The 288,358-nt window shown below is 28.6% G+C and overlaps 60 protein-coding genes and 3 non-coding genes across 63 annotated transcripts; 32 read left to right on the top strand and 31 right to left on the bottom strand.

The window, feature by feature from the left end:
• Positions 1-642: 642 nt before the first annotated feature.
• IMC1e (inner membrane complex protein 1e, putative) lies at positions 643-2,388 on the top strand (the record flags this gene model as incomplete). The annotated part of the gene is made up of 1 exon (XM_029004699.1): positions 643-2,388. The coding sequence occupies one exon, from the start codon at positions 643-645 to the stop codon at positions 2,386-2,388; it is 1,746 nt and encodes a 581-aa protein (XP_028861362.1).
• A 2,928-nt stretch (positions 2,389-5,316) lies between these two features.
• Positions 5,317-6,906, bottom strand: EHD (EH domain-containing protein, putative; the record flags this gene model as incomplete). Its single annotated transcript, XM_029004698.1, has 1 exon — positions 5,317-6,906. The coding sequence occupies one exon, from the start codon at positions 6,904-6,906 to the stop codon at positions 5,317-5,319; it is 1,590 nt and encodes a 529-aa protein (XP_028861361.1).
• A 4,209-nt stretch (positions 6,907-11,115) lies between these two features.
• Positions 11,116-15,066, top strand: PmUG01_08051900 (conserved Plasmodium protein, unknown function; the record flags this gene model as incomplete). Its single annotated transcript, XM_029004697.1, has 1 exon — positions 11,116-15,066. The coding sequence occupies one exon, from the start codon at positions 11,116-11,118 to the stop codon at positions 15,064-15,066; it is 3,951 nt and encodes a 1,316-aa protein (XP_028861360.1).
• Positions 15,067-16,099: 1,033 nt separating this feature from the next.
• Positions 16,100-16,624, top strand: RPL44 (60S ribosomal protein L44, putative; the record flags this gene model as incomplete). Its single annotated transcript, XM_029004696.1, has 2 exons — positions 16,100-16,312; positions 16,526-16,624. 2 exons carry the CDS (start codon positions 16,100-16,102, stop codon positions 16,622-16,624), a joined length of 312 nt encoding a protein of 103 aa, XP_028861359.1.
• Positions 16,625-17,523: 899 nt separating this feature from the next.
• On the bottom strand, positions 17,524-18,281 carry GLP1 (1-cys-glutaredoxin-like protein-1, putative; the record flags this gene model as incomplete). The annotated part of the gene is made up of 3 exons (XM_029004695.1): positions 17,524-17,727; positions 17,828-17,926; positions 18,075-18,281. 3 exons carry the CDS (start codon positions 18,279-18,281, stop codon positions 17,524-17,526), a joined length of 510 nt encoding a protein of 169 aa, XP_028861358.1.
• Positions 18,282-19,698: 1,417 nt separating this feature from the next.
• CSP (circumsporozoite (CS) protein, putative) lies at positions 19,699-20,948 on the bottom strand (the record flags this gene model as incomplete). The annotated part of the gene is made up of 2 exons (XM_029004694.1): positions 19,699-20,267; positions 20,348-20,948. The coding sequence occupies 2 exons, from the start codon at positions 20,946-20,948 to the stop codon at positions 19,699-19,701; spliced, it is 1,170 nt and encodes a 389-aa protein (XP_028861357.1).
• A 3,784-nt stretch (positions 20,949-24,732) lies between these two features.
• PmUG01_08051500 (uncharacterized protein) lies at positions 24,733-25,731 on the bottom strand (the record flags this gene model as incomplete). Its single annotated transcript, XM_029004693.1, has 1 exon — positions 24,733-25,731. One exon carries the CDS (start codon positions 25,729-25,731, stop codon positions 24,733-24,735), a length of 999 nt encoding a protein of 332 aa, XP_028861356.1.
• A 3,051-nt stretch (positions 25,732-28,782) lies between these two features.
• On the top strand, positions 28,783-33,330 carry PmUG01_08051400 (conserved Plasmodium protein, unknown function; the record flags this gene model as incomplete). Its single annotated transcript, XM_029004692.1, has 1 exon — positions 28,783-33,330. The coding sequence occupies one exon, from the start codon at positions 28,783-28,785 to the stop codon at positions 33,328-33,330; it is 4,548 nt and encodes a 1,515-aa protein (XP_028861355.1).
• Positions 33,331-33,958: 628 nt separating this feature from the next.
• PmUG01_08051300 (conserved Plasmodium protein, unknown function) lies at positions 33,959-34,480 on the bottom strand (the record flags this gene model as incomplete). Its single annotated transcript, XM_029004691.1, has 1 exon — positions 33,959-34,480. The coding sequence occupies one exon, from the start codon at positions 34,478-34,480 to the stop codon at positions 33,959-33,961; it is 522 nt and encodes a 173-aa protein (XP_028861354.1).
• Positions 34,481-36,253: 1,773 nt separating this feature from the next.
• Positions 36,254-37,668, bottom strand: EF-Ts (elongation factor ts, putative; the record flags this gene model as incomplete). The annotated part of the gene is made up of 2 exons (XM_029004690.1): positions 36,254-36,388; positions 36,643-37,668. The coding sequence occupies 2 exons, from the start codon at positions 37,666-37,668 to the stop codon at positions 36,254-36,256; spliced, it is 1,161 nt and encodes a 386-aa protein (XP_028861353.1).
• A 1,532-nt stretch (positions 37,669-39,200) lies between these two features.
• PmUG01_08051100 (conserved Plasmodium protein, unknown function) lies at positions 39,201-53,316 on the bottom strand (the record flags this gene model as incomplete). The annotated part of the gene is made up of 2 exons (XM_029004687.1): positions 39,201-52,942; positions 53,160-53,316. The coding sequence occupies 2 exons, from the start codon at positions 53,314-53,316 to the stop codon at positions 39,201-39,203; spliced, it is 13,899 nt and encodes a 4,632-aa protein (XP_028861352.1).
• A 4,550-nt stretch (positions 53,317-57,866) lies between these two features.
• PmUG01_08051000 (conserved Plasmodium protein, unknown function) lies at positions 57,867-61,526 on the top strand (the record flags this gene model as incomplete). The annotated part of the gene is made up of 1 exon (XM_029004686.1): positions 57,867-61,526. One exon carries the CDS (start codon positions 57,867-57,869, stop codon positions 61,524-61,526), a length of 3,660 nt encoding a protein of 1,219 aa, XP_028861351.1.
• A 1,395-nt stretch (positions 61,527-62,921) lies between these two features.
• On the bottom strand, positions 62,922-65,699 carry PmUG01_08050900 (conserved Plasmodium protein, unknown function; the record flags this gene model as incomplete). Its single annotated transcript, XM_029004685.1, has 3 exons — positions 62,922-63,153; positions 63,386-63,529; positions 63,667-65,699. 3 exons carry the CDS (start codon positions 65,697-65,699, stop codon positions 62,922-62,924), a joined length of 2,409 nt encoding a protein of 802 aa, XP_028861350.1.
• A 2,083-nt stretch (positions 65,700-67,782) lies between these two features.
• On the top strand, positions 67,783-68,665 carry PmUG01_08050800 (conserved Plasmodium protein, unknown function; the record flags this gene model as incomplete). The annotated part of the gene is made up of 3 exons (XM_029004684.1): positions 67,783-67,951; positions 68,215-68,286; positions 68,469-68,665. 3 exons carry the CDS (start codon positions 67,783-67,785, stop codon positions 68,663-68,665), a joined length of 438 nt encoding a protein of 145 aa, XP_028861349.1.
• A 1,154-nt stretch (positions 68,666-69,819) lies between these two features.
• On the bottom strand, positions 69,820-81,858 carry PmUG01_08050700 (conserved Plasmodium protein, unknown function; the record flags this gene model as incomplete). Its single annotated transcript, XM_029004683.1, has 1 exon — positions 69,820-81,858. The coding sequence occupies one exon, from the start codon at positions 81,856-81,858 to the stop codon at positions 69,820-69,822; it is 12,039 nt and encodes a 4,012-aa protein (XP_028861348.1).
• Positions 81,859-85,011: 3,153 nt separating this feature from the next.
• On the bottom strand, positions 85,012-86,655 carry PmUG01_08050600 (AP endonuclease (DNA-[apurinic or apyrimidinic site] lyase), putative; the record flags this gene model as incomplete). Its single annotated transcript, XM_029004682.1, has 1 exon — positions 85,012-86,655. One exon carries the CDS (start codon positions 86,653-86,655, stop codon positions 85,012-85,014), a length of 1,644 nt encoding a protein of 547 aa, XP_028861347.1.
• A 1,814-nt stretch (positions 86,656-88,469) lies between these two features.
• On the bottom strand, positions 88,470-89,922 carry PmUG01_08050500 (ubiquitin-conjugating enzyme E2, putative; the record flags this gene model as incomplete). Its single annotated transcript, XM_029004681.1, has 3 exons — positions 88,470-88,610; positions 88,996-89,265; positions 89,914-89,922. The coding sequence occupies 3 exons, from the start codon at positions 89,920-89,922 to the stop codon at positions 88,470-88,472; spliced, it is 420 nt and encodes a 139-aa protein (XP_028861346.1).
• Positions 89,923-93,355: 3,433 nt separating this feature from the next.
• On the top strand, positions 93,356-96,820 carry PmUG01_08050400 (P-loop containing nucleoside triphosphate hydrolase, putative; the record flags this gene model as incomplete). The annotated part of the gene is made up of 1 exon (XM_029004680.1): positions 93,356-96,820. One exon carries the CDS (start codon positions 93,356-93,358, stop codon positions 96,818-96,820), a length of 3,465 nt encoding a protein of 1,154 aa, XP_028861345.1.
• Positions 96,821-97,198: 378 nt separating this feature from the next.
• On the bottom strand, positions 97,199-97,801 carry PmUG01_08050300 (conserved Plasmodium protein, unknown function; the record flags this gene model as incomplete). The annotated part of the gene is made up of 1 exon (XM_029004679.1): positions 97,199-97,801. The coding sequence occupies one exon, from the start codon at positions 97,799-97,801 to the stop codon at positions 97,199-97,201; it is 603 nt and encodes a 200-aa protein (XP_028861344.1).
• Positions 97,802-99,056: 1,255 nt separating this feature from the next.
• Positions 99,057-99,467, bottom strand: PmUG01_08050200 (conserved Plasmodium protein, unknown function; the record flags this gene model as incomplete). Its single annotated transcript, XM_029004678.1, has 1 exon — positions 99,057-99,467. One exon carries the CDS (start codon positions 99,465-99,467, stop codon positions 99,057-99,059), a length of 411 nt encoding a protein of 136 aa, XP_028861343.1.
• A 1,967-nt stretch (positions 99,468-101,434) lies between these two features.
• PmUG01_08050100 (conserved Plasmodium protein, unknown function) lies at positions 101,435-104,383 on the bottom strand (the record flags this gene model as incomplete). The annotated part of the gene is made up of 2 exons (XM_029004676.1): positions 101,435-101,515; positions 101,765-104,383. The coding sequence occupies 2 exons, from the start codon at positions 104,381-104,383 to the stop codon at positions 101,435-101,437; spliced, it is 2,700 nt and encodes an 899-aa protein (XP_028861342.1).
• A 3,468-nt stretch (positions 104,384-107,851) lies between these two features.
• Positions 107,852-110,106, top strand: AHA1 (activator of Hsp90 ATPase, putative; the record flags this gene model as incomplete). Its single annotated transcript, XM_029004675.1, has 5 exons — positions 107,852-107,889; positions 108,053-108,170; positions 108,419-108,565; positions 109,089-109,239; positions 109,514-110,106. The coding sequence occupies 5 exons, from the start codon at positions 107,852-107,854 to the stop codon at positions 110,104-110,106; spliced, it is 1,047 nt and encodes a 348-aa protein (XP_028861341.1).
• Positions 110,107-111,017: 911 nt separating this feature from the next.
• GRX1 (glutaredoxin 1, putative) lies at positions 111,018-112,468 on the bottom strand (the record flags this gene model as incomplete). Its single annotated transcript, XM_029004674.1, has 5 exons — positions 111,018-111,080; positions 111,566-111,627; positions 111,889-111,955; positions 112,154-112,214; positions 112,389-112,468. The coding sequence occupies 5 exons, from the start codon at positions 112,466-112,468 to the stop codon at positions 111,018-111,020; spliced, it is 333 nt and encodes a 110-aa protein (XP_028861340.1).
• Positions 112,469-114,544: 2,076 nt separating this feature from the next.
• PmUG01_08049800 (FAD-dependent glycerol-3-phosphate dehydrogenase, putative) lies at positions 114,545-116,551 on the top strand (the record flags this gene model as incomplete). Its single annotated transcript, XM_029004673.1, has 1 exon — positions 114,545-116,551. One exon carries the CDS (start codon positions 114,545-114,547, stop codon positions 116,549-116,551), a length of 2,007 nt encoding a protein of 668 aa, XP_028861339.1.
• Positions 116,552-117,776: 1,225 nt separating this feature from the next.
• PmUG01_08049700 (conserved Plasmodium protein, unknown function) lies at positions 117,777-118,649 on the bottom strand (the record flags this gene model as incomplete). Its single annotated transcript, XM_029004672.1, has 1 exon — positions 117,777-118,649. One exon carries the CDS (start codon positions 118,647-118,649, stop codon positions 117,777-117,779), a length of 873 nt encoding a protein of 290 aa, XP_028861338.1.
• A 1,142-nt stretch (positions 118,650-119,791) lies between these two features.
• On the top strand, positions 119,792-120,049 carry PmUG01_08049600 (conserved Plasmodium protein, unknown function; the record flags this gene model as incomplete). The annotated part of the gene is made up of 1 exon (XM_029004671.1): positions 119,792-120,049. One exon carries the CDS (start codon positions 119,792-119,794, stop codon positions 120,047-120,049), a length of 258 nt encoding a protein of 85 aa, XP_028861337.1.
• Positions 120,050-121,931: 1,882 nt separating this feature from the next.
• On the top strand, positions 121,932-122,841 carry PmUG01_08049500 (membrane magnesium transporter, putative; the record flags this gene model as incomplete). Its single annotated transcript, XM_029004670.1, has 4 exons — positions 121,932-122,010; positions 122,141-122,199; positions 122,356-122,465; positions 122,739-122,841. 4 exons carry the CDS (start codon positions 121,932-121,934, stop codon positions 122,839-122,841), a joined length of 351 nt encoding a protein of 116 aa, XP_028861336.1.
• A 1,115-nt stretch (positions 122,842-123,956) lies between these two features.
• On the bottom strand, positions 123,957-125,555 carry CCT2 (T-complex protein 1 subunit beta, putative; the record flags this gene model as incomplete). The annotated part of the gene is made up of 1 exon (XM_029004669.1): positions 123,957-125,555. One exon carries the CDS (start codon positions 125,553-125,555, stop codon positions 123,957-123,959), a length of 1,599 nt encoding a protein of 532 aa, XP_028861335.1.
• A 3,921-nt stretch (positions 125,556-129,476) lies between these two features.
• Positions 129,477-131,133, top strand: PmUG01_08049300 (40S ribosomal protein S23, putative; the record flags this gene model as incomplete). The annotated part of the gene is made up of 3 exons (XM_029004668.1): positions 129,477-129,486; positions 130,030-130,208; positions 130,885-131,133. The coding sequence occupies 3 exons, from the start codon at positions 129,477-129,479 to the stop codon at positions 131,131-131,133; spliced, it is 438 nt and encodes a 145-aa protein (XP_028861334.1).
• PmUG01_08049200 lies at positions 130,524-130,680 on the top strand. The gene has a single exon (XR_003751937.1). It is a non-coding gene; the product is annotated as an uncharacterized ncRNA (small nucleolar RNA).
• A 1,023-nt stretch (positions 131,134-132,156) lies between the features above and the next one.
• On the bottom strand, positions 132,157-132,936 carry PmUG01_08049100 (40S ribosomal protein S12, putative; the record flags this gene model as incomplete). The annotated part of the gene is made up of 2 exons (XM_029004667.1): positions 132,157-132,504; positions 132,856-132,936. The coding sequence occupies 2 exons, from the start codon at positions 132,934-132,936 to the stop codon at positions 132,157-132,159; spliced, it is 429 nt and encodes a 142-aa protein (XP_028861333.1).
• A 2,138-nt stretch (positions 132,937-135,074) lies between these two features.
• PmUG01_08049000 (60S ribosomal protein L7, putative) lies at positions 135,075-136,342 on the bottom strand (the record flags this gene model as incomplete). Its single annotated transcript, XM_029004665.1, has 3 exons — positions 135,075-135,716; positions 135,936-136,061; positions 136,337-136,342. The coding sequence occupies 3 exons, from the start codon at positions 136,340-136,342 to the stop codon at positions 135,075-135,077; spliced, it is 774 nt and encodes a 257-aa protein (XP_028861332.1).
• Positions 136,343-140,057: 3,715 nt separating this feature from the next.
• Positions 140,058-141,662, top strand: PmUG01_08048900 (EB1 homolog, putative; the record flags this gene model as incomplete). The annotated part of the gene is made up of 1 exon (XM_029004664.1): positions 140,058-141,662. The coding sequence occupies one exon, from the start codon at positions 140,058-140,060 to the stop codon at positions 141,660-141,662; it is 1,605 nt and encodes a 534-aa protein (XP_028861331.1).
• A 1,103-nt stretch (positions 141,663-142,765) lies between these two features.
• On the bottom strand, positions 142,766-143,854 carry ClpP (ATP-dependent Clp protease proteolytic subunit, putative; the record flags this gene model as incomplete). Its single annotated transcript, XM_029004663.1, has 1 exon — positions 142,766-143,854. One exon carries the CDS (start codon positions 143,852-143,854, stop codon positions 142,766-142,768), a length of 1,089 nt encoding a protein of 362 aa, XP_028861330.1.
• A 730-nt stretch (positions 143,855-144,584) lies between these two features.
• PmUG01_08048700 (conserved protein, unknown function) lies at positions 144,585-146,457 on the bottom strand (the record flags this gene model as incomplete). Its single annotated transcript, XM_029004662.1, has 5 exons — positions 144,585-144,774; positions 144,974-145,028; positions 145,146-145,207; positions 145,449-146,191; positions 146,425-146,457. 5 exons carry the CDS (start codon positions 146,455-146,457, stop codon positions 144,585-144,587), a joined length of 1,083 nt encoding a protein of 360 aa, XP_028861329.1.
• A 1,156-nt stretch (positions 146,458-147,613) lies between these two features.
• On the top strand, positions 147,614-150,158 carry PmUG01_08048600 (conserved Plasmodium protein, unknown function; the record flags this gene model as incomplete). The annotated part of the gene is made up of 3 exons (XM_029004661.1): positions 147,614-147,692; positions 147,952-147,995; positions 148,173-150,158. The coding sequence occupies 3 exons, from the start codon at positions 147,614-147,616 to the stop codon at positions 150,156-150,158; spliced, it is 2,109 nt and encodes a 702-aa protein (XP_028861328.1).
• A 642-nt stretch (positions 150,159-150,800) lies between these two features.
• On the bottom strand, positions 150,801-157,132 carry PmUG01_08048500 (conserved Plasmodium protein, unknown function; the record flags this gene model as incomplete). Its single annotated transcript, XM_029004660.1, has 7 exons — positions 150,801-150,846; positions 151,029-151,153; positions 151,398-151,496; positions 151,602-151,654; positions 151,798-156,566; positions 156,799-156,866; positions 157,106-157,132. The coding sequence occupies 7 exons, from the start codon at positions 157,130-157,132 to the stop codon at positions 150,801-150,803; spliced, it is 5,187 nt and encodes a 1,728-aa protein (XP_028861327.1).
• Positions 157,133-160,363: 3,231 nt separating this feature from the next.
• PmUG01_08048400 (conserved Plasmodium protein, unknown function) lies at positions 160,364-162,253 on the top strand (the record flags this gene model as incomplete). The annotated part of the gene is made up of 1 exon (XM_029004659.1): positions 160,364-162,253. One exon carries the CDS (start codon positions 160,364-160,366, stop codon positions 162,251-162,253), a length of 1,890 nt encoding a protein of 629 aa, XP_028861326.1.
• Positions 162,254-163,069: 816 nt separating this feature from the next.
• On the bottom strand, positions 163,070-175,261 carry PmUG01_08048300 (conserved Plasmodium protein, unknown function; the record flags this gene model as incomplete). The annotated part of the gene is made up of 3 exons (XM_029004658.1): positions 163,070-169,793; positions 169,959-174,069; positions 174,310-175,261. The coding sequence occupies 3 exons, from the start codon at positions 175,259-175,261 to the stop codon at positions 163,070-163,072; spliced, it is 11,787 nt and encodes a 3,928-aa protein (XP_028861325.1).
• A 3,290-nt stretch (positions 175,262-178,551) lies between these two features.
• PmUG01_08048200 (DNA polymerase delta small subunit, putative) lies at positions 178,552-180,012 on the top strand (the record flags this gene model as incomplete). Its single annotated transcript, XM_029004657.1, has 1 exon — positions 178,552-180,012. The coding sequence occupies one exon, from the start codon at positions 178,552-178,554 to the stop codon at positions 180,010-180,012; it is 1,461 nt and encodes a 486-aa protein (XP_028861324.1).
• A 2,583-nt stretch (positions 180,013-182,595) lies between these two features.
• On the top strand, positions 182,596-188,880 carry PmUG01_08048100 (conserved Plasmodium protein, unknown function; the record flags this gene model as incomplete). Its single annotated transcript, XM_029004656.1, has 1 exon — positions 182,596-188,880. One exon carries the CDS (start codon positions 182,596-182,598, stop codon positions 188,878-188,880), a length of 6,285 nt encoding a protein of 2,094 aa, XP_028861323.1.
• A 1,085-nt stretch (positions 188,881-189,965) lies between these two features.
• On the bottom strand, positions 189,966-191,913 carry CCT7 (T-complex protein 1 subunit eta, putative; the record flags this gene model as incomplete). The annotated part of the gene is made up of 2 exons (XM_029004654.1): positions 189,966-191,570; positions 191,899-191,913. The coding sequence occupies 2 exons, from the start codon at positions 191,911-191,913 to the stop codon at positions 189,966-189,968; spliced, it is 1,620 nt and encodes a 539-aa protein (XP_028861322.1).
• Positions 191,914-193,892: 1,979 nt separating this feature from the next.
• PmUG01_08047900 (conserved Plasmodium protein, unknown function) lies at positions 193,893-194,753 on the bottom strand (the record flags this gene model as incomplete). The annotated part of the gene is made up of 1 exon (XM_029004653.1): positions 193,893-194,753. One exon carries the CDS (start codon positions 194,751-194,753, stop codon positions 193,893-193,895), a length of 861 nt encoding a protein of 286 aa, XP_028861321.1.
• A 2,500-nt stretch (positions 194,754-197,253) lies between these two features.
• Positions 197,254-197,387, top strand: PmUG01_08047800. The gene has a single exon (XR_003751936.1). It is a non-coding gene; the product is annotated as an uncharacterized ncRNA (small nuclear RNA).
• A 2,306-nt stretch (positions 197,388-199,693) lies between these two features.
• On the top strand, positions 199,694-200,944 carry PmUG01_08047700 (activator of Hsp90 ATPase, putative; the record flags this gene model as incomplete). The annotated part of the gene is made up of 3 exons (XM_029004652.1): positions 199,694-199,804; positions 200,105-200,327; positions 200,856-200,944. The coding sequence occupies 3 exons, from the start codon at positions 199,694-199,696 to the stop codon at positions 200,942-200,944; spliced, it is 423 nt and encodes a 140-aa protein (XP_028861320.1).
• A 2,392-nt stretch (positions 200,945-203,336) lies between these two features.
• PRPF19 (pre-mRNA-processing factor 19, putative) lies at positions 203,337-204,833 on the top strand (the record flags this gene model as incomplete). Its single annotated transcript, XM_029004651.1, has 1 exon — positions 203,337-204,833. One exon carries the CDS (start codon positions 203,337-203,339, stop codon positions 204,831-204,833), a length of 1,497 nt encoding a protein of 498 aa, XP_028861319.1.
• Positions 204,834-207,389: 2,556 nt separating this feature from the next.
• PmUG01_08047500 (conserved Plasmodium protein, unknown function) lies at positions 207,390-209,181 on the top strand (the record flags this gene model as incomplete). The annotated part of the gene is made up of 2 exons (XM_029004650.1): positions 207,390-208,556; positions 208,987-209,181. The coding sequence occupies 2 exons, from the start codon at positions 207,390-207,392 to the stop codon at positions 209,179-209,181; spliced, it is 1,362 nt and encodes a 453-aa protein (XP_028861318.1).
• A 1,366-nt stretch (positions 209,182-210,547) lies between these two features.
• Positions 210,548-211,143, top strand: PmUG01_08047400 (conserved protein, unknown function; the record flags this gene model as incomplete). The annotated part of the gene is made up of 2 exons (XM_029004649.1): positions 210,548-210,736; positions 211,006-211,143. The coding sequence occupies 2 exons, from the start codon at positions 210,548-210,550 to the stop codon at positions 211,141-211,143; spliced, it is 327 nt and encodes a 108-aa protein (XP_028861317.1).
• An 888-nt stretch (positions 211,144-212,031) lies between these two features.
• On the bottom strand, positions 212,032-216,264 carry SF3B1 (splicing factor 3B subunit 1, putative; the record flags this gene model as incomplete). The annotated part of the gene is made up of 1 exon (XM_029004648.1): positions 212,032-216,264. One exon carries the CDS (start codon positions 216,262-216,264, stop codon positions 212,032-212,034), a length of 4,233 nt encoding a protein of 1,410 aa, XP_028861316.1.
• A 2,377-nt stretch (positions 216,265-218,641) lies between these two features.
• PmUG01_08047200 (dual specificity protein phosphatase, putative) lies at positions 218,642-221,292 on the top strand (the record flags this gene model as incomplete). The annotated part of the gene is made up of 6 exons (XM_029004647.1): positions 218,642-219,892; positions 220,264-220,382; positions 220,572-220,647; positions 220,797-220,892; positions 221,024-221,101; positions 221,248-221,292. The coding sequence occupies 6 exons, from the start codon at positions 218,642-218,644 to the stop codon at positions 221,290-221,292; spliced, it is 1,665 nt and encodes a 554-aa protein (XP_028861315.1).
• A 551-nt stretch (positions 221,293-221,843) lies between these two features.
• PmUG01_08047100 (conserved Plasmodium protein, unknown function) lies at positions 221,844-223,298 on the bottom strand (the record flags this gene model as incomplete). The annotated part of the gene is made up of 5 exons (XM_029004646.1): positions 221,844-221,917; positions 222,105-222,188; positions 222,454-222,586; positions 222,863-222,942; positions 223,139-223,298. The coding sequence occupies 5 exons, from the start codon at positions 223,296-223,298 to the stop codon at positions 221,844-221,846; spliced, it is 531 nt and encodes a 176-aa protein (XP_028861314.1).
• Positions 223,299-224,303: 1,005 nt separating this feature from the next.
• On the bottom strand, positions 224,304-231,157 carry ARK2 (serine/threonine protein kinase, putative; the record flags this gene model as incomplete). The annotated part of the gene is made up of 3 exons (XM_029004645.1): positions 224,304-224,381; positions 224,792-224,875; positions 225,248-231,157. The coding sequence occupies 3 exons, from the start codon at positions 231,155-231,157 to the stop codon at positions 224,304-224,306; spliced, it is 6,072 nt and encodes a 2,023-aa protein (XP_028861313.1).
• Positions 231,158-235,758: 4,601 nt separating this feature from the next.
• On the top strand, positions 235,759-238,527 carry PmUG01_08046900 (N2227-like protein, putative; the record flags this gene model as incomplete). The annotated part of the gene is made up of 1 exon (XM_029004643.1): positions 235,759-238,527. One exon carries the CDS (start codon positions 235,759-235,761, stop codon positions 238,525-238,527), a length of 2,769 nt encoding a protein of 922 aa, XP_028861312.1.
• A 1,147-nt stretch (positions 238,528-239,674) lies between these two features.
• On the bottom strand, positions 239,675-239,788 carry PmUG01_08046800. Its single transcript, XR_003751935.1, has one exon. It is a non-coding gene; the product is annotated as an uncharacterized ncRNA (small nucleolar RNA).
• A 1,234-nt stretch (positions 239,789-241,022) lies between these two features.
• Positions 241,023-243,735, top strand: PmUG01_08046700 (asparagine synthetase, putative; the record flags this gene model as incomplete). The annotated part of the gene is made up of 2 exons (XM_029004642.1): positions 241,023-241,102; positions 242,004-243,735. 2 exons carry the CDS (start codon positions 241,023-241,025, stop codon positions 243,733-243,735), a joined length of 1,812 nt encoding a protein of 603 aa, XP_028861311.1.
• Positions 243,736-245,977: 2,242 nt separating this feature from the next.
• Positions 245,978-246,316, top strand: PmUG01_08046600 (60S acidic ribosomal protein P2, putative; the record flags this gene model as incomplete). Its single annotated transcript, XM_029004641.1, has 1 exon — positions 245,978-246,316. The coding sequence occupies one exon, from the start codon at positions 245,978-245,980 to the stop codon at positions 246,314-246,316; it is 339 nt and encodes a 112-aa protein (XP_028861310.1).
• A 1,084-nt stretch (positions 246,317-247,400) lies between these two features.
• SBP2 (SECIS-binding protein 2, putative) lies at positions 247,401-248,978 on the bottom strand (the record flags this gene model as incomplete). Its single annotated transcript, XM_029004640.1, has 1 exon — positions 247,401-248,978. The coding sequence occupies one exon, from the start codon at positions 248,976-248,978 to the stop codon at positions 247,401-247,403; it is 1,578 nt and encodes a 525-aa protein (XP_028861309.1).
• A 1,202-nt stretch (positions 248,979-250,180) lies between these two features.
• Positions 250,181-252,263, top strand: PmUG01_08046400 (YTH domain-containing protein, putative; the record flags this gene model as incomplete). Its single annotated transcript, XM_029004639.1, has 7 exons — positions 250,181-250,235; positions 250,485-250,612; positions 250,890-250,966; positions 251,208-251,297; positions 251,449-251,533; positions 251,659-251,732; positions 251,957-252,263. 7 exons carry the CDS (start codon positions 250,181-250,183, stop codon positions 252,261-252,263), a joined length of 816 nt encoding a protein of 271 aa, XP_028861308.1.
• Positions 252,264-253,139: 876 nt separating this feature from the next.
• Positions 253,140-258,021, bottom strand: PmUG01_08046300 (conserved Plasmodium protein, unknown function; the record flags this gene model as incomplete). The annotated part of the gene is made up of 3 exons (XM_029004638.1): positions 253,140-257,401; positions 257,557-257,863; positions 257,998-258,021. 3 exons carry the CDS (start codon positions 258,019-258,021, stop codon positions 253,140-253,142), a joined length of 4,593 nt encoding a protein of 1,530 aa, XP_028861307.1.
• A 950-nt stretch (positions 258,022-258,971) lies between these two features.
• Positions 258,972-259,980, top strand: PmUG01_08046200 (50S ribosomal protein L9, apicoplast, putative; the record flags this gene model as incomplete). Its single annotated transcript, XM_029004637.1, has 3 exons — positions 258,972-259,158; positions 259,341-259,592; positions 259,826-259,980. The coding sequence occupies 3 exons, from the start codon at positions 258,972-258,974 to the stop codon at positions 259,978-259,980; spliced, it is 594 nt and encodes a 197-aa protein (XP_028861306.1).
• A 2,905-nt stretch (positions 259,981-262,885) lies between these two features.
• On the top strand, positions 262,886-265,310 carry CDPK3 (calcium-dependent protein kinase 3, putative; the record flags this gene model as incomplete). Its single annotated transcript, XM_029004636.1, has 5 exons — positions 262,886-263,857; positions 264,106-264,597; positions 264,812-264,886; positions 265,031-265,129; positions 265,266-265,310. 5 exons carry the CDS (start codon positions 262,886-262,888, stop codon positions 265,308-265,310), a joined length of 1,683 nt encoding a protein of 560 aa, XP_028861305.1.
• Positions 265,311-268,518: 3,208 nt separating this feature from the next.
• PmUG01_08046000 (phd finger protein, putative) lies at positions 268,519-281,130 on the top strand (the record flags this gene model as incomplete). The annotated part of the gene is made up of 1 exon (XM_029004635.1): positions 268,519-281,130. One exon carries the CDS (start codon positions 268,519-268,521, stop codon positions 281,128-281,130), a length of 12,612 nt encoding a protein of 4,203 aa, XP_028861304.1.
• Positions 281,131-283,956: 2,826 nt separating this feature from the next.
• On the top strand, positions 283,957-287,921 carry PmUG01_08045900 (phosphoglycerate mutase, putative; the record flags this gene model as incomplete). Its single annotated transcript, XM_029004634.1, has 2 exons — positions 283,957-287,629; positions 287,818-287,921. The coding sequence occupies 2 exons, from the start codon at positions 283,957-283,959 to the stop codon at positions 287,919-287,921; spliced, it is 3,777 nt and encodes a 1,258-aa protein (XP_028861303.1).
• Between the last annotated feature and the right edge of the window lie 437 nt (positions 287,922-288,358).

Genomic DNA, 288,358 nt, shown 5'->3' with positions numbered 1-288,358 from the left:
TTTTGTTTTGTTTTCTTTTTTTTTTTGCATTTATTTTTTTTCATTTACTTTTTGCGTTTTTTTTGTGTTTTTTTTTGCGTTTCTTTTTGCGTTTTTTTTTTTTTTTTTTTTTTTTTTTTTTTTTTTTTTTTTTTTTTTTTTACTATATTTTTTCTATCCTCCCCCCCTCACCAAATTTTGTTGTTTGTTTTATTAGACTTTAAGAATTTATCATATATTATGAGTTTTGAATTCTTAAGCCAACTTCTAAGTCCGCTTTTGGCCTTGTAAAAAGGAAACAATAGCGCACTTTCTTCTTCAGCAAAAATAAAAAGCTACATTTTTGTTAGCGCTATATTTTCATACTTGTTACATTTTTGTGTTATTACTACATATTCGATAACACCATATTCTCAGTGAATTCCTTTCTTGTTAGCAGTTCTTTTCTACATTTCATTGTTTACACACTTTTGTTACTGCCCTCCACATTCACTGTATGTCCTATTTACGTTTATTCATAGTTTTAGTTCCAGTAAAATATATAGCTCTCTTCTAGTTTCACCTTACTGCATTTACCGCATTATTACTGCTTTCCGCTGTTTGACCCGTTCCGCCTTATCTTTTCCTCTTTTTTAACAAAACAAAGCACAGACTCTCATGGCAATGTTCAACAACTGCGCGGAGGTGTCTAAGTGCAGGGGACAAGAACCAAAATTTTGTGATACATGTAATGACGAAACAACAAAAAGTGAACCTAACGAACAGTATTACTCAGTTGTAGACAAAATATTTTCTAAAAGTACTAGCCAAGATGACGGGGAAAATTATATGAAAAATCCACCACAGAATGCAAGACTTTTAAAACCTCTAATTCAAGAAAAAATTGTAGAAATAATGAAACCAGAAATTGAAGAAAAAATTATTGAAGTACCTCAAGTACATTATATAGAAAAACTTGTAGAAGTACCACATGTTATTTTACAAGAAAAACTTATACATGTACCTAAACCTGTTATTCATGAAAGGATAAAAAAATGCCCGAAGACGATTTTTCAAGAAAAAGTAGTTGAAGTTCCACAGATAAAAGTAGTTGACAAAATTGTTGAAGTACCTCAGTATGTATATCAAGAAAAAATTATAGAAGTACCTAAAATTATGGTTCAAGAAAGAATCATACCTGTACCTAAAAAAGTGATAAAAGAAAAAATTGTTGAAATACCACAAATAGAATTAAAAAATGTAAATATTGAAAAAGTACAAGAAATACCTGAGTATATCCCAGAAGTAGTAAAAAAAGATGTTCCTTATACTCAAATTGTCGATAGACCTTTTCATGTGGAAAAAATAGTTGAGGTACCACATGTACAACATATTTACAGAAATATTGTTTCTCCTCAATATAGACATATTCCAAAACCTGTTGAAGTACCTATGGCACATTATAGGACATTCCCAGTGGAAAAAATAGTTGATCGAAATGTACCGGTACCTGTCGAACTTCAAATTGTACAAGAATTCCTTTGTCCAAAAATTGAAGCAAGATATAAAGAAATACCCGTACCTGTGCATGTACAACGTATTATTGAACATCCTATTCCGAAAGATGCAATGAATAACCCTCTTCTGTTGCCCCTATATTATCAAGAAGATCAGATTAACAATAAAAACAATAATGGTAATAGTGGTTATAATAATAGTGGAAATTGTTATAATAACAGTAGCAATAGTTATAATAATAGTAGCACTGGCTATTGTAATATGATGCAATCCAATAGAGAAAATAATACAAAAAATTGTTTCACGTTTAATTGGAATAAAAATAATAATGACCACACCAAAATTGCTAAAATGAAAAACCCTTCTGTAGAATTGTTATTACATAATGACAAAAATCAAAATATTTCTACTACTTATAATGAGCCAAATACCATAAACGAAAATTTTACTCCATCAACTAATAACATGTACATGAATAATACAAATTTTAAGGATACTTTTAATAATCCATATACGTACAATGAAGAAGTCGACTTTAGTAAAACTATTCCTCCTACCATGAATTTACCTTATCTTAACAGCATCCAGAGTGCACACAACATGGGCCCCTACTCAGCCAGTTTGAATCAGTACCCCTCCGAAATGAGGCAATATCCCTCCGATTTGAAGCAATACCCATCCGAATTGAGACAGTACCCGTCCAATATGAACCAATATTCGTCTAACGCAAACCAGTACTCTACTAACACGAATCAGTACTCACCCGCTATGAACAGTATCCCCTACGATAGTAATGGTATTTTCAAAAAAAACAACTCCATGAATTTTAGTAATCATAGTGTTGGTACCCTCAACAATTCCTACACCACCATATCTCCCATCGTCCCCCCGGTTCAAAGTGAGCAAGCTTAAATTATAAGGTTTCATGATTGTACCTAGTTGGGAAAGAATCATATGCACGTTTCACCCACATCCGTATGAGATTGCGCGCTTTGTACTCGTCATGGAGGTTGACCAAAATAAAACACACCAAAACGAAGAAGATCAAAACGGACAAAAAGAAAGACTAATGAAGAAAAATAAAGAAAAATAGAGCAAAATGTGGAGAAATAACAGAAAATTCTGTACTTCACAATCAAACATAATTAGCTACATAAGAGCACAATACCTCAAAAAAAAAAAAAAAAAATATATATATATACACATATGCGCATAGACACATATACACATATATACATAAATCCATATACATATATACGCATATACACATATATCCATATACATATATACACATATATACATATATATATATGTACACCACGGGGCTAATGCCGAACAGCACAAAAGCTTGTGATGCTCTGTACAGCTTAAACGCCTCACTCCACTGACAGGAGAAGCTTAAATTCTTAATTATTTAATTAACCAAATGATGCTTATTAATTTTTGTTTCACCTCATTTTGTAGCATGTTAAAAGTTCATTTCATTTTTTTCACTTTTCGTTTAACTATCTCTCATAAAGCAGCTTCTTTTCCATTAATTATTTGTTAACTGTTGAAATTAACTCCTTTTGCTTTTTATTCCCAAATATGTACTCTTTTTTTTTTTTTTTTTTTTTTTTTTTTTTTACTCTTATTATATGAATATTTTAATTATTTTATGCTACTCTTCCTTCTTTGATATTGCAGTATTTGTTAATTTTTTATTTTTTATTTTTAATAAAACAGTTACCGCGAAAGGTAAAAAAAAAAAAAAAAGATGAAGCAGTACAGAAAGGGACGAATCGTTATTAAGCTGAATTAAACCGAATTAAACTAAATTAAATCGAATTAAACCGAATTAAACTAAATTAAATCGAATTAAACCGAATTAAACTAAATTAAATCGAATTAAACCGAATTAAACTAAATTAAATCGAATTAAACCGAATTAAACTAAATTAAATCGAATTAAACTAAATTAAATCGAATTAAACTAAATTAAATCGAATTAAATAAAATTAAATCGAATTAAATAAAATTAAATCGAATTAAATAAAATTAAATCGAATTAAATAAAATTAAATCGAATTAAATAGAATTAAATCGAATTAGAACAAATTATATTGCATTAAATTAAATTAAATGAACCTGCTTGTTATTAGTTTCCTACCTATAAGAGCTGTTTTTATTACAAAAAATTCCCATGCCACTGCTGCATATTAAGAAGACAACACCTCTGATGATTTACGTTTATTCAAAAGAAATCTGGAGCAAAAAAAAAAAAAAAAAAAGAGAATATTTTAAATACATACATAATTTATCATATGCATCATTGTGCTGCTTTCTTTTTTTTTTTTTTTTTTTTACTTTTTTGTGTTAACTGCTTAACAGTACAATATTCACCAAATGGTAGTCCCTTTTATTCTCTCTTACAACTGCTAGTACCATCATGTAAACCCTTCCGATCTTACATATTAACTGGAATATTAGCGAAACAACTATGTCCAATATTGCACCATTCATTTCACTCACACATGCAAACGTATATATATATATATATATATACATATGTTTAATATTAGTCAATGAGAAACTTGAACAGTTACAAAACTTTCATCCCCACAAGCTGTGCTGCAAGATAGCTATTTTCCTTCAAAAAATGATGTTATTTAACACACAGATCTTACTGAATAAATCTTGTACACAACAAAATATTGCAAAATAATACAGAAAAAAAAGGAAAAACAAATCTTTTACTTTACTAAAATAAAAAATTTGATGAATTTAATTTGTCAGTTATATATTCCACAAAAAAAAAAAATAAATAAATATATATATATATATAAAAGAAGAAAAAGCATGAAAAGAGATGAAAATAGTGTAATTTAAGCTTAATAAAGTGCAATAATAAAAGTATTGTAAAAGAAGCGTTAAAACAAAACACATGAAAAGGTGTGAAATACGAGTAAAAATGCCATAAAAAGAGAAGCGTGGGAAAACATATTATAGCTGTGAAATAAAGGAAGAACAAAAAATTAATGAAAAGAAAAAATAATAAAACTTGTGTAATAATATACACATAATAATATTTATAAAGTTAATTGTATATACTGTATAACCCCCTATCAATGGTATGCGGCTTTCAAAGTATATAAAAAAAAAAAAATAAAATAAAAAAAAATAAAAAATAAATTTTAAGTCTATTAATTTACTAATATTTCTGAAAAGTGTAAAACAAATAATTATTCTTTTTATCATTAAAAAAAAAAAAAATAAAATAAAACAAAAAACTTGACAAATCTGATAATCATAAATAAAACTTAAAAAATGTGATGCATAGTACACTTCCATTAAAAAATTAAAAAAATTAAAGGAGGTTTTTCTAATAAGCTATAAAAACATTTAATAAAAAGGCATATGACTGTTTTGGAAAAGGTGGAAAATTGACCTTATTTATATGTATATTTATTTATTTATCTATTTTTAAGTTTAATTATTTATATATATATATATATATATATATATATATATATATATATGCATTTACTTATCTATCTATTTTTTATTTTTACAACGCACGCTTGGCGTGCTTCGTCAACTGAGCATCTTTCCTGAAACTACACATGCAAATGGTAAAGGAGCAAATCGTAATGAATCACTATATCTTTATGTATATGCGCACGTGTGTATATGTGCATGTGTGCATATATACATAGGTATATATGCATGTATGTATGCCCGGGTTCCCCTACACGAGTCTTTCCGCGAATACCATGCCATATATATGTTTGCATTCACGTCCACAACTAATGATACCTTTTCCGCTAATCAAAAGCATAACCAATAAACAGAACTTCCTGATCAATACTCGTGCGCATTTATTATATCCTTTGGTACCTTGGAAGGCAAATCGAAGCCCTCTGCTTTCATCTCGATGAAGTGTCGAGCCAGAGAATACTCGAACAAGTCTAGGTAGCCATCTTTGCTGATATCAGCCAAGTTCCATATTTTGTGTAAAACAGAACTTGGCAATTTGCTTTTAATTAAATCTTGTTTGACTTGTTCCCCTGATAATTTTCCTAAATCGTTTGGACCAAGTTTATAAAAATCATCGGAATATTTTGATGTATCTATTGGACTCATTAAATATTTTTGTTTAACCCATAAAGGAATTTCCCCTGATGTTAATTCTAAAAATGGAGTTAATTTATTTTCTACAATCGTTCCTTCTTGGGTTTCGAATCTTGAATGCTCAACTGTTACAGATTCTTTTGGTATCATTTCTAATAATTGTGGTATATGAATATTTAACACTTTATTTATTCTTTCAATTTTTTTCAAATCTAATTTTGGTATTTTTATCCAATCAATATCAAATAATTTTTCTTTCATGAACTGTACAGGTGGAAAATCACCAAGTGGTAAATTATAATCCTTTGCTACTTCTTCATATATTTTATCTAAAGAACGTATTAATTTCCTTTTAATATAATCTTTTCTAAAATATGGTAATTTCTTTCTTAAATGAGATAAAAGATAAATATGAACTTTTAACGTTCTACACCTTTTAATAAAATCATTTAATCTTATCATTGTTGAATTCCTTGGTATTTTTGATAACTCTTTATATAAATCAGATGCTTCTTCTTCAAATATACTCCTATTTTCATCATGCATTAATTTTTTATCCCAAAAGGAACCAATATAGACTCTATTTACTTCTGGTGTATTTATTACTATACCCAATGACCACATTAATGAACCATATACTCTCATTAACTGTTGTGTATTTATTGTATCCGCTTTATTTAATATAATTCGTATTTTGGAGTCCTGACCTTTTATAGCTTGTATACACCTTCTAAATTCATCGGATATATCTAATTTATGTGCATCAAATATTAATAATATTAAATCTACTCTTTGTGCAAACCAGTAAATTACTTTTTCAAAATCATAACCTCTACTAATTTGTTTTATTCCACTTAACACACCTGGAGTATCAATTATTGTTATAGACTTTAATACATCACTAGATGTATTGGAACATTCTAGTTTTGATAAAAAGCTATTACCAAAACTTTCTAACTGGGAAAATGGTTTCGTTATATCACTAACTAATGCATTACCTGGTATCAGCTGTTCTTTTTCATTATACATAACTGCTACGAACTTATCTGTTGTGGGCTCAGGACCTATTCTCATACCACAATATTCCTTTTCAATTAAATGTTTTATGAACGTTGTCTTTCCTGTTGAATATTGTCCTAATAACAAGATCATAGGCTTTGATAAAAAATCTCCGCTTGTTAACAAAGGTTTATAAAAATGATAATAGTTAAATTCATTTTCTAATTCTAAGATATATGTCTTATACAACGAATACAAACCCTCCAACACGTTATCATACACCACCGTTTCTTCCTCCGTCCTGTACAGCAGCTTCTTCATCCTTTCAACTTTGCTAAGGTGAATATATACTATATATACACACGCATATATTATCTATATGTGTATATCAAAATTAATATATATATTGACGCGCGCATAGATACCCGTACATTTACACTTACATTAATGCACATATATCTATTCGCATATATGGGAAAACGTTACCCTCTTACAACTCAGCATATGCTGGTTATATACACATGTACTATGTGGGAGTAGAGCTACATACACACACAAATACATACATATACATGTATATATTTATATATACGTATGGGTATAATACATGCATATGTGCAAAGTGGTACCAACTGAATGCTTGCAAACATAAAAAAAAGAATTGCTATCACATATGACGTGCTATATTACATACGAACTAATAAAAAGAGCATACTTGTTGTTTACATTATAAAAAAAAAAAAAAAAAAAAAAGCAAACCCGATAATATAAAATAAAAACGACATACACGTTAATATATTATATATAAAAGGAAAAAATATATATATTATCTTAAACATAGACAATCTAAATTACATAAAAATGCACAGTTCAAAAACAAAGTAAATATATTTAAATTCTTTGCATGTTCTTTTTTTTTTTTTTTACCATTTTAATTTTTTTTTTTTTTTTTTTCTTTAACTCTTACGTTATGCTATTTTTCTATGCAGTCATATAACATATCACGTTATGGAATGTGAACACTTCATGGTGATAACAAAATATAGAAGTAATTTATTAAAAAGAAAAAGAATAACAATAACTAAAATGCGATGTTACCATTATAATGGCATGCCAAACTATTCACTACTAAATTTATTCAAAAATACATTATAGTATGTATATTATATAAATATATACATACATATATACAAATATATATAATATATATATATATATATATATATATATATATATATATGCAATATATAATAAAAAACTAAATAAAAAAATAAATAAAATAATATATAACTTTCTAAATATATCTATAATTTCTAATAAATATAAAATTTTAAAATGTATGTAAATCAAATAGTTAATTGTATTGCCCACTAATATTCTTTATAAAATTATTTTTTCGTTTAGTGAACGCTTTTTTTATAAAAAGAAAAACAAAAAAAAAAAAATAAAAATAAATGAAAAAAGTGATAACGATAGAAAATCAAAGTAAACGAAAGAAAACAATGAAAAACAGAACAAATTATGATAAAATAAAATAAAATTAAACAAAATTAAAAAAATAAAACAAAATATAACATAATAAAACAAAATATAACATAATAAAACAAAATATAACATAATAAAACAAAATATAACATAATAAAACAAAATAAAACAAAATAAAATAAAATGAACTTTTATATATACGTAAAAAATGATTTCTGCATAATAATAAAGTTTTTAAATCTCTTTTAAAATTTCGAAGTTTTAAGAAATATGCATATGAATTATACATAAATCATATATTTATTTACATTATATACGTGTAAAGGTAAAATTTTAGTACGCTAATTTTACATATATATATATATATATATACATATATATGAGTTAAACTATTTCGATATTAAAATAATTTTTGGACGTTAACATAATATCTTATATATGCCCCTTGCAACTATGTTTGTGAACTTTAAAATATAATTTGTTAACGTTTTATTTAAAAAAAAATTTATACTTTTTCATTTTTAAAATTGTTTCAGTTTTATTCAGAAGATATTTAATTTTTTTTTAAATGTACTGACTTATATACTTTTATGTATACAAATATATATATGTTTATATATTATATATATATATATATATATATATATATATATACTTGTACGCAGAAATATATGCATACATCTTCATTTCAATTTATGGAAGTGTTTAAAACTCCGTTTTCATGTGGTTGTTTATATTCATAATAATTTTTAACTTGTAACCACATTGAAATCAAATATATGTATAATACAATATTTATGTGGTTAACTAAATATTAGTTAAAGCAATTAGTTATCAAAGTAATGTACAAAGAACCAATTAAATTAGTATGCATATCTAGTTTACATATATCTCTTTAAAATGGTAGCAGAACTACACGTATGTTACATTCTATGCATTTACAATAAAAATTATTAATGTGCTGTAGAAATAAAACAAAAAAATGGGATAATCATAAAATAAAAATAAAGCAAAACCTTTTAACATGATGTAGTGCTGTTACTTTATATGGGTTTTTTTCAGAAGAAATGTATATTATTTATTTTCAGTTTTTGGAAAAGAGCACTTTCTTTTTTTATGTTTTCTACTATTTGTAAATAAATAAATAAATATATATATATATGTATATATTTACAAATTTGTGCTTGTACATATAAGGCTAGAGAACTACTGCGTTTTCAGTTGATGTACAATAACGAATTAATCTTTGCCTGACTACTAGTAATAATTTATCTCGAAAAAAAAAAAAAGAAAAAAAAAAGGATGTTCCAAAATTCTGACTTAATTAGAATTTATTTTAAAAAAATGTCATGTTCATTTAGTAAATTTTGTTTCCAAATTTCCAAAACAAAGCATGCATATTTTTTAAAAATGGTAGAACTAGATGTGTTCTTTTTTTTTTTTTTTTTTTTTTTTGTAAATAAAAAATACAAAATCTGTCAACTTGTGCGAAACGCTTTTATTATGTGCACGGGGAAATTCGCCCATGCTGATATGTATCCATATATGTATGTATGTGTGTACATATATGCTTACACATACATGTACTTATTTGCAATGAAAACCGGAATTACATTAAAATTTTTTGATTTGCAAAAAGCTGTTCATAGACGGCCTTCATAAATATAAGGCGTAGAAATGTTCTAATCATAACGTATTTTTTTGCACCTACATTTTTTGTGAAAAAAAATCAATAATATTTATAAGAGGTATTTTAAGTTTAACAAATTTTTACAAAAAGAAATACATTCCGTAGCACAATTCAAAATACATATAATAAACAGAACTTCATTGCAATTACCATGTAAGAAAGTTGCCCTCCTTTAATCTAATATGCGCTGCATTCTTCTCGCATAGTATCACATATATAATAAACATTTATTTTTTATTTTTAGTGTTTCAAAAATAAAGGTCTCATTTCAGACGCAAGACAAAATTTGAGTTGCATTTCACACTATTTTTAATTATATCTCTCCTTGAATATATTATTATAAAAAATGGGACAAGTTTTTCTCCAAAAAATCGAAAGTTCCAAAAGAAAAAATATAAATACTTAAAAATACATATTAATAAATAAAATTTAAAAAAAATAGCACGTAAAAATTTTTAATTTACCAATGAAACAGTTCATTTCCGCTTGGAAACATGTAAAGGTCCAAATATTACTACAGTAAAAAAGGAAAAAAAGCTTATAATATTGTAAAACGCTTTTTATATAACGTAAGTAATTTTAGCGATCATATTTTATTATCTTTATTTTATATTTTATGTATCCATTTAATCATTTATTTATTTGTATTTTTATCTATTTATTTGTAATTTTATCTATTTATTTGTATATTTATCTATTTATTTGTATATTTATCTATTTATTTGTATTTTTATCTATTTATTTGTAATTTTATCTATTTATTTGTAATTTTATCTATTTATTTGTATATTTATCTATTTATTGTATTTTATCTATTTATTTGTAATTTTATCTATTTATTTGTATATTTATCTATTTATTTGTATATTTATCTATTTATTTGTATATTTATCTATTTATTTATTATATATTTATCTATTTATTTGTATATTTATCTATTTATTTGTATATTTATCTATATATTTGTATATTTATCTATATATTTGTATATTTATCTATTTATTTGTATATATATCTGTTCATTTATTTATTAATTTTTTTTTTTTTTTTTTTTTCATTTGTACCTTCACCTTGACCTCTGCACGAGAAGGTAACAAATTAAAACGTAAAAAAATACAAAATATGAAATTGGAAAAAAAAAAAAAAAAATAGTAGCTAATGGAAATATGTCATAATGAACTGGGGTCGCCTTAACATTTTCACGTTCTTTACGAGTAAAGATAAGAAAAGAGTTCCATTTTTAAGTGATACATAGGTACACACGATATGAACACCTTTGAATTGTGTTTTCGTTTTAAGTCATAGTGTACATTATTTTGTGAGTTAAATAAGTATTGGGAATAATTTTTATATACATGAGATATGATACTTGTGAAAATGGTTTTTCAATTTTTGAAACATTGCAAAAGTATTCAAATGAGAATAGATTAAATATAAAGATAAGAATAAAAAAAAAAGAAAAAGAATATATATATATATATATAATAAAAGAGTTAAATAAAAATGAAAAAAATATGCAAAAATTTTCGAAATATGCCTACCACAAGATTATCAATAACGACAATCACAACACTAATAAAATAATTAACCGTCCATTTAACCATATTTTTCTGCATTATCAAGTAATACAAGAGAATATTCATGAAAAATGTAAGTTCCTGTTAACAGACTGCAAACCTTTTAACATCCTTAAAGACTATATTGTGGAGAAAAAACACATAGCTAATGAGAAATGGAAAAAAGAAAAAAAGACTTTTTCTCATATTAATTGTAAAAACGAAGTAACATATTACAGAAAAAATAATGTAGACAATGTTTCAATCAGCCATAATTTATATGCATCCCTAAAAAACATTTTCGTATTAATCGACAAAATAAATCGTTTCTTAGTTGTAAACAATTTACAAAAATGCAGAAATATATCGCCATGCAGAATAGTTGAATATAATGTGTATATAAATGAACGCCTTTATCTTTTTTGTCTACACGTACCGGACGAATTTGTAAACGAAACCTTACACGAAATAGAGAAAATTTTGCGAGATAAAGATTTTGTTGAACTGTGCAGAGAAATTAAAAATTTAAATTTTAATGAATTAGCTTCCTTTTTCAATATATACAATAATATAATTGGAAAAAAATATAATGAACAATGTGATAACAATTTTAAAATTTTTTTCTTTTTTCAAGATGTGGAAAAGTTTATTTTACAAAATTTATGTATATCAATACATAATATAATTACAAATGCTAATAATAAAATAATTCATAACGAAAACATTTCAAAAAAATATAGTTCGAGTAATAAGATAAATTTTCATCGAATGTATATGGAAATATTAAGTATACTAAACGTTTTAAAAAATAATAATAAATTATATGTAAACTTTATTGATTTTATATTATTTATACAATTTAAAGCTGTTTATAAGCATAATCACCACTATAATTATTCTTATTCAATTAATTTAATTCAAGTAATACACAAAGTCCTTTTTTCACAGTTAAATTATTTGTATACAACAAAGCCTTATGAAGAGGAAGAATTTATATATGAAAATTTTTTTACAGTGCTAAATGACAATTACTTTTATATAGAAAAAGAAAAATTTACGTGGAATTACATTGAAAAACACTATGAAGACATCAAACCTTATAGAAGTCTTCGTACAACTAGCCTGGGCAGTAGAGATATCAAAAAGAAAAACATTGACCTTGATGAGGATCGTAAAAACAAGAATTTTAGTAGATGCGTACAAGAAAAAAATTGCTCTCATAGTGAAAATCATTTATATAATGATGGCAAATATTACCCAACACAGAACGATAACAAGAATGAACTAAAACGCAGTGATAATAAAAATGCATGTTATCAGAAAAAACTATTGAATTGTAGCGAGTATGTTAATACAGATGATCTAACATATAATTGCAAGAATGCATATTTTCTCATTAACATAACAGAGAATGAATATAAACGTATTTCCAAAGGTATTGAAGATCTCTATTTATTGCATTACGGTATTATATTGCTAACTATAATTGTCAAAAAAATAAAGTACATGGAAAATAGGAATGCTCTTATTGATGAGGTACGTATACTAAGGACAGTTAACATATTGATGCATGTAAATAATACCAAACTAATTAATCTCAATAAATTAATAAATGAAAAGGCTACATTTTTAAAGGAGTTTTCCTCAATTCAGTGTGGTAAGGAGTCCTTGAATTTTTTACTATTTGTGGACTTCATTTTTAATACCTTAAAAAATGTGAAATATGATAATAAGTGTATAAAAAGAATAACCCAAGAATATGACACAAATAAATATTTTTTAGAAATTCTGTCCTTAGCTAGTAATATTAAACATTTATTAACAAGCAAGGAAAAAAAAAAAAAAAAAAAAAATAAAAATGAAGGCATCAAGCATTATTCTGTCAAATCAAACATAATAAGCGAAAATGAAGCTTCAACTGATGAGATGGAAAAAAACGAAAAAAAGATAATTAGCAAAATAAATAGAAATATTAATTTCCTAACAAGTGAAATCATTTTAACCTTTTCAAATTACACAACATCATCACCCTATTCGTGTAATGATATTTCCTGCAATGATGATATGACTACTATCTATATGTCCTATATATTTAATGATTTATATTTTCAAAATAATCATAAAATAATAAAATTTGTATTTTCCTATTTTTTAAAACATTTTAAGGATATTAATTCTGTATTAAAACTAAATAAAATTAACATATATTTTCAGTACATAACAATTTATAATTTTTTAAAACTATTCAAAAATGAAGTTAACAAACCGTCTACAGAGTACCATAACGTTTTAAAGATGTTCATGGAATGTTTTGATAACAACCTTTATCATAAGGTTAATGAAGATTCGTCTTTTAACAATATTCATGATAACAATTCTGATGGAATTTTTTATGTGGACATTAAAATAGAACAGTACCTGCACTTTTTAAATAAGTTATGGTACTTTTATTTTTTATCAAAAAAGTTGATTACCAATTGTGAATTTCTAAGCCATTTTAATTATCACTTTTATTTAACGTTCCATATGATTAATCAGTATGTGCAAAAATACATGAACAATTCAGAATTATTTACCATTTTTGTTAATAAGTGCATAAATAAAATAACAGGCATATTGGTGATTCAAAAGTACTTTAATATATACATAGAGGAGGATTTAATTAAACACTTATCGAAAATTATTTACCTAGCACATAATATAATAAGCAGAGAGAATAAAAGAAAGATACTCATGTACATTCTTCCTTTTATAAAACAGCCGAAAAGAAATATGGATAATTTAAAAAATTTTTTAATTGATAAAGAAATAGCTCAAAATGGTGTAAATAATATACTGCTAAATAATTACAAAAAAGATGAACTTCATATTTATAAATGTGAAAAGGAGGAAAAACGCATTTCATTTGTGCAACAGGTAAAAAGCAATATATGTGAAGAGAGAAAAAAAACGAACTTTAATCATAATCCTTGTAATGATTATGAACAATATGAAAAGTATAATTTAAATGAAATGCTGCTTTATCTTGGTTGTAAGAAAAAAAATATAGCACAAATTATAGAAAAACTGGAAAAAAATAAAAATTACAAAATAAATAATAATGAATTGTATGAACTGTTAAGTGAGCATATGAAGGAATGCATTCTAATAAAAAAAGAAAATGTAATATTAAAAAATAAATTAAACTATATTGTGTTAAATTTCGAAAAATTTATTTCCTCCTATGTTAGCGGTATTGTATCGAATAAATCCCTTTTCATGGAAGAAAATGGGTATAATCACATGAACAGTACAGGTTGCAACAACATAGTGGCCAAAATGGAGGAATGTAATAGCATCCTTAAGGGTGAATACAATACTAAAGAAGGAAACGAAATGGTAGTAGTAAATGAAGATGAAAACCCCCATAATATAAGCATAAAATTCGACTATCACCAAGTTAAGGTAAAGAATGAGTATTTTTACGAATTGAAAAAATATGAAAATCAGAGTAACATAAAAATTAACAATATACTTATAAATATGTATATGTACAATCCGCATATATGTGCAAAGAATAAAAATAGTTTCATATCAAAACATAAAACGAAACAAAAGAAAATGATAATTCTACCATACGATACGTATAAAAATATTAAGAAGTTGGTTATTTATAACGACTGTGAGAGTGTAAATTTATTTAAGCGTTTGAACAACTCGATTTATTTACTTTTCCTTAAAATGAAATTTTTTTTTAATAAAACAAATTAATTCCAAATTTGATAAGATTACATTTATTTTAATTTTGTAAAAATTAACAAGAGGAAGTTTAATCTTTGTGAAACTATTCATACATACTTCCTCAATGACAGGACAACACTTCTGCAAACATGGCACATTCTTTTTATCTGTCCTTTATTTATCGCGTGCACACACTTTTTTAAATATATAATTTTGTGTATATTTGTATGTGCATATAAAACGGAATTTATTTATATGTTGCATATTATTTCTCTTTTTTGTTTTTTTTAAAAACTTGACAAAAATATGAAAACGTTTATATTTTTATAGTGCCATGGGTTTATCAAGGTGAAAACGTAATAAATGCTTTGTATATATACATATGTGCGTAGGTATAACATATATATATGTATATATAAGTATGTAAATAATTTTCTCTGTACGAACGAGAATACAGTGAATTAAGTTTTTGTGTTTTAAATATCCTTTCTCTTTTTCTCTTAATATTTTCATACGTCGGAATAAAATATAAAATATTTTTTTTTTTTTTTTTTGATAACATATTTTGTAAATAATAGTATATAATTCTTGTTTATTTCAGAAAAGCACTTTCTAGTATAATTTTCCATAAAATATATGATGCCCCACTTTGGTCTCTAAAAAAAAAAAAAAACAAAACAAAAAACAAAATTTAGGAGTATAATAATCCAATATATTTTTTATGAAATTTAATTGAATAGTTTCTCTGTACATTCGAGTAAAACAAAATTTACATAATTCGTAGTTACATACGAAAATAATATAATATAAGCAGCACGTTATATTACGTAAAATATTTCATTCATATATATGTAATAAAAAATTAATAAGAAATTTTTATTTGCTTTTAAATGAATTTTAATATAAAATAACAGTTTTTAATTGTTATAAAACATCATACATATTTTTTAAATATAACAAAAATAAAAAAAAAAAGTTTAACTGTTTAATTTTTTTTCAAACCAAATAAGTATATCTTGCTAGATCATTTTTTCTTTTTATTCTCATAAAATTTTTGGTAAGGATGGTGAATGTTCCCAAAACAAGAAAAACCTACTGCAGTAATAAATGCAAAAAGCACACCATGCATAAAGTTAGTCAGTATAAAAAGGGAAAGGAAAGATTATCAGCATTAGGAAGAAGAAGATATGATATGAAACAAAAGGGTTTCGGTGGTCAAACAAAACCTGTTTTTAAAAAAAAAGCGAAAACTACAAAAAAAATTGTTCTCAAATTGGTAAGGAAAAATAAAAATAAAAAATGTACCTTAAAAATATGGTACATAGTATGCACAGAATAAAGAATTTGACTGTACGCATACCTGTAAATACATTTACATATGCCCAAATATGTACATATATGTATGTACGTACGTGTTAATAAAAGGAAATTATTTTTGTAATTTTATTTACCGCATATTTTTTACTTTTCAACTCTTCATTCACAACAGGAATGCACAAAATGTAAGAAGAAGAGATTTCAGACCTTGAAAAGATGCAAAACATTTGAAATGGGAGCAGACAAAAAGAAGAAAGGAGCAGTATATTAAGCTAAGTGAACGTGGACCCCTTTTTTTTTCCTGCTATTAATTAAATAGTTTTTTATTTTATCCTTTTTTAAAGGATACATATTTACCATTAAGTAATAATGTGCAAGAAAAATATATACAGTATTATATAAAAAAAAAAACAAATGTTTATATCTACGTGTAATAAAAATAAATTAAATGTTTTTAAAAAAAAAACTGCTTAAAAAATTAAGAAACTATTAAATTTATATTATGTCTACAAAGTATTGTGGGACTAAAAAATTACGCCTTATTCTTGAAAGACATTTTAACATGAATAGTATGTATATATATGTATATATATGTATATATATGTATATATATGTATATATATGTATGTATATGTATGTATATGTATGTATATATATGTATATATGTATGTATATATGTATGTATTATGTATGTATATATATGTATGTATATGTATGTATATTATGTATGTATGTATATGTATGTATGTATATGTATATATGTATGTATATATATGTATGTATATGTATGTATATGTATGTATATATATGTATGTATATGTATGTATATGTATGTATATATATGTATGTATTGTATGTATATAGTATGTATATATATGTATGTATATGTATGTATATATATGTATGTATATGTATGTATATATATGTATGTATATGTATGTATATATATGTGTATATATATATGCCATTTATGTCCGTCATCCTGTGACTATACTGTAAGGGAAAATTATAGAATTTATTCTCGCCAATTTTCAGTTAACCAAGTAAAATTTCCTCTCTTTTTAAAATGCGAAGATTATACGTATTTATGTACACGTGCATATATATATATATGTATATGTGTTTTTTATTTTATATTATTTTTTTTTTTGAGCAAAAAAAGAAAGATTCTCATTTGATTATATCAGCTAACTCTCCTTTGTTGTACAAATCTGCAATTATATCGTAACCTCCAATGAAATTGTTGTTTATATACAAATGGGGAATATACGGCCAGTTACTATAAATCTTTATAGCTTCGCGCAGGTTATTATTCTTCATGACGTCAATATAAATATAATCTTTCACATTCATACTGTTCAGTATACGAACCACCTATATAAAAATAGTGTAAATCAAAAATATACGCACATTATTAATGTGTGCTAACTTTACATGTTCAATGCAAAAATGAAAAAGGAACAAAAATTATTACATTTGCACTAAATCCACATAAAGGTTTTTCTGGTGTTCCCTTCATAAATAAAACAATTTTTTCTTGCTCAAGAACTTCTTTTATTTTTACTTTTAGAGTCTGCAAAAATATAATGTATATTAAAAATGGACAATTTTTATAAAAAAAAAAAAGGATAAGGAAGGAAAAGATAAAATTGTTATTTTTACATCATTGTTTGTTATTTTTACAAATGTCTCATTTATCATCTTCAAAATTTTATTAACACCTGATACACATCCGTTTTTTCAAAATCTTTAAATTGATCAGTACTGTTGTTTGTCTGTTGTTCTGATATCCCATTTTTCTTATCTTGAAAAGAATTGCTAAAGTTAATTTTTGACACTCTAATAAAAGAAAAGAAGTTGGTATTTCTACTGCATATTATATTTTTTCTTAACAGAAAGAATATCCCAAATCTGTTTTTTACTATCATTATAAAAAATGTGCACAGGTCCAGTTTTTTATCCTCAAAGACATACAAACTAGCTATTTTGTATTTGTATGTAAAAAAAAAAAAAAAAAGAAATAACGAAATAACGAAATGTCAAAATGACGAAATGTCAAAATGACGAAATGTCGAAATAACGAAATGTCGAAATAACGAAATGTCGAAATAACGAAATGAAGGAAAAATATGTACCTTGTGCTTAATTTCTGATTCTATTTATTTTATTTATATTCTGTTATTTACTTTATTTTGTTCTCTTTTTTTACTCCCAAAATAGTGTCGTAAAAAAAAATTTTATATATCTATACTGATGTAATAACAATTTAAAATTATATTAAATTGTGTGTGTAAAAAAAATGCTCTATATAATAAGATTCAAGCATTTAAAAATATAACATCATTAACATATTTTTTTATCGAAATAATGGGGTATAACAGGAATATGTGTGTACTACGCTTCAATCATAATAATTCATAAGAAAATAGTATGTAGCACATCAGTTATCACAGAGGATGTAGATTTTTAATTCCGTTAGTAATTTAATTTTTATAAAATTCGAAAAAACATGATTCTCTTCATTTCAAGCTTATAAAATGACAAGGATAAAAGGATATGAAGTATCAATTATCTTGAACCTTAAAAAACATTTTTTTTTTTTTATATGACGATAATTCAATTAATATAGTAATATATTAGAATGAAGAAAAAGCCTGATCTGTATTTTATTATATAAGTAAAGCTAATCAAATAATGAAAACCGTTATTATATTCTAGGAATTATCTCCAGCAATTTATTTAAAAATATTTCATACTTGAATGTGCAAAAGTGTAAAATACCTTTACTGTAAAATAGATATTTAAAGGCAACACAAATGCTAGAGTATACATATACATATGTATAAATATATACATGTACAATAAAGCGTACATTTGTGCAACAAACTTAATTTTTCATATTAATTTCATGTTTTTTTTTCCTTTCAGAATTATATTATTTAATGATACTGCAAACCTTAAAAGATGCTTTTTCCTCTTTAGCTACGTATTTTAAATTAAGTTCCAAAATAAATAAAATTTCTAAATGTTTTTAAATTTATAAGAAATATATTTTCGAAATTTAAGGTTCTCTCGTTAAGCAACATAAACACGAAAAAAATAAACCAAAAAGTCAAATAAACTTATAAGTACTTTTTTTTTTTTTTTTTTTTTTTTAGCTTTTTTTTATTTTTTATAAATATTTTTAAAATACTGGTAATTTTTAGAATTATATATTGAATATATATAATATATATACAATTAAGTGCAAACATTAGTAATCATTCACAAAAAAAAGAAAAAAGAAAGAAAAAATATATATAAATATATATGTATATAATATTTCGAAAGATACATGCTATTTATTTAGTGAAAGAGTATTAAGACTAAAACTAATACTATTCCTAACGAATTACTTACGACATTAAATATACTGGAGCATTTATCTAGTGAACAAATTTCAGTTTCAAGGTCACTTAAAACTAATTCTGCAGGTTTCTTATTTTTTGCATCAACCTTTCTTCTAGCCCTTATACCACTTCCACAAGTTACACTACATGGTGACCATTCCTCCGTAATACTATTACGAATACTTTCTAAATAATTCTTTATATGTTCTTCAGATGGACCATTAGACGAATCATTATTTTCTTCCTGGTTGTCCTTTTTATTCGTATTTGCATCCACTTTATTATCCTTATTTTTCGCTTTTTCATTTCCTGCTGCATTTCCTGCTGCATTTCCTGCTGCGTTACCTGCTGCATTTCCTGCTGCATTTCCTGCTGCGTTACCTGCTGCATTTCCTGCTGCATTTCCTGCTGCGTTACCTGCTGCATTTCCTGCTGCATTTCCTGCTGCATTTCCTGCTGCATTTCCTGCTGCGTTACCTGCTGCACCTGCTGCATTTCCTGCTGCATTTCCTGCTGCATTTCCTGCTGCGTTACCTGCTGCATTTCCTGCTGCATTTCCTGCTGCATTTCCTGCTGCATTTCCTGCTGCGTTCCTGCTGCGTTACCTGCTGCATTTCCTGCTGCATTTCCTGCTGCATTTCCTGCTGCATTTCCTGCTGCATTTCCTGCTGCATTTCCTGCTGCATTTCCTGCTGCATTTCCTGCTGCATTTCCTGCTGCATTTCCTGCTGCATTTCCTGCTGCATTTCCTGCTGCGTTACCTGCTGCATTTCCTGCTGCATTTCCTGCTGCATTTCCTGCATCATTTCCTGCTGCATTTCCTGCTGCATTTCCTGCTGCATTTCCTGCTGCATTTCCTGCATCATTTCCTGCATCATTTCCTGCGCCATCATCATCTCCGGGGGGTTGTTTCAATTTATTTTCAACAGCTTTTGTGGGTTTTTTTTTTCTTTCATTGGTCACATTTCCATCTTTTTCATTGTTATTTTCATTAAGTAATCTGATTGTCTTATTATAGTTATAGAAATGATCTTGATTCGTGCTATATCTGACTTCTAACTCATTAAATAATTTAGTGTCCACATTATTGTAACACAACTCACTTAAATTTCTTGACTTGGTGGAATTTGAGTTGTGATGATATCCAGGGAAGAGGAAATCAACAATTAAAAAAGAGGATATTGCTAAGACAGATAACTTCTTCATGTTGGAGCAAGTCTATATTTATATATACTTTTTTGTGTTTTTATTATTTACTTATTATTTATTTTTTTTTAATATTCAGCAAATTATGTATGTGAAATTTAAAACAAAAAGGATTGTATTTACAACAATTAATCTTGTATAGTTTAATTCTTTTGTTGTTTGAAGATAAATAGTTTAAAAACACGTAAAAGGAAAACAAGTTTACGAAATTATAAGTAAAAAACATTTTTTTTTTTAAATAAAATAAAAATATATACATATATGTATATATGTGTGTATATATGTGTATATATATATATATATATATATATATATATATATATATATATAGAAATATGTATATAGATATATGCATAATTTTTTTCTTAATTATAAAAAGGGCAATTCACATAATTTTTAAAAGATTGTAATGTCTTGCTTGTAGCCATGCAGCCATGCATATATACATAATATAGATAAAGTGTTCTGACAAAGTTAAAAATATAAAAAAAAAAAAATTAAAAATAAATAATAAATAAATAAACTGCATGTACGAAATGTAGGCCTTCTGACAATTTCTTCTATCTTTTATTTCTGCATGTAAAATAAAGGAAACGATATATTATGTGCGCATTTCATCTTACGAGGTGTTAATTTTTTTCCTTTAAGGTGCGCCTTATATGGGTGCATGTAATTTAGAACAAAGGTCTTGCTTTTTTAATTCTGCGAAGAGGATGAGTTTTGAACCTTTTATAGGATGTGCATGTATAAAGATTAAAATATTTCCTTAAAATGGTGAACCAATTATTTCTAAATGTAAATGGGGTTGAATGTATATGAAAATTAAAAAATTTAATTATTACATTAGCTGTCAAATACCAGACATGTTCATATTTATGAGCAGCTATTTATTAATATTTTATAAAGACTTACAAAGTGTTTTTTTTTTTTTTTTTTTTTCATTACACACTATAAACTTTTTTCGCTATGAAAAACATTAAGCCCAAGCTAATATATTTTTTTTTTTTTTTGAGACACTTAAAAAATGGCCCTATTAATATAGGCTTACACATTTTGACGTGAATTGTATGGGACTATGTTGTAATGTGAAGTAACCCAAAAAAATTTAAGCTCCCATTTTTTTTGCAGTATAAAAATACGAATAGGACACTTCTCAGATAACATATACACATTTATACATGAAAACATATTGTATCTTAAAGAATTTGTGTAATGTTCAGAGAAAAAAAAACAAAAAAAAAGAAAACAGCTTCTTCCTTATATTTCACTTATATCCTTATTAGTACCCTTATAAATGCACCATTTTTCCGTATATATGAGTTAAATTTAAGGTCTTATAAAGCTTAAATCTTTCGAACGAGATAATAAAAATACGCAAGATAAATTTAATTATCACTGCTAATAAAAATATGATCCTTTTGTGGTTTAATAAATTACTATATTTCAAGTATATTTTATAATTTTACGCATTTTCTTCATGTCTAAAGCTAAAAGAAAAAATACGTTCATACATATAAAAATTTATATATTAAATATGTTGTGTAAAAAACGTTGTACCAATATCTATCGTGCAGATAATAACTTAAGGTAAACTGCATATATTACACGCACACACACTCCTGATTAACCTTTTTTTTTTTTTTTTTTTTTTAAAACGAAATTCTATCATAAGCTTGGTTGGTTAGGTCGAAATTATGAAGTTCTATTATATACACAAAATATACAGTTTAAAAAGAAAATTACTTTAGTTAACATTTTTTGTTAATAAAAATTAAGGTTGAAATATTATTTAATGGAACAAGCATATCATAATATCTAAACCTCACTAACATAAACCTTATAATATAAATGGAAGAAATGGCTTAATTAATCATAATTTTGCCTGCCCTGTGCATAATATGCGAACATATTTTTATGCACACATATATGCACAGTTAAAATATGTAAGCGTTTTGGTTATTTAAGGTATCTTCAGCTAAATTTGGTCGTTCCTCAAATACTGGCTAAATTTATTTAGTATCTTTCGAATTTACTAAGCACCATGCACAATTTTCTTAAATACACGTAAAAATTGTGGAGACTTCTTTTTTAATTAGAAGAGTTTGCGCAGTTATTTCCTTCACATTTTTTTTTTCTGTCTTTTATTTTTTAGTTAATATAACTATATATATATATATATATATATATATATATATATATATATACATATGCGAACGAAATAATTCTTTTTTATTACAAGGAGTAAATGAATTTTTATTTGACATTAACACAGTAAACCCGTAATATTTTGCCTTTACCGTAGAACCGATATAATTAATGCGTAAAAAGTGGGAAATTATAAAATGATTGTATAAATTATTTATACATTAATAAATATGTACGCGTATACTTATTCTTGTTATCATATACCTTTACGCACTTTTCATAATAGCAATACATAAGCAAGGATCTATATTGCTCTACATTAAAAGATAAACTTTTTATGCTCGTAAACATATAAAGATTGTGGAGGTATTGAAAAAATTACGAATTTTAAGATTTTCAAAACACAAAAAAAATATTTAACGTAACTAGGATAAAAGAAACTGAGATTGTATTAGCAAATAGGAAATATTTTTTTTAAGAACAAAACATTAGGAACTGTTGTATATTCATTTAAAAGTGTTCCAAAATGTGAGGGCTTACAAGTTCCAATTTCTTATATAAATGTATATATATATTATAATACTAACCCTTTTCATATTTATATTAAAAAGACAAAATTAAATAAAGCATAAGAGTAAACAAAAAATTGAACAGTGTGTATAATGCACAACTCAATTGAATCAAAAAATTTAAAACCTCATAGTAACAATACGTATGTTTACATATATTAATTCTGGACAAAACTTATGTATGTGACAAATGCAATATAAGAGAAAAAAAAAAAAAAAAATTATATGAACATGTAAGCAATGAAATGATAAAAAAAAAAAAATATTCAAACTTTTTGAATATTACTAATTTAAAAAAAAAAAAAAAAAATTTATTAATAAGTAATCAATTAAAAAAATGCAGAAAAATTTTTTATTCCAGCTAGCTAATTATAACTCAGTTCAAAAGTAAATTTGAAAAAAAAAGAAAAAAGAAAAAAATATATATAGGCAATTAAATATAAATAAATATATAAATATAAATAAATATATAAATATATACATATAAATAAATATATAAATATATACATATAAATAAATATATACTTATATATATATATATATATTATCCCCCTTGATTTTCAAATAAATATGCATACCTGAAAAAATGTGAAAATTGTTATAGTACACATTTCCTCCGCTTTTTTCTTTTAAATTTTTCACATATTAAAGGTATGTTTAGCACATAATAAAATGATTTTTATTTTTTGTGAGCATATTAATATGGCAAGCCGAAATGCCCAGCATTTTCCTTTTCAATGCCATATATATTTCATTTTTTTTTTTTATCATATATTGTGATAAATTACATAAACAATATTATAATTTATGTAATCATTTTAAAAATAGCACCTCAGAATGATGATTTATGTTTATTTTATTATATCAATAAAATTTAGATTCATATCATCATTTTTATAACCTTATCTTATGCATTTACTATTTGCTTCATTAACTGTCCATTTCATTAAATTTCGCGAGCAACGAAACTTGACTTATATTGTTAGATGGTCCACTTTTCTTCTTAATAAGGTCTAATATTTTATCACATTTTTTACCCTGGATAATTGGTTGTTCAAACATTTCGCATTTTATATCGTGTGCATCCAATTTTCTTGATTTAAGAAATCTTTTTTTTTCTTTTCTTCCTTTTTTATATTGTACATATTAAAAATTTTAGATAACCACAACAATTCTATAAATTTATTAAGCTGTTCAGCATTCATATAATCATCACAAGATATATAAGGATGAAAAAGATTTTGCAGCTGTACATTTTGATAAATTTTAGTACTTTCTTCTTCCGTCAACTGTTTAACACTCTTATTATATAAATCTTTTACGTCTTCATCATTTTCTTGTGTTAAACCGAATGATTTTTCATCAATGGTACTCAAACTTTTAGTTATACTGAATTTATCTCTTATTAAGTTAAAATCTTCTGCATTCATTTTAAATATACCACCTGCTATATTCTTATATGAATTATCTGAATATTCGTTATAATATCTGTTTCTTCTGGGAGCTTTAAATATTTCCCCCTCATCGTTGTCTTCATCATACCCTTCGTCGTTTTCATCATCATCTTTGTCATCAACATTATTAACATTAACCTCATTATCATAATAAGATCTATTTCTATGTCTAAAAGGTGAAATTCTTTTAAAAAAATTTTGCGATTTTTTTTTTTTTTTACTTTTGCTTGAACTACTTACTTTTGATTCATGATCTTTCGTTAATGAAAAAATTTTTCTCACATTATCAAAAAAATGAGAACGTTTTAATGAGCCTGATTTCCTTTTAACATCGTCTATATCATCCTTAACTAAATCTGATTTAAAAGGAGTCTGAAATAAAATATTTTGCTTAATATTAAAAAGACCCGTTTCGTTTTGGTGTTCATCAAATTCTTCTATTGAAGGAGAGCTTAAACCTGATTTGTTCGGAGAACTTTTACCATGTTCAAATTCATCTACACCAGATTCGCTAGAAAACGTTTCCATGCCGTCAATTACTTCTGAGTCTAAATATGAACTGTCAGCAGAGTCACTACAGCTGGAATTATATGTAGATCGCCTTTTTCTTCTCATACTAGAAAAAAAATCTTTTCATAGTAAAAACAGAGCGGAATTAAGCGAAATCGACAAAATAGAGCGAAATCGACAAAATAGAGCGAAATAGACAAAATAGAGCGAAATAGACAAAATAGAGCGAAATAGACAAAATAAAGCGAAATAGACAAAATAAAGCGAAATAGACAAAATAGAGCGAAATAGACAAAATAAAGCGAAATAGACAAAATAGAGCGAAATAGACAAAATAAAGCGAAATAGACAAAATAAAGCGAAATAGACAAAATAAAGCGAAATAGACAAAATATAGCGAAATAGACAGAGCAAATTATTTCATTTCATATATAAATGATATAAAATAATTTGCATATCATTTTTATAAGTAAATATTTATAAAGTTACTTAATGGGGTGCTTAATGGAGTTTGTAATTTAAGTCTTAGTTTTGCTCTTTCCTCAGAATTCTGTGAACCTGTTAAAAATGCAAGCACGTTATATATATGTATACTAATTTATACGCGCGTAAAGCACACACACTTAATACTTCGCGCATATTAAACTTTTCAATTCTTTTGTATTTCATGTGCACACAAATGTACTTCATATTAAATTATTTTTCAGTTACATTATGCTTTAACTTTTACGCTTGTTCATGAATACGCAAGTACACTTTGCAAAATTAAATTATAATAAAAAACATATATATGTATGTATATATATATTTATTTATCTATATCTAGCTCTATATATATGACATAACATGAAAAAAAAAAAAAAAAGAATTTAAAAATTTTTTTTGCTATAAATGCGGTTCAAATTGAGGAAGGTAAAATGTTATGTGTTAATTTCTTCCACCTGCGAGTTTACTTAAACCTTATACATATACATATAAATACATATATATATATATATATATTTATACATTTTGTATGCACATGTGTTATTTATTCAAATAAATTTTGAGCCTAACCGTTGATCCTATGAAGCGATATAAGTAATAAAAGCGCTGAAAGGAATGTGGGGTTCATTGTATGTTGTTCCTTCAATTTTTATCCCTGATGATTATTTTTCTTATTATTTTCTCTTAATAAATAATAATTTTTTAAAATGAAGTTGAAAATTGAAAAAAGTTCATAGTTAACGATAATGTTAAAATATTATACTCTCCCATATGAAACAATCATTTTATGCAAAACTTACAGAGTTAATTCAGCCCATATTTAAAGAAGCCTTTTTTGGGAGCTGTCGCATTATTTGTAGAATTGTTTTGCATTGCTTAATTTTGTTATGCCGTATTAAATTTTATTTTGTTATATATTATATATATATATATATATATATATTTATTTTTTTTTTTTGGGGGTTGGGGACCTAATTTTGCTACATGACGAAAAATATATCAAGCCAAAAATATACTCATTTGTACCTGTGAAACCATGCTTAATGAACTTTTCTTAACCCCTTACGTTACTAACATAGAGCAGTTAATGTATACAGCTAAAAATTAAAGGGTGGGTATAACTGAATTTTGTGAAGAACGAGTTAATTTTTTTTTCGTCCGTGATATTTCGATTTGTTCATATAAACATTTATGTACATATACATATATGTATATATATGTATGTGTATGTGGGCACGTATGTATGTACATGCGTCTGCTCTACAAACCAAAAGGAGAGAAACTAAACCACAGCTTAATTCTCACAACAGTGAACAAGTGTACACCTTCATTATTTAACAAGGGCTTACTTGTTATATTAAAACTATTTTAAAAAAAAAAAAATAATAAAATAAAAACTAAAATAATTTTGCACTAATACATATGATAGTCTTTATCACATATTATAACATGTTAAGTAATTATTATATATATGTAGAAAAATGGAATATGCTCAAAAATTTAATTTTTTTATGTACGTAGCGAAATATTGCTTGGTCAGAATTTTCCCTTTTTACCTACTCAATTCAAAATTGTATCAAAATAAAATAAATTATTTTTTACAATTTGAATGAACTGAGAAAAAATGCACATGTAAAAATACAATTTTTGAAAAGAGTAACATTTTGAAAAAGTCAGCCCCCCCTTGAAGTATGTTACAAATATAGTTCTGTGAAATGTTCATGAAATATTCGCTAAATATCCTTAAAAAAATGAGGAAAAACACAAAATAGGGCCTTAAGACTTCTCTTAAAATCGTAAATTATAAAGAGTGTGTTTCCCAGAAAATAGGGGAAAAAAAATTATAAATAGAAAGTGGAAATAGGAGTATACATATAGAAATGATGTATAATGAATGGTTAATAGTAAACAGTTATCTCTGAACGGTGGAAAGTAAACGGTTAACAATATATGATGAAAATACGATGGCGAATGATTGCATTTACGAGTTGGCACTTTCATCCATCCCCCGCGAAATATTATATGTAATTTTATTTTTATGAGTTTTCTATATACATTTGATTAAAAAGAGATGTATACATTTATACTGAAACATTACTAATTTCGGGTTTTGTCATTTAGCTAATTTTATAAATTAGGAATGTGCTTCCTATTTTTTTATGAACAATAACTGTGCCCTTTGTCATTCGTGAAATTTTTTTTAATTTTTTTTTTTTTTTTTTATGTAATTTCTTTTTTAAACTCTATTTTCGCCATTGATTGGGCATAAATAAAAATACGTACATATATATATACATAAGCGGAAGTTATATGTACTTATATTTGTTTAGGTTTCCCCTCTTTTTCTTTTTTTGTAAAATGATATATCGTTCATGCAGAATTTTTTGTTTTATCGTTTATACACTTTTTTAGCTCCATCATCCACCTCCCATTGGAGAATAAATATATAGGACATATCACATATAAACAACAATGTGATACCATTTCGAAAAAAAAAAAAAAATATACGCATGGAATAGTATACTTAAGGCATACCATCATCCACATAGCATAATATACACATATTATGTTTACCCCCCCCTTCACTTTTTATTTTTTCCACACACACGCACATACATATATGTATATATATATATGGGTGTAACTCCTTTAAGCGCTTTATATACAACCATGATAGACTTCGACACGTATTTGTTGGTGAACAGTGAAACGCTAAAATCGCTTTCCTTTTTTGAAATATTCTTAACCTTTTATGTTTTAAGAAGACTTACCTATCTTTTTTTCTTTAAACATGGAACAAATTATAACGTAGAAATATGTGCATGTGATGAATTAAATGTGAATAACTTATATAATTCAAAAACTGTAAATTTTGGCAACTTGAAAAATCATAACATAGCACTGTGGAACTTTTTCTCAAAAATTATATTAAAAGAGAAGAAAACAAATATATACACACATACATACACGCACACAAACACAAACACAAACACACACGCAAACACGCACACAAATACGCACACAAACACACACACAAACACGCACACAAATACGCACACAAACACACACACAAACACGCACACAAATACGCACACAAACACACACACAAACACGCACACAAATACGCACACAAACACACACACAAACACGCACACAAATACGCACACAAACACACACACATTTTTTCCTAAAAATGAAGCATATCCAGACAATTATTCGAATATTTGGAATTTTTATCTTTTAAAAATTTTATTTTTTTATTTTAACAGACGAAGGAGAAATTTAAAGCGAAAACGTATTTATGAAAAGGAAAAGGAAGAGATAAAAAAGAGGGATAAGAACTTCTTCTTTTTATTTTCCTCCTACATTATATCCTTGTTACACGAGGAAAATAGCATTATTAAAAAAAAAGATAAGTTACTATTTTTATTTTTGTTTTTCTTTTTTTTCACAAAAAGCTCAACTTGGAAAGGGAAAAAAAACTTAATGAAGGAACCTCTCTTTAACAATAAAGGAAAAAAAAAAAATTCATTTGTTCATAATTATTATAGTGAAATTTACGAAAAAGGTATCTGTAAATATTTTAGAAAAATAAAAGTTAATGCTATACGGAAGTTGTTGGACAACCACTTATGCCACGTGTACATTTTTGACGAAAATGCTAATGAAAACAGTGAGCAGCGGGGAGGAGAGAAAAAAAAAAATGTTATCAGCTGTGTAAACAAAGATACAAGCACAGGTACAAGCAGCGGTACAAGCATCGGAACAAGTAGCAGAACAAGTAGAAGAACAAATAGCAGAACAAGTAGCAGAACAAGTAGCAGAACAAATAGAGGCTCCTGTATTGGAAGGAGTGGCAATGGCAAGGTCCTCATTTTGTGCAAAAAATCTCTTTTCTACCTAAGTCAAATATGCGTAAACTACCTAAAAATTATGAACATGAAGTGTGGAGCGAACCCTAATTTTACAGTTAAAGAGGAGGAAATACTACAGAAAGAAGCCTGTCTTTTAAAATTTTGTACCAATTATTATGTGTCTCATATACATATTTTTCACAGTTTAATGAACATAAGGAAAAATAATGCTCTTCACTTATTTATGTTGTTATTACAATATATTCATAATAAAAAAAAATGTATCATCCATATTTCTAAGGGGAGATTTAAAAAAAAAATATTCCATCAGAAGAAAAACATTTCCTACCCCTTCTATTTTAAGATATTTTTAGTGCTTATATATTACAGGTTTTTTCACACACATAAAAAAAAAAAAGTATTCACTTCTTTTGTTCCATTTATTCAACCTTTCAACAAATGGGAAGATGCATATAAATATATACCCCTCAAACAAGGTAATAAGTATTCACATTGTCAAACAAACAAACAACACAGATCTGAAAAAAAAAAGGAAGTTATCTCCTACTTTACTGCAACATGTGCATATATATGTCTTATACACAATAATAGTTATTATAACATATACTATATCTTTTTACATTTGGTAAGAAAAACGGAAAATACATATCTCTATGAGAAGATAAATCATTTCATAAACGAGCTAGCTAAATTAGACGCGAAGTGTCAATATTTGTGGAACATGAAAAATATGCTTTTTTACACATATTTGCATATATGTTTGATGAAAAATACACAAATGGTAAAGAAGCATAAAAATGAAAAATTTGGGGATGTCCCTTTTCTAAATAATTTTTCATTTTTTCAAAGGAGAATATCTCCCCATTCGAAGGAGTGCAAAACATGTATGAATTCAGACAAATACCACTTGAAAAAAAATAAATCAAATATGATGATAATATATGAGAGCGAAAATAGAAAAGCACGCCTAATGAAGCAGCAAATATGCTCAGGTAATAACGTATGTAATGATGGCATTCCGTATTGTAAATGTAAAGCCTTTAATTGTGAACACATGACAAAAAATAAAAAGAGGAACATATATATTTATAGGAATAATGAATATTTAAAATATATACAGAGAAATTTTGAATTTTTTTTTAAAATATTAGAATGTAAATCATACAACTATATGGCTGCCTCACATATTTTTACTTTTTGCAATATACTTGTTTTTCTGTTCAACTTTAAAGAAGGAGGATTCTTAGGTTTCAAAAATAACGAAATAATAAAAAAAAAATTGGAAAATCATTATAAAACTCTTTTACATAAAAATATTTATTATTACGCATTTCATAGTTCATTTGTTCTGCTTTATTTGCAAAAGGTGTATTGCATTTTGATTGAACATTTGAAGAAATTTTTTTTTGTTGTGTTGAAGAAAAATGTATATACATGTAATTTTAATTTGCTCGTTAAAGGAGTAGCATGTAATGATAATAGGAGGACAGGAAAAAGTAACAGAAGGAAGAGACTGATTCGTCTCAATTCTATTAAAAATGGTAACAGTAGTTGTTCCTATCACTGTCAGATATATAAAAATCGAGCTAGCGTAGGCAACAAAATGAGCATGCGCAATTACAAATATGGGAATAGTTATACCAAGAAGGAAGGAAAGGAATGGATTGAAAAGGAACAGCATGACATATCTGAACTTTTGTATTACAATAGAAACAATTCAAATAACTTAATTTGTAATGATAATATTGCTACAATTTTTTCCATTAATTCGAGTAGCTGTGGTTGTAATTTAATAAATAGTTCAAATAAGCTAGTTAGTGATAAAAAAAAAAAAATTTATAAATATCAAAGCACTGTATTATCAGTTATTCAAAAAAGCAGAAACCGCTTCGAAAACGAAATTAGAAGAAACGGTTATATATATGTAAAAAGCACTTATGTCGAATTTTATTTGTTAGCAAAAAAAAAAAATTATGAACAAGACAGGAACATTTTGTCTAATTTGTTATATAAAAAAATAAAAAAATATTTATTAAATTATAAAACTTTTTCAAAAGATATGATAAAACTGCTCAAAGAATTTTATAGCGAAAAATGTTACATAAATTTTTATGCTAATGCTTTGAGAAATATTATGTACTGTGTGTGCAATTGTAATTTCTTTTTTTTCGAGATATTTTATAACTTAATTGTTCCTTTATTGCTTCAAAAAAAAAAGGACCTGAACAGGCAAGGTGATAATGGGGGAAAAAATGCAAAAATAAATGAGCAAAAAAAAATAAATCATCTTTCACAGATATATCAAAAGAAAGGACAAAAAGCACTAACAACTCTGCTCCGCAACTTTGACCGCCATTTTATGAAAGAATTAAAACATTTTAGAGAGATTTACATTTCTTTCAAGATCATGTGCGAAGGGGAGCAAAATGTTCATATAAAATCAGTTAATCGTCTGTTAAGAATTTGTGTACGAGCTAATAAAACTTATTACAGTTGCTTAATGAAAAAAGGGAATAAACAAGTAAAAAGTAAAAAATGGATAACCAACCATTTTCATATATTTTCTCTCAATACATATAATTTCGACGTGCTTCTAAGCATTTTAATTTCTTACATTAAAATGAAAAAAAAAAAAAAAGAAAAAAAAGAAGCAAATAAAAAAAACAAAGGAGAAAAAGATAGTACTACCTCAAGAAATTATAACTCCATGTTTTTTAAATGTATTTTTAATACAATCCATGAACATGCTTTGCATATATATCACATGCTAAAAATGCATGTATATAAGGAAAATGATAATGCACCCATTACCAACAATAGCTGTAGCAAAAGAATTGCGAACTATATGAACTGTAAATCGGTTAATGTCAAAATAATTCATATGAAGAGTTGTATAAATTATACTGATTTTAGTAATACCAACAAAAGCGTTATTAAAAATGATAATGTAAAGTATAATGATGTAAAGCATAATAATGCACAGAATAATAATGGTAATAATGACATGGACAAAAATACCATAGATGGGTCCAAAGCACGTGATAGATTAAACTATTTCGAGCTAAATTTAAAAGCAAATCTAAATTTTTTATATAAAATATACATAGATATAGATCACTTTTTTAAAATTTTGAAAATTAATAACTTCACTATTTTTTACATTGCAAGAAAATGTGCACACTCATCCAAAAAAATAAAAAAAAAAATTTTCTTTTTAAAATTCCTTTTTTCAATTCATTTTCTTACGTTTTTATGTGAACATAGATATATATTTTCACTACTAAGGGAAATATATAAAATCTTAAAATTTTTGTTTTGTAAAAAGTTCTATATATCGGATTAGCTCAATTTTATTTTCATTCATTTAACAACTGGTGTTTCTTCTTCAGCTGATTTTTTTTTCTTCTACTTATTTGTTTTACACTTTAAGAATTCTGTTTCATATCAAATTTTGCTTTTTTATATTTTTATGCTAAAAATAAAAGTTATTTGTATTTAATTAAACTACAAAGAGGTGTAGAAAATTTAGACAACAAAAAAAAAAAAAAAAAAAAAGTTGTGCCCTTAGATAAATAAGCACAAGTATATATATGCATGTATATATATTCCCGTATATTAAGCACAATCTTAAATAATTGGTAAAAAAAAAAAAAAAAAACTCAGAAAAACAAAGGTATAAAAGGTGACAAAAATTCAGTTTTGTATTTATGCACCAATTAAAAGGTAAATATAAAAGGCGGTCTAACTCAATGATGTACGGTAATATAACCACTTTATCGTTTAAAGATGTGAAAATATACCATTTATAAAACCAAAAAAAATAATAAAATAAAATGAAAAATAATTCAAATAACAAATGTTTTATTTTAAACTTAATATATAAATGTTCATTATCAATTCTACTCAAACGATGTTATTAATAATTTTATTTTTCATTTTGGTAAAAGTTCTTTTTTTTTTTTTTCCCTTTTTCATGAATTGTCTTTATTTTCCTGCTGGTACGCATATATTGCACATGCACATTTTCTATGCTTTACATAATCATTAATAATGTACTGAATTCTGTCGTTTAATAAGTCATACAGTTGCATATAACTTAACTGCAATTGTTTCCTAACTTTAAATTCTTTTTCTAGTAATAATTTTATTTTACATTTGCTGTTTTGTATTTGCTTCTTTATATGATCTAAATTATTTTGGTAATTTATTATTTCTCTTTCATATATATTATTATTTTCACAAAAATTCATCATATAATTTATATTATTTTGTTTTACATGTTCTTCCTTTTTTAGCATGGATAATTTTTCCTCTAACATACTCCTTATTGAGTGCTTCTCACTTATTTCAATTCGTAATTGCTTCAATTTTTCCGTAATTACTTTTATTGTTTCTCGATAATTTTTTTCATTGGTATCTTCGAAAGTTTCATCATTTATTTCATTATTCAAAAATGTTAATGGAAAATTGTCAAAAAGAATTTGCTCATTCATTATTCTGAAAAAAAAACTAACTGGGACACTGCAAAATTTGAAGAAGAAATAACGGTTAAAAGATATAATCTTAGAAAAATTAAAACCCTTTTTTTTATTTAAACTTTTACTTTATTTCATTTGATTGGGCAAATAAAGAATAAAATTAAAATTTTAGTGCCATGGTTCTCAACACGAACGTGGTGAAAACAAAAATATGAAAACAACTTATATATATATATATATATATATATATATATTTTTTTTTTTTTTTTTTTTTTTATTTATATGTATATTTCATATATATTATTTTACTATAGTAATAAGCTAACGAGTAAAGAAAAAGGAACTTTGAGCGCTCCTACTACAGATTTATTTATAACACGAATCAAAAAAATTTATTCCAATATGTACATAAATCCCATCGTCATCTAAAACTTTAATCATTCAGCTTGCAAATAATTTAATCACGTAAAATGGGGAAGGTAACATAAAGAAAATTTTTTTCTTAAATTTGGCCTCATATATGTATTATATGTATATGCAGTATATGCACTGTTCAGATAAAATGTTGCTATTTATCGTACTACGGGAAATAAGTTATTATTCGTTAATTTTTCTTCAATTAATACTTAATTTTTCCATAATTCACTCTTATAGTTATTTCTCTGTTACTTTTTCAACGTTATACGTATAAATATATATATATATTATCATACATATGTGCATGTAATATGCAACATATATGGTTTTTTTTTTTTTTTTTTTTTTGAGCGCATTAATAATTTAAAATTTTTTTTTTGTCAAAAAATTATTACCTGTTCAGGTAAAAATAATATATTTAAAACTTTATGTACGAACAAATATTTTTCCTATTAAATGAAAAAAAATTATGCAGAATCGTAAATCCTTGTGGAAAACATTAAAGAAATTTTTTTTTTTTTATTCTTAACCATTTATAATCAGTTCGTACGATAGTTTTACGCTCGAAATACGGTAGTCCTAATATTGTAAATTTCCAATTTAACAGTAAGTATCACTAATGTAACTACCTTTTTTTTTTTTTTTTTTTTTTATTTTACATGTTGTATAAATTTAAATGTTATTACTGTTCCGTATAATAGCGTTTAAAATATAAAAAAAAAAAAAAAAATTTTATAATGCATTTAAAATAGAACAAGTATGGTATATTATTCTCAGAAGTCCGTCCATTGCTAATATATACGTCTCTTCTTCAGATGGCAGAACTAGAGCTGTTTCACCTTTTTTTAAAACAGTTTGTTATGAGTAAGTGTATACATATATATATATATATAATTTGCTTATGTGAACACCTATATACGTAAACAATCGAGTGCTTACACAAATTTATGTTTTTACCCCAGTATAAATTTTGTACATATTTCTGTACACGAAAATGAGACAAAGTTATCATTCCGGTCATTTCTATGCTTGCTTAAAATAATGTGATAATTTATGTATAATGAAAAGGTAGGGCTTATTATTTCCACATTTTTTAAGTGTAGTTTGTTATGCATCTTTTCATGAGTAATAGTTTTTATTTTTAAGTTGTTCTTCTTAAGACAAATAAAAGATACTGTTTTTTACAAAAAAATGGAAAATTTGTATATATAAGAAAATAAAAAAAATTAATGAACAAGATGAGCTGAATTTTTTACAAAAACATAAAAATGGAAAAAGAACAAAAAAACAAAACAAAACACAAACACAAATATAAACACAATCACAATCAAGTTGTCACGTATACTATTACAGTCATATCAGACTCGTTTTTCAATCTTTTAAAATATTTTGTTCCCCTATGATGAAATTATCAAAATATTCTACATTTATATTAATCTCGTGCTTTTTTGAGAAATCTTTAATGACTTGTGAAACTTTCCTTTTGGTATCATCAAGCATGTATTCCTACAAAGATGGTGAAAAAGCGAAAAAACGAGGAACATTAAAAGGTTGATAATGTAACTAACAATGGAACAAATAAAATGTAAAAGAATGACCGAAGCTGGAAAATCGCAACAACCAATAGAAGCATGGCGAATATGCATTAACATAATATGCAAAAGAATGGACACACAAATGAGCAATGATGCAATATGCAAAGCGACAAATGGCATGTGGCATGGCGGTGCTGCACCCTCTGCAATTTATCTTATCTCTACCTGTTCCAAAAGAACCACTGAACTATAAAACTTTCGTATCTTTCCATTTATCATGTTGGTAATAATATTTTCTGGTTTTTTTAAATCCTTTAGTGATTCTTTAATAATGTCCAGCTCTCTTTTAACAACTTTTTCATTTAATCTATCAACTGATATACTAACAGGTTTAGCTGATAAAATATGCATAGCTAGATCATCCGCAATATTAAGTATATCTTCCTTTTTTGTTTTTAAATTTTCATTTAAGGTTTCAATATTCATAACTAGCAAAACTCCTGATAACCCAACAGTGTTATTCCCCTCGATTACATTGTGTATATAGAAATGCAGAAACTCTTGTTCGTTTCTTTTTACATATTTTGTAAACCTCCCTATCTTTATATCCTCACGAAAAATATTTCTCAAGTAATTCAAATGTTCTCCTACTGTTTCGTTCGAACGGCCGTTCTGGTCAACGTAAGGCAACGTCAGTAGGTTATCAATATTATGGGTAGACGATGTGAAAGTAGTAGAGGAAGCTGCATAGTTAGCGGTAGCTTCTGACTTATTCAGTGATGACATTTCGCCTACCAGCGCAATGTTCACTAAATTTTTGACGAAACTAACGAACTTGTCATTTCTCGACACAAAGTCCGAATCAGACAACAATTCTATTAAAACTATTTTATTATCTAAAATTCCTGCAGCTACTAGTCCTTCTTTTTGCGTTTTAACACTTGTTGATACGAATAAAGAATTTTTTGCATTTTTCCTAACAAGTTCTACAGCTTTTTCAATATCATTATTACACTCCTTCAGTGCATTGTTACATATTTGTATACTAGCATTTGTTACTTCCCTTACATATTTTAGTTGTTTTAAATGTTCATTTGATGAATATACCTTTATGTTATTATTAAAATTCTTTCTACTCTTTTTTAAATTATTTATATTGTATGATAACTTTAAACTCTTATTCGTTTTAAAACATAGGGCGCAAAAGGAGCAGTTCAAAAATATAAATAGTACGGGAGAAAGAAATTTCATCTCATTTAATTCGTTTAGTCCGTTTAATTCGTTTAGTCCGTTTAATTCGTTTAGTCCGTTTAATTCGTTTAGTCCGTTTAATTCGTTTAGTCCGTTTAATTCGTTTAGTCCGTTTAATTCGTTTAGTCCGTTTAATTCGTTTAGTCCGTTTAATTCGTTTAATTCGTTTAATTCGTTTAAGTCATTTAGTCCGTTTAGTCCGTATAATCCATTTAATTTATTGATTTATCTTTCAGTTATTTAATACTTATCACAATATATGGATAAAAGAATATCTGCCAGATGGGAACCACGAGATATGAGCAAATTCTCATAGCAAAGGGGGGGAAGGGGACGTTTTTTCTTGTAATAACAGAAGATTCTACTTCTTTGGTGGTATCTTTATACACAGTTATGCGAACAAACATGTGAACACATGTACATACATATATATACGTGCAATAGTACACACTCTCATTTAGCACAAACGTATAATTTTATTTTTTGTCGCTTTTGTGTTGTAAATGTCAGGTTACAAGAAGCCCTTTTCTCCTTACAAAATTCTGCATTTTTTTTGGTCGCATATAAAAAAAAGGGATGCAGGTAAGGGGTACATCCTCCCTGTATTTTTATAATTGCGATATTTTTAAAAAGAAAAGTCGTACAGATAAGTATACATATGTAAGGAAATATGTATTTACATATATATATATATATATATATATATATATATATATATATATATATATATTTTTTTTTTATTTTTTATTTTTTTGTGCCTTTTGTTTACTAAAAAAAGGTTTCAAAAATGTACTCTTGGGGGAAAAAAGTTTAACAAAAAAAAAGAAAAAAAAAGAACATATGTCAAAACATAGCATATCATAACGTAACACAACATAACGTGCTATAACTTCTATGCGTCACAAGTGTTACACTTTCATGAATATTCATTATGGCTATTCAAAGTAGAGGTAAAAAATATCACTAGGGGTATAAACGTGTTTATGCATGCATATATATGTATGAATTTGACTATATATACTTACACAATATCACTTATCGCGTGGGGGAATGCATGCTTACGCCCTCAACGCCGTCCTCAAATTTTGTACATTCCAAGGTAAGGAAAAAATTTAATTTCAAAAAATACAAAAAAAAATAAAAAAATTCAAATAGGAATATAATGAACAATAATACACATATATAAACAACATAAATGTATGTATGTATATATATATATATATATGTGCGCTTATTCTATGCACGCGATACGGTTTAGCTAACCGATGGAAGGAAAAGGTAAGAAATGCAAAAATGATGTATACTTTATTATAACACGAAACGGAAAAGAAATTTTAAGTTTATTCAAAAAAAAATGGGCATTTCAGTTTTGCGCAGCGGAAATACATCAAAATGGTTGTATACATAATAAGAGGGGAAAGCAGATTTTTTTTTCTTTCTTTTAAGAATAATGTAAAAAGGTACATTACTTTGTAACACGGTATGTACATTTTCATACACTTCTAAACATCTATATGTGCGTCATTTGCACATCAAATTAATGATCTAATATACATGAGCCAATCTTCATCCACCGAATATTCATTTATCGCATGAATATCTATATATTTGGGATCTTGAGAATTGCTTTTTTCATTCGTTCTTTCTGATAATATACCTGTTGGTTTATCTAAAGTAAAATCTAAAAAGGAATTTAATTCATTGTAGTCTTTAATAAAATCTTCATCATTTTTTTTATTTTCTTTTATCGCTTGTACATTTTCCTCGCCCACATGGTTTACTTCTTTTACCTTATCATTTATCGATTGGCGTTCTGACTCAAGTAATATTTCCTCTTTTTCTTTATTCAGTTTTGCCAATTCGTAACTCGCCTTAGCATGTAGTAGGAAATCCTCTAAATATTTGTTCATTTCATTTATTTCTTTTACTATATTATAAAAATTAATTTTTATCGTATGACTAACTAAACTTTTCTTCTTTTTAATATATATAGCAGTGTTATGAAATTTATTATAAAGCTGATAAATTACTGACATTTCAAATTTTAACAGATTTATACAATTTTGAAACCACTCATATATGTTTCTACTTTGTTTTACATCCTCTGAAGACTTATGCTTTTTATTTTTTAAAATATTCTTATATATAAAACTTGCGCAATCATAAATCGTTGTATTTAACTTTTGAAAGGAAGCCAATAGCTTGTTTATGTTATTTGGCTTCAAGCACATTATTGTCCTCTTAATTTCGTTGCCCCTAATATGAGCACTATCATCGTTACCATAGCCATTATCATAAAAATTATCATAAACATTATCAATATCGTTACAATTATCGCGCCCACCTTCAATGCTCCTCTCTGTACAATTCATATCCAATTTGCGCTTATGTATTATCTTAACGTGGTACGTGTTGTTACCCTTAATTATGCGGCCAAAATTTGAGAAGACAGGACTATTGTTCTCATGCTTATAAGTCCCACATAAATTATTGTCCTCTCTTTCTTTATCGTAACTTTGAACAATAACTTTACTTGAATGAGTAATGCACTCATATTTATTTTTTTCATATACCATTTCTTTTTCGTCGCGATTTACACATCTGTCACTCTTATCAACCATATCAGCTATATTAGCCACATCAGCCCTATGAGAAGCTGAATTGTCTATGTACATATGTTTGTCCTTTTCGTGCATTTTTATCTCCGTGTTATTTGTTCCCTCTTCCTCCTTCAGATCTTTTCCACATTCCTTCATCTTTTGACTTCTTACCTGATCAGTTGAGGAGCAGCACTTCCCTTCAACACTATGTCCCGTTTCTTTAGCATCCTCTTTGGAATAACTCAATGCGTCGTCTTTCACATACAAGTAAGTTTGTCCATTGTGCACGTAGCGATCACTGCAGTCGTAGTATTGATAATAGTGGTTGTGATGAGGGGGAAGTGCACACCTTATAATATTCTTTTCCCCTACTGTAATAGGTTTACCCCATTTTCCGCATTTTTCAGACTTATCAGCATTACAGAACGTTTGAACATTATCGAATATTTGAGCATTGCCAAATCTTTCAACGCGAGCAACGTTTTGAAGAGTCAGTTCCTGTGTATGTGCATACCACACTAGTTCAGAACTTCTATCATATGTCCATCCAGTGCAACATCCTTCCTTCTGCTTATCCCCTCCCTGCTGATCAAACCTCACAATGGACGTCTGATTATCCGATGGGGGTGAAATAAAATCAAAGTTTTCATCTTCATCCAGTAGAGAAATAAAAAAAAATTTACATGCAGATATTGTGTTATTCAAAACGATTTTATTTAATTTTAGATTTATAAGTTCCTCTAGGAGAAGGTTATTAAGTCTTGTACAGAGCAGTCTACTTATTTTAATCTTAAAGTGGTAATTTTTGTTTGTATATATACTATTCAGTCTTGCAATTTTGGAAATAAAAGAGCCTAAATAATTCTTACTAATTAAACTTAAGTACACTTTTAAGGTATCAAAAAAGATGATTTCAAATGCTGGTAACTTACATAACGAAGCGTAAAATTTATATCCATTGTTTATTAGTTCCATCTTTTTCTTTAAACAATTGTTTTCATTTATAGAAAATTCTTTCTTGTGATTATGACTATGCAATGGGTTAATTAACTTAACCATGTAACAATTAATCAGATAGTAATCATCTACATGTATGTATTTTTTTTTTTCTAAAAATTTTTCTATCAATAAATTTATATAAAAATTTATCATCAAGGAATAATTTGAATTCTTTCTCAACATATTTAACAGAATTATAATTGATATAATGGATAATTCAATACTGTCCTCGTTCTCCTTATCCATGCTACCACCACAACTATTACTAATGCTACTACTATTTGTGATAAAATTTTTACTTATATTTTTCAGTATGCTTTTATTTATATATATTTTATTATCTCTCTTTATTTCCTCCTTTGGCAGTAGCTTCAATTTGATTGCTTCCCTTTTGGTCATTACCAGGCTCCCGAACGGCACGAACGGCTTGTAAATAATTTTTTCCTCTTTCCGTTTAGTCTTCCCATTTGCATTTCCACCCCCATTATCATTCCCTTTTTTATGAACATAATCATCACTTCGTACCTCTCTAACATCTATGCCGCCTCCTTTCCTATCGACCGTGCGTGTCTTATGGCCCTTCTTTCCTTGTGGGTATTTACCCACACCATCTTTTCTATCTCCTTTTTCTTTTCCTTTTTTGTCTAAATTGCCGTAATAACTGCTACTCCTTCCGCGCGTTTTTTCCCCACGTCCATCATGGTAATTCTTCATCGACAATGAGTTGTAATCACCTCTATGTTTGTTTTTTTCCCCTAGATTTGTTTTGTAGCGGTTATTCTTCAACTCATGCTCTACGTTTTGGCGTACAAGCTGCCTTCTCCCCCCTTGTTTTATATTATTATGCCCACTCTCGAGGTAGTCTTCTTCATTCTCATTCTCATCCTCATTCTCATTTTCATCCTCATCCTCATCTTCATCCTGTTCTTTCCCCTCCTCTTGTTCATCCACATCCTCTTCGTCTTCATCTCCTTCCTCTCTGTCCTCTTGTTCATCCACATCCTCCTCTGATTCTTCCCCCACCTCCACTTCCCACAACGAGAACTTTGCATCCTCCACAAAGTGATAGTTGAAGAGATAATTTTCCGCATAATTTTTGTACATGTTATAGGACTTTTTTTGAAAATGTTTGGTACTATTTCTTCTCTGTCTCTTCCTTCCCCTTTCATGCGCACAGTACGTGTTAACCAAAAAATCATCATCAATAATAATAATTTCGCTAGTTAATTTATTTACATGAACAGTACATAAAAAAAGACACATCAAACGAAAACATAATAATCGAAATAATCTTTGAATAAAAAAAAAAAAAAACTTTTTTTTAAAAGAAAAAAAGTTATTAACACATGTTAAGTACTTAATTATTAATACGACTAAGAGACTTCTATATATGTACAATTTGTAATCATAATATTCATGAAGTAGGAAAAAGTCTGTTTTTATTTCTTTGTACAGCAATTTTACAATTAAATTTAAATATTTTCTCTCTTCCATCCGCCTTTTAATGCTAATTGGTTCGTTCAGAACATAAGTCGTAGCGGTCGTAGCGGTCGTAGCGGTCGTAGCGGTCGTAGCGGTCGTAGCGGTCGTAGCGGTCGTAGCGGTCGTAGCGGTCGTAGCGGTCGTAGCGGTCGTAGCGGTCGTAGCGGTCGTAGCGGTCGTAGCGGTCGTAGCGGTCGTAGCAGTCGCAGCAGTCGTAGCACCCGCAGCAGTCGTAGCAGTAGTGTTAGTATTACCATTCCGGTCCTCCCTACTATCGTTAGGAAGAGGGTCAACCCCCGCCCCATAGCTACTATAATGTGTTTTAAAAAATTTTTTTTTATCATCATTATCGTTATAATAACAGTTGGGCAGTAGCCGCATACTACATAAACAGTTTTTAAAAAAAGAATGCATCGCTCTTGCTTTGTCATAATTTTTTATCTCAGTTTCATGCACTTTTAAAAATTCATCTTTTTTGTCTAAGTCCACTAATATGTGTAAATTAACAGGGAATGTTTCATTTTTTACATCAAAAGTTTTTTTCTTAACATCGTCATTAATAATTATGAACGCGTTCAAGAGCTTAACCAGTGATAAAAAAATTAAGGGATATATATCAATGATAATATTTGTATATTTATTTCTCCTTCTTCTTATCCCATTAATGTCTTTTTTCTTTTTATTGTTATATTCAATATTGTTCTTATTCCACTTTATAATGCTACTCATTATTTCTAAATATCGTTCATACATTTTCATCTTCTCATTATTAGAATTTTTATTGTTCATTACTTTACATCCTAATTTATCTTTGAAAATATTGCCGTTCAATTTTGAGTAAAAACTGCCTACTGGTGTACTGTATCTTCTCTTCTTTTCGTATAAAATATTTAATATATGATATGCTGTTTCTTCCTTAAAAAAATAAAAATTCTCTATTACATTTTCGTCATTTATTAACACGTTCTCTATACCTTTTTTTCCTATATCAGTATTCTTTTGTTCCTCCCAACTGTTAGAAAGTAATTTACTATTTTTTTCTCTTTCAAAATGTACATTAATAAGCCCGTTACACGGAATCAAGTTGTACTTGTTTATCACATTCTTAAACTCATCCTTCCTAATGCCAATAGGTTTTACTAAAAAAGTTTTATCCATGCAGGAGATCTTCTCCTCTGTGTCATTCACGCACATTTTGCTGTTCGTACATCTACTCAAAGTTGAAGCAACACCTACATCTAACGGGTTGTACATTTCTTCTGCAAATTTATTTAAATGACTAGGATATTCATTCAATGTGCTTTTATTACCCTTTCTCACTTCATTGAAGTGAGTCTCTTTGTCCTCCACATCACTTACATGGGTATTTCCCCTTTCCGCAGTCATTTTTATAAACTTTTCAGCGATAAGGTAATACCCACCATTAATATAATCCTCATTATAGTATTTCTTTACCTTCTCATAGTCATCCCTCTTATGGACTAACCTATCTGCTATACTAAAACGACGACTACCACTTCCATCCTTAAGCGAATTACCATTATTTTTAGTGCTAACTATTCCTTTGCTCATATCCCTCAAGAATTTTGAAGTGTCAACCTCTTTCTTCATTTCATTCGTAATGCCCCTTTTTCTCTTCAAGGAGTAGGAAAATTTAGTAAAGTGCATAAAATACATACGAAAATTTTTAAAAATGAGGCAAAAAAAAATTACGTAAGTTAAAAACATGCACGAGCAAGGTTTTATGTGCAGCCGCTGGTTGAAATAGTCCTTCCCGTCTTTCCACTTCGTGTGTGTCTTCTCCCGCGTCTTCCCCTGCTTCTTCCACACCTTCCTCCGCCGCTTACCCCCCTTTGAACACTTACAAAAGTAGAACGAGTATATATATGCTAAGTTTACTTCTACCGCCTGCACGTCGATGTTCAAGGAGCCAAACGCTTCTCTACTTTTCAAGAAATAATTGATAAAATAGACATTTTGCAAGTAGCTTCTTCCTTTGTCATTTGTGACTAGTATCCTAGTTATTATACAGCGTAATTCGTTATCCTTTGTATAAATTTTGCTAAGAAATTGTGTACGTTGCTCCTTTTTTATTTTACTAATAAAGAATAAAAACAATAAATCAAATATAATTTTAAGTAGTACACTACTTTTAAATAATTTTAAGCATGTGCATAATATTAAAAATGTGTTTTCTACAAAATTCGTATATATAAAATAATTTTTTTTTCTATTCCTTTTTTTAAAATTAAAATATTCTAATTTGTTTCTTCTAAGAGCTAGGTTAAAATGTTCATCATTATATGAATAATTAACTAGTTCACTTTTAAATCCCAAATCTTCCTTGTCTATTTTAAATGTTATCAATTTCTTCTTAACATCAGTAGTTACATCACACGATATGTAATTTGCTTTGCTGTCTTTATTAAAACGGCTATTCCTAAGGCTAGTACATAACACATCCTCTTTACATTCTATATTCAAATAGTCATTATGTCCATTTTGTTTACTAATTATATCTTTATTTATGTCTTGCATCTTGTTTATTCTGCTTTCTTCATTCGACCGTTCCTTCAGTGCATTTAATGTATCAAATTTTTGTCTCTTATCCATTTTATCTATTTTTGAACCTATCATTTTCTCGTCATTTCCTTTCTCTGATTTGAGCTCTTTATCAACAGCATTATTCATTTCGGCACTTCTCCAATTTGTTTCGCCAATTTCTCCACCAGTTCCTTCCCCCTTTCCTCCATTTCCTCCTACGATAACCACCTCTTTCCTTGAGCTTCTCTTTCGGCAACTGATTCCCCCTCGTTCCATTGAGAGCCAATAATTGCAAGACCCTTCAGAAAAAAATTCATCTAAGTTATGTATTTTCTTTAAATTCACAATGGTAAAAATATTGCGTAACCAAATGTTTTTATAACGTTTCAACATGTTAAGAGTGGTATGCTTCATGTATTTGAAAATTATATCCGTATAATCTTTCAAATGAGAAAGCAACAATTTATACACATTCTTCAAAGATTCGTTCTTAAAATATGAAGACACAAGTTGGTTAAACGAAAAGGACATATATTCCATCAATAGACCAATGAATAAATAAATAAAAGAATAATTCTTGCTTGCATAATCGTTAAATGGAATGTTAATCTTACAACTAGGGTTACACATTCTGCTGGAAGGTTTTTCCTCCACTACTCTATTTTGCATCTTTTCCTCTATTTTATCGTCATCTATTTTCTCGACTTCTATTTTTTCCCCTTCTATTTTTCCCCCTTCTATTTTTTCCCCTTCTATTTTTTCCCCTTCTATTTTTTCCCCTTCTATTTTTTCCCCTTCTATTTTTTCGACTTCAATTTTTTCGACTTCAATTTTTTCGACTTCTATTCTTTCCACTTCCTTTTTCCGTACCTTTTTTTCTACCATTTTCTCTACCTTTCCCTCTCTTTTTTTCCTCCCCCTTCTTCCGCTTCCACCTGACTTGTTCATAATTTTCCTCGCATTATGTAAGCAACGAATAATCTTTTTATACAGATACCTGCTTTTAATCTTCATCCTGTGAAAATTATATGTTAACTTAAATTTTATAATATTTTCAAAAATGTGTTTCAAAATATTGATATAAATGGAATAATTATTGTTTGACATGTACAGTATATACAACAAGATTAAATCTTGTCTTGTTGATATGCTGTTCATGTTAATAATTTCAGAGTCTGCATTTTGCTCTCCATTTTGTGTGCACATATTATTTCCTGTACTTGTTAAGAAGTTTTCCTTTTTAGTTAACCCTCCTTTATTCCGGATTACTCGCTTACTCAATGTATACTCACTATTACGACTTCGTCTTCGGCACCTAACCGTTTCGTTGTTCTCATTAAAAGCATGATTCAAAGGTAAATCACCCGAACTATTCTGTAAACCATGATGGTACAGGAAAGCATTCGAAGCGTCTGCTCTTCCATCTTGATCTGTTTTAGTAAAATCGTTATCTTTTATTTTGTATCCAATTTGTCTTAGATATTTCTTACATGTAGAAACTATTTTTTTGTGCCTTTTGGAAAAACATATAATTTTAGAAAAAAGGGAAATATAAAGAGAACAAATGTAGTCATAATTTAAGCCTATATATAAAGACCTTCCCGTATTTTTTTGAAGTATAACATTAATAATAAAAAGGATAGAATAATTTAAAAATTTTTTATTTGTTAAAAATCCTGTCATAAAATTTATTAAAAGGTTTATATCTTCTATATAAGACACATTTTTTAATTTTATTTTATATATATATAATATAAACCAATTAAAAATAAATATATTTATTCTGAATATAAAATAATCATGTAAAATAAATATCTTACTCATGAAATAAAACAAATTTCTTATCTCAATGTCGTTACATTTTCTATTTAATGTCCATAAACAAGGAGATAATTTCTTCATCGTGTTATACAAATACACTTTATTGAAATCTAAATATTTGGATCTCTTATAAAATAAATAAGACAACATTATTATATATTCATACACATTTACTTTCTTTTTAACGAAGTATATTTTTAAATAATTTAAAAATAAATCTCTTTTTATGTAATTTAGATCCTTCAACGTTGTGTAAATATACCTGTTCTCTTTGATAATGCACGAGTTGTTTTCCCCTAACATGCCTCCAGGCTTGTAGCACTTTACATTGTTTACGAGAATTTCGGAAAAATTGTTAACGTTTACTCTTACGTCGGAATCTTGGGTTACTTGGACATCCTGTACTACCTGGACATCTTGTACTACCTGGACATCCTGTACTACCTGGACATCCTGTACTACCTGGACATCTTGTACTACTTGGGTTTCCTGGGATTCATTGACTTCTTGCAGTTCTTCCACGTCTACTCCTTCTCCTTTTTCATTATCGTTCGGGGGACTCACGACTCCTCCGTTATTGCTGCAAATGGCAAATTGGCATTTATGAAAGGCATTTCTTTTTTTATAAAAATAATTATTCGATATAATTTTATTTCCCCAGCTATTGTTTTTTCCGCTTTCCTTATCATTTTTAACTCCGTTACGGGTGGGAAAGTCGCAATCGTTCGTGTTCTTATTTTTGCGGGGGCTATCAAGACATACCCTGTTTTTATCACTTCTAATTCTACTGTTATCACTACAACTACCGTTAATGATGCTGATACTACGTGTACTGCTTTTACCACGATCTTCTCCCTTTCTTATACCAGTACGTTTACTACTGCTACTACTACTACTACTACTACTTCTGTTATTTCTACCATTAGGCTCCACTTTGCCAGTGTTATCATTTATATAACTATTATGCAAATCGTTACTACTCTCATCATTACTTGAACTCTCTGTTCGGGTTATTTCATCAGAAGAACAATCCAACAAGTACTCCGAGCTCTCATCAGATTCACACCTTATTGAAGCTTCATCATAACCTGAATTGCTTGTACTAGTTGACTCACTACTTGATTCCTCTGAAGACAAACTTTCATCTGTTATGTTATTTCGGTCCACTTGTTTTTTCTTTTCCTCAAAAATTTCATCAACTTTTTCAAAATTTTCACTACATTTTTCTTTTCTTTCGCGTCCTCCATTACCTTCTACTATTGTTTTATTAATATCTTGTATTTTGACTTTATTTGTTTTTCCTTTTTTATATAACTCTTCCTCTTTGGTCTTATTCTGAACTGATGATGTTTCAGTTGTGCCCTTTCCACAATATCTTTTGCGTCCTTCCTTTTCATCATTCTCTGCATCGTGCAAAATTTCGGCTTCTTCCTTTGTTGTTTCTGACTCCCCAGAATCGTCCAACTCCTCCGATGCGTCTAATCCCCCTGATGCGTCTAATCCCCCTGATGCGTCTAATCTCCCTGATGCGTCTAATCTCCCTGATGCGTCTAATCTCCCTGATGCGTCTAATCTCCCTGATGCGTCTAATCTCCCTGATGCTTCTAACTCCTCAGACTCCTCTGATTCGTCCGTATATTCCTCCCCGATAATTAAACACTTTTCACTCTTCTTTTCATTACAGCGGTTAGAATCTCCCCCCTCATGATCCTTTCTTGAATCCATGATTCTATGCAATACATCACTTCCGTTAATCAATCCACTTTCATAATTCCATTTACTCAATAAAACTTTTTCTTCCTTCTCACAGCCATCAGGTGAGTTACTTTCCTGTTCAGTATTATTGCGAATTTCTATCTTTACGCGATTTTTAATTCTTCCATTTTCTTCTTTCTCTTCACTACAATTAGTTTCATTTTTATTTTGCTCTTCACTCCATATATATTTGTTTTCCACACCATCTCCTTTGTCTTTGTCAGTTCCTTTGTCTTTGTCAGTTCCTTTGTCTTTGTCAGTTCCTTTGTCTTTGTCGTTTCCTTTGTCTTTGTCAGCTCCTTTGTCTTTGTCAGTTCCTTTGTCTTTGCCTTTTCCTTTGTCTTTGCCTTTTCCTTTGCTATTCTGCCTTAATTTGTTCTTCTTTTCTCCATCCGCTTTCATTTTAATCACTTGCTCAGTTGTATCACCATCATCATGGGAACTATTGCCACCGCAGTGGTCGCTAAGGTCATCTCCATAGATGTTGTTTTCGTTACCACTACCACTTCCGCTATCCATACTGCTACCACTACTACTACTACTACCACCTCCACTAGCTTCATCGGCATATCCCTTTTCCCTATCCAAAAACCACAAACTGCACATGTTAGACGGATGCTTACAGTTCCTTCGATTTTCCTCATACTTATTCTTATCTTTAGCCTTACTAGAAGAAAAATTATCTCTCTTTTTATCAAAACCTTCTGAACTACCGAAGCTGAAGTTCTCATTACGGATGCCATCCTCCTCCTTTTCCTTATCACTCTCACTATCACTGCTGTTGCCACTAAGGTTTTCACTATTGTTGTCAATGTTGTAACTATCCTTGTCAGTAGCCTTACAGCTTACGCTACACTGATCATCACTTGGGCTTCCACTTCTACCATTATTACTATATATGTCATCGTTTTTGTTCTCTTCTCCCTCCTCATTATGAGAATATCTATTCCATTTTTCATTTAGAAAATCGATAACAGTTGGTCTTTTTCTTTTCCCTTGTACAGGAACACTTAGCGTTTCTCTTTTCCTCTTCCTCTCTGAGTATCTATTGCTATGTCTATTGCTGTGCCTATTGCTGTATCTAATGCTGTGCCTATTGCTGTGTCTATTGCTGTGCCTATTGCTATTCCTACTGCTGTTCCTACTGCCGTTCCTACTGCTGTTCCTACTGCTATTCCTACTGCTGTTCCTACTGCTATTCCTACTGCTGTTCCTTTTCCTTTTCACTTTTTCGTTTAAAGCGTTTGTAAAGAAGGACAATGAGGATGATGAAGACTTTGATGAACATACCGATGACGCGAATGACGAAGAGGTGCGCAAGGAGGAAACCTTAACAGATGCACATGAAGATGATACTGTACATGCACTAGATGAATTACCTGGAGAATCAGTACATCTCCGCCTGCTCTTCTTACAACTTATATTTGTGTATTCCTCTCTTTCTATCTTGTATTTCTTTTTCTTTTTTTTTTTTTTATGATTTTTTTTCATTTTATCATTGTTATAAGTGGATGATGCATTACTACTAATGGAAGTCGAATTGTATCTCTTTTTAATTCCACTTTTATTGCTTAAATTTGTGGATACTCTGTTAAAATTTTTACCTTTACTAAAGCTTCTTAACCTTTTATGTTCATATGTCACACCCTTATACTGTGTGTATAAATCTTCACTTGGCTTTCTCATTAGAGTATTATTTTCATTTACATTAGAACAGTTATTATTATGGGAAAAATTATTTCTCAGTTTCATCTTATCTTCAACATTAGCATCATAGTTTAAGCTTTCATTAAAAGAATAAAATGATTTTCTATTTCTCGAATGCTTCTTATTCTTATCTATGGGGTTTAAGTAGTATTCATACATGTATTCTTTTTTATAATGATTAATTGGAATGTTGTTCATGCTTGGTACAGTTGTATTTTTACTTTCATTACAACTCTCATTTCTCAATTTGCTATTATATATCGTATGACTACTTAACATTCCGCTAAAATTGTTCATATGTGTTGTATGCTGTAAATTTTTTGCAATTTTTTCTTGGAATACATTGTTACACAGTAGTTGTTCATTATTTATAGTTAAGTAGTTGTTCGAATTTTTGTTATTTAAAACATTACTTGGTTCTAGGCTTTCTCTATACATAGCATTCTTGTTTTCAAATAGAGGAGCTATAGTTGTATTTCCATCAGAGTAAGAATTAATTAAATTCTGGTTTATGCTTTCTCTTCTTGTGTTATTTATTTTGGTACAGTTTAATAGTGGCAAGTCCGTGCTCACATGGGGTGCTTCCCTATAAGGTGCAGTCAAACGGGGTGCTTCCCTATAAACTGTATTTACATTTGCGTTTGTCATGTTGAAACTTACATTCGGAGGGGGGATATTCAGCATGTCCTTGTTAACATTACCACTTGGCACGTTGAGGTTAATACTGGACGTATTGCCAACCAAGTTGGTCGATGGGTTTATCATGCCATTATTTATACTGTTCGCTAGATTAGCATGGGGGGAAGTGATTATCCTGTCCCTCGTGCTATTTGGCGTAGGCATAATTAAGTTTTCATTTGGTATGTTGCTACTTCCGTTGTTACATCTGACATTGCTGTTACTGCTAATGTTACTAACATTGTTAACACTGCTTATATTGCCAACTGTGCCCACATTCGTAACTCCGCTTACACTGCCGGTACTGTTACCGTTATGCATATTGCTTAACACACACACATTTAAATCAGGGTGATATAATAAAGCATTACAATTTTGCGGATTTTTCAATGCATTAAATTTTAAATAGTTGAGATTGGTACAACGCAAGTTTAAATTACTACAGTCAGAATCTTTATTTCTATTTTCTAAAAGATGCTGAATGGAATTGTTTACATTTTCATTAATACGTTCACTTAAAATGGCGTTATTCGTATGTCCCTCCCTTTTGTTACTACTTTCGTTCAAAAGGGGAAATAAATTGTCGTTTGAATTTCCATTAAAAGTGCCATATAAATTGTCGCCCAAATTGTCATTCAAATTATTATTTAAATTGCGCGTTAAATTATTACTTAAATTTCCAGTCAAATTTCCAATCAAATTGCTGTTCAAATTTTGGGCAATGTTTTGATTAAAACTTTGGCTAAAATTCTGACGCAAATGGCCATTTACATTTTGACTCGAATTATTGCTCATATTTTGATTTGAAATATTACCCACATTTTGATTTGAAATATTGCTCATATTTTGACCTGAAATATTGTTCATATTTTGACCTGAAATATTGTTCATATTTTGACCTGAAATATTGTTCATATTTTGACCTGAAATATTGTTCATATTTTGACTTGAATTATTGCTCATATTTTGACTTGAAATATTTCCGACATTTTGACTTGAAATATTTCCGACATTTTGACTCAAATTATTACTCAAAATTTCGCATAAATTATAGCTTAAATTATCATTCGCGTTATATATTATGTTAGCATTTTTTTTACTATCATTTGTAGTAGTGAACTTTGCTATTCTGTTGTTTACGTTTGCGTTGACTTGGGAACCCACACATTGATGTAAAGAGCAAGCATTATTGTTTGCGTAATACAATACATTTTCATTGTTGTTGTCAATACCGCTAATATTTCCAATACCACTAATATTTCCAATACTGCTAATATTTCCAATACCGCTAATATTTCCAATACCGCTAATATTTCCAATACCACTAATATTGCCAATACTGCTAATACTGTCAATACTGCTAATACTATCAATACCATTGATGGAAGGAGCAGGAGGGAAGTTGTAGCCTAGGAATGGCACAGAGGCCTTAGGAAGAGCATTTTTTTTACCATGTATATTTTTTATGTTATCATCAAAACTACTGAGTTGAGTAGAGGGTATCCTGAAGCAAGTACATTGTACACATAAATTCTTGTCATTACTTTGACTGAGACTATTTGACGTGTATCCCTCAAGAGAACACTTGGTTCTATTTAAATTGTTTTCATCATTAGTGTTTCTTTTCTGATATATGAACATGTCAGTATTTTGGGCATTAAGCTTATAGTTTGATATGCAACCGTCTCCTGATGAAAAGTAAAGGAAATACACACATTTGTGTTTTATTGAATATATGTTTGGTAGTAATTGTTTCCTATATATTTTTTTTTTTTTTTTTTTTTTTCTGCTCCCACATGTGTACTACTGCTGCTGTTAAAGTAATGTTGTTTATATTATTATTTTCTAATATTGTAATAGAACAATTACTACTATGTTTAGCATTATTAGCACGTGCATCATTACCGACTGATGAAGAGTAGAAATTGCCCACAGGGGTCGTGTAATATCTACCAGCGCTTCCATCATATGCTAACTCATTACATAAATTGTCATTACGAAAGTAACGTTGTTTAAGTCCATTATTTATATTGTTATGGTAGTTACCAATATTACTATTCATGATTAATATATGAAGCGGATTAGCTAATCAGGGGGCTGGTAACTGACATTAGGTCTCACCAGAAGGAAAGAAGTGCACACAAATATATTCCCATATATACACATACATGTATGTGCACTTATATGCGTATATATACGTACATGTAAATATACCCATACATGTATATTTATGTATGTACACAAAATTGAGAAGAATAAGAAAAATTATCATAAAATGTAGTATTGATAAAGCTTTATGTTGACAAAGAAAGCAATATCACCCTGTTCAACTGTAACTTATATTTTTTTATCCTATTTTAAGGTTTTCTTATTATTACATTATAACACCCTTGCTATATACATATATAATAAGGTGCACGGAAGAACGCGCAGTCTTTCTACCCTTTAGACATACATGACTATTAAGTTTTATATGTATACATACATGCATACGTGTATATATTTACATATATATATATATATATATGCGTGCGTTATTTCCCGCTTCTGCTTGTTTTAAGCATCTATATAGCATTAAAGGACAAAATGTTATGTTACGCCCCCTATTTTTTACACTATTACTTTGTACCGCGTCTTTGACGTTTTAGAATGTCATACATACGTATGCATTTATATGTATACACATGTATATATACGTATGTTTACATATATATATGTGCACATTTATTAGTATGGGCTTGTATGTATACCAGTATTTTCTACTTTTTATTTAACGGCCTCTTTTAAGATAATTTACTTAAAAATAGAGGAATTTATATCAATATAAAAAAAAAAAAAAAAAAAAAAATCGAGATTTAAGTTGATAAAAATGTGGGGTACTGATTTGTCTTGAAGTGCAAAACGGACATAGGGATCCATGAATATTGTTCCCTTTTTTTTTTTTTTTTTTTTTCTCCTTAAATTGATATTTCTCCTAATTCTCCTTCTAATTATTATGTTGTTTTCCTATTTTTATTTATTTATTTTTTTTACTTATTTTATTATTTTCTTTTTTTTTTTAATTAAAAAGAAAGTAATTTGTTAATATATGATAACGGTACAGTCACTTGGGAAGGAGAAAAATGAAAATTTCTAAAAAAATTTTAAACGTCTTTTTGTATAATCTAAATATATGTATATCTACTGAGCGTAAAAAAGGTAACACACTCTCGAATGCATACACTTGATTTTTATCATTATAAGGTACATGTATCTTTTTTTATTTCTCCAAATACACGCTCCTCCCTTGGCATTATTTGTAAAGGGGGCTACACATATATATACACCACTGCCGGAACAGACATAAGTATAAACGCAAGTTTTGATACACGCAAAAACGAGAAAGAGCATATAATTCCTTATACTAAAAACGCAGGGAATTAAAATACTCATAGAGGTTTACTTCACAATTCAATTAGTAAAATTTTTCATTTATACACAAACGTGTGTAGTTCATTTTGTTATATTTGTATAGTGTTCATCGTACCTGTTCAGGACGCACTCCAGGGAACAACGTTAGTACATATAAATATATATATATATATACAAGATATATATAAATATATATTAATACAAGATATATGTATATATATACATGTAAGATATATATAAATATATATTAATACAAGATATATGTATATATATACATGTAAGATGTATATAAATATATATTAATACAAGATATATGTATATATATACATGCAAGATATATATAAATATATATTAATACAAGATATAAGTATATATATACATGCAAGATATATATAAATATATATTAATACAAGATATATATATACAAATGCATTTTTTTTTTTTTTTTTTTTTCCTTCTAAATTGCACCATGAAAAGAAAATGGATAAATACGAATTATTTTATGTTCCTTATCACGAGCAGCATGATACACTATTACCTGTTCACCCATCCGTTTTTTGCTTCCCTTCTTATGAGCCTTTAACTTAATATCATAAAATTTTAATTCTATGTATCTCTTAATGCGGTGAGGAAAATGTGTATGCATCAACATAAGCGGATAAAGCAATAATAATGGTTGAAGTACAGTGAACAAACCAATTTGAAAAATTGCCAAACGGTTCAAAAGGTAAGAAGTACGACAAAAAAAGTAAAAAAAATAAATAAAAAAAAGACAGGTTAAGACATGAGAAAAAAAGAAACATGATATAACATAACATGAAAAAACCCAGAAAAATATCACAAAACAAAACGGAGTATTTAAAAAATTCATAAATTATAATTCTCAATAAAATAAAAATTTCTTCTTTTTTTTTTTTCCTATTACGAGAATAACTTATGTTTCATTTTGTTAACAACCCTGGTTATTTATTCGTTCCTTTGCCAAATAGTTTCCAAATATTGGCTGCACACTCCTGTGCACATATATATATCGCATAATTTTTGGGACCACGTATATATAAAATAATTCCACTCAACTGTATTCAAGTTTTTTCAGCCGTTTAGGTGTCCGTATCGTATACATTTCTACACGTACATACATGTACATATGTACATATAAACTTATATATATATATTTATAATGTACATACAAAAATGTGTATGTACGTATATGTACGCATATTAACATATTTGTGTGCAAAATATATTCGCATAATGTGATGCTACATTTCTAATTCGCTTATTGGTGCATATGTGCACAGTGAACATAGTTTTGATTTTACATAGATATTTTTCCCATTAAAAAAAAAATTGCTTAACTCGTACGTTTTAAAGGGATATATACAAGTACGCTGTTAGTGAAATCAAGTGCAAATGTATGAGTAACGTAAAAAAAAAAAAAAAAAAATATACATACAAATATAAATATAAATATGTATAAACGTACAAATATAAATATACATATAATATACATATATTCATATGCAGTGCAGTACCACGACTGTTAAAAAATAATTCTTATATACTTGTGCATCTCATTTGTTATACCTTCAAAACGTATGAGAGCTGTTATGTTTTACATTTTTCCCATCAAATGTAATGTTTGTCAGTTATTATGTACGTATGCGATGTTAAATTTACACTGTTGTGTTTGCCAAACTCCATCATTTAATTAGCTATTCATGTTTTACTGCAGTATTACAACAATTTTGTCAATTCTATACAATTTTGTCAATTCTATACAATTTTACGGCATTTTTACACATTTTTACATCAATTTTATACATTTTTACGTCAATTTTATACATTTTTATGTCAATTTTATACAATATTATGGTATTTTTACTACAGTTTTACTGCAAATTTTCTGTAATTTTACGGAGCCAATTTTATTGTGCTAATTTTTTTTCCTTTTTAACAAAATTCAGTAATGTGTATATTTCCATTTAATATATAGTATTTTTAAGCGGATTAAAGAAACAACAAAAAAAAAAAAAAAAATAGCCTAAAAAAGGACAAAAATGTACCACAGTGTAACATTAAAAAAAAAAAAATATATAGTTTTATTAGAACGTAATATTATTATGTGTACGTTTTACATTTGTTATGATTTCTTACCCTCATTGTTGAAGTAGTACAAATTTTTTTTTTTTTTTTTTTTCTTTAAAAACAAAATTGAACATAATTTAGTAAAAAAAAAAAAAAAAAAAATAGGAAATGTTAAATTATGTAATGTAGTATTATATAATTGAGTGAATGGTAAAAAATGTATTGTAATAGGCTACTCAATGTATTTGCATCGTCGCTAATTTTCCTTTTTATATATTACTAAAAAAAAAAAAAATTATTATTTCCTTTAAGCTTTCCTATTTATATTAATATCCATTGAATTTTTCAGGCTCATCCACAGCATTTGTTAAAAAATAAGAAACTCGCCTTACGAATGTGGTAGTGTATGTATATTATTATGTATATATGATGCATATACATAATTGTACGTACATTTTTGTTTCCCCTTTTTTAGCTCACTTAAGTATTTGAGCCATACGTGCATTCGGCTTTATCAGCATTATCAGAATTATCAGCCTTATACAAACAAGAAAAATAAAAAAAGAAAAAAAAAAAAAAATAGTTCAAGCGCAATTTGGAGAGTTTTCCTTTGCCACGAGTATATATATATATATATATATATATATATATATACGCATATGCCTGCGTTTTTAATCGTGCATATACAAACAAACATACATAGCTAGAGTTTATTTGCCGTACTTAACCTTTTCCATCCTTTAGCGAGTTAAACGAGACTATCAAATGCAAACGCAAAAAGGCGTTAAAGGCAAATAAAAAGTCTATCTTTCGCATTTGCAGTTTAATATTGTAATGGCATAAATAAAATAAAATAAAAAAATTAAAAAAAATAAATAGAACAAATAAATAGAACAAATAAGTAAAATAAATAAATAGAATAAATAAGTAAAATTAATAAGTAAAATAAATAAATAGAATAAATAGGTAAAATTAATAAGTAGAATAAAGAGGTAGAATAAATAAGTAGAATAAATAAGTAGAATAAATAAGTAGAATAAATAAGTAGAATAAATAAGTAAAATAAATAGATTAAATAAATAAATAAAACAGCACCCTGAATGAGGAATAAAAATGCTGAATGAAAATGACGCGTTCGGAAGCCGCTTTAAAGAAAAGGGCGGCGTGTTCATAGAAAGTGATGATGATAATTTTGAACAAATCGATAGCTATCAAAGTAGTATAAATTACAACAACGGAAAGGAACACTTTGTAGAAATAAATTCTTTTCAAAATAATGCTTATTGTCTTAATTCAAGAGAAAAAAAAAATTTAAAAGATGATGACTTGTTCAGAACTTTAAATGACACTTTTTGCACAACTAATTTTAAAATGGATCAAGAAAATTTAAAGGAAAAAAATGGAAAAAAATATTTGATGCCATATAATAACAGTAATAAAATTACCAATTCGGAGAAGGTTTTACATAATTACAATAAAGCAAAAGAAGATCTCGATGAAATGAATAATAATATAATCTCATTTAACTATGAAAAGGAAGCAACGTCCACTGATATGGTATACGATGCATTTTTAAATGATGATAATTATTGTAAATCTCGGAGCACTTCTGTTAATTTTACAGATAGTTCAGAATACTGCAATATGTTCCCAACAAGAGGGGTCAAAGACCCCAAAAGTTACCCAGTAAGGAGCAGTAACAAGGAAAATTGGAAAGGAATCAATAATGATGATAATAATTATGATAATGATAATGATAATAATAATAATGATAATAATGATGATAATAATGATGATAATAATGATGATAATGATAATAATAATAATAATAATAATGATGATAATAATTATGATAATGATAATAATAATAATAATGATGATAATAATTATGATAATGACAATGATAATAATAATAATGATAATAATGATGATAATAATAATGATATTAGTGATAATCATACTGATAAGCATTACATGAACGATAGTGACGACTGTGCGAATAACAGCATCATGAACATGAACAGTTACAAGGACAGCAATAATTATACACATAGTAATAATTGTAATGACAGAAACAACACTAACAATTGTGAGCATGGCAATTTGGATGAGTATGACTATAGCAATAGCAGTAATGATACTACTACTAATAATACTACTACTACTAATAATACTACTATTAATAATACTACTATTACTAATAATAATAGTAATAGTAATAATACTACTACTAATAATAATAGTAATAGCAGTAATAATAATAGTAATAATAATACTACTACTAATAATACTACTATTAATAATAGTAATAGTAATAGTAATAATAGTAATAATAATGACAACTGCGATGAAAGTGGGGATCGTAATTGTGATAACATAAGGGACGATAACAGAAGTAGTAGTAACAGAAGTAGTGGTAACAGAAGTAGTGGTAACAGAAGTAGTGGTAACAGAAGTAGTGGTAACAGAAGTAGTAGTAACAGAAGTAGTGGTAACAGAAGTAGTGGTAACAGAAGTAGTGGTAACAGAAGTAGTGGTAACAGAAGTAGTAGTAATATAAGCAACTATAACTTATGCGACGGTAACATGAGTTATGGTATTAATATTGAAAAAGTGTATGAGAATGAGGAAAACAATTTTATTAATGTAGGTGATGAAGAGGAGTATAAAAGGAAAGAGGAAGATACGAATGAGGATGAAAATAATAACGATGAAATTAGCGACAGAGAAAATAGTACTGATAGAAATAACACTGATCTATGTAACCCTGATCTAAATAACTCTGATGAAGTTAAGAAGGATCACTTAAACACGCACATCGTTAGTGGGGATGATAAGGACAGCCGTGTCAATACTCCCAACCGAAAGGATAATTCGGAAATAAATAACAAATGTTCTAACTTGGATGCTAATGACAAAGATCGCCTTATAAACAAGAGAAGTTGCATAGATGATAACGAGCAAGTAGACAACTGTTATAATAACAAGGACGAAACCGATGGATCTATTCCAATTAATAACAACAATGAAAATGTACATTTAAATAATAAATGCACACATTTACTTGAAGAAATAAATGAGTTGAAAAAATCGATGGAAAATATGAAAAAGGAAAAAATTTGTCTTCTATCGAAATTTAAGGCATACACCTTAAATAATAAAAAAGAATTTGAAGAATTAAAAATGAAATGTAAATATAATGAAGAAGAAATAGCAAAATATTCAAGTGAAATTAAAAGAAAGGAAGAAGAAATAGAAAAATGGAGCTCTAAATATACAGAAGAAATGATTACATATAAAAAGGCTTTAGAACAGCAAAATAATCTTCATAATGAGTTATGTAAAAAATATGACTTTGAACAGGACACAAATTATAAATTACAAAAGGAAATTAGTTCGCATATTGATGAGATAAACAAACTGGACGAAGAAAATAAAATTTTGAAAATACAGTTAGAAGAAAAAGAAGCGATAATTTACGCATTAGAACAGGAGAACGATGATAAAATGAACAAGCATAAGCAGAAGCAGGATGTGCTGGATTGTAATTTAACGGATAACGACGTTTTGTTCTGCTTTGCTACGGACAATAGTCGCCTTATATGCTTCAAACAAAATAAGGAATATTTTATCATTCCACAAAACATTTTTGAAGAGAGGCATGGAAATATTAAAATTCCTGCATGTGTTCAGGACATTTTTCAAAACGAATTAAATGAATGTAAAAAAATGGAAGCATTAAATTTTAATAAAATACAAGAAGAGAAATTAGAAATTGAAAAAGAATATAACGAGTATAAAATCAAAGTGAGTACTTTAATTAATGAAACGAATGAAAATTATAAAAGTTTGGAGGAAAAGGATTCCCTTATTCAAGATTTAAACAATACCATATTAAAATATGAACAAGACAAGGAGACTTATAAAAAGGAAATTACGAATCTCATTGAGAAATGTAAACTCCTTGAGTTAGAAATATGTAAAGAAAAAAATTTGAGAGAACAGCAAAATGTAGCTATAGTAGATTTAAAAAAACAAATAAAAAAGGAAAAAATGGAATTAGAAAAAAAGTTTAAAGAACAGTTCGATATGGAAACGCAAAAGAAGATTAGTCAAATTAAAGAAATATATGAAAATAAAGAAAAGTTATTGCAAGATAAGATTGAAGCTTTGTTATACAAAATTGAAAAGTTGACTTTTTCGAATGAAGGAAAAAGAAAAACATCGGAAAATTTTAGCCAATTTAATGAAAATGAAAATTTGGACAGTTGTGAAAAAGGAAAGAATGAAATGGATCAGGCAGATGAGTGGACGGGTAAGGACAATGATGAGGAAAATCGTAGTGTGCAAAATCTCGGTGTGCAAAATCATACGGTTGATAGTTTTAATTCTCCAAAGCGCTTACCCTCAGCAGACTCAACTTTGCTGGAAAAAAATAGAGAAAGCGATGACACAAAGATACCAATTTATCCAAATGAGTATAAAAAATTAAAAAAAAAATTAGAAACCTACGAATTTATAATAAATGAAGAAAAGAGAGATAAAAAAAACTTACAAGAACAAATTAATTCTTTAAAAAGTCAAATAAAAAATTATGAATCGATCAGCGGAAATTATGAACATGTCACGTATCAGAAAAATATTCTTTTAAATTTCATTTCACAAATCCCCGCCGGGGTTAAAATTGACGACTATGTCTCAGTCATTTATAACTCGTTTAATTTTTCAAATAAAGAAATTGAATTAATTAACTCAAAAAGATCAAAAAAGTGAAGAAACGGGGGGTGGGAGATATTTTTGCTTGCCCGTTGCTGTACTACTAAGTTCCATTTTTTTTCCTTTTTTGATCCTATTTTTTATACCCATTTGCATTTTTCCCCTTTTTGTTTCCTTTTTTTTTTTTTTTTTTTTTTTTTTTTTTTTGTTTTTGTCACATTTTTTAAAATAGCTTTTTTTTTCTTTTTTTTTTTTTTTTCTCTTTTTTTTTTTTTTTCTTTTTTTCTTTTTTTTTTGTATAACTTTATTGTGTTCAGTGCCGCATAAAAATTTACGTGCACAGAGCAACTTATTTTTGTTAGTCCTGTATGATCATTGTTTAAATAAAAGAGCAAAATAGGTTTCATATATTTTGTACACACTTTTTTGAGTATATATTTTCCTTTTATAGCTTTTTTTTTTCATAAAGTAAAAATATATATATCATATGTTGTTGTATCATATACTATCTTTTAAAAATATTTTATGATGTAATATTTTACATGCACACAATGCATGTTTTCCTAAACAGGTTAATAAATTTTAAAATAATATTTTAATCTGCTTCAAATATATAATCAAAAGGATGAAAAATAAATAAATATCCTAAACATGTAATATTTTAAGGGTGGGTGTGTGATGAGTAAAAGAATAACATTGTGCTGCTTCTGTACAAATGTGCTATTCGAGGGCCAGAGAGAGAAGCCTCATATGGTTATATATAATTGTCAAATGGACATTTATACCTAAATGCATATCTGCACACACACACACACACACACATAATTCATATGTTACCCTCATACGCGTAAATACATGTGTGTATATACGATTTTTGCTCTACTTAGCAGTTCAGGCAAAAAAAAAAAAAAAATTTCATTATACATTCATTCCAACATGTAAATAATTAATCACTATCAAAGTATCAAATCGGCTTATAAAATTATCAAAAACTAACAAAAAGATTATCTTAACAAAGAGATACAAAATGTACGTAATTAAAAAATGAGGAAAAAAAAAAAAAATAAATAAAGTACTACAAAATAAATTAGTGTAAAATAATATAAAATAAATAATGTAGCATCATATGAGATTACCATAAAAAAATATAATATCACAGTTAAACACCAATTGCATATACTGTTTACATAATTGTGTATAATCTATGCAGGAAAAAAAAAAAAAAAAAAAAAAAAAAAAAATGAAAAAAAAAAAAAAAATGAAAAAAAAAAAGAAAAAGGAAAAAGGGAAAAGGAAAAAGGAAAAAGGAAAAAAAAAGTAAAGATCCAAATAAATATAAAGAAAAGATTTGGATAAAGATAACGAAAAAGCTCATGGTAATGACAATTACAATGATAATTATGATAACTATAAGGATAACGAAAATTAAAGAAATATTAATAGCTTTTAATTCTAATTATTGCCCTTTCTTAAGGTAAAATGCGCCCACAAATAAAACAGGCCTAATAGCAAAATTAAAAAGAAACATATAATTACATAGTTAATAACAAAATTATCCAATATTGACAAAAAGAAGGAGGTTAAAATGACAAATATTAAATTAACAAATGACATGAACAGTCCGACGAAATTGTAAATGTCTGACTTCGACTCCTTTACGTATTTCTGCAAGTTTAGCGACAGCCTAAAAAAGTGGTAAAGGGGAAAAAAAAAAAAAAAATGACAAAAATGACAAAATGACAAAAATGACAAAATGACAAAAATGACAAAAATGACAAAAATGACAAAAATGACAAAATGACAAAATGACAAACGTTGAAAAACAAAAAAAAATATGACATGAAAAAAAAAAAAAAAAAAGCTTAGTAAAGTTGCACAAAATATCGCGTCCCTAACAGCACAATTTTTGCCCTTACGTTGTCTTAAGATTCGTTGAGAAAAAAAAGTAGAATAAACAACAAATTATGTAGAACATTAAAAAGCTGTAAATGTTCAAACGATTTATCATCAAAAAGGGGAAGAAAAAAAACAATAAGGAGGCTCCCGATAGGATGATTCCTCTGCAAAAAAAAAGAAAAAAAAAAAAAAATATGCAAATTTTTACTCAAACGCAGAAATGTGCTAATTTGTTATAAACTGAATGTATACGCTGCATTTCATGCACATTTAATACGCTTGAAAACGCACTGAATCTTACATAAAAATGTCCTTGAGCGCTATGATGTTCTTTTTGTTCGAATAGTAAGATATGTTTTCAAAGCACTTTGTCAACGATATCAATATAACTGCAACAACAACCTGAAGGAATATGTTGTTTATGTAAAAAAACTCTGACACATAGATAGACGTTAACGGAATGAGCATTAGAATCATTATATCCTCTACACTATTTAAATAAGACAAGGAACAAATATAAAATAGCAACGTCTTCTCATTTTTAATACGTAAAATATTATTATATAATTCTGAAAACTGCTTTTTATACTGATCATTAAGTGACAACTCATTATTATTATTATAATGATCATATTCAACATGTGATCTATCAGTTAAGTATTTTTTCGTTTGGTCATTATATATATTAGGATAGTTATTATACGTTACATATTTCTCATTTTTATTATTTTGTTTTTCATAATATCTTTCAAAATCGTTTTCATTGTTATAATCCTTTTCTTCATTTCCGTCTTCAATACTATCTACTGTATTTTGTGATTGGTAGTTATGGTCATTAGTGCTATTCCTCCTTAATGATCTCTCTGCTTGTTCTAGACCTGATGCATATACAACTAATGTTATAATCGTTATGACAGCAAAAATGAAAGAAGACAAATATACAAAAACGTCTCTAAGATATATATCATTAAAAAAATTGCTGAACAAGTACATAATAAAAATAATCAATGGGTTTACAACTATAAAAGATGCATCGAAGAAAAACTGATGTAATGTGAGGAATTTCCTTTTTGCCTTCTCATTAATCTTGAGGTCATATTTTTTGGATAAAAAATCTATACCATTATTATCAATATCAATTAAATTTGATATATTCACTTGTATGTTGTCAACAATTAGTAATATGGCAAAAATCAGTTCATAAAACCGGTTTATGTAATACTTTTTTATCTCATCTGTATAAAGCGTATATAAGAACGGTATACAGAATCCCCATATAACTAACCGAACTGTGTTGGTTGCTATTAAAAAGAATTTTATACTCCTTTTCTTTACTAAATATATAGATACAGGGGTAAATAAAAATAAGGTAAGAAATGATACTAACCTATATACATAAAATATTGAAAAATGCTCAAATAAAAATATTAAAAAAAAAGAAGTAATAGCCCAATGGAATGATGTTCTTATTATATTTAACACCTGACCAATAATATATTTTTTTAAAACATCATCATTAAAAAGAGAATCATCATCTACACTTGATACAGAATTAACTTGATCTGAAGAATTGTAATTGATTTCGTAGTAATCATTTTTATTTGTATAATTACCTTCATTATTGTTTTGTTTAATTTCTTTTTTTTTCTTTAAATTTTCATATATAGAATTATACACTTCACTAAACTTTTTGTCATCTAATGTACTATTATTATTATTATTACTATCCTCCTTTTTTTTCTTCTTATTCTTTTCAAGTATCTTTTTTTTCTTCCTATCCATTTTTTTCAACTTCTCTTTATTAAATGAATTGTAATCATTACTCTCATTTAGATCTTCTTCATTATTCATTATCATCGCTGCTGCACCTACACCTGCTGCTCCTCCTATTCCAAGTGCACCTTCCTCAAAATTGTTGAAGGAGCAGTAAGGAATGTCTTTTATTTCTTCACCTTTCTTTTCATTTTTTACATTGAACATGTTATCGTATTTATTTTTTTTCTTTTTCTTATCTACATTTAACAATAATTCTTTATTTGAATTGTTGTTAAAGTTCATGTCATACATATAATTGTCACCACAAGCTCCTTGTGCTAAGTCATTTCGATCATTAGAATCATTTCTATGATTATTATCTACATCGTATCCTGCTTGGTAATTTTCCTTTTCATAGTAACTCCCTCCATTCCTATATTCATCATCTACATTATTATTATTTCTATAACCATCATTCACATTGTGACCTGAAGTCGAATCATTCATTTCTGCGTTTTGAAGTACATCATCTGAATTGTTCATAACTTGTACATTATCGTCTGCGTATGAATTCATCATAGGGTAAAATGCAAAAGGAGGGAAAATAAGGGGAGAAAAGAAAAGGAAGAAAAAAAGGGGGAGAAAAAAAGGGGGAGAAAAAAAGGGGGAGAAAAAAAGGGGGAAAAAAAAAAGGAAAGAAAAAAAGGAAAGAAAAAAAGGAAATAAAAAAAGGAAAGAAAAAAAATGGCTAGAAAAAAAAAAAAATTGCAGAAAAAAAGGCTGGAAAAAAAAAAAAAAAAAACCTCCTCTATACTACATACAACCGTATACTGTGCTCTAAATATTACTACATTTAATTAGTGTACATTTGTATATGTGTACGATGTATGTACGGTATGTATACTTACAACATACATATATGCATCATACTTATATACATTATACATACGTTATACATATATATATATATATATATGCATATATAAATGCACTTCATACGTTTAACATAAATAGATGTTATTTAAATGCATGGTAGGGATAAAAAAAAATTAAAATATAAAAAAAATTGTAAAAAATTAAACAAAATGCGTAAAAATTAATTAGTTCAAGTCAAATAGCAAATCCCATATAAAAGTACATACAAAAGCACATATATAAGGTACATATATAAACGTACATATAAACGTACTCTCATGTGGCATTTAAACTTTAACGTCAAAAATATTATAGAAATTCACAATTTAAAACGATTTTTTTTTTCTTTTAATATTTAATTACTGATTCACAAAAAAAACGGTAAATTTTATTTGTTTACATATTTTTACAAGATTTTTTTTTTTTTTTTTAAATTAAATTTTGCTATTTATGCATTTCACTACGACGAAAATTAATTATGTATAAGATATAAATACATTTTGTACCTAAGTACAATATATATATACTTATGTACAATAAATATGCATAATACATGTAATGTATATATAAATATATATATATATATTTATTGCAGTGCAGACCTCTTTTAAATTTTACTTCCTTTTTCCAATATATATATATATATATATATATATTTTTTTTTTTTTTTTGTATAATATACTGATGAACGAAGGAAACCCTAAGTTGTAAGCTTCTCTTTTCTGCAAATATATGATGCATTTAAATGGTATTGTACTGCACATAAGAAAAAGGAGGCAAAGAATTAAAATCGAAGTATTGAAATATTAAAAAATTGTAAAAATGAAAAAAGGAAAAAAACTAAATATTGAAAAAATGAAAAAAGGAAAAAATTAAAATTAAAAAAATTGAAAAAATAAAAACCAAAATCTTTATGTAAAATAATTGACGAAATTTTTATTTTACAGAATAAATTTAAAAAAATTTCAGTATAATTTAGTATTTTAAATTATATGTATATATAAAATAGGTACATATATCCTTTATATGCTATACATGTAATTATTTTCCTAGTGTATAATTCTAGCGGTGTGGTACGTATAAAATATGCATATATTATAAATATGTATAAATATAAATATTGTAAAACGTAATACTTCAAAAGCAATGCTTTTATGCCACCTTGTGTAATAGTACTTGACACGTAAAAATATATACTTTCATTATTAAATATAAAAAGGGTAAAATATATAATATTTTTTTCATAGCTACAAAAATGCTGTTTTGACCACAGAACATTTTTTCGTATTTTTTTTTCGCATCATGAAAATGTCTTTTTTTTATGTTCTTATTTAATTACAGAAGGAAAAAAAAAGAAAGAAAATAAAAAATATAGTTAAATGAAACGATTAATTTCGCTTTCCGCTTAATAAAAGAACGCTAGAGAAAATATAAATTTATTTTTTATTTTCACATGGGGAATTATAATTAGCTATATTTATATATGCTTATGTTTAGTTAAATTGCCTGTAGTATCATTTCAGTAGTTGCAATATTTAATACATTTTATTATTTTATTTATATTTGTCTTTTATTTTTATTTTTTTTATTTGGCCCATACTTACTGTTTATTTTTGTTTTGTTTTATCCTTCTAATGAATAAAAAATACGTATGGAAAATCGTTTGATCAATGAGCAATTGAATCGATGGGTCTACCGTTGATTGGATCGTTTGTTGAATAATATATCATCTGACGACTGAGTAAATATGGCGTTTATGTTTAAGCGAGAAGGCTGTTACAGCAAAAACAGACTAAGCGAATTATTTAGAAAAAATAAAAGCTTTGTCAATCAGCTGATGTACGATTTAACGTCATTTCATTACGAAAATTATATGAAAAAGAAAATTCACAAAAATATTATGAACAATTACAATAGTAAAATAAAAATAAAAATAATATAACAGCATCTTTTAATATGTATGATATTAGTTTTTTACGTGTTGTAAAAAGAGTATTTCCCCATTCCACTTCTTTCTTTTATCTATCTTTTGCTTTTCCGTTTAGTTTGCACTTTTTGTTGATATTTATGGTTGATATGTATGAGCGAATATGTTACATGTATACGTATATATAAATACGTATGCAAGTTCATTTTGTACTTAATTTTACGCGTTTAACCCTGTTTTCCCTTCTGACAGATATTGAAAAAATACAGTCGATGCTAAATTTAATAAACGGTGATAAAGAAAATGCTTTTAAAATTAAAACAGGTACTTTGCTTCTTTTTTTTTTTTTTTTTTACCACCTGTCATTATTTATGTACATTTTATCCTTTGCTGATTATCCTTTGCTGATTATCCTTTGCTGATTATCCTTTGCTGATTATCCTTTGCATTATATCATTTATAATTTGGTTATTAAAGTTTTTCTTCCTTGTATTTTTCATTTATAGGCCACTTTTACTTTCGCAGTGGGGTTTCAGTTATAACTCCACATATACATCAAACCAACGAATTTGCCGAGAATAATAATTACATGTACAATTTTAAAAACATTAAAAAAAAGTACTTGAAAGAAGTGTACGATTCGTATAAGCACAAAATTGGTGGAACAGATCCGTCCGTTCCTGTTTTTTACAAGCATAAGTAGCAGGTGCTGTGTAATACCGACACAAGAATGTGTGCATTTTTGTATATTATATATATGCTTATGGCTAGCTAAAAAAAGTACATTCACCACTTAAAAAAAAAAAAAAAATTAATATATAAATAAATATTATACAAATATAGAATAATACATGAACAGGTCATGTGATTTTTAAAAGGAATTCCCTCCATTTATGAATATAATATATATATATATATATTATATGTGTGCGTCTGAATAGGACAGCCGTACGCAGGAAAATAAATTTGTCTTATAAAAAAAATATATTTTTGCTTATATTTTTGCTTATATTTTTGCTTATATTTTTGCTTATATTTTTGCTTATATTTTTGCTTATATTTTTGCTTATATTTTTGCTTATATTTTTGCTTATATTTTTGCTTATATTTTTGCTTATACGTTTGCTTATACATTTGCTCATATTTATGCGAACATGCGTGCCGACATATCCGTTCGCATGTATGTTCATATTTTTAGCCATTTTTTTTTTTTTTTTTTTTTTCCCTTTTCGTTTCTCTGCCTCACTCTCTAACAGCTAAAAAAGATTACGCAAAATGAAAAAAAAAACGAAATAACAAAATTCATTTACATTCATCCTTTTTATTTATTATGCGCACCAAGTTAATTTTTCTTAATAATTAACATTACAAAATAAAGCATGAAAAGGGGTAAAATATATATATATGTATATATAAAAAAGTAAACGGAAAAAGGGATGATATATATAAAAATAACAAAAAAGGAATACATAAGCGAAGAAAAAGAAGGCTGAAATAAAAATATGAAAACTTAAACACTACAAAACCATATTAATAATAATAAAACTGAAATACTAGAATAAGCACTCGAATCTTAAGAAGTAAACAGAGCTCACGCAAAAAAAGGAAAAAAAAAAAATAATAAAAGAGGAAAAGGAAATGGAAAATCTTCACAATTATTGCACACAATATGTGCAACGTGTACATATATATATACAAATATGTGCACATACGCACGTATATAGGTACACAACATGTGAACATATACACGCACATATATATATATATATATATATATATATATATATATATATACGTAAAATATACAACCGTTACGCGCAGTGGTTAACGGAACGGTGTGTTCCCTCTTCTGCTTTGCTAATTCATCAAGAAGTCTGCGTAAATTTCATCGAGATCTACTTCGAAAAACAAATCGTTGATGTCGTTTTCAACGGAATTTAACTCTTTCAACAAAATAAGGGTTTCATCCTTTGGTTTTTTCATGGAATATTTATAGAAATTCATTTTTATTTTTTTCGATAAATAGACTAAAACTAATGGTACATTTTTACATGAATGGATAGATATATTTTTTTTCTTTTTTTTTCTTCTTTTAGAAAATTCGTTAACATCATGATTCATTAAGCAATGTACATGGTTCCACTTTTCATTTGTCTTATAACAAATATCATCTGATGAAAATTCTTCGTCATTTTTAATATTCACCATTATGTTATCTATGTTGTTCAAGTTGTTTATATTATTTGAACTGCTATTGCTTACATCATGATTATCAGAGTAGTCAGATAACATATTGTTTATATTTTTGGAAAAGTTATTTGAGAAATTACTTCTAATTGAATTTATGGATGAACTGCTCAAATTGTTATCACACGAAGAGTACACGGATAATCCATTTTTGGTATTTAAAATATACTCACTTAAATAATTGTTGCAGTAGTAGAAATTCTTTTTTAAATTGTTTGTGTCCTCATTAGTGTAGACATTATCTCCTTCGTCTTCCTCTTCTTCGTCTAAAAGTTTCATCGAATTAGCATTATTATTATTGCTATTATTATTACTGCTATTATTATTGTTCCTATTATCGTTATTGCTATTACTATTATTATTATTATTATCATTGTTGCTACTGCTAATACCCTCCCCAGTTACTTCTAACCCATTTTTGCTTAAATTCCTCGGACTCGTTTCACCATTAGCATCACTTTCTAGTGCATGCCTCTTATTATTATAAGTACTTGATGGTGCATACAACTTTTCAATAATATCAAGGAAAGCAACAAATTTAGATTCATCATTTTTTCCTTTATTTAGCATCATATTTTTTCTCAAATTATGTGCCACTGACATGCTACTATTATTTTTGTTATAATAATCTTCTTGGTTGGCATTGAGCAAAATGGTCAGTATGTTATCACTCTTTTCATTATCGCTGTCTTTTGATCTGTCTCTTGGCATGTTTCTAATTCCTCCCCTTCCTCCTTCACTATATGCCGAGTACCCCTCTTCCCCTGTACCCTTTTTTTTGCCTATCATTTCGTGTTCACCCCTCGAGTAGTTCCCAGTATTACCGTTACTACTGTCACTATTGCTATTAATGGGGTCACTCTGTACTACGTTATGTGCACCATTTGCTATTGAATCATTGCCGTTTTCAGTTTTGCCCCATTTTGCGCCTTTCTCCTGCAGGTTACCGCTAACATCAGTGTTGTATCTATTCTTATGATGCAACTCGTTATGGCTTTCCACACCCTGCAATCTAAGAGAGATACTTTCATCATAAATAGAAATATTCCCAGTACTTTCCTTGTCGTTCGTCGAAGAACAGGTATACATAATAGCACCACCCCTACTACTACTATCATCATAATTATACTTCCTCCTTGAGTGAATGTCTTTCCTGTAAGAATCTCTAGTTCTACTTACATAATTCCCCATATCCTTATGTCTAGAGAAGAAATTTTTTTTTATTGATATATCTTTAAAGAAAATCCATGAATAAAAATTTATAAAGCTAACATTTCTTTTAACTAATATATTTATGATAATTAACAAAGTTCTAAGTAATGATAATACATCCGCATTATTATATGAATTAAAATCATACATATAATTATCATCATCCTTTTCGACATTCTTAATATTCTCAACAGCTATTTTGTATTTGACCCTTTCCACATGATATATCTGTAATATTAATGATATAAAGGTGGGTATAATTATATATATTTCATTTTCATCATTTTTTATAATTATTGTACATATTAAAATTAGTATTTCTCTATATAATTTTAAATCTGTGCAAAACTTCAAATACTCCGAAATATTTTCTGCAATTTTTGGTAAATGACATAGGTAGAAATTTCTGTTTCCTGCTAATATTATTAATGATAATTTATTTATATAATTAATTCTAGAATTTATAATATTAAATTTTAAGGAGAAGATACTACTAGTAGGGACTAGTAACAATTCGTCTATATTTGACTCGTTCAATTTTTTGAAAATACTTGACAAAGCCTTTAAACACCGTATATCAATATTAGATATATAAGAGTACAAATCAAAGGTAATCTTTTTTATATAATATTTACAGTTATAATTATAATCTATCAATAGATTCATTATTAAAAAAAAGGAATATCTGTAAAAAACATTCTGTATACTGTTATTATAAATTAAAGATATATATTTACTAAAATTTTCGTAAAAAAGGGTAACAGAAGACTCGCATATATAACTTTTTGCTATATTATTACTACTAGTTGTAGCTGTACCAGTTGCGGCAGTAGTACTAGTAGTCGCACCACCAGCAGTACTACTTAAAGCAGTTGTTACTGTATTGTAATTCACTGCATGGTAAAAACACATGAGCAAAAAAGACAGAGCATTAATTGCTGCTATTTCGGAATAATCATTTATGTTAAAATTCTTTTCAATTAAATTGATATTTTTCATATATATGTATCTTATATTTTTCTTTTTTTTAAAAAAATTATTATTTATAAAATAATTTTGTATTATATAATGAATATGGAAAGGATGCACAAAGTCAGGTAGTGGAGTCTGAACATTGTAATTATTTTTCACATTCTTTGAATAATAGCTATATAACGAGACTTGTATTAAAATGCTTATTTGTTCTAATATTATTTTCTTCTGTAACTTGTCGTTAAATACATATATATGATTATTTTCTATAATAAATAAAATATACAAAAACCATAAACTGCTCATAATATTCTGTGAAGTTTGTGTTATTTTCTTAATGAAGGCAAACATGAAGTCTATAAAGTGGTTAATTATTCTCTTCGTTAATGTGCATATATTCAGATATATGTTAAACAAAAAATACATATATTCATTTATATTAATTTTTGCCTTATGTTTATCATAATAATTTAATAAGTCATCTAAAATTTTTATTAAAATATCATCACTAAACTCTGTCAATAATGTCATTGAAAAGGATAACTTTTTTTTTTCTATACATTCATCTGAATTGTTCATTACAATCATACTTTTTTTTATCGAATTTTTACTGAACTTGTTCATAAAATTTAATTTTTTTAATAATTTTTTTTCCCTCTTAAAATATTCCCTAATCTTCTCTCTTTTAATTTTCTTATTTCCTAACACTAATCCATTTTGATCTATGAAGCTTTCTAGTTCGATTTTTTCTACTTCCACTTCATCCGCGTCATATTCCTCGTCCTCTTCTTCGTCATATTGCTCATCATACCATTCGTTATACCGTTCACCATATTGTTCATCATCATCATCATCCTGCATAACTTTATTTCTACTTAAATTTTTTTTTTTTTTTTTTTTTAACCCTGTGTTGTCTCTTTTCCCTTGAAAAAAATCATGCTTACCACTTGCCTTCTCCTTATTATACTCATTTCTATTTTTTATATACTCTTTAAAAATTGAATACAAATTATCAATAAATAGAAAATCCTTACGTGTGATAAAATAAAGCAATTTATTTATGGAAATAACATTTTTAAGGCATATCTTGAGTAGCACTACTCTTTTATTCCTTTTATATCCCTCGCTCTGTGTGTTATTATTTTTATTTAGCTTACTACTACCCTTGTAATTGTATATAAAAGAATTTTCATATTTATTTGACCGTTCCAGTGTGTTTTCATCCATCTTCGTAATAGCATTGCTACTAGCATTGTTGTTGTTGTTGTTGTTGTTGTTGCTGCTGTCGCTGTTGCTGTTGTTTATATTGTTTATATTGTTCATACTGTTCATACTGTTCATACTGTTCATACTGTTCATACTGTTCATACTGTTCATACTGTTCATACAGTTCATACTATTAACATTGTTCATATATTTCATACTGTTAACATTGTTACTGTAGATATCATTATTATTTCCATCGTTACTACCAATGTTGCTGCCAATATTACTTCCAGTATTCGTGTTGTAGTTTATCTCTTTAAGCATGTCTTCTTTCATCATATTTCCACTAAAATTTAATTTGCTACTACTGAAAACCTCCTTTTCCATATCACTCTTTTTTGGAAAAATATTTGAGTTTTCGCTATTCCCTGGTAAACTATAGGGATCAGCTTTAACAACATTACCTTCCTTAATAAAAGCCATACTTCCACTGTTATTGTTATTATGAACGGACATATCTACCTCGAGATTATTATTTCCACTATCTGTACCAATCATGTTCAAACTACTATCAAAATTTACGCTCTTGTAATAACCGCTGCTGTAATTATTGCTGTCTCTTAAACTGCTCGGAGACGCATTCTTACTGTACAACATATTCGGGTTCATCCTATCTTCACTATTTACATTGTTCATATTTTCATTGTAGATAAATTTACTGCTATTCATATAAGAAACATTGACATCTCGACTATTACTAGCATTGCGGCTACTAATGTTGTTATTGCTGTCATTGCCGTATGCATAAGCATTTGCATTAACATTGTTACTCATGTTGCTATTCAAATATTCATTGTTCCCCTTATTGCTGTTCATCTGTCGAGTAACCAAATCATTGCTACTACTATTGTGCATGTTATTCTTTTCATTTAAATGGTTAAAACTACTGTTCTCAAAGCCGTAATTCGTTCCTATGTAGTTGTTACTACTAAAAGATGATTCATTCGCTCCCACAGCAATAAACTCGTTCTTATCAAAGTTACTGTCATTTAGGTTCGCTCGTCTATCTTCTCTCCTGTCTTCTCTCCTGTCTTCTCTTCTGTCTTCTCGTCTGTCTTCTCGTCTGTCTTCTCGTCTGTCGTCCCTACTGTCTACACATATAATTTCATTCACGTTACCACTGTTGACGTGTTCCCCAGTGGAGGTAAACCTATTTCCAAGATTCGCGTGGCTGTTAACTTTCCCTTCTTCATGATAATAAGAGTAACTGTTGTTTCTTCTATATGTGTTGTACTGGTTTCCATCACTCATAGTGTTGTTCACATTAATCATATTTAAGTCCTTATCCATGTTGTTCTTAATCTTATTCCCATCATTAAGATGGTTTCCAATTGTATTCTTATTAATGCTATTGTTCAAATTGTTCATGGTGTTGTTCCTGATATTATCTATGTTACCCATAGGATCCTGTCTACCATTTATATTTGTATTCTCTCCTATGTTCATTGAGTTCACCCCTCTGGAATCGTTCGTATTTAGATTTGCACTAACTCCAGCACTCCTATCATTGTCATTCTTATAGGTGGGATTCAAGTGCACACCACCGACACTGCCACTGCCATTGTTTGCATTATTATTACTACTATTCGTATTGATATGATTACTACTATTCGTATTGATATGATTACTACCATTCGTATTGGTATGATTACTACTATTCGTATTGATATGATTACTACCATTCGTATTGGTATGATTACTACTATTCGTATTGATATGATTACTACTATTCGTATTGATATGATTACTACCATTCGTATTGATATGATTACTACCATTCGTATTGGTATGATTACTACTATTCGTATTGGTATGATTACTACCATTCGTATTGGTATGATTACTACTATTCGTATTGATATGATTACTACCATTCGTATTGGTATGATTACTACTATTCGTATTTGGATGTGTATTAGTATTATTCGCGCTTATGTTATTACCCGTGCTATTCACACCGCTTTTGCCGTTTCCGTTGAACATATTACCCCCAGTCATACCAGCGCTCACACCACTCATATTCGCACTCACTTCGTTGTAGATGTTACTGCTGTTGTTGTGTTCATTATAAATGCTGCTATTATTATTGTTGTACATGTAACTGTTGTTATTCAAATTCGTGTTCTTATCATCGCTGTTCATCAGGTTCTTGTTATTCTTGTAATATAATCTTAATTTTTTTTTTATAAAAGCATACAAATTAAAAATTACAGAAAAAAGTGTAGATATATTTTTATGCTGCATATTAATAAATTTGTCATCTGTCTTAATACAAAAGATACTACAAAAACTTTCAGTTGAAATTTTATTTTCATTCAAACTATTTTCAATATCATCAATTGATATGTTTTCATATTCATATTTATTTTCAAATTTTATATCATTTTTTATTTCATTTTTTATTTCACTTTTCATTTCATCTCGATAAATTAATTTAAAAATTTCAGTTAAAAATTGACAAAATTTCATAATAAAAAAAATATTTTTCTTTTTTTTTTGATTTTCAATTTTAATTATATATAAAAGATCTAAGAAAAAAACAGTTAAGTAATATGCCTTCACATCTTTTTCATCAATTATATTTTCAATTAGATAAATAATTGTTTTTAGTACCTCTTTATATATGACTTGTTCATTTAAATTAAATATAACTGTCATTGATTTTCTTAATATACTAAATATAAAAACATCATTTTTAATTGTCTGGTTGTTTCTATTTATAACTTCAAAATGATGCTTACTTGATGATATAAACTCTTCATAATTATTGTATTTTGTAATTCGTTTAAAACTCTTTTCCTTATCAACAGCTTCATCAGTAAATATACTCTTTCCTGTGTTCTTTTCATATAAGGGCAAAACATATCTAATAAAGTTTATTAGTTGTATCTGTAAAATGTAGTACTTCTTTACAGTAAAATAATAATATAAGAATAAAAAATGATGAATTATTAATCTATAATAATAATTTAATATTTTCATATATTCAAATTTTTTGTAATGACTAATATTAAACAAATTTATTAACATGTTAATAATATCTCTCTTGAATTCAAGTAGACTGTTATGTTTTAACGAATTCTTTTCCTTTTGTACTATGTTGTTGTTACCACTGTTGTTCAGTTCACTTATATTTTCATTTAAATATATTATTTTTAAAAATAAAATAAAAAATACATCCAAATAATTTCGAAAAAAAAAAGAATTTATATTACCTTCTGTACATATATAACAAATTATTATGGCCATGTTCTTTTCATAATTCGATAAGGTCATCTTACTTCTAGCATTGTACATTTTCTTGCTCACCTTTTGTTTGTATAACCAATACATGAAATTTTCCACATTGCAGAAGAAAAAGTTTATGTAGTCGAATTTGCATTTGAGCTTTTTCAAGTACTTCTCATAACTGCGCATGGTGCTGCTGCTGTTGTAGTTGCTGCTGCTGTTGTGGTTGCTGCTGCTGTTGTGGTTGCTGCTGCTGTTGTGGTTACTACTGCTGTTGTTGTTCTCACTTCCGTTCCCGCTTTCATAGCCATTACTATTGTTTTTACTGTTATAGATATTATTGTTGTTGTTAATGCTGTTAACGCTGCCCTTAACACCACTCTTAGCGCTATTTTTAATACCGCCTTTTATTCTACTTTTTATTCCACTTTTAACACTACCCTTAATACCATTTCTATCGTTATTACTCCGCATCGTCATCATCATCATGCTCTGCTGATCTGTGTTCGTGTTCAACTGTTCGTGGCTCTGGTTGATCATATCAGTGCACCCACTACGATTTACATACCTTACGTTTCTCCCATGCGAAACGCTTCTACCACTGGAAACGTTGAGAGATGCACCTAAGTTGCTTACTACATTTCCTGTACTTATATCATCTACAGATACCAAGCTGTTCATGCGTGCACGGTCAATTTCTTCAGCAAGGAATAAATTTTCAATTTCTGTTATCAAATCGAACATACTAATAATTATATTGTCAAATATATAAGCAAGATTTTTCTTGTTACTTTTAATATATTTCACAAGATAATAATTAATAAGAGTATTTTTTTTATTATAAAGTTTAAATATATCATGTGTTAAATTATAAAAATTGGAATGAATAATATGATATTCATTCGTTTTATTATTAATTATATATTCTAGTATAACCTTAACATTTATAGTTAATTCGCTTGTATTTTTATTTTTTAAGCTTTTTCTTAAAATCTTTAAACAGTATATATTATCACAAAAAAAATATAAATAATTTATATCAAAAAATAATCTAATAAATTTTTTATTCTTTTTTAATAATATAATATAATTAAATATATGATTTACTATTTTGTTTGAGTATACTAAAATATTTTCAACAAAATTTTTGTTAAAAAGTAATTCTTGTTCTGTATTACTAAAATAATTATGATATTTGTTCATATTATTATCTGTTAACTCATCTAAATATTTCATTTCGTTCAATTCACCTTTTAAATCTTTCTCATCTTTATCATCCCCACTGTTATCACTCTCATCCTTATCATCATCACTGTCATCACTGTCGTCTTCATCATTATCATCGTTATACTCATTAAACTCGTTATATTCATCATCATTTAAATTTTCATCCCTAAAAATATTTTTGCTTCCATTATTCCTAAGAAGCCGAATCTGCTTATCTCTAACATAAGTGATATCCTCTAATTTTCTTCTCTGTCTTTTGTACAACTTTTGAAAAGCTATTCCTTTTATTTTATAATTCTTAAGCAATGATTTGTTAAAATTTATCCTTACCACGTGCAGATATAAAAAACACCAAAAGTAAAATTTATTTTTATTTTCGCTAGTACAATTTTTTAAAATATGTCTTAGAAAATAATAACAACTCCCACTCAAGTTTTCCTTGTCAACTAACATATGATAATTATAAAATAAAAAAATAATACATTCATAATTATTTGTAAAAAAATATAAATCCATGTTTTTAATAATTGCATCAATTAAATTATACTTCAACCTACGTCTATATTTTATTAAAATTTCTAAAAAATATTCATCATTTTCTATTCTCATTGTGCTTCCACTGCTTTTCTCATATACTTTATTATTGTCATTCATGGAAGCCCTCTCATAGTAGTAACCCCTATTGTTCGGCAACACCCCCTTACTATTACTACCGCTGAGGAGGTTATGGCTACGCCTGTTACTGCTACTTGTTCTTTTGCCATCATAATTGCCATTATAATTGCCGCTACAATTGCCACTATAATTGCCGCTATAATTTCCACTATAATTGGCACTATAATTTCCACTATAGATACCGCTGCTTTCATTTTCAAGCCGCTCCTTCTTTATGTTCGCCTTTTCGTTACTATATTGCTCAGAATTGCTCTTTCCGTAAAGGACCGAATCATATGCCCTCACATCCCCCATTTTTTGCACATTCATTTTGTTTTCTTCTATTACAAAACTGCTGCTTACTTCTGCTTTACTCCACTGAGTTGAAGGATCTCCACTATTAGCACCACCTCCAATGTTGGACGCAGCTACAGCTAATACGCCATTCCGAGCGCTGTAACCACTTGCAACAATCGATGAACACATCGCAGGCGCACCCACAGAGCCGTAGTCCCCCCCTCCTCCTCTTTTCATCAAGAGACGCTGGTATATACCATTCTTTATTAAAAATATAAAGCACTTATTCATGTAATAGTTGTTATAATGCGTAACAAAAAAATAAAAATAATACAAAGCGCTGTGCCTCCCGGATACCACATCATTTGAATCTATAAAATACTTCTCATTTAAATCTTTTACATGACTATACTTCTTTATAATGCTTACTATGCGCATATTCAAAAACATTAAAAGCTTCAATATTGCAGTATTAAACAAAAATAAAAAATATATATATAAATGTCTACTTATTTGCTTTATAAATTCAACAAAAAATGTCATAATATTTAATAAGTTAATAAATTTTTTTATATATATATATATATTATTTCTGAACAGTACATTATTATTTTTTAAAAAATAAAAAGTATGTAAAAATACATTCATAATATTTTCATAACTAATTAAATTTAAATTTAACACATTTTTAAAAAATATTTTAATCTCTTTATTAGTTCTATACCTATAACAAAATTTTAATAAATATAAAAATACATTTTCCATAATATATTTATTTACATATACATAATCTTTATTTTTAAATAAAATATATAAAACTTCCGACACATTCAGATGATTATCATTAAATTTATTTTCCAACATATCAATGATTGTTTCATAAAATATTTTATAATTTTCATAATTTATACTATCTTTAAAATTCTTTTCATCATTAGTCTCATATAAATACAAATATTTAAAAATTCTTCTATTCAAACCAATGTCTGATCTTTGTAATAAAAATATTACATTCCTTGTAATTATCTTTTTGCTGATATCGTTAAAAAGTACATCATTTGACGTTTCGCTTTCTTCATTTCTCCATATATTGCTATACTCCTCCTCCTTATTTTCTCCTCTACTTGTATCATTGTGGTTATCCATATCATACCTTACTTTTTTACCATCTTCCAATTTAGACCCTCCATAAGTCTCTTCCCTCTTAGTGCCATTACCCCCCATGCTGTAACTAACCCCACCACTGTTACTCATTCTATTGTTGCTATCGCTGTTATCATAGTTGTACACCCCACCATAATTTGAGCTCATCTCAACGTTTCCCCTGTTACCCCTCCTTCCCCCTGAACCATCATACTTGTCCTCGATAACATTCATATTATCACGATCATCAAAAACAATGTTTGTGTTAAATTTTTCATTATTATTACATTTGTCAATCCGATCAAATGTTAGATGATTTTTGTAAGAAACATTATCCTGTTCATAATTTAACACCTTGCTATCTAAATTATTCCACTGTTCATCATTTAGTATTCTCATTTTATCCCCAGCACCTCGTTCGTCCAATCCTCCTCCTGCAATGGAGCTGCTCACGTCATACTCACCTTCATCGAGCAAATTAGATCGTACGTGCATCTGTACATTATTGTTATGGTTGTTATGATTGTCATCATTTCTGTCGTTCCTATGTCCGCTAATGCCGCTAACACCACTATCATTGTCATCATTCCTTTCACTACTACCCTTGTTCTTACCATCCTGAAGTAAGTACTCATCATTTAACTGTAAACTGTATGCCTTATCTTGAAATGATACGCTTTTATTTTCATTACTTAGAATAACGGATGCGCTTACATTATTTTCAGCACGTTGGTCCTTACTACTATTGCTACTATTGTTATTTTGATGCTCTTCGGGATGCTGCTTCTGATACTGTTGATGCGGTTCAGGACAAGATCGTGTAGATATCCTATAATCAGTGCTTTTATTCTTATCAATTATTTTTTTTCTGCTTTTATTATTAACATGAGATAAAGGAAAATTGTTTATTAACAAACTTAAGGTGATCCGCTGATTTAATATATTTTTATCATTTAAACAAAAAATTATGGATGATAAGACAAGATCATCTTTATATGGTAATAGTACCTTAATTCTTTCTTTAGAAAGCAAATATATTTGAGGGCTAAATGATGTTTCTAAAAAATTTAATATATTTGTTCTAATTTCATTATGCCTTAATAACAGTAACCATATATTGTTAAAAAATATACTTTCCCCTATGTAATTATTTATTGAATATATATATAACAGTATATTGTTATCACTATCTACAACATTGAAAAGTGAGAGTAACAACGCGTATGCAAATACATACACATTTTCTCTTAAGTTTAGTATACTTTTTATATTTTTAAAATATATAGTTTTTAAATTAATTGTACAATGTAACATAAATTCAAATATTCCCGAACAGAGAACATGAATATTATTAATAAAGAAATCTTTTTCTACTTTTTTAAATATGGTTGAATATATTATTAATGCCTTCGAATGTACACCTGAGGGTAATAATGGATTTAAGCATTGTGACAACCGCCTAAATAATAAAAACTTGGATGATATATCAACAAATGTTTCATACTTTTCTATCGTCAAATACAATTTCTGTAATATATTACTTAAATCTGCCCACTCCTGAACTTTTTCAAAAAGTAATAAAATGTTTGTTATGTCATTGTTTAGCTTCTTCTTTAATATTCTATTCGATTCATCGCTTTTTTTTAGCATCTTTCACATCATACGCACGTGCAACTGTTTAATAGTAGGGTCTAAAAGCGGACATGCCCATATACATATACACAAGCGCAAGCAACGTACAAATGGATGTGCACACTTATGTATGTACAAAACGTGGAAGCCGTATGGCTTATAAAAAGGGAGTATAAAAAAAAAAATAATAATAAAAAGTAATAATAAAATGATTAAGGTATAAGCAACTGCCAAAAGTACACACGGTTAAAAATTGCTATGTGCCACGTACTAGATATGGACTAACATAGGCGATAAAAGGATAAGAAAAATGGAAAAGAAAAAATGAAAAATAATATTAAGTGAAGTAAAACGAAATAAAATTAAGAGAAGTAAAACGAAATAATATTAAGTGAAGTAAAACGAAATAAAATTAAGAGAAGTAAAACGAAATAAAATTAAGAGAAGTAAAAAGAAATAAAATTAAGAGAAGTAAAACGAAATAAAATTAAGAGAAGTAAATTGCAAATGGCATAAGAAGGACTAGCCAAAAGGGTACAAACAACCTTCGTTATACAGATTTCAAATTATACAAAACAGCATGGAAAAATAAACTTTCCATAAATGACAAAACGCTTATGTTTAAAAAAATTCAATTAAATTCTTGGAAAACTGAGTAAGCTAAGAAAAAAGAAACAACTATGGAGTAAAATGTAAGTAGTATTAAGTATGAATACATATGGGACGAAATGAACTAAAAAATGGCCGAACATACGAACGAAAAAATAAAGGACGGAACAAATGACAAGATAAATTACAAAGGATAAAGCAAAAAAAAAAAATTTCAAAAATATTGCTAAACTACTGCTAAACTACTGCTAAACTACTGCTAAACTACTGCTAAACTACTGCTAAACTACTGCTAAACTACTGCTAAACTATTGCTAAACTATTGCTAAACTATTGCTAAAATATTGTAAAAAAATCGCGAAAAAAATGAACGTACAAAATGAACGTACAAAATGAACGTATAAAATGAACGAATAAAATGTAAAAAAAAGAAAAATGGTTATGCTACAATAAATATTCGAAAAAAATTATGCGAAAAATGATAAACTTTAAAGTTCTAGTAACATTAATACGATTAATAAGAAAGAGTACTGTATATATATATATATATATATAGTATGTATGTTCATTTCGTCATGTACAAAAAGTAAAACATTAGCATCAAAGTTTTACCTAACCTGTTAAAAATTATCAAACATGCACGTATAAATATATAAATATGTATCCAAGTATGTATATATATATATATATGCAAAAAATACATACGGTACTTTGCATAAATTCATATACGCATATAACACAGAACAAGCATTTGTAGTACTAAAATGATGATATACAAATATATCATATATACATACGCCAAATATGACTAAACTATTCGACATGTATGTAAAAACAGTTAGGGTGTTGTAGTGCCAAAAGAATATAAAAATTTATCAATTTCAAAATAAACTTATTATATTACCTTTAACAACATTTTTTATGGATATAATAATATGCATACACAAAAAAGAAAAATAATAAATATACGATTTTATTTATGTTTGTCCTATCGGAAAAAAAAAAGGCGTTAAAAGGTAGTGTGCGTGTACAATAGTATACATATATATACATACATATGTACATATATACATATATACATACATACATATATATATACATACATATATACATACATATATACAATATACATATATACATATATACATATATACATATATACATATATACATATATACATATATACATATATACATATATACATATATACGTTTATACATATATACATATATACATATATACATACATATATACATATGTAAAACGAAAAGGTAATAGTTTATAAAGAAAAAAAATAAATTAGTCGAAAGTAATGATTTTTAAATGGGTAATCTTAAATAATTCGTAATGCTGCATTTTAAAGTGTATTTTAAAATACATATGTATACATATGCATGAGTAAATAATCAGCATAGTGCCATTATGCAATAAAATTTTCATTTCGTCTTTAAAACACCATGTTATGTTTTATATTTCATTATTTATATTATTCATTATTATTCTTTTTACTTTTAAATTTTTGTCGTTTTTGTTTATTCCCCCTTCTTTTTACACCAAGTAAAAAACAAAACATACGGATTTTTCTGCAATGGACTGGATTTTTTTTTTTAATACATATATATATATATATATATATATATATATATATATATATATATATATATGCATATATGTATGCTCATATATACACAATAATCTATATGGAAGCGCGTGTACATTGTCATATATATAACTATATAGGCATATACATATATTTCATGGGGCAACAAGGAAAAACGGCAATACGGCATTTTATATTTATGTAAGTACCATTAATCGGGCGATGAAACGTCCGAATGAATACTAACAGAAAGTTAAAGATGATTGCTTTATTGCTTTATTGCTTTATTGCTTTATTGCGTTATTGCGTTATTGCGTAATTAAATTATTATCTTATAACGCTATTCCGTTATCCCATTTTTGCGTTTTTGCGTTTTTGCCTTTTTTAAAGCAAAATTGGAAAAATCGTAACACCCCCCCGGTTAAACCCACAAAAGGATGGCAAATGAACATAAAGAAAAATAAGCAGTAGTTACTTTTTTAAAACACATTCTTATCAATTTTTAGACAAAATGAACATTAAAGTATAACAGTAGTTAATACATTAACAGAATTTTGATTTTCAGTCATTTCATAATTGATGTTTACATTACTGATAATCTTTTATGTGTGAAAAAAGGAAAAAATAAAGGGTAATGAAATATAGCAGAATGAAGCAAAGTAAGGCAAAATAAAGCAAACTAAAGCGAAATACAACAAAACAGAATGAAATCAGCTTATGGGTACTTGTACATACATGCATATTTTGTATTCCACATATACAGATACAATGTTTCATGTTTCGTGTGCATAAGGTCAACGATGAAACTTCTAGTTAGTAACCATTTTTTTTTTTTTTCTTCTTTTTTTTTTTTTACATCCAAATATTGAGATTCCGTTTTACATATTCATTAATATTAAAATTAAAGTGTAGGGGGAAAAAAAAAAAAAAAAAAAAATTTGGAAAATATATAAAAGTGCGTTTCACTCCTCACCTTTGAGGTACAGAATTACAGGGCAATGATCAGACCCATAGAAATTATTATGAAATACACTGTACCCATGTATTTCGACATTATCTACACGGTTAAGAAAATTTTTTGAAACAATGAAATGGTCTATGCGCATTGCCTTGTTGCTCTGCTTTCCAAGCAGAAAAGGGCACCTCCATGTATATATATTATCATTAATATTTGATTTTTTAGAAACATCAATGGGATTTTTTGACGATTCTGTTTCTGCATTTTTCTCCTTCAAATTTTGTAGATATCTGTACGAATCAACTAAATCACCTGAGGTCAAAATTTTTTTAAAATTTTTTCTTTCAAAATCTGTACAACCGGGTTGTCCAATAAATTCTTTCGGTACATTATTACCCTTCTTCATTTTTCGAAATTCAGCAGGATGTGATAAGTCAATATCTTCTGGTGCAATATTCAAATCCCCAGTCCATATTAAATGCTTTTTATTTTTTAAATAAGAGACAAATTTTTCTAATTCTTCATCAAATAATCTTCGTCTTTCAAACTTTATTTTATCAAAACCGTTGTTTGGTGAGTATGTTGACAACAAATAGAAATCAGAAAACTCAACTAAAATTATTCTTCCTTCATCATGATGTATTTTTGAATCCATATCAAAAGAGAGATTATAACGAATAGATTTTACTTGTATTGTTTTTTTAATTAACACAAGCTGACCACTATATTTGATATTTGCTAAACTAAAATATGCATCATAATTTTTAAAATCATTTTTTAATATACTATCTATAATTTCATAATCAACTAAGCTTTTCTGGTCAGAGTTTTTAACCTTGCTTCTATCGCGTAAGCCATCATTTTTGTTTTTGTTTTTATTTTCATTTTTACTATCCCCTATATTCATTGCTGGTAATCTTACTTCTTGCAAACACCAAACGTCAGCATTAATTTTATTAAAAAAGTTCATAAAATTTTTCCATTTTTCTTTATTCTTATATCGTACTGTTATACTATTCATATTCCATGTTACTACTATTTTTACCTGTTCTTCACCTTTAGCTTCTAAATCGTTTGATTTATTTTCTTTTATTAGTACAGTCTTATTAACATTATTACCCTCCTCATGTACATATTTCGTATGTTCATTATATATATTATCATCGCTTTTAATGTTCACACCTTCTACTTTAGAAATGGCTAAACTATCCTCATTTTCTTCCTTCTTATAATAAATTTTTTTGTTCTCTTTTTCATCCATTTCAGTTTCATTGCTTTTGATTTTAATTGTTTCTTCTGTACTACTTGCCTTTTCAATATAAACTTTTAAACTATTTCCTATTCCTTTTACATTTGATGTAAAATAATTAGAAACCAGGTTATTCTGACTAAAATTCTCTTCCTTTAATTTGGGAATGAGTTTTGTTTTTTTGTTTATTTCGTAAGACTCACTATCACTACCTTCATCATTTGTTCCTCCATTCTTCCCCTCATTTTGTCTTTTCCTGTTCAACTGCACTTCGTTAATCATTATTATCTTACCTTTGTATTTATTTGAATATTTTGAGAGCAGCTGTATTTCTTTAATTTTGTAAACGTAATGAACTTTATTGTATAATTTTGCAATATTACAGCTGCTAATTTTCATTAATCTTTTTTTGTTATGCTTGGGCCTTTTGAAATTGAAAACTGGAGAGCTCTGCACACATGCAAGCGCATACACATGGGTATACGTATATATATATATATATATATATATATATATATATATACGTATGTATGGGTGTGTGTTTGCGTGTATAAATGTGCATATGCCTTCAGATGTTCATATATGTACCCACACTTTCGCACACACTTAAACATATACACACACGTACAACAAAAGGGCGATCCAACTCAATCCGCTTTCTCTTAAAAGAATTACAAAAACAATGGTTTCCTAAAAACTGTAAGGAATTTTTATTACCTTTTAAAAATAAGTAAAACTAGCCAAAATGAAAACAATAAAAAGTTTTTAAACAAAGTACCAAAGAAAAGAAAAAAAAAACAAAAAAAAAACAAAAAAAAAACAAAAAATTATGTTAAAATATATTTTTAGCTAGCTCTCCACTGTATTAGCAATGAACATTATATTTTATATACACCCCCTCTTTCCTATACCCCCAATATTGTAATTCATTCCCTTTACCTTTCTTTCTGGTACTGAATACACAACAAAATGTATGGTCAAAAAATGGGAATAATTAGCAAAAATGAAGCTATATAAGAACAGTTAGCAAATAGCATATAATATGATCCAAAAAAAAAAAAAAAAAAAAAAAAAAAAAAACAGGGAGAAAGAATTATATTGTGTATTCTGTTAGAATCAATAATATGCGTATTGAGTATTCATAATGAGTTAAAAATTTTACAAAAAAAAAGAAAAAAAAAAAGAACGCTATTTTATTCATATAAATCTAAACAAAGAATTGTATATATTTGCGAATAATTTTCTATTTTTCTTTTTTTTTTTTTTTTAAATATAACGAGATACACATATTAATTTCCCTTTCGTTTGGTACAGATTTTAAAAAATTATTTACCCCAAAAAGTAAATTGAATAGACACAATAATTTCTGCTTTAATAAAAAAAAAAAAAAAAAAAACTCGCTCTTTAATTTTATGATGTCCCCTTATCAGTTAGCAATTTGTATTAAGCACTGTTAAGGCATACCTGCGAGCGATTAAAAGAAACACCAGTTCACACCTTGGCTCAAAGGATATATTTGTTCATACTCATTCGCATATATATATATATATATACAAAACATAAGGTTATCTATATATTTTTATGGAAAAACTTGCTGCAAATACAACGCAAGTACAATGAAAAATTGGGCGCACAAGTAATTATAATTTTCTGTATCGTAACACCTTTACAATTCGCACTATTATAATAAGCAAATTTTGTACGAAAAAATGGAGACTATTTGCTACCCTAATTCTGCTCATATTAAAGACACAAGTATACCCACATATATGTACATATATATATATATATATATTTATTTATTTACTTAATAAATCGACTAGCATTTTAGTTTAAAGAAAAAAAAAAAAAAAAATTAATGTTGGCTGTTTTTACATAAAAATTTCGATTTCAAAAAATGGTTTATTTACTTATGAATTAAAACCTAAACAACTTCTTTGCACATATAAAAGGTGTACGTTTTAAAAAGGCAAGATGGGGAAAAAAAAAAAAAAATATACACATACGTATACATATACATACATACATATATACACTTACTACACATTTTATTGTAACAAACTAATAACTCCTCGTTCACATGCTGTTTTTACGAAGGTGGCTGCAATACAACACACACACCCACTTATGCCCTGTCCTTTTGCCTTTTGTCCTTCTGTTCGTTTGTTTTTTTTCCCTTTTAATAATAATACTAATAATTCTTGTCAATATATTTAATACATTTCTCCTTCATTTGGTTGTGGTAGTCGCTTGTTGACACTCGACAGCATTTCTTGTCGTAATGCGATTAAAATAGTCTCAATGGTATAATTTCTGTTCCAATTTTTTAAAATATGTAAATTATTCTTAACAACCTATAAAAAAAAATGTGCAGGGAAAAAAATTAAGCATAAACAGTTGTGCTATCATGTATGTGTTTAATTAAAAAAGAAAAATATGTATATACATATATATATATATATACAATACTGCAGGAAATGTTCATTTTGCAAAAAATGTTTCATAACAACATAATAGGGGGCATTAAAACAAGTAACCAAAGTAATAAGCCAATCGAGGTATATTTTTAATATGCCGCAATATATACACATGCAAACACAACATTTCTATAACAATGTAATATCTACAAAAATGGATAAATATCAAAATTAAAGGTGAACAAAATACGTAAATGATATTTATAATATTTTCACTTTTACTTTTTCACTCTTGCAAACTTATTTAATCGTTTTTTCTTACCATTCCGCTACTGTTCACACATGACATTTCAATTTTTGTGTCAAACTTAACTGATGGAGGTGCATCCGGATAATTATCATCGCAAAAAACGGTTAAAGAATAAATTCTATTTTCAAAAACGGTTCCAGGCTGACCAAATATTGTGCATGACCAATTTGACAGTGTAATGTCATCTGCACTTTCTAACCCAAATGATACACCTTCACTTACATTTCCTTTTTGCCCTCTTTCCAATTCATCGAGTAATCGAAAACTTCTTGGTACAATTACCTATGTGGGACAAAGTAATAAAAAATAAATAAATATTCATATAAATATATATATATATATATATATATATATATATATATATATATAAATTAAAACGGGAAATAAGCACAAAAAATGCGCTACTTTTTAAATATCTTTTTATGTTTTTTTTTTTTTTTTTTTTTTTATTCATTTGTATATTTTCCTAATTCACAAGCATTGTGAACTTGCGAGATGGAAAATTATTTCTAACATGTATGTTTACGTATACCCATATACGCACAAGCTTATGTAGACATATACCGTACGTAATGCATATTATCATGGAAACATATTCACAACATGGTCTGTTCACGTTTAACTTCTCATATTTATGAACAGTTCACGTTTAACTGCTCATATTTATGAACAGTTCACGTTTAACTGCACATATTTACGAACAGTTTACATTTAACTGTGCATATTTATGAACAGCACATGTAAAAATGAACTTTTAATGGCTCCATTACACATGTTGTGCACTTATTTAAAAAGAGGAAATAAAATTATGAATAAGACATGTTATTTTAATAGAAAATATTTACAGTTAACAGATATTTTCCAATTTACAAATATTTACACAATTCTTCCATTTACTTAACTTTATTTTCCCTCGTGTTTATTTATTACCTCGCTCATGATCTTATATAAATGTAAAATTACTTAATGTGTTAAAGTTAAAAAAGTTGGGTATCCCTTAATGCATACACACACATACACATATACATACGTAAACAAGTATATAAGTAAACATACATATGTGTAAACATACGTATACTAATATACGTATATATATATATATAAACTAAATTCAATCTTTCAAGACAGTTTTCCCATATATTCAGAATATTAAATTCGGCAAAAAATTATATTTATTTTATCACATTTAAAAAAAAAAAAAAAAAATTAAATAAGAAAGCAAACTATTGGTTGTACAAATATATCTTTTTTAAAAGAATGTTACTATTGTAAACTTGTCAGGGTAATTCAATTTAATTTCATTTTATTTTTTCCGAAAAAACGAAATATACCCGTTGATGACTATATTTAATTTAAATATATTTCGTTTTTTATTTCTAAGTTTTTATATATTATTTTTCCCTCCAAAATTTACAATAAATAAAAAATATAGAAAATGCTACTATATCCTCAAAGGACCACAAAAACGTTTCTTTGAAAGTAAATAAGCAAAATTATGATGTGCCCTTATTTAACTTTTTATAACCTGCATTTATATTACTTTTTTACTTTAATTTTATTTTTCTTCAATTATATATTTTAACTGCTATTTTGAATTGTTAATTTTTATTATGTATATATTAATTTTTCGCTTTTGTTATTTGCTCTAAATTTTTTCTTCAATTTTTTACGTTAATATTTTGCCGTATTTTTGCTGCACTATTTAATACGTTTTTTGCTACGTTTTTTGCTGCGCTTTTTGCTGCGCTTTTTGCTGCGTTTTTTGCTTCAATTTTTTCATGTTTCGCTTCACTTTTTTTGCTGCGTTTTTTGCTTCAATTTTTTCATGTTTCGCTTCACTTTTTTTGCTGCGTTTTTTGCTTCAATTTTTTCATGTTTCGCTTCACTTTTTTTGCTGCAATTTTTTCATGTTTCGCTTCACTTTTTTTGCTGCAATTTTTTCATGTTTCGCTTCACTTTTTTTGCTGCAATTTTCTATTTTCAATTTTCAGTTTTATATTTTATATTTTTATTTTTTTGCACGTCATGTGTATTTTTTTTTATTTTTTCATTGAAATCTATGTCCCTTGGATTTTCAACATTTTATTATCTTATAGTACAATAAGCAATGTGCTACATTTTGATAATATATAGCGAAACTGGCAGAATAAAAAAAAAAATAATAACTACGCAAAATAATAAATGAATAAATAAATTATTAAATATATAAAAAGAAGAAGTGAGACATAAATAGCTGGAAGAGAAAGGAAAAAAACGGTGTAGCTAAATCTTTTAAAAAAATTATTATGCGCTTTTGAATAACCTTATCAGGTATAACAAATCCTCATAATTTTTTATTAAACAAATGTTATTCAATGTTTTGGTACTTCTACTACTTGTCATAATTTGGGGACATTTCTTTTTTCTTTTCGTGTGCTTTCATTCCATATTCATATTTTTAAAACGATCTTAATTTATCAATAAATTGAGAGGTACCCATTACATATGATAATGTTGCATTAAAATATGGACACAGTAATAAAAGAGAAACGAAACAAAAGAGAAACACGAGTTTTTTACGTAATTTTAAAAATTTTATCCGTCCTAACATGTAGTTTGAAAGTTTTGGGTTTATTTCTTTTGTAATCATGGATATAATATTTTTATGAGCTTTTTTATTACCTTCTGTTTTGTAAAACCCACAAACGGTAACTCACTTGTAGCGGTGTACATATATATATATATATATATATACATATTAACATCAGTTTTTATATACACACATGCAGTATGCTGAAGGAATAAACACATTTGTGCTTTCTTCAAGGGTTTATATATTGTACAAAGGAATAAACGTACAAATTAAAAAGGGAACAATAGTTACACCCTATTTTGAACAAACTATTTTTAAGTTTAAAAAAAAAAAAAAAAAAAAAAAGTTTAGCTAAGTTTAGCGTAGTTCATTTGTAGGCTTCCCTTGCCACTTGCCTTATTAATTCTAATGAGAAGTAAATTAGATTAGGTGATATTCTTACATGGAAGCAGGTACTTAAAAAGCAGTTCGCATATATTAGAAAAAACGTTTTCTACATTGTCATAGTTCTTCTGCCATTGACTATAAATTTTTAGTAGGGGCAAAATAAGATATGTGCACATATAGGCAAGTGTATGGGTACGGGCATGCGTATATATGCACGAACGCCTAGATAATAATACCCCTATGTACAATGTCCTTTTCGGCACGTTATACTTTGAATATTGCACTTTGCTGACAGATGGGCCTTGAGCTTCCAGCAAGAAGTTCTCATTTATCTCAGTAAATAATTAAATTGGGTAAATAGGTTGTCTACATGTTTTCTATTTGTTATTTTTAATTTTTTATAAAAGGAAAAATAAAATAAGATAAATTAATATAAAATAAAATAAAATAAAAGTAGTACATAATTAAAAATAAATTTTGGGAAATTTACGCGGAGAATGGAAAAAAAAAAAAAAAAAAAAAAAAAAAGGGCATCTACATAACATCGGGCATCATTTATAAGCTCATTAACACATTAAGAAATAGAATTAAAAAAAAAAAAAAAAAAATTTATAATAATAGAGTTAATTAAAATGGTACGATTATGACGTAGACAATTTAATATTGATGTAAAATAAAGCTACACAATAATTCTTCACTAAATCATTTTGAGTATATAAAAGCGCGATTAGCACATGTATAGACATTATACATATATGTATATGTGCATATGAGCTTATATGCGTATATTCGTATATGCGTATATTCGTATATGCGTATATTCGTATATGCATATATGCGTATGCATGTATGCACGAATGCGCGTATGAATGAGTATATGTGCCTATGCCTTTTTTTTTAGTGGCCCAATTATTCCATGTGCCCCTTTATGATATATATGATTGTTCTTTTTAGACATCCCATATGAAATCTAAAGAGCAAATAAAAAATTGTACTTCACTATTTGTTAACAGTTTACTAAGTGTACAGTATAATTACTACCATTTCCTATTCGCTCACTTTTACGAGAAAAAAATTTTTTTTTTTTTCATTTTAACTCTTATAGTTATCTGACATTGAAAAGTTGGAACCGTATATAAGTGAAGAAGCTAGTAAGTGAAGAAGCAAGCGAAAAAGCAAATAGGTAAAGAAGCAAGTAAATGAAAAAGCAAGTGAAGAAGCAAGTGAAGAAGCAAGTGAAAAAGCAAGTGAAAAAGCAAGTGAAAAAGCAAGTGAAAAAGCAAGTGAAAAAGCAAGTGAAAAAGCAAGTGAAGAAGCAAGTGAAGAAGCAAGTGAAAAAGCAAGTGAAGAAGCAAGTGAAGAAGCAAATAGGTGAGGCCAAGCATTGGAACAACTCCCTTTCACTTACAAAACATGCGAGTGTTTATAAACAACGTGAACACTTACAGCGGCAGTTGCCTCTGTAAAACTTTTGACGATATAAATAATGAGAAAACAGAAATATATGGAACAGTGACAGACGAATATGAAGGAAGAGAAGATGACGATACAATAACATACAGTTATGAAAATGTAAAAAAAGTAGTATCAAAGGTACCTAAAGATAATGTAATAACAAATATATTAATTAGTGATTTAAGTATATTTGATATACATAATAGTAATTTAGAAGAAATCGAATATATTATACGAAAACTCAAATATGCAAAAGTGAAAAAAAAAATTATGTTCATTCTTATCTCTTCAATTGTAACATGGAATAAGACAAAGAGAAAATTTTTAAAAAAAAAAGTAGAAGAACAAAAAAGGAGTTCACCTTATGACAGTGAAAAACCAAAGGCTATGGACAACAAAGGGGCAGTCAAAATGAATCATCAGAGTGACGAGGTGGTAAAAAGAGGGAATCATAATACTATTAGTAGTAATAATAATAATAGTGGTAGTAGTAATAACAGCAGTAGTAATATTAATAACAGTAACAATAATAATGATAGTAACATTAATAATGATAGCAACATTAATAATGATAGTAACGTTAATAATGATAGTAACGTTAATAATGATAGTAACGTTAATAATGATAGTAACGTTAATAATGATAGTAACGTTAATAATAATATTAGTAGTAGTAATAATGATGGACGGAACTATAGCAGCAGTAACAACAACACGTTCGAAGAGAGGAAGAAAACACAATACATTTATATTCCCCAACTATTCACTGAAAAGGATTATCTAAAACGAATACCATCTAATATATTTGAAGAATATAAAACTATTGAAACTCTTGTATTATCATTAAATTCTATTAAGAATTTAAGTACTTATGTTATTGCTTCTGGAATACAATATGGGAATGGGGAAGATGTATTTTTCCCTATATTTAAAAATGCTTGGTTAAGTAAAGACAATGAAATAATTGATATAGGTGATAATTATATTCCTATTATTCACATACAAGGACTATGCGAGTATGTAAAAGAAGTGTATTTAAGAAAGGTCTCCACAAGATATCTCATAGCTGTCGACAAGGAGCACATTACTCAAAAAGAGCTTATTAAAACTGTAGCTAGTTATATTTCAGGAAATACTAATTTTTCCCTTGTCTCAGCCTATAATTCAATTTTTATGAACAATTCAGAAAAATTGTGCCTTAATCTAAGATTTGCATGCACAGATCTTTCTGATATTAACCACGAGGAAGGAGTACCCAAAGAAGGAGGTTTAACTAAAGAGAAAAAACGGACGGCAAACAGTCGCGATAGTCGTGCGAGGGGAAAGGAGGATCCGTCAGGTGAAGAGGAAGAAGAAGTGGAAGCAGATGAAGGAGAAGAAGCGGGAGATGAAGAAGAAGAGGCGACAGAAGATGAAGAAGAAGAGGCGACAGAAGATGAAGAAGAAGAGGCGACAGAAGATGAAGAAGAAGAGGCGACAGAAGATGAAGAAGAAGAGGAGAGAGAAGATGAAAAAGAAGAGAAATTGGAAGAGGACGATTCCGCGACAGATGAAGCAGATGAAGAAGACGACGGTAATCCACAAGAGGACAAAAGCCAAAAAAAAAGTGAAAAACGGAAAAAGGCTACAGAGGGCAGGACAAAATACAGACACAAAAAAAAAAAAAAAAACAAACAAAAGGAGAAAGAAAAATCGTTTATCAAATTTCACTGTTATGATGGGTTCGCTAAAAACATTGCCATTTTAGCAAAAGAGTTTTGTGAATACAGGAATCTAAAATCTTTAAAAGTACTTATTTTGGGTCAACCTGGAGTGGGAAAGTCATTTATAGCTAAAAAAATATGTGAGCATTACAATTTAATTATGTGTTCTATTAGCTTATTAATAGATGAGTGTAAAAAAAATAATTATAATTTTCCAGACTACTATAAGCAATATCTTAATGAGTTAGAGTATGAGAAAAATAAAAAAAAAAAAAAAAATGATAAAATCAAAAAGTTAACCTTAAATGACCTTTCTTCCTTATTTTACAAAAAATTAGAAAATAATGAATGCAAATTTAGGGGATTCGTTTTAGATTTCTTTCCTCGAAACTATGATGAAGCCAAGTACTTTTTTGAAACTTTTGCCGAAGTTTCACAGAGTATTCCAGCACTTAAGAGGGAAGATAGCAATGATATGAGAGAAAATAATAAAACGAGAAGAAGCAAGGGGGGAAAAGAAGTAGAGCGGGGCGAGAACGAAGGAGAGGGGAGTGAGATTGGTAATGGGGGGAGGAAGAATTTTGATAAGGACATCGATGAAGAGGAAGATGGGGTGAAAGAAGATGAAGAGGATGATGGGGAAGAAGAAGATGAAGAGGATGATAGGGAAGAAGAAGATGAAGAGGATGATAGGGAAGAAGAAGATGAAGAGGATGATAGGGAAGAAGAAGATGAAGCAGAAGATGAAATGAACAAAGAGAATGATGAGAATAACGAAGAAAATGCCGACAACTCCTACCATTCGGCCGATTCGGAGGGTGAAAACGGAACATCTAAAGGAAACTCCGCAGGAAAAAAACGAAATGGAAAGAATAATAGACGGAAAAAGGGAAGAATCAATAAAAGCAAAAAGGGAAGTAGAGATAGAGATAGAAGTATACACATACACAAAAACAAAAGCGAAAGAATACAAAATGTGAACAATTTAGTGCTTCCAGAATTTGTTATAATCCTAAAGTCCACAGAAGAGTTGTGCAGGAGTAGAATGATGAATCTTCCAGAAGAGGAAATAATTAAAGGGCATAATGACGAAAGTGGTTTTGAAAGACGACATAAAAAATATGTAGAGGAAAATTGTCGAAATGATTACATTCAGTTTGATGAGAAAAAAATAATTGAAGATTATTTTGTAGAAAGAGAAATAGAAGTGTTTAATGTTCATATAAATGAAAATTCATTACTAGATGATATCTTAACAAATATATATATTTATATAGAAAAAAATAAAAAATTTTATAACTTTCTACCCTCTACTGATGACATGTTAAGAAAAAAATTGAATGAACAGGAAAAAAATCTGAAAAGTGAAAAAGAAAAATTAAAAAAAACAGAAGAGAAAATAATTGGAGAAGAAATTAATAAAAATGATGAATTAATAAAAGCAGAAAAAAAAAGACAACAATTACTTATGGAACATCAACAACAATATATTCATAATCAATCCCTTCCATTGAGATTTTATTTAATTAAAAACATCCTCCCTATTTTAACTGATGCGTTGATATATATTTGTAAAACGAAGCCTAAAAATCCTTGTCTACATATAGCAGAATATTTGCTGGAAAACGCTCACAAGTATAATGTGGATGAATCTAACACCGATGCGCTCGATTCCGAACATCTCGATTCGGAGCAAAAATTGAAGGACAGTAATAAATAAAATGAGCTACTATAAAACCTAAATTTAATTTATTATGCATCCTACATTTTATGCGTCTCATTTATGTTCCACCTTACTCATTTATTCCTCAGCGAATTTCACTCCGATTCATTGTTGCTTCATTTAAGCTACACATATGCTGGAGGCCTGGTCCCAGAACTCAATTTGTTAATATGTCCATGTGATTGTATATACATATATATGTACATACTCGCTCCCAGCGCGGGGTTTGAATTTACGATTAGACAAACTCCCCTTTTAACGAATTTGCATAGCTTATGTATCAAAAAAATAGCATTTTAAAAAGAAGAAACAAGTCTTTTTTTTTATTCCTTTTTTTTCTTTTTCCTTTTTTTTTTTTTTTTTTCACATACATGTTTACCTCAAATTAATATTGCATTTAAAAAATAATACACAAATTTGAAAAAGAATAAATAATATATGTATGGCGCAAGCTAACATATTCACTGTGTGCTTGCTAACATGAAAAATTAAAAAAAAGAAATTTGCAAAAATTTGTAAGTATCTATTTGTAAAAAAGTCATAAACAAATACACTATATAATGATGTGAAACAACCAAAAATAAAAAAAATGTTCTTTTCTATATAATATATTTTAGTTCTTTTAAAATAATTTTCTTTTTCAAGCCCTTTCTTGAAAGGTAAAACCTTCTTTTGAAAAAAGGCGCTTTTATTTCCCCCTCCATTTGTACCATTTGCGTTTTTTCTAACATAATAACAATTATTATTATTATTACTATTCCTAGAACTATTGCTAACGCTATTGCTATTTCTAGTGCTATTACTGTGACTACTACTATTGTTATAATTATTATAATTGTATATTTTCCTCTTCACGTATACATGAGTACTTTTCGTATTCCTCTTTTCAAAACTCATAAATCTCGAAAGACCTTCATTTTGTATAATTCCTCTACTTTTCCGTGCGACTGTTTTCCAAATTTTGCTGCTGTATATCATGTTCATCATCTTCTTGTGCTATAACTTAAATTTGCATTTTTGTCTTATCATTAGCGGTGTTCAGCAAAAATGTATGCAATAGTAGGCACATGTACATACATACACATATACATATAAACATATATACATACCGTTTCATATACGTGTGTGTGTATTTATAAGCTTATCCGGGCACACCTCTTTTCACGCATATTTCTCCATAAATGCTCGTATGTCTATATACTTCCCTTTACATAACCTTTTTATTATGCATTTGTCTACACACACTTGCTCGCATGTCTATATCTATACCTATTTGTGTTCATCTATTATATGTATGTACGCTTATATATATACATAAATTTACGTACTTTTTTAATTTATAAAATAAAAATAATTAACATATACAAAAATGGAAAAACTACTATCCTCGGAATAAATAAACGCATTTAAACTTGTTAAAATATTTATCTATTTAACAAAATGGTGTAATAATATACATTTTTTTTTTTTTACTTTTTTACTATTTCGTTCTTTTATTAATGTTTAGTATTCTTTTTACTTCTTTCTTTTTTTTTTTTCTTTTAATACTTACCCTCCCTCTTTATATTTTCCATATGCAATATATATATGTTTATTTACAGTACACCTCAGTTATTCTTTTCTTATAGTTTTATTTGGACCATTTGAAATGATTTTGTTTTGTTTTTTTTAAATTTGTTCGTAAATGTGTACATGTACATTTAAAAAACAAGTACAGATATGTGGGTGTGAAAATAATAATACGAACAAATAAGAGCAATAAAGAGGAAATAAAAATGGAATAAAGAAAATTAAAAAAGGCCTCATAAAATATTCGACAATGTACATATATGATTATATATAAATGCAAAACGGTTTTGTATGAAACATTTTTTTTGTACTATTAAAATTTTAGGCACTCTTGAAAAAAATAAATTATGTACATGTCATAATTTAATTAAAAAAAAAAAAAAAAAAACATGTACACGTAAGAAAATGTAGCATAAATATCTTTGCAACTAGTTGTTCTGAACGTGAAATTAAATAAAAAAAAAAAAAAAACAGAAATGCTATATATAATTACACAGCACATAAATGGATAATAAAGAAAAAAGATAAAATGCTATACTAACATAAAGTAATATAAGGAAATGGTGAAAATATATAATACGATATAATATAATGTACTATAATACAAGGTAGTGCAAAACTGCGTAGAGCAACTTAACATGCATATAATATAACGTCCACCAGGTCAATACCAATGCTTCTGCTGCACATACTTCTTCGAGTCATAGAACATTTTACATAAAATTAAGTTTGTGATTGCAAATGGCCAAATCCACCACCATAAATAGGAAGAAAATTTTGCCCACCATCTAGCCAAAGCCATATGCCAAAAAGGGTACATAATTTTTTGCTGAAAGGGAGAAACTGTTTGTTGAATATACCCACCATATGCTGTGTGTCTATTTCTCCACATCATTTCTGCCTCAGGAGGTACAGGATATGATCCTAATGGTTTCTGTTCAAATTTGGGGGTTTCTTTTTTAACTACATTATCTCGTATTAAATTTCTTTGAAAACATATGTAGTTTTTTTTTATATTTAGCACCTTGCTATTTGTATCAAAAAATTTCTGACCCTGCAATAATATTTTCACCATCTTGTTCGTACGCGCAAAAGTTTATTTTATTCGGAAAAAAGGATACGAACCAATAAAAAAACAAATATATATCTTGTGTTTATGTATATATATTTATATTTATATGTACAGATTAAAATATATTCCCGAAACAATGGAGCACTGTTTTTCCCCTCATGTGTTTACATATATATATACATACTTCATTTAATATAAACCTCGTTTATTTTTGCATAGTATTTATATTTCCTTTCTTCCGGAAAACGAAAAAAACGAATATGCAGAGTAGGGTTATAAAATAAGATTAACAAATTATTATGTACTTTTCCTTATTTATTAAAAAATGAAGAAAGAAACAAAATGCAGTTCGAGTGAAAATATAAAATAAAACTAAAAAAAATATAAAAAATGAAATAAAACAAAATAAAATGAAGTAAAATAAAATACAATAAAATAAAAATAACACGTGCAGGTACGTACTACCTCATCTGATTCTTTGCAAAATTGTGTAATTATTTTGTCAAATTAAAATTTGAAAAAAAAAAAAAAAAAAGAGCAATGTTAACTTAAAAAAAACAAAATTAAGTGTAACAGACCGTATGTATATGCGCAGTTTTTACTTTCCATTCTTTTTCTTTCAATTGATAAGCACATACAAATAATGATTATGCGGACACGAGCATATGTATATATATATATGAACATAATTGTACGTACACGCATTTACACACAGCTGCTAAACGTCTTTACTACTTCCAGTTACCGTGCTCATGTCAAGGAAACCATTTTACATATTTTTTTTTAAGCTGTACACAGCATTTTAAAAAACAATAAAATAAAACAGCATACGCTATATTAAATAATATGAAGTGGGGAAAACTTAGCACACCCGTCCATTTCGTTTATTTCGTTCATTTGTTTCGTTCATTTATTTTATAACCAAAATTTGGAAGCTCACGCAAACTTGTATTTCTACATTTTGTTTCAAAATGGAGAAAATTTTAACAAATTGATATAAGTTGTTTTTAAAAAATCAACGTACGCATATTATGTATGTATGTATGTATGTATATATATATATATATATATATATATATATATATATATATATATATATATATATACTTACATGTACACATACATACATGCATAATACGCTCACACGTACAAACAGAATTATGATACGTAAAATTATCCACGCTTATAAATGTTATAAACGTGGGCTCGCGAAAGGGATGCAATTTTTGCTAACGTATTACAAAAACTTCGAATAAAAAAAAAAAAAAAAAAAATAATAATAATAATAATAATAATAATTAAATTGTGCTTAAAATATATCGGAAAATACCAACATGTTTAAAAGAAATTAAAATTGAAAAAAAAAAAAAAAAAAAAAAAAAAGATACGATGAATCAATAAATGAAATATAATGAATTTCATATTAATCATTACAAAGTAATATAATTTCCTCATTTATTCTTGTTATTCCTTCACATCTTGTCCATATATATATATATATATACGTATATATTAAAAATATAGAGGATTTACCTTTTTAACACAATATAACTATTTTGATTTATTTATTGTTTTTTCTTTTTTAAATATCTTTTCTCTCAATAAATGAGAAGGTACAAACAAATTATATGACACTTTCTAAATATATAGGATAAAAATTGATATTCGCCCAAAATGTCTGAACTGCGCATGTATACACATATACCCTCGTATATGCGCATATATATACATATATACATAATATATGTATAAATGTATATTATATATATACGATATATCATACCCCCCGATGCAACAGGTATTGCCGCCTTGCGCAGAAACACAAATTTTCTAACATTGGCATACATGAACTTCATTTCACCAAGCTGAAATGTAGACATAAAAATGCAACGAAGTAATGTAGCACTTTCTCCCTTATAAGATGTGAACGAATTAAAAGTGTGTCATTTCAATACTTACTTGCAAATTTGTTAATCTGTTATATTTTTTCTTTTTTTTCTTTTATTATGCTGATCGTTTGTTCTGTCGATGATTTTATTGAAACTCCAAACCTGCAAAGGGGAAAAGTAGAAAAGGCGGCATGTGTAAGATATAAAAAAAAAAAAAAAAAAATTATGTAAGAAAAAGAATTAAGCACAAAAATAAATCTTTCATGAAAAAACAGTTTTGCCGAAAGAACGAGCAATCACTATAACTCTGCCCATGTTATAAGTTACGTACACAATATATGTTACACACATATGTTAAGGACACCCAGGATGAACTTGCTCAAAGAAAAGTATGTTCATTTGCATATTTACCATTGCTGGATTTGTGCATGTGGTGAAAGATTCCTTGATTTGGCAAATACACGCTTCAATATCCATAACGTCATTCTGTACATTTTTTAAGAAATCAAAACCTTCCTCTGATGAATCTATACAAATACCATCTAAATAAAAAGTGTGATATGGAAGCAAGTATGCTAAAATTTCTTTTGCATCATAGTACTTTTCATTATTAACAAATATATGAGAAAACTGTTTATCTTTATTTATGTTATTTAAATAAATTTGTTTTTTATCTTCATTATAACAATTCAAAACTCTATTTCGTTCCATGGCTAACTTTTTTTCAAAATTAACTAGTTTAAAAAAGGGTGTTTTCTCGAACATTTCTCTATCATTCATAGAATTAGCGTCGTTAATCTTGTTAATGTTGCTCGTGTTAAATTCTTCATTAAGAAAGTCCAACGTTTTTTCGTAATAGTACTGATAACTTTTCCCCTCTTCCGATTCGTCTTCCTCTTCCTTTTCCTCTTTTTCTTCCTCCTTTTCTTGTTTTTCCTTTTTCATCGTGGCATTCATACTTCCGTTCATACATCCGTTCACAGTTCCTCCCAAAGTTCCGTTCATAGTTCCATTCATGCTTCCTCCATGCATGCTTCCTCCATGCATGCTTCCTCCATTCATGCTTCCTCCATTCATTTTTCCTCCACTCATGCTTCCATCCATTTTGTCCTTCTCTACGTTATCAGCTTTACTGCTATACTCCTCTCTACCCTGCTTTTCATAATCGCCCGAATCTGCTTCTTTTTCCTCACCAGCTGGGCAGTCTCTACCTGTTTTGCACATTTTACCTGAACTGTTAATAAAATTATAGTATAAACCTTTTCCTTCGTCCAAATATTTCTTGCGTAAAAATTCTGAACAATTACCTTTATTGCTCATTTGGTTAAGTAGAAGGTTATTTTCAGCTACCTCGTTAGCACTATTAACACAGTTCTCATAAACATTAAATTTATTATCCGCGCTATAAGTAGCATTGTTGTAATCATTTTTCTTTACGTGTTGTAACAATTCATAATTTGTACTCACCACGTTATTGTTCCATCCTTTTAAATACTTAGCCTGGGTCATATTTATATCATCTACATTGCTATATGCACTCATAACATTTTCGTTGTTTCTTACATTCTCACTGTTTCTAAATGGTACATTCTGCGCACTTATATTGTCATCCTTTTTTTTTTTATGTACTAAATCGGTGTAATTCATACCACTTTGTTGTTCACAATTTTGAATTAAATTATTTAAATTATTATTTAATGTACCATTCTCATTATTTCCCTCTTGGTCTTTATTATACTGTGTTGAGTTAAACGTATAATCATGGTTTTCATTTGTATTTTCCACACCCTTCACAACATTATTAATACCTTTCTTATCGTAAGAATATTCTGAACATGTTAATGCATTACTATTTTTAAAAGAGTCTACTAATTTAATATTTCTACTGTTTGTATTTTTATACACTTCATCCGTAAAACTTTTCTTCCCATTCGGTATCTCTTCTTTTTTACTATAACCACAGTGCCCAATAGTTTCGTCTTTATTATTTATAATTAAATATTTATCATTCCTGTAGTGTTGATAAGGATATGAATTGTTTGTTCTATTTCCTACTGTGCATCCTTCATCCGTGTTAAAATTTTCTTTATTTTCATGTAATGCATTACTTGTGTTATGTGCATTCACACCGTTCGTATGAATGCGCCCTTCTTCCTCAATATTGCAATTCGGATTTATCAAAACTTTACCAAATGAACTATTATTACTATGCGTTATTAGGTTGGTTTCCTTTTTTTCTGGAAAAACGAAATCATTATCATAATTGGTATATTTGGCATAATCTGCACATTTCGTATAGTTAGCACAACTGGAATAATTATTACTATTATTATTACTATAATTGGCATAAATGTCATAATTACTATCATTACTATTATCGTTCCTATTCCTATCCCTGTTGATGTTTCCTACTATGCTGCTGCTATTACTTCTAAAGTATATCCTCCTTTCGTAATGCTTTACCCCTTTATATGGTACCTCACTACTTACGTAATTGTAACTTTGCATATTATTAGGAGTCCTACTATTCTGCAATAAATCCATTCTATTATTACTAACACAATTTTCCGTGTTATATCTCCTCATGTTACCACTGTTAAGGATCCCTTGACTTTGTTCCCCCGATAACTTGTTCTCCCTACTTCCCCTAGCACAGTTACCACTGCTACAGTTCTCACCCCCATAATTACCGCTAACACTGTTTCCACTTCCCTCTTCTATGTTCTCCCTACATTTAAAAGAGGACCAATTTTCCAAAGGCTCCAATTTTAAATTAGCTTCACTTTCAACAAAATTACCTCGTTCAATTAAACTAACCGAATGATAATCTACGTTCTCCTTATGACTGTCCTTCATAGATAATGAATCAACATAATTTTCATCTTCACTCTTATTTGTTTTATCAACATTTATTTTTATACCATCTTTCATATTCATCGATGTAATATTCCCATCATGTAAATTTGAGCTTGATTTACTCACTGTATCGTCATTTATCCTATCATTTTTAAGTATGTTTAAAAAGTGCATGTTGTTCCTGCGCGTGTACAGGCTATTTATGCGTGCATCAATACGTGTATCAGTACGTGTATCAGTACGTGTATCAATACGTGTATCAATACGTGTATCAATACGTGTATCAATAAGTATATCAATTCGTGTATTTGTACGGTTACGTGAAGATCTCTTTAATAATATCTCGGTTTTTCCTTTTTTTTTTGTTATTCTTTTAGCTTCTTTTTTTTAGATGTATTTTCTTGCTACAAAGGAGCTTTCGCATATAAGGTACTCTCTGCGTTCTTTTATACATACATACATATACATTCATACATACATATACATTCATACATACATATACATTCATACATACATATACATTCATACATACATATACATTCATACATACATATACATTCATACATACATATACATTCATACATACATATACATTCATACATACATATATATTCATAAATACATATACATTCATAAATACATACATACATATATACAAACGTACATATATGCAAACGTACATATATACAAACGTACATATATACAAACGTACATACATATTAAAGCCCTTCCTTTTGGCTCTACAACTTCAGGTTAAACTTCTCTTCCTTTAAATGATCGTTAATTTGAATTAATCTTTACAAAATCGTAAAATTAACGTAGTAACATAGCGATTCAAATTATACCTCTTTTTTGCAAAAATATCATAATTGCTGATAAAATCTGTTACATTGATACGTGCATACACGTATTATGCAAAACTGCAACGCAAAATGTTCAAAGAAGTCGTATAATGGAGAAAAAAAAAAAAAAAAAATATAAAATAAAATAAAGTAAAACAACAAACAAACATTAATGTAAAAAACAATTTCAATACTATTCAATGATTTAACGAAACGTCTCTGTTTAACACTGGATGGCCGCTTAACAATAAGAATGTAAATTTAATTTGCACGTGAATAAAAATAAGCCTGTTGTTCACATGTACTTATTGCTATATATTTGTATACATATATATTTAATGTTACATACATGAATTATGTATATATATATATATATGAATATGCTTATATGTATATGCTTATATGTATATGCTTATATGTATATGCTTATATGTATATGCTTATATGTATATGCTTATATGTATATGCTTATATGTACATGCTTATATGTATATGTTTATTTATATATAAATGCAACAAAAGAAGTAAGCTTTGTTTGGCTTGGTAAAATAAAATGCTATTCGTTCACTCTAATAAACTACCTCCTCATTTGTTTATGTAAGGGTATTTAAAGGAACAAGAAATGACGAAATGACGAAATGACGAAATGATGAAATGATGAAATGATGAAATGTAAAAAATAAAATCAAAGGAAAAAAGGAATTGTTAACCAAATAAGAATATACATTTATATATATATATATATATATATGCAAGTACGTAATACTATATGAATGAATGTATGTATATACATATTCTGCTTTATATACAAGTTAACAAAACAAGTATAGTCTATATTTTTTATGCTTATACATATATTTGTACATGTATAAATGTAAATTTTTAATTGCTACATGAGAAAAATGATTTTTTTTTTTTGATGCTTTTTTTTTTTTAAAAAAGTATATTTTATTTCTCTCTTTTTTTTTTTTTTTTTTTTTATTTTAGCTCTTAAAAAGTGTATTAATTTTTAAAAAAAAAAAAAAGAAAAAAAGTCTTGCATGTTTCTCCATACTTTTACCATTAACCCATAAAAACAATTTACATTGAAATTTGGGTAAAAAAAAAGGAAAACCAAGAGGAAATGAATATATAAGTGTAAATGCAAATGTAAAATTAAACATAATATATGTAACATCTTAAGGAAATAAAAAAAAAATTATGTAACAAGAAAAATTATTGTATATGAACAGAAAATACAACTGATCTAACCGCCGCAGGTGAGAAAATGAAGATAAATATAAATATATATATATATATATAAAATTAAGAGCTTTAAAAAAGGTAAAATAAATTGTGAAAGAATGTACGGAGTTAAAGTGATATCTTAGAAAGATGTCCGCTTGAATGTTTATATATCTATTTATACATATGGACATGTTTTAAATTAGAGATACGTTTAATAGCTGGGGAAAAAAGATACAGTCAAGAACAGCTGACTAGCGGACTCGAAATATGAATGCTGCTGCTAAGTAGCACATATATGAATTAAGGCATTAATGAGAAACTGCTTCCTTAGCATATTCATACACTTCCTACATACATGTATATACTATGTATATGTGTGTATACACTAATTTTGCTTTTAATCCTTGTTATATTTTGCTAACCTTTCCCCCCGACTAACTTCTTTTTAAAATAAAATGAATGTAAAAATTTAATCTCATTACGAGTTAATAACTTTGTGAGATGGAGAATACTAGCTTATGTATACCTCTTTAAAAAATGCTGCTCATTAATGTATTTTCCACAGCAAACCATGTGATGAAGTGCATATATAAGTATATAGGTATATATATATATATATGTGTACATATAATAGTATATACAGTTGTATATGTAACTATATTCACATTCAGAGTATATTTTACTGAACATTCTTTTTGAAAAAAAAAAAAAAAAAAGGGGTAACGGTTATAACATGGATGAATGTCGTCTTATAATTTTTTTTTTTTTATTTTTTTGTCCCTTCCTTTTTTTTGTAAATTAATTCATAAGATTACAATTCTTCTCTTCCGTGAAATTGAAAACTTGTAAATATATATCCTAAAAAAATTTTCTGTATTATAAACCTTTTTTTTATTATCAGTTAAAATGTGTATTTAAGTTTTATTTTTTATTTTTTATTTTTTATTTTTATTTTTATTTTTTATTTTAATTTTTATTTTAATTTTTATTTTTTTCCAAACTCTCCTCTTACGTATTTTATATAAGTATTCCAAAATTTATATCGACATTTTTTTCGCCTTGGTTTTACCTCATTTTTATTTTTCAAAACATCAGTTCAAATAAAAAAAAAAAAAAGAAAAAGAATACAAGGGGGGATACACTAACTTATTATATATATATACATATATTCATATGTAGTCCAATTATTTTTTTTTTTTTCCATTTTACATTTGGCATGCGACATATAACATATGATGTTTCTGTAATTTATAAACCCAGCTGAGCTAAATAACAATGTAATACTTGGCACTTTGCAAAATTTTTTAAATGTATAATAAAAAAAAAAGGAAAAGATAAAGAAAAAGAAGAAAAAAAATAGTATAAATATCAAATGTAAGTACAATATTAATACATACTACATAAATACACATGCATATGTAATTGTCATAATTCACTTTATATATCTGAATAGGAACAAAAAAGAAAAAAAAAAGGCAAAATCAGAAGGGTGTTTTAAAAAAAAAAAAAAAAAATAGCTCTTTTAGGAAATTATAAAACAAAAGAGTTTGTCAATTTAGTCGAGTAGAAAAATATGGCCGGGTCTGTGTGGAATAGAAATAGCTGGCATTGGTAATGCATAAAAAGTATGACAAATAAAATATAAACACATGAATGACAGTAACTGTTATGGTACAGCCAATTTTATGTGTTCCTAAGTAAAATAAAAAAATAAAAATAGATTATCATTTTTCTTTCATTGCTTATCCCGTTACACTACTTTCATTTTGTGTAGGGAGGAAAAAAATTATAGTAAATGGGGTGAGTCTTATATTAAATATAAATTAAATAATTTAAAACTTGAAACGGAGCAGCTGTCTATTTATTTCGATAAATTTGATATAACAGGGAACGTAATAATTAGGGAAAAAATGAGAAAAAAAAGGAAAAAAAAGGAAAAAAAGAAAAACGAGTGACAAAATAAAAGCACAGTTTAACAACACATCAAAAGTACAACGTTTGCGTGTTAACAATATTGCATCAAAGACGATAACATTTCCTAGCATTCAACCCTTTTTTTTTTTTTATTTTTATTTTATTATTTTATTTTATTATTTTATTTTATAATTTTTTTTATTTTTTTCCACCTTACTTTTTTCAGGCTAGCGTTTCGGTTAGAAAAGGAAAACAAATTAACTCCTTTGAATATGATATAAAGTTTAGTTGGTTTTATTTAAAAACAACAGAAAATAAAGAATGTTCTGGTGGGAATGTAGAAATACTGGACTTCTCAATCTGTTCAGTGGAAGTACACACTTAAGAGAAAAAAAAAAAAAAAAAAAGAAGAATCGTACATCCATTATTCATGTTCATTATAATTGTGCAGAATTACATAGGAGCTTTATATAAATATATGTCAAAACATACTAGAAGGGAGGATAATAATTATACTTATGTGTTTGTTCCTGTTATGTTATTTTATTTGATTTTATTTTTATTTTATTATATATATTTTTATTTTATTACATATATTTTTATTTTTTATTTTATTTTATTATATATTTTTTTTTCCTTTTCCACTTCCTTTTTATTTTATTATATATTTTTTTTTCCTTTTCCACTTCCTTTTTATTTTATTATATATTTTTTTTTCCTTTTCCACTTCCTTTTTATTTTATTATATATTTTTTTTTCCTTTTCCACTTCCTTTTTATTTTATTATATTTTTTTTTCCCTTTCCACTTCCTTTTTATTTTATTATATTTTTTTTTCCTTTTCCACTTCCTTTTCATTTTATTATATATTTTTTTTTTTTTTCGCGCGTATGTTAGGATAATGACTACGAAATTAACGTTCAAATGAACGAAGACAAGGAAGAATCGAGAAAAGCATACGACATACTAAGAAAGGAGGGAAAAGAAAAAATAAAAAATGCACTGAAAGGATTTCCATCTGATCTTTTGAAACATGATACAGATGAATGTAAATGGAGCCAAAAAAAAAAAAAATATATATATATATATATATATATGTATATATATGTATATATATCTAAATGTGTATGTATAATGTTCGCATATAGTTCGCATACTAACACTATTGCGCGTCCACGTGTCAACTTGTACCTAATCAAATTCTGTTCTTGGCGCAGTATCTACGTATGATATCCTTTTTTCTTTTTTATTGTGTAACGTTTGTACATACACCCTTGCACATTTTTTATTTTCCCCTTTTTTTTTTTCTGAACAATTCATAGCAAATAAGGAGACAAAAATTAAAGGAGATGAAGAAGAAAAATTGCAAAATATAAAGACACAAAATAATAACGAAAATGAACGACATAATATAGGGGTAAATAATATAAACAATAACACTGACCAAGAGAAAAAAGAAGGGTCCGTATGGAATATTAATAATTATCACTGGGAGGAAAAATGCTTAACAAAATGGGCAAAAGAAGAATTAAAAAATATATTAGATAAAACAAAAATAGAACTAAGTAATAACATTCTTTTAGAATTTTTTTGTTCAGAGGTAGAAGGAGAAGCTTCTTCTAGTTTAAGAAAAAAAAAAAAAATTTTAATTTACGATTTAAAAGTTAGTTGTGAATGGAAAGCATTTAAAAAAAACAAAAATAATGGGATTGAGATGGAGACAAAAGGACATGTAAGTGTCAATGAAATTATTTCTGATTATTCTTCAGATGATGAAAATAAGTACAAGTATAATTTCGTTTTTGATAATACCATTTCCGAATGTATGCACATTAATCATGTGGTGAAAATGGAAGCTCCAAGCAAGATAGAAAAGGTAATAGATGAGTTTATTTCAAAAATGAGGGATAAGTAGTGGTGCATGCATGTATACACGCAGCGAAATATGCGCAGCAAAACTATGAAGCCCCCCCGATAAGAGCAGAAAAACTGCTGTAAATATGTACTTCTATATAAGTAGGTATAATTTACGAATTTCAATTAATCCGTCGAAACCTGTAAGTAACGAAAAATATGATAGTTCAGCTAAGTACTATTTAAGGGATGTGTGTAAAGTATTGCTCCTGTGCTATTTACATAACGCAGTTTTATTTAGTAAACTTCGTTGTGTAATCCATATTTTTTATTTTTCTTATTCTTAAATGTTTATTCACAAAAGGTTTTATGTATGTATATGTACATATATATGTGTATATGTATATATTTATTTATCTCTTTACTCTTCTTGTTATAGTCACGCCTAATTTTATGAACACATAAGCAGCAATACTGTTCTAAAACACTACTCAAGGCAGTTTTTAAAAAACGTGTATTTCAAATATTCATTTGAAAAATGGAAGTTTTTTAATTTTTTTTTCGCACATTTTTGCTTATATATATATATATATTTTTTTTTTTTTTTTTTTTTTTTTCATATATCACTGTGATATAAATACGTAAATTTTTCATTTTATTATCGTTTTGCACATAATACTGCATTGACCCATAGAACAAAATGACACACACACACACACACAGACACATGTTAGTGTTGGTTCTTTAATTCGGTGAGGAAAAAAATATACGCATAAAAATGAATATATAAATAAATACAACATAAGAGTAAATACAATATAAGAATATATATCACATATGAATGAATACCATATAAAAATATATATAGCATATATAAATACATACCACACAAGAATATAAACGGACAATCAAACAAAGGGGGCTCGAGCAAGTGTTTCATCATTTGATTTTTCCTTATCTTTTTATTTTCATTTAGCTAAGTATACCAACCTTCTTTAGCCTCTCTTGAAGTTTTCCCTCTTCATTTTCTTTTACCTGAACATCCAAAAAGATAATGCGAATTGTTTTATTTTATTTTATTATTATATTTTATTATTATATTTTATTATTATATTTTATTATTATATTTTATTATTATATTTTATTATTATATTTTATTATTATATTTATTATTATATTTATTATTATATTTTATTATTATATTTATTATTATATTTATTATTATATTTATTATTTATTTATTCATTTATTTATTCATTTATTTATTCATTTATTATTTTTATTCATTTATTTATTCATTTATTTATTCATTTATTTATTCATTTATTTATTTATTTATTCATTTATTTATTCATTTATTTATTCATTTATTTATTCATTTATTTATTCATTTATTTATTCATTTATTTATTCATTTATTTATTCATTTCTTTTTTTCTTTTTTTTTTTTTTATTGCAGCTAGCCATTTTGTTAATAATTTTACTACTTCTTTTGTAAATTTTTCCATATGTTGCCTTACCAAGTCATCACATCCCCCAACAAATTCTTTATTTATAAATATTCTTGGTACAGAGCTTTTTCCTGATATTACAAAAATACATATATGCACATGTATTAGTATATGTGTGTATATAAGTATGCATACATTGCTTCCGTATATGTGTGTATATAAGTATGCATATATTGCTTCCGTATATGTGTGTATATAAGCATATATATATTGCTTCCGTATACGTGTGTATATAAGTATGCATATATTGCTTCCGTATATGTGTGTATATAAGCATGTTTATATTGCTTCCATATATGTTTGTACACATGTGTAATCCCCTCCCTTAGTACCGGTCAAATCCTTTAAGTAGGCTTGGATATCAGCCATGTTTGGATTTTTTTCAATTTGTTCTACATGCTAAAAAGGAAAAAATAAAAATAAAATTATATATATTCATATATATATCACTTTCGCCTCTTTCCTTTTTTTCTCTTTTTAAAATGTTTTTGGTTCTTGTAAGTTTATGTACGAATGCATAAATATGTATATACATACATAATACATAAATAATACATACATATAATTACTTATTAACATATTTTCCTCTATGCTCACCATGCTATTCGGGTTATATCCTTTCAGTATTGTTATAGCTTTAATACAATATGGGCACTCGCTAAAGGAGATATAAAAAAAAAAAAAAAAATTACAACATATATATGTATGCATGCATATACAGCGACTGCTACTATTCTACAGGACAAATTTTTTTGGGCTTGCAAGACTTCATAACAAACATAAATTGTTCTATATAAAAATAAAGAAATACATGAATTCCTTTTATTATTACGTTTTCGAAAATACAGCAATAATGTTATCGTCTATTATTTTTTGAACAAATTTTTTAACTGCCTCGTTGTTGCATCCCATGTTGAAAATTCTTATATTTTTACTAAATATTTCTGTATGTTTGGAGATAGTCCAACAGATTTTTTTTTTCTCTTATAAAAAATATTTACAGAGTTTATGTGTATGCGTAAGTACAAATAAGTACATATATATAAATAGAAATACGTGCATATGTTATGTGTGTTCATATATCATATATGGAGTGCTGTTAAAATGGACTACGTACGCTTAAATTATTTTAATAAAAATAATTCGTGTTTTTTCAAAAAAAATAAGGTTTAATAAAATGAAAATTATATCAGCATAAAAACATAAAAGTATTTAAAAATAAAGTTTAAATAAATTATGTCATGTATAAGCTTATATATAATATATAGTTGCTCCTAAAAAATAAAAAAAAATTGTTGCAAGGAATAATTTTTGTATTTTCAAAAATGCATTTTTGTAAATAATTGTTGGCAGATAATGAACTGCGATTTTTCGCATTTTTTCATTTTTATTTTATATAAATTTAATTTTTTTAGTTTTTTTTTTTTTTCTTTTTGTTTGCCCAATTACCTACATGCAATAGCACTGTACTGTTTTTTGTTTATTTGCTGACTTGTTAATTTGTATGCATTCTTTCTTCTTTTTTCTTTTTTTCTGAAAGTGCTAACGTAGTTACATATGCTTTATATCCATACCACTTCATATATAGCTAACACTAAAGGCATGTAATTTTTATTTTCGTTCGTACGATTTATACTACCATTAATAATAGAAATATATCCTAGAACAATAGGATCATATACAAAAGCGTGTATTGTATTGATATGCATGCTTCAGAACATAGATATAATGTATATACACGTATGAACTTTCGACGCACATATAAATAATACATATGTACGCATATACATTTATAAATTTACATATATGGACATACGTGCATACACTTGTATTGTATATGCTACACAAGAAAACATTATTTTACAATGCACGTTGCTATTACCTTCAAGCTATTTTATTTTGTTTGCACCGCTTACACTATTCAATTTTGTTCTTTGGTATAAGTCAATTTGCTTCCCTCACATTTTCGAGCGTCTTCAAAATTTTTGTACCAAGAGTACTTTTGAAAATTTTTTTTATATATTATACAATTAGAATGATACTACAAAAATATTTTATTTTTTCTAATTTTTTGTGAACTTAATTTTTTTTTTTTTTTTGGAATGTTCTTGTTCCTTTTTTAGTGAAATGAAGAAAACGCTCGGCATTACACATGTGTACATGCATGCATACATACAAACGTACAAACGTACATAAGTATACATACAAATACATAAATACACTTGAATTCATAAATTTACTATATGTATACGTAACAGAAATTAGAAAATGAACTCCAAAATAATGTTTATGCTTACATACTATTGTTTGGCATTTTTTTTTTTTCATATTCCTGCATGGAATGTACAAATAAATTATCCATTTTTTTCGAGAGATTCTTGTGAAGCATTGAGCGTTCAGTGTAAGTCCACGTAAGCATGTATGAACATACATAAGGACAAGCATTTACATTGTTTTCTAAGTATTTTTTATTTATATTTTTGTTTTACGTTTAATTTTTTTTTTCTTTTCTTTTTTTTTGTTTTGTTTGTTTGAATAATTTTTGCGTGAGGAAATGCGTAATTCTTTTTATAGCCTGAACAGTACATGTGAAAAGGTAAGCGGAAAATTAGGAGTTCATAGTTGCATAGCTTTATTTTATTCGATCATTCTGTTCAGCCATTGTGCAGTCACTGCTCCTTCATAGTGTGCAATCGTACAGGCAATCATTTCGTTTTCTTTCGTTTTATTATATTTTATTTTTTTTTTTTTGAAGAATTGAGCGCTTTAAAACAACATAAATTATATTAGAGATACTTCTTTTCTGAACGTGGTATGCCCTTACCGTAGTAGCTGTCGAATAGAACTCATAAAGTGTCAATAGTGGCATACATACGTATACATGTACATACATTCGTCTGTACTGGTGTACCATCGTGCCTGCATACCGCCAGACCGCCCATCAATCGTACATGTTCCCCCGCATTGACCACAAACCATTCGAATAAGATGCTGAAGAAGGTGCTCATCGGTTCTAGCAGCCTGGGTATAATATCGGTTGGAAGTATATATTTGTTGAAGATAAATTTTCATAAAAATATGATTGATAAGGATGTAGTGTACAAATACAGCACGATTGCAAATAGAAATGAAATGGTAAATAGATTAAAAAACAATCATTTTGATATATTAATAATTGGAGGTGGTGCAACAGGAGGAGGGTTAGCTTTGGATTGTGCTACAAGAGGGATCAAGTGTGCATTAGTAGAGAAGGATGATTTTTCAAGTGGCACTTCATCCAAATCAACAAAATTATTACATGGAGGTATAAGATATTTAGAAAATGCAGTAAAAAATTTTGATTTATCTGAATTATATTTCGTATGGGAAGCATTAGGTGAAAGAGCACATACAATGAAGATTGCACCATTTATGTCTAGACCAGTACCAATAGTTATGCCTATATATAAATTATGGCAAGTTCCATATTTTGCATATAACATAAAAATATATGATTTGTTAGCTGACTTAGTGTGTTACTTTGATAAAGTTGTACCCAATTCTAGATATATACAGAAAGTAAATACAATGGAACATTTCCCTTTATTAAAAAAAGAAAATTTAAAAGGATCTCTGTTATATTATGATGGTCAACATAATGACAGTAGAATGAATATAAATTTAGTACTAACTAGTGCAATGGATGAATATGTACCTGGACAAATTGGAGCTACGATATGTAATCATATGGAAGTAATAGGTTTTATAAAACATGAACAAAGTCAGAAAATTATAGGTGTTAAGGTATTAGATAAAATTAATAATAAAGAAATGGAGATATATGCAAAAATTATAATTAATGCTACAGGTCCATATGGTGATGTTGTTCGAAAAATAGCTAATGAAAATAGAAAGCCAATGATACAATTATCAGTTGGATGCCATTTTATATTACCTAAATGGTATTCTTCAAAAAATAATGGATTTATTATACCTAAAACAAGTGATGATAGAGTCCTTTTCATTTTACCCTGGGAACATTCTACTCTTGTTGGAACAACAGATGAACACAGAAAACTTGAAGATAATCCAAAAATTCAAAAAAAAGATATAGACTTTTTGGCAAAGGAATTATCAAAATATATTGAACTCAGTGAAGAGGAAATAAGAAATGATATAAAGGCTGCCTGGTGCGGTTTCAGACCCCTGGTCAGGGAAGCCAAAAAGGGGGTGGCGTCTAGTGCTACGAGTGATACGGGTAGTACTAACGCGAGTTCGTCCACCTTAACCACTACCACTACTTCTGGTGATAACAAAGGGATAATGAAAAGTGAGTTAGTAGGAGGAAAGCTTGAAGGGGTGAGCGAAGAAGAATTGCAGAACAAGCATAACGTCGAAACGCATGAGATTTCGAGAAGCCATGAAATTATTGAAGACGATAATGGATTGATAAGTATATTAGGAGGGAAATGGACCATATATAGAAAAATGGCACAAGATACCATTGATTATGTAGTAGCTAAACATAAGGATAAAATAAAAACAAAATATAACTGCAGAACGAAATTTTTAATGCTTATTGGTAGTCATGATAGTAATGGTAATATAAAACTCGATGATTTAACTTACGGTTGTAGTAAATTAAGTAAGAATCTTGTTCAAAAATATGAACAACTTGATTATGAAACAGCGAATCATCTAGTCTCAAATTATGGCTACTTATCAGAAAAAGTGTGTGAAATAGCTAAAGAGTTAAATCTTTTTACCAAAATTGATTCTACCAAACCATATATAGAAGCAGAAATTGTTTATGCTACTAGGTATGAGTTCGCTAGTACCATTTCTGATATTATTGGAAGGAGACTGAGGTTAGGATTTATTGACACCCAAGTGTCAAATCAGGCTATTAAAAGAATTGCAAAATTGTTAAAGAATGAACTTAAATGGTCCGATGACCAGATGAACAAGAATATTGATGAAGCTGAGAAGTACATTAGTTCCTTATCCCTCAACTGAGTTGTGCTACCATTTGGACAGACGACAGAATGAATGGGTTAAAAAGTGAATGGGTGAATGAACGAAGAGGTGCAGAAATAGAGAGAACGAGGAAGGTGTGGGGAAGTCGGATCTTCATCGGCATTTATCATTTAAGCGTTGCAACGTGCCCACTGTGGAAAAATATCACCCCTATGCGCATGCAGGAATATAGAAGCAAATTTTGTATGCGTAAAAGTTATCTTGATGTATGTCAAATGCCGTGGATGCACCTTTTTTTTTTTTTTTTTTTTTTTTCTTAAAAAATCCCTCTATGTGTAAAGATATTCTTTTGAACAATAGTACGGGGAGTGGTGCTATTTTGTACGTGTATATACATACGAGCATATATGTGTATATGTACATGTGCACATGTATATATGTATATGCCCGCTATTTTGTTAAAATGTACGTCATCATTTTTGTAGAATTACGGAAAAGTTTAATCATAAGCCTCCCTTTTTTTTTTTTTTTTTACCTGCTATTTTCTTCGCATTTACACATATATGTATCTACATATAAATATATATATACATGTATGTATTCACAATATCCCCTCCTTTTTAAAGGCTTTTTTTTTTGAAACCCTTTTTGGAAACATTTTTTTTTTTTTTATTTCTTTTCAACTGCATTAGCTAGTATGATTAGCATATAATGACATAAGCAAATAATTTTTTTTTTTTCCTGTCTTGTTCATACTTGAACAACACAATTTTTTTTAAGAAAAATAAAATTAAATGTTTATTAGAAAAAAAAAAAAAAAAATTCCCCTATTTTTGTGTAAATACATGTGAGGCGAAACTTTTTTAAAAAATATAAGCAATGGGTTGTATTGAAAACGAGTTATGCTTTTGTAGGTTAAAACGACGAGAAAATGCAGCACATGTTAAATATACATATATATATATATATATATATATATGTATGTGTGCACACTTCCTCATATGGTAAGATATACGGAGTATATATGTTTGGAAAAAAGGAATATATTATAATGAATAGGGGAAAAAGGGTTTAAATTACACCGGTGATAAAAAAAGTTATAACGACTTTTTTTTTTTTTTTTGCTGATACAAGCATACTACATACTCACCGCAACATGTTGAATGGATTTATTAAATGAACATTGCGAGGATATACTTCCCAAACTGGTAGTGCGCAATGTTCGCTTTGTTCGATAGTAGCACCCTGGCCCTTTTTAAGCGCACTATACCAAATCACCCCTTGGTTTGACCCAATTAATTTTATGTTCTGGTGCTTCCAAATAAAAGAGTTTCATGTCCAGACGATATTGTCTTAATGCGTCTAACCACAAATAAGCAAAATATAATCCAACGGTCATGTATAAAATAAATTCCCTTAAACACATTGTAACATTATACTCTGCTAAAACTTTCTGTCTGTAGGTATACCAAGCGGATTGCCATTTCATTTCTTCTTCATTTGCCATTTCTTCAGCTGACCTGTAAGGGACAGGTATTTTTTTTCTAAATATTTTTAACGGTTTTGCAAATTTGTAAAACATTTCTTGATAATCATCATATGTAAATTCTCCTTTAATTAATTTTATCATATATGGTCTCAACTCCTCTGTATCATCCCCTAATTTTTTTAAAAATGTATAAAATTGTGGTGGTACATAATATGTATGTTTAATCTGTGTTGATATCTCTGGAGGTATACTAGCTGGTACTCCAAATTCATCTCTAGGTATAACTTCACAGTCATTTTCCCAAAATGGTTGCCAGCTTGGTTTGTCATATGTAACAATAAACATCATGGGGTACCCATATCCTCCTAATGTTCTATTCAATGGTTCCCCTTCAAAAAAGTCCCTTTCATTATTTTTATTTAATTGTACTCTACTAGAACTAGTAATATTTCTGCACTGAGTAAAAATTTTTCTGTCCATGCTTTTCTTTTCATTTATACAATTTAATCTCTCAATATTTACCATACCATATTGTCTCTTCCAAATCGTTCCATAGCTTTTTGTGATAAACATATTACAATTTTTCTGATCATTAAATGGACTTTTTAACAAATTTATAAAAAAATTACCTCTACATGGGCCTATCATCTTTTACCTTACATGTTCATGTGAAATTACGCATTTGGCTATTTTCCATATGTATTGTAATGGGACGTAAATCTTTACCCTTCTACACCCATGTAATGACGTTATAATGTTCTGATGCTATTACTATACTTTTCTGTAATACAGAAAATTTTTTCCTTTTTTATTTGGATAAATTGGGAAAAAGGTGCAGCAAAAATTGCGCACAAAATATAACACAAAATTGGGTATACAATAGGGAAAAAATTAGCTTTAAATGTGTGCAAACTTTTGGGCATAAATTAGGCATATATCCCAGTCAGACGAAGCAAAGTTTGAGATAAAATATGCTACAATTTCGTTTTATTTTTTTCATACCATTCGTTAAAAAAAATTAACACAAATTAGCAATTGGCATAATTTAAGTGCTCATTTTATTTTGCGCTTTTGTTAGTTGACAATATTTGTTTTTACAGTTCACAAGCATTAAGTACGTGTATTTTATTATTTTTTTTTTTTTTTCGCCGTTTTGGCATGTGTACATGTGAAGAAAAATAATATAAATAAAAAATAAAAATAGAAATAAAAATAGAAATAAAAATAGAAATAAAAATCGAAATTAAAATAAAAGCAAAAATGTATAAAACGAACTAAAATAGAACACAATAAAACGATATAAAATAGAACGCTATTAAAAGATATAAAATAAAATACGGCATAATGATATGGTAATACGGCTAAATTGCCAAAAACGTCTAATAAAAGGAATTTATTCCAACCAAAGAGATGAGTGAAACACAAAATTGGAGGCGCCTTTAATTTTTTCTTTTTTTTTTTTTTTTTTTTTCTTTTTTTAAATATATTATTATAAGAACACCCTAAATACCAAAACAGTAAATTGTGAATATTTTTTATATTAGTGGGGAGATATTTTTACCCATCAGAATAATTACAAAAATAGCCTGTTAAAGTATGAAAAGATTTAAAAAAAAAATAAAAGTTGACGTGTTATATATTTCTATTTTTGAAGGTGTAGATATATTTACGTCAAACTAGGTACACACATATACACACTTCAATCGGAATTTTTTTATTTATTTTTTTTTTTTTTTTTTTACTTAATCTTAGTTTTACCATTTTGCAACGTTTGGAGATAAAAAGAAAAGATGACGTCTGCCCCAGGTTTGTCCTTTGCCAACCTGACACTGATGCTTGACCTTCCGCAGTTACCCGCAATTTTTTTTGTGAATTTAAGAAACAATTTTAAAGTTCTTATTAACGAAATTAAACAGAATGTAATTGAGAGAGAAGACATATTTTATCCTCATAATAGAATTAATTTGCAAAACACGAAAATAAATAAAATGGGAAGAATTCGGAAATATAGCAATAACAAAAGTTGGCTATTTGGTAACCCCTTTTGAGTGGGAAATTAAAGAAATGAGAAAAATAATCTCTAAAGAATTAGTTCCTTTGGTTTATGAGAATTACGCCATAGTTAGGGCAACTCAATTGCTCGTTGTGAAGCCATTTTGTTCCTTTTTGTTCATTCAATATATTAGAAGCGAATGTATTTGACAAATTGGACGCACATATGTGAGCAAACAGCATTGCGCAGAGAGGAGCGCAAATGTGAGAAAATATGAGTATATACATATATACATGAATACGTATATATACATATGTTTCTGTAATATAGCTAATTCGTGAAGGATGAAGAACGTATTCCTTTTTTAGCACATTTATATTATGCTACTTTTTTTTTTTTTTTTTTTCTTATATATTTTATGACAGCTTGGATAGACCTTCTATATGAGCAATGTTTTTATTGCCATTTGATGCATGTGCTTCTACTGTTCATATATTTTATTGTTTAACATTTTCCATTTTTTAATTATGACATAATGCATAAAAGAATGTGTTTAAATAAAACAACAAAAAAATATACTCCAAATGTGAAACAATTAAAGGTCTAACAAATTTTTTATTTTATTAAGATACTTATACAAAGTTTTTTTTCGCCTTCACCATTACACAGTTACCTTTTCACCTATTCGACTTTTATCATTTAAGGGTATCTTACCTCCTTTAAAAGCGTTTTCCATCTCACTGTTCATAACAAACGTGAAAGAAACGAGCAAAAGATATACATGTAGTCGCAGCGTTTGATCGATATGTATATATATGTACTTTTACCACAATTTACATTCAACAAAAACTGGGGAAGTTCACATATTGAAGAAATGGAAAAACATCTTGCATAAAGAAAAAAAAAAAATTAAAAAAATTTAATTAATTAAACCCTTAGGCTGGAATAAAAGCTTAATTTTTTGAAAGTTTTCCCTAAGTATCACATACTTGCCAATACAATTTTATTTTTAATTTTTTGGAGTTAAATGAAGACAAAAACATAGGGACAATAATTTTTTTTTCCTTTTTTTTTCGTCATTTTTTATTTGGTATGTATGCAGTTATGGTAGTTCGCTCTATGGTTCATTCATTCGTTCGTTTTTCACTTACGTCCTTTAACTCTCACTTTTCAATGTGACCTTTAAAAGTGCTTATTCTTATGCCCTCTTTTCATAAAAATAATATTTTTACCAAAAATAATATGTTTACGAAAATGATAAAACTCTAAAAAAAATTACGGGATAAAAAAGTTCATTTGAATACGCAGTCGCGTTTTAGTTCTTATTCCCATCTAGTCTCTTTTTAAGAAATAATTTGCCTTTACTGATGAAGAGGAAGAAGCCCACTCCATAGAATAAAAAAACGAACGCTTTAAAAAAAAATTTTTTTTAATTAAATATTATTAACAAGTCAGGCAAAAAGAAGGGGTAGAAAAAAATTCTGAAAAAAAAAAAACAAAAGAAAATTAAAAAAAAAAAAAAATAATTAATCGAATAATCGAATAATCGAATAATCGAATAATCGAATAAACGAATAAACGAATAAACGAATAAACGAATAAACGAATAAACGAATAAACGAATAAACGAATAAACGTATAAACGAATAAACGAATAAACGAATAAACGAATAAACGAATCAACGAATCAACGAACCAGCGAATCAACGAACCAACGAATCAACGAACCAACGAATCAACGAATCAACGAATAAACGAATGAACGAATGAACGAATAAACAAATATGCATGTATATACATATATATAACAGTAACAAAGTAAAAGCGATATCCAAGGAATGCCACGATAAAATAACTACACAAAGCTTGAAACTCGCATGTATTACACGAAAAAGTAGAAATAAAAAATATTGGAAGGATAGGTGGAATAACCAAATATGATTGGATGTCTCTCAGCTTCAATCACTCTGGTGGGCTTAGCTTCCCTTTTGAAGTGTGGACATTCCGTTTACTTGCGTAAGTTCTCAAAAAAATGAGAAAACAAATAAATGAACGAACGAGTAGTTACCAATTTTACTATAACCCTTCCATGAGTCATACACACAAATACTTTAATTACAATTTTACTGTAAATTTTTTGACATAGTCCTGAGCAACTTCAAAATGGAAAAGGATAACATAGACAATTTTTCGTTACCCATTACAGTAATTTAAAAAAAAAAAAAAAAAGAAAATACTTTCTACGATGAATATTTAGAACTTTCTTGAGAAAAAGTAGAATTACATTAATTCATTTGTTGATTTTATTTGTTTCTATATTTGCGTAATTTTTATTTATTTATTTTTTTTTTTTTTGTTCAGCTTGTTGTCCAAATAATTATTTGCGCCCTGATAACAGTATACGGAGGAAGCAAATTATTTTTAAATTTTGAAAATATTAATGGGGGATCTGCAGCAAATTTCGATAATTAGTAAGGCATTTTGTATGTATATATGTATATAATTACGTAGATATGTATGTATATATGTGCTTGTAAGTATGTATATAATTCAAGCTATTATAACTATAAGCAGTAGTACTTTATTCGTTTTGTTTTGTGTGCACTCCTCAGTAAACTTCCCGTTTTTATGTCCAACTACAATGTGATTCACTGCAATTTGATATAATACGTTCCCTTTTAATATATGCTTATTCAATTTTATACATCATGTGTGTTCGCAACCTTATGGTTCCCATTTCATAGCGCTTGGGATAGGAATCATGCAAGGAAGAGCTTTCGACCATGTGTTAACAGAAAACATTTTATTAAGGACTATGTAAAAGATTACCTTGTAAAGTCCATATAGGATTCTTCCATATGATAACCTAATACGTATGATCTGTTATCTCAGCTTTCGTAAAAATCTTTAACGTTAGAGCGGTTCTATATAGAGGTCTTTTTTTTTTTTTTTTTCTTTTTTTCATATAAACACAGAAGAGTGAACCGTTCTAACTTATGACGCTACAAAAATAGCGGAAAAATAGAACTAAAAAAAATGATAAAAATAGAATGAAAATGCGATAAGAACACGATAAAAAAATTGTATTAATATATTTCTGGGCATATTCATGGGGTTTATTTTTTTTCGTATTCTCAACATTGCATTATTACGCCAAATAAACGGAAGTTTTGTTTGAGTATTTTTTGTAAAGTCTATTTTTTTTCAATTGTTATATGTAAGCCCGAATGGGAACGTTTCCCCTCCTCCCCTAATATTTTAATGTTTCGTTTAAATTAATCAAATGTGCAACTTCGTCCATTCGTTTATTCATTTATTTATTTTATTTTTTTTTTTAAGTCTTTAATTTTAACTGCATTTTATTAGTAAGGTAAATGCGCAAATATGTAATATTCATAAACAAAAAAGGAAAAATAATAAAGGGAAAAAAAAAAAAAAAAAATGCAAAATATATAGGGATTCACACGCGCAACACTACGTTGTACACCCATTACTGCACCTTTGTTAATTATTCCTTTGATCTGGAAAAAGTGGTAGGTGGAGATGGAATGTGCAGCGTGTGCACATACATGAACACGTTCATGAAGTATTAACTTTGAGAAATACATATACCAATTCGCAATAGTTAATGCTACTACTGGATACGTTTGAAGATGATGTGAAAGGGATGGGAAAGGTTATCACATGATGATAGTCAATAACGTAAATATATATACATAACACACGCACGCATTGTATATACTTGCACATACAAACAAGGATAAATATAAGCAGTGCGCTGCTACCATTTTTAAAAAGACAATCCGCATAAATACACTCATCCCGCACATGCAAGTATGCAAAGAACTAATTCCGACTAACGCATGCATTACGTATACTTCTTCTTTCCCTATAACCAAGCTACTCATACTTTCCTTGAACAGTTCAGGCTCATCCTCTCCCCACTCACCTTTACACACGTATCAGACACCAGTCCTCTTCCTCGGGGCACACTTAATTATGTCGTCCACTCGCAGAATCATTTCGACGGCTTCCGTAGCGGATGTGAGTTGTGATAGCTTCGAGTTGTAAGATTCGTATATGCCCAATTCCATTATATTGCCAACATCCCCCTTGTTAATATCTATACCTGCATATTTGTTCCCCTTAGTATGTTGTGCTCTAATTTTACTAACAATTTCGGAGCTATCGAATCCTCCATTGTCTAATATGTATATAGGTATTTGTCTCAATGCTTTTGCATAAGCTTCAATGGCTAAACTTCTTTTTCCTTCTACTGTTCTTGCTAAATTGTCGACGGCATTACTCATTAACATTTCTGAACAACCAGCACCTAAAACTACACGATTATCTTTTAACGTTTCCGCTAAGACAGCTAATGCATCATGTAAAGACCTTTCACTTTCTTCTAATATATGTGTAGATGCACCTCTAAGAATGATAGTGCATGCACCATTTTTTTTACATCCAGAAAAACGAATTAATTTATCTTCACCAATAATTACTTCGTCAATTTTATCACAATGACCTAGTTGTATATTTAATCCTTTTTCAAAAGTGGATGCAATTTCTGCACCTAAACAGTTAGCTAATCTTTCCATACCATCAAAATCACTATGCTCAATAGTCATAACATTATTTTCCCGAAAGATTTGTTCCGGATAATTATATATGAGTTGTCTATTTATAAATACATTACATCCGTATGAGATAATATTTTCTACTTTATTTTTCATTTTTAATCTCTCTTCGCTTTCTAAATCTTGTATATCTTCAAAACTATGCACATTCACCTTAGTACCATAAATTTTTATTTTATCTGCATCCATAGGTGTATTAGCTACCATAACATTACAATTAGTTAACGATTTCGGTTGATTAATGCCAATCTTTTTTTCTAAAATAAATCCCTCTTCTAAATAAGAATCTTTTATAGTTCCCCCAGTTTTTTTAATTATTTGTATTAGATCTAAATTTAAATGATCTTTTATTCTTAATATTGCATTAACAGCTAATTCTGCAAAATGTTCTTTCTCATGTGTTAACAATTTAGATGATAAAGTTGTTCTAGCTATTTTCAGCATATCTTCTTTAAACAAATCACTAGTAATATCATGACTAAAACATGATTCTAGTAACGCTTCTCTTGCAACTTTTAAAGCCATTCTAAATCCATCGCAAATTATTTGTGGATGTATTTTATTTTCAATTAATATTTCAGAATTCCTTAACATCTCTGCTGCTAAAACAACAACTCCAGTTGTTCCATCTCCACATTTATTATCTTGTTGCATACTTACATCTACTAATATTTTAGAAACAGGATTATCTAACCAAACTGATTTTAAAATTGTAGCTCCATCATTTGTTACTGTATGTTGATGACTTCTTGCTCCTTCTATATTTAGAGGGGTTAAAATCTTGTCTAGTCCTCTTGGACCTAATGTACTTTTTACTAAATCCCCTACTGCTATTGCACCCACGAAATATTGAAGTCTGGCGATCTCCCCCTTGTCCTCCTGGGCCCCCTGCTTAAGAACGTCCGGAATTACTGTGTTCATCTGCATGAGAAGTGCCAGGAAATTAAAGAGGTGTGAGACGTGGGCATTAAAAATATATGGATGTGAGATGTGAGATGTGAGGAATCCGTTTGAGAGACCTTGGATATAAATTGGACAGACGTGGTACATAAAATAGTTAATAAAAGATAGGTCAGCTATAATATATGACAAGTGCTATGTACAATCATAATATATGAGACGTGCGATGTGGGGCATAAATTAGAGAGACGTGATATATGGAACATACAAAGGAATCACTTGCCACCTCACCAACTTATTCCCTCACACATATATATGAGCGTATTTATCCGAATGACCTCTCAAATTTATACTCATAAATATGCAGTGGAATAATTAACAAGAATTGCGTAACAACATGTTTTTTCATTGCATTCACTACTGGCAGCCTCATTAGCCGCTTCGTTATCCGCTTTGCTATTACCGTACACTTATGGGCCTTCACTAAAAATAAGAAGAAAAAATTATAAGGGAACGCCTATCACTTCAGTCTTGTTCTTCCCAACAAATGGTGGTCAGAAGAACTCTCCTTTTAATCCTTTATTTGGAAAATCCTTCTAAGCACAGCTCTCTCAATTCTGTATTTGTGTATACTATGACAGAGCAATATTCTGTGATATGGGATATGGGGATGAGGAGAGTAAAACCTTGTATTAGGTCAAAACAAAACAAAAAAAAGGGGAAAATAAAATAAAAACCAAGCAAAAATGGAATGAAAAAATAAGAAAAAGGAAATAAAAATAATTAGAAAAATGAAATAAAAAAAATTACAAAAATGAAATAAAAAAAATTACAAAAATGAAATAAAAAAAATTACAAAAATGAAATAAAAATAATTAGAAAAATGAAATAAAAAAAATTACAAAAATGAAATAAAAAAAATTACAAAAATGCAATAAAAATAATTAGAAAAATGAAATAAAAAAGTATGCAAAACTGAATGAAAAAATAAGAAAAATAAAAAAATATGGTAAAAATAAAACACAAAATATGCAAAAAGAAATGAAAAGTAAGGTACAAATAAAAAGCAAAATATGGCAAGATAAAACAAAAACTATGACAAAATAATGTAAAAAAAAAAAAAAAAAAAAATTCTACAGAAAAATCAAATCAAATAACGTATTTGCAGGCTTGCGGACGACAACAAAATTTTTCAAAAAATAGTAAAAAAAAAAAAAGATTGTGTATTCTACGGTGTATATATTTGTACATAAGCACACGAGTACGTATTTTTTGCACGGCGCAATTTGGCAATAGCTACGCGCGCTTCTTCACATATACATTATTTTGTTTCTTCACATTCTCCTCTTTTAAGCTTTCTACATGCATTAATAAAGTGTGAAAGTAAAAAATAAAAGGAATAGTTCAGATTCAACGAGGAGTAACCAAGGAACGACAAAATTATATAAGGTCCCTGTGTTGCTAGCGGAGGAGGGAGAAGGGAAATTATTGTAAAGGAGGTAAATTTTTTTTTTTTTTTTTTCCCCTTTTTAAGGTATAAATTACCTATTTACATATTTACGAATGTCATAACACTATTTTTCGCGCATTTTAATTTTTTTTAAAATTTCAAAATAACACCAAGAAAGAGCAGTTGAAGGATAAACCATTTTTTTTTTTTTTTTTTTTTTTATATTTTGTTTCTTCTTCTTTACATTAAAAAGGAACGATTATTTTTTATGCACAGTCATGTGAAACATGAAGCTATTTTAAAGAAAACAATCAGAGCTTGCCACATCATTTTTCATTACATATAATGACATTATATTTTTGGCCTACTAGCACGTTTGTAAATAAAGCGAAAATGGATACGTACTTGTGTTTGTGTTTATACTCATTACCACTCAACAAAATGTGTTAAATTATTGTACTAGCAATTTTAATTTCCCCAACTCCTTACGGGGAAATAGACTAATTGACGATAGCTTAAATAGGGGTATACTAATATAAGCACATAGCCAAAAAGACACAAATTGGAAATACGAGGGGCATTTAAAAGTTTAAAGATTTATAGTTCCCCTTGTTTTTTCAGTTCGTTTCTTTACCTTATCTTTCTTTATTTTTCATTTCGCTTCTTTACTTTTCATTTCGCTTCTTTACTTTTCATTTCGCTTCTTTACTTTTCATTTCGCTTCTTTACTTTTCATTTCGCTTCTTTACTTTTCACTTCGCTTCTTTACTTTTCATTTCGCTTCTTTACTTTTCATTTCGCTTCTTTACTTTTCATTTCGCTTCTTTACTTTTCATTTCGCTTCTTTTCTTTTTCATTTCGCTTCTTTTCTTTTCCTTTTTTAATTTTTTTTTAATTTTCGCTCAAAGTTTTTTTCGAATTAAAAGGGGTAATAAATTGAGCTATTTCGTTAACATATGTAAAAGGAGGGCTTTATTCCCTTTTGTTCTGTTTTTACCTCTTCGCATTTATGGTAATAGGGTTAAGGAAAAATATTTTAATGTTGATATAATACCTTTATAAATATTTAAGATCATTACAATATGGATACAACGTGTGTGCAAGTGTATACACTACATAAACGTAGAAAAAACAAAAAAAAAAAAAGAAAAAGTAAACCTAAATGTAGCTATGATATCCTTTTATGAAGACATATATTATTTGTTCCTAATTTTGAAGAATATGTGAATTACGTGCAGGAACTAGATATTTGATATGAACGATGAATAAACGATATATGTTGCGTACATTTGGATCCCCTTTCACATATGTCCATACACACATACCCATATATACGTGTATATGCAAAAATAATTATAAATTAGTATAAATTGTAAACATGTATATAACACGAAGCTACCGCAGATTTAGTAACTACCCGTTGTCATTGCATCATTTCATTAACATTTCCAGCCGTGTGTTACTACTAACAGCTTTATTTTAAGAAACAAATGTATTATTACTATGGTGTATACTAAAAATACCTCTTTTTTTTTTTTTCATTAAAAATGAGGAAGCATACGTAGTGTGTCAGAGCTCAACTAAAACGTCCTATTTAATTTTATCTTTTTTTATTTTTGTATTTTTATTTTATATTTTATATTTTATATTTTTATATTTTTAAAAATTTCTATTTATTTTTATTTTTTTATTTATTTTTTTACGTAAACATTTTATCTTGTGCAAAAAATGCCTGTACTTAAATTCAAATGAGTTTGTAAGAAAAATAAAGGAACTGCTTTATCTGTTAGGTAGATTTTTATTTTTTTTTTTTTAGTATGTACAATTATGTACTTAATACGTGAGTACATAAGTACGTACATAAAATATGCAAATAATAATACATAATAGATAATACTTATATATGGTCATAAATATACCTATTGGAAGATTTTTCAATATATACGAAAAAAAAAAAAAAAAAATTTTATCCAGAGGAAGAAGAGATTTTTCTAACCACTTAACACTCTTTACTTGGGTAGCTTTTCGAGCAATTTTTTTTTTTTTTTTTTTTGTTAAGCGCACGAATATATATACATATATTACAATTACATTACATTACATTAGATATATGGTACATAATACATATACATACATGTACGACTACATGACTACTTATATTTGCCGTGTATGCACCTGTGGGTGGAGTTTATTTCTCAATTTTGGTCTACCAAATTTTATATAAATGTAAAGATATGATATAAAAAATATATTTGCCATAAAAAATTGTATGCAGAAAAATCTTATAATTATTTAACGTATTTTTCAGCAAAGTTTTATCATCATCGTTATTAGCAGCATCATCTTTATAATCATTATATATTTTTTTTTTTTTTATTTTTTTTTTTTTACTGGAAAAAGAGGGACATAAAATAAAAGAAAACAAAAGATTATTTTTTTATGAAAACTTAACAATTCACATTTTACATTTTGCTTAAACTTAAAATTGAACTATGGGATCAGGTACGAAATTGTTATTGCATACGTTTACATACCTTTTGCAAGATTACAATTAAGAAGTATACATGCGCGTACGTACGTTTGTAAGCATGTTTACGTATGTTTATGTATGCTTACCTACGTATTTGTATGTATATATATATGTATGTGCTTATGTGTGGAAAAGATGACAATATATAAATGTTGTATGTACTAACAGTGACAGAGAGGGAAAAACGAAATAAAGAGAAAAACATAATTAATCTTCTTTTAAATGTATATAATATGAATATGAATTTTACCATATATACATATATATACATAGATATATATATATATATATATATATATATATATATGTATACATGTATATATAAAGTATGTTTTATAATCTCTTTGTACGCAGAAAAAAGGAATACTGTGCGTACAGTGGAATGTGATGCAGTTTATTTTATGAACCTTCTGTATTATCATATATTTTATTGTCATCATTTATCGACATCATTTATCGACATAATTTATTGTCAAATTTTTTTTTCAAATATTTTGCTTTTTATGCGTGAACAGGAAAACCAAGTGGATTAAGGGCCGCAAGAAAATTAAGAATCAGAAGAAGAACACAACGATGGGCTGATAAGAGCTATAAAAAATCTCATCTTGGAACGAGATGGAAGTCTAACCCATTCAGGGGAAGTTCTCATGCGAAGGGTATAGTTGTTGAAAAAGTTGCCATTGAAGCAAAGCAGGTAAAATTATGGAAAAGAAATATTTCTTGTATGTGTGTGTACATATTTTATGTATCGTCATTTATTCAAATTGTTTGTATTATACTTTTGAAAAATACTTGAAATGAGTGGAGTACGTATAAGTATGCAATAGTTAAAAGATTTGAGGAGGGGAAGGAGGGATGGAAGGAAAAAAAGATAAGTAAAAAATATCCGAATGGAGAAAAAAATAAACTGCAAAGCAAAGAGAAAAAAACAACAAAATAAGGAGGAAACAATATGAAAGGCATATTAAATAAAAAACAACAAAGTAATACACCTCCACCCTCTACACACTCCCGCCCTGATTCCATCTGTGTGCCATTAGTTCAGTGTATAGAGCTGATGGGTCAAAAGATGGATAGAAAAATTTTGAAGGAAAACAATTTTTTTTTTTTTTTATTTTTATGGTTGTTTATGCATAAAAATATTTTTGTTCCTCAACAACCGCTCCACGTTCGCTTGAACCACCTCAACTTATTACATACCCTTGCTGCATATTAGTATATGCCTATGTATGTATTTAAGCATGTATGTATGTATTTAAGCGTGTATGCATGTATGTATGCATCTATGTATGTATGTATATCGTATATGTGTGCATACATATGTTACATGTGAACGTCCCATTTTTTACTCTGCCCTCCCCCCTTTGTAGCCTAATTCCGCATACAGAAAATGTGTTCGTGTGCAGTTAATAAAAAATGGAAAAAAAATAACAGCATTTGTTCCAGGAGATGGTTGCTTAAACTTTATAGACGAAAATGATGAAGTATTAGTGTCAGGTTTTGGTAGAAGTGGACATTCAGTTGGTGATTTGCCAGGGGTTAAATTTAAAGTTGTCAAAGTGGCCAGGGTTTCCTTATTAGCATTATTTAAGGAAAAAAAGGAAAAACCAAGATCGTAATTATTTGCACATACGTGGCTTAAGGTGCTTTTTCCCTTTCCTTTAAGTCTCACATACTGTCGTATGTATGTATATATATATTTATATATATATATATATATTTGCATTGTAAGATGACAATGTTATTTATTATTATTTTTTTTTTTTCATACGTGGTATACCCATACATGTGCTGCGTTTTCACATATGTAAACATGTGTATATCTATCTATATATCCATATATATATATCTCTATCTATCTATATTTATATATATATATATGTAGATAGATAGACATAGATATAAATGCATACAGGTGTGGTGTGGGTGTGCTTTTCGCGCTTAAAGCACAGGGCCAACGTTTATTTCAGCTTCCAACCTTTTAATATTGCTACCGATTTATGACGAAAAAAAAAAAAAGTAAAGTAAAACTGCAACATTTATATATGATCCTTATTAAAAAAGCATGTTTATGAAAAAAAAAAAAAAAAAAAAAAAATTAAAAAATGTACAACTGTTTGTCATCTTCATTGCAATATGTGAAAATGAATTTTTTCTTTTTTACGTGAAAATATTGTAATGCAAAATTTTTTGGGAAAAAAGGCGTGTTATGCCGCATCGCTGTTCTAGCGCGCGCGAAGGTGTTTTAACATATATATTATATATATATATATGTATATATTATGCGCATAAGCGGGCGTACAACAATTCGAAAGCGTTCATTATTTTTTTTTTATTTTATTTTTTTTAGTGATTCCCTTTCTCTGTATAACTTAAAAAATTTTCCATATTTTATTCATTTTTATGCTGTTAAAAATTTCTTTATATGCAAAATGATATGCAGTTTTGATATGGCAAAGTTATAATCGATACGCACCAACATTACATAATGTGTGTGAACAGCAAAATGGACGGGGGAGAAAAAAAAAAAAAAAAAAAATATATGTAGTATATATAAATAAATATACATATATACATATATATATATATATAATACTTCAATTTATGCGTATAGAACGTGGTGCTGATAATTGATGGAAATTTTATGCAGCCCCTACAGTCTGCTTTTGCGCCATGAGGAAGTCCCTCTCTGCTGATTCTTCCCCAAAATCTATAATAGCAACTGAACTTGCTCCAATAATTTTTCTTGCATTCCCTTCTTTATCTAATTTAAATAAACCAACCCATTGTCCTAAATCTTTACTATCGTTGTCAACCATAAATAGGGGAATATTCTTTTCTGCACAAAGGGCAGTAACTAACTTTTTATATGCCGGTTCCGAGCATACATTTGATAAGAAACATACTTTTGCTTCTTTAGATTCGATGGCTTTTATAACTTCCCTTATACCAATTTTTAGTCCATCATGAACTAACGCATTCTTGATTACCTATAAAAATATTCAATGTTAATGTGTGCGAGAATTACTATGCAGAAGGTACATAGGTCATTATACCCAAAGGTGACTAGATATATACATAATAAAGTATATATATGAACATGTTAACAGTTACTAAAATAAATAATACATCACATATATACATGTACATACATAATTCTCACTTTTACAGCATATCAACGCAAACATAGGTTCATACAGTATGCATTCGCCCCTTCGAACATGCCATTATGAACAACATTAACTTTATATTATTTTTTTTCCCCCTTTTGCACAATTTTTCATATCATATTTTTCATTTTTTTTTTTTTTTTTTTTTTTCCTCATCCTCTTTTCACTTACTTTCTGTATAGCTGTGGTATTGTCAAAAACGGCCTTCTCCTCAACTACTACATTATTATCAACACTTTCAGCATCCGTCATGGTTTAAAAAATAAAAAAAAATTTTAATTAAAAAAGGAAAAACAAAATATTAATTAAAAGAAAGAAGAATTTGAAAAAAAAAAAAGAAATTGAATGGGGAAAATTTTCATAAAATTTATACAACAGGAAATATGTGAAAATGTATTTTTTGTAATTTAAAAATAGCGGGCAAATAAAAAAATGCTTTGACATGTTTTTAAAAACAACTCCAATAATTTTGTTATGAGTACGTTGTTGTACGTAGTTTATGTATATGGCTATTCATTTCAATCATGTGCTAGAGCCCCGAGCTTTTTTCTTCCATGTGTCGCATTTTGTTTACTAGTGCATAATATACGTATACATTTATGAATATTTATTTATTCTTTCATTTATTCTTTCATTTATTCTTTCATTTATTCCTTCATTTGTTCTTTTATTTATTCTTTCATGTATTCTTTCATGTATTCTTTCATGTATTCTTTCATGTATTCTTTCATTTGTTCTTTCTTTTCTTTTTTTTTTTTTTTTTTTTTTGCTGATTTGCTTTTCTCTGAATGCTAGAAATTCCAAAAGAACTTAGCACCTACTTTGTGAATGTTAGTAGCGGTGTGCCGCGGGTATAACCTTAAAAACGTAGTTCAGTATAAACAAAGATATTATAAATACAGATATATATGAACATACGTATATATGAACGTACGTATATATGAACGTACGTATATATGAACATACGTATATATGAACATACGTATATATGAACATACGTATATATGAACATACGTATATATGAACGTACGTATATATGAACGTACGTATATATGAACGTACGTATATATGAACATACGTATATATGAACACATACACGAATAACGTACGTTCGTATAAAGTTATGTATACGCAAAATTGGCATTAACCCCTATTTCTCTTTTTCGGAGAAGAAAACAAAAATGTTCAGGAGTGTACCCCTCTACCTCTACATAATACTGAAAAGTATGGCTCAAAAAGAAAAAACTCAGTTTCTCTAACACACGTGTAAAATGAAATATTTTGAGCATATAAATGAGGATTATTTTTTTTTTATGTTTTCCCAATTTTATAAACATAAAAGTATTCGTGTGCTTCGCACGTTGTGTACATATTTTATGCACATTTATATATATATCTATATATATATTCTTGTACGTGTGACTCTGCTTGCTAGGGAATGATTGTAAATTTGATAAAAATAGAATAATGGGTAATCCCAAAAAAGGTACATATTAAATAAATAAAAACAAAGCACCTGTAAAGGGAGAGCAGCTATGTATTGTATTTAAAAAGAAAAAAGAAGCTGTAGGTGCGCATAAACTCTGTGTAGTATCTTTATTTGTAAAACCCAATCTCATTTATACTTCATAATATATTAGAGGTCAAATTACTAAAAATGAAGAATGTTTATTTTTTCCGAAGGGGAGCAAGTCATATGAAAAATAAAACAAACCGACTGCTCCATTTTTACCATTAATTATAAAAAGGAATGAAATATTATTTATTACAATAAATTGTGTATACATAAAAATCGCGATAAGTAGGTATCATGTTAAGGTATTTTTTTTTTTTTTTTTTCCCTTTATGTAGAAGTAATTACTCGAAGTTGCAGTGCCTTCACTAATTTTAAACGGGAAATAGTAAAACTCGTTTTTACGAAAAAAAATTAGCTCCGTTCATTTAGTATGACGCGTATATGCGTAAATATTTTATTTTTTTTAAATTTTTTTTTTTTTTTTTATTGGTTTATTTCTTCATAATATTTTAAAAATTTGCTAATTCAAAAAAAAAAAAAAAAATAAAATAAAATAAAATAAAGTAATTACGAGCATGACGCAACTGCCTAAATAGAACGAAGCGCAATTCACAAGAATGTACGCGAAAAAAGTGAACATAAGGCATAAGAGAGTATTACTTTTTTAAAAAAAGAAAAAAAAATAAAATAAAATAAAATACATTGCACATTTTTCCTGCCTATACAAAAACACATACACACATGTGTATATATATATATATATATATATATATATATATATATATATGTATACATCATGTGTGCCGTATCTACACCCACTCGTATGAACGCTGCAAGCGTGATAAGATGACGCCTGGATATCAATTTTTTTCCCCTAAATCATTCTGTTTATTAGCTCGTTAATATGGTTTTCTCTATTTCCCCAATCACCCGGTCTTGGTTCATTAAACGCATGTCTTTTTGCCTTAAATCCTTTTCTAGGTGGTTTTAATTTAAAGGCCCACAAGAAATTATTAACCTTTTTAAAAATAGGACCACATGTATATATCTGATATACCATATCTTCAATACCATGTATGTTATACCTTCCTAAATGCTTTGATATGTCTTCATTATCTTGAATCTTTTTTCTACTATATCTTCTTACTTTTCCTACTCTTATATATCCTCTTTTATATATCAATTTACGCACAGTTGATACACTTGGATACCCATACGTTACAAATGGTTCAACAATTTTTAACATTTCCTTAGTTGCTTTATTTACCTTAACAAAAACGCCATTATGTACTTGTAACAACCTCAATAAGCGAAATACTGTTCTAACCTTTGGAGATAATTTATTCACACCCTTCAATCTAATAACAAAAATCACCTTTTTTTCAGCTTCTCTATAAAAGCAATTATTCTTTCTAGCTTCTCTTTTTAGCATTGCTACTTTTTTCCTTTCATCCTCATACTGCTTTTCGTACTTTAGTGTCCTCTCTCGCAACTGTATCCTTTTCTTTTTGTTTATCTGGTGAAGTGGCAAAGAAGTAGTAACGAAGAGAATAGGCGAACAGAGAAACAAACGAATAGGAGTAGGTAATACATTAAATTATAGCATTATGCGTAACGAGAACTAACCAACTATACAGTCATATGTACTATTGTAATGGACAAACAAATTACGATACATACACATACATATATATATTTGTAAAAATGCATATTTGCTATATTGTTCACATCTTACCAATTTTAGCGCCTTCATTTTTTTTTTGGTCTTTTCTTTCAGTGCTTTATTTTTCAATGCCTTTTTTTTTCTCAAACTCATCATATGTTTTCCTATTTCTTTAGGATCTTTTTCCTCATACCTATCCTACAAAACATTAAATGAAATGAAATTAAAAAAAAAAAAAAAAAAAATTAGTAATTTATATTACTACATATAAAGGCCACGGCGATAAGACTGTTTTCCCACTCAAATGTGGATATCTCGTGAGAAGGCGAATACATGACGCGTTGACCACGCGCAAATAGTTTAACAGTTGCACATATATAAGTATGTACGTACGTATGTATGTACATATACACATAAATACATATACATGTATATACATATAAATAAATGTATATGCATGTGCTTAATCTTACTGCCATGGTTAATAATTATTTAATGAAGCGAAAGTGCCAAAAAAAAAATGTTCCTTTCTTAAGGCAAAAAAAAAGATGATTTGCCAAATGTGCTATTCTGTCGAGTTCACGTAAAATCGTACGTTCACAAATTTGTTTTTATTTTTTTCTTTTGTTTATTTCTCTCTTTTTCTTTTCGATTTTGTATTTTCTCCTTTTAAACATTTATTAAACGTCATAAAACAAAAATTACAAAATTATAAAACTGCGATGGAAACTACTCAATTAAAAAAAAATAATAAAATAAAGTAAAAGTATAAAATAAAAATAAATAAAATCGGCACGTATACATATATTTACATATATATATATATGGATATGTAGATGTATATATGTATCCCTTTTTGGTGAACGTATCAAAACAAATTACCCTTTATTCTGCATTTAATACAGGTTTTTGTAAATTCTGCCTAATGAATAATTGACACATTTAAATAATTGTTTCATGGGAAGATTTTCTTTTTTTTTTTTTTTTTTTTTTTATTAACGACTGAATATAAACGTATATTTTTTAAGTGAAGGCACGAAAATAGATACCCTTAATAAAATACTAATGTATATAATGATAGTATGCATATATATGCATGTGCTAAAGCTGCTAATTAATGGTACTAATCAAAAAAAAAAAAAAGGTGTCAGGAATAAGAATCAATATGAGGGAATAAAAATTTTCAAAAAATAAACAATCTCACACCTATATTTTTTAATAAAAAAGAAATTTGTATATAATTAGTGAAGATAATTTACCAATTGAAAACCAGGTTATCTTTTTCTTTTTCTTTTTTTAATTTATGCATTAATATTCGTATGTATGCAACATATGAGGCGCGTGGTGTAGGGGGAGCAAACCAAAAGGGCTATTTAATTTTACTAATAATATTTCTATATTTATACAATTGTACATACATACGTACATACATACATTATTTATACATACATACGTACATACATACATACATTATTTATACATACATACGTACATACATACATACATTATTTATACATACATACGTACATACATACATAAATTATTTATACATACATACGTACATACATACATAAATTATTTATACATACATACGTACATACATACATTTATACATACATATATACATTTATAGTATAATAAATAATGTTTGGATAAAATTTTTTTTTTCTAAAATTTCTTTCAAATAATGCTTTTTTATATGAACTCTTTTATATGGTTTTAATTTATTTATTATATATATAAGCATATTTTTTAAGGTAATTTTTGCCTTAATTTAGAGAGATAGGGATACAGTTTTTTCAGATGTATTTATGCTGTGTAAGCTTAACATTGCCTTTTCCATATTTAAACATAAACATATGTATACTTGTTCGGGCTTATATGCGTATATGTATACTTGTTCGTGCATATATGCACGTATGTATACTTGTTCGGGCTTATATGCGTATATGTATACTTGTCCGGGCTTATATGCGTATATGTACACTTGTTCGTGCATATACGCACATATGTATATTGTTCGGGCTTATATGCGTATATGTATACTTGTGCGTGCATATATGCACATATGTATACTTGTTCGTACATACGTACATACATACATACAAATTTATATTCGCGCATATATTAATGTGCACTATTGAAATCCTCTTTTTCCTTTTGCATCTTTTGCCGTATGGTCTTAAACATTACGAATTACGATCTTTCGGTTTAATAGTAATTTAAGAAATTGCAGCAGTTTTGGTTAATTTTTGGTTAATTTTTGGTTAATCTACCAATGAAAACAAATCGATTTAAAAATAAAAAAAAAAAAGTAAATAGCATTTCTTTTTTTGTATGTAAATTGAGAATATAAAATTATATATCCAATGCATGGAAATATCATATATATATTACATTTTTATCATCCCTTAAAAAATTATTGCGATGTTATTTTTATTTTATTTTACCCTATTACATACTTTTCACGTTAAGCGACCATATTTTTTGTTCTATATAATCTGTATTTCTTTAATGTGTCACAAAGAGGAAAATGCCTTAAAAAAAATTAAAATTAAAATAAAAAATAAAATATTAAAATTTAAAATTTTAAATTTTAAATTTTAAATTTTAAATAAAAAAGGGCCAACATTTCACGGGTAAGAAGGTCGATTTCTCAGGGGGTTTGTTCAAAATCATAAGGGAGATGTAACAAAGTTTATATAATGAATATTCCTACATATATCCACAAAAATATATATAAGTATGTGTGTATGTATGTTTACGCATTTAAATGGGTGCGCAATTCTGTAAAAAACAGAACTCCTTTCACCTTTTAGCGAAATTTATACAAAGGAGTGTATGGACATGTTTAACAACATGCATTCCGTTAAGTGCACAGCAGATGGAAGGAATGTAGTTCCATATTACAACATATGTGTTAATATTTAAGGTTGAGTGTTCACATTACCTAAAAACACTTATTTTATGAACACTTGTATTTTTCATTAATGTGCATCAGTTAAATTACAATACCATTCCCTACTTTGTCATGCCATTTAATGAGATTAAGTGTTTGAGGAGACGTTAAATGTTGTCCTTCACTCGTTCTTTCTTATACATGTGCTTTCGCACTGTTCGTTAAAATTTGCAAAACGAAGTGGCTCCTATCACTTTGTCAATTAGTAATGTCATATTCGCACTGGTACAAAAGGTAAAATAGAATTAATTATTACATAAATGAGGAAAAAAAAAGGGGAATAAAAGTCCAAAAAAGTAAGATATAGCACGTACTTTTTCATAATTTTAAAATGTACCCATTCTTTTCCGTACATCGACATTCCCTCTTTTCCACATTTGATCATCTGCTCATTTCCGCATTCCCCCTTTCCTTCTATTATTTTTATTTAAACTCCTATTGTCTTGAGTTTACCCGTCATTTACTTTTATTCCGTTTTGTTTTTTTACCTGACTTTTTTTTTTTTTTTTTTTTTTTTTTTTACCTTAACATATTTGCACACAAAAAAAGCTAGTTAATTGGAGTATATCATTTTTTAGGAAAAAGTAATATGTTTCTCTAAAAAGAAAAACATACACAAGTTTGTAAACAGTATTTACGCATGTATGTATATATATTTTTTTATTTATGTGCATAGCTGAACATCTGCGCAAATTTAGCGTCATCGCTTTTTACTTTTATCTTTTAATCCTGTCCAGTTTGATATGCCTTCATTTTTGTGGGCATATAAATTTTCACTTTTTCTTCTGGCAAATTGCTAGCTTTAGTAAAATACGAATATAAGCATTTGTACCTAAATATGCACAGTATATCCTCTTATACATGATACAAATATGTCTATATATAAGACACAATTTAACGCTATATAAGAACAGTATATGTCTTTAAGAAGTGGAAGAAATATTGCGCAAATTTTTGTTGCACTATATATACATATATCTAAAAACGTGGTAAAATTATGTTAAGAAGCTGCATAAGGAAAAAGTGGCTCTTTCGTAGTTTAATAACATTTTGAGCAACATCATATATTTTTGTATGTATATGCGGATGTTCCTATGGTTTTTTGTACGTATTTCTGATCTTATGTATGCATTTCTTATATATGCATATTTGTACGTATACCTTACGTATGTACGCAATTGTGATATGCTATTCTTAAAATATAATGAAATGAGGAGTGAGAAATATTAACAAAAATGAACGAAGCCAAAGAAGTGTCTTCAGTAGGAAATATGGACTCTGGATTTTTTGTAAGTCGAAAAGAATTAATAGAATGGATTAATAAACAGTTGAAATTAAATATAACAAAAATTGAACAGTGTTCAAATGGGGCTGTATACATTCAACTACTAGATATATTATTTCCTAATAAGTCTATTTTAAATAAAGTGAAATGGAATGCGAAATTAGAATATGAATGTATAATAAACTATAAACTAATACAAAGCGTTTTTAATAAATTGGGTATAAAAAAATATATGGATGTTGATAAACTTATTAAGGGAAAATATCAAGACAATTTAGAATTTTTACAATGGTTTAAAGCTTTTTTTGAAAGAATGGTGGATTATAATAATGAACAAATAATTAATTATGATGCTATAGAGAGAAGAAAGATAAGTATATTAGGTGAACGAGGGGACTATAGACTTCTTAATAATTTCTTACCAGACTGGGCTAAGGTAGATATCCATATTATAAAAGACAAAATTATGAACAGTGAAAATAAAATAGTTAATAACTGTTCTAAGAGAAATATTGATTCCTTGGGTGCTGTAGGTAGAGAAATACCTACCACTGCAATTAACTCTGGTAGTAGAGGCAGTGCTAGGAAAAGCAGCAGTTACCCAAACAGTTATGCTTCAAATAGAAGTAGAAACAGTAATCATTCCGGTAATAATTACTCAACAAATAGGAGTAGCAATAGTAACAATTATAATAATAATTACTCCACTATCGTCAATAGTAAAAAGTTTATGACATCAGAAAAGAAGTGTATTCATCATAGCACAGCCCACGACAACTACTCTAACTCCCTTTCCTATAAAGATACTCAAACGCACAAGAAGCATACCATTAAAACTAACACGAACATGAACATAAATACCAACACTAATAATAACAGCAACGCAAGCATCAGCACCATCTCCACACATAATAACATTAATAATGTAAATAGAAGGCTATCTACATCTACCAAACTTTCCTCACAAGGATCTTTGTCCCTCAACCATAACAGATGCAACACGGTTGAAAATCAAAAAAATATGAACTCTTTAATTGAACAAAACAAAAAATTAAAGGCACAGTTAGAGAGTAAAAATAAGGATATCATGCTGCTACAAAATAAATTGCAAGAAGAAGAAAATGAAAAAAAAATTCTGCTCTTTCAAAAAAACTTTTATTACAACAAATTGAGATTCCTAGAATTGTTGTGCAATCAAACTGATGATAATGTGTTAAGAATTGATGACATACAATATATCATATATGCCCGGGAAAATACTTACTTTCACCAGACTATTTCATTAAAGGATAAAACCGACAATAGAAACGATCTGAGAGACCAGAATGACCAAAATGATCAAAATGTCCAAAATGTCCAAAATGTCCAAAATGAACATAATAACGAAAACAATGAAGATAATGCGCATAATGATCATAATGAAGTGTTATATTCTGATAATAGTTATAATGGGCAAAACTTTGCTTTACAAAACCTCACTACCAATAGAGATACGGATCTGTACACTGATCAGTGTAACAGACAAAACTCAACCGACTTTTCGATGTGCTCCTAGTGATGCAGCTTATAATGTAGCACATTCAAAGAAACAAAAAATAAATGCTTCAACTCTTTTTAAAAAACACTGTCATGTATAAGCACACATACGCATAAACGTACATATACATATACCCGCGCAACTGTAACACCCCTCCCTATATTACTAAACTAAAATTCAGATCTGTCTTTTCTTTTAAATTTATCTACATTTCACATTTTTAAAAATATGCTAACACCCTCCTTGAAACATACAAAAAAGTGCATATTCCAAAAATAAATGCACAACTAAATTATATTTTTAAATTTATATTTTTAATTTCAATCCCTTTCACTGTTATCTGCTACTTATACACGTATATGTAACTGTGGAAGTTTACCTTTAATTTTTTTTTTTTTTTTTCCCTTGAGGTAATTCCAAAATTTTTGTCCAAAAGTTTAATTTGATAAATTGTCTTAAAAAAATATATTGCACATTATATAAAGCAAGCTATATATATATATATATATATATATATACTATACATATAATATGCATTATAAAATAATGTTTATTTCTTTTTCAGATATATTCGTTTTTTGCTTTTTTTTTTAAATACGCTATATATTTATTTCTTTTATTAAAATGAAACTTTAAAAATTATCATGTTTTGAAATATTCTACACTTAACTAAGAGCACAAGTAATGAATTCCTTTATGTTTTCTATCCATTTTGGCAGTACAACGTATCCTTATTATCATCCCCCTTGGTTATTTTACTATCAAATTTAAATAGTTTTCCTCTTCGCGTTTAACTTTATTTTGCTTAGTTATTTTAAAAAATAAAAAATAAAATGAAAAATACAACATAACATAGCATAACATAATATAAAAAAGCAAAATGTAGTATAATATTATACAAAATGAAATAATAAAAAAGCGTATTAAATTCAAAAGTGGCATGCTCAAACGCTTTTGTGGAGACTAAAAAATCAGAATTAAAATTTAAAAAAAAAGATAACACACATAAACCTGTTACAACATTACCACTCCGTTGTTCTTAAACGTGAAAAGAAAACTCATTGATGAATTAAAATGTTAACTTTCCAAACCCCTCTACTCCTTAGATTTTGTGTAAAAGGTTATTCTTTTTCTTTTGAAATTTCACTAAAATACGGATGTGGCAATTTTGTTTCTATCACCTCGTCGACAATTCCATAATTCTTAGCTTCTAATGCATTCATGTAATAATCCCTCTCTGAATGTTTTTCTATAGTTTCGATAGTTTGATCTGTAAATTTGGATAAATAGCTATACAAAAGTTTTTTAAGATAAAGTATTTCTTTTGTCTGTATTTCAATATCATGTGGATGACCAAAAGCATTACCAAGTGGTTGATGTATCATAATTCTACAATTTGGTAACGACTTTCTTTTTCCCTTTTTTCCACTAGCTAAAATTACCGAAGCCATTGATGCAACTAAACCAAATGATATAGTTTGTATATCTGATTTGATATAATTAAAAATGTCTAGTATAGCTAACCCTTCATTTATTGATCCACCTGGTGAGTTGATATATATTTTTATATCGTTGTTATTTATGTTATCTAAATATAATAACTGACTAATAAGTTCATCAGTTGTTTTTTTATTTATTTCTTCCGTTAAATAAATTATTCTTTTTTTAAAAAAAAATAATTTTACATCTTTTTTTATGTCTTTTATGTTATCACTACAAGATATAAGGTTTTCCACTTTTTCATAACTTTTTTTTTTTTTTCTATTTTTTTTTCCTTCTTCTATTATAATAGTTTTTTTTCTGTTCATTTTTCTGACATGTTCATCACCAACTTCTTCGCTCCTGTCAATTATGACTTGTTCAGAATTTATTACATAATTTTCCGCATTTTCATACCCGATATTTGTTCCTATTCCTCTTGTAACTTTTACCTTGTCACTCGATGTTCTTTTTTCCAGTTTATTTCCTAATGCATCAGATGACGATGTCAGGACATGTTCCCTTTCATTTCCATTAATTGCTAAATCATTGTCATCTTTTTGAAAACTATTATATAATTTTTTTCTTTTTATAATTTTCCCGTTAATAAAATTTGTATTCGAAAAATGTATATAGGTTAAGATGTTCGTTTTCTTTAAGCTTTTTTTTGCTTGCGTTTTATTATTATTTTTTACCAAGATGAAAAATAAATATAGTAAAAAATATATCATTTCTAAAATTGTTGAAGTATTGCAAAGCGATTGAATTCTACCAAAAAAAATTTGTACAAGAGTATTTTAAAAAAAAATTTCTACAAAGCTAAAATTCATATTGCGCTTATTGTGTATGTACTGTATCCTCTGTGTGCGTGTGTTAATATAGCCATATTCACATAAATGTATATAAGCATAGATACATACATACGTACATGCATACATACGTACATGCATACATACGTACATGCATACATACGTACATGCATACATACATACATACACGCAAACAGACATACATGAACATATACATACATTCGATTTAAAATTTGAAAAATAGGTTTTCTTTGATGTCATTAAATTTATAAAATAAAACTAACACATTTACACATGTAATGAAAATTGTACGTATTATCAAAAATAAAAGGTATTTCCGAGAATATAAAAAGATAGAAAGTTAACCAAACAAAAATTTTTCATCTTCGGCGTAATTTCTGCCAAGAATCGTTCACTCTACGTATTTATTTTCTCAGAAATATCCATCATAATCTGTTACATCTTTGGACTCATTCTTTTTTTATTTCTTATATCCTGCAAGGTAAATATTTTTTTTTTTTTTTTTTTTTTTTTGTTCCTTCCTGAAAGGTATATTATTTCTTCTTTCTTTTTCTTCTATCCTGCAAGGCAAGTTTTTTTTTTTTTTTTTTTTTTTAACCCCGCACAATTCAGTAGTTTCACAGTACCGGTTCTAAATTATAAAAATCAAAAAAAAAGAAATAAAATGAAATAAAAAGAAATAACAAATACATTTGTAGTGGAGCACGAATATTTCAATTAAATATACTATAAAATGTAAAGTGCTCATCAAATCTCTATTAAACACGAAAAGTTGAACGAAAAAATGACGAACAGATGGATCATGTGAATGCGCACGTGAACTTGAACAAAAATCATAAGAAGGTATCGTGTGTAAATAATTAAATAATAAAACTGCCAAGAAGATATTAAAGTTTTAAAACGTATATATATATTTATATATATATATATATATGTATAGGTATAATGTACATATACAAATGCTTATATTTATATACGTATATGTTTTTACATATATGTATTTTTTTTTTTTTTTAATACTTGTTAGTAACTTCTATAATTTTTAAATATCTTAATGTAGCTATTTTTGCTTCACCTGCTCGTAAAATAAAAAAAAAAAAAAATTTTGCAAAAACGAATAAAAAATTCTAAACAATTAATAAAAATAAATATATAAGTTTATTTATTTTTTTTTTTTATAAATATAAAAAACCTGTTTGTCCAAAAACCTGCAAGTTCATTTGAGTTAACTCAGACTTTTCAACGGGAAGGCAGCTGAAAAAAATGCACATATGTAAAATTACGTATATATATATACAAATACGTAGGTACATGTCCACGCGCCCACATATGTATAAGCATGAATATTCGCTTATATTTTACATACGCGATATTGTGTCGAATATGCCTACGTGGTAAGCCTTGGGCTTACTAAACATTAAGAAATATTTATGCGCATACATTCACATATATATATATATATATATATAAACAGATTATTCTTTTAATTGGTAACCTGCCCTTCTTTAAGGCCATATCGTACAAGGCTTTATATATTACATTAATATCGTCTAACTTGGCTCTCCTTCGAATTAATGCAGGAACTGACTGAAATGTTGCATCGTCAATAGGATTAAATAAATAATCCGTATCACCTGCATTTTTATTATTCGTTTTGCCTATTTTGCCTAATTTATTATCATTGGTAGTGGTATCATTATTTAATATTTTATTTTTATTTTCTTTTAATTCTCCACTGTTTACACTGTATTTGAAGTTTGCACAATTCGTTGGTAAATTTTTACCATTGACTGTTTCATTATACCTACCGCTTAACTGACTATTGGAATTTACTTCTTTATTATCTAAATATTTCTGTTGGTTATCTAACTGTATCAACTCTTTAATTTCATCATAATTTATATGAAGTAAAAACTTTTTTATATTATCATAAAAAAAGTTGTTAAGTATAATTTCCGAGTTATGATAATTACTAAATTGTTTTGATGCAATATCTAAATTATTTTCTAAATTTAATAGGAAATTGTAATTTTGCATTTGCCTATGCATATAATTTATGCTTATCTTTTTTCTTTCATATAAATTGTCTAATTCCTTGTTTATTTTACTTAACTCATGTTTGATGTTTTCAAAATCGTTTAATATCAAAAAGGGATTAATATCATCTTCATACACCTTGCACATTTCATCCTTTAGCTTCCTTTCAATTAATTCTATATCGCTATTCATGTTCAGAAACTGAAGAAAGGTACACACATAGGGGTGAAACATGTCTGTACGTATGGGTCCATATAAATATATATATATATACATGTATATACACACATGTATGCACATATATGTGCAAAATCAACGCAATAAGCTTAAGTATATGTTTAAACATATGCAAACTCATAAGAATCGTCTTAACATTTGAATAACAACAAAGTCAGTGCACTCTTTATTTCTTTTCGTTCATAATTTTAATTTACCTTTTCTTTTAGCGCGTCTATTGATAACTCCATATTGTTCTTTTCCGTTGTTTTATTTACTACTGGGTGCAGTTTTATTATGTTACACACATAAACGTGTATATGTACATGTAAAATTATAAACTGTTATACACATATGGGCAATTATGCACACGCGTCCTGCTGTACACACTCACGTACTCCTATCCACACATGTATATACGTACGTATATTATATGCTTTTTTTCGATATAAAATTGGTACTTTACTATTTAAAAAAAAAATATATAAATTTCAAAACTCAGAACAAATCATGCAGTTACTATGGTCGCAGTATGCTTAATATATATGCAACAAGTACTGTTTAAAATTTTTTTTTTTTTTTTTTTTTTTACCCTCTGTTTTCTAATACCACTGAAAATACACATCTAAAACAAATAGGCTGTTACTTGCATATATCAATTACAGTTTTATCATTCTTTTCATTTTCTTAAATTAATACAGAAAAATATTTTTTTTTAGCAGAATATGCCTTAAAAAAAGGTAATAATGTTATTATACTTGAAAATTTATACATACATTCACATTAAACAAAATAATGTATTAAACCATGGGCAAATGACTTAAAATACACTCATCAATTCCTGATTTTGGAATGTATATATATATGCCATATGCAAGCATGTAGCGCTCTTTCGTTAGTTATATATCTCTCTTATATACAAATGTATTTATTGGCCTAGTACATTATTGTGTATGCTCTGGTTGCGTTCGTGTTTTTAATTTGCGGTCTTTTTGATTATGGTATACGTATACACTTTTATATTTATTTTAAAATATTTATTTATTTTAAAATATGTTTTTATTTTTATTTTTATTTTTAATTTTATTGTAATTTTTATTTTATTTTTTTTTCAATTTTATTTTCAATTTTTTTTTTTTTTTTTTCCTTATAATTAGGTCCAACTGCGTTGTATTCATACATTAAAATTTATTTTTTGAAAAGGGGGAATTACATCCAATTCCCCTTACAGCCCTTCAAAAAAAAAAAAAAAAAAAAGCAAAAGGGAAAGGGAAAAGAAAAGGGAAAAAAAAAGAACAATTTTTTTTTTTTTTTTTTCTGTATATCTTCAATACCATAAGATTCTATATATATTATTGAGATATGAAAAAATGTAATTTCCTATGCCAAGTTTGAAAATGTAGAACGATGGAGAATACTGATATAGAATATTTAAATATATCGGAAAAAATTAAAAAAAAATTATACAGGAATAACTTAAATACAAGTACTTTCCTACATTTATATATAAATGAATTTGAATATGTGGAATTTATGACTTGAAAAAAAAAATTATAATAAACCAAAATATATTAAAATAGAACAGAATAAAATAAAAATTAAAAATAAACCGTTGGACACTTTTATACAATAAACATATTCCACTATTATCGTGGGAACTCCAAAATTTATATAACTACTGCTTTTGTGTTGTTTATGCTATGTATTAAATGTGTAATTGGATTTTTTTTTTTTTGTCTTTTTAGTTGAAAAAGTAAGCACGAATTATTTGGAAGATGGTCATGTGGAAGTCAGTTTTTTTTCTTTTTTTTTTTTTTTTTTTATATTCTCAATATAAGAACATACATATACGCAATGCTTGCGTAATATTTGTTTGCATAAATATACTTTTATGTATATTTGTTCAAAGCACATGTATTTTTCACCTACATTTTTGTTAATCTTTTTTTTTGTTTTTTGCTTATAGGAAATAAATGTTATTCAGCACGAAATATTTAAATATCACTTGAACGATTTAGGTATAAGAAAAGATGAAGAAGAAGAAGAAGAAGAAGAAGTGGACCAAGCCGTGAATTCAGGGCTTCTTACTTACAATAATATTTGCTCATTTAGCGATACAGAAAATTACTGCGCTCGTAGGAAATACCTGACCCGTTCAGGTGAAAATTTCCCTGACCGTTCCGCACTCTCAGTGTCATCGCTGTCATCGCTGTCATCGCTGTCATCGCTGTCATCGCTGTCATCGCTGTCGTCGTTGTCGTCGCTGTTGTCCTCGTCACGTCGTTCTTCTTATAATTCATCCTGTCACTCATCCCATCACTCATCTCGCAACTCGTCTCATTACTCATCTCGTCATTCTCCGCATTTCTCGCCTATCACTTCACTACCATCTTCTTCTATGTCACCCTATTTTAGATCAGACGGGGGTGCCTACTCAACAAATAATAGTAAAGACAAAAGAACAAGGAACAGGTCTTTTTTGTGCGAAAATACCAACTTGTTAACGTATAAACATTTTAACAAAATTTCTTGCAATAGGAATGGTAATACGTGGAGGGAGAAGTCAAAAAAATATGAACAGTCAGGACGATCAGAGGAAGACTTTTTGATGTACTCCAATTTCATGAAGCAAAATTTAAAAAATGTGAAGTCAGTAAAAACAGGAAATAATTCCTTAAACGACTTATTATCGAATGGAATAGAAAGTTCAAAAATATATTTTTTTTATGGAAATAAAATAAAAATAAATAAAATAATTTTAGTGAATTTGTTGCTTGATTATATAGTTAATAATGATAGCTCAAACAGTAGCGTAGTTTTTATATATTTTAGTTTTATTAACGATGTATCAAATATTTACAATATTATAAAAGAGAAAATAAAAAAAGAGATGAATAATAAAGAGAAGAACAATAAGACGAAGAGAAACAAGAAAAATGAGAAAAATGTGAAGAAGAACGATATTTCATTTGACGATATTCTTCGTAAATTTTACGTTGTTCGTGTGCAAAGTCTTAGTGAGCTCACCTGCTTATTGCTACAAATTAAAAATAGATATTTGAAGAGAAATAATTCTCACGATGAATTTACTAATAATTTGAAAAATCTGTCATCGATAGGAATATACAACTTAACCAAAATAATAAAAGGTTTAAACATTACAAAGTCTAGCGCTTACTTTTACTTAGTTCGTGAGCTAAAAATTCTTGCAAAGATTGTAAATATACCCATATTAATTTGTGATCATGCAAAAGGAGAAATAGTAATACATTCAGCTAATGACAAAACATGTTTTAAAGAACAAAACTTGCAAGATATTACTAAAAATACGCGAAGTATGTTTATACAACACGAAAATAATAGTATGATAAAAAATAATAAAACATATACTTGTACAATTTACAATAATAATACAATGAAACATCCTCTTGTTAATAACATGGATGAAGAGCACTCCTCCATTGCTATTTTTGAAGACCCGCAAAATTACTTATGTACAGAAAAAAAAAAAACAACAAATAAAGCGTACTGGATGAACAAACGTGTAGGAATAATATCTTGTAGTAGCAATGACGAGCACAGCACAAATGATAGCCAAGTTTTCACAAGCAGTGGATCAGGTGAAAAACACGAACACAGTCAGGAAAGCGAAAGTATAACAGATGATCCTTTTTCTAGCATACATATCGACGATATCATAAAACTTAACACAAATGATAAGAAGAAAAATGCTATTTTATCAATATACAACAAAAACTATAATATTAACAAAACAGTTGTTCCCTATCCAGTATACAACACATTTGATTACATCATAGACGTTGAAGTAATTTATAAGGTTCGGAATAAAACCATCATACGGTTTACTCTTCTTAAGTCTCAAAATAATATTAAACATTTCTATTCTTATGCTTGTATTAAAAATTATATGCTAATGGATGTTAATACATAATGGGGGAGTGGGATATATGTTTTTTTTTTTTTTTTTTTCTTTTGTTCCCTTATCTCTCCTACCAAAATTTGTACCCTCTTTTTTTGAAAACTGCACAATATGTTAAGTAGAATATTTTACCTTTGTAAGCGTATTTTTGTAGAAGTACAAATTATACACAAGTGTGTAAGTATACTTATTTGTATAGTATGTTTCCGCATTGAAATGTGTTAAAATTTTTTAAGACTAACATTTTTCCGTACTTTTCTCTTTTTTTTTTTTACGTTTCTTACGAAATGGAGGAGTTATATACCTATTCATCCAAAAGGGCATTTTTTTTTTTTTTTTTTTTTTTTTTTTGTCGTTTATTTAACAACTAGCCAAATTGTTATTCCCCTTTTTTTCCTTGCTTGCTCATAATTTTAAACAAAAACAAAAAAAAATAAAAGTAAAAAAAATGAATATGAAAATAAAAATAAAAAATAAAAAAAAAAATTATAATAAAATAAAAAAATAAAAAAAACATAATAAAAATACCCTTTTTCTAAAAAAAAATAGTTCAGATGAAACATGTATAAAGCATTGCAAAATATAATAAAATATTACAAAAATTTTTGAAAAATAATAAAAAAACCAGCGCAAAAATAAAACATATTAAAAATATCACTTCAGGTAAACAAAACACAAAAATATCTTAGCGGACCCCAGGCTGTAAAGAAAAAAAAATATATATAAAAATTAAAATACATACACAATATATGTATGTGCATGTGTCTACATTATATGTTCATATTCGGAGAGATCCATGAATTTGTCTTATATATATCTACATATATATATACACGCATATTCCACACAAGTACGTGCGGAAAAAATAAAAAATAAACTAACTCGTCGTCGTTGTGTATACTGCAGTCCATAAAACTTGGCAAGAAAAAAGGTGAGCCACTTTTAACATTTTTCGATTCCTTCCCTATGGTCAGCCTGACATTGTCTCCTTTGTATATATAACCATACTATATGGATAAATGAGCATGGAAAAAAAGGAAAGAAATAATATGAAGATAAATACGCCGACGTAAAAGTATCAAAAATAAAAATACTGACGAATGTTGGCACACAGGGGGAAGGAAGTGTACTTATAAGCACAAACATACACATACGTACTCACAGATATATATATATATGTTTATGCTTCTTAAAAGAAGAAACAATCAATATCCCCACAAAACAAATGCATTCCCTTCCTCAGGAACTTACTATAAGGTTATGCAGAATATTCCCCAGTTCAATCGATCTCTTTTTCGACAAAATAACATTTGTTGTCCTACTCTGAGCTGTTAAAATCATAGGACCGAACTGCAAAAAAAAAAAAAAAAAAAAAAAAAAAAGGGAAAAATATTTTAACATTACAAATGAAATGTAAAAATTTTTAAAATAAAACATGTCCACATATTTCATTACCTTAACACCTGATATCTTCTCCCAAACGGCATCCGCAGGGTGATACGAGACTCCTTGAGGAAAAAAAAAAAAAAAAAAAAAAAAAAAAAGGAAATACAATAAAATGTAGTAAAATAAAATGCAAATATATTGTAATAAAAAATGAATGAAGATATGCGTTCCTATGCTTCGTAATTTTATTTTATTTTTTCCCTACTATAAGAAACAGTTTTGTTGTTTTCATCCACAAACGTTGAGTACCCTGGATCACTTTTGTGCTCATTTCTCACATTCTCATTACATACGCTATATTTATGTGTACCTTGAGACATGTTCTCACTATTATTAACGTTAGTATTAACACTAGCATTCGCGTTAGTGTTACTATTTCCTGTTTTATAATCTGTGTCTTGTTCATTATCAGTCTTTCTTCTTCTTCCCCTCTTTTTGTGTACTTTTTTTAATTCTCTATCTGAGTTTCTCTCATCTGATGCGCTGACAGTTGATCTAGTAGTATGTCTTTTGTTATTCTTGTTTCCATTTTCATCACCGCCATGAAAAAACTTTTCTTTATGGTTTTTCATTTGATCTACATTTGTATAATAATAATTCGAATCAACGTTATTGTTGTTTGGTACATCTTTATCAAAATTTGCATATATTGGTCCATATTGCTCATCATTCATATTTCCATTAAAATTGTTGTTTATTCTATTTGGAATCATATACACCGACTGAGTCATTTGCTTATTCATGTTGTTGTTTAAACTGTTGTTATTGTACATGTGCTGGTTATAGGGAGGGTTCAACTGCTGGTTCAGCTGCTGACTCAGCTGCTGATTTAGCTGCTGGTTTAGTTGCTCGCTCAATTGATGAGTCATCTGCTGATTTAACTGCTGATTTATTTGCTGGTTTAGCTGCTGATTTATTTGCTGGTTTAACTGCTGATTTAGCTGCTGATTTAACTGTTGATTCATCTGCTGATTCATCTGTTGGCCAATCTGACTAATTGGCATGCCTATTTGCTGGCTTAATGGCTGGCCGACCTGCTGTGTTAAGTGGTTATCTAAGTGACCTCCAATTTTTTGAACTATGGGTTGTCCTAACTGCTGATTTATCGGATCGGTTAACTGATGAATGAGTGTCTGAGTAGGACCTGGTGGTACCTGAAAATTCACAGTCTGACCATGGGGCTGCAGCTCAGGAGGTATATGTAAATGCGTATTTATATTATGTGCCAGTTGATTATTATAGGATGGGTTAATAACTGAACTTATGTTACTATATAATGGTTGGTTAGGGTCATTTATTATATTCGTATTAACCGTATTTAAATTATTTGTTTGTAAATTTTGGCCAACTCCCTGATAAGGTGGTATTACGCTATTTTGTATTTCATTTTGTTGTGTTTCCTCAGTTGATGTCTTTTTTACTTTCGGTCTTCCCCTTTTTCTCTTCACAGGAGGAGCAGGAGGTGGTGGTGCAGCAGGAGTAGGTGTATGAAGTTGTTCACCACTTTGTTTATTTATAGTTTCAGTATTATTCATCCCAATAGGGGGTGCAGACGAGGTAGTAACAACAGGAAGAACAACATTTTGATTTAATATATTGTTATTATCCATCACTGCATTTGGCTTGTTTACATTATCCTCAGATATCACATTATCCTTATTAACTAAACCGACTGTCATGTTCTCCTTCCCATCGATAATTTCTGTAATTCCATTTGTACTACTCTTTGAATCAATTAATAGTTTGGTTGAATTTTTTTCTTCCTCCCTTTTTTCATCATTCATGGGATCGGATATAGTCAAGGGTATATGTCCCTGCTGGTGATTATCCTCCTTTACTTTCTCACCATTTTCATTTAATCCTTTTTCATTTAGCATGTTATTATTCCTGCTGCTTTCCTGATCATACAATGGCTCCTTATAATTCATATGCTGCGTATGGTGAGCATATTGAGTATGATGACTCTGTTGATTGGGCATATTTTGATACCTGTTTACACCATTTAAATATGCACCCTGCTCATCTAGATCTTCATCGAAGTATACATTGTTTATGTTGTAATTATTCCTATATTTTATTTTACCATACATTCCGTTATTATGTTCTTCATTATTTTGTTCGTACGGTTCATACGTGCTGTAAATCGGGTTATTCTGCGCAACTCTCACTTCATAGTTATTACCATCATCATTTTCGTCATCATTGTTATTATTACCGCTAACATTACCGCTAACATTACCGCTAACATTACCGCTAACATTACCGCTAACATTACCACTAACATTACCACTAACATTACCACTATCGTTGTAATAATCTGCATCGTTATAACCATTTCTTGCATTCATACGGCTGTACACGTCGTTACCTGACTTTCCACTATATTCATACATAATATTATTGTAATTCTCATTTAAATGATCATTTGATTTTAAATGCGAATAATTTTTATTATAATATTCATTTTTGTGGACAGCTGTTGAAGAAGTACCTGCACCGTACAGGCAAGAATCGCCTTCTTCATATTTTCGATTCACAGTGGAAGAATACTTGTTACTTTTGTTATCGTAAGAGTTATCATGATGAGAGTTCCTATGATCATATAACTTCCTGTCGTTGTATATCTTCCTATCGTTGTATAACTCCCTATCATAATAAAACTCCTGATAATGGTTGTACTCATCTCTGCATATATTATTCTCTATCTTATTATTCTTATTTATATTTTTACAGCTTATTGCATTGGCCCTTTTATTGTAGTAAAAGTCGACATTTCCTTCCACATTTTTATAATCATCATTAGTGTAACCATCTATCTTATTTCGGTCAGATAAACCTTCCACATATTTCTCTTTTCTATAAGTGTCAGTATAATCGTCTTCATCTCCTTGCACTCTATTCGCTTTGCCATACACGTTGCTGTAATATTTTTTACCATCGCCTTCCTCCTTCTGCATCTTATTCAAATTGTAAACAAGTTTCCTTTTGTTACTATCGATATTACCATCGACATTATTATCTACGTTAATATCAATGCTACTATCTATATTACTATCAATATTATTATAATCATTATTATCATTAATATTGTGATTGTTAATATCATCATCATTCCTATAATTCGCACCTTCACCGTTCATATATTTCCCATCCGCGTTGCTGTATACATAATTATCTGCATATTTATTATATCTATTGGTGTTTGCATCAAAAGAGCTGTCTCTTTTTATGCGTGCACCTCGGTAATAATCATCGTGCTTTATTGTGTTACTATAATAATCTTCGTATTTGTTTGATAACATATTTTTAAATCTTATATGACCACTCATCATCATCTTTTCCTTGTTTCCATCAAATATTACCTCTTTTCCATTATTAGAAATATTATAATCTACATTTTTTTTATTTTTTTGAAATATATGCTTAGTATTTAACACATCACTATCATCATTACATTGTGCTACGGACCTAATATTTTTTCTCGTATATGGTTCATAATATATATCATCTTCATGCAATTCATGTTCCCTCACTTCATTTTTTTTGGGCAATTTGTTTTTTGAAATGTATTCATTATTCGAATTTAACTCGTCCTCCCTCTTTTTTTTAAGCTGCGCACTGCGGTTGTTGTTACTATCACTATGTTCGTTATTAATGCCATTGTTATCATTGTTACTATCACCACTCGACTCTATTTTATTTGTTATCGCATAATCATAGGGCAATGATTCGTCGTAACCTTCATAACAGTGTCTATCATCATAGTCCTCTTCAGAATACGATTTTCTTCCTTCCTTGTTATTTAGTTCTTTATATTTTATTCTCTTGTCACTGTTATATCTTGATAGGTAATTATATTTCTTTAAAACATGCCCTTCACTAAATCTATTCGAGTTTTTGTAATATTTCGAGTCCTTGTTATATGCTTCATTAGATTCGCTCTCCTTACTTGTAAAAATATTTCTCATCTTACGAAATTTTGCATTTGCATTATGCCTGTGATGGTGTTCCTCCGCCTCTTCCAGTTCTTCCCCTCTTTCCGATTCCTGGACCTGTACACCCCCTTTGCTCTTCTTTTTCCTTATCATACCTCTACTAATATGTGCAAGTTTTCTTAAAAAACTTTCCTCATCATCTTCGTCCTCCTTATTCATATTTACTATTCGGTAAATGTTCTTGTTCACGCGAAAAGATTTCTCATCAACAATCATTTTATTATGCCCTATGTCCTCATTAAATAATAATTCCCTGTTTTTACTTTTTACTAATTCCTCTTTATCATAGTCATTTAAATTATCTTCATGTGTACTTGACGTGCATATTTTGATTTTACTTTGATCACTATAATCCCCTCCACCTTCTCTTCTTTTGTTTCGATCTCTCTTAGAATATTTCTTACTATAATGTCGATTCATATATGGGGCGTAATACGAGTAATTCTCATCCAACACGATGTTATTATGCCCTTCGATATTATTACTACTATTACTGTTACTACTATTGTTATTACTATTGTTATTACTATTGTTATTACTATTACTATTGCTATTGTTATTACTATTGTTATTACTATTGTTATTACTATTACTATTGTTATTACTATTACTATTGCTATTGTTGTTACTACTCCTATTCGTTGTAGACGCCACACTGCTCCTTACTTTTTTCCCTTTACTAACTTTCAATGGGCTTGAAATTGAGTAACAAGACCCAAGAGTGGAAATATCATTATCAAAATAAAATTCATCATCTTTTTCCGAATCATAAAAAGACGAAACATCATCATCTACATAACTTATTCTACTTACAGTATTATCTAAATTGTCATTTAAAATTTGTGAGCTATTCAATCTATATGCTTCACATATATTATCACTGATAAGTGTACGATCATCTTTTTTTTTCGTCAAACTATCGATTGAGTTACTAAGGGGGTCACTCAAATTGCTTATATTCAAACTTTCGTTGTTATCTCTAAAAAGGGGAAGAAGGCAATCATGAAGGTGCACATACGTATGTTCGTGTATACATATATATATATATATATATATATATATGTATGCACGTATTTATACATGCATATATTTGCACATATAGACTTCCACACGAATGCGTGCACACATGCACGGAAAACCGTGTGCTCCCTTTAGTAACATTTTCCCGCTTACTACATTTTTTTTTTTTTTTTTTTTTTTTTTTTACTTACAATGACGAGAGCGGCTTTCGCTCTATGACGGTAAACAATCCGTTGCTTGACGTTGATTGATCGAGTCTCTAAAATGGTTTTAAGTAAACAAGTATATGAGTATACAAACGGGCGTGGATATACGTGTGCACAAGAATACATACATATATATATATATATATATATGCACATATACATAAATCTGTACGCACATACGAACGGCGCATATCCCTATTGCACTGAAAATGTTCAGCACATCACAATTTGTTGAAATAACGAAAAAATTGTTTGTCTTTTCAAAAAATTGCACTTATTCATTTCAACTTACGAAATCGGTCTTCTGATCATCATTCATAATTAAAAAAAAAAAAAATTTCTTCGTTGTTCCGTCCTTTGTCCTTATGTCGTTGTTCCTTCTTCTTATTTCTTATTTCTTCTTTCTTTTTTCCTTTTTATTCGCTTTTTTTTCTTTTCTTTCCCTTTTTTGTGAAATATAACACACCGAATGAACAACTCAAATAGGACGCATTAAAAACACATTTGAAATGTTTTTAACACAACGATATTTCTTAAAATTAGAAATTTCTTCTTTGTAAAAATATGTTTACAAATATATACTTTTACAAATAAAATATATTTTTTTTTTCTTTTTTTTTTTTTTTTTTTTAATATTCCACTACTTAAAAAAATGAAGAAAAAAAAAAAGAAAAAGGTATCAAATTTTTATTTTTTTCATATTCCTCTTTTTTTTTTTTTTTTTTTTTTTTTTTTCTCTAAAGAAATAATAATATTTTATTAATCAACTTAGTTGATAATTTTACGGGTTCACAAATGTTTAAAATGATACTCATACGTATGTGTCCATATACGTGTACATGCATATGTATACATATACATACATACATACATACATACATTAATTCATATATACATGCATAATACATTTATATGTGCAAATACATACCCGTGTTTTAAAATAACATTCATTGTGTTCCTTTCCTATTTACTTATAACACTATGAACAAGATGAAAACATTTCATTATTTTGCATATCGATGTTCTTCCTTCTTAGTAATATTTACATAAAGAATTCATTACCTTCCGTTCAAAATGTAAAAAGGAAAAATGAAGAATAAAAAAAAAAAAAAAAAGAAAAAAAAAAAAAGAAAAAAAAAAAAGAAAGAAAAAAAAAGAAAAAAAAATGCAAATGGGTAGTAAATGATACAATAATTTCATGACAAAATATTTGAAAATGTGATAATAAGAATGACCCAATTGTAATAATATGTAAATTTATTAAAGAACTTTAAACACAAAAAAATAAAATGGAATGAAGAGAAATAAAGAGAAGTGAAAGTGAATGAAATTGAAGCGAAATAATATAATATATAAAAAAACAAAATAATATAAAATAAAATTATACAAAATAGCAAATAAAATAAAGAAGAAAATGTGTATTTCGCTGAAACGTTTTTATTCTAATGTAAAATTTAAGAATGCAGCATCTTTGAAAGGCCTTTTTTTATCTCATTTTATCTCATTTCATTTTATTATATTTAATACATTACATTTTACATTTTATATTTTATTTTATTCACTTTTTTTTTTTTTTTTTTTGCGTTATACAGTTTTCTTTTATTATACAATGTAATATGCGTAAGTGTATTTTTTTTTTAGTGTTGCGAAAAAATTAGAAAAAAAAAAAAAAAAAAAAAAAATCATACTCTTTGAAGTGAAATTTATGCTACAGAAAATTAATTCCTGTAGGTAAAAATTATTTTGTTTTGTTATGTTTTCTTTTCTTATCTTATCCTTTCTTTCCTCTTTTTTTTTTTTTTTTTTTTCTTTTTTGTTTCGCATGTGTGTTATGTGAACTAGGTTTTCATTCGTTAACCATGTGAAAGGAACACGCAGTAGTACACTAAAAAAACATACATAATAAATGCTTTATATAAACTTAGCAATATAGTGACAAATAATTTTATCGTGGTGTTTCTCCTTTTGGCATGATTCGATTATTATTTTTTTCATTTTTATATAATATATAAAATCTCACAAATATTTTGTAACCCTTTTGCAAAATTTTTCCCTTTTCCATTCGAATGTGCATAATTTGCAACACGACACAAAAATCCTCTACAATATTTCTTGTTCCCCCTCATTAAAAAGAAAAAAGGTGTAACAAAAAAAAATAAACAAAACAAAATAAAAGAAAATAAGTAAGCAGAATGGAATGAAATAAATAATATATATACATATATATATATATACATATAAATATATATACATATAAATATATATACATATAAATATATATACATATAAATATATATATATATATATAAATAAAATAATATAATTAAACAAAACAGAATAAAATAAAACGAACATGCAAAACTATTTCCACTTTCCGACAAAAAATCGTACCATAAATGTTGTCCCTTAATTGTAGAAAATACGCAGAAAAAAAAAGAAGAAAAAAAAAGAAGAAAAAAAAAGAAGAAAAAAAAAATATATTATATAATATACTCTTTTTTTTTCCAAATGCAATGACATACATCAAGAACAACTCGTTCATTTGACGAAAAATACAATGATACCCAACTTTTGCAATTATGTATAGCTGAACTCAAAAATGCTGAAATGGTAAGAGAAAAAAAATCTTTGAAGTTTTAAAGTTTCAAAATTGCAAAACTGCAAAATTGTAAACATGTATAACTGATGAAAAGGACGAATAACGAAAATGCAGGGCATAAAAATGCAAGCTCTCCTTCACACCACAAAAAAAAAAAAAAAGGGAGAAAATAAAAGTCAAGTCCTTATTTCTTAGTGACCCATATAAATATAGGAAAAATAAAATAATCTTATCAAGCGTATGAAAACTATTTAAATTTACCCTTTTTTGATTTAATACGTAACTTAAAATAATTTATACCGAACGATGATGCTACTTTTTTTTTTTTTTTTTTTTTTTTATTATGATCTTGTAAGGATTACTTACGAAATCTATGGTAACACATAGCTTTAAATTTCAATATAAAATTCTGTTTGACTTCTTTTTCTCCTTTAAAATTTATGAACGTGTAGATTATTACACGTATGCGGAAAAATAAAATTTTTTTAAAATAACAATTAGTATATGTACGAACAGTGAAATTATGAAAGGGTTGTTACTGCAATGGTGCTCACAAATGTACATGTACTATACATGTATGACATACGTGGAACATATACATAATATATACACCCGTGTGAGATACATTTAGCGTATACATAATATATATGCATGATCATGTATATTTTTCCTTTTCCTGGCATGAACGAGCAAGAAAACGTAAAAGAAAAAGAATGAGTTATCGCACAACGAACGTAAATTAACTGGGTAATCTTTAATTCCCCTTCGCATATGATACAGAATAAGAGTTTTTATTCCCTGTTCAGGAATTTGGAAAATTACAAGTGAATGCTTTGAAATGTATTTTACATTACACATGTACCGATTAAACATGCTCATGTTAATCGTGTGCATATATATATATATATATATACATGTATTCATAACGCATAAACAGAAAAACCCTCTTTAATGTTTAATTTTTGCGTATTTTGTTTTTGCTGCTTCCTTTTCAATTACTTTTCATGCATTAAATTACAAAGAGCTACACAATTGGAATCCTGTTCGAAGTATAAAAAGACGGATAAATTATTCATCAATGATAGCACATTTTTATTTAACAATTACTCATCAAATAAAAATGTGAATAGAAACAACTACAAACTCTTTTATAAAAGTAAAAGTGAAAAACAAATCCATGAGTCAGGTTATTTGTATCCGTTTGACCATTTAGAGAAAAAAAAAAAAAAATTTCCTCCTGATCCTTATGTATTAAGTGATGAGGAAAGAGAAGAAAAAGCTCGTGAAATGTTTGATGACAAGATTAATGAGGACGACGATATGCTAAGTTATGATGATGAGGAGGATGCCAAGAAGTATTTCGGAAAAACTATATTCAGTAAGTTGAACGCTTTGCAGCAGTGGGAGGAAGGTCAAGCGGATGGTCAGCCGGATGATCAAACGGATTGTCAAGTGGATACTCATGAGGATGACCAATCAGATGGCTATTCTACAGATGGAAATGGTGGTATGGTCAATCATGATTACATCTCGAAGGTTGAAAAACATAATCACAACGCGGAAGTAAGTACAAAAAAAAAAATTGAAAGGCAAAAAGTAAACATTACTTTTTACATATCTGAAGAAAATAAAATAGAATGTGAAATGATGAAAGATCAAGTATACTATTTATTTCATTCTTCTATGGACAATGCATTCATCGAGTGCTTCGAGCTGCACATTGATCTGTGTATCATTCCTAGAGAAAATATAATCTCCGTTTCGTATAATTTTGAAAATATTAATTATAAAACTTCAATTTCATCACTGTCCGACTTAATCGATTTTTGTGATAAGTTAAAAAAAATATTACAAAACAAAATTGATACTTTATATTATAATGAAGAAAAAAAAGAGGACATGTATTTAAGTAAATATTTAAAGAAAGAACTAGAAATAAACAAAAAAGAAAGAAATGTAACAAATCTGTCAAAAAAGAACTTACAAATGAGTATTGAATCATCTTTGAAGCTAATAGAAAAGTGCAAACAAAAATTATACAAACAAAATTATGAACTCACCTTACACGACTTGAAGCAAGCTTATAATATGCTACCATGTAAATATTATGGCTTCTTCATATCCAATTTATGCTCCAACATATCAGTGTTATCCTACTACACAAATGATTTGCAGGGAACTTTTAATTTTGCTCTAAAGTCGATTAAGTATGAACCTAAGTATAGTGTAGCCTGGAAATGCTTAGGTGATGCATATAGAAGTTTTAGAAATTTTTGGCAAGCCAAAAATTTTTATGACATAGCAATATATTTAGGTTATAAAGATAATATTGGAGAAGATTTTGAAGAAATAGTACAGGAGTTAAATAATTTAGTACAAAGTGCTTTAAAAAATGTCGACATATTAAAAGAAAATATGAATAATGCTACAAACATTGTTATTAAAAAGAATATTGGAATTGTATTAAACAAAAACCCTGATTCAATTGGTGGCTGTTACGTATCATACATAATTGAGGGAAGTAAAGCTAGCAAAAAAAATTTTCATCATGGAGATCAAATTGTTGCGTTAAATAGTATTATAACATATGGAAAACCAATTGACCACTGCTTAAAAGCATTTCAAAAAAATGATGGCTCCTATGATATTATTTTTTTTAAGGGAAATATCATTGAATTGTACGGTTTAAAGGCATACAAATATTTAATCAAAAATGATCTTTTTTATACACTTTTCGAAAACGAAAAAATTTCATCCTTTAAGAGAAATGAAGCTGTCGTATTTGACATGAAAGGATTTGGCACATTCTCCGAATATGGAATGTCAAAAGGGGAAAATTAAAGGGGAAAACTTTGGAAATATGGAAGGGGCAACCAAGGACATAAATAAAATATTGTAGCGTGAGCTATATTTTCTACAAATGTATGACATAGAAAAAAAAAAAAAAAAAAAAAAAAAAAAAAGACGTTGCACAGCTAGCTATTTTGCAACAAACATATGATATTGTAAGAAAAAAAAAAAAAAAATTATATCAAAACAAAATAGTAAAATAGCAGATATGTTCTTGAAGAAGGAATATTTTGTATGAACAGTGCATTCTAAAATTTATACACTCCTTTTTTGCATTTCAACTTAATGGGAAGAAATTAAATTAGTGCATATTCCATATATATACATAGATGGATAGATAAGTACTATTTTGTCTTTATGTGATTCGTCATTTTTTCCATATCATTTGTCATTTTAAATATGTATCCTTTTTTTTTTTTTTTAGTTTCTACAGTTGTTTGCAATTTATTAGACGAAGATGACTTGCGCATTATTTCACCTGCATTAACACCTTGCGTGTCAATAAAAAAAAAAAAAAGAAATTCTAATTAAGTAAATATATGAATGCATAAATATGTAAGCGCATAAGTACATAAATGTGTACACAAACGAAAACATATGTTGAAACGGAAAAGACTTGCTAGGCCAGTTATACGTATTTTATTAATGTTTTATTTATTTATTTATTTATTTTATTTATTTTATTTTAAATTTTACCTTCACTCATTTCCGAAGTTCCGTTTTTAACGTGCGCAGGGAAAGCTCGATGCACGCATTTATTGGAAATATGTGACAAACTCTATATGCCCTTCTCACATTTCGCATTTCCTAGTTGTTTTTTACTTTCTTCTGCGAATATAGTATTTTATCATATGTATTTATGTAGCTCTCGTATTTCTCTATGTCCCTTTTAGTCCATTTCTTCGTAGGTTTTTTTATGTTTTTGTGTTTAACTGGACAACTGCTTTCAAATTTTTCTTTCAATTTTTGTATATTTATTGGTATTTCACAATCACTAAGGAAGGATCGAAATTTCAATTCATAGGACTTTCTGAGTGGATTAGAAAATAATTTATTTTCCTTATAAAAAAAGAAGGCTAAGAATTTTATTGCACTTAGTTTTACACTCAATCCAGGGTACAGTGGCCTATGCTTTCCCAACTCGTATAAAGCTTGACATAAAATTTCATACAAATAAGTCTTTAAATAAATCAGTGTAGTAATATCATTTTTATTTTTCATTTTTTCCATAATTATCTCAAAAATGTTTTGATCATTTAAATACTCCTTATGATTATTTATAAAATTTTGCATTTTGACCTCATTTTGAAACAAATAAAATTTATTGTCATGTTTTAGACAATATTTTTTTTCACCCTTCACGAAATTATTTTCGTCTTTTAAGCTAACCAAACAAAAGCCTTCATTTTCTACTTTCGTATTTTCCTGTATTTCATTAATTTTTTCAAATTTTGTAAGAGGATTTTCTATATTTATATATTCCTTAGGACACTTTTGAAATGTAAGCACATCTTCATAGCTATTTACTAAGTAGTAGGAGCCATTATGATGTATAGTATAATTATCAAATATATTACACTTTTGTAAAAGATTATTTTTCTTATAAGTAACTAAACAATAGTCATTAAATTTTATCTCATTTACATAATTTTCTTTTTCACAAATATTAAAACCTTTAAAATATGTAACCTTGTTATTATATTTATATCTGTTATATCTCTGATAATCTTTTATTTTTTCTTCTATATCATTTGTTATTTTACATTTCATTTTCCATATATTTGTATTATAATCCACGTAAATAATATTATTGTATTTTTCTTTAAATTCTTCCTCAACGATGTGAACCAAATCGAAAAAATGATAAACAGTTTGATCTTTTTGAAATGGGTAACTTATACTTCCCCCATTTGGTATATCTCTCATGCGAGTACTACAATTGCAGCTATTTTGTTCGTTATTATTTATGTCCTTTCCATCTGTGCACATTTTATTTCCTCGTATTATATCTTTTCCTTTTTCATTTTTGTTCTCGTCATCCTTCTGTTGAATTATAAAAATTAAGTGCGGTATCTTTTTCATCTCAATAATGTGCTTTAACTGATTTTTGTTATAGGGAATATTATACATAATACATCCATGTGACAAGACGTCGTACTGATTTAGTCTTATATGTAAAAGCTCCATAATAAGGGTATCATTCAAATTATTTCTTTCTATTTCTTTCCTGTATCTATCTATTTTATAACCAAACGATAGTAAATTTTGTAGATGAATTACCTTACATTTTGTGCTCTTTACTAACTCCTCATGCAAATTGTCAACGTTTACGTTTGAATAAATAAAAATGAATGGTAAAACAAATGAAGGATCTGGTTTCATCTGACTTAAGTAGGAAAGTGGATTTTTTGTGAACTGGTTTAATTCTTCTTCTGTTCTGAAATAAAATATGAACGAATTATACAAAATTAAGAAATTTGTATCTATATCTACAATGTTATCAACATTAACAGGAGAATAAAAATAAAAATTTGAAAGTTTAGCATAATTATTATTTTTTAAAAATTCAGCCCATATTTTGTCTATCCTTCTTATATTTAACTGATGAAATAAATTTTTTCTGTATTGTAATAGATGCTTCAAGTTGTTTTCTATATATGCCTTCACATTCTTGATATGTATTCTTCCCACATCAACATTCCAAACATTCGTATTATTTTTTAAGTAGTTAACCACACGCTGGTTTTTCCTCGACACCCTTCTAACTTCTTCGAGATATTTATTTTTCTCTCCTTTGCTTCGAAGTTGAGATTCTCTTTTTATTTTTAACTCCTCTGATGTTTTTTCATTTAATATCTTTTTTTCTTTCGTCTCTTCCTTCCATTTTTGTTCTTTTCCTTTTTTGTCAAAAGTTAGTTTCTTTTCTGACTTAAAATGTTCTGACTTTGCCCATAATTTTTTAGACCCATATTTGAGATATATGACATGTTCAGGTATACGAAAAGAATATTTTAAAACTTTCCCAAAAGAATTCAACACATTTTGCTCTAAAAATTCATACTTACTATTAAGTATTGCCTTTTCATTCTTCTTTAAAAACATCTTTTCCATATGTTTAATATATATAGTGTCTTTATCATAACTAAAACGACTGTCCAAATTATCAGAGGTCTGGCTCGCATGGTCGGAAGTATCATCAGTAGAGATAAATTCTTCCTCCTCTTTCACTTGGTCGTCGCTGCCTCTCTCTTCATCGTTTTGATGAACCCTAGTTTGCTGAGAATTATTTTTTTCGTTAAAATTATGTCCATCATCTTTTGGGTTATCTCCTTTCTGTTCATTATTTACATACGCTAATGTGCCAGGCTTCTCTATCTTAATGCTATCGTTTTCGCTCCAATTTTTCTGTTTTAGGGACTTTTCCTTCGCCTTATTTTTATCTCCTTCATTTTGGGTGGATATGATAGCAGCCTGCTTTTTTTGTTTCAAAAATGACTTCAAATGGGATAAAATTTTCTCATCCGTTGTTATATTAAAAATATTCTTGCCTGTGCAGGTAAATTTGATTAAGCAATTTTGTAGTTGTTCATGCAGAATAAATCGAGTTGTTAATATTTTAACAACGTTCAAAATAACATTAAATGGCTTAATTAAACAAAATAAGATGTTATATATTCTCTCCTCCTCTTCAATAGTACATTGCTCAGATGTGTTTATACTAGTCATATTATCTTCTAAAAAGGAAACATCTTCGTTGTTGAGGTAAATTTCATTTTGAAATTTAAGAAAGGAAATGGTATTTATGGCAATATTTCTTAAGGATATTTTTGCTTTTGCTTTTGTTTTTGCTATCGTTTTTGCTATCGTTCTTTCTATCGTTTTAGCATTTGTTTTTTCTTCTTCTTTTTCCTTTTCTTCTTTCTTTTCCTTTTCCTTTTCCTTACTATGGTTAGTGCACAGTTTGTACACATAAACGTATTTCACTATGTACATACAGATGTACTTAAAATTTGCTGAAAATTCATCGGTTACGTCTACACATTTTAAAAAAAATTTACATGCAATACTGTCTATTTCTTCATTAAATTTATAACCCTTGTCAGTAAGAAGTAAAATTCTTAAAGGTGGAACTTCGGATGGGCACATGTAAAACTTCCTATTCTGAGCGAATAGAAAGGCATGATAGATATTGGATAAGAAATGAACTTTTTCATCATATATTAATTTTATGTTATATTTACATTTATACAGCCAATTATGCTTTTTTAAAATATACGGACAATAGACATTAGCATAAGCATTATTTAACTTGTCAACTAGGTTATCATCATCTAGCACGCTATTATAATTGAGATAAAAGTGAATATACGGATTTATTAATTTTCTTATTTCATTCGAGTAATAATAAACGTTATGCCCCTTATCGATATGTATGGCATGAATACTGTAATTTTCCTCCTTCAACTTTTCCATTTCTCTTTTATAATTTTTATTGTATATATAGAGAGAGTTATACTTGGAGCAAATATTTGGAAAACCCTTTTTTTGTTCAACCTGGTGTAGAATGTTATCTTTGAATCTTTTTGTCGCTTCATCCCTTTCTGTATTCATGTTAAACGTAATGATGCTATCAATTTTTATATTCATTTTTTTTAAATATGTATATATCTTACTATTTATTGGCATACCACTAATAATAAAATTCCCCTTTGAAATAGAAGTAGCACTCTCATCTCTCTTTGAAGAAAAGGTACTACCATCCTTATTGTTTGCATCCTTTGAGTAATTGTTTTGATAAGAATGAGATAAACCCAAGTCGTAGTTTTCTCTTTCTATATGTTTCCTATCCTTCTCAGAAGCATATTTTTCATTCTCGCATTCGAACAATTCAACAATGAATAAAATTAACTTATTTATGGTTTCATTTAAGTCTCTGATATCATGACAACTGAAAATTTCATCGATTATACTCTTTATATTTCCATCCTTATCATCATTTCTTTTAATTAATAATAGATTGTAAAAAGATTTTATTTTTATTGCATGTCTAAATAATTTTTTTTCAATTTTGTTTTTACCAAAATGATTATCATCGTCATTATCACCATCATTATCATCGTTCTTATCATCGTCATTATCACCATCCTTATCATGGTCCTTATCATGGTCCTTATCATCGTTCTTATCATCATCGTCATCATCTGGTTTTACTGCTCTTTGTTCGAAACTGCCAAACAGATATACCTTCTTCTTCTTCTTCTTCTCAAGTAAAGTAGCAATCTCCATTTGCAATTCATTCAAGCTTTTTGTTATTTCTCTCATTATGTACACATTAAAATAGTAAATTTTGTTTATCCTCATGCATATATACCTTACAATAAACAACGAAGAGATTGCCTTCCCTTCGATTAGACGATTAACCTCAAACAGGTACGTGTCCACAATTTCTTCCCTCTCATTTGTACTAGTACCTGGCTCAAATAAGTGTTTAAAGTAATATTCCAAATCTATGTGTATTACATTCTCATACGACTGTAAAAAGTAAATGATTTCCTTTTTCAAGTCATCGTTTGGAAAATAAATAACGACACAGAAATTTATAGACTCTTTTATTTTATGACTAGAATAAAATTTGGGGTGCTTTAAAAATTCAACCATTTTTTCATAACTCTCTAACATATATACTTTATTCTTATAAATAGCTGTAAATATTTTATTTCCTTTTATGAACTTCCTTTCATTTATAAAAGAGACCGGACAGTACTTATAAAAACTGTTCCAGTGTCTATAATATACCGTTTGAATTTCCTCATCCTTTAGATTATCCTTTTTTCTGACCATGTCAGGACGTTCATAATGGTTAAGTGACCCATTAACTTGACCATAGTTCATCCCATGGCATTTCTCATCATTCGTGGTGTAGTCCTCTCTATTCAAAATTAACTTAGACGAACATGAAGTAGATTTTGTTTTTAGGTGCACTATTAATTCGTTGTACCCTTTTATTATATTTTTTTTTTTTTTTTTTTTTTTTTTTTTTTCCATCCTTTCCTTATATTTATAAGGGAAAAAGTTATTCTTCAAATAATAGGAATAATTATTTTTAATCATGTTAATATAAAATATTTTCTGAACAGAATGATTATTAATTACATCTATATGTATTGTTTTTATGTGAAAGTGTTTATCAAGTATTTGTAATAGCTCTTTCTCCATTCGTTCTGTTTCCATTAAGCCATTTTTCGTCTCTTCTCCTTCATTCCATGTCGGATCATCGTTTGGTTTAACCACTTTGATAGACTCGTTTACCATTTCTCTTTCCCCGTATACCTGCACATAGTTCATGCTTTTCATCCTTTCCAGCGTTTCCATCTCATCACTCACATTATACACATTAACAGAACTGTTAGCACATTGTGTTTCCTTTCTTTCGCCATATGTACTCCTTAATAACAGATTAAAATGAGACAGAAGAACGTTAACTTCCTCTTCTAATTTCATATTATTATGGTAACTACTCAAGTCTTCGTAATAATTCTTATAGTAATTTTCGGGGTTCACGCACTTGTAAATATAATTTATTTCCTTGTTCATCAGATCGAAGTATTTTTCACTTATGTTGTCGACATTCACAATGCTGCAAATGGTGGATTCCTCTGCATTGTCCTTCCTTGCGTTTCCACCCTTGTTACGTTTATTCAGTTTTGCATTGAGAAACTTGCTCTTCTGTTTATTTCGTTCTTCATCCTTGTCGTAATCGTCTTCGTCTTTGTCGTCATCATCTTCGTCTTCGTCCTTGTCATCATCATCTTCGTCTTCGTCCTTGTCGTCATCATCTTCGTCTTCCTCATCGTCATCATCTTCTTCTTCCTCGTCGTCATCATCTTCTTCGTCTTCCTCGTCTTCTTTATCTTCTTTGTCTTCTTCGTCTTCTTTATCTTCCTCTACCTCTTCTTCCTGCTGAAAGTAATTTCTTTCCATGCTGTCCACGCTTAAATATTCTTCATCGAAATACTCATCCCATTCATCTTTTGCGCCATCACTTACCATCTCTTCATCATTTTCCTCTTTTTTTTCTGCGCATATTTTTGCGATTATCTTTTCCCTTTCTTTGATTGAACTTTCTCTTGTTTCCTCATCATTGTATTCATCTCCATCTTGGTTGTTTACGCCTTTACCCTCGTTATCTTCTTGTCCACCCTCGTTATCTTCTTGTCCATCCTCATTATCTTCTTGTCCATCCTCATTATCTTCTTGTCCATCCTCATTATCTTCTTGTCCATCCTCATTATCTTCACCTTCTTTTGTTCCTTCCTCTTTATCGTTTTCATCTTCATCTTCCCCCTCTTCTACACCTGCTTCTCCTATTTCTCGAGTTCCTGTACTTACCCCCTTTTGTAGCTGAATGTTTAATTCCACATCCTTACCATTGATGTTTACCATTTTCATTGGTAGCAAGTTCTTCTTTTTAAAGAAGCCTAGCAAGTTTTCGTAGGTTCTATTTATTCGAGCTTCCTTCTCTTGGTCGGAACTAAAGAGCACAGTTGGAAAGAAAAGAAATAGCAAGGTAAGATTATGATGAGAAAAAAAAAAAAAAAAAAAATTAACAGTAACGAGTGCAGTTACAACTACGGAGATAGTAACAGTAACAGCAACTGCCGTATCTTTGGGTACATGGCTCCGCTTCTCCTCTTACCGGGAATTTGCATGCCTTTTTAGAACTACGCAAAAGGTGGGAAAGGAATGCCTAAATGGATTTGCCAAAATAAAGTTTTTGTCCTCTAGTAAAAAATCGACAGTATTTATTTCATTATCTTCAAGTATATTTTTTGAAAAATTCATGTTGAGAAAATTCTTATAATTAATAAAATTTAAAGAAGATAATTTTTTCAATTTTGACAAGAAATATTTTAAATAGGGTAAAAAATTATAATTTATATATAAAAGATATCCATTATTTTTAGAAATAATTGTATTCATATATTCCAGTGTTAAGTCCATCATTTTTTGGAAATCAACCATTTTCCCATTTTTCAAATCATTATTTATTAGCCTACCTAATGGAGATAAGAATTCTTGTTGTACTTCAATATTTCTTCGTAACACAACAGATGGTTCAATAAATTCAATTTTTAATGATTTTACTAAGCTATGAATACACTCATGAGAATTTGATACTACTATAAAATTCTCTCTTTTACTTCGTTTATTTATTTTTATGAAGCTCCTTATTTTATGTACATCATCTACGAATAAAAACTTTAATTTCTTTCTTTCTCTTTCTTTTTTGTCTTCCATTTCTGTATATTTTATCCTTTCTTCGTATAACATTTTCTGTTTGTCCTCTTCTCCGCTTGCCATGTCTTCTGCTTCCACCAGGGAATCTGAGGTCTCTCCAACGCCGACCTGTTCGTACAGCTTGTCTACTGCTACTACTTGCCTGTGTGGTTTCTCCTCCTGCCTAACCTGTTCATAAGGCATGCCTACTGCTATTACTCTTTCATGGGGTATGTCTTTTCTTTCATTCTCGTTATGTGAAATCTCTACTGCCTCTTTTCCACTATAGGAAGTTTCTACTGTCTCCTTTACTCCATATATTATATCCTTCATTTCGTTGTGACTGTATAACTTACCTTTCAGCTCGTCATTGTCATGGGCCCTACGCTCCATATCATTTCTCTCTAGCATTTCATGTTGTAGACCCATTCGGTCATTCAATTTTTCTTTCTCTTCTTTTGGTTTTCCCACTTCTTTTGATTCTCCCACTTCTTTTGATTCTTTCACATCTTTTGATTCTCTCACTTCTTTTGATTCTCTCACTTCTTTTGATTCTCTCACGTCTTTTGATTCTCTCACATCTTTTGATTCTTTCACATCTTTTGATTCTCTCACATCTTTTGATTCTCTCACGTCTTTTGATTCTCTCACATCTTTTGATTCTTTCACATCTTTTGATTCTCTCACATCTTTTGATTCTCTCACTTCTTTTGATTCTCTCACATCTTTTGATTCTCTCACTTCTTTTGATTCTCTCACATCTTTTGATTCTTTCACATCTTTTGGTTCTCTCATTTCTTTTGATTCTTTCACTTCTTCCATATCTTTCACCTCATTCTGATTACCGATTTTATTGCCCCCTGTCTGATCGCCCAGTGTTTGTCCTTTTTTCCCCTCCTCACTTAGTAACACACTATGTTCTCTTCCTTCATGCAATAACGTAGTCTTCCTATTACTCCCAATTTCAGTTCCACTGCCAACTACACTTCCGATTCCAATTCCAATTTCAATTCCACTTTCATTTTCATTTTCCCTTACTAAATATTTATCCTCTTTCCTTTCGCTATATTTAGAAGTGGGTTCTTCTTTTTTCTCCCTTAACCTTTGCTTCTCTTCAATATCGGGAAGCTCAACATTTTCTTTTTCTTCCCCCTCATCAAATAAAATATTCTTTACTACCCTCTCGTTAAGAAGCAAATCCTGTACTTCCTTCGTATTATATGGTACCTCCCCCTCAGTATTCTGTTCCTGTAACAAACTCGTCCTTTCATCCATACCTTTCGGTGTTGAAATAGTTTTATCATATTTCTTTTCTAAAGTACCTATCTCACTCTTAACAATCACGTCATTCAATATTTTAGTCATTTCGTTAAAAGTTTCTCTGGTCCTATCTGAAGAAAAAGATTCATCTGTACACTTTTTTATTTCTAAGTTTTCAATTAATTCATTTTTTGTGTTCAAGTTGGCCAAATCTACTTCGTAGTGTTTACTTCTTAACCCCTTATTTAATGTGTTTCCTTGTGAGTATTCCTCCCCAGATATGTATTCATCATCATAACCATCCCCATCATCATAACCATCCCCATCATCATAACCATCCCCATCATCATAATCATCCCCATCATCGTCTCCTTCCTTTTTCCCCTCTTCCTTCTCATCATCTTTTAAAATATTTTCCCTATTCATTTTTTTCAAGAAGTTATTTAAGTTTTCTTTGTACAATTCATACTTATCCGAAATGTGTTTTTTAACACTAAGCATTAATTTTTTCTGCTCATTCAGTTCTTTATCTTCTTCCGCTCCTTGAGCTATTCCAAAACCTTGTGCACTTTCGCCATGTTCACTCAGTATTAATTTGTCTGCCCCATCCCCCACTGATTCACTTGATTTTTTTCTTGACTCATCATGTATCAATTCTTCTTCATATTTTCGCCTCGTTTCTTTATCTAATTTGTTACTAAAAGATATATCTTTTATTTTAAAAGAATCATCATTTGTACTTCCTTCACCTATTCCGGTTTTCCTCTCTTTAAGTGCATTATTATTATTATTATCGTCACTTAATCTATTCTGACCATCCATAATTATTTTGTTGTCATCAATCAGCTCCCCTGCAATGCTCTCTTCATTTCCTTCTGCCCTTTTAGAACTTCTCTTTTCCTTTAGTTTTAACTCTTCTAACTTTCTTTTTTCCTTTTCTAAGTAGTCTCTTGTTTTGAACATGTCATTCTTATTCTTCCCTTCGTCATCTTTCTCCACTTCGACCAGAGAGATACTCCTTCGTTCATTTTCTTGTAGAACTCCACTCGTTTTCACCTGACCATCTATGCTCATTTTATTATTATTCCTTTCTTTTCCTTCCATTTCCGCTTCAGCTACATTTTCTAAAAGTATTACTGTGTCCTTCAAGTTGTCTTTTAGGGCATCTATGTATTCCTCATCAGAACCATATGGACTGTGTTCTTTTACAATACTAGCACTTCCCCCTTTTTTCCCACTAGCGGTTCCTGCTTTATAAGCCTCATCACCAGCGGAAGCAGATGCCGCTATCAAAATTGAGGTTTCCGTTTTAGCTCCTTTTTTCATCTTTTCAAATTCTTCCTTGAATTCCTTTAATGATTTATCCTGATCATTCGGAGGTGTTTCCTTCTCCTTTTGACTCAATACTGCATCATTTGAGTCATTAGAAGACAACGCATCTTTTTTTTCTTTCTTTTTTTTCCTTCCCTCTACTTCTATCTCTTTTTCCATTTCTTCGTTCATTCCTTCTTTTAGTTTCTCCCCTGCGTCAACTACAGTGATTGTGCCTTCAAATGCTTCCCTATTCTTTACACTTTCTTCTTCAGGTTTGATTTTATCACTATGTTTGCTCTTTTTATCGTCACTTAAAACTTTATTAACACTATAAGTAGCATCTTCTCTACTATACTCATCGTTCTTTTTGTCTCTTTTCTGCTGCTCCTTCTCCTTCCTCTCCTTCTCCTTCCGCTCCTTCTCTGCTATCATTTTCCCCTCTCTCACTTGCATAAAACTTTCATTGAAATCCTCGCCCGAGTCTACCTCCAAAAAGGGTTTCTTCCCTGATGCAAATAAGTCATCATACTGTTCCTTTACTATGTCTTTGTTCATATCTTCTTTCAACTTATCATCCCCTTGATCGTTCACAATTATTTTACACTCTTTTGTAAATTCGGAAAAATTGATGCCATCAATAAGTAACGAACTATCTATTAGAGATTTTCTTTTTTCATTTTGTTCATCAACTTTGCTTGACACATCTCTATCTGCTCTTTCGGCCCCTTTTAACTTAGATTCTTCATACACTACAGATGCATCTGTTTTTCTTCTTTTGGGATCAAAATATTTTTTCGATTTATTTTCCTTAAAAATGTTCACTGAAGAGCTGATCGTATTCCTTTTAAAGACAGAGCTACAAGGACTTTCCCCTGATACATTTATTTTTTTTTTTCCTTCGTCTTTCTTACTTGTCATCTCGATTATTCCTCCCTTTCTGCTTCCTGTTCCTTCACCTGCAAGGCAAGAAACGACAAGTGAATGCGAAGCGGTGTAAAAAGTGGTGTACCAAATGATATACTAAATGGCATAGTAAGTTGTATACTACGTGGTATACTAAGTGGTATACTAAGTGGCATAGTAAGTGGTATAGTAAGTTGTATACTACGTGGTATACTAATTGGCATACTAAATGGTATACTAAGTAACACACTACGTGGTATACTACAATCCGAACTGCATAACGCATCACTCACCGTGGTCCGATCTCCCCCCTGACGTAGGGCGCCCCAAGAAGGACTTTCTGCCCCCTGTGCGCTGGTCGGAAGCAAATTCAATTTGTTCTTCATCGTAGTCTGTATATTCCAAAGGAGCAATTTCATTTACGTCCATAAGTACAATGTTCCGCTGCAGGTAGGAGGTGTTTTCTTTATTATGTAACAGATTTTCAAAAATATTCTGATCTGTAGTATCATCATCATCAATATCATATAAGAAAGAAGACTGCATCTTATAACTCTCACTAAACTTTTTGGTAAACTGCTTTTTCAGCTGTTCCATTTCTACTGATAACCTCCTTATAGACTTAATAGTTTTTATTAAATTATTATTAGTTCCTTCTTTTTTGCTTGTATCAGAACTATCACATATTGTAGTCCCATCATTGTATAAAGATAATTTTTTTTTTTCGTCTTTTCTTTTAAAATGAATCATAATAATTGGTTTCCTTTTAACAATTTCCCCATTTTTTTTTTTAATTTCTATAAATGTAATTCTATAAAATAGTGATTTTAAAAAATGAGCATAATCATGTGCATTTATTGTTGGTGTCCATATATCTGACAATTCAAAAAATGCATTAAAAAAAGAGGAAAAATTTAAATATTTTTTCCCCTTAGAATCATTATTCCATTCATCATTTACAATCTTTACTACTTCTTTTATTTCAAATTGAGGTATTAACACTTTACATATTCTTAACATTATTTTAAAATATTCAATTTTGCTAAATTTATCATCTAATTTCTTATTTAATATATTCATCCATATATTTCTAACACAGTCGATAAACACCTTATCACTTTTTATCTTTTCCCTTTCTCTCTTTAGATCCTCATTTTCAAACTTTAAGTCCCCCTGATCCAAGTATTTCTTCAAGTTTTCCACATCCTGTTCTGGGGGAAACAGCTTTCCGAAGTCCTCCTCCATGGCTTACCCCGCAATTTAACTTTTGAAGTGAGAACACGGGTAGCGGTTATCACTTCCCTGTTCCCTATTACGTGTTATATGTTATACGTTTGCTGTTAACGCAAGTCGGTGGAGGGGGAACAAATATAAGAATAGACTCGTGTATTTGCTTGGTTTGTACGCCCCCTCTCCCTCAAGACGAAACAAAAAAAAAAAAAAAAAAAAAAATCAAAGAATGAAAGAATGAAAGCAAACAAAATAATTCCTAGACAAACTACATAATAATCTATTACTATATGTTACTATGATGCAGAATGACAAAATGGCGTATATCAAATATTTTTTTTTTTTTGAGCAGGGGTTGGATGGTGTGTGAGTGTATTTAACATATAGCAAGATACGGAGAATAAAATAAAGTAAAATAAACGAAAATGAAATAGAGTGAGCTAAACTGAACTAAATATAACTAAACTAAATATAACTGAACGAAGTTAAGAGATAGTCCTAAACTTACGCATATACACATACGTCCCCACTCGTGCAAACGCGTTTTGCCGCTAAACCGAAGCGCTGCCATAAATCAAACTCACATATTTATATGTGCACTTTTATAATTGAGGTTAAAAAAGAAGAAAGAGAAAGAAGACGTTCTTTTTAATTTGCAAAAATGATAAATATTCTTTTTTATTATCGTTTCTTCTTCTTTCTCCCTCTTTCTACTTTTTTCTATCTCTTTCTACCTCTTTCTACTTTTTTCTATCTCTTTCTACCTCTTTCTACTTCTTTCTATCTCTTTCTAACTCTTTCAACTTTTGATTTTTTTTTTTTTTTTTTTTACTTTTTATGCTTTATATGCCATTGCTGAATGCCAAGCAGAACATTTGACCCTTTTTTAGACAAGCAGATAAAGGACCTATAAATTTATTTTCGCTCTACATAAATTTAACGTACACTTTTTCCTTACGAGCATATGAGAAATGCTTTTTTTATTTTTCAATGTTTAAAAGGCTTATATAACTCAAAATATACATAAAAAAAGTATGCGTTATACACGTACGTACGGAAGTATTCGTGTATGTATGTACGCACATGCGTATATGTGCATGTATGTATATATATAACATCCTACCTTTTTATCTCTTTTTGTGTTTCCGACTGAGCCCAAACATGAACACGAACACAAACACGAACACGAACACGAACAAAAACAAAAACAAAAACAAAAACTCATAATTGCCCATTTTCATTATAGTTATCGCAATTTAAAAGTATATTTCCTTATCACAATTCTATAAAAGCGTTCCCTAAATTATATCCCTCATAATAGGTAATATTCTCCCGCCTTCTACATTTTTGAAATAATTTTCTGCATGCAAAAACTTAAAAACCTAACAAGATAATACACACTATTTACACTAAAGTGCGTATGAGAGTAAAGCCTACTTTGGAGAATCGCGACTGTATTTTTAAGACGATTTCAAGGAAAAGAGGAAGAGGAAAGGGAAACGTACGACCTGGATAACAAGTAGCACATTTTGCCTGTACATGTGCATACATATACTTTAGACATATATTGGCACAAGGGCTTGTTCCAAACTTTTTTTTTTTCCATTTTGTGTTTATCAGACCTCTAATTTGTACACCTCAAAATAAGGTCATACTTCATACGTAATTATACCATTTATTAAGTTCATGTACGCAGTACTCGCGTTCACATACATGCGCAAATGTATATGCTCAAATATATACATATATGTATATATAATTATTTCTCCTCCCCCCCTTTAGCAGAAGCGCTTATTATACCAAGACAAGCAGAGCGGCGCTATCTCTGTTTTATTTTTATGCACTGCCCCCACTATCAGGTCAGCTAAACTTTGTATGATTTTTTATGTAGTTTTTTACTTTTTCACACAGGGGTATACAACTTAACACGTATATAATATAATGATGTATAAAAATTAAGCAAAAAAAAAAAAAAAAAAAAAACAAATGCCAAAAGTAAGCTTTTCCTCCTACTCCTTTCCAAAGGGAGGAATATACATATTTATGTATATATCCATTTGGATCGTATACACGTTCATGTTCATATTCACGTTCACGCGCACAAGTACCCTCACATTTTTCATTACATCCTTAAGCTGCAGAATAACTGAGCACTGTAATTAGATACATTTTTATTCCTCTTATTTAATGCAGATAATTTTAAAAAATAGCATATTTTTAAGTCAAAAAAAAGAAAAAAGGAAGAGGAAGGGAAAAAAAAAAAAAAAAAAATAGTTATATCACTGAAAGAATTATATGTTTAGTGGCTACAAATTTGACGGCTCCAAAAAACAGCAGAGATCATCTATGTAAGCAATTTGCATGATATGATAAAATTTGATTAAGCTTTTTATATATTTCAATGATGAAAAATGATGCAAGCTCCACATGAATGTCATTTTCTTTCACGCATTGTGTGTGTATATTTTTATGCATCATACGTAGTACAGTCGAATATATATGTTTATATGTATATGCATATGTATGTATTTACATGTATGAATGGTCATCTGTCAATTCTGCAATATTGCATTACCGCAATATTGCATTACCGCAATACTGCAATACTGCAATACCGCAATACTGCAATACCGCAATACTGCAATACCGCAATACTGCAATACCGCAATACTGCAATACCGCAATACTGCAATACCGCAATACTGCAATACCGCAATACTGCAATACCGCAATACTGCTATACCGCAATACTGCTATACCGCAATACCGCAACATTTCCACAAATACAATATGGAAGTAAAACAAAAAAATAACGACAAGAGTTGATTTATATCTTAATTTATGCAATATTGAAGTTGATTTATTTTTTTATTTTTTTTTATTTTTACTTCTCCCATCCATCGTCTTTAACATGTAGCTTTTGAAAATATGGCTAAGCAAATATTTAAAAAGGCGCAAATTTTAATTTAACATAATATGTACATACGAGCATGTATGCGTACGCACTAGTACATACACATATATAATACGTGCTAATTTTTGTGAAATTATGTCCTTAAATTTTATGTGTAGAGCATTTGCGAAAAAAGTATATTTTAAAAAGTATATTTAATTTTTTTTTTTTTTTTGTAGAATTTTTGCTGACTACCTGGTCAGGACATACTTGCATGCATACTAGCACAGTTGCACATGTACCTTTGCACGTACATACGTGTGTACCCTCACATATACACAAAAACGTAGGGACCCACACAGAATACTCATTTTCTCTCTTATTACTTCACGTGCAACTGAGTCCCAAAGCAATGAACGCGGAAGTAACCGACAAAGACGTTAAGGATATAATAAAACACATTAACGTGGTTGGAAGTGCCAATGGACGTACTGGTGAATGCATAAATGGAAGTTCTGAAGACTTTACAAATGGCTTCGAAAATGACGGCGCTGATGAAACTGCCACATCGAACGAGTGTGAGTTTCCACTGAGCAAAAAAATAAAAAAGCAGCACTACTGTTACGAAAACTTGTCAAAAGAGTTTGTGCTTACCAATCCCACATACACCCAGCAGTTCAGTGAGATATATTCGATTCGCATTAAAATAATGAAAAAGCTACTAATGAGAACTGTGGAAGCGTTAAATGGTGAAGATATAAATATAAAAAAGGAGGAAGAAAGATATAATATATTAAACTATTTAAAAGAAATAAAAGTTAACGAGAAATGTTATTGTATAGGTACTCTTTTTAAAAAGATGCAGTTAAGACCATCTATTCTGAAGGAATATTTAAGTGAAATAGATTCATGTGATAATATTATTAATTACTCGCATGATGAAGACGTTCTATTTTTAGAAGATGAAACAGCTAGATTGAAATTAGAAGGAAATATAAATAGTGCTGATTACATTACAGGATTGACAATAATAATAAAAGGAATAGGTATGAGTAACGGGTCATTGTATGTAGAAGAATTAATATATTCATACACCCCCAAATTAGATATACATACTTGTATTAGTAATGATAATAAGTATATATTATTTGTTTCAGGATTATATATTAATGAACTAAATAAAAATGTAAATAATTTATCTTTGTTAAGAAATTTCATTTTAGGTCTACATGGAGATAAAACACTTTCTGCAAATTTAATTCGATTAGTAATAGTTGGAAATTCACTTAGCAATATAAATAATGATGAAAAGGATTTAAATACAATTGATATATTCCTTTCTTCTTTATGTTCTGCTGTGTATGTAGATCTAATGCCAGGTGAAAAAGATCCTAGTGATGCTAATTTACCTCAACAACCTTTTCCTAATTTTTTTTTTAAGAAATCAAAAAAGTATAACTCATTTCAGTGTGTAACAAATCCATATATTTTTTCTATCGACAATGTAAATATTTGTTGTATGTCTGGTGAATCTGTTCATAATATTATTTCTTATTCCCAAAACACCAAAATAAATGCACTCAGAATGATAGCCAAAAGTCGAATATTATCTCCTACATCCCCTGATACCCTAGGTTGTTACCCCTTTACTAAAAATGATCCTTTCTGTTTACATGATGATAAAACTTATCCTCATATTTTTGTTAATGGGAATTGCAATCAATTAGAAATTGAGTATATGCAAAATGGAACAAATAAATTACCTCTCTTAGTATGCCTCCCAAGCTTCGATATTACCCCCAAAGCTTTACTCATTAATATAAAAAATATGCAGTATAAAATTTTAACATTCGACACACACAGTGCCCCATAAATGGTGTGGAGATATACCTGGGGGTAAGGGATAATTCGTAAGAAAAGCTAAGAAGTGAAAAAAAAAAAAAAAATAATAAATTTTAATCGTTCCAAAAGTATAATTTTTCTCTATAAAATTTTTTTTTTTTTTTTATTATTATTTTCCGAAGCGTGCAATCGTTCATCTTATTTACCAAATTAGTCATGTGCCATTATGCACTCTTCCCGTACTACACCCATTCGCATGTCATTTTATTTACGCATTAATTAGTATATTCTTTCATTAATTAAATCTATTCATTCGTTCATTAATTAATCTATTCATTCGCTCACTAATTAATCTATTCATTCGCTCACTAATTAATCTATTCATTCGCTCACTAATTAATCTATTCATTCGTTCATTAACTAGTCCATTTATTATGCTCTTTTTAAAATTTCCTCCCTTTTCAATTTTTATATCCACATCCCTCAGTTTAATTCCCCTTTTTTTTTTCTTTTTTTTTTTTTCCCTATACGTTTGAGCATTGTGAAATTCGCTTCCCCTCGTGTCTTTTCTGCTTCCTTACTGCGTTTTTGCTATCTTTTTAATCAACCCCATTTTATTTAATTTAACCGTATTTTATTAAATTTATGTATTTAATTTTACGTTGTTTCATTCCGCATAAATTTACGTAATTTTATTTTGCTTTATTTTATATAATTTAATTTTATTTTGCTTTATTTTATATAATTTAATTTTATTTTTTTTTAATTTTTTTAAATTTCATTTTCCGCCCCAGAACAAGCACAGGCACTCATTTTTACTAATGCAACTACTATATCTATATATTTTTAAACGCACAGGGGGAGGACCTCCTATCCCGTTGTGTTTCACCTGTGAAGCGAAATCTTATAACAGCACCCAATGACGTCTATGAAGGACTTCTGAGCTAGAAAATTGTTGACACTAGTCCATTTTTTTAACTAAAAATTATTCGTATAACAAGGATATACATTTTAACACGAAAAAAATGAAAAAAAAAAAAAAAAAAAAAAAAAAAAGACTTTTATAATTGTACTGCTCAAATTGGAACTTCTTTTAAGGAGAAAGAGCAGCTCAATATCCGATACCTTCCTGATACCTTAATATTCATTACTACTTTTTAATTTTGAAAGAGGGAAAGTTGCTATGGAAAAAACATAAAAAATAAAAATAAAATAAAATAAAAATGAAAATAAAATAAAATAAAAATGAAAATAAATATGAATACGAAAATACAGTCACTAACAGTAACGCTAAGCCGCTAACAGTTTTAACATGCCATCGAAGAGAAAGAGGACTGCAAAATTAACAAAATAATATACACTCAACGCGCTTAGAATAATTCGCATTCGCGTGTCTTTCATACCTGCCACATGTAAATGAGAAGTCTTACAAGGCATTATACACTGTTACTTTTCGCTAAGACATACGTACAAACACTCATACGTACAAACGCTCATACGTACAAATACACATACGTACAAATACACTTACGTACAAATACACATACGTACAAACACACATACGTACAAACGCACATACGTACAAATACACATACGTACAAATACACATGCGTACAAATACACATGCGTACAAATACACATACGTACAAATACACATGCGTACAAATACACATACGTACAAATACACATACGTACAAATACACATACGTACAAATACACATACGTACAAATACACATACGTACAAATACACATACATACAAATACACATACATACATATATTTATATACATACATTCGTGCGTGAACAATTTTGCGCAAGGCACTATCTCTTTGTCCACGTCAAATGTAAACGTTAAATTGCCAGTTAAGCAAAAATGAGAGTTAAAGTATGTTAAATATACATGAAAAAAAATAAGAAAAAAAATGGTAAAATGATACGACTCAGAACAAAACAAAGCGAAATAAAACAGAACAAAACGGAAGGAAGAAAAATAAGGCAAATGCAAACCTGTTCGTCTTGCAGTTGCGCATACGTAAATGTGTACCGATAATATTATACCGTTCACAATACTTGAAAACTATTTATTCTTTTATTTCTCTGAAATGGGAAATACGTACCTTGCATTGTGAAGAATTTTTTTTTTTTTTTTTTTATGTACATCGTTAACATAATTGTTAAACGATACATTTATTTTTTTTTTTTTCTTTTTTTTTTTTTTTTTTTTTTTTTTTTTTTATTCTTTTTTTTTATTCTCTTTTGATATTTGTAAAAAATGCCAAATTGTTGTTTTAAAAATTGTAAAGAGTTCCAAACAGGGGGGGGGGAAATGTATTTGTATGTGCATGCGTGTGTGTAAATGTGCATATATATTTGTGGGTATATAATATACATACGTATACACGTGTGTCAAAGCGTATGTCCCCCCACGCATATCCATTTAAGCGATAAAATACAGATTAGCTGAACGTAGACATCAGCAAAAAAAAAAAAAAAAAAAAAAAGACATAGCACCACACAACACAACACGGCTTCACACAATAAAAAGAGACATAAAAGTAATACATGCAAAATTGAAAACTTATTCGTATGTACAAAAGAAAAAACCTCTAAAGATGAATGATAAGATAGTTATCCGTGAACCTTTGTTCATTGCACCCAGTGAACATAAAAGTAATGTACTGAAATATGAAAATTACAATTTTAATAATGGAAGAAATGATACTACGAACTTGATGAATCATATAAGTATAAGTCTGCCTTACCAAAAAAATGATATCACAAAGAATGACGAGAATAGGGATGAAAAAAGACCACTTGATATTAATGAAAAAGAAAATATGAACTGCTTTGTTAATAAAAAAAATGGAAATTTTGATTTAAAAAATAATGAAAAAAATATGATCAAGTCCTACATAAAAGGAGAAATAAATACAAATTATAATATAATAGATAATATGTATGATGTTTATTACACTAATAAAAGTAATAAAAATTTAAATGAGTTTCTTAAACATATAAATATAAATCATACAGCTCCATGTATAGGTGAATTTAGGACTTGTATGAATTGCTTCTTAAACATTTCTACATTGTTTTGTAAAACTTGTAATTTATTTTTGTGCGCAATTTGTAATATCCAGTTACACAAAAATAGCCCTGATCATGTTATTAATGTAGCTAGCAGTGGATTATATGAAAATAATTATAAATTTAATGATATCATATTAAAAGAAAAAAACAAATGGCTTGTTGAGCTTGGTAATGGTGTGCCAATCAAAATTAGAGAAAAATGTCCAATACATGTAAATGAGTATGTAAAATATGCTTGCAAAACTTGCAGTTACACTCTTTTGTGTTCAGATTGTTTGCTGAACGATCCTGTACACGTTCAGAACAAAAGTAAAGGTGGTGAAAGTTATTACTGTGAAGGGGAGAATAAAAAAAAAAAAAAAAAAACCGAGAATGGAAGCACCACTAACGTGGATGATCTTAACCAGACAGAGCATAACAATGTCAACAATGTCAACAATGTCAACAATGTCAACAATATCAACAATGTCAACAATATCAACAATGTCAACAATATCAATAATAATTGCGGTAATTCAAAAAACCTGAACACCTGCACAAATTTAGCTCAGAAAAAAAAAAATTCATGTCATGGTCATAAAAAAGAGAAAACGCAAAATATAGTCAGCTTAAGCGAATTTGAAGACAAGAAAAAGAAAAGCAACAGTGAAAGTTATAGTGACGGTAAAAGTAATAGCAGTGATGATGATAACAGTAATGGTAACCCCAAATGCGACCCTAATTGTAACCGCGATAACAATCGTGCCTCTAACCAACACAGTAGTGGAAGTAGTAACGACATAGAGGGGTTGAAACCCGGGTTTAAGCTAATGAGAGGAAACCACGAAATTTTAACTCTGGTGGATGCAAAAAATGAAATAAAAGAAGAGCTCAAGAGTAAATTGGACTTATTAAACAAAAAATCGTTAGTTTTAAAAAATACCATACCTGCACTGAGAAATATTTATAAATATGGTAAAATTATATGTAAAAATAATAAGAGATCAATAAGGGCATGTTTCATAGCTACAAATAGTTATCTTGAAAAAAAAAAAATGGACATGCAAGAAAATTTAAAAATTTTGCAAGATAAAAGTACTAATTTTTTAAATAAGTTAGATAAAGAAAGAACAAATTACAGAAGTTATTTAGAGAAAAAAAGAAATGAAATACAACACATGGTTAAACTAAGTAATCGAAATGCTGGTTTATCATTGGATTATTATGTACAAAAGTTAGAATCTTTTAAATGTTTATTTTTTACAAAAGACAATTTAATAGATATTGAAAAGAAACTAGAAATTCCTCATTCTCAAATAAAATCTGAACACTTATGTTCTCTAATTTATGATATGAAAAATGATATTCTAAATTCAAAAAAAAATATAAATAATATATCACAAAAAATTAAAAATGAATTTCAGTATCTGTTTAATTCGAATACTGAAATTCCTATTTATCCTGCACACTTTAGAGATTTTTTACAAAAAAGAATATTTAATAAAGAAAGAATACAACCAATTAGCAATGACACAAAAAAAAGACAACAATATTTTCATGTAATTCCCTTTACTGACTTTTATATGAACATTGAAATTACATATCAACAACAATTTTTGAGAAAGGATTCCTTGCACCAAAAATGGGAAATGAGAACTGTGTCCATTCGTTCGGTTTACTTGTGTATACACACGCATGCGGATCCTATACGCAGTGATAAAAGAGGACATGACGAAGGAAAATATGAGCGTAGCGATGAAGTAGAAGTGGAAGAAGGGTTAGAAACGGGGGTAGTAGCTCTAGAGTCTGTACCTGCTGTAACATCTGTCGAAGGGAGAAGAAAAGAAACTGCTTTGATGAGGATGAAAAATCCAGGAAACACTTACTCAGAGAAAGGTAAAGGCACCAATACTGCAAATTGGAGTGAGAAGAATGATAATGAAGACTACTGTACAAATTATGATCCAAAGAGTAGGTCGTGTGGTAGTCATCTCGAACCGAAAAATGCAGTGAATAACCTAAACAATGATATCGAATCCATTGTAAGTCTTAGTAATGTAAATATTAAACCATTCAGTGATCCTAATATTTCTAATATAACTATTTTAGAAAAAAGAATTTACCCATATGGAATAGAGCTAACTGAATATAATGATAAAAACGATTTAGTCGGTTACTGGTTGTTAACAAAAAAAAATGAAACAGAGGTTAATGCTCTTTTGCATGTACTAATTAATATTAAAAAGAATAATAAATCTTCTGCTCTTATTCCTTCTTTTCATCCAAAAATTAATATGAATAATCCTTTCTTTAAGTATCATGAAAATAATATAAGTACTGTATATAAACATTTTGCTTCAAATATTATTGAACAGTCGTACATTCACCAGCTGTGTAATAATTCCGAAACACATCAGAGGAACAGGTATTCAGGCGAAAGGCGCGAAAGACAAGGGAGCATAGAAACTTTAGATGGTAGTAATGGAACTAATGCATGTAGTGCAAGTAACGAACATAATGGACGCAATTATGAACAGGAGCTCCCTGTAAAGCATTCATCCTTGCTACAGTATTACAACGATTTGGAAGACTTAGGGTCTTCAAAAAAAATGCAACATTTGAAAATTGACAGTTTTATCACCAACTCGTTCAGTGTATCGGGGGATTCTGAAAGTCATGCTTTGGATAAGCTACCACAAGAGCAGGAGGAGGAGACTGAAACTGAGAATGTCATAAACTTATTGAACAAATTCACGTTACCAAAAAGCGATCAACCAAATAATATACTATCACAAGTATTAAGAAAAAGCGATTTCATATCAGAATGTAGTAACTCTAGTACGCATGAACAGGTCAGGAGAAGTAATCCCATACGATTCAGAAATACTGATTACAATTCATCTAACAAATTTGAAGACACATATCAAAACATCTTGGCAAGTAAAAAAACAAATAGATATTGTACTCTTCAAAAATTATTGAAAAAGGATCAAGAATGGAATGACCATAATACCCCTGATGTAAATATAAAATATGTAAAGCAAAATTTAGTTCATGAAGGAAAACATTCTCTTCCATTAAACCTCGAATCGAACTTTTCGAACGACAACTGGGTAGATTGTGTTAACAGTGGGGCGAATATAGTGAAAATGAATGGAAGTGAAGAAGAGGCGATAAAAATAGGCGGAAGTGAAGAAGAGGCGATAAAAAAAGGCGAAAATGAAGAAGAGGCGATAAAAAAAGGCGAACGTGAAGAAGGGGTGATAAAAAAAGGCGAAAGTGAAGAAGGGGTGATAATAAAGAATACTCGGGAGTACTTCAGTACAGACAATTATCCTCAAATGGGAGACTCTGTAATAAGTGAGCAGAAGAAAACTGTCTTTCGTAACCTCTCAACTGTTCAAGATAGTAAGAATGCAGTCACAAGCAGTGGATGCTCTGTGTACCATGATGTAATGGACAACATCACAGTCAACAGTACATTAAGCAGTACATGCATAAGAACGTGCACCAGCACCTCTAGTAGTAGTGAAAAGAACAAAACGAACAATAGTCAACTGTATAATAGCAATAGTTATGCCCTCCATCATACTGCAGAAGAAGGACATTGGTTGCAGAATGATTTGCTGCAGAATGACCTGGAGGGGGGAGGTGCTTATAAAATTAGCACCACTATAAGCAGAAAGAGTGATATCATCAATGGAAGCATCAATGTTGGCATCAGTGGCGGAATCAACAGAGGTACCATTGACAGAGTAACTACCATGGGTGCTTCTGCCCGAATTGGTAGCGACTCTACATCAAACAGTAACCTAAACAGTACTGTAGATAAAAATGATAGTGAGAGAAATAAGAATTACGATGGGATCCCCTGTGAGATGTTGTCAGATGGGTATAAGAATAATGGTAATAATGATTCTGCAAAAATGGACGAACATGATGAACATTGGTTAGGCAACCTGGACATAAAAGGAGATACACATGTAGATCCAATGACTAGCCAAAATTGTAATTCGGGTGATAATAGTAAAAGATTTTTAAGCAGCATACCCAGACAGTGTAATGACTCAAACGTGGTGTGTGATAATGGATCAATTTTAAATAAGGATATTGTTGGACATAAAAAAAAAGGTAAAACTGTATACAATGATGAAGAAAAGAAAAGTATGCTGGAAGTAGAATTATTTAAATTAAATGACCATATTCATAAATTTTTGCAAAATTTAAGCTATTCACATAGTAATAATTGTATTAACGCTAATTTAGAATGTGATAAATGGCAAGGACAAAATATAAGTAAGAGTAAAAACTATCCAAGTATTAAACAGTCCAGATGTACAGGCAAAAACAATTTTGAAAAAATGAAAAAATATGGTTCTAAAGAAAATATGATTAATGGTTATACTATTTCTGAGGATAGTGCAAATCGGTCAAACATGATCGTGAAATGTGGAGATATTGCAAATGCAAATCGTGTAAACGGTACGTGGGGTACTAATATCGGGAGTAATACTGCTTATGCTGATAAAGGCACTTCCCGCGATTCGAATCTTGACAACGTTCATTCGATAAACTGTGAACTGGAGGACCAGGGACTACTTTTCGGTCGCGCAAGTGGCAGTGCTAACGAGAAATATTTCAATGAAAGGAGCACATCATTACCATTAACACCATCTTCTTCTAGTGCTGCTGAACGTGAGGAAGACATATCTTTCGTACATATACGGCAAGGTGAGAGTACATGCTGCACACGCTTGGGCACAAAAGAGTGCATGCTTGTAGGTACACATCGGGGGAGCAGTACACAGGAAGGGAAAAATAGCACTTGTGAGTGCCTAACCTATAATAGATACGAAATGGAAAATATTTCAAATAACTTCATGTATGAAGAAGCCGCTGATGAGGGGAACATACATCATACATGCTTCGAAAAAATAAAATATGCAACAAGGAATATGAATAGAGAAAATGCTTCACAAGATAATATGATGTATGCTAAGGGGTCAAAAGGTTTATGCAGTTATAATTTTGGAAATGATGGAGAGAGAGAAATCAATTTCGAAGGAACAAACGGATGGAAAAAATGTAGTTACGTATTAGATGAAAATAAAAATGGTAAAATAGCTAGCTGTAATAACTGTATCACTCAAAATAATAAAAAAAATAAGGAAAAATTATATTACGTAAAAAATGAAGAGGGAAAAAGGATGTCTGATAAATATAAAACTAATAGTCATAATATCGCTCATGTAGAAATTAAACAATATTTAGCACCATTGCATAACTCATATCATAATGATGATGAAATTGTAAAGCTGAGGACTAAACAACAGGATGCAGAAGCGGAAGAACAAAAGGAGGTAGAGAAATATGGAGAAAATTCATTCAATTCGATAGAGAATGGTAATTATATTGAAAAAGATGAAAAGTACTTGGAAATTTCTGACTTTTTCAAAAAAGAGCAAAGTAGCAACTATTATCATCGTAGTTATAGTTTAGATACATCTACTAAATGCTTAGGAGATAGATCTGTATCTTTTCATATAGATGGGAAAGCACAGATGATAAAGGAATTAAGAAAAATTCAAGGAAAAGTTGAAAAGAAAATAAAAAAGTACAAGCTCAAAATTGATGAAGAGCGGAAAGTTGCTCCCCCCAAAAAAAACTACAAAAATGGAGCTACGAATGGGCTTAGCAGTAGTGATAGCAGTGACCGTAGAAGAAATATGCGGAGTACTTATGCAGACGAAAATTGGCGGAATCCTGTTCCTGCCAACCTTATAGACCACGTGCTCAGTCAGATAGGCAGTAAAAAGATAGGACTGTAAATGGAAAAGGAGAACTAGGTGGAAAAAGGAACAAACAGAATTGTCATAACAGATGGAACAAAATGAACGAATACAGGAGAAAAAATTTTCCAAAAAACATGTCTTAACAGTTTTCCCATTAACGCATTAGGTTGCTATTTCTTTTTTGCTATATATGATGAACTACTATAACGGGAAAAAAGCAAATCCCCAGCACTTATTTTATCGGAACATTTCTCCGCCATATGTATATATGTTCATCTCATTTATATCTGGCTTGTCCTTTTTTGCATGCACATATATGTGTTTCGTTTTTTATTCAATCAAAATATTCTCAACCTCCTCAATTTGCTCAATATGCTCATTTTGCTCAATATGCTCATTTTGCTCAATATGCTCATTTTGCTCAATATGCTCATTTTGCTCATTTTGCTCATTTTGCTCAATTTGCTCAATTTGCTCAATTTACTCAATATCCCCATTTTTTTTTTTTTTTTTCTTTTCCAAATTATGTTCCACGCTTTATAAGAATATTCGAGGTTTACGCATTTTTGTCCTTCATTAAAATGTGGTATCCCTGTAATAGGGGCTACTCCGATTATACTACGAATGTTTACTTACTTGTGTTCATAAGTTTAAAAAATAAAAAAACAAATTTGAGTGGGTTTTTTGTATCTACCCATGCACATGTGCATATATGTATGTACATATGTGCAATGTTAACTTGATCTGATAAAAAAAAAAAAAAAAAAAAAAAAGAGTCCAAACAAATGCACATAAATTTCCGCGAGATAACGAACCACACATACAAGCATGTACAAGATGGCCATTAAATTACAATTTTTTATGGTATATCTTTTGTGTCAATATGCACACAAGTACTTTGTATCAACACGCGTTTTGGAATTCGTCTGCACTTGTATATGGAAATGCTACTAAAATTTATAAGTGACTATAACACGGCAGTTAGATATGAGGTATGGCCCTAAGGGTTCATTCAATGTGTGCATATAGATAACATAATGGCATACACTAACAAGCACTAATGCACATATGTATGCACATGTTCCACTTCCCCCTTCCTCTTTTCGTCAACCAGGTGCACATCATGCATAAGGGTTCCTGGGAGCCTTATCCGCGCTGCTTGGATTTTTTATCGTCTCATCGATGGACAAAATTAGACACGCAGCTTCTGTGGCACTATAAATTACGTTTCTCTTAATTTTTGTAACTTCGAAAATACAAAGATCATATGCGTTAATGATATCTCCTTCTAAGCAATCCACACCATACCAAACGACATTCGTTTCTTCTGAATGTTTTTTTCTTAATTTGTTTAGAATGTCTGTTGAGTCATAACCTGCATTGTGTGAAAGATATCGTGGAATAGATTCCAAAGCCTTTGCAAATGAATATAAAACTATTTGTTCTTTATTATATATAGATCTACTATATATCCTTAAATATTTCGATAATTGCATTTCTATAGAACCAGCACCTGGTACTATTTCTGAATTGCTTATACATCTAAGTACTATCATAATAGCATCATTAATTGATCTCTCTACTTCTTCAATGAATTGTTTAGCTCCTCCCCTTAAAATAATAGTAACTGATTTACTTTTTAAACATTCTTTAAAGATATTATATCTCTCATTACCTATCTGAACTTCTTCAAAGTCACCACATGTACCTAAAATATTTTCATTTAAATTATATAAAGATGTTTGAACAATTGCTCCTGTTGCATGTGCAGTTCTTTTTAAATCTGCATCTTCAACTCTACCTGCACAGAATATATCATTATCTGCAAAAAATTGTGTAGCTATATCACCGATTGGAAGTCTTGACAAAACAATATTAGCTCCACTATCTTTTATTAAATTTAACTTTTTAAATATTATCTCCCATTCAGCTTGTACAATCGAGTTATATTCATTAGGGTTTTCTATTCTCACTTCTGCATTTTCCTTCTCTGCCTTTAATTCTAATTCCACATTCAATAATAAAATTTTTGGATTCTGTAATCTTTTCGGTTGTTGTTCAAATCCTGCATAGGAAAATGTTTTTTTAAAAGCAACACCATATATTAATTGTGTGTCAAGACATGATCCTCCTGTTACCTTCTTAATTCCTATATTTAATTTATCTAAATTATCACCTAGTTTATAAACTGCATTAACTACTAATTCGGCAAAAAACGATTTATGATTAGAAACCAACTTAGAATTTAATGCTGTCTGTGCACATTTTAATAAAATATTTCTTTTTTCTTCTTCACTTTTGTTTACAAAATTTAAACTTAAGTCATTTAATTTACTTATTGCTACATTACATGCATTTCTGAACCCATCAATTATCATGTTTGGTTCAATTCCATCATTTAATAATCCCTTTGCTTCGTTTAACAACTCACCAGCTACTACAACTACGGATGTTGTTCCATCTCCTACTTCATCATCTTGAGATTTTGCTATGTCCACTAATATTGATGCAGCTGGATGAGTTATGTTTAACAGATTCATTACAGTTGCTCCATCATTAGTAATCGTTACGTCGCGATCTGTATATATCAATTTGTCCATACCTCTAGGTCCTAGAGTTGTTTTTACTATATCTACTACTATCTGGCATGCGTTAATATTTCGGATTATTTGACTCTTCCCTTGGGATTTATCTGTTCCTTCCTTCAGCAACACGATTGGAAGTGACTGCACCGAAAAAAAAGGGGCAAAGATGATTTCAAATGTGTTCACTAATTAATATTACACAAATGCACACACGTTTTAACGAGTTACATCTCCATTTGCATATATAAAACGTCCTATGCACGCGTAGGAAGTATTTAACGAGGTACATCCTGTCCATGCAAACGGCAAAAAACGCTTCCACTAGGGGGTTATCACGTATAAATATGCACACATATATATGCGCATAAATATATAAGCATAAATATATAAGCATGTGCACAAATGCTCATAAACTTTAGCTCAACTATTTTTTTCTCATTTCGTTTTTTCCCCATGCGAAATGTCGTACCATTAAGTGACTCATTTTGGAAACGTGCTATTCTTCGAAGGGTAATATTATCAACATAAAATAAAAGAGAAAAATAAAATGAACAAAGAGAAAAATAAAATGAACAAAGAGAAAAATAAAATGAAAAAGGAGAAAAAAAAAAGAGAAAAAAAAAGTATGCCTTCTTTTCACTTAAATGTGAATTTCTAGATTTCTACTTATCTTGGGCTAATAACAAAAAAAAAAAAAAAAAAAAAAAAAAAAAAAAAAAATTTGAGAGGTACTACTAATAATATTAAGTTATTTTATTGCATCCTTTTTTCTACATTAAACCGACCATTCCGTTATATTGAATTGAACTAAATTATATTGGATTGGATTAAGTTAAACTGATTTGAATAAGTTTATATTACATTAAATTGTGTTAATTTATATTAAATAGTTCTAAATTGCGTTAAATTGCATTTAATTAAATCTCGTTTATGGAGGCAAAAACGCTAACGAAGCAGCTGAGGAGATACATAAAAATATGCTACTATATTTTGCTCTTTTCTTAAAATAATAAAAGAAATGTTCCAAAAAAAAAAAAAAAAAAAAAAAAGGCTGTTGATAAAATAGAGTTGACATATTATAGCACTTATTTTAAAATAACAAAACGTGCCTTAAGTTTAAGTACAAATAGTATGTACATGTATACATAAGTATAAGCAAATATACATAAATACAAATATACATATACTGAAATGTACATTTTTGCAAATTTATGAATGAATATATATACGTGACCATCCCTGTAATTTTTCCTCATTTTTACCTGTGCATGCAATAATAAAATTTACGTATTTGTGTACCTTGCCCTCACACCAGTTCTTCCTGTAGTTTAATAAAACACAAAATGAAGAAACTTTTGCCTACAAACATACACGTAAAGTACATACATTTGTATATATATATATATATATATATATATATATATATATGTAAATATAATTAACATATTTATGTTTAATTAAGTATCAAATGTTCAAGCTGTACTTTTTTGAAGATTTTACGAGATAGGGAAAAAAAAAAAAAAAGGTCTCTTCAATTGGATCTTCTTATATATGTACATGCCTCTACGTATACGTACACCTCTATATGGGTACTCCTACAGTGCATACATTTTTTACATTAGTGCCGCGAAAAAAAAAATGGGATACCATGAAAATAGGTGCTTGAAAAAACGACGTAAAATACGAAGTAAAAAGGTACAGGGAGCATGCTCGTTATGTACAAATGACAACAGAGGTACCATATTACATGTACACATAACTTAATGTTTTTATATAACGTGATTAATATGTTTCCAGATTGAGAAGGAGTAAAACAATTATGATATGTAGTGCTTTTTTTAAAAAAAAAAAAAAAAAAAAAAAAAAAAAATTATATACATAGGAAATATAATTAAAAAGGAGAAATGCAAATGTATATGTAAATATTAATGCACATTTATGCGAAACTGTAAATTATATTTTGCGCAAATACCAGTAAGCTAGCAAGCAAATGTCGTTATACATGAATAGGTGTCAACATGCACAAAATGGGACACCATTTAATTGGAAATGAAACATAAAAAAAAAGTAGTGCACAGTGCGATACAGTATTAAAACACAAGATCAGTTTTTATTAAAAGGTGGTAGTTTCAAGAGTATGCATTTTGTCTATGCACGTATACCTTACACAGGTGTTCAAACATGTATGTTTTTGTATATAATATACCCACGTATATAATAAGTGCGTGAGTAGTTACATATATACAAACATAAAAGTCCGAACCAGTGCAGGGAACAACAAAAAAAAAAAAAATTTCAAATTTTTCCTCTTTTTGCAAAAAAGGCATGAAGGGAAATATTTTAATCCAGCTTTATTACACGTTCGTTAAAATGGATGAAAGAGCAGGGGAGGTACAGTTATATACATCTCTAGTAAGGTTAACCACACTTACCTTCTACGCTTCTGTATGTATAATGCATAAGTTATATATTCGATTTTGCACCACTAATAACGGAAAGGAATTCGGATGAAGCATCGGAACACCTGTCTCCATTTGAATGAGAAGAGTTCGATATTGCTGATCCACCTTTAGTATATAAGCTGAAATTAAAAAACCTGTTTTTGAATCCAGTACCATTTTGTGCATCCCTTATTATTTTTTTTTTTTTTTCTTTTTGTTTTTCTTTAGTGATGCTTTTGTTTTGTTCTTTTAAAAAATTTTCTGTATTATCATAATCATTTATGTCGTTAAAGGAATGGTGATTACATGTCGATTCATTAACTATTTCACTATATAAATGGCTAGGGATTTTTTTAACGTGATTATTTTTATTATGCCCATCAATTACAGTTCCTCTTGTATTAATTATTATATTATGTTGTTGAGGATATAAATTTGGATAATATTCTCCATTATTCGATGAGTCTTTTTTTTTATAACCCCCCAAACAACTACAAGGCATTTTATCTACTATTACCTCATCCTCTAATTCAGTTACATTATATAACCTCTTTTCACTATTGCTCCACTTATTGTTATCATAAACATATGCATTATTATTAAAACTAAATTCATTTGCGCCTACGCTATAGATTATATCTTGATTTAGATTACCATCGTTAATATAATATTCACACATACCATAGCTATTTTTTAATTTATATAAGTCTTCGGAATATGTGTAGTTATATTGCTCATTTATCGAGTCCTCTCGATTTGTTTTTAGTGATTGAAAATCACATAAATGTACATTCGAAGATTTAACTTTTCCACTGTTCAAACAATTCAAATCGCAACGTAAATGCCCAACGTTGTTAAAGAGAGAAGCTAGACGTCGAGCCATGTCAAGAAGAGAAGAACGCAAAATGGATAAATAGATAGAAATATATGATGGTAAAAAATGGGGTAAAAAATGGGGTAATAAATGGGATAATAAATGGGATAATAAATGGGATAATAAATGGGATAATAAATGGGATAATAAATGGGATAATAAATGGGATAATAAATGGTATAATAAATGGGATAATAAATGGGATAAGGGATAACGGGATAAGAAAAAAAAAAAAAAAAAAAAAGGAAACGCGCAAGAGGGCGCTCCTCAAACATGCATTGAAATTACGCACTTAACTTTTAAAGACACAAACATATACTAATTAACTGTTACAGTGGAGTACACACCAATGAAACATAGCCAAATAAAAATTTTTGTAAAATAAAATACATCAGTGTAAATTAATATGCGCGTGCTAAAAAGAAGTTCTCTTAACGTAATGCTGCTTGCACTTACTCGGTCGAGCAAGTTTACGCGCACGTGCATGCGCATGTGTTCGCGTTTGTGTATATGTATGTATAAATATATTGCACTAGGATAATGAGAGAAGTAAAAAACAACTGCAATAAGCGAAATGGGCAAAAAACGAAAGAGGGAAATGACAAAACTAAGGTTGCACACTTAATACGCAAGAACAAGCAGCAAGGAATTATGCATATAAATCACATCATAGCTGTAATCGTTATGTTGTTAGTTCACGTCAAACTTTAAATCTATATATAAAACAAAAAGTTTTGCTAATAACATGAAAAGTCGCTTAGCAATTTGCCTTTTTTACATTTTTATTTTACTCATACATGCACACATATATATATTTACGCAATTTGAGCATTTATGTGTATACATCTTCCCAAAAAAATATATTCTTGTTTTTCATCATTTAAAAAAAGAAAAAATTAAAATAGAAAAAATAAAGGAAAAAGTATGGAGAGAAATTAAGCGAGTTAACTAAGTGAACAAATAGGTAGTAGAACAATTACCGAATAGAGCTGCGTGAGGCCGACACAGCGCGTAACTTGTAGTACTTTAAAAGATACAACAACGTAAAATTATACTATATTTTTATTTATATAACTATCTACAATTATGTTGTGTAATGGAAAATAAAGCAAATAATTAAAATTTATTAAAGTTGATTAAAATAGATTAAAATGGTTAAGTAGGTTAAATAGGTTAAACAGGTTAAAATTAATTACAAAAGTGGAAAACAAAAAACCACTACTTATATAATACTATTTATTTATTTTATAAAATAAACACATGGAAATTAACAAAAGGGGCAAAATAAAATAACTTTACTTTTTTTTTATTATACTATTTTAAAATAAATAAAATTCCCATGAGGCTAAATAAAGAACTATTGCTGAAAAAAATTTCATCCAAAATAATACAACCCACTAACAACAAACGTAAATGTTAATTTTGCTATGATTAATATTTTATAATAAATTAAAGGCACTTGAAAAAGTTTACACCATATATATATATATTTACACATACACATGTATATATGTGTATATATATATGTGTATATATATATGTGTATATATATATGTGCTAATATATATATATATATATATATGAATATATACTCTTAAGCAACAATGTGCGTTTTCCCGTCGGAAAAATAAGAGGGAACGACCAATGGGAAAGAGCAAGAAAAAAAAAAGAAAAAAGAAATGAGCACTAGTGTGTAAGGATAATGTACAAATATTCATAGTTGCTCATTTCAAAACGTTGATGTATTCTTAAAATATAATTTATTACATTTAAACCTTAACTTAACAGTGTCAGATAAGGCAAAAGTTTGGCCCTTCTTATATATATATATATATATTATACATATATATTATACATATTAATATAACATGACATGTTCAGGTAAAATTGTGCGTACCATATAAGTTTCCTCTAATAACAAATTTGTATGTAAAATAAGGGAAAAAATCCTATATGTGACAATAAAACAAATTTACGAACGAACGAGCGAACAAATAAACAAGAAATTAATAAAAATTATCTGGAGAAAGTATATTATTTCGTAATTCCATTTTTACCCTAAGCACATAAAATAAGTAGAAATTGAAGTGAAGGGAAATGAGGGGAAAAAAAAAAAAAAATAAAAAAAAGCAGTTCTACAATTACTAAAAATTTTAAATCAAATAAAATAATCAAATATTGCTTTTATATTTGTATGTGCAATTGTGTAAAATGCGTTAACCCCTTTTTTTGTAATAGAAATTTTTAAGCATTTTAAAATAAATGAATATTTGAAATTATTTGTAAACAAATTACTTTATTTCATTTTATTTGTATCTTATTTTTATCTTATTTTTATTTTGTTTTTATTATTATTTTATTTTTATTTTATTTTTATTTTATTTTTATTTTTTTTTTTTGAATTATATACACATGAACTTATGCACAGAAAAATTTTTAAATAAATTAACATAAGTACAATTTTAATATTGAAAAAAGTACATAATAAAAAAAGAATTTAAATTCTGACATCTTTGCGGGAGGGGCATTATCGCTGTAAATGACGACTAACGGATACGCGATTATTGCTAGTTGAAAACTACTCCAATTCCCGTCTCAATGCTTGAAAAAGCAGAGAGCAATTTTTGTAGCCTTTTTTTAAAGGCAAAAACAGTGCTAACCGTTTATCAATCTTTTTGCATTTTATCACATCCATTAGGAGCCTTAATTTTTGAGAAATTTCTTGGACAGGTATTATATACTTGTATAAATACATATACAATTAATTATATATATATATACATATATATATATATATATATATATATATATATGTATATATTTATGTATGTATTTATGTATGTATGTATGTAATTACGCTTTATATGTGTATATATTTATGTAAGTACAATTCTATGTTTATGTATTTTATTTTATTTTATTTTTTTCCATTTCAAGTATGATATGAGAACTGTTCATGTAAAACTTTTTGCCAGATCAAGTAAGGCAGTTTTTCCATTTTTACAAGTAAAATGTGTACATAAAAAAAATATTATGCTTATTTATGCCAATTTTTTTTTGCACGTGTTTATATATCATTATTCATGTGTAGTATTTATACCTAATGGATAGATAATGAAAATAATTTGTATATTTAATAAGGGTAAAGTTAGAAGGAAGAAAGAGGGGGGTAATGCCTAAAGCGCAAAATAATAAAAATGAAATAGGAATTTATGGGTATAATAATTATCTGTTATGTTTATTTTTTTTTTTATTTATATTATATTATATTATTTTTTTTATTTGTATTATTTTCTTTTATTTTATTTTATTTGTATTATTTTATTCTATTTATTTTTAATTCATTGTATTTGAATATACTGATTAATTTAATAAATTAAGAATAGTTTGTTGATATGATAAAATTGAATGCGTTATTATATCACATTTATCGTAGTATGTGAAGGAAAATTATATGGTAAAATTAAAAATGTTATTTCCCTTATACAAAAATTATACTTTGTTCTGTTATTCAGTATTTGAAATATCTTAAATATATGATTATAAAAATTTTTATACCTTGTGAGAGCTTTTTTCTATTCTGTCTCTTTTTTCCTTTGTTAATTTTAGTTCAGAGGAATAAAAGGCAGAGCATATCATCACCCCAATAAGCAAGTAAAATTTGCAAATGTGTATTTTTTTTTTTTTTTGAATATGTAAGAACTTTATTTAATATGAACTATAATAAAAGTATTACTATTATTCTTACCATTACTATTATTCTTACCATTACTATTATTCTTACCATTACTATTATTCTTACCATTACTATTATTCTTACCATTACTATTATTCTTACCATTACTATTATTCTTACTATTACTATTATTCGTACTGTTATTGCCTTTATTTTCTTTTTTCACATAATTGCAAATGAAATTTACAATGGTAAGAGTAGTTGATTTTTGTTTATTTTGTTAAAAAATGTTTGAAGTTTTTCCACTGCGGAACAGTTACATTTATAGTTCAGCAATATTTCAAATTGTTAAGTGCAAAAAGAACGTGTTCATTTTTGCAATTCTATTCTGCTCTACTCGTCAAATTTGTATAAAAAAAAAAAATCCTAATATTGATTCACAAAGAGGTACGTTTTTTGCCTAAGCGCAGATTCTCTTAATCCTTTAGGGGCTGTAAAAATAAGAAAATAAAGTGAACTATATGTATACAAGCATTTACACAAAGGTGTATATTTATTATGTATATATGTACGCACGTATTCCTTTCGTATTGGCCATCATAATAACACTCCCAAATGAGAAGAGAGAAAACGTTTAAACGTTCGTAACTACCAGTTAAGAAAAATCAGTTTATCTCACTTGAAATAACTTGACAAAGGGAATATAAAAACTACTTTGCTTTAAATTTCTGTGCCATTCTCTTTTTCTAAGATGTACGATGGTGTGTTAATTTGACGTAAAAGCGAAAAAAAAAAATTTTTTTCTTATCTTTTAATAGAAGTCGTTTGGGATTGTTTGGCAAATTAAATAAGTAAAATATAACAACCTGCATTTGTTCTTTTTTTTTTTTTTTTTTTCTTTTCCTTTTTTTTACATGCATCCTTATTTTTAGAATCTTTGAAATATTCGATGTTAATTTTTCCCTTAAACAAAGTTGTGAACAAATGCTAAAAGAAATTAGCTTGCAATAAAACTACAATTACGCATACATAATACATACATACAAACATACGTACATATATATGTGTATAGATAAACATACAAACATACGTACATATATATGTGTATAGATAAACATAAAAACGTACATACATATATATGTGTGTATAGATAAACATACATACATACGAACGTACGTTTGCTGTTGTACCAAGTAATAAGCATACCAGGCAAAATTGCAGCTCTTTTTCCTACTCCCGCTTTTGCTAATCTTTTAACTTTCGTTTTATAAAAATGAGTTTTGAAATAGAGCAGGAATATTATGTTCCTCCAGATGTTCTGTTTAACACCTTTACCGATGCACATACCTTGACAAGACTATCCAGGGGCTCCTTAGCTGAAGCGGTAGTTTTTCAGTGCCAAAAAAAAAAAAAAAAAAAGTATATATATATACATACATATATGAACATACGTATGTATATAACTATATAATGGAAACAAGAGCGACACACGTTTTGCTCCCCACAGTTGATCATACTTTCTCACTCTTCTGCTTTGCCGAATTTTTCAGCTTGTCATTTGAGTGTACATCACATTAGTATAGTTTTTTTTTTTTTTTCTTTTTTTTTTTTTTTTTTCCTGTACCCTATAATTTATCATATTTGTGTGTATGTGTGTGTGTGTATATTTTATGGTGATGTGCAGGACCTAAGGGTTGGAGGAAAATTTTCTTTATTTTCGGGAAGTATATATGGAGAATATGTCGAAATTGAAAAACCACAAAAACTTGTCCAGAAATGGAAATTTCGTGATTGGCGTGATGCAGATTATAGTCAAGTTTCATTTGAATTTATAAAAGTACAAGAAAATCATACCTTGCTTAAATTAAAGCATGAAAATATTCCCTTAACTAATAAGTTTAATGAAGGTTTGTGACCAGTATAAATCATAGCGACATTTCACTTTATATTTTGTTTTACACATTTTGAATTCGAAGTCATACTTTATATTTTAAACTTCTTACATTTTACGTGTTTTTTTTTTTTTTTTTTTTTTATGTATGTATATATGTGTGTATGTGTGTGTGTATATTTGTATATATGTGTGTGTGTATATTTGTATATATGTGTGTGTGTATATATATATGTATGTGTGTATATTTGTATGTGTGTGCAATATATTTAAAGTACCGCTATGACGAGTATGCTATGTTGACAACGTTCATGATAATTGAAAGTTTAAACACCTGAGACGATATCATATAATAACATACATATTCATATATATATGGATATATACATATGAATATTATTTACATCCTTCTGGTTTATTTATATTATACAATAATAACATGATTATTAAAAGTTTGCCTCTTGCGTACATATTCATAACGTGTTGTCTATATCACCTCAATAAAATTTTTTTTTCAAAACCTTCTTTTTTTTATCTTTTACAGGGGGAGTTATAGAAAGGTGTAAAAATGGATGGACTGAAAATATTCTTCATAACATTGAAATAATATTGGGGTACCCAAAAAAAAAATAACAACACCTTTTTTTAAGGGATGGGGAGGGGGGAAAAAGATATATAATGTATGTACCATATGTATGTATTTATACATATTGAAAAAGTTGAATGTATTATGACTCAATAGGGCAACATATTCTTATTTTATTTTATTTTAAGATTTTTCCCTTAATGGATCTAAAAAAATACGAACATTGTAATTAGCGCGATTTAGCAGCATTTATATATATATATATATATATATACATAAAAAAAATATATATACATAAAAAAAATATATATACATAAAAAAAATATATATACATAAAAAAAATATATATACATAAAAAATATATATATACATAAAAAATATATATATACATAAAAAATATATATATACATAAATAATATATATATTTTTTTTTTATCATTTAAAATGGAAAACTTTGTGTGATGCATAAGATAAAATAGCTTGTAATCACATTTTAATACACTGCAAAAAAAAAAAAAAAAAAAAAATTATAGACTGATATTATATTAATAACGATGTTTCGATTTTAGCTGTAACAAAAAGGCTTCCGTCTTGTCTGAACGTGTCTGAAACACTCTAGTGCGCTAATGTACACATGAAATTATATGTATATATGTACATGCATATGTATATGTGTATATGTATATATGTATATATATATATATATATACCTACATTTTTTAATTCAACCTAATGTTGTACGTCACTTATTCAATTGTTCGGCATTCCTGGACTAAGTACTACTACTCCTTTGATGAACTTTTTAACGTAACAACGTATAGCCAAGCTTCAAACAAAAGCAGCAGTAATTGCGCGGCATCATAAAAAGTAGTTCAGTTATAAATAATTCGATTCTGCGCAAACTTGCAATTTCTGGAAATGTTTTTTAATTTGCCTCTTTATTCTGTTCAATTATATTTATTTGTTTGTCTGCTTGTCTGTTAGTCTGTATGTCTGTATGTCTGTTTGTCTGCTTGTCTGTTAGTCTGTTAGTCTGTTAGTCTGTTAGTCTGTTAGTCTGTTAGTCTGTTTATTTGTTTTTTTTCATTTTACATCACTTTCCTTCTAAGTAATAAAGCGAAGTATATTTAAGAACTCCTCTTTGATATAACGAGAAGGAATATGTAAACCTGCTAAAACGCTTCATTAAGTATAAGAGTACGTTTTTCATGGTGGAAAAGAGCTAAATATATGTTCTAAACCGGCTAATATGTAATATATATATACATACATATGTATACATTTATGCACATATGTGATATTAAATTCTATAAGGTATACAAAAAAAATGAGAGGGGAAAAAAAAAAAAATTCTTTTTTGTTATGTAAGTCGAATATATGGATATATATATATATATATGTATGCTAATAGATAATACATTTTTATATAGAATTATAACAAAGATAGGTATATTATTTTTTTTTTTTTTATAATTCTATTTTTTCACATTTTCGCACGTTCGCATTTATTACATCCATATGGGCACGAATATTCAGGCTTTCCTACGGCTTTTACAATTTTACATATTTGTACTTCCTAACCATGAAGTGAATCGGTACGAGTGAAAAATTACGCAAATATGCATAGCACTCTATCAGCCTTTTTATTTAGAAAAAATAAAAAAATAAAAAAATAAAAAAAACAACGTAAAGCATCAGATTTTTGTGAAGTAAAATGAAATATAAAATGACGAAATTAGGAATATAGCCATAGATCTTATTTTTCTTTTTCTTGTCATTTTTATTTTATATTTTTGAATTTTAGCTCCCCTTACCAGTTTAATAAAGCTTCATAAATTCAACTACTTGCAACAGCATATGTTTTTATATTTATATGACTTTTCGAAGAGGCAGAAAAAAAAAAAAAAAAAAAAAAAAAAAAAGAGAAAATTTAATGTAAAAAATGTGATAAACTTCCCGCATTTGTGAAAAGATAACAAATTAAAATATATATATTTGAAGTATTACTTTTTTTTTCTTTTTTTTTTTTTTTCCAAATTTAAGTTTCCTCAATCGTTCAAATATAAAAAGAAAACAAGCGCGTCAAAAAAAAATCAAAAGAGAGGAGGCGTAAAAATATTTGTCAAAACATATAAACTGCTTATTCTTGTCCCGATTAAGTATCATAATCTTGTGAAACAAAACGGTTAGGTCATTAATAAGTTGGGAGATAGTAAACTAAATAGCACATTTAGAAGAAGGAAAAAAAGGAGGCACTTTATCGCCAACTATAGCATGTAGGAAATGTAAGAAGTGGGGTATACGAAATAGGATAAAAGCGGAGTAAGAAGTACACTTGGTAAAAGAGGTGCAAGCAACACAAGCAGAGGGTAAGACTACCACAGCAGTGAATCGCTGCCGGAGTAACTGCTGCTGAAAAGAGAATTATCGCTCAGCAGAATGTCGATTCTGTGCACGATTAGCGGACAGACGCCCGAAGAGCCAGTTGTGAGCAAAACAGGCTATATTTTTGAAAAACGACTAATAGAGAAACATATAATAAACTATGGGATATGTCCAGTAAGTGGGGAAATATTAACTTTACAGGATTTGTATCCTTTAAAAAATGAAAAAATTGTTAAACCTAGACCTATAAGTGCTAGTAGTATTCCTGGACTTTTGTCCATGTTTCAAACCGAATGGGACTCCATAATATCGGAGATGTTTAGCTTAAGAACGCATGTAAATGATATTAGAAATCAACTAAGTCATAGTCTTTATCAATATGATGCAGCTACAAGAGTAATTGCAAAATTATTAAAAGAAAAAGATAGTTATAAAGAAGAGATTACTAATTTAAGGAATCAAATTTTTCAATTAAAAAGTGGAAATGATATAAATGAATTTGAGATTGGAATAACGGATGAACTACTAAACGAGATGCAAAATATTGCAAAAGATTTATTAATGAATAGAAAGAAAAGAAAAATTGAAAATGTATGTTCTGTAGATAAGTGGAAAGAATTTACAAATACAAATGAGTTTGATATTCATTCTTCAGTTGTACCTGGAGTTACTTCCTTAGCATTAGATATAAATAAATATAAATATAATTATAACCATGATCATATTAATCATAATTTCTTCTCAGGAGGTAAAGATGGAAATATATATTATGTTTCTCTATCTGATAATAAAATTATTTCAAAATTACAAGGACATTTAAAAAAAGTTAATGCACTAATATCTCATCCGTCTAATTTTGTTTGTATATCTGGATCAAATGATAAAACGGTTCGAATATGGAAAGGTGATTCGGATACCAATGAATATGTAACTGCTCATGTAATTACAAAACATAAAGATCATATAACATCATTATCTTTACATCCACTAGAAAATCTATTTATAAGTGCTTCTAAAGATAATGTATGGATTTTACATGATTTAGAAACAGCTAAAACGATAAAAACTTGTAAAAATAATCCTTCTCCTTTTAAAAATTTATCTATTCATCCTGATGGTATGATGCTAGGAATTGCATCGGAAGATTCAAATATACATATATATGATATTAAAAGTCAAGAATATAAAGCTTCACTTACAGGACATACAAAAGCAGTAGACTGTATCTCCTTTAGCGAAAATGGTTATTACTTAGCATCTTGTTCTAAAGATAATACAATTAAATTGTGGGATCTCCGAAAAGCTCTTAGTTTTCAAACATTAGAATTAGAACAAACACCAAATTTTATCACTTTTGATTATTCTGGAAAATATTTATCAGTTGCCCTGGGAAATGACATACATATATATAACTTTCATACAAAGAACCAAGTTACGCTAGTTAACACTCTTTCGTCGCATACTGATACTGTTACCAAAACTTGCTTTGGCAGCAGAACTTCCTATTTGTTGTCTAGTTCTATGGACAAGACAGTGAAGTTATGGAGTTAGCTTCCCGACATCTGCCAATGAGCGCACATGTGTTTTATACCCCTTCCTAGCGTGTTTGTACCTCTGCACAGCTCTCATCTTCCTTTTTCATTTTTATGCGTCTTTAATTCTTCGTAGTTGTAAATGTGCAGTATTATTTTTTTAATTATTTATTTATCCTCCTTTTTATTCCATTTTGCTTATGCGTTCATCCATTTTTTCTTCCCATTTTTCTTCCCATTTTTCTTTCCATTTTTCTTTCCATTTTTCTTTCCATTTTTCTTTCCATTTTTCTTCCCATTTTTCTCTCCATTTTTCTTCCCATTTTTCTTCCTTTTTTTTTTTTTTTTTTTAAAGAAACCCCATTGCCCCCCATTTTGTTTTAATTACAAATTGCAGTAATGCTTTACAAATGTAATCCTTAACCATTTACGCGGGTATTTTTTTTTTTTATTTATCAATTGATACAATTTCATTAAATAATTTTAAGTTTAATTAAATTTTTTTTTACCCTTTTTTTACAACCTTATTATATATATTAAAATTTATTAATTCAAATTTGTGCATATATTATAAACATATATATATATATATATAGAAAAAAAAAAAAAAAATCTACTTCTATCAGTCGAAGGATGTAAAAATTTAAAACAGTGTAACCTCCAAAAAGCGCAGTAAAATAACATAATTTACTGACATATTTGGAAGCGCCATTTTGTACTTCTTACTGTTGAACAACCATGTCTTAAAATATAGAATAATTTTTTTCATTCTTTGCACTTACTATAGTAAGTAAAAAAACATAGTTTTAAATTCATTTTATACAAAAATTAATTTCTCTTTGCTTCCCGCGCAAGTTTAAATACATCTGCATTTTTTGTTAGCAAAAATTGTGTAATTATGTAAAAATTATGAAAAAACTGCGACAATTTATACCTAATGATTTTGTACATAGAACAATTCTTAATTGAAAATAAATTTAACATTAAACTTTTTGTATTTGCAGTTACATTTGCCTATACATTCGCATATACATTTGCACATATATTCGCATATACATTTGCGTATACATTTACATTTACGTGTACATATATATATGTATATTTTCTTTTTTAACTTTTATATTGTGTGTGAAGTGAGAACATTTTTTTTTTTTTTTTTTCTCCTTGCATGTTCATGTAATTATTTACTCACAATAATTATTTTACATTCATATATTTTTTTTTTTTTTTCTTTTCATAACCACTATATTTCTATATATCACAGTTGTTGAAAAAGTGTAAAATTGATAATTTGCAACGTAATAATTTTCAGAACATTATAAACCAATTTCGAAAATGAATTAAGAGATTTCCTTCTTTATAGACAAGGTAAAAACTTTTTGTAATCAAATTTATTACATTTACGCTTAAGCTTTAAATAAAAAGCTAGCGAATGTAGTCAACTTCCTTTTTAGGCAAACTGGAACAAAAAAAAAAAAAAAAAATAAGCTTCAGCTTCTTTCCGGCATCTAACATGTACTCACATATTTTTAGTAATCCTGTCGAAAAAATACTTACTTTAATATATAATTATATATATATGTATATGTATTTGTTCATATGCACTTGTTTGGAAAAATAGTTATTTTTGTGTAAATCGGAATCTCCAATGTTTTACACCTCTGTCAAAATGTGGTAATTGTATTACCCCTTTCAAAGAATGTGGAGCCCTTTTATTTTATTTATTTTTTTTTTTTTTTTCCTTCCTTAGGGAGCTGTATAAAATGAATTAGTAAGCAGTACTATTTTATGACAAAAATAAGCGAAATAATATATATGTCTTTTCAATAGCCAAATGTTTTAATCATTCTAACTAGGATCATGGAAGTAAATATATTCACAATTATTTACATTATAACAAATTTTGTTCTGTTATATATTATATAATCTCACAAATGAAAGGGATGGAAACACTTTATGATATTTTGTTTGGATGCAAAATATGCACAACAGGCATTTTAATTAATATGCCTCATGTTATGAAAACATTGCTAAATATACTTAAAAATTATTTTCCTAATTATTTACATAATTTCTTTCCCTTGCTTGTGCATGTGCATTTATAGACTGTTTTTTTTTTTTTTTTTTTTTTTTTTTTTTTTTTTTTTTTTTTTTTTTTTTTTTTTGCTACTGACATATGTAAAACTACAAAATTTCTACCTTACCGTTCATAATATTATACACGTTCATAATTAACCCTGATAATTTATAAAAAACATGTATATGATTACTCACACTTTTACATGAGCTCATACATTTTTTCATTTATTTATAAGAGCCTGAAAAAAAAAATATTACATACATATTATATATATTATGCCATGTGAGCGTATATACCCTTGTGTAACGTTGTTGTGAAGAAAAATATAAGTTACTGTTCTGTTCTTAATAGGTATCGGATAGCGAAAGCAATAATTCAGAATGGAAAGGAGCTACAACAGACAGCACTTTTCTGCATAAAAATAACTTTAACAAATTAGCCAAATTCGCAAAATCAGCATATAAGCTTCCTAGTACGGAAAATGACAAAAGTTACATGAATAGTTCAGAAAATTTCGAAAATTTTGAAACAAATGACCATACAATTTATGATAACACATATGAAAATGATTATGATCCAGATTATGAAACCCATGAGTTTTACAACACTGAAATTGTTGGATGTATAAGGGAAAAGACGTTTCCCTACGAATGTTTATATAACATAGAGCACAATTCTGAATGCCAAAATCAAAAGGAAAAAAATTATAAAAACACATTAACAATGCAGAACGAATTAATTTTCCAAAATGATATGTTAAGGAATGTATTAAAAAGTTCTCAAAATATGAAAGAAATGCAAAGAGAACTATTCAATGTTGATGTTAAAAATTTCGTCCCAGTATCACCACCACAGACAAAAAGCGCTTATTCCGTACAAAGGGAATATTCAAAAATGTATGATAATGATATTCATGAAGATTATGATTTGAATAATAGTAACAGTAATAGTACACAAAACGCTAACAAACCTTCATGTTATAATACCAGTTATGAATGTAATGCGTTTATAAATAAAGAAAATTTAAAACATAAGAATATAACTGTTAGTAAAGAAGAAAAACATAGCTCCAAACAAAAACTACCTCTACAACCCCCGCGAATAGGAGAAATAAAAGTTAATATTGATGATATAAAAACTGGGCTATTGTCTTATTATTCAAATATTTACTCTTTGGACCATTATGATATAGAGGACAGAATAAGCATTTTAAAATATGGTGATAAAAATATTTCTGACTCAGTTAATGTTAAATATTTTTACAAAAAAGAGCAAGTGTCAAAAAGACTTCCTTTCATACATTACAATGATGAGTTAAATAATCCTAATTCATTTTCATATCAAAATACACCTGTTGATTATTACTATAGTGGGGATGCACACAACTCGAAATGGAGTACACCTCATCATTTTCACATGAACAATCTTACAAATAAAGAAGCAAAATTAGAAGAGGAAGCAGAAAAAGAAGAAGAAACAAAATTAAAAAAAGTAAATGCTTCCGAAAATGCATATGACCATGTGGGTCAAATTGCTGAACTGTTGACTAGTCTAAAGAACAAATGCGCGGATGCAAATTTTAAAGCTCAGACCTTGATATCCAAATTCAATAGTAAATATGAAAATCCTGATAATCGATTTTGGATTCATGACCTTGTCCCAGTGGTGAGACAAAATGAAAGGAAAAGAAAAATAGGAAACAAAAAAAGGAAACAAAATAAAGGAAAACAAAATAAAGGAAAACAAAATAAGAAAACAAAATAAAGGAAAGCAAAATAAAGGAAAGCAAAATAAAGGAAAGCAAAATAAAGGAAAGCAAAATAAAGGAAAGCAAAATAAGAAAAGATAATAAAGGAAAGAAAAATTAAAAAAATAAATTTACGAATTGTTACTAATTATCATATTCTCGCGTAAAAGCCTATTAAGAAGCATAAAATGCAGCCAAATTTTGTACTGCGTAAAAATGCCTCATAATGGAAAGTGAAATAGCATGAACTTTTGTATTATATATATGTGTGTGAATATGCGTGTATGCATGTACGTATGTATGCACATATATAAATCCTCACACTGCATACCTTTTCCCATACAGCACTTGAGGAAGCCGAAGCTAAATGATGATGATGGAATAAGAAAACATATAGCTGTAACCTACGCACAGCTGTACAACGAAGCGATGCTAAATAAAAAAAAAATAACAGCTCTTGAAAAAAAGTTACACATATTAAAGTTAAGAGCCAACAGTTATAAGAATGGACATAGAATGGAAACAAGAAACGCATTATGAGATAAATACTTCTTTGACGTTTACTACACTACAAGGGAGGAACAAAATGAAAACTTTCAATATTTCAGTTTATCTATTTTGTGGTTACAGATCTTTAAAATAAAGGAATGCAACATGAAATTGTTCGAAATTATACTCACTCGTAAGATATGAGAGCAGCGGAAAACAGAGACATATATAATTTTGTAAAGATTATGAAGATATTGTAGCGAAGAATTACCATTCTTGTAGGGTTTTTTATAAGGCTATGTAATAAAGCAATATTTACTCGTACTAGGAGTTATGATGATGTTAATGTAGTGCATTAAGGGACACGAAGGGACATGTAGGAACGTAAAGATACAAACATGCAAAAGCAAATACGAACTGCACTTAAAAGCTATTCAGAAAGAAGAAAATCTCAAACATTAAAGCGTCTTTAAAGGTGTATAAATATTTTTGTGTAAATTTCATGCTCCCCTTTTCATTCGCATATGTCTACAATATTTGCATGCATTTCGAACTTAAATCCTTTGCTTTTTTTTATCCTCTGTTGGGTAATCCTCAACGTAAGGTTTCTTAAATGTGTACATTTTTTCTGCCTTTAAGCATGGCGTAGATATATATATATATATATATATATATATATATATATATATATATATATATATATATCTTTATATATTTATTTATGTACACTTATATTTATCATTCTCATCGTTAATGTCACTATGAATAAATAAAAAATAAAACATTTTAACTATTTCCATAAATTACACATGCAAGTGCATCAATCTTGTGGTTTATTAAACGATTTTCATGGACTTCTTCCCTGCTAAATGTGTGCTTATGCACATATGTACATTTTATGTACGTGGATTTTTTTTTTTTTTTTAATACTTGTGTTAAGGGCTCATAATGCACACATTTTTTCCCCTTTACAAATGTAGACCATGCAAAATTTAATTAAAATTTATAAGATATAATATTTACGTATCCTTAAAACAATTGTTCTTAATTTCAAAGATATATTAAAAAGAAACTTAACTCGCAAAATGATAAACTATAATGCCTAGCTAGCCAAAATGTATGCATTATTTCTGAACTTTTGAAATCCAAGTTCGAATTTTCATTGGTACCTATTTTACTTTTTTCTGAACATAGAATAAAAAAAAAAAAAAAAAAAATATATAAATTGGATTGAACCAAGTTAAACTGGATTGAACTGAGTTAAATTGGTTAAACCAAATTAAATTAAACTAAGTTAAACGTAATGGAATGAAAAAAAATACAATGAGTTTTGTTCCCCTTATGCGTAAATATTCAAAATCTCAGAAAATATTAGAACCGTGAAAACTCCGATTTATTATTTTATTTTTTAAAAAATATGATAAAGATAAACCTTTATAATATATACGGAGCAACGAATTACTGTTCCAATTTCTTATCTCTTAAAAGATTTAAGAGTCATCTAAATTCTGTATCAATTCTACAACAATTTTATAACAGATTACCCATACGAAAAAAGTACATAAAGGCTATAAAAAAAGGAACCCTGATATGGGACAAGGGACAGGTATGCCCATAGGGGACTCTCAACACACAACGCTATGCTTATAATTACTACACAAGAAATGGCATATGCTTATGCATATACATATATTATATGTATATATGTATGCGTCTATGTAGGCAATATATATATATATATATATATGTATGTATATATATATGTATGTATATATATATGTATGTATTAATGTACGCACACTGAAGTTTTAACGCCATGCGGATAAACGTGTATTCTCATTTTTTTTGTTTTACACTTGTCCTCTTTTACCATAGGTAAAAATCCCCCCCCTAAAAATTGAAGGGTACGATCCACCAAAAAAATGCTTATCTCCGCTAGTCAAAAATAGAAACAACCAATATCGAGGAAAATTTCAAAACTTGAAATCACACCGAGTAGAATTTCAAGACTAGAAAAGAGGCTTCTTTGAGTGTACCTTTTTTATTAACAATAAATGGATAAATAATTTCTCATATTAGTTCCCCATAAACATACATAAAAAATGCACAAAACGTTGTACAGGTGGAAAAAGTATAAATAGGATATTCATGTGTCGTAGTGTACTATATGATGCAGGTATAACTTCTCAAAACCTGTCTTCGTTGAAACAGCGATAAAATAGAAGTTCAATAAAAAAAGAAAAAAAGTAAAATAAATGTAAAGAGAAAGTTTTTTAAAATTATAAAACAACACAACCTTTAAAACTGTTTTTATTTTTAAAATTAAAAAAAAAAAAAAAAAAAAAAAAAAAAAAAGTATAACCAAAACGATACCTATAGTATGCACATTTTAATTAAAAGTACTAATTGACATCAAAAATAATTGGGCAAAAAAAAAAAAAAAAAAAAAAAAAAGTGATATAGTAAATAGCTGTTTTACAAAGGGTAAACCATTGTATATGTATGTTACTTCTTATCTCATTTCTTTTATTTTAATTTGACTTAAAAACGAACTGTTCTTTTTAATTACAAAATGGCGAGCATAGCAAAAATGGGGGTATGTCAAATACTGCTCCTTTGTTCGTTATCAGTAGAGCGTGCGAAAACGACACACACACATACATGCACGTGCATTCGCACATTCGTACATTCATACATACAAGTATATTCACATATATCCGCATATATTAACACACTCGTATATATGTTGACTAAAAAACAAAATGAACACAAGTACACGCAAGGGAAACCTCTAGAGGTGCCAAACTCCGGGTGCGCACCCTGATGAAGAACGCTCATCACCTGAGAGTGCCCCCACTGGAAGAAGCTGCCATTCTCTCTTCCAAACCTTAACTACATGAACTACAACGTGTAGTGCAATTCATCGCGCGTGAAATTGCTGTCATTTAACTTTTCAAATGGCGGGTAGATGGGAACAAGACTATCCTGGTGTCCTATATAAACATTATTATATATTTTCCAATAAATTTCTCTAACCTTACGAGATGGGTGAAAAATGCCTTGAACTAGGTATTGAAAAATGATAGCAGGTCCTAAAGCTACTCTGAATCCATCAATAGAATCTATGACAGCTTGAATTAGATGTGGGGATGTTTCAAATATGTTAGGCCATACATAATTTAGTAAATGTATTAAAGCATCTTCACGATTAAACCCAAAGCAACCTAGTGCTAAATGTTTACATGCCCATGTAGCTATTTGTCTGTGAACTAGATCTCTATCCATTAATGCATGTTCTAATAATGAAACTACTGAGTATACATAATCCTTTGCTATTTCACCTATATATTCAAACATAAAGGATAAAGCTTTTAATACTCCATTCTGTACATTAAGATCTTGAGTTCTATATTCATTCATTAATGCAGCTAAGACAGAATAAGGTAAACAAGTATCAGCTACAATTGCTATTGCAACTGTAGTACATACTCTTAGTTGTCTTTCTTGAACTCTTAAATTATTTAATAAAACTGTTAAAACTTCAAATGGTCCTATAGTTCTAGCAATATAACCAAAAGTTTGAATAGTTGCTCTTCTAATTAATTTTTTATTCGATTTTAACAATTCTATTAGGTCAAAGCATATTCGATCCCATTCTTTTGGAGATACTAAATCACCTCCCTTATCTGCTATAATACCAATCAAGTCAATAACATTTTCTTGTACTTTTTCATGCCTATTTTTTAAAATTGGTGTTATTCTAGGTAGTAAATCTTTTATAGGTGGCGTCATATTCTGAACACCTAAAACTACAACTATACATTTAAGAGCTCTAATAATATTACCCAGTACCTCAGGATATTCTTCTCCTAAATATTCATACAGATATAAAGCTAGATGACCTAACATTTGTTGCTCACCACATATTTTTATTAATTTTGCAATTCTTGATATGAGATCAGCACTCTGTTGTCTTATTTTAGGTAATGGTGTATTTAATCGCCACCTGATTATACCAGCTATTTGTGGTAAGTACGGTTTCATTCTTAACTTTAATTTGTTTACTATCACATCAAATGAATTTAATAAAACATAATAATCATCTGATGCTTGTTCTTGAAATGCATATAAAATTCCATCTATTAATTGCTCCTCTAATTTCTGATCTATATCATCTACACCTAAATTATTAATAATGCTCTGAATAGTTTGCATTACCATTTTCCTGTACTGTTCAGATGGATCTTTTAAGTCATCAACAATTCTTGATATAACAAGAGCACCTCCAATTTTGTTAGCAATTTCGACGGTTGTTTCTACAATCAAGTTAAAATTTCTTTTATCATTACTATTTCTCATTACCCAAAATTTTTCAAAAAAAGGGTCAACAACTTCTTGATTAATATAATCCTTTTCAATTCCTTCTGTCTGTATACATTGCTTAACACATTTTAAGACAATTTTTTTCATTTCTTCATCGGGTGAATTGAACTCATTAATTAATATAATCATTACTTCTCTTGTGTAATAATTTGCATGATATGAATCCATTAACGGTATGATCAATCCTATAGCTTTTAAAAAGGCAGCAAGTAATTTACCTCTATATTCTGTTATCCCTTTCCATAGTGGTCTAAGTACAGAATCAAATGCTTCTATACCATATGGAGCTGCAGCCTCAGCTAATGCTGCTAATGCCAATGCAGTGATTGTTCGTACCTTTTGCTGTTCATCATGTAAACCGTGTGCTATTATATTAACCAATTGTTTCAAATGAGGAAGTACAGCACAACCCATCAAAATAGCTATCTGTTGAACTATTTTAATTCCTGTATGTCTTGCTTCCCAGTTCTTCTTAGATTGACAAACAGCCTTTAGAAATAATATCAAAGATGGTATTCCAAGTGCTGAAGCAACAACAGCAAAAGCTCTTGCTGTTGTATTACGAACATATTCATCTGGATGATCAATATCTGGTCTCATTATACCTATCATTGTAGCTAACCCTGCTGCTTTGGCTAAATTACTAATAATCTCTCTACCTTCTACTCTTGCATAATAATCTTCATCTATTAATAAAGGTTCAATAACAACCAATATTTTATGTACATATGGTCTTACTAAATCGTCTAGTTTAAATAAAATTCGATCAATTACCTTTACTAATAAATGCCTCTCTTGATCTTCTAACGTATTTTGCATCATTAATGGTAATATTAAATTAAATAATGTTTCTGGTCCTAACTCCTTTACCTTTTCTGTAATAGCTCTTAATGCTGTTCTACGTATTGATGGAGTACCATTCTTTATTTTTAATAATAATAACATGAACTTTCTTTCTTTTAACTCGTCTTGTGAAAGCTCTTCTTCATTCACATTTTGAAATAATTTATTAAAATAAATATAATCTTCATCCTTTAGTTGTATATATTTTAACTCACTTAAAACCTGTGGATTATTAATCTCGAAATATTTATTTTGCATAATATTACTATAATGTGTTTCTTCCTCTTGTTGGTTATTATTAACAGTAGGTATATCATAGAAGGGCGTGTTAATAAGAGTACTTTGCATATTGTTATTCATATATGGGGTTTGTACCATCTCCTTTTCTTTGCTCTCGTAAGGTGTACTCACCAAGTTGTTTACAATACCGCCAATCGCACTCATGCTGTCATTTTGCAATCCTGCGTTCTTACCAGGGAAGGTATCAGTAGCACCACTGCTACTAACAGTAACGTTGTTCACACTGAGCATTTGGTTCGTGCTAATAATGCCGCTCCTTCCTGCAGCGCTGTTATTACTTAAGAGTAGAGGTGTTCCCGCCATACTTTTAAACATGGCCTTTAATTTATTTTTCCGTAAAGTTTCATACTCCTCTGGAGGCTTCACAATTTCGTATCCCTCAGAAGGTAGCAATTCATTTAAATCTTCATCTGTTAAAGGTCTATTTCGAACATCCATTTCATTTTTTATTTTCATCTTAATAAGTGAGTCACCCTGTAATGAAGACGACAAACCCGTAGCCATAGGAGTAAACATGTTCGTATGATTACCCATATAAGGTGTATTAATGATTGTACCATTATTATTCGTAATTATGTATGGCGTACTACCCAACACATTATTATTATTACTACTATTGTTATTATTACTAATATTATTTCTGTTCTTATTAATATTATTGGCATCTAGGATAGCTATCTTTGGTGTCTTCATATCACTGGCGCCTGTATTATCTGCTGCACTGCCTTCGCCTATTTTATCCCATCTCGAAATTTTTTTTTTTTTTATATTACCATCATTTAATATAAATGGTGTGTCTACCCACTTGCTGGGTGCTGGGGTTGGCATGCTCCCGAAATTTATACTATTTTCCTCTTCTACATAATCCCATTTGCTCTTCGTACTTTCTTTCCTCAAGCCACTGCCTTCCCCCTTTTGCCTTGCAGTAACGGGGTCAGAAGAAGTGGGGCCAGTAGCAGCGGTACCAGTAGCAGCGGTACCAGTAGTAACGGAGCCAGTATCATTGCTCCCAGCATCACCACTGGCAATAGTAGCTATTCCAGTATAATACATGGATGTATCCACTCCATCGCCATTTGTCTTATTGATGGTATGCTCTCCTTCTGTATATCCCCACCTTAATTTTTTTTTCCTCGTTTCGTTAGTTGTAGTACCACTTGCACTACCTTTTTTACCATGAATAATTTTGTTCCTTTTCCCCTCATTATGTATTTCTTGCATTACATCTACATAAGTCCTTTCCTCAGGGGAAGGGCTTTTGTCCGAAAAAGGATCTGCTCTTCCTGGTGATAATATATAATCATATTTTTTTTTTTGAAATTCATTTTCTCTTTTTTTTATGGATTTATCTTTTACTAAACCTAAGCTTACATCATTTATATCATCATTATTTAATAACTCATTTTGTATTATTTCGTTTTTTAACTTGCTTATATTTACATCCTTATTATTACTCCTATAGTTCGAAAAGCTATCTCCATAATCGTCATTCAGTATTGGGTCTATTTCCTTTACATATTTAATATCACCTCCATTTAGTTTCTCGTTGCTGTAGTTTAAATTTCTATACACGTCCTTCCTGTCCAGTTCATTTCTCTTCGATCCCATTATATATTGCTTCGAAGTGTGCGAAAACAAATTACTTGCGCGAAAAATTTGAACGATGCGTCTGTATTATAAACGCGTGCTGCCATGCATACATATGTACATGCATATATTCTTACATATGTACGTGCATATATTCTTACATATGTACATGCATATATTCTTACATACGTACATGCATATATTCTTACATATGTACATGCATATATTCTTACATACGTACATGCATATATTCTTACATATGTACATGCATATATTCTTACATACGTACATGCATATGTTCTTACATATGTACATGCATATATTCTTACATATGTACGTGCATATACATGTAGTTAATAATCCTTGTGACTAGGTACCTATCCTGCATAGCACGTTCACATTTGCTTTTTCAACCTCTCCGCAATTTATGTACGTATGCATGTACGTATATATGCACGCATATATGTATGTATATCTATTTATATACGGTTCGTATTATGAATACTTTGCGCAGTGTACATGCTACACGTTCGTTACTATTTACATATACGTTTACACTCACGTTTATACGTATAAATGCGCAAATTTGTATATATTACTATGCATATTGTAGTAGGTTTCCCTAATATTTTCACCTCAAGTAGCTTGTACACTTTTGAGCTCCTAGCAAATGCCCGTTTTGAATTCCTCTAAACTCTTTTTTATACGTTAAGCTAACAAGTAACAGGGGGGGGGGGGGGAAAAAGCATGAAATAATAAATTAAAATAAAATCCAAGAATACTCAAGTGAATATACTCCCATTAGCATGTTCATGCTTGTAAGTAATAATATGAATATACGTACTTATATACGAATATTTACTTTAACATACGTATACATATATATTTATATGTACATATGTATTTATAAATACATATATATTTACATGTACAATTTTATATATACATATTTATATATACATATTCGTATATACATATTCGTATATACATATTCGTATATACATATTCGTATATACATATCGTATATACATATTCGTATATACATATTCGTATATATCTTTTTTGGGAGAAAAAAAAAAAAAAATAATACTACATAGGAAATTTAAAAAAATAAATATGGTCAAATATTTAACAGCATCATAATTAATTACTATTCTTGCAAAAAGAAAAATAAATTTTTACTTAAAATATTATATGCATGACGATTTTATAAAAAAAAAAAAAAAAAAAAAATTTCAACGTTGTGGGTGATATATATATATATATATATTTTTTTTTTTTTTTCAAATAAATAAAATAATTAATAAACCTGTTAAAAAAAGAGTTACACCTTAACCATATTTTTACAAGCCTAGTAGGTAATACATAATTAAAAACATATGTATATGTAATTATTAATCATATGAAGAAATCAATTAAAGGGATGTATATGAAAACTGAATATTTTCATTTTGTATAAGCTTATTTATAATACGTGCAAAAGAACTTCAATTTAGGGGAAGAAATGAAAAAGTGCGGCATGTACTAGTTGACATGGTCGCTCCTATGTACTAGTATATATACATATGTATGTTTGCTTGTATGCGCGTATGTTTGTATGTTTATGTGTATACGAACATGTATAAGCACATGTATAAGTATTATTCCTCTTGTACGCTTACCTTTTAACAGTGACAAAGATACTATTTTTTGCATATAGTAGTCTATATATATATATATGTGTATACATACATAGGGGTACACATATATTGCTCGCCCATTAATAATCATCTACCCCCCTCCACCCAATTTGCACGCGTTGACGACCCTTTTCTCAATATCCGCAGGGCTATTTTTTTTTTTAAGTACATGAAATAAAACTGCTTTTAAATTACGAAAAAGGACATTATATAACAATTATTTTTTGTTTATTCCAATGTGAAGCTCCTAATATAACACGACTAAACCTTTTTAACTTTTTTTTTTTTTAAAAAAATATATAAATTAAGGAAAATTATTTATAATTATCAAAGGAGAGAACTCCTACGTGTACACATATTTGTATGTACGTGTATATTACTTATATATGTATATGTAATTGCTTCTTTTTTTTTTTTTTTTTTTCACTCCCCCCTCCCCAATCCATTCAACAACAAACAAGCAATAAATTTTCTTGCCGTAAAGCAGTGGTAGTCCTGTTAGACCATAATATATAAAACTGCGTAATTTCTGAACACCCACCATTTAGCATTATATAAGTGGAGTTATATGTGTGTTGTTGTGCAGGCGTATAGATGCCCATTAACACGCGCATATGTACATATGTATATGAATGTGTGTAGGTGTGTAAGCTTGCGTAGAGAAACGGAAAAAAGTACGTAGAAACTGCAAAACTGAATATCTGCAAACGTGCAAAAGGATGATTGTTAAGGTATTTGATAAGATATACATCAGCAATGTATACAACGCAAATGAAATATATCAACTAATAAAATTAAACATCGGTGGTGTTCTTACCTGCTTTGGGTGTAAGAGCATTGAATGGTGCCATCATAATGCCGATGAAAAACATAAAGTATTTTACAAAGACAAATTTATAAATTGCAAAAGCGAATTGTTAAGAAATATAAATGATAATTTTGTAGGAGATGAACATTCAAATGACATTCCTGCAAATAGTAGAAATGATGGAAATGCTGTAACATTAAAATGTAATGATGATTGTAATGATGGCGATGAGAAGAATACGGATCATACAACTCCATCTCATTTAAGGGATGATTCACAAGAGTTAGTTTCCAGTACCTCGGCTCACTACGACTACATAGTATATCCATACGAAATTTTAAATAGCAAACTTGATAATAGTACGATCAATGATTATGTAAAGGCAATGCTTCACCTAAGTGATGATACTGAAATTGATTATGTTGTTAATGCAGAGGAAAGCGAAATTGACTACGGACCCACAAAAAGGCAAAGAGACTTAGATAACGAAAAAGGAAGTACTCAAGTAAAGGGAGAAGAAGTGAAGGCATTGGTAGAAGAGAAAGACGACTTATACTTGTGTAAGGACGAAAAAGTGGAAGAATGTCCTAATGACAATAATCAGAACGAGAAGAATGAAAAGTTATGTAGAATTATGAAAAGTAAAGACGTTTTGAAAGAACAGATAGCTAAAGAAGATTTACCTTCAGAGCCGGTTAGTTACAAAGACAACTCAAAGGAAGACGCAGGCAGAGAAGCAGCAACAGGTTCAACATCAAACGCAGCCATAAACGGAGCCACAGAAGGAATGATACAAAATGTGTGTGAACTAAATAAATCATTAAGGGAAAAGGAAAAAACAGTTTCCATTAATAATATATACAAAATGAAACATATGTATATAAACATACTAGACACGTTTGATGAAAATATACTAGACCATATAGAAAACGCACATGCATTTATCGATGATATAATTTCAGAGAATAAAAATATACTTGTTCATTGTATGGCTGGAATATCTCGTTGTTCTTCCATTATTTTATCATATGTTTCTAAAAAAAATAAAAAAGGAATCAACAAAAACTTGTCTATCCTCAAGAGTAAATACCCCTTTGCTCATCCGAATGAAAACTTTTACCGACAACTCCTTCTTTATGAAAAGATGAATTACACACTAGATGTAACCACAAAAAAAAAATTAAAATAAGGAAAGCCCAGATTGTAACAAGAGACCCGTCTTTAATTTTATTTAGTTTTGCTTTTTCGTCCTTTCATACGTTCATTTTTTCGTATTTTATCCTTACGTTTTTTTATTTTTTATTCTCCATCTTCATGTTCTTTACGTTCTTCGCGTTCTTCTATTTCTTCTCATTCTTCTCATTCTTCACTTTTCATTTTTTTTTTTTTTTTATTTATTTTATTGAGTTCGCGGTAATTCCACTTATCCTTATGCTCCTTCCCCTATAATAACTACATTAACACTTTTCATTTTTTCTTCTGCATTTTTTGAAACGACAAAATTGTCTTCCACGCATATCTAATCTATCAAAGGGAAGTACAGAGTTCCACAATGCATATAAAAAAATAAAATTTGATAGAAAATTTCTTGAAGATTTAAAGCTGTTCAATTTAAAAAACGAAAAAGAGCCCACATACAAGTTTCGGTGCAAGTAAGTTCACAAATTACGTGTTCGAATTTTTCTACATTCTGCTTTGAAATGTTTGTAAAATTTTCCCACTTCCGCCATGGCACGTACGTGCATGCATATATATATTATGTGTGTATGGATTTATATGTATATGGCAGCGCTACGACTAAAATTTTACTCAGCTTAAACTCATACCCCCCTTTTCTGCAGGTTTTGCAGATATGCTCTCTTCAGTGATAACGACATCATTGAACATGATCTAGACAAGTGCAAAATAAAGAAAAACGTAAGGAAATAGAAAAGGAAAATTAGTTTATTGTATGAACAAAAATGGAATTATATTGTAGCCCCAACTGCATTTCTCATTCGTGAGTATCATCATTGTCATATATTTTATTTTTTTTTTTTATTTTTTTTTTTTTTCCTTTTAAATAGTATGGCAATTGCTGCACAAGCATTTTTATAGAGAAGAAGGAATGGCTGTTAACGGAGGGCACCTTAAAGGGAGTGCTTTATTGTCCTAATGCTAATGTTATATAACTTAACAAGAACAATTTTTCGACATGTCAAAATGGGCATAGTTCGTACGTTTGCATATTTGTATATTTATATGACCGCATGACTACATTCTTGCTTTTTTTTTTTTTTTTTTTTTTTGTCAGTGTAACATAAAACTAGGCAAGTGGTCATGGAACGGCATATGTTGTTCATGTGGTTATCTGCAAATTCCCGCTTTTATGGTTAGTTTATCGGTCCGTGTGTATGTGCATATATTGACATATGTATGCTTGTATATATGCACATAATTCGTCATTAAGACCAACAAGTAAGCTTTAAAAAAAAAAAAAAAAAAATTCTTCAGTCTATTTATTCCTCCTATTTGCAGGTAAACACATCAAACGTTGATCGCATGCGCATTAATACTATTTGAACAAGAACAATGTAATTCAAGAAAAGGAAATATAATTTACAAATGAATTAAATAAAAAAATTGTGTTTTACTATTTTTTTTTTATGTTACACATGCGTTAAGATCATTTTCGAAAAATTTGTGCTTTCTCAAAAAAGTGGAAAACAGACAAATAAGTAATCAACTGAATAAGCAAATACCTAATCAAATAATTGATCAGATGAGTAAGTACGTAATCAAATAATTGATCAGATGAGAAAGTACGTAATCAAATGAATGATCAAGTGAATAAGCAAATAGGTAATCAAATAAATGTTTAATTAAATAAACATATACGTAAATAGCTACATAAACAGGCACGTAAATAAATATATATATATATATATATATATATATATATATATATATATAGTGTGCATTTATGATGAACCAACAGTAAAAAGGCTAAAAAAGTTTAAACTCGTGAACTCTCAATCTGTGTGGTGTGCAGTTCCTCAAGTGAAGCTAGCCAAAAGTTACATAACCAAACGTAGCTTTTTTTTTTTTTTTTTTTTTTTTTTTTTTTTTCTCCTCTATAATTCTTCATTTTTCATGTCCAACAATTTTATTCTCATATCGGAGTCAACGATGGGGGAACTTCTTCCTTCTTTTTTTAAAAAAAGAAAAACGAATAAAAACAAAATAAGACAAAATAGGGAAATATAAGGTAATATATGGCAAAATAAGGCAAAATGATGTAAAACAATACAAAATGCATTTTAGCTGAACTGTTCAGGTAATTTTTGCGTGTATAGATAATTGTGCAGGTGACAAAAAATAATCATATTTCTTACCTGGAAACCTTTTGTCAAAACCTACTTCCAAGAAATCAATCTCTTTTTGTATCAAAAAATAAGTAACTAGATCTTCAGTTACAGCTATGGGAATATTTCGAAAAGTAAAAAATGATCAATTTTGATGAAACATTTAAGTAATATGTAAAAAAAATTAAACTCAATGAAACGAATATAATTTGGGGAAGACTTAAAAGGAACAGTCATAAGGAAAAAATAAAAAAAATTAAACAGAACAAAATAAAACAAAACGAAACAAATTAAAATAGTACTAAACAAAATAGCACTAAACAAAATAAAGAATAAAGCAAGTTAAGTATTCGCTGATATTACACCATTTCATTTTAACCTTTATTTTCGTAAAAGCACGTAAATATTCCTGCCCCTGTTTTCTTAAGCTGAACATGAAGCATCGCATTTTGTAATAAGGTCATGTACTTCTCTCCCAGTTTCATAAGCTCCAGATGATTTAAATATTTATTCTAAAAAAAAAAAAAAAAAAAAAAAAAAAAAAAAGGGGGTTGAAAAGTCGTTATACGTTTAATGAAAAAATAGTTTTATGTAATTCACAATCAATGTAGAAAAACGTTTAAGAAGTCGTCCGCTAGATCTTCAACTAGCAAACCGGTGTGCTCATTTACGCGAGCTTGCTCAAAGACACATGTGCACATGCCCCTCATTATTTTATACGTTCAGTTATGCGCATGTGGGGCGGTATGCATGTATGTATATGCGCTTTTTTGCAAGTGTGCGCTCACGTATTCGTTGTCCACTCTGACATAAAGGTATATCTGAGTAATGTAATTGTAGGAGTCCTTGTAAGCTATATCTTCAATGTCTGCCACACGGCAAGTACATTGTTTGCAGATATTACAGTTGTGTTTGTGTGTGTATATATATACGTGTGGATACGCATTTGTATATGTACGTATGTGCATACACATATTTACATATATATGGCAAACTTAATTGCGAGTAAATTTTACATGCACAAACGAACTATGACGCTGTAGAGGATTTAAAAGTTAGTTTACTTTCTATATCATCCTCTAACCCGCTAAGGTCTAACTCTTCCATGTCTTTTTCAAAATCGCGGTTAGCAATATCTCCACTACCGCGTTCATTTATCGGATCACTCCAAGTACTGATCAAATGTGTTATCATTAATAAAAAGAGTAAATGATATATTTTCATTTTAAAGGTTGAAAATTTTCTAATTAAAAAAGGTATACACACATGTACATATGATGAAGTATTAATTTAATTTGACTGCTCAGTAATTTTACCCACAAAAAAAAAAAAAAAAAAAATTAATAAAGATTAATGAAGATTAACTCAGATTAACGCAGATTAACGCAGATTAGTGAAAATTATCCCAAATTAATGAAGACTAGCCCAAAATAATGTAAAATTAATTATTAAAAACATGAAACATGATAGAAGATTGAAAATCGGAAAGGGCATATATTCAAAAAGTCCACATAAAAAAAAAAAAAAAAAAAAAAAAAAAAAAAAAATAAAAAAATAGTAAAATAGTAAAAAAAAAAAAAAAAAAAAGCCTTCAGAAATGAATACACCTTCATTCATATAAAAATGTGTATATACAAAAAAGGGAAAAAAAAAAAGAGGAAAAAATTATTGGCAAGGAGGATATACAAGCACGCAGAGAAGAACATCATGTTTTATAATGCTGGGGCCAGATGAATAATATTGAAAAAGTGAAATGGAATGAAATAATATAATACAAAATGATGCAAAATAATACAAAATAATACAGAATAGTACAAATTAGTACAAATTAGTACAAATTAGTACAAAATAGTACAAAATAGTACAAAATAGTACAAATTAGTACAAAATAGTACAAAACAAACGAAAAAGTAAATTAAAAAATAAGAAAGCGCACACGTATTAGTTAAAAACAGGGGGAAGCATAAAAGGCCATACATACATATATGTATATATATGGTATTATACCCTTCGGTCCATCATTAGTGATATTTACGTAAACACATACATACATACACATCCAAATGTACACATATTTTATGCCCTGCCGAAAAAGCCAACGATACACCTATACAACACAAGGTGCGATTTGCCTTAGACACTTGTTTTTCCTTGTAGGTGCAAAAGCACGAGTTAATACATATATATACATATTTGTTGGACTGTACTTTTTTGGATGTCTATACCAACTCATAAGAATTGTTTCACCCAGGGGTGGGATTTCACCTCCTCCGCCGAGATCCTCTCTTCCGCAGTTCTACTACATAGCTGATTGTGCAAAAAAAAAAAAAAAAAAAAAGAAAAAAAAAAAAAATTAGCTGAGACGAATGAACAGGGCACAAATAAAATAAACAATTAAAAAAAAAAAATATTATAAAAATTAAAAAACGCCAAAACGTATAGAAGCATCGACGTTAAGAATATAATGATATGGTAACGTAAAATGTCAAAATTTCTCAATTTAGCGAAGCATTTATGAGGCATACAAAACGACATTCTCACATTTCCCACGTGACAAAAAAAAAATTATATGAACATATTTGAATTTTGAAGTTTAAAGTCTCAAGTTTGAAGTTCGAAGTTTAGGCTGTTTCTTTTCTTTTCTTTTTTTTTTTTTTTTTTTTATCGAGCTATTTCATGAATGACTGTGTGAATGTAAGTAGATAATTCAGCATTACTTTCAGAATCAATTCTCGAGCTTGTGAGGAAATGGATTTGGGAAAATGAAAATTTAGCTCCTTAATTTGGTCGAATATCCTCTCCTAAAAAAAAAAAAAAAAAAAACATATACGTACACACACATATATGTATACATGTACGTATATATGTATATTTATATGTATACATGTACGTATATATGTATATTTATATGTATGCATGTACGTATATATGTATATTTATATGTATACATGTACGTATATATGTATTATATGTATACATGTACGTATATATGTATATTTATACGTATATATGTATATTTATATGTATACATGTACGTATAAATGTATATTTATATGTATACATGTACATATAAATGTATATTTACATGTATATGTGTATATATGCGTGTGCATATTTAGCATTAATGCTTTTGCTCGTGCATTGGGCACCTCCACACATGCATCGGGGCTCACCTGCGTATCGTCCGTGAAGGGAGGGAATCCAGCTAACAGCTCAAAAATTACAATACCTAGACACCACAAATCTACATTACAGTCATACGGAATTTGATTAATAATCTCAGGGGGCATATAGTCAACTGTTCCACAAAATGTACTTCTCTTTTGTCGTTTATTTTTTAATTGACAAGAGAAACCAAAATCCGCCAGTTTTATAACTCCATACTTGTAAATTTTTTGAGTAAAATAATCATCTGAATAATGAATGAGTATATTATCAGGTTTTAAATCACGATGAATAATATTGAAATTATGTAAATAGGACAAGGCGTCAGCAATCTGGTAGATATATAAAGCTACTTGCTCTTCTTGCATTGGTTGAGTTATTAGTTTCATTTTATTTCTTATTGATCCACCATTTGCTAACTCTAGTATTAGAAATAAGCGTGTTTTATCTTCAAAATATGCAATCAATTGTAATATATTAATATGATTTAAACTTGCCTGTATAATAATTTCTTTTAAAACTTGTCTTTCTATATTTAATGTCTGAATAGTTTCTTTTGCCATTACTTTTAATGCAACCTGTTCATTTTCTTTTTTTATTATAGCCTTAAAAACTAACCCAGTTCTTCCATTTCCTATGGGATGTTTATCAACGATAAAATCGTCTTGCTCGTATTTTCTTTCATTCTGTTTTAAATTAAAAGCAGACAAGGGTTGTAACATCATGTTCGCATCGTCGTTATCATCGTCATCATTTAGTATGTCTTTTATTTTGTTTTTATTTTTGTCTTCTCTCACCTCCTCTTCTTCCTCCTCTCGTTTCCCTTTTTGCTGTCCTCCCTGTTGATCAATTTCTTTTCTTTTTTTTTTTTCTTGAGCTAGCCATTCGAAATACGAAATTTCTTTTTTTTCATTATTACTAGACGATCTGATCGAAAAATCCTTATCGGAGTTGTTACTATCGCTTTGTTTCAAAATTTTTCTATTGTTATCACAGCTGTTGCTTTGTTTTCTCAGTATACCTTCGTTGTATTTCATCTCATTAGTATGTTCTACCTTTTTATCATTACTCAAAAAAAAAATATTACTATTACTATAATGATCAAAGCTTCTCCTCTTTTTGATGTTTCTTGGGGGAATGGAGTTACTTTTTTTTTTTTTTTTTTTCTGACTTCTTTTGTGCTTTTTCATTCCTTCGCTGATTACGTCTTTACACATGTGTCCGTTATCTCCCCTATGTACGCTTTCGTCAACGTTCCGGTCAACGTTTTGGTTAACGTTTTGATCAACTTCTCGATCAATGCCTCGATCAGTGTTTCCCTTTTCAGTGTTTCCCTTTTCTATGCCACCTCCGTTACCACGTCCAACCTGCATGCATTTACTAATCTGTCCATGGTGCGCATATTTCTGCTTCACTGGTATACTATTATTCCCTTTTTGATTGATTCCTTTCCTCTTTGCATGCACAGTCGAAGATGTGTAACTTCCTTTACCTACTACATCAACATTTTTTTTTAATCCATTGTAGTCCTTGTTTCTGTTTTGAGTGATAGAAGAAGTAGCTTCCTTCTTTGAGATGAAGATATTTTTACATGATCCTATCACAGTAGTGGTATAACAACAACTACTAGTACTACTACTACTACAAGTATTATTATTTCCTCCCTTGCCCTTTATATACATTTTTCCCTTATCTGCTTCTTCATTTTTATTTAATTTTAAACTTTTGCTATTTGATATATTCCATTTGGGTGTATATTTCAAGGTCATACCATTTTTACTTTTCCCATGCAAAAAACCTTTTAAGCTTTTGTCGGATGTACTTCTAGTGGTGCTTCTACTCATTTCTTTGCTATAATATGTCTTTTTATCTATATTATTGCTATTATTATTGTGTATTGCCGTTTTTTGGGTAATACTATTAGGGTTAGATTCTTTAGCTATTACTTTATTTCCCCCCTTTTCTTCTACATGCTCATTCAACATTTTATCGTTCTTTCTTTCACTGGAAACCAATTGGATGTTGTCCATGTTCCTATTTCTCTCTTCACCTATTCTCATTTCTCTATTTTCAGTCAGATCATCCATCAAATTTTCCTCTTTTTCCACTAAATATACAGACTCTTCCGTTTTAGCCTGACGACATTTAATCTTCAATTCTTCTTCATTATATATTTCGTTACTCTCTGTTCCTTTCTCTGCCTCATTTGATGGAAAATTATCACTACATTTTTTATCCTCTTCAAGACACACCTTATTTTCTTCTTCCTTATGTTGAATTGCTAAATTTTTATTTGCATGAACACGTTCATAATTCTTTTTTTTTTGGAGTAAATTGGTATAACTTTTATATTTTTTCCTTCCTACCACATTATTCTCGATTGAGGACGTGTTACTACTATTCACTGCAACTGCAACTGCAACTGCAACTTTTTTACGTGCGTATGCTGCAAGGGGTTTGCTAGTACTATGAACATTTTTGCATTTATTTGCATCATTTGCACTGCACTTGGAATTGCTACTAACATTACTCCTTCTGTCGTTTCTGTCGTTTCTGTTGCTTCTGTTGCTTCTGTTGCTTATGTTGCTTATGTTGCTTATGTTGCTTCTGTCGTTTCTGTCGTTTCTGTCGTTTCTGTCGTTTCTGTCGTTTCTGCTTCTTTCAGTGCTGACCTTACCAGATGTTGTGTTTGCTCTACTGACCCCGTTCATTTTATGGCTGTACAAATTTGAGGTCTTATAGGTTTCTTTAAAGTCTTTCTTTACAGTCTTAATGTTACTGCTAATGTTTTTCCCAAGTAAAATGCTTCGACGTTTGGATGAGATGGTACAAGCTGCAGAGGGTTTGTCCCTAGTGCAAATTGGCACGCATATATTACTTGTTAAATCTTTTGTCCTTTCCTGTTTGCTATTATTCATAGGGTCGATGTTTATTCTTCTACTACGTAATTTCACTAATTTTTCTTTTTCTAACTGTGAATTAGTATCTTCATTCCTATAATTTTGTGCATTATGTAACCCTTGCATGTTTGTGCAGTTGTGCTTCTCTAAATTTTCATTAAGTGCATTGACTGTCTTATGTTTATCTGTCCATGTAATTTCATTGTTCATTATATGAGTTGTTTGTTCTGCTAATTTTTTTTTGTATTTATCTCTTATTTCACTGAAAAGGGTAATTTGGTTATAACCTTTTTCCTTCTTTCTGTTCTTTTCACTCAAGTCATATATGTTATTGTCCATGTTATGACTATATAGTGGGTATACTACGTTTATGCTTACCTCTTTTTCTACTTCATTTTCGTTGCAGTTATCATTGTCAAGCGATTTACTATTCTCTATATTTTGATTTCTATTACTGAATTCTTCCACTGTATCTTCTTCAACTTGATTAGCATTTTGATCTCTTTCTAAATTATTACAAGTAGTATCAGCACTAATAACAATTTCGCTAATCTCTCTAGTGTTTTCCTTGCTAACCCTTTCGCTTCTAATATCTAAACGATTATTTTTGTAACTACTTTGTGATTTGTCACCTGAACATGTGCATAAACTAACACCAAGAGGTTCATAGGCCACTGAGTTATTTTCCTCACGTGGGTTACTTAACACACTGCGCTCATTTTGTCCATTGAGCTCACTTCTTCCATTGCACTCACTTCTTCCATTGCACTCACTTCTTCCATTGCGCTCACTTCTTCCATTGCACTCACTTCTTCCATTGAGCTCACTTCTTCCATTGCACTCACTTCTTCCATTGCGCTCACTTCTTCCATTGCACTCACTTCTTCCATTGAGGTCACTTCTTCCATTGAGGTCACTTCTTCCATTGCACTCACTTCTTCCATTGAGCTCACTTCTTCCATTTGGTTCATTCACATGCTGTGTCTGTTGTTCAAGCGTCGTACTGACAACACCACGAGAATTTTTCATTCTGTTGAACACGTTTTCATTTATGCTCACTTGAGTGCATTTTCGGAATGCTTCTACTTCACTGTTTGTATCTTGATCTCCCACCTTTGTAGTAAAGTCGTTTGTATTGCTCCTACCACGTAAATCATTTCCCTTTTTTGCCTGAACATGTACAGGAAAATAATGATCCTTTGATGTTACGTTATTGCAGGAGATATTTTTTGCTCTGCCTTCTCCACGTTTCTCCATAATACCGATGATATTAAAGCTTCTACTTTCCTGCTCTGAAAACCTGTCCCTATTCGATATGTTATGTGCATTCGATACATTAGACACACTCGACACGTTTAATACATTCGCACTGAGTGTTTGGTTAACCACTTGTAGTCTACCTGTTTTGTACTGTTTGCCCTCTTCACACATATACACATCATCAAAAAGAAACTCCTTTCCATTTACCCTTTTACTTGTATTTATTGATATATCCCCTTGGACATCCATTTTTCCCATTTTACTTCTAAAATGTTCATACTTAAAATTTCTCTTTTCATCATCATTACACAGGTGAGTATTTCTTTTGACATATTTAATATTATTGCTATTTACTATACTTCCATATTTTTCAACAATATCATATTTTTGATCCTTCCGAATTGTACTAACACCAAAGGGTTCTATAACATTATAACGCTCCTTGTATTTATCTTGTCCTTTTGTGTCCATTTTTTTGTCTTTTGATCTTGAAACTCCTTCTCCTTCTTCTACGCCCTTGTTACTTGCTACAGGTAGGTTTTCCAACGGAAAATTGGGAGGGTCCGCCCCTTCTTCGTCCTTCATCCGTTCCCCTGCTTCTACTTCCGCTTCTACTGCTTCAATTGCTTTTACTCCTACTACTTCCACTGCTTCTATTTCCATCCCTACTTTTTGCGCTACTGCCCCATCCATATGATTCATCCGTAACATACGCATTTTCTCAGTATTTCCCTTCGACCTCTCCGCGTTCTCTCGATTCATGTTAGCGTTCAAATAATTACCCGATCGGTTTGCATCCCTATTATAACTACAGCCATATTTATCAAGTGAATAATTGCATTTTTTATTTTGTCCATCCAACGCTTCTTCCCTTTCCATTTTTCTCTTATAAAATGAATCTAGACCCTTGTTGTTGCTTCGCTTTACATTTACATCAAACATATCATGTACCTTATTTATATCTTCCATATGGTTCATATTGTCCATATGGTTCATAACTTCTATATGGTTCATATCGTTCATATGGTTCATATCGTTCATATGGTTCATATCGTTCATATGGTTCATACCGTCCATATGGTTCATATCATCCATATGGTTCGTATCGTCCATATGGTTCGTATCGTTCATATGGTTCGTATCGTCCATAACATTCATATCGCTTTTATACCTAATTCTGCTATGCTCCGCTGCGGAAATGATGTTCGTTTTGCCTGAATTGTTCAGGATATTTCCTACCTTTTCACCAATAAAATGTTCATTATTTTTTGTTTTCATTCGGCTACCAGTACTAGTACTAATACTAGTATCTTTGACATCACTGCTATTACTTTTACCGCATCTAACATAAATAGGTTGATTATGACTGCATGTACTTTTGTTATTACCCCTGCTGGAATTGTTAGTGAAAGCGTTCTTCATTTCGATAGCTTCATTATTCTCTTTACTTTTCTCGTCTCTTTCATTTTTTGAAAAATTGCAAAGTGAGTTTTTATTCTTGTTTACTAAATTTGTAGTCCTACTGGTTAGAAATCTTTTTTCACTATTTACATTTTTATATCTTGGAGTTTTATTTCTACTAATAGAATTTGGAAAATTATATCTCTTGTCCATATATGATTTTGCTTCATTGTGTTTTACTTTTATATTGGTGTTAATTTTAAAAATATTATCATCAACATAATTTTTTTTTTTTTTTTTTGGTTTTTGCGCATCCTCTATTTTTTCATAATTTACACCTTTTGTACCCTCGTTCATATTTAATTTAATGTAAAATATGATATGCTGTTATGCTTTAGTCGATGTGCTTTTTGTTGTTGTTCATATAAAGAGCTCACATTTCGGGCTTCAAGTCAATAATACATTAGTTTGTCCGTGGAGGTGTGTACATATGTACGTGCTTACGTTATCTGCTTACGGTATTTGCTTATGTATTTGTCTGCTCACGTATTTATGTATATGTGTATGTATTCATATATACATTCACATGCTCTCGGTATTTACACAGCAAGCATATCTAACGAACTTGCAACATACAAATTGGTACTCATAAATATACGTAAAATTAATAAATAGGTATATACATATATATGTATATATGTATGATTAGACGTATTCATGGGCGCAAATGTAGATAGGTGTATATAAATACCTCTCGAAATTTCACTCATTTCGACTCTTATTTGTATAACGAAGCTTTACACATATATATATATACATTTTTTCTTTTTTTTTTTCTTATTTTTCTTTTTCTTTTCTTTTTTTTTTTTCCTTTTTTTCCCAATACTTTGTCTTATATTTCTTTTTGAAAATTTATTTAAAAAAACTCAAAGGGCTTTCAAAAATTTTATTGTAAAATGTTATAATTATCTTTACTTCACCTTTCATATTTTTTTTTGTTTTTTTTTTGTTTTTTCATTTATTATCCATTTTATGGTAAATATATTTTTTTTTTTTTTTTTTTTTTTTTTTTTTTTTTAATACGCTTTCCTTGCAAATAATAGTATTCCTTCATACAATTTGTTGAATGTAAATTTATTTTGCTTTGTTTTACTGGTTTTTCATTATTTTGCTTAGCTTTACTTTGTTTTACTTTGCTTAGTTTTGTTTCGTTTTACATGTTTTTCACAATTTTAATTAATTTTACTTCATTTTGCTTTGTTTTTTCTTTTTTTTTTTTTTTTTTTTTTTTTTGTATAACTTTTGCGTGTGTATGTCTAAATCTTCTAAATAAAAAAAAAAAAAAAGAGAAAAAACAAAATAGAAAAAAGAAAGAAAAAAAGAAATAACGTCTAGCAGCAGATTAATTTGTCCTAGTTATATTCATAATAAATATAATTTTTTGAAAAGACAACCAACAATAATTCATATATTCCTTTATTTCAAGTTTTAAGTAAGTTGAATAAAAAAAAAAAAAAGGTAAATTTATTATATGCACATGGTCAGGTGAACTACTCAAGAGTAGCAATGACGAAATGCTCACGAAAAATGTTGTTTCTTATTTGTAAGCCATATCATGCAAATATAGTATATCATTATATGTGCATATGTATACATATACATGTGTAAGTAATGATACGCGTATGTGTACATGTACATGCATAAGTAATGATACGCGTATGTGTACATGTACATGCATAAGTAATGGTACGCGTATGTGTACATGTACATGCATAAGTAATGGTACGCGTATGTGTACATGTACATGCATAAGTAATGGTACGCGTATGTGTACATATACGTGTTTAAGTAATGATACGGAAATGCATGATTTTCCTTTTTTTTAATTAACATTCAATCTTGTATGCCTCACGAGTTGAGAAAGCTTAAATCTATTGCATACTATTTCAGTAAAAGGGGGAAAAAATTAAGGAAAAAGAATGTACAATGCATATGGGATAAGTTTTAACAAACCGCACGACGGGATGGTGAACGAAACGGGGATGACCGATTAAAAAAAAGGACGAACCGGTGTTAAAAGGTTTACGTGTGTATGGGTCTGTTTATATGTACGGGAGCATACACATACGTAATAAGCACTACATGGTCGTTGGAAGCCCTTCACTTTTCCACAGTACTAACCACGAATGAGCATTTTGAAAATTATAAGGGGAATAGTTAAATAGGAAAAGGAAGCACACTACCTAGGGTGCTTCATCAGTGTGTTACTTAAACCGATTAAACAAAGAGTAAAAATGAAGAAAAAATAAAATTTTTTTGTTTGAACCACGCTTATGGTGAAAAAAGTGCTTTTGAAAAAAGGCATTAACGGTTTATACTCATTTTGCTTCACTATTTCTTTTTTTTATTTCTCTTGTTTCTTTTGTTTGACTTTGCCTTATTTTGTTTTTCTTTCTTTTTTCTTTTTTTTTTTTTCCCTTTGTTAATACAACGGATATATTGAGGCAAAAAGGGGAAAACAACAAAAATGAAAAAGAAAGAGCCAACAAAACTAGATTATGTAAAATGTGCTACTACAAATACAGCATATACATATTCAAAAAGCAAAAAGAAAAAGTGTAACTCTCCAAATGTTTAACGTAAATATATAAAAATGTAAATTTAAAATTAGGGCGGACAAATAGCTTCATACTGTTAAGCTTTACAATTGAATTTTTGGACAGGGCAAATATAATTTTTTTTTCCTTTTTTTTTTCCTTTTTTGTTTCCTTTTTTGTTTCCTTTTGTTTTTCCTTTTCTTTTTTCCTCTTTAACTTTTACGTTAGTTAAGAACATAAATTAATCTTACAGAGTTATGAATAAGGAGCCAATTAATATCTCTATGTTGTTATTGTGTAAGGAGATAGGTGTTTATTTTCAGTCCCCCCCCCTACTTAGGGTTTTCCTCATCCCGCCTTATACGCACACATATATAACACGTATATATATATATATATATACATACATACGTACAGAGTAGTAGGGTAGGTCCTTGTTCCCGAGGTAGATTACTTTTTTCATAGCTTCCGTTTGCACAAGTGATTGTACTACTACTATTTTATACTTATATTTTTATAAATGTTATTACTGATTATATTTCTTTTACTTTTACTGTTAGTTTTATATATTCGTTGGGGGCATGAACACGGGAATTGGGTATATATGTAGAGCTCCATTTAGCCATTTCCACATAGAGGAATTCTATTCGTATTTATTTATATCTTTATTAAACGTATAATATAAACGAATATGTAGTTATGTATACAGTTACAAATTGTCAATATGTGCACACAATTCATGCCTGTAAAAAGAGATGAAATAAATCTGGGAGGACATAAATTTATTTTTCCCTTTGTAGATTTATTTAGCTTACTATTTTGACATATATTATTGGAATGGGCAAGAAAAAAAAAAAAAAAAAAAAAGAATGAGTCTGCTGCTATCACCATATGCAATAAAAGCTTAATATTGTGCTACAATGATGTCTATATTTATTGTTAAATTTTATCTTTCATTTTTCACCTTTTCTTTTTTCGAGCGCTTTATAATATAAACCGTTCACGCAAGTTTTACAATAATTTTTCCTGTATATGTAATGCGCACCTACATATATATATATATATATATATATATACATATGCGCTTGTGCTTGGGTATTGTTAATATAAAGAAACGACTAATTTGGCATTATTCCTGTAGAAACAAAATAAGCGAAGCGTTACGAGTATCTCTACCATATTGTGCATTCATTCTTTTAATAAGCTTCTACATATATTATAGAGGTGGGTAAAGCAGTAGCTCAATTCATTTTCGCCGTTTTGGGTAATTAGTGTTACTCAAGTGTGAAGAGAATTCCATTAATCCGCATCCAACTTCTACATATATATATATATATATACGAATATGTATATATAAATGCATATAATATATGTATGTGTTTATGCGCACCTCTAAGTAATAAGAAATCTTCGGACATATAAAAAAAAAAAAAAAAAAAATTGAGAGACCGGAATAGTAATCAACTTAGTGTGATAATAAATAAGTAAAAAAAATTTTCATAGTTGAAATGAAAAAAAAAAAATTTTCAATTACTTGGAAAGGAGTAGAAATACTTGTTTGTTTAATTGTGTAGTAACTTCATTCTTTTTTTTTTTTTTTTTTGTTTTTCCCTCTTTTTCTTTTTTTTCTTCATTTTAATTTTGTTGATATACTTATAGATCGACATGATATAAACGTACATTTCTATGTTTGTGTTTGAAAAAAAAAAAAAAAAGAGTTAATTTTTGCTTTCATTTCAGTGCATTTATTTTCCTTGTTCTGTTAGCTCAGCTTATGTAGAAATTTTATGTGTTTCATTTGCTTATCCGTATAATCCAACATTGAATATATACGAATTTTGCTAATTTTGCCAATTTTGCCAATTTTGCCAATTTTGCCAATTTTGCCAATTTTGCCAATTTTGCCAATTTTGCCAATTTTGCCAATTTTGCCAATTTTGCCAATTTTGCCAATTTTGCTAATTTTGCTAATTTTGCTAATTTTGCTAATTTTGCTTTATTTATTTTAGTTACATGATTTACTGCTCTCATTTTGCTATATTTTATCACGTTCAGCCGATGCTTGTAACACGAGCATTTGCCTGATTGAAAAATTAATAGCCGAGTCCTTGTTGCATCATCTTATTAATTTTCCCTATTCTACTCGTTTAGTATATCATTGCAAAGAATTCCCACAAAAGGTAGCATCACGTTAGCAAGAGTATAAGCACACCGGTAGTGATACAAGTGATAGAAGTAATTGCAGTAGTTGTGATGATAAGAAGGCAATGCTGCAAGGACTGCACGAAGAAAGAAAAGTAGAGAGACGTTTTATATGATGCAAAGAGTCGAAAGGGTAAAGAAGTGAAACAAAAGAACAGAATGATGAGTGATGGCATGAACGAAATTCGAGCGGACAAATCGGTAAGTCCAAGTGGTATCAGTGATAGTGGTCGTAGCAGTGGTAGTGGTCGTATCAGTGGTAGTGGTTGTAGCAGGGGTAGTGGTTGTAGCAGGGGTAGTGGTCGTAGCAGTGGTAGTGGTCGTAGCAGTGGTAGTGAAGGTAGCCAGGGGGGTTCTAATAGCGATGAAAAAAATGGGAAAAAAAGCAATAGTATATGCCGCAGAGGTGAAGACACGCTCGATCGAGGGAATAATAATACGTCGAAGGAAAAATCAAAGGGAAAAGAATCGAAACAGATGGTATATGGTAACAGCTATAGTAATTTAGAGAATTCCAATAATTTTATAAACGAAATTCAATGTAGTGAGCATTGTAATGATAATACAGAAATTTTGAATTATGAAGAAGAAAAACATTTTTGTAATGTGTGTTTTTCCTTCTTATATTATAAAAAATATTGTTTTTATGAACTGTTAAGGATATATAGAAATTATTGCTTATTAAATGATGAAGAGAAAAGTTTGTTAAGTGAATCCATATATGCAAAAATATATAAAATGTATTTATCTGTTTTGAACAACTATTATTTTATTATGAATATATTACTTCCTCAAATATCAACACATATTATTATACATCTGTTGTCTTACACGTTTCATAAGGATGACGATGTTGCTGTTGTTCAGAATGATGTACATATGAACTGCAATGGTAATGATTATAGAGTAGACAATGGACATTATAAGCATAGTAAAAATAAAGAAGGGGGTAAAAAGGACGAACATAATAAAGATAATAAGAAAGATGATAACTGTTACTGTAAATATAATAATAAAATGTCTAAGGAAGAATTTGTAATTAACGAAATTATTGATAACTTAACTGTTCAGGAAAAAGAAGATATTGATAAAATATACAATTACTATAATTTAGATGCTAGACTTTTATGTAAAGATGATCCTATAACAATACTTAATGAAATAAAATTTAAATTAATTAATAGAAAAAGTGAAAAAGATATATATAAGTTTCTTCGTCTTGAAGCAGAAAACTCTTCTTCGTCCAACAACAATGAAGGTCCTACGAATGTTAACACAAAAAAGGGTAATTATGAACAAGTCCAATCGTCTTGTTTTCCTAATGATATCATATTTAATCAAATAAAAAGCGCAAACAGTTACGCATTTGGTGAAAAACAAAATAGCATAAGCGAAAAAGATGAAATGAAAGTTTCGCCCCTAAATGAACCGACCAGCACACGATCCCCTCGAAAAAGAGACCGTGAGAAAGAAGCGCAGGAAGGGGGGAATGAAGTGGACGTAAAGGAAGAGGATGTACACGAAGTCGTTGTACGTAAAGTGGATCTACGCGAAGTCGATGCACCTGAAGGAGGAAAAAACGCTAACAAAGAAGATGATATTACCACTAATTACAAACACAGTATGACAGGATTGCTTGACAAGGATACCGAACAAACGCCCAGTAACAATGTAAACACCAAAGCTGGTGAAAAAAGTCTATCCAATCGTATAAATGATAATATGAATTTCAAAAAATGTAAAGACGAAATAAGTGTAGGACAAGAAAAGACGAACGAGTTGAAGAAGGTAGGATTGCCCAAAGAGAGTGACGCATCGTTAGTATCCCTGTCCTCTTCCTCATCATCATATAAAAATAAAATTGAAACAGATGTCAATAAAAACAGTAAAAATGGAGAGTATGGTGAAAATTGTGAGAAAAATTTGGAAAACGTCATTAATGCACCAGCTTGCAAACAAGGATATGACAACCGAACTAATGGTGATAAAACAAAAAAAAAAAAAAATAAAAAAAATAAAAAAAATAATAAAATAAAAAACAAAAGTAATTCTTCTAATAGAGAATCTTCAAAAGGAGAACACATTCCCCCTGGCCATAGAATTTCAAATGTATATAGTCCTTCCTTAGATGAGTATAATTTAATACAAAATATAAGCAAAGTTAGAAGTACACTAAGGCAATTTGTTCGTGATTGGTCATATGAAGGAAAACATGAAAGAGATAATGCATATGAACTTATCCTAAAAAGCTTAGACAAATATCTACCCATAACTGATACCTATGTACCTAAAGTTTTATGCCCTGGATCAGGTTTAGGTAGACTCCCATATGAAGTAGCAAAAAAAGGGTATAGAAGTCAAGGAAATGAATTTTCCTATTTTATGCTTTTAGCATCTAATTTTATTTTAAATTATTACAACGAAAAAAATTCTTTACATATACAACCATATTGTTTAAATACATTAAATAGAAAAGGTAGAGATGATCATTTAAAAATTATAAAACTACCAGATGTCAATACATATAATAAAGCTGTATTGAATACCGAATTTTCTATGTGTGCAGGCGAATTAATAGAAGTTTATTATAATGAAAAAGAACAATTCGATGGTGTTTTAACTTGTTTTTTTTTAGATACAGCAAAGAATATTTTTATGTATATCCGTACCTTTGCTAATATTTTAAAGCCAAATTCTTTATGGTCTAATGTTGGTCCTCTATTATATCATTACGCAGAAATGCCAAATGAAATGTCTATAGAGTTATCATGGGATGAAATCAAAATAATTATTTCCAGATGGTTTACTTTTTTAGAAATTAAATGGGTCGACAATTATTATACAACCAACACTGACTCGATGATGCAAGTGCAATATCACTGCGTTTTCTTTAACGCCTTGCGAAATGACGTACCTGTAGATGATTAACCGGTAGAGCGCGTGACCGAGGACGCACAGTTGTAACAGAGGCACTTCCTGCTACAGTCTAGCAGTACTCTTTCATGATTAATCTGCATAGTATATTTTTTCGCATATATGTACATAATAAAAAGAAGGCTACTACTCTTAATATGTTCTTCCTTTTATCATGCCACATTTTTACCCTATCAGCATTTATCACTGCAGTCCGTATTGCACATTTTTCGGGTCTCGTTTAATTCAACAGTTATTTTACCCTCCCATTTGTTCCCTAACCATTTCGTCATTTATTTAATATATATATATATATATATATATTTTTTTTTTTTTTATTTATTGCTTATTATTTTTTTTATTATTCATTACTTATTATTATTTTTATTCTTTCTTTTTTTTTTTTTTATTATTTATTAATTTTTTTTTTTTTTAGCTAGCTAAAATAAAAAAAGCCATAAATCAAGCTCAATTATTAATAAATATTAACAGTTCTCTTTTTTTATTTTCTTAATACCTTTCTACTGTTTTTATTTTATGTGCTTCACTGCAACGGTCATTCGACTGCTGGGTTTATTGAACGCGCATATGTATGCACATGTACACACACAAATTTATGTACATATGAATACAAATATATATTTTTTTTTTTTCACGCACGTACACATGTGTGCCTTTTCAAGGTCAATATACGAAAACACATTTACAGTTAAGTCGCTGATGCTTCAAAGTTTTAACATCATACTTTTAACACTGGGCTTGTTTGCGACTCTTTTATGTACTTTTCCCCACTTCTCTTTAATCGTAGTTAAATAAATAAAAAATTGTAGACGTAATTTCGAAAAGAGAAATGTTTTACCTTGCGCGTTCATAAATTTTCGGGAACGCAAAAAAAAAAAAAAAAAAAAAAAAAAAAAAAAATTGAAAATAATAAAAAATTAATATGATCTATATGAATGAATATAAACGTGGATTTATCCTTATGTGTAACTTTGCTAAGCCGTGGCGCCTATGATTAGCTATGTGCTAACTCGCCTTATTTGAAAGAACTATTTTAATGGCGAAAAGAGAAAAAACACTAATAATTAACATATATAAATACGCAAACAAACTGATGATTACGTATATATATATAGGAGTATTAATAAGATGTATTCCCAAATTGTTTCTGTAATAATAAATTATTTCAATCAGATTGTGATGCATGAAAAAGTATCTTCAAAGTATTCTTTTTCAGATGAGCTGGGTAATGATTTTCATCATTTTGAAATAATTATCAGGAGCAGCAGTTCGCTCTTATACGTGTTTCTTTAGCGAATGAATATACATATATGTACATACATACATATACATACATATACGTACATACATACATATACATACATACATATATATATAATTATATGTACACTAAAATATGCGTACATTTTTCATATTTAACGCGTAATGTACTTCATTCTGCATAAATGTTAAGCAAAAAAATAAACAAAATTAAATAAAAAGAATAATAAAATAAATAAATAAATAAATAATTACGTAAATATTTTTTAATTTTTTTATCCCTGCCTCCTTTATATATGACTCACTAACCCTCAAATAAATCTTAACAAAATCTATGGCTAATTCTCAGCAAAACAGTCATGTATACATAAATACTGCTAACTTAAGAAACAATAAAGGATTTAACATTAATATAAATAAAATCGCTTAAAACATATGCAAATGAAATAAAGTAATATAAAATAAAACAACGTAAAACAATATGATATAAAACTTAAAGAATTAAAATAAGAAAAACTAATTATGCTAAAATAAAATTATAAAGGTTCTAAGTTCAGAGTTATCATAATTTATGATCAATAAACATAAAAAATAAAATAACGTGCTGTTATAATATATTTATGCATATATATATATATATATATATAATACTTAAATGCAAAAACATACGATAGGTGGTACGAACTCATGTATGTTGAAGCTACAGATAACTAAGAAGGATAAATTCATATTTAAAAAAACGTTTTAAAATATATAATTTTATCAGTGCGAATGAGGTACATACATATATATATATATATATATTTAAAAGCGTGCATACATATGTTTAAAGCAGTTAAAAAGAAACAAGCTAAAAAGCTAAAAGATAAAATGTAGTTGATAAATGCTCAAAAAGGTACACATACAGCACGTTCATAAATGTATATATATATATATATATATATATATATTTTTAAGTATTATTATTTAAATATATTTAAACCTTTTTAACAATAACGATGAACGCAAAATTAGTTCTTTAATGAATGATACTTCCCCTTCCCATATATGGAACTGTCACCATATCAGCGTTAGAAAATAAGCGAAGTTGTTCAATTGTTTTTTTTTTATGTACACAGTTACAAAATATACATGGAGATCCTATTTAATCAATAAATAAAAAAATTATAAAAAAATATTAAAAATTATAAAAAAATTATAAAAAAAATTAGTGCTCACTGTTTTATAAAATGTGCGGTATATTAGCAATTTTTCACTCAACTATCGAGAAGCATCGGCTAAGGAGGAAGGCCCTTGAACTGTCGAAAATGTATAATTACAAACAGTAAAAAATGTAACATAAGCATACGTACATAAAGGAATACAAAAGTACAATAATACATGCATACATATAGGTGTAAATGTACATTTTTTTTAAGTACACTTGATTTACATATGCGCGCTGAAGTAATAAATGTAATATGCATAAACGTAACCACGTTGCTTATTTATCGAAAGGGGTGCTTTCAAAAGGGAAAAAAAAAAAAAAATTTTCATATATAAACATATTTTTTTTTTAAATTTATATATATATATATATATATATATATATATGTATGTATTTATGTATATATGTATGTATATATGTATGTATATATGTATGTATATATGCATGTTTATATGTATGTATATATGTATGTATATATGTATGTATATATGTATGCATATATGTATGTATATATGTATGTATAAAAAATTATGTATTTTTTTTTTTTTTTTTTAATATTTTCACCCTCTACATTTATTTGTTCTCTGATTCTTTGCCGTATCTCCTCATTTTCTTCATCCTCCCCTTTGTAAAAATGTATGTCATTCCGGGGATGGTCATGTCCCGAAGTTGGCACCGTTTATCATTGATAAATGTGAGATAACTTCAGGAATTAAGTTTTAATATTTTGTAGATATAAATCATAAAAAGAATGTTTTTTTTTTTTTTTTTTGTGTATATGTGCATTTGTGTATGTACGTTTTAGTGTACATGTTATTGATTTTCCCCATTTTAAAAAAGCAGCTCGATCGTGTATGTGTTTGAATTAAATTATACGTATAATGCGCAGTGCTATTTATGCACCGCAATTTATGCACCGCAATTTATGCACCGCAATTTATGCACCGCTATTTATGCACCATTATTTACGCACCACTTTTTGCGCACCGCTATTCATGCACAGCTTGAGACACCGGGGACCCGACTGGAACGGCATAGTGGTCGAAGAAAATGATGATGGCACAACAAACGTACTAGCCCACGAGCGACTAGCAATAGTAGACGTTCTTTCAGGGAATCAACCATTATATGATGATGAGAAGGAAATATGTTTAACTATTAATGGGGAAGTATATAACCATATAGAATTAAAAAATTTAATTAGTGAAGACATTTTAAAGAATTTAAAAAGTCATTCAGATTGTGCAGTTATACCAAATTTATATAAAATATATAAAGAGAAAGTTCCTTCAATGTTATATGGAATATTTGCAGGAGTTATAAGTGATACAAAAAATAATACTTTTTTTGCTTTTAGAGATCCTATAGGTATATGTCCACTTTATATAGGATATGCAGCCGATGGTTCAATATGGTTTGCTTCGGAATTTAAAGCCTTAAAATATGATTGTATTAGATACGTTTCTTTTCCTCCTGGTCATTATTATTTAAATAATAATAATAGAGGAGAATTTGTTAGGTACTTTTCTCCTACATGGTGGGACTTAAAGAGTCCAATACCAAACAATAAAGCTGACTTAGAGCAAATCCGTTTACATTTAGAGCGCTCTGTATTGAAAAGACTAATGGGAGATGTTCCTTTTGGAGTTTTGTTGTCAGGGGGGTTGGACTCGTCCATTGTAGCTGCGATTATAGCGAAGCATTTGAAAAGTCTAAACAGAGGTAGTCACACAGACAGTCAAATTGGCAGTCATATTGACCATAATAACTGCGCACCTTTGAGCAACAGCAATGATGCAATTGGTCCAAATAAGTTGAAGAGCTTTTCCATAGGACTAAACAATTCACCTGACCTAAAAGCAGCAAGAGAAGTAGCAAATTTCTTGGGCAGTAACCATACAGAATTTCATTTCACTGTAGAGGAAGGAGTCGACTCGTTACATGATGTTATTTATCATATCGAAACGTATGATATTACAACAATACGTGCATCTACACCTATGTATATCTTATCTCGATTAATAAAAAGTAGTTGTGTAAAAATGGTTTTAAGTGGTGAAGGAGCGGATGAAATATTTGGTGGGTATTTATATTTTCATAAGGCTCCTAATAGAGAAGAATTTCATAGAGAATTACAAAGAAAAGTACATGACTTACATATATATGATGTGTTACGAGCAAATAAATCAACTATGGCATTTGGAATAGAAGCTCGTGTTCCTTTCCTTGATTTAGAACTACTAGAATTAGTTATGAATATTGATCCGCAAGAAAAAATGTGTACAAATAATAGAATAGAAAAAGATATTTTAAGAAAAGCTTTTTCTGGTTATTTACCCGACCATATTTTGTACAGGCAAAAAGAGCAATTTTCAGATGGTGTAGGTTATAACTGGATTGATGGATTAAAAGAATATGCAGACAAAAAAATTTCTAACACTCAATTTTCAAGAGCACCTTTTCTTTTCCCATATAATACTCCAAAAACAAAAGAAGCATATTTGTATAGATGTATTTTTTCCGAATGCTTTCCTGAACAGTGTGCTCAAGAATCAGTACCGGAAGGACCATCCATCGCATGCTCTACTAGCAAAGCAGTTGAATGGGACAAAACGTTTAAAGAAAATGCTGACCAGTCAGGTAGATCAGTCCTAGGAGTACATACAAACTGCAAGCAGTTTGAAGACGTGAAAGTAATGCATATACTCTCTGATGAAGATCGAAATTTTATGTAATCATGTCAAGTGCGAAAAAGAACACAAAAAAGTGTATGCTTTTGTTGGTTTTGTGCACGAGTTTTTTTATTTTTTTTAGGGGGAGAGGGGGGGATTGTCCACGTAGGGGTATGATATATATGTGCGTTCATACGCGCCCATTTGCTTGCGATTTGATATTTGGAGACACATGGTATTTGTGCATTTGTGCATTTGTGCATTTGTGCATTTGTGCATTTGTGCATTTGTGCATTTGTGCATTTGTGCATTTGTGCATTTGTGCATTTGTGCATTTGTGCATTTGTGCATTTGTGCATTTGTGCACGTGTATGTATTGGTGTACATGTACTTTAGAACGTACATATGTGCATGCGCCCCTATACATGGATATTTTGTTTCATATTCCAACTCCATTTTTTAACGTGAAGAATCAAAAATTAGTATTAATGAATTACTCCCTTTTTTTTTATTTTTCAAATTTCCAATGTTCAAATTGATGTAATCTCGTACTGCTTAGTACTTACAGCTTGCAACATACCGCATACCTCTTAACCATTTTGGCATTTAAAGTATATGCTGTATATATAAACTTCGTTTTTAAAAAAAAAAAAAAATTATATAGTCGTAAACCTATTTTTACCGTATGATATATATGGCTTTATTTTTTTAATATTAAAATAAATTTTTAATGGAAAACAATAAGGGCTTAAAAATGGAATTAAAATAGGGGGGAAGCGAAGTATGTATGCTGTATATATATATGTACGTATGTAAATATAAGCATATACATTCATATATATATACATCGCTTCCCTTTTATGTGTAATTATGAAACTATGGTAAACACAGAAAAGCCAAAAGGCGTTTTTAATCATAAGCGTTCTTTGCAAAATGATCTTCATTTTTTGCAGCCTTCGTTAGAGTGTTAATAATGTTATATATACATATATACATATATATATATACATATATATATATACATATATATATATATATATATATGCGTACATACATTTATATGGGCATTATTAGGAACGCTTACTATGTATAGCACCTGTACTTTATTAACCATTCACTGCACTTTGAACACCGAAAAAAAAAAAATAGCGCATAATATTATTTAAGCTATGCTTCGAGGTTTATACATACATATGTATATGCAAATGTACATATACAAATATATATACATATATATATGTATGTACCAATATATGATCTCGAAAGAACTGCCTTAATAATATTTCTACATGTTATAGTCTCTTAACCCCTACAGTATTAAGCGCTTCGTAAAACTTCTTAATCTTCGTAAACTTTATAAACTGCATAATTTTAAACTCGTATGCATAATCGCATATAACAGGCGAAAAAAAAAAAATAAATATAAAAATTATTCAGTATTTAAATAAAGCAAAAAATAAACGGCATATCACATACATTTGCTTACACTTACGTAATCGTACATATTTTTTCTCATCATTGCAGATAAAATGTTCTACCCATTTTTACGTCATTATATATTTATATTTATTTATTTTATTTATTTTTTTTTTTAATTTTAAACAAGTAGCAGCTGTTATTTATTAATTTTTTAATAGGAAAATAAAAATAGTACAAAATAATTTTTTTTACTTTTTATAAATATTTTTTTCGCTGATTTACAAGGCTTAAGAAAAATCCTCTCTTTAATTTTTGAAATAATACACAAATAAGAAAAATAAAATTTTTACTTATCCATTTTGTTTTTTCTCATCTCAATACATTTAGCTATTAAAAGGTAAGAAGAATACGAGCCTTCTTTATGTTCGCATATATGTATGTATGTATGTATATGGGCCTTCCTTATGTAGTACACTTTTTTTACAGTACGACATGTTATATTTGTTTAAGTGTATAGTATGTCGCTCGTGTTACAAAATTAATATAATTTTATAGTGCCTGAGCGCGCTTATATGTGTACATACATATACACTTATATATGCGTACCTACGAACATATACATACATAAGTACATAATGATAAAGTGCCGGCTGTGCATCCCCTGCAGTTACTGCGTAATGTACGTGTGTGATATTTAACCTTTTTTCATAATGCTCTTTTTTTAAAACTTTTAAAAGGTTAATAAATGAACGCGTGCATATATAAACTTATGTGTAATATTATGTTCATATTACATTCGTACATGTTACAACAGTTTCTATTCTTCAAATATGGATTTATGCAAATTTTTTTTTTTTTTTTTTTTTTTTTTTTTGTAGGAGGCAAAATGGCCATGAAATATGTAGCAGCTTACCTGATGTGTGTGTTAGGAGGTAATGAAAACCCAGGAGAAAAGGAGGTTAAGAGTGTACTAGGTGCTGTCAATGCAGGTGTAGAAGATGAAGTATTAAAGAATTTTATATCATCTTTAAAGGGAAAAGTGTATCATGAATTAATTACTGATGGATTAAAGAAACTGCAAAATATTGGAGGTGGAGGAGGCGCTGCTGCCGGTGGACCAGCTGCAGCTGAAGCAGGTGAAGCGAAGAAAGAAGAAAAGAAAGAAGAAAAAAAAGAGGAAGAAGAAGAGGAAGAGGACGATTTAGGATTTTCTTTATTTGGTTAAAAGTACAAAATATTTAAATCAAGTATATTTCCCTTTTTTTTTTATCTATATATCTTTATAATGCGTAGTTTTTCCTTTTTTTTTTTTTTTATACATACTTTATAATGTTAATTTTTTTCTTTTTTTTTTATACGTATAACTTTATAATGCACATTTTTTCTTTTTTCTTTTTTTTTTTTATTATTTATTTATTTAACGAAAAATTAACATTGTAAATTGCATGTATATGTAAACATGTGTTTATGTGTTCATAAAACTGTAGCAACTTTATAAAATGGGCGTGTTGAAATACCTCAACTCTTAAGGAGGGAAAACATATATACATACATATACATATATATATATATATATATGTACTATATAGTACACCATTTTAAGATTAACAATTAAAATTTTAAGAAATAAAAAAATTATTTCATAATTGATGGAAGCTTATATAGAGTTCGAAAATACTTAAATGCAATTTTGTTGGAAAAGAAGCAAATACCATTTCACTGAATGGTAAACAACAGAAAATTCAGTTTGTTGAAAAAATGTGAGTGCAAATATTAGTACGTGAAAATGTGTATAAGTCTATTATGTATGTGTCTACATTGCATGTGCATATTTTAAATATATATGTGTACGTGTGTTATATGCATACGTATGCTCAGGTTTACATGTACTGTACATAATTTCCAGGACCTTAAAATATTTTTTGCACATACACAAATACAAATACAAACACACACACATACACATACACACACATACACATACACACACATACACATACACGTACACACACATGAACAAAAAAAAAAAAAAAAAAAAAATAAATTAGGCCAAGATTGGGGGGGCATAAAAAAACTAACTCAATAAGAATAGAATGAATGTATTAAAAATTTCCTAAAATTGTATACATGTGGTTACTCAAAAATACGAAATGAAAATTCTTTTCACTCATATCAAAAAGACATAAAAGAGGATAAAATAGAATGGTAGTAATGTATCGGAGAACATGAACAGCTAGCTAAAATTTTAAAATGTTCAAACGTATTTTAAAGTAATAAAAAAAGAAAAAATAGTACATAGTGCACACAGATTATTTGTATATTTTAAGGGAACTTGCCAAGTTTATAATGCTATTACATTCCTTTATATACGAGTCGTTATTAACTATACAAATGATTGACTGTCTCGATTTGTTTATGCATTTACCTAGCAAGTTCTTGCTTAAGGCAAACACCAAAGGAATATTTTTTTCTTTGCATTTACAAATTATTTTAAGAATTATATCATTAAATGTGTTATTTAGCATTGGTTCAATATTTGGAGCAACTAAAACTAACTTTGGTTCGTTTATACATATATGCTTATAGCTTTCTTTTAAACCTAAGTAATATCTTTTCTTTTTTAATAATAACAGCTTTTCATGGGACTTGGAAATTTTTTGTAAAAAGTCTTTAACCAAATTATTCAATTCGTCCGTTATCTCATGATCAACATATTCGTTCATATATATTTTTTTTTCTATTTTGCTTACAACTATATAATTTAAAATTTTCTCATTTTTTAGTATATCTTTTTTCATTTGTTCTTTATTCCTATATTCAGTAATTATCTTGCTATTCAGGGAATTTTCCATCTCTGTATTTATAACTTCTTCCGTGTTAAAGTTAATCTCCTGCACCACACAGTTGCTTATCTGATTCTTACCATTCCCCTTCTCATCCTTTATGTAATTATACCTCACAATTTTATTCTGCTGTCCGTGGGTAGTTGCTTCACTACATTTATACTCCACATTTTGTACATTTTTTTTTTTGTAATAACATGTAGATGACGTATTTTTCCTCTCATTATGTACCTTCTTTGTATTCTTTTTTGCGTACTTTACGTATTTCTTATTCCAAAGGAGGATGATTTTTTTTATACTACTCACTTCTTTGGCAATGTTCCCATTACTGCTTATTATTACATTATCATCTTTTTCTTCATTTTTATAAAAGTAATTGGTTAAGAAATACCTTTTTTTTATTTTATGCCTTTCCTCAAGGGAACAAATTTGCTTACCCTTTTTGAGATAAAAAAGGACACAATGGTTTTTTAACTTCCATTTTGTTTTATTTTTAAGTAAATAAAAATACGCGTCTTTTTCACTACTTGTTAAATTTTCTTTATTTTTACATCTTTGCATTAAATCATGATAAATGGTATTTTTGACTTCTTTTTCTAAAATTATCATTCTTTTTAATTTCAATTTTTTTTTTTTTTTTAACCTCTTCGGTAAAAAATAAATATTCCCTTTTTCTTTTTCAGTATCCAAAATCTTGTATAAGTTATCAATCAGTTTTTTTCTATTCTTGAGTTCTTTCCCTTTTTTTTTTTTTTGACTAGCCAATATACGCATTTTTCTTTTTTTTCGTTGTTCTTTCCTCTTTTTTTTATCACTACTAAAAGTAATTTTTACACTTCTATTTCCTATATTTATGTATCTGTTATTTATTTCTTCTTCATTTTTGTAACGTTTATTTGTATTCGTTATGCTTCTTAAGTTTTTCGAAGAACTCATTTGTATGTTCCTCCCTCCCTTCATATTAACTAAATTACATTTTGTGCGCAAGATGTGTGTATTTTCCCCCATAGTTTCTACATTATTTTTTACGCTATATGCTTTCATTGTCATTACGTTAAATCTGACGAGTAAACCACTTTAAATGTAACATATCGTCTGCCGCTTCATGATATTTATGCATGTGTCTATTTTGTTAGACTACTTTGGTATATGTAATTCTTTATTATGCTGATTTTTTTTTTTTTTTTTTTCTCTACCTTTTTTTCCTTTTTTTTTCCAATTTTTTTTTTTTTTCCCTATATATGCACTTTACTCAAAGCTGAATTTACAAAATATTATACTGCAGCAAGTAGACAACTATTTTTTGGATCACAACGAGGGGGGCAAACAAAGTTTATATCGTTTCATTATTTCTCTTTTAAGGATAGAAGAAAACAAATTAGCGTCAAAATTGGTAAAACGGGCGTGGTAAAATTGTCGTCGTAAAACTGTCATAGTATAATTGTCAAACTTAGTAACACTAAAATACAAAACGGTGAAAAAGATGTTTTCCTTATTTTACATTTTTATATTTGCTCATTCATATATCTTAACTACTTTTTTCATTTGCATACTATGCTACACATGCAAAAAATCTATAAAGTTTTTCGTTAACTGTAACATATATTCAGTTATATAAAATTACATTTATGTTGATTTTTCATCTTACATTTATGTGTTTGTTAATTTTTATAATAAGTATGTCAAACCTTCCAAAATGAGAATTCCCAAAAAATAAATATTATTAAACAGATTACAAAGCCTACATGTTCGTTTTTTGTTCTTTCATTCTTTTTTAATCCCTTTTTTTTTTTTTTTTTTTTTATACTTTGTAAGAATTTATAATACGCACGGATGCTGACCGAGGTGCAGAAAATATGAAAAATGAATTGTTTTCCTTTTAAAAAGATTATAATTATATAATTACATTATTATTATATTATCATTATATTATTAATAAATTTTACGAAATGTATGGTTTGTTGAGAAGGAAGGAAGTGCCATTCATTTTTATCTTATTTTATCTCATTTTATCATATTTTATTTTTTTAATTTTTTTTTTACTTTATTTTCATGTATGGAAAAAGTTAAAATATAAAATTGGAGCTTCTAATTTTTCATGTAAATCGAAAAAAAGTTTAATGTAAATGCTTTTTTCCAGAAAGATATTTTTTCATTTTTTCTTCTCTTCTTTTCTTCTTTTCTTCTTTTCTTCATTTCTTTTTTCTGCTCTCTCGTTTTTCCATTTTTCCTTTTTTTATTTTACAATGAATAATAGTTGCTCTGCCTTAGTGCCTCCATTCCAGGATGTCAAAAATTTATGTAAAAAACAAGAAGACTAAACATGATGTATATATGCACATATGTATTAGTATTACGCATTTATGTGCACAAAAATGAAGTGTATAGCTATATTTTAAACTGAGTGTATATATATATATATATATATATATATATATATATATATATATATATATATATATATATATATTTATATTTATATATATATATGCGTGTAAATAAAACGTTATACATTTGAAATGCCACTCCTTTATTTTCACGTAATGTTAGACTCACGTGCAAAAACTAAGTTTTTTCTCATTAAGAGCTCTTCAGACAAAAACATTTCAATTTCTTTAAATTTTAATATATGGGCAACAACTCCAAAAAACGAAAATAAATTCGTCACTGCTTTTGTGGTAAACCATATGTAACATCAAAAAATAATAATTTTCAATATTGAAAATATGGAAATTATTAAATGCGTATATATGTATATATTATATGTACATACATACGAATACATACATACGAATACATACATACATACATAAATACATACATACATACATACATTTTCTCTACACCCGAAAAAGATATTTGATGTCCACACATTAATGACATACTTCTTTATTAATGCATTAAATTAATATTTTCTTAAATTCATAAAAAAAAAATTTTACCTTTCCATGTCAGGAAAATGACTACGTCGTTTTAATATTCTCCGTTAATGGAAGTTCTAAATTTTGCGGTTATGCCATTATGCAATCAAAGTAATTTTTTTATGTTTCTTCCTTTTAACTCAATATCATAATTGTTTATAATTTTATTCTTACATTATAATATATTTATGTTGGTCAAAGTAGTGCCAGTAATAATGTTCCTGCTCAGGCATATTCATTACGTAACGGGTCTGATGTGTATGCACATATGTATATACCGCACATTTATATATATGTAAAAATATATATACATATATGCGTTCATGTTCACTTCCCACACCCCTTAATGTAGGCCTGGTATGTCAAAAAACAATCATGTTTATTTTTATTATGACGACAAAATATTTCGGGGGAGAAACTTCGACATCCAGTGGATTAGAGTGTAATAAAATAAAAATAAATAAGTAAATAAATAAGTAAATAAAATATTAACAGTAAGAATAAGAATAACAATAACAGGAATAACATGAACTTGTGTATACGCGAAAATATCAATGTAAATACATATATGCTATTCACCCTTGCAAATGCAGAGTTGACGTAGCTTTCCAGGAAGTGTCCCACTTGAAAAACAGCTTGAATGAAAACAAACCAATAAAAGTTGGTAGAGATGGTCAGGTAATTTTATAACGTAAAAAAATATGAACAGGCAATGCAAAAGTGTAAATTAATTATGCGCATGCAAGGTAAAATTATGTAATTACAAAAATAAGCTATTATGTGTGTACCTTTTTTTTTTCTAGGAAATCGAACAAATAGCAGGAATTAAACTGTGTGAGATATTTGAAGCGAAGTTTGTCAAAATAAACAATATAGCGTAATTAACTGAATAGTTATGTTAATGTATATGTGTGTATATGCATGTGTGTATGTATGTACATGTATATGTACATATTTATACACACGTATTACTGTTTTCCGAGAATTGTTCTTGCGCTTTTTCGTATATTTGTTTCATCGGTCATAAGATGACTAACCATTTCAACAATATGATATTCCATATATATATTTTTTTTAAATTCTTTTTTCTTATATACACAGAGATACGCAACCTAAAAAAAACATACAAACAGCACAAGATGTTAATGAAAACAATTCAGTAGGAAGTCCATGTACGGATGAAAAAAAGCAGATAGGAACATTGAGCCCTTCAAATAATAATTCAAATACAAATTACAACCCCATTCGAACTATACAAGAAGAATCGCAGTATAATTTATTTAATATATATAACCCAGCTTTACACATTTTCCCGATAGATCTGACAAACATGAATTATGACGAATATATTGATTTGTATGAAAAATCCCTATTAGTATGGCAGCAAAAAATGCTACAGCTAAAATAAAGTCCGAGATTTGTGAAGCACTAACATACATATGTATATATATATTTAGCGGCCTAACTCGTTTTTTTATCTGTGTATATTTTGATATATCCTTGCTGCTTCCTTTTTTTTGTTTTTTCCATATTATTTGTCACCCTATTTAACCCATATAACTTTATATACTAAACCGTTCATAATGACTGAGTACTTTTTACTAGTGTACATAAGCTGATATGTTCATATATTTTTTTGCCTGGGAAAAATAAATTTTTTTTTTTTTTTTTTTAAATTCACCAAATGGATGATATACTGAAGTTTCTTTTTAAGTTTATCCTTCGATAAATATGCCCATTGTACATATTTATATACATTCATGTTATACATTTTTGTTTGTTAATTAATTTTTTTTTTTTTTTGGTTCCTACTTCTGTCTTTAGCAAAATTTTTAATTTTCATTACAAAAATGTCAACAATTCGCACATTGTTTACGTGCTTTTATTTATCCGTTGTCTAATCAAAATTTTGGCATAAATGCATTTATTTGTGAAAAATTTCCTTCTACTTGTTAGTACCTTTGCCAATATTTCACTCTCTCCCTATATATATACTCACGCATATACGTGTATATGTGTGTATGTATACTCATCTGTGCGGTATTCGTACCTTCTTAATATCAAGTACTCACAGATTCACACGTGAAAAACTGTAACATAAAAAAAAAAAAATCTATCTGCGCAAAAAGCAAACCTTAAAAATTAGGTTTAAAAAATGTAAGCAATTAGGAGTATATATTGTCAAAAATAAAATGCATTCCTCCCCTATGTCCTTATTGCAAAAAAAAAAAAAAAAAAAAAAAAAATGTGTACAATTTTAAAAAGGCGAAAGAAGGGAAAATAGCTAAACCTTTCCCATTACAATCTGAGTGAACGAATTGTAATTTTTTTCGTGCATTTCGAAAATATGTGAGTTCATGTGGTCAAATATATTTTCCTGCAATTGCTGCACAAATATATCACAAAAGAGATACTTATTTTGATTTATAAAAAGAAGGTTTGCAGAAGGTACGTAAATGTCGAATATGAATGGACTATCTTTCAAATGAACGTCTGTCAAAAAAGATGTTTCTTTTTTTTTTAAAAAATGTAAAATGCTATATTTGAAAGTATTATTTTCCTTAACAGTGGTAGTGTTAGTCATCTGTCTGTATCCATTTTTTTTAACAGTATTAATTAAATCGTTGTAAAAATCTGCTACATTTTTATATTTCCAGAAGAGAAGATCGAAAGAAAAAAATTTTTTTATCTTCATCAAATAAATAAGTTGAGCTAACAAAATATGCCAAAAGGAGTTGATATTTTTATTCATTAATAATATGTATTTATTTATTTCACTAAAAATTATACAAATGTCATTTATATAATTTTTTTTATCATATAGTATTAACAGAAAGAGATAGCTCACAAAAAATTCAAAATTTGAATATCTATTTAAAGTCGATTTAATATTATTAATTATTATTTCAATATTTCCCCTATTATCAAACTTCTCACCCATTTTACACACATTTAAAATATCTTCTGCTTCATATCTTTCTCTTTCTGCTAAAAAATGGATGTAACATTCGTAATCTCTTTCATCATCAAAATTATCGTTATGCACCAACTTTTCATCAATAATATTGACATAAAAAAATTCGTACTTTCTTATAATGCTATCTGTATTATTATGTCTTTCTTTCCTTTTTTCATTAAAGCGAAATAAAGATCTAATTTTTTGAAAATTATTGCAATTTATAACATTCAAACTGTTGTCACAGTGTGCACTTTTTATTATCATATCCTTCCAATATTTAATAACAACATTATTTCCTTTACTTTTTAAATACAAATTTAATGAAAATAAAAAGCAGCTTTGGAATATGTCAGCTATATCCTCATTGCTCAAATGGCACACAATTAAATTTATTAAGCAGTCCAAGTCAAATACGTTTTTTCCCCCCCGTATATTATAAACATGGTCAGGATGGTCAGGTTGGTGAGGTTGATCAGGATGATCACGCCTATTACTCTCTTCATATCTGTCCAGTTCTTTTACAGCATCGCTTTCATCAAATGTGCAGTCAGTCATGGAAATTGCACAGTCATTCATATTCTCGCATATGTACCCCCTTATGATTGATTTAATTTTCCAACTACACAAATTTACAACTTTTTTTTTATTTTTATTAAAATACTCTTCTGAAAATGTGTATTCCCTTCTTTCTCGTTGACTTATTTGACTATAATTCATATTTTTAAGAATGTAAAAAAAGAAAAAGTAATGATATATATTCATCGGTAATAAGAAGTCCTTTTCGAATAGAAGAAAAAAAAAACGTAAGAAAAAAAAATTATTAATTTCAAAATATATAAAATTATCAATAATTATCATTAGTAATAAGTCCACAAAATTTTGGACTGTATTATATTCAAATTTGTTATCCTTTATATAGCTACTTATGGTTGACAAAGGCATATACCTTTTTAACCCAAAAAAGTTGAAATGAAAGTTGTTCTTATTTTTTTCAGTCATGTGGTTTCTTTCCATTGGTTCAGTTTCATCCGTGTTGACGCCTCTCATACTAACATCTTTCACATGGGTATGATCCGCGTCGACATTCTTCATATTATCATCGATTGGTTGATTTCCTTTGAATGAGTTATCTCCTCGGTACATATGCTTCTTCTCACTTGAACTGTAATACACAGGATTGTCAATGAAAAAATCATTTATACACTCGTAAATATGCATGTCTTTATCACCCTTCACCACTGAATCAAAAAATTTATTTATGAATATGCAGAATAATTTTACCACCTGTTTGTTTATCATTAGGATAATGTTTATATCGAAATATTTGTCATATGTAATTTTGTGTATTTTCCTTTTTTCTATTATTGTTCTATAACACATGTATTCATATATTTTTAAGTAGTCCTTTGTTAGGTGCCCTAGGAGGGGGCTGCTTAGATGAAACATGTTCACATGACTGTCAACGTGTTTAAAGAAGCGTTGTTCGTTTTGTTTGCTAATTCCAGCTCCTCCTCCTTCAACTGCAGCTTCTTTTCCTACTAAACAATTATCACCATTTGATGACAGGAATCTCACTACTTTGTTTTTTATCTCACTGTAAACAATTCCGTAATCTTCTTTACGTTGCTCCGAATTAATGGAATCATTTGTGTCCACTGGTTCGTCGTAGTGGTGTCGTGCGGATAACGTTTCCCTTTCACTTTGTGCTTGTCTGTTCATGCATATTTTGTAAAAATTATACTGCCTCAAGATGTAAAGCACCACTACATTGTCACTTAATGAACCATTCATAATAATTTTCATAATTATCGATTTTATAAATTTATCATAACCATTTATTAATGATCTATTTTCTTTTAAAACATAAAATAATTTGCATAGAATTTTTTTTAAAATTTTTATATTAAATTTGTTAAAATTAAATTTGTATATATAAAGAACATATTTCTGTAATAAACAGTTATAACAAAATATGTCGGTATAGTATGTCATCTTATCAGCTAATGGTAAATTTGTTATGTACTTTTTCTCTATATAATAATTTTTAAAAAATGCATTTGCTATCATAATGAATAAAGAATTTTCATGCAATTTTAATAATCTTACTTGTTTTAAGTAGATTAAAAATTTCTCTTCATTTAAAATATTAAGTCCATTTTTCATTTCGTTCATTAACAAATAAATATATTCATCTTTAAACAAATTGCTTATAAAATTATTCCATATAATGTCCACACTTATTCTTTCTTTGTTTAATAAAATATTTTTAAAAACTTCCTTAACACATAAATTGTATATGCTCTTATACAATTTTAGTTCCCTTTCACTCACTGTTATTTCTTCCCTTCTCCACGCTGTCCTATTTTTTCTGCATACCTCCTCCTCCCTCACATTATATACGTCATTATTTACACCATCATTTATCTCATTTAATTGAAGATCATTTTTATGGATCCCTGTTTTGTTACTAGCTGTATGATGGGTACTACCATCTTCTCCCTTCTTATCTACATCCGGAACATCGGAAAGAAAGTTTACTTTATGCGGAATATTACCATCATAGCTTAACGAACAAACGACCAAATTTTCGCTTACATCCATTTTATTCCTTTCCTCTTCCAATAAGTCCTTTCCAGAACGATAGCTATCTCCCAACAGTTGAGGTGGCGCATCTATGTTCCCTCCCCTACTGGATATACGATTCCCTGCTTTATTTATCCCATTTAGGTAGTCAAGATACCTTCCCTTCTTCTGTATCTGATCTCTTATTTCAATATCATCGAAACTGTTAAAAATGAAGTATTTCTTTTCATTTTTATTTATCCTGAACAGGTTATTTATAAAAGTGCCTATCTCTCTTTGTGCTCTACTCCCCCCACTGCGTTCGCTATTTCTTCCACTACGTACTCCACTACGTACTCCACTACGTATTTCACTACGTACTCCACTACGTATTCCACTACATACTCCACTACTTATTTCACTACCTATTTCACTACGTACTCCACTACTTATTTCACTACGTACTCCACTACGTATTCCACTACTTCCAATATTGCTTCCTCTCAACAGAACATCCTCAGACTCAGTATGCACAAAGTCCTTCCAGAATAAATTACTCGTATGCGTTAATTTATTTTCGTCCTTATGTGCTTCACTCTCATAAGACAAGTCATTCCTATGCTTAATAGCATTTTGCAAATATAAATATTTTAAGTAAATATTTACATATCGAATTAAAAGCATCAGTTGTTCAGTTACCAACAAATGTCGATGAAAATATATGCTCCTTTCAATCTTAACTAGAGAATAATTCATGTTAAAATAAAATAAATGAAAATAAAACAAATATTTCAAATTGTTAATAAAATTATTCTTGCTATGATATATGTATTTATCAAATAACAACATCATGTCTTTATAATTTTTGTCTTTCCTTTGGAAATAATATAATACATATAACATTTTTATAACATCATTTATATCTTCATTTATGTACTTATCACATTCAATGAAATTATTTTCTTCACATCTGCTCAACTTGTAATTCATCTTATTCAGCAGGAAGGACATTTCGTCATCAAAGCCTGTTAAGGGGGAGAAAGAGAATTGGGGAAAAAAAAAAAAAAAAAAAAAAAAATATATACATATATATATATATATATACGTACATAGGGAGACAGATTTCAAGATATAATCAAATTTACGTTAACCCGCACGAGGGCGCGGTGTTCCCAATTACCTATGTAATAAAGGAATATTATTTGCCTGCAATATAATGACTGACAGTGCATAGTGCCCTTCTGAACAATTTGCTTTAATTTGAAGTAGCAGTTTTCTGCTTTCAATTTATTTACAAACTCATCCCATACATCCTTTTCATTAAGTCTTGACGGAATTGTGTGATATATATTTCTTAACAAATTCAGATACTCTTTTTTCCTTTTGATCTCGCTCACATTTTCCTCATAATTATTAATATATGTTCTTATTTTTTTTAACTTGTTGTCCTTTGTCCTAGCTACTAGTGTGTGCACTTTTCTTCCTACCTGAGTGGAGCACAAGCAAACGATCACTCACAAATGTGAATACGTATGCATGTGGAGATGGGCGTGAGTAAATGCATACGTAAGTATAGGGGTATTCACGTACGTATTCATGCGTGTGTGCAGTATTTACTCACTTGTGTAAGCATAACTGCCAACATACCAGTTCAACTGCTGGTCAGACAACGATTCTACTCTACTCATTTATTTTAATTTAACCTGGAATATTTTCACCTTTTTCCACATTGATTATTTGAGTAAAGAATTAGAAAATATTTTCCTTCACTTAAATTTAATTTCACATGACCCTCTGTTTCATTAAACTTGTCCTAACATATTTCATAAAATCTTTATGTATTTTAACCCCTAAAATATTAGGATACATTTTTTTTTTTTTTTTTTTTTTTTTTTACTAAAATTATATTTATAGACTAATTTTTTACGAACAATTTGGATTAAAGTGCCTATAAAATGTGGAAGCACAAACAGAGTGAACAGACTAAGCCATTTACAAAAAATATATATTCCATTATGCATAATACTCGCAATACGTACAATATGTGCAACTTTGAAAAGCGTATGTATTAAGCTAATTCCTAAACATTCATAAAAGCAGTATAGTTGAAATGTAAAAAGAAAAAAAAAAAAAAAAAAAAAAAACAGTAACCTGCTTTCCTTTTTGGTAATAGTAGCAATCCTTTTTTTTTTTTTTTTTTTTTTTTACATTAATAGAACAATTTAATTGAACAAGATACGTGAACACGCAAAGTGAACAAGCTAAGTGAACACGCGAAATGAACCCATTAAAATAGCACTTCGCTCCTGCTACCTTTTTTTTTCTTTTCTATTTTCATGTTCATTATCTTTACCTGTTCGAGCTTCTGATTTTTAATTTCTTTGTTTATTTTATTTTTATGTAGTTTGACATTTTTATTTCTTAGCAAATTTTCATTTTTATTACTTGGCACATTGTTGTGGTCATACGTATTTATTTTGAGAAATAAAAATAAAAAATGAAGAATGTGTTAAAACTAACAAAAGATAAAGAAGTCACCTACAGCGGAAAATGCAATGAAAAGAACTATCGTTCTGAAAAGATAAAAAGAGAAAAATGCATTGCGCTTTTTTTCTTTTTATTCTTTTCTATTTATTATGCTTACCATTATCGCCTGAAGGATATATAACACATGATATAGTAAAATCAAATTCTGTGTTATATGCAGTAAAAAAAAAAAAGAAAAAAATACCTAAAATGGTTCACATTACTGTGAGCAGTGACAATGAAATAGGGAAAAAAGGTTAATTAATGAAAACAAAGAGAAAAAAGTTCTTGCATAGCCTAATGTTAACGTTACGTTTCCTAAGTGGGGGTACATACACACATGCATATGTGCACATATACATATATATATGTATATAGGTAAATCTGTACATATGTTTATCTATGCACATTTTTATTTATTTTTTTCCATATAAATAGGGCAAATAAAGAAGGTAAAACTGTCCCACGCCTTCAACTACATTATACCGCAAAAGCTTGGATATCGGAGTACCATCGACGAACTAGTCGAAAAGGAAAAGAATGAAAACACACTTAGATATATAGACGAAATAAAAACAAGTTTTCTATGGGAGTATAAAAGGAGATTGAATGGATTAAACATTCCTTTTGAATTTAACAAAGACGTAAAAATTGTTGTTACCCAAGAGGATATACTAGATTATGTAATTTGTGCATATTTGCACCATAAAACAGAAATGGGCGAAAAAATGTAGACTTATAAGTGTACGAGTTTGCGTATGTGCACACATATACTTATGTATATGTACATATATACATATCTTTGTATGTACATGTGTATCGTTCGTTTTGTGTATATTTTAATTTTTAGTTCCGTTATGCATTCACGTTTTTTTTTTTTTTTTTTTTTTTTTTCAATCATCTTTTTTTTCATCAGCTTTTAGGCAGAGGATTAATAAGAGAAAACGATGAGTTGTACGATAAAATAAAAAATAAAAAAATAAAATTGGTAGATTTTGGGACCTACCCAATAATATATAGGTTTATGAATAATATTAACATCGACATTACGGTTCATATTATTAAAATAAATGATTAGTTGTTATTATGGATTTTTTCATACGGTTTAATAAGTAAGGAGAACTGGGAGAAATTTTAAAATGTTTGATGCAGAGCTTACTCGGAAATATATGAAGAAGCAATCCGCGTTGAGACAAACAAGTATAACAAAAAAAAAATGAAGAAAAAAGAAATATATTAATGTATATCAACTGAAAATTTTTTTTCATTTAATATTAGCCATTACTTTGTGTTATGTTGTTTCTGCTCCATTTTGTTTTATTTCATCCCACGTTGATTTATTTTACTCATTTTTGTTTCATTTTACTCATTTTTGTTTCATTTTACTTATATTTGTTTCATTTTACTTATATTTGTTTCATTTTACTCATTTTTGTTTCATTTTACTCATTTTTGTTTCATTCTACTCATTTTTGTTTCATTCTACTCATTTTTGTTTCATTCTACTCATTTTTGTTTCATTCTACTCATTTTTGTTTCATTCTACTCATTTTTGTTTCATTCTACTCATTTTTGTTTTATATTATTCAAATTTACTGTATTTTATTATACTTTATTCTTTCTGAACAATTTAAGGGCAGCTTTTTGAAGAACTAAATGCTACTCAACATAAAACATTTCACTTAATGATATCTAATCAATAAACATGTTTTGAAAATAAGGAGAATTAAAATAAAACACAGAATAATCCTATAAATGTGATATGTTTCGACAAAATAAGCATAAATGATACGAGTACGTTTGCACATATATATTATGCTGTTTTAAAAAAAAAAAAAAAAAAATTTCCTTGCCATTTAAGCTGCTTCAATCTGGTACATATTTTGAAGAAAAAATTATTTATACAATATGAATAGTAATAATTTTTAAAATAAAATATAAGCTAATAAAAAAAAAAAAAATTACGTATCCTTATTTTTGGTAAACATTAATTTCCTTAAGACATATAGAAACATTATGCATAATCCAAGCCAGTATTAATGATAAATAAGAATGAAGTGTTTTCTCTATTAATGTAACTACAAAGAATACTTTCAAATGTAGTTTTTTGGGTGATACTCAGAAAAATGATATGCGAATATTAACTATAGTGTTCATTTCTGGGAAACAATAAGCCTAAATGTGCTAACCTTTTAATGCGTAATACTACCTTAACAAGTCAACATAATATTCGCGGACAATTCTGAGCATATCATAATTTTTCATAACATTTTTCATAACATTTTTCATAACATTTTTCATAACATTTTTCATAACATTTTTCATAACATTTTTCATAACATTTTTCATAACATTTTTCATAACATTTTTCTTAACATTCTTCTTGTCTTTTTTTTTATAATATCATGACTTTTTTCTTATCTGTCGTTTTTATGTTTTAACATTTTTCTTGTCTTTTCATATTTCCTCTTATCTTTTCTTAATTTATCTTATCCCTTTCTATCTTTTCTTTCTTTATCTTTTCTTTCTTTATCTGTTTTTTTTTTTTTCTTTATGCACCAAAAATTGGCTAGTATTTTTTGTAGCTAAATATTTTTTTTTTTTTCGAGCTATATTTTTAGAAAACAGCGTACATCCTACTGATCTATCCTTTTGTACAATTTTTTTACATAAGGAAACTCATATTCTTATGAAAAAGTATTTACACTTTTTGAACAAGTTGTTTTAGCTATGAGGATTAATTCTATTTGTACTATAAAAGTATTTAAGACAAGTTCAAATATCACAGAATTTTCTTGTAGTTTCAGTTATATATAGGCAACCTGTAAATTTTTTTTTTATTTTTTACTCCCGTGCCCCCAAGCACATAATTTCAATTATTTTAATACCATTTATTTTAATATCATTTATTTTAATATCATTTATTTTAATATCATTTATTTTAATATCATTTATTTTAATTTCATTTATTTTGATATCATTTATTTTAATATCATTTATTTTAATTTTGTATACTTTAATTTCGCTTATTTTAATCTCGTACACTTCAATTTCGTATACTTCAATTTCGTATTCTTCAATTTCGTATACTTCAATTTCGTGTACTTCAATTTCGTATTCTTCAATTTCGTATACTTCAATTTCGTGTACTTCAATTTCGTATACTTTAATTTCATTTCAATTTCTTGTTAATTCTTTACTTTTCTCCTTTTTTATTTTTTTTCCCAAATGTCTTTGAAAAGATCCAATTCTCCAATTTTTTAAATATTACTTACGCAGTAATAGCAGTAGTAGTAGCTTTTTTCATTTGAAGACTTACTTTTTTTCCGCCATATGGATTCACCTTTGCTTTTCTTTTTAAAAATATGATATTTTTTTTCTTAGTGATTTTCATGTGAGCATAATTCACGCGCATATACATTATATATATATGTATATGCTCCCATGTATATGCACAAATATGCGTCTTTTCGTTTATGCGTTTATATATATGTATACATTTACAAAACCATATTTTGAAGAGTCCTTTTTTTCGTGAAATATCAGCATTATATAGTAACAATTTTTTCAAATGGGAGAATGTTAGGGAGGGGATGCAGAGTAGTCTTTAATTTCTTTTGTTTATATTTTAATTTCTTTTGTTTATATTTTAATTTCTTTTGTTTATATTTTAATTTCTTTTGTTTATATTTTAATTTTTTTTGTTTATATTTTAATTTTTTTTGTTTATATTTTAAATTTTTTTTTCTTTTTCTTTGAGCGGCCGCGTATAAGCCTCGCATAAGTATCGCACAATTCTATATAAAGATGTGTACGAGAACAACATTTCTATGATAAAAAAAATAAAATAAAAAAAAATAATATGCTTCAATAAAAAAACACTGTTCTCTGCTTAAATAAATAAAAAAATAAATTGATAAGAACAAATTGATAAGATCAAATTGATAAGAACAAATTGATAAGAACAAATTGATAAAAACAAAATGATAGATAATAAGATGAACGAGTCATACACAAAACGAAATAAGCACATCCGTGATAACGGAACTAGAAATAAGTCGAAGATATACAAGGAAAAAATAAAGAAAAAAAAAAGCTCCAATAAATGCATAAAAAATAATAACGTTCTGTATGAAGACAGCAAAGGAACAAGTACTAAAGAAGAACTAATAGACTTAAAGTTAAAAGAATCAAAATTGGGCGAAAAACAATTTAATAAAAGTGCAAGGTATAAAGATACTCTAATCAAATCGATGAAAGGTGAGGATTTCAAATTTTCAAGAAGAGGATTTATTTTAAGTTTTTCAGGAAATTTAGATGATTTTTATAATTTATCAGAAGAACCAATAGGAAAAGGTACATATGGATGTGTATATAAAGCAACAGATAAAATGTTAAAAATTTCAAGGGCTGTTAAAGTAGTATCAAAGAAAAAATTAAAAAATATACCACGATTTAGACAAGAAATTGATATAATGAAAAATTTAGATCATCCAAATGTAATAAAATTATTAGAGACATTTGAAGATGAAGAACAAATATATTTAGTTATGGAATTATGTACAGGTGGTGAATTATTTGATAAAATTGTAAAAAAAGGTTCCTTTTCAGAAATATATTCTTCTTTTATAATGAAACAAATATATTCTGTATTAAATTATTTACATATTCGAAATATTTGTCATAGAGATATTAAACCTGAAAACTTTTTATTTTATGATAAATCACCTGAATCGTTAATAAAAATCATTGATTTTGGTTTGGCATCTTACTTTAGCGACATAAATTTGGAAATGAAAACAAAAGCTGGTACTCCTTATTATGTTGCTCCTCAAGTGTTAGCAGGCTCCTACGATTATAAATGTGATATATGGTCAACCGGTGTGTTATTTTACATACTTCTGTGCGGCTATCCCCCCTTTTATGGCGAAAGTGACCATGAGATATTAATTATGGTAATAAAAAAGGAAAGATCAAAAGTGGGGAGACATAATGCACTGTTCAACCTTTTCTATGCAAAGTTTTCATTATTCCCCTCTTCTAGTTTATATAAGTTCATCTGCCCCTACAACTTGTCCTAATTTTACACTTAGCATGCACCCTCGCGGTATAGCGTATTTTTCTGTTATTTCCTGTTCTCATCTCTGCCTTACCGCATTAGTGCATTTTTTTTTTTTTTTTTTTTTTTTTTTTGTTTGTGCAGGTGAAAAAGGGGGAATATAATTTCAAGGGGAAGGAATGGGACAACGTAACACAAGAGGCAAAAGATCTGATTAAGTGTTGTCTTACCATGGACCCAAGGAAAAGAATAAGTGCAAGTGAGGCTCTGAAACATCCATGGTTCAAAAAGAAAAAAGGGGCATTTAATTTGGATGTTAAAATGGACATACATGTACTGGAAAATTTTAAAAACTATGCACTGTTATTAAAATTTCAAAAACTGGCTATGACAATTATAGCTCAACAAAGCAATGATTATGATTTACAACAACTCAAATCAGCTTTTCTTCATTTAGATGAAGAAGGAAAAGGAAATATCACAAAACAACAATTGAAAAAAGGTTTGGAAAGTAGTGGTTTAAAACTACCCCAAAATTTTGATAGGCTTATCGATCAAATAGACAGCGATGGAAGTGGCAGAATAGACTACACAGAATTTTTGGCAGCGGCGCTAGATAGAAAAAAGTTAACAAAGGTGCGTTTTTACCATATATTTGCCGCTTTTTTACCTCATATTTTCTGCGTTTTTGCCTCTAACTTCTTTATTTCTGTGTAAAACAGAAGTATGCAAAAAGGCACAAGAAAATACGTCTATGTGCACATATGCACGTCAATGTATACGTTTACGTATATATAGCCGTACTCTTATGGTCACTCATAGGAGCTTCTTTATTTTCTTTCCTTTTTAGAAACTAATGTACTGCGCCTTTCGTGTGTTTGATGTAGATAATGATGGAGAAATTACTACCGCGGAATTGGCACATGTGAACACTTCACTGCGCACTTGTGTTCATATTGTGTTGCATACGTGAATGTATACACATATATGTATGTATGTTTGCCCGCTTAGACGTATGAACATCCCATGTACGCACATTTATAAGATACTTTTTTTTTTTTTTTTTCAGATACTATATAATGGAAATAAAAAGGGGAATATAACTGAAAGAGACATTAACCAAGTTAAGAAAATGATAGGCGAAGTTGACAAAAATCATGACGGGAAGGTAAACTAAAGATTAAAAAAAAAAAAAAAAAAAACAATTTCATGTCTAATTTGTTCACTTAACATGATTTATATATAAATATTCCTCTATTCCTCTATTCCTCTGTTTTTCCGCTTTTTTTTTTCTTCCTTTTTAGATCGACTTTTACGAGTTCTGCGAAATGATGAAGCTAAAGTATTAGAGAAAGAAAGTAAAAAAACGACCTGAATAAATCAAATAGAACAGAACAATGATGTTTCTTCTTCCTTTGACTATTACTCTTCTTATTCCTCTTCCTCTTCTTCTTTTTCTTTTCTTTTCTTTTCTTTTTTTTTTTTTTTGTTGGCATTCGTATATATTACGCACAACTGCGCTTCACTATTGCAGTTAAGAACACATATTTATGTACATAGGTGTATATACGTGTGTTCGATAACGACTTTTTTTGGTAATTAGTGCATCCTCTGTGCTAGCACATGAGTAAGTAATAGTATTTGCATTCACAGCCCCGTAATTTTTTTTTTCATAATTTTTTCACATTTTTGGCGCTCATATTTTACGCCTATTTTTTGGCACATTTTTTATGCACATTTTATGTAGTTTTCTTAGGCATTATATGCCCCTTTAGTTTGATGCCGAAGCGAATAGTGCGAATTCTTTATTTACATTATTTATGTCCTTGTCTTCTTCTATTGTTTCCCCCTTTTTGTTATTTTTTACTTTATTTAATAGCTCACTTTTAGTGTTTATATTTGCTGCTCGCTCGGTCTTTACTTTTTTTACTCGCTCAGTTTTTACTTCTTTGTTTTCTTCACTTTTAATTTTTTATTCCTGTGTTAAAAGACCCTTCCGTTTTTCTTTATTAACTTCAACTTTCTTTCCTCGCACAACACAATAATTAAATAATGAAAGGAAAAAAAAAAAAAAAGTTATATGCAAATAATAAGCAGTGTGTTTTTCCCGCAAGGGGTAAAAAAAAAAAAAAAAAATATATATATATCTATATATATATATATATATAATGAGTGCAAGCCACTTTAGAAATATGTTTGGACTAGCAGAGGGGGGAAAGGAATGAGGGAGTAAGGAAGTAAAGAAGAGCGTCTTAAGGAGACGTACATATATACATGTATAAACATATGCATATGCCTGTACTTCCCATAATAATCATTAACTTAATGACGATACACTTTAGCGGCTTACGCAAATAATTTTTGCCAACTTGTAGAAATAATTTGTTTTATTATATTAGCACATTTTAATCAACGCATTAGAAAAAAAAATTTCGAATGAACATCCTCATACAAGATTAACTTATCAATATTTTCACCAAAAATATGGTAGACATTTTGAAAGTTTTGACACCTTCAGTTATGTAATATATCTGTTGTATACATACATGCATCATACAACATAGTAACAAAAAGCATTTCCTACATATGGGGCCATCCCAACTAGAGAAATATAATTTTTCACTACTCGTAAAATTAAAAAAAATAAAGCAACAGGGAATGGATATGTACCCGGTTCACCGTATTTTTAAGCTATATGTATATAATTATACATATATATATATATTTATGTACATATTCTCCCTCCTGCTAAATCTGTTTAACCTACTTTTGAGAAGAGTATATTCATAAATTTTTTTTAAAATATGAATAATGGAAATAATCAGCCAAAGCTTTTCTCACGAATATGCAAATAGAACTCGTAAAGTAGGCTTAAATAAGGGCGTGTTTGAACATGTGTTTTCTTTTGTTTTGCATCCTATTGTTTAGCTTCCTATTTTTTTTTTTTTTATACGATTATTCATTATTTCCGCATTTTTTGTTTGAAGCATTAAATTCGGGCTGAACATTTTATGGAGAATATCATCAATTAAATTGAGCTATTATTTTATTATTATTTAATTTCTACTGTTAAAGCTTTATATATTATTATTGATATAAATTAATTTTTTTTTAATTTTTACGCTTTTTTTTTTACCCTTTACGGAGGTGATAAAATATAGGGAATAAAAAAAAAATAATAAAATTTAGAGCTAATGGTAATGCAAAAAAATGGTAACAAATTATTGCCTGTTTATGCGTTTATATGCATACATCATCTTATAGTTGTAGAATTACGCTTTCCTAAACAAAAGTTCGCTTATGTATAATTACATGTATATAACTTTATTATATATATATATATATATATATATATATGTATATATAATGTTATAGGCTTAAATTACATGAACGTAGATACTTAGTTATACATCATATACATCGTGGAATATATTTTTCTCCAGTCGTTCTTTTCGAATTTCGAATTTTCTGAGCCCATGCTCATATTTTAACAGATTTATAAAAATATGCAAGTGTATGCATTTATTATACATGTACGTAAAAATATACAAACATACGTGCTTATACCGTAAGTGCCTATATATACGTATATATATATAATACTATACCTAATTATAAATGTATATTAAATAACAGAACGGTTTAATCCCCATTCATTTTTGAACTTCACCGTTATTCACTTCCTTTTTCCGAATTTTTTTCTTTTTTTTTTAGCGAAAACAGGGAAAAGAAAAAACAGCATTTTTAAAAAAGAAACTCATAAAAAGAGAAAAAATATATTTTTAAAAAAAGAAATTGTAGTACAGTAGCTTGTAACGAGTTTATACAAAATAATTTTAACATGCTTTCCCTTCGTTGTCGAAGGTAGTATCATACTTCATTTTTTTTTTTTTTTTTTTTTTTTTTTTTCAGCAATATAGTTCGTTGATAATTTTGTATATTTCAGTGTATAATTAGTGATATATCTATACATGTATATATATATATATATATATTATACATACTTGTGCGTATATCTATATACGTGCATGTTTACATATGAGGAAGAATTAAGTAAACAATTTTGGCATACCCCAGCTTGAAATCCCACTGATTTGGTGGAGTTCAACTGAATTGTACATGAGAGGCTACAGAAGTGGAAAAACGGCAAAAAGGATATTTTTGAGAAAAATTAAAGAGAAAAAAACCTAGATTAAATTTTGAAATAATAAAAAAATTAATTAAAATATAACTAAGAATAAATTTATATAAGATTATAATTAAAAATAAATTTATATAAGATTATAATTAAAAATAAATTTATATAAGATTATAATTAAGAGTATATTAAATATTAAAAAAAAAAAAAAAAAAAAAAAAAAAAAAAAAGCTAGCCATTTTAAATTTCCACCAGCTATAAATTTTACCACGTTCTTTTGTTTAATTTGTTTCCTTTTTTTTTTCCGTACTATTCTGCTATAGTATTATTTATTACTAACAGTGATGTTAGTACTGCTTATTCTGATTACCACTCCTTTGTTATAAAAGCTATACCTACACAACAAAAATAATGAAGATATGGAAAACAAAGGATGCTATAAAAGCTATGTAGAAATATTAAAATATTACAGCAAAGATGAGCTTGTTGACAATGAAGGAGAAAAATTGTATGAACACACAAATGGAGATAAAAAAAGGAGGAGTAATCCTCCTTCTTCATTCTTTAATAAAGATGTGAACATGAACAATGCAGTGGGTCTAAATACAGATCTATTTTTTTCCTTACTATTTTTAAATAAAAAAAAAAGAAGCAGTCATTATTTGTCCAACAGTCCAAATAACAATAATATTCTTTATGAAAGCAAAATTTATAAGGATAACAAAGGAGGGGAAGTAAAAGACAAGGAAGAGAAGTTGTTAAGGAGAAAATTAAGAGAAGAATACAATAAAAAAATAAAATGTGAGAAGAGACAACATTTTTTTATTAATAGTCAATTTAAAAAAATGGAAAAAAAAATTTTTAAAAATAAAAAAAGAAAAATTTGTACGATTTGTTTTCATAATAATAATTCTGAATATCTAGAAAAGTGTAAAAGTTGTTCCTTGTATTTTCACATATATTGCTACAAACCTTTTTGTAATTCTTTTAATTTAAATTATTTTTTATGTGATATGTGCTTAGAAGATCGTAATTATTATGATCCTCCGTTTAGTAAATACATGAATTTGAACTGTTCACGTGAAAATGATAAGAACATTTATAATTTTTCCCCACTTGCCGATAGTGAAATTGTAAAAAAAAAGCAAATGCATATTCATGATAACACAAAAAAGGGAAAGGAACGAACAACTAAGCTCTTGGAAAAGAAGAAATACGTAAAATGTGTAAGTGATCAAGAGTTAAGTGCATACATTTGTTCTAAAGAGAAAGGAACAATGAACGGAACAGTGAATAGTAAGCATGGACATAGGTCAACCGAAGGGGCAACTGGATGTGCTGGTAGAAACAAACGAGAGGGGTGTGCTAATGGCAGATTTACATGTGATCAAACTCATCGAAGTAGTGGTTACCATTCTGACAGTACATACAACCGAAGTTTGTGTTCGTTCTCTATACTTTACAATAGTGCTACTAATAAGAAAAGAAAAAATGCCCTACATGTTGATAACATTGGAAATATAAAGAAGTGCATTGTAATGAGAACACTAGCTAACAATTACAAAGTTAGTTATGTGCACATCATTCAGCATAAAATAAATAAACTTCGAAAAGCTTATAATGAAGAAAATATTAAATGCAGTATATGTAAAGGATCAAGTAAAAATGCACTGATGAAAAAGAAAGACGACAATTTGTGGTATCATCTGTGCTGTTTATACTATAACAGTATTACCAAGTATAATAGTTTGTTACATGTATATTTTGAATATTTTTTTTTTAATTATTATAATGAGGATTATTTTGTAAATCTGTATGCAAGTCTCAGAAGTGTAAATGATATGATAATAAAAAAAATTAAGGATCAGTTTTTAAATAATTATAATGTAATTTTACATAGTCACACATTCAATTTTTTGATGAATCCCTATTATTACAATTTAACCCTTAAACAGATTCGTAATTTAATATACTGCAATTTTATACAACGCAAAAATATGCTTTATTATAATTGCCGCAGCACACATAGGCAGCTCGCGTGCAGCAATTTTTACAAGAACAACAATGGGGATGATGATTGTAATGGGTGTAGTGGTTGTAATGGTTGTAATGGGTGTAATGGGTGTAGTGGTTGTAATGGTTGTAATGGGTGTAATGGGTGTAGTGGTTGTAATGGGTGTAATGGGTGTAATGGTTGTAATGGTTGTAATGGTTGTAATGGGTGTAGTGGTTTTAATGGTTGTAATGGTTGTAATGACTGTGGTAATGATCATAATACTGCTTCATACTTTTGTAATTCTAGCGTTAGTTGTAACATGATAACTGATGGTAAGAAATGCGACCCAAAAAATATTTTACCTAGTGGAGGCACAAATCATTTTTTCCCACAAGACGATATAATTAATGTTCGGGGGAAAGACTCTGCAAGGGGTTTTTACGGGAGCACTATTGTAAGTAGTAGTAGCAGTGATAGTAGTAGCAGTAATAGTAGCAGCAGTGGTACTAGTAGCAGTGGTAGTGGTAACAGTAATAGTAGCAGCAGTGGTAGTGATAGTAGTGGCAATAGCAGTGATATCAGTAGTGGCAGCGGTAGTGATATCAGTAGTGGTAGCGGTAGTGATATCAGTAGTGGTAGCGGTAGTGATATCAGTAGTGGTAGCGGTAGTGATATCAGTAGTGGTAGCGGTAGTGGAGTTAGTAGTGAGAGAAGTCGTATCAGAATTGACAAAAAAGAGGTCAAGGAAGTAAACTTTAAAGTGAACAACGAAACGGACGATGAAATGAACAATGATGTGGACAAAGATGGGTTAAGAGAACTTCTTATGGATGATGAAGAACACTTAAGATTATCCAACGACTTAAGTTCCATGTACTGCATTGACACAAATAACTGCACAATCGTCAAGGAAGAAAATTATTTTTCAAACGATATTGCATGCATTATAAATGACCAAGAGAATGATGATACACATTTTAGTAGCATAAAACATAACGAGTATAATGCTCTTTTTAAAGAAATTGAACAACTAATTTATAAAAGAGATTTTATAAACTTAAATATATTAAAACAGATAAAGGAAAAAATGATAGAAGCTATACAAAATAATAACACAAAGGCATGTTCATTCTGTAACAGTCACACGGGAATAAAGACCAAGTGTATGTATCCATCATGTTGTACTTATTTTCACATATATTGTTATTTTAACGCATTTTTAAAAAATTGGCAAAAGAGGAAAACATATCATCACTTGCGAAGCATCATGAAGAAGTCAAATCTATATGAACAGAAAAAAAGATGCGTAAATATTGTTCCGAAGTATGACAGGGTAATGAAGAATAAGCAGAGAAGAAAGAAGCGAACACGAGGGAGTAGCGTCCTTGGTAGTGCAAATAAAGGAGGTATAGGTAACGATAGGATTTATTCGAAATCCAAGGCTACGAGTCTAGGACGAGGTAAAGACTGGGATAAGCGCAAATACCATGACGAAGAAGGGACGCAGAACCGTGAGCTATTCTCCCGAAATGTGCGAAGGAGGATGGTCGATAGTAACGATAGGAACAGTGTAAACGATGGGAACAGTGTAAACGATGGGAACAGTGTAAACGATGGGAACAGTGTAAACGATGGGAACAGTGTAAACGATGGGAGCAGTGTAAACAGTAGAAATGCGCGGAATGAAGAAGGTAGTACAGGAGCATGGCATGTGCTTCCAACGTCAAATAGAAGCAGTCATGGTAAGGACCATAATGTTATGACCTTGACCCCTGAAGTAAAGAACAAACAGGAGAGTGGACAAAATATTTCTGAGAAGAGAATATTTAAAAGTGAAGAAAAATTAAATAAAATAAAATGTATATCCAAAACGAATGCATTAGAAAAAATGAATAATCGTTTTAAAAAAGGGGAGGAAAAAGATTTACTCACTTACAATAGTAATAGTATTACTACTACATTTAAAATGAATGATCATTACAATAATAAAAAAAGAAGTTATATAAACCTAAGCGAAATTGAAGAGAAGAAAAATAGGGGTGGGTATATAAATTTAAACAAAATATACAATAAAATTAGTCATTTAAGAAGAGAAAATGGAAAGGAAAAAAATAGGAATACTACTACTTGCAGGAGTAGTAGTAGTACTAGCAATAATGTGTTTACAAATAGCAGCAATATAGAGTACACAAATAAGTTTATAGAGGACCACAGTGCGTCTAGTCATTATACGAAGGGCAAAAATAACCTTACTTCCAAACGGAATAATTGTATATACATCACAAATTACATGAAGCCGCTTCATTTTGAAAATGATTATAAGAAAAGTATTGAACAGAAGGAAGTAAGCTGGAACAATGTCGTGTATAACTCCTCCATTTTATTGGATGAACTTGATGGGAATGGTAAAAGCAATCTCCCAGCTTCTTTTAGCGGGAATAATACTAATAAAAATGGAAATAATAGTGGTAATAATAATGACAGCAGTAGTGATAAACACGATACCAGTAGTGACAAACACGATACCAGTAGTGACAAACACATTAACAGTAGTGATAGAAATAAATTTGCAAATAGAGAAAATGTATTTCCAGCCAATATGCCATACCTGAACTTAAGTTATAACAGTAAGCATAATAAACCCAATGAAGGGGATGAAAACGACGATAGTCTCTCTTCACTCTCATCCATACTACACTCCTCCATGTCTACGGATTGTTTTTCTGCCGAACTGGTAACTGATGATAAACCCTCTGATATGTTCCTATCCTTCCTTGCAGAATCATATTCTTCTTTCGTTTGCTCATCGGAAGTATCGCCATCTATTCATTCTCTAGTGGCATCGTCCCACTCGTGCCCATCGTTCACTCATTCGCGCGTATCTTCAACATATTCACGCGCATCATTATCATCTTGTTGTTTAGCAAGTTATCAGGACTCCATCAAATATGCTACTTCGGCATCCTCCTCGGCAAGTGCTAATGTTAATCATAACAAATCTGTGTCTTCCGCGAGTTTCTCCTCACAAGCATCGAAATTTTGTTGTCAAATAAGTCAAACCTTAAGTAGCAGCAATTCACAAGGACTTCATTCTTCATTATGTGAAGAGCTTTTTTCAAATTATAAAATAGATCAAATGAATCTGAGGAAAAACGATACAAATAATACTCTGCATACTAGTAGAGAAACAAATAAAAATAAAGAGAGAAAAAGAAACAGAAAGAGAAAAAAATATAGCACTAACAGATACAGAAGTAGTCGTTACCAGGATGATACAATACCGGCAGAAAAACAAATTAATTTTCCCACTCTCGGATTATTTACAACAGACGTAGAAAGCAAAAATAGCGGTTTTGTTCAAGCGAAATGTATCAAATTAGCTTTATGCAGTTTGCATAATAATAGAAAGGATATAACAACTGTTTTGAGCTTAAAATTGAACTCACTTAATGATAAGAAGAACAACAACTTAAGTAGTATCTTCTACCATTATTACAACTCCTTTCTACGCTCTGTTTTTTTCTCAAATAAATATGACTATGTGCAGGAGGAAAAGGGGGAAGAAATGGGGGAAGAAATGGGGGAAGAAAAGAATATCGAGCATGAAGATCTCAAGGATAAACAGGAGCAAAGGGAAAAGGAAAAAACGGAAGAAAGGGATCAAGACAGGAATGAAGAAATCAGTCCAGATAAGAAGCAAGAAGACAATCAAATAAACAGTCAAAGTAACAAAGGAGTGGCAGTGGATTGTAAAAAGGTCAAGAAGGAGGAAAATAAAGTTGATTTTATTACGGTAGGACAAACCTCTTCCTTTCAAAATGATGACCGTGTTCAGGAAAAAAAAGAGAATTTTCATTTAAATAAGCGTAAGCTTGACATTATTACGAACACGCATAGATTAGATAATGAAAGTGCAGGAAGTAATGGAGTCAACGTTAGCGTTAGTGCCAATAGCAGCGGCAGTAGTCGTAGTACAGATGCAGAAGGGGGCAGTGAAGACGCGAATAATTTGTGCGAAAGTAAAAAAAAAAAAAAAAAGTTGAATGGTAGCTCAGGTACGTGTACTAATGAAAGAGGAAATATCATCGAAATAGAAAAAATGGTAGAAGATAGCGTTGAACATTCGAAGGGTCAAAAACATAACATGGTAAAAAATTTTAGAAGAGATAATTGTGAAGAGGAGAAGAAAAAGGATATACATAGAAAGGAAAACTTTTATGGGAGCACATCGAATGAAGTGGAAGCCAACATAGCAGAGGAACAAAGGAATGTATTAAGTAGAGGTAAACATTTAGAAAATGGGGAAGGAGTAACGGAGGAAGTAACGGAGGAAGTAACGCACGAAGTGAGAGAAGAAATGACGAAAGAAGCATTGACGAAAGAAGCATTGACGAAAGAAGCATTGACGAAAGAAGCGTTGACGAAAGAAGCATTGACGAAAGAAGCGTTGACGAAAGAAGCAGTGACGAAAGAAGCAATGACGAAAGAAGCAATGACGAAGGTAGCAGTGACTGCTTGGAGGGATTCCCCAAGGGAAAATGACCAAAGCGCGTATATTTATTTAAAAAAAGAGCAAGGAAATGATGGCAGCAGCTCAATAAGATATTATGATGGTGATGATGACAAAACATTGTTAAACGCTGCTAATATGCCGATGAATGGTGTAAAAGAGGGGAGAGAGGAAAATGCAGAAGCATTTTTTGAATGTGTAGGAAGTAATATAAAAGAAAAAAAAAAAGAATGTGAGCAAACGGATGAGGTAAAAAAAAAGCGTCATGATGATAGTAAATTTGATAAATATGGTGCGAAGGATGTGGACGATGCGGACAGTGTGAATAGTCGGAATGGTATGGACAATGAGGGTATCACTACAATGCAGAGGGATGAAGTGAATGAAAAGAACTTGCTTTCATTCATCAGATTCTTCGATAAGGTTATTGAAAGAGTGGAAATAAGTATAATCATAAAAAATAATGTATGCGAAGGTATATATTTTTTAAGGCAACAGGGTGGAGTAAATATTTATCAGAAGGTAAGTGGTCGTTTTAAGAAACAGTTAAAAATTCAAAATACAAAAATAAAAAAAAATAAAAAAAAGAAAAAGAAAGTAGGGGATATAATAAATATTTTGAGAAGTACTACTACTACTAATAATAATAATAATATACATATGGATATGCAAGTAGCAAAGAACAATAAAAATAACTGTATTAGTAGTAATATAGACTTAAAAAAAAAAGTGGATATAAACAATTATTCTTATCTATTCTATAGATTACCTTTACTTTTATTTGGTAATAAGTATGTAAATGATGTAAAAAATCTAAGATATATTTTTCAAATAAAAAATTTGTTCTATCAATATGTTGAATGTTCTCATAACTCGAGAAATATCTTGTCACTTGTTGAGTTGTTAAGAAGCTACTCTACACATGCCATGTTTCTAAGGGGCGGAAGGAGACCAGCAACAAGAAACATCGTTACCCAAGGTAAAGATGTAAGTGTAAATGACCAATGTAACGTGAGTGTGAAGGATAATGGTAATGATAATTGTATTGACAATTCCAATGCTAATACCAGTGCTAACACTAATACCTGTGCTATTGTCATTTCTAATGACAGTGAGCTTAACTACAGCAATGAAGTGGAAGAACCTTCCCAAAGGAAAGCAAACAGTAGGATCGTAAAAGAGTTAAAGAATAATATAAATAGTATAGCCTCTAGTTTGAGTAATATTGATCAAAGGGAAAGCAATAACAACGAACGAAGTTTGATTGGTAATGATTTTCTTCTGGATAGAGAAAACAATAAGGAGGAAAATGAAAGGAGCAAAGATGATAACAATACTACTAGCAGCTCTCATATATCGAACGACAAAATGGACACAGTCTATGTCGAGTATTGCGTAGTAAAAGGAAAAGAAAAAAAAAACAAATTGATGATGGAAGCTGAGTCTGATATAGCAACTAATGTGAGCTGTAGTGTCAGTACTGTGGAAAGTTTTGATCAAATGAAAAGTAAAAAAAAGGATACTACAAAGGATGCAGTGGATGATAACTTTGGAAGGATTGTCACTACTCCCACAGTTGCTTTTGCAAATTCGGAGTCTCAGAAGTTTTGTGATGGTCCATTTGGTCTAGGTAAAAGAAGAAAGACCAAGGGAACTGAAAATGGATGTAGGAATATAATTGGAAGTGATAACCGTGCGTTTGAGGTCCTCCCCATCAACGCAGAGGAAAAAAACAAACATGCGCATGATAAGAGTAAAAATGTAAAGATTGAAGAATCAAGAAGAGAGATAAACCCGTATGTTAACAAAAGTTTCAATATAATCTTTTGTCTATTTGATAACGGGAATAATATTTATCTGTTGATATACGAATCGTATATATATAACAGTAGAAAGACATATTCTAAAAGTAAGTCAACAAGAAAGAAGAAAAAAAATTCAAATAACATAGACTCTTTTTTTAAAGATTTGTATGAGAAACTTCATAAGAGGAACTCAAAGGAAGCAGCATACGATATATTGAAATGGATTATCAAGTGTAGTGGCATTAGAAGTATGTGTAGTAGAGGCACTAATAACATAACACCTAGTAGTAGAGTGAACAATACGAGAAGCAAGTCCAGCTACGCAAACACAAATAATAGAAGTATCAGTCACTATTACAATAATAATAGTAGTAGTATTAGCAATAGTATCGGTAATAGTATCGTCAACAGTTTGGCAAGTAGTAATAACATCAGTAGTAGTAGTAGTAGGTATTCAGATGACTTAAACCTACGCAAGCTCAGTGAAATGGTGTTAAATAAAAATATACTAGAAAATATACTGAACAATTTTGAAATTTTTAATATAGAAAAAAATACTTGCCTAAAATTAGCTAACATTATCGAGTTGACGTATTATGATTATCTATTTATAAAAAGACATAAATTCTTTTTTTCAAAAGAGGGAGTAAAAATATTCGACACGTGTAACAAGATGTACGATATGGCGGAAGTGGCAGATGAGGAGGATACAAAATATTGGGGGAACATGACATATGGAGAAGACTCAAAACACGTGGTAGATACTCAACGAAGTAGTATTAAAAGGAGTAATAATAACGAGAACAAGGTTAAGCTGAAAAATTATTTCAAAACACATGCACACAAATTAAAGGAAATTATAAGTAAAATGTACACAGCCCAATGCACTAATAATATGATGTATTTTCGAGGTACGCTAACAAATGATACTATCCTTTACAACAACTTAATAGAAGACAAGAATAATGTTTATTTGAAGAATAAACAAATAAAGCTTCCTGTAAATAATGAGATATGCAGTATAAACGGTACAACTGCTTGTATCACTGATGGGAAAATAACTCCCATTTATTATGGTGCAGAAATGGGTAATTGTGTACCATTAGATAAAATAAATGAATGCAAAAAATATATAAGTTTAGGTTTGAAAAAAAAAATTATGAACAGACATCATATATCAAAAAGGAAGGATAGAAAAGATAAAAGAGATCGAAAAAGAGAAAGAGAAAGGAGGAGTAAAAGTAAAAATGGAAATAAAAATAACACAGAAGAAACTATTACAAATAAGGAGTGTGCCTATTTAAATAAGATAAATAAAACTGCAAACAGTAGTTATGTAGCTGGAGGTGATACCAACGGGTACAGCAGTGTTGACAACAACGAGGAAAGTCTTATCGATTGCATTATAAAGGAGTATTTGGGTGGAAGGGGAGGCAGTAATAATAATGGAAGTAGTTGCAGTGGTGGCAATAGTATTAATAGTATCAATAATGGTATCGTTAGTGACAATATCCTTAGAGATAACGTTAACGACGTGGTTCGGAAATACAACAGCTTTAGTGTGAATGGCAAAACGGGGTTAAAGTATAGCAATGTTTTAAGTGAAAACTGTGTGTCGTCCATTCGTTCCTTCAGTGCGTATGACATATATAAGCTATTTTTGCTTGACAATAAGAATGATACTAGCAGTAACGTCAACATTGATGGTAGAAATAACGAGATACAAAACATAAGCAACAAAGAGGATACAAAGAAACTCATAAATGAATTATTGTATGACCAAACCATTATGACCAATTATAGAAATTTTGTTGTGAGAAAAAAGCAAATGGAGTTCTATTATAAAAATTTAAGTGCCTACACCAATTGCTTAGATAAGGAATACAATTTTTTAGATATGTACCATATTTTATCTTTTAACATTAACAAAAATAATTTTTTGAAAAAATCGAATAAGCGAAATGTTGAAGAAGTAGAAACAAAAATTAATATAAATGAAACCAACTGGAACAGCAGTAATAGTAGAAGGGGTGTGAAGAATGAAGGAATTAATATTGACATGAACAGCAGATCTAGATGTTTTAGTAGTATAAGTGAAAATCCAAGCAAGATAGGTGTTCATTCATTAAACGCAGAAACGGATAACTTGGAGTATAAAAAATTGGAAACTCCTTTTTTGTTAAATCGTTATGAACACATTGAAACTACAAATATTTTTAAGAAAAAAAATAACAACTATGATAAGAAGTGTACTAGTAACATCATCAATGCTAGTACTAGCGGCACGAATGACAGTAAAAGCTGCTTAAGCAATAATACATATGACGGTAGTAAAACACGTAGCAATACTCAGGGGTATCTTAATGCTAGAGGGGGAAACGGCAAAGAAATATTTAAATTCGCCAAGAACAGCAACAGCAGCAGCAATTCTTCCAGTAATCTGAAGAGAAATTTAGCCAAAGAGGGTAAGAGAAAATCGCCCACTCACCCTGTCCATTCGGTCCATCCGGTACATGTCACATATCCGATTCACGGCGCTTATTCTGACCATGTTCATAATAATGACCAAATGAATGGCGAAATTTTCAAAGCAGTCATTGATAATAATTACGAAAAAATGCACAGGTTGTACAATAACCTGAATGAAGAAATAGTAAAAAAGAAATTACATTTAGTAAGCCGAATAATTGAAGAAAACTATTCATACAATTTATCGGACATGCCGATGTACATAAATTTTGTTTTTTATAAATACTTGTGTGTGAACAATTGGACAAATTTGATTTATAATTTAAAAGAGAGTTTTTTAAAGGAAGAGGCATTTTTTCTAAACCGGAATAATGGTACAAACAGTCAAAATATTGAAGAAAAAAAAGATGAAGAAAATGACAAAAAAAAGAACGAAAAAAAAGATGAAGAAAAAGATGAAAAAAAGGACGAGAAAAAAGATGAAGAAAAAGATGAAAAAAAGGACGAGAAAAAAGATAAAAAAAAAAATGAAAAAAAAATTAGTCCAGAAAGTTCAGGACAACATAATGATGTAAAGGACACCACAGGAAGTAATGATGCCAAAATTCAGTTGATTCAAACGTGTAATAAAAAAGACAGAGGGATAAGTGCAAAGGACAATAAAGCAGAGAATGATGTTGTAAATAACTTGACTAATAATAAAAAGATGAAGAAAGAATATGATACCAATAAAAAATGCAAATATAATGGTGTTGCTGAGACTGTAACTACTACTGTAACTGCGAAAGATAGTATTCCAAGTGTGAGTAAGGAATTACATCCTGGACAAACCCATAACGGAAAGAATAATAAAAATGATGACAAAGAAAAAACGAATAATTTTATATGTAGCGTGTGTTTCAATACTGAAGAGAGCAATATAAATATTCTGTACAAATGCGTAGGATGCGCAATATATATTCATAAATATTGTTATGGTATTTATCCTAAGGGAAGGAGTGATGATTTTTTATGTCAAAAATGTGTATTCAGCAAGCATGTTAAGAAACGACACCAGAGTGAGGATATTACCAGGAGCAATATGCACATAAAAAAAAAAAAAAAGCAAAGTAATAGTAGCAGTAATGGTAAAGGAAGTGGTAATGGAAGTGGTAATGGAAGTGGTAATAGAAGTGGTAATGGAAGTAGTAGTAGTAATGGAAACAATTTTGATATGAGTTGCAGCAGCGCGTGGGACGGAAACACGGACAATAATTCACCTGATGCAAGTAACAGAAATTTTGAAAATTATTGCTATATATGTAAAAGGGATGGAGGAGCTTTAAAAAAGACAACGTCCAAATATTTAATTCATATTTTTTGTGTTTTGTTTTTTACATCTAAAGTGTTTTGTTTAAATATTTACAATTTGAACAACTGGGATATTAATAATTTGAAATTTTTTGAAAATGTTTGTTGCATATGTAATAAAAGAGGTGCCGTAATAAATTGTGGTCATAATAAAAAAAACGATGAAGGAATGGACGATACAAATAATCACTTGAATAAATTGTGCGGTAAAAAAGGAAACAACTGTAATAAATGTTGTAACAGCTGTAATTGCAGTAATAGAAGTAATTGCAGTAATAGAAGTAATTGTAGTAATAGAAGTAATTGTAGTAGCTGTAGCGATTGCAGGAAATGTAGTAAATATTTTCATCCACTTTGTGCTTACCTAGAAGGATATCATATGCAGGTTGAAATATATGAAGATCAGTTTATAAAAACTTATTTTTTGGACAACTGCTTTTCTCGTTTTAATGTTATAACGTGTTGCAATGACCATGTACCACAGGGTGCTTATCAAAACAGGAAAGAGGTTAAAGAGAGAAGAAATCTGTTGTTCACAAATAATAACAACAGAAGCAGTGCTAATAGTATGAATAACAAAAGTAGTGCTAACAGTATCAATAACAATAGCAGTGCTAACAGTATCGATAACAATAGCAGTGCTAACAGTATCAATAACAAGGAAGATGTTCCGTGCCACAAAGCAAATGACAAAGTTTTAAAAATAATAGGAAAAAGTAACAGTCATAAAAATATTAGTAAGAATGTTTCATGTTTACTCAAACAAAAGAACAACAACTCTTCACCGGCCCCTTTGAAGTACAAGAATGATAATATAATAAAAAAAGAAACGAATCAAAAACAAAATTCCCCACTGATTAAGCTAGAACAATACAATAATAATGCGCCAAAAAAAAAATAATAGGAATATTTATCTTAAATAAAAATTTTTAACAGTCATTATGTGTAATGAATAAAAATGTATATAAAAGAAACGTACAAAAGGATGTGCAAGTAAGACATTATTACAGGAGTTAGTGTGGAAGGAAAGAAAAAAGAAATTCCAATGTTAGGATATATAAGTATGATAATAAACTTGGAAAAAATGAGGATTATTAAAAAAGAGGAAACAAAAAATAAAAAAACGTGATGTGTCAAATATTGGTAAAATATTATGACCAGTGCAGGTGAAATGGTAAAAAAAAAAAAAAAAATAGCTACAAATGTAAATATAAATTTAAAGGAAAACCTATTAAACTCTCGCACAATTTCAAAAATAGAAAAACTTGGACTTATATAATGTTAGTTTTGTAGAATTCCTGTGTTAGTTATTTTAATGTAATACTAAACAGGTGGGAACACTACATAGTCTCATATATTTATTTTTTTTAATTCTATGGCTCACATAATATATTTATGAAGAACATAGAGAGCGAACTAAAATGCGTAATCATTTTTTACCGCAATTTTGATAATAATAACAAATTTCGTTTTTTTATGCTCTTTTTCTTTGTCCGGCAGGGAATGTGAATTGTATTTATTTATTTATTCATTCATTCATTCATTCATTCCTTCTTATATTCATTCATATATTATTTCATATATTCATTCATATAATTATATATTTGCTTACCTTTTTAATATTTATTTTAAAGCTTTTTAAAAGGTATACTTAAGAAAAAAAGTAAAAAAAATGATACTAAACGTTTTACTGCATATAAGTGATAGACACATGACACTGTTTTACCAACAAAGTAAACTCAACATTGTTTCTGTTTTTTTTTATGTTTCTGTATTTTGAATCATGTATTGTTTCCTTTTTTCCTTTTTTCGTTTTACCTTTTTTTTTTTTTTTTCATGGACAGAGTAATAACACATTCTTGAAATTTTGAAATGTAGAAAATTAAAATAAATAAGGAAAATATATAAACTGAATTTTTACCGCACACGTAAATTTGTGTTTACACACATTTATACCATATATGTATATATATCTATATATATATTTTTTTTTTGTTGTTGTGCTTTTAACTATCCTATTTTTTTCGAGTTCCATTAGTAAATGCCATCACCTTATGTACGTGCAATATTTTTTATATCTTTCTAAAAAAAAAGAAATTTTACTTGAATGTTTACAGCAAAATTTTTTTTTATCTAGGGTATCATATATATATATATATATATATATATGTGTATATATGTATATGTTATGTATATGTATAAGGGTATTAGAAAAAACTCAGAAATGTAGGCACATGTAAAAATATAGAAAAATTGTAGATATTCATAAAATAGCATGATAATATAAATATATACGTGAATTATATATGGAATAGTAGAACAAAATGATCGTTTGAAAAAAAAAGGAAAAAGGGTTCCTTTCAAAATATAACATATACTAATTTTGTTATTGAACATAAGTATATGTAGATACATGTACAAGTATTAGTAACTTTTTTTTTTTTCATTTGTCACATTTTAATAAGTAGTGTTCAATTTTATGAAAATGTAATTTTAAATTCATTTTTTTTTTTTTTTTTTTGATACACACATTTTCCCTTTTTGATTTTTTTTTTTTTTTTTTTTTATCTTTGAAGCTTACAATCGGGAATTTATTTTTTATTTTTGACAATCACGTATAGTGTTCTTTTCTCAAAATTTGCAATAAATTATTTTATCATTTATTATACTTTTGCCGAGTTTATTTTTATACCTACAGTATACACACATATATACAAATATATATATATATATATATATATGCGTGCATTTGCATATTTATGTATGTATGTACATTACTTTTATGTAGGCATTTCCAATGTACTCCTTTTTTATACGGTAAAGTAATGTGTACCGCCTATACGGCTGAGCACAGAATAACTCCTTAAACTTACATATTCATATATGTATATATATCCTTCCTAATATAATATAAATCATTTTGATAAAATTTTTGAAAGCTAATCTTTCCAGCAGTTCAGTGTAACATATGTATGTGCACGTATTAATCAACGCTTGAATATACTTATGTAGATAAGGAAAAACGTCATCAAAATTATTTTATTTATTTTTTTTTTTTTATACCAAGTAATTTTTTTTGTGCGCTTATTTTACATGTACTTCCTTGTGGTGTCATATTTATATTTTATGTATAGAGCGCTTAGCAGACTATACAAATATGTACAAACGTGCATATGGGCATATATATATATATACACGTACCTATAGTACATATATGGGCATATATACATATGTAACGCGTAAAGAAACATTTAATGAATTTTTTTTTTGCTCATGTAATAGGACAAATTATTTTTGCTAATTTTATATTCTTCATAGTTTTTCTTTTTTTTTTTTTTTTTTTTTTGATAAAAATTATTCTTCTCTCTACCTTTTTTTTTTTTTTTTTTTTTTTTTTCATTTATGCCATTTTTTTTTTTCACCTTGATATAATTTATATAGAATTAATTTAATGTAGGAACAAGCAGCAACAGTAAAAGAATAAATAACGATTAAATATATGTAGCAAAAAAAAAAAAATAAATAAAATAAATAAATAAATAAATAAAGCTAATGAAATTTAAAAAAGGGATTGTACTGAAGTTTTATAATAAATTTATAAGACGTTATTGCCAATTACATTGCAACGTGTAGCGGTTACATACGAGCTTGTTGCGAACACATTTAGTCGTATTTATATATAAGTATCTGGACGAACTTTTATTTTCAAAAAGATGAACAGGAAAAAATGAAGGGAAACTGTTCGTACGAGAGAAATCATCCTTACAGTTCTAATGTGAACGCACTCGCATTAAAAAAAAAAAAGATAAATAATAATATTAACAAAGACAAGAATTATCAGTACAATAATTATGACAGAGGTACAGTCAAAAATGGGATTTATGTAAACGGTTCGAGTGAAAAAAAGTATGCTGGGAATGAAGAAGTGCAAGAAGGAGCAGAAAAAGGAGGAGAAGAAAAAGGAGGAGAAGAAAAAGGAAGAGCAGAAAAAGGAGGAGAAGAAAAAGGAAGAGCAGAAAAAGGAGGAGAAGAAAAAGGAAGAGCAGAAAAAGGAGGAGAAGAAAAAGGAAGAGCAGAAAAAGGAAGAGATAAGAACTACAAGTTTAACAGGAAAAAATTTAGTAGTACTTCGTACGGTGATTACGGAGAATACAATTATTACACCAAGGAAAATTACAACATTGAAAAATATGCAAAGCCGAACTATTATAGCAATTCTTATGTTGATTATTCGAACGGAAAAGGGGTGGGTAGCATTAGTAATAATTATGGAAATTATGGAAATTACAATTACGGAAATTACAATTACGGTAGGTACAATTACGGTAATTACAGTAGTTACAATTACGGAAATTACAGTCATAGTAACAATAACAATAATAGTAACAGTATGGGAGGTGGTAGTAACAATAATGGTGCTGAAAAGGCTAACAAGGTCAGCTATGAATATATAGCTAGTACAGACCACAACAAAGGGGATGATAAAAAGAAACAAAAAAAACAAAAAGCGCATTACAGCAATAATTTAATTAATGATATATATTATAAAACATCTCATTATTTAAAAAAAAATAGAAAGTACATACAAGGAATACTTAAAAAAAATTATGTCATAAAAATTTATATAGTTAGACATATGGAAGCTTTACATAATAGAGAAGTTATAGAGAATGGAAATATGTCTAGGGATATAATTTATAAGAATTCTAAATTTTTAGATTGTAAATGTAGTGAGGAAGGAATAAAAATGTGTGAAGAGTTAAGAAGTGACAAGAATAATAAATTATATCAAGATGTTATTAAGTTATATAATAATTCCACGAAAAGAAATAATAGTGGGAATAAATCTTATAATCAGAAAGATAATAAAAAAGGAATTTTTGAAAAAAATAATAATTTTGTTATTATATCTTCACCTCTTAAAAGATGTTTAGAAACGATGAAATATTTTTTTAATTTTAAAAAAAATATTATTATATATGAATCAGTACGTGAAATGGCAGGAAATTATTACAGTGATGAGAGATCAAAAACATCAGAAATAAAAAAGTTTTGTGATAAAAATTTTGACGACTATGAATTAGTTTGCTTTGGAGAAAATGATATTATCGGGGCAGATAAATTTAGAGAATCCTCTGATCAAATATTCTGTCGTTGTTTACAGTTTCTGAAGCTTGCTCATGCCTTGTCTCTGAACTATTTTGCGTCTATCGAAAGGGGCATGCAATCAAAACTTAGCACCAAAGAGGGACGCAGTGGGAGTGCCGTTAGTCATGTTAGCCGTGTTAGCGGCAATGGTGGTGGAAGTACGATCGACCCCCAGAATAAAGAGGGTATCCAACGGAACGGGCAAGTAACTGCAGAAGGGGCATCGGTAAAGGAACATGATCTACCTCGCACCGATTCAGATGAACACAAAAAGGAGCTGAACATAAACGTCGAAAATGATTCAAGTAAAAAGAACAACGATAGAGAGGTAGATGTATGCAGCGATAAAAGAAGCAAACATGAAATGATAAAGAATGAAAAAGAAAACAAGCAAAAAAAAGTTTACAACATCGTGTTGGTTTCCCATAGCTCTTTCATTCTTCATTTTTTAGCCCTGTTAGATTATTTAAATTTAGAAGAGAGAAATTTTAATAATTGTGATATAAGAAAAATTACAATACCCTTGACAAGTATATTTTTATTTTTTAACAATGTAATTAATTTACAGCTAGTTAAACCGGTATGTATAAATACCATGCCCTTAAGTTTTAAAAACAAGAACAAAATTTTAAAAAAAACTTATAAAGATAAATATATTTACACTTTAAACAGCTACAACGATATGGATGAGCTCACGTGCTTACATGCCTGTACAGTCCTTATATATCAGTATGACATGTTAATAAAAAATGAAAACAGTAGAAAGTATTTGGATAAAATTATGAATTTTATCGACTGTAATAATAGTCATTTCCAACAGCAGCAACAACAACAACAACAGCAACAACAACAACAACAACAACAAAAACTGCTACATAACTGTAATAACAGTACCGATGTTAGTTTTTCGAACGGTATTTATAAAAACTATGTACAAAGGGATAAACAGAACCTTGGAAGAAATTTAGTTATAGTAGATGGAAGCAAATACCTCACGTACTCAGAGGACAAAGGCGCTTGGGAGCTTAACAAGAAGGGGTTCTTTGTGGGGCAAAATGTAGTCGTAATAGTGCTCCCAGACGTCGAACCGATCCCTACAAGAAATGATGATACACCTATTCCTGGTAAGAACCAGGGGATGGATAAATGTGCAAGAGGTAGCTACAGTAATGACAGAAATGGTAATGAGAATGAAAATAGAAATGGAAGCAGCTGTAGCAGCAACAGCAGGAGTAGTAGTAGGAGCGGTAAAGCTAACAGTAGTAGTTCTAAGAAGGAAAAGACCCCCTTTTTGCAGAATGTAATTCAAATTATAGACAATTACGACAGTGTAAACGATTTGATTAGATCAAAAGACTTCTGGTTGACCTTAAAAGATAACATTCACAAAATGAATTTGTACTCTCTGCAAGAATATTTAACTAAAAAATATAATCGAATTGTAAACACTGAGATGGATGATGATAATGTGTGCTATATCGATTTAGTTGCGTGCATTAGAAATACACATTTCATGGAAAAACATGAAAATAAGTGCGATAAATATTTCAAAAAATTAAAAGAAAGATATGATAACAATGACTCTTATCTTGATTTAGAGAAAGAGTGTAAACATATTAATGAAAACTTGTTAAATATAATATTCCCGTCTGACTATGCTATGAACAATTGTAATGATAAGGGGGAGCGAAAAGATACAAATGAGAGAAAAAGTGAAATGAACTACCAAAATGGGGAAAATCTACAAAATGAACAGCATCAGATTAAGAGGAAATTTATATATATACCAACAGAAGAGACACACATGAAGCTGAAGGTGAAGAAGGATGTACTTAGTACAAATGCCCAAACTATGAGTGATATGAATAAGAACTTTTTGCAAGAGAATATTAAAGTGTTAAAAACCCTTCCACTATTTGTTCAAAACTTAAACGTCGAAATGTTTTATCGTGATAATTACTTTTTCTTTCATTGTTTACATAAATTCATTAAAAGCAAAAATAAAATAGAAGGCCTTGTAATATTAAAGTTACTTACATTTCTTGATCTTTTAAAATCATTTAACATTAATACATCAAATAAAATTGTACAGAAACTTAACAAGTTGGAGCATCTAATTGATAATAACACAAGCACGGAGGGAAGCAAAATAATTAATACATACTCATGTGATAAGAGAGGCGTCCTTGCAAATAACACATTGTACTATGCAGAGGCGGCCAGAAATTATAAACCTATCCAAGCGATGAAAGGTACTGCTCTATGCATGTGCTTGCATATCTATGCATATAAACATATATATATGTACATATTTGCATACGTGCATATATATCTTTACACGAACATACACATATACACTTCTGCATAATATTTATTCTATTTGCACCTGTACTCTTCGCTTTACTATCACGTGCACACATTTTTCTTTTTTATTTTGTAGGTCGAAAAAAGGGAATAGTGAATGATCTTAACTACCTAAGGTACAACCTGTTGACAGTAGCTGGAGGGGCTGAAAATGTGTACATTTTAAATGTTCTCAAATGATTTTTATTCTTTTTTTTTTTTTTTTTTTTTTTCATGCGTCTCTTATATACATTATATGGAATGGGTTATACTTGAAAAAAGAGCTAGAAAAAAAAAAAAAAAATACAAAATATAATGAGTAAAGTAAAAAGTGCAAAGTATAATGAACAACACAAAAAATCGTTTACAGCTGCGTAAACACGTACGTAAAAATATGATAAATCAAAACAAAACAGAAATGTAGATCTCTTTGCTTTTCACCTGACAAAAACTTTTAACGTAAAACCCACAGTATTAATGGTACATTTTCGTTTATGCGTTACATTTATTCATTTCTTTTTAGCGCGATTTACCACTTGATGGTAAAATGTCGTATCTAATGAAAATTTATAAAGGTACATATATATAAATATTCTTAAAAAAAAAATGAACTGTGTAAAGAATCAACATGTTTATAT

The sequence above is a fragment of the Plasmodium malariae genome (assembly GCF_900090045.1).
Source record: "Plasmodium malariae genome assembly, chromosome: 8".
NCBI lineage: Eukaryota > Apicomplexa > Aconoidasida > Haemosporida > Plasmodiidae > Plasmodium > Plasmodium malariae.
This window is presented reverse-complemented; position numbering and strand designations above follow the sequence as displayed.